At 39.1% G+C, this 288,358-nt stretch overlaps 1 protein-coding gene and 2 long non-coding RNA genes across 5 annotated transcripts; 1 reads left to right on the top strand and 2 right to left on the bottom strand.

Annotated features, from left to right (window-relative positions):
- Positions 1–51,823: 51,823 nt before the first annotated feature.
- Positions 51,824–219,978, bottom strand: LOC121317164. Of its 2 annotated transcripts, XR_005950485.1 has the most exons (5): positions 219,805–219,978; positions 218,758–218,854; positions 193,020–193,106; positions 172,506–172,640; positions 51,824–52,196 (listed from the first exon to the last, which is right to left on the bottom strand). It is a non-coding gene; the product is annotated as an uncharacterized LOC121317164 (long non-coding RNA). The 2 variants fall into 2 exon arrangements; XR_005950486.1 differs by lacking the exon at positions 172,506–172,640.
- LOC121317165 lies at positions 183,698–193,026 on the top strand. The gene is made up of 3 exons (XR_005950487.1): positions 183,698–183,807; positions 189,240–189,787; positions 190,115–193,026. It is a non-coding gene; the product is annotated as an uncharacterized LOC121317165 (long non-coding RNA).
- A 17,211-nt stretch (positions 219,979–237,189) lies between the features above and the next one.
- taf5l (TAF5-like RNA polymerase II, p300/CBP-associated factor (PCAF)-associated factor) lies at positions 237,190–243,188 on the bottom strand. 2 transcript variants are annotated; one of them, XM_041252812.1, is made up of 5 exons: positions 243,067–243,188; positions 241,753–241,894; positions 241,314–241,418; positions 240,233–240,975; positions 237,190–238,237 (listed from the first exon to the last, which is right to left on the bottom strand). In XM_041252812.1, exons 2-5 carry the CDS (start codon positions 241,889–241,891, stop codon positions 237,437–237,439), a joined length of 1,788 nt encoding a protein of 595 aa, XP_041108746.1. In that variant the 5' UTR covers positions 241,892–241,894; positions 243,067–243,188; the 3' UTR covers positions 237,190–237,436. The 2 variants fall into 2 exon arrangements, with proteins under 2 accessions (XP_041108746.1, XP_041108747.1); XM_041252813.1 differs by lacking the exon at positions 243,067–243,188 and having other exon boundaries at positions 241,314–241,368; positions 241,753–241,834.
- Positions 243,189–288,358: the final 45,170 nt, after the last annotated feature.

Here is a 288,358-nt window from a genome sequence, read left to right as displayed (position 1 = left end):
GAAAATGCACAATACTATTTACGATCTACCGTGTATATAGATTTTTTTTTTTTTTTTTTTTTTTTTTATTTTTTGTACAGTGCTGAGTGCTTGAATTTCAAGCATAGAGCTCCTCGGGAGATCTTGCCGTGACTTACAACCTGAGCCTCTGTGGAAGTCATTTTGACTGGAACTCTGTTTGGTGAGTACTCAATAATTTTAGTTTTAAACTTGCGAGTTACATATTGTAGTTAAAATGTTGCAAACTCATGCATAACCGGCATGCGTCAGTCAGTCGCCCAGTCTCCACACCCAACATCCCACACCCCACACGTTTCCATTTCAAGCACTGTATATAATTCGATTTATTGAAAGCAGGTTAGAATTTTGACAATTCATGCAATGCAATCGAGACATATGATATTGTAGAAGACTGATGTCAGATAGTACCATACAGGAATACCCCATAAATAAATAAACGTGTGCACCGTAAATGTGTAGTTTTGACAGATAAATATAATTGCAACAAGCTTCCAAATTAGAATCCTGATTTGTTTTTCTTGACTACTCATTGTTTAGATCTTGAAAATATAGCTTTAATTACTGTGTTAAAATACTACTTATAATTACGATATAGCAAAACCCCGTGCATTTAAAACATTGTCCAGCACCAAAACTCCTTGTGCAAGTTTACAAAGTTAGGTTTAACCCCCTGACAGGTTTTTATACATAAGCAATACCCATCCCAGACCTGCTTCATTGGTTATTACTGCTATTACAATTTATAAATTATACAGCAATTTTAGATTATAGAGAAATGTACGAAAAAGTAATTTGAAAGTCATCATTCTTTTACTAAAACATTAGCTGCAGTCATATTTAAGAACATGCATCAGTTTCCTAGTTTAGTTATAATGAATGCAATTCCATAATAATAACATCTGACAAATAAATAAATAAAGAAATTAATAACCATATGCAATTATTTACAGCATATTTTTTTATTGATAAATTTAAAAAGCAGCAAATATCATCTATGGTGTTGATTTTATAATCTAGATTATTTGCCTTTTCTTTGAGGTCTGTAGTCTGTGGTAGTTGAGGCAAAGGACAGAAAGCCCATTGAGCATTAGAATTCGAAATCCTTGCCATAAGAGCCTGGATACTACAGTGAGGAATGTTACATTCAGAAACCACCTGCAGAGCTTCATCTTTCACTGACTTATAAAGGTCCTGCCACTGAAAAAAATTAAAAACATCATTTAGGCCCTTTTTATTAAACATTCACTGAAATACAACATATTGTCCAACACACTATTGCTTGGAATTTAGCCCTCAGTGAGTTGTCATAGTTAATTTTTCATCAAACTCAAAATCCTTTGTCCTTCAGATGATATTTTAAACCAAGGTCCTGTATACTACTTAGAATACTACAGTATACTACAGGGGTGTTAACCTAAAGTCCTGTGTCATATACATTCCAATACAAGTCAATTAAATTGCGGCCTGACTAATTATTGTACCTCTCTAACATTGCTTTAATTATCAGTGGATCTAGCCTGCTTAAATATCTTCTAATAATAATCTTGTTTAATGACACAAATGAACCTGTACTGTAGATAAGGAGTTCAAAACTCCACAAGACTAATGCAGATTTAATAATAAAGCACAATTTTAGACATATCATAGGAAACGTTAGGTTACCTATCGTAACCCTGGTTCCCTGAAAGAGAAGACGACCACCATTACTTATGGGATATATCTGCCTATTGGGTAGGTATTACTGAGCTCTTTATATCAGAGCTGCCAATAAGCTGCTTCCTCGGATGACACACTCAGTCACACCCATTGAGGAATTAAAGCCGTCATACTGAGGAAGTCATTTATCTTTCTGAATCGAACCCGTGAGGGCAACTGATGCGACCTCGTGGTTGCTGACCGTCTTCCCTTTCAAGGAACCAGGGCTACAATAAGTAACCTAATGTTCCCTTTCAATTTGAAAACGACCACCAATTTATGGGAAAGTATACCAGAGCAGTCGCGAGGGAGAAGGAACAGAAGCATATGAGGGATGCATCAGAACCACATAACCCAAGGGTTAACAGTGTGAGCTTACAATCTCAAGAACCCTCGTGCCTAATGAAGGCAGGGAAGGTTCTACCACATTAAGGCGGTAGAACTTGGAGAAAGTATGTGGCGTAGCCCATATAGCTGCATTACAGATATCAGACAGTGAGGCCTCTCTGAAGAGGGCCCAATATGTAACTAATCCTCTAGTAGAATGTGAGGCTAAACTCCCAGGCAGGAGCAGGCTAGCACCATCATACACAGTCCACATAATCCAATGCAACAGCCACTGCTTTGAGAGGGGCTGTCCTAGGGTCTGTATCCCATAACAGACAAACAGCTGGTCAGAATGATGCAGAACTCCTGTCTTATCCATGCAGCATCTCAATGCCGCACTGGGCAGAAGAAATACAATCGCTTATCCTCCTCTGAAGAAAACAGGGGTGGATGGAAGGACTCTAGTTCCACAGACTGATTAATGTGGAAGACTGTGATCACCTTGGGGAGGGAGGCAGGGTTGGTACACAGTGACACCCTGCTGCCATCGTCTCAAATACACATGCAGGAGCTGTGCACCGGCATCACCTGCAGCTCACTGACCTGCTTAGCGGAGGTGATAGCCAAGAGGAAATCTGTCTTCATAAATAGGTACTACAACTCTGGAGTGTATGGGCTCAAACGGGGCCTTCGTGAGAGCCTCCAGTACAACATGAAGGCTTCATTCGGGGAGAACAGTCCTCCTGGGAGGACGTAATTGCCGCATACCTTTAAGAAATCAGGTAGCCAAAAAATGCACACTGGGAGATATCGAATCTACAGGGGCATGGCATACAGAAATAGCCACTAAATACACCTTCAAAGTGGAAGGTGACCTACCAGTATGAAACAGTTCTTGTAGAAACTATAAGATAACTGGCATTGTTGCCCAATTCGCCACTACAGGAATGTGTGTTGCCAGTAGGGACAGCAAGTTTCTTTGAGGCCATGTCAAAATCCTGAAGGCAATGCGATGTGACTCTGGGGACCATAGTCCACCCTGGTGGTTGACATATGCCACTACTGTTGTGTAGTCCATCCAGATCAACACATGTGCACACCGCAGCACCGGGAGGAAGTGGTGGAGAGCAAGGGAGACCGCTTGCAACTCCAGCATGTTTATATACAAGGACACCAAGCAGTCCGACCAGGATCCACTGACTTCTCTGCCTTCCCACACCACCCCCCAACTCAAGTTGGAGATGTCTGTCATCACCACTTGGCAGTTTAGCACCACTCCTATCCACACACCATCGCACAGGTGGGAGGTCATCCTCTACCAGTGTAGGGCTTCCAAGCATGTATGAGACATCGTCAGCCAATGGTGTCTGACGCGTTTGGGATGTTGGTGAATTGCATTGAGCCACGCTTGTAGCGAGTGTATGAGGAGAAGACCTAGCTGAATGGCTGATGGCTGCGGCCATCAAACCCAACAGTTTCTGGACACAATATCAGAGTGATCTGCGATCCCTTTCAGCACAAATGTAGGGGAAATGCAGTCGACTCAGGATGCTCTTTTTACAGACAACGCTCAGTTTAACACAGAGGTCTTACCGTACCGTCTTGAGAAGCAAAATGTGAAATGGCTTCCTCAGTATGACGGTTTTAATCCCTCGGAGGGCGAGACCGAGTGCATCATCCCAGGAAGGAGCCTATCAACAGCTCTGATATAAAGAGCTCAGTAATACCTACCCAATAGGCAGGCATCCCTTAAGTATTATTTGTGGTCATCTTCAAATTGAAAGAGAACTAAATGCAGCAACTAGATTAAGCTGTTCTTAAAAAAAAAAAAAAAAAACCTTTTAAATGCTCAAAGAGCCAGCTGTCTTATTATTTATTACAGTACATCAAAAAAAATATATATCCTGTGCTTGCTTGTGGTGCTGTGACTAAATATCTTGAGTCCATGAATAAATAATCGTCTGATTCTGACACTCTTTTGCCTATTTTTTATGCAGCTTTTATGAGGGAACCGTGTAAAATGGACTGTGAAACGGACAGTGTTAGTGGGGAAGGGGATGGGAATTTGCCGTGTACAATGTGTATTTCTTGTGTTCTTTGCAGGTGAGTGTGTGTATTCCACTGGTTTTGGACGGTTTGTATCTCTCTCTCTCTCTCTCTCTCTCTCTCTCTCTCTCTCTCTCTCTCTCTCTCTCTCTCTCTCTCTCTCTCTCTCTCTCTCTCTCTCTTCCTTGGCTTGCCTGCGGGCTGCGCGTGTTTGTGTGTCAGAGAGACTGTGTCATGTACAGAGAGACACTGGGTGCCTGCACAGCCAATGAGTGACAAATTGTGATTGTGCCAATGGAGGAAGAGTGGGCAGAGTTTGTAAAAGAGCGTGAGTTGGCATTTGTTTCTCTGTTGAGTGTAAGGAGTTTGAAAGAGCAAATCCGCGTTCCTGTTTTTCTGCCACTTCTTCCCCGCTGGAGCCCACCGCTACAATATATAATAAGAATAAGAAATTTACTCAGCAGTAATACACTTGTGCTGCAAATTTGTAGCTTGTAAAGACAAAATATGGGAACTATTTTGTATTGGCCAGCAGAAGGATACATTGCATAAAAGTTTAAAGCACAATAACTCAATCCATAGTGTGTGATAAGACATATCTTGGTTTCAAGCCTCACAATGCACCCAGACATGTGTAAGGCAAGCCTACATCTCCCTGCACACTCTGTCATGGGTTATTGCTTATTTAACTAAGTGTGACTTACTTTATATTTATTAATACAGTAGTCTCCAGCTAAACCCCTCAGGAAACAAAGAATGTGTTCTTATAGCCGAATTGTTCTCTAAGACAGAGTTAGTACATGCATCAACATATGAAATGAACTGAATAAGTAAAAGCAAAACAATACGCAACTGTATCTTGACAAAATATAATAATAAAGTAACAGACAAACTAACATTAATAAAATTAAAGCAAAACAACACAGTCAAAAAGGTTAAATTGCTATGTACTATGAAATTAGCTGGCGAATGTGTTTCGGTCTATCACAACCAAAATAAAGGCAAAATAATGGCCATTACACCAAGTTACTCGGCTATCGGTAGTGATGAGGTGCACTCGTGGAAATCAGAATACAAAACAATTCAATGACATGACGACGGTTCTGGAAAGATTTCATAAACCAATCAGTGATCCTCAAGACACTATCAGGATGTAAATGAATCACTATCAGTACCAAGAAGATGTTCTTTTAAGCAAAGTTCCTATTCCTTTGGCGGCAGCATTTACAATGGGAAAAATCTATTTCACCACAAGTGTGTTCCCTTAGGCAAAGGGTTCTCTTAGGAGGTGTTCCTATATGCGGAGACTACTGTACTAATTAACACTATTTTTAATTGAAAAATCATTGCTGCAAAACTGGACAAATTCTTTATTGAAAATGCATGTTTCTCTTTGCAGATTTTAGGAAATTGCAGTGCAGATTTCCTTGGGGATTAATTTACTAAATAGATTGACAGATAGGTACAGTAGTAGAATAGGTTGCAAGTGAGTTGATTCAACAATATATATTTTTTTATTATTGAAAACCAAAACTTATTATTCACATGTTTTTGATAATTCCCATTATAGGGTACAACTAGCTGTCCCTGTATTCTTTGGCTACAGCAATGCAGTATATTCGCAATTGACCATTGAGATGTCAGGAACCAACAAAGCACCAAAAGCTTAATAATATGCAAACTCAAGCTATGTAGCAGAATTGTGTATGTGTGTGTGTGTGTGTGTGTGTGTGTGTGTGTGTGTGTTGTGTGTGTATATATATATATATATATATATATATATATATATATATATATATATATATATATATATATATATATATATATATATATATAAGCACACACACACACATACAGTGGCTCTCAAAAGTATTCACCCCCCCCTTGGACTTTTCCACATTTTATTGTTCTAAATTAATTACAAATATACAACAGAAAATAATTGATTGCATAAGTATTCACCCCCTTTGCTATGACACACCTAAATAAGCTCTGGTTCAACCAGTTGTCTTTAGAAGTCACATAATTAGTTGAATGGAGTCCACCTGTGTGCAGTTAAGGTGTTTCACATGATTTCAGGTTAAATATACCTGTCTCTTGGAGGTGCCGCATTTGGTTAGTACATTTCCTAACAAAAACTACATCATGAAGACGAAAGAACATTCAAGGCAAATCCGGAATAAGGTTCTTCAAAAGCACCAATCAGGGGTAGGATATAGAACATTTCCAAGGCATTGAATATCCCCCAGAGCTCAATAAAGTCCATTATTAAGAAATGGGGAGAATATGGCACAATTGTGAATCAGTCTAGAACAGGTCATCCTCAAAAACTGAGTATCCGGTCGAGAAGGGCACTAGTCAGGAAGGCCACCAAGAGGCCTGTGGCAACTCTAAAGGAGTTACAGTCTTCCACTGCTGAGCTGGGAGACACTGTGCATATGGCAACAATAACCCGGGTGCTTCACAAAACTAGCCTTTATGGGAGAGTGGCAAAAAGAAAGCCATTGTTGAAAAAAACTCACATCAAATCTCAGCTAGAGTTTGCCAGAAGGCATGTGGGAGACCAAGTGGAAGAAGATTCTATGGTCTGATAAGACCAAACAGAGCTTTTTGGCCTTAACGCGAAACGCTATGTTTGGCGCAAGCCTAACACTGCACATCATCCAGAGAACACCATCCCTAACGTGAAGCATGATGGTGGCAGCATCATGCTATGGGGATGCTTCTTTGCATCAGGGTCTGGAAAGCTCCTGAAGATAGAGGGCAAAATGGATGCAGCAAAGTAGATGGAAATCCTGGAGGAAAACCTGCTGAAGTCTGCAAGAGACCTGGGCTTGGGAGAAGATTTATCTTCCAGCTGGACAATGACCCCAAACATACAGTCAAAGCCACACTGGAGTGGCTTATAAACAAAAAGGTCAATGTCTTGGAGTGGCCCAATCAAAGCCTGGATCTCAATCCAATTGAGAATATGTGGAAAGAGTTGAAAATTGCTGTTCACCACAGGTCCCCATCCAACTTGACGGAGCTTGAGCAATTTTGCAAAGAAGAGTGGGCAAAAATTGTAGTGTCCAGATGTGCAAAGCTGGTAGAGACTTATCCAAATAGACTCATGTCTGTAATTGCTGCCAAAGGTGCATCTACCAAATATTGACTCAAGGGGGTGAACACTTATGCACTAAATTATTTTCTGTTTTGTATTTGTAATTAATTTAGAACAATTTGTAGATTTTATTTTTCACTTTGACATTATGGACGTTTTTTCTGTTGATCAGTGGCAAAAACTCCTTATTAAATCAATTTTGATTCCATGTTTTAACACAATAAAATGTGGAAAAGTCCAAAGGGGGGGGGGGGGGGGGGGGGGATTACTTTTGAGAGTAAACACATACAGTTGTAGTCAAAAGTTTACATACCCCAATGGAAATTTATAATTTCTAGAAATTTCCCAAAAACAAATAATTATAGAAAAAAAATCTTTTTTTTTTTTTATTTTTGACCATTCTTCAACAAATTGTTCTAGTTCATTCAAATTCTGAGGATTTCTCTTGTGCACAGTCTTCTTCAACTCATACCAAAGATTGTCAATCTGATTTAGATCAGGACTTTTACTAGGCCATTGCAGAACCTTGATTTTATTCGTCTTTAACCATTCTTAAATAGATTTTGATGTTTGCTTTGGATCATTGTCATGTTAGAATGTCCAGTTTTCTGACATTTTCCTAGGAGTGGCTTTTTCCTTGGCCTACGTCCATTGAGACCTTCACCGTGCAATACTGGACCTGTGGTTGAAATGGAAACCCCTGTCATACTTGCAACCAATTCACTTTGAATATCTTTGGCAGTCAATCTCAGATTGTTATTAACCTTCCTCACAATCCTTCTGCTTGTTCTTGGTGAAAGAACCTTCTTTCTTCCACACTAAGGGAGCGTTGTGACAGTACCATGAGTTTTGTACTTCTTGATAATAGAAACAATAGTTGAAATTGGGATTCTCAATTGCTTGGAAATCATCTTGTATCCTTCTCCAGCTTTATGACTATACATCATTTTCTGTCTATAGTCTTCAGATGGCACTTTATTTTTTCCCACATTTACTTATTGGTAATGACAGTAATCATCTTATGCCTAACCTTTTTATACTCTCTAAGAATGTTCACCTACAATCCAGCATTTTCTAGACTTTTCTAGAATTAGGTGCTGCATTATCATATTGAAATTTCTAGCACCTTGTAGACAATACCATCATGGCATCAAAAGGTATGAATACTTTTGAATGAGCATTTTTTGAGTTTTGCAAAAAAAATGCTGAAATAAATAATTGTAGACATTTCTTGTAACTTTGTTTCCTCATCCACAAAAGCAAAACTTTTGCTTCAAAAGATTTTTCGTAAAATTCTGTTTTCGAGAAATTCCTAGAAATTATAAATTTACATTGGGGTATGTAAACTTTTGACTACAACTATATATATATATATATATATAGACTATATAGGTATATATATATATATAAATATATACTAATAATATATATATGTATTAACATATCATTGATCTTTTGTACACATTAGGCTATTGTTGATGTTTATCATATCAGACTGTGATCAGCATCATTTCAGATTAAGCTTGCAGTAATTTTCAAAGCATATTTTACTATTTGCCATCTTTGTTTACTGCTTGATATGATTTTATCATTTATTAAGCCTCATAATTGTATGCCTAAACTTACAGTAACAATTAGTCACTTGTATTCCAGTTAATTGGTTTTTAGCATAAATCTGACCCTTCATATAACCTTGTGATGTAGTGGCGGGCGGTCAAGGCAGGTCAATGGCAGGAACACCAAACCCAGACTCAGACTTGGCGTACTTCACAAATAAATCAAAACACAGGAAGAAATAAAAGGTTTGAACCTGATTGTGCAGAGACATCTGGTTTACCAGGAGGAGAGGAGCAGAAGATCAGGCGAATGACTGTGCCTGGTGGCCCAGCGACCAGAGGTCCAGACACAAAGGTTGGGTGTCTGGGAGCCCAGATTGAAGGATCCAATTCACAGGCGCTGGACTGTTGCACGGCAGTGGTGATCGGAACTGGAACTGGAGACAGCCTCAGCTCCTTCCTTTCTGATTCTGGTAACAGCAGCGGCTCCTCACCCTTTGACTCTGGAGATGACAGTGACAACACTGGTTCCCCTGCTTCTGTTTCTGGCCCTGGAAGTAGTTCAGGGCGCTGGGATAGCCAGACCTCCAAAGTTGCTATCAGACTACAAGGGGGTTGCTGACTAATCTTGGCTTGCTTCGGGAGGGGCAGGCTACACAATTCCAGCAGCATCCCCACACGGGAAACCCCCAGTGGCATCAGTCACTCTAAATTTATTTTGTTTTAGTTCCAAGCTGGGTCAGTAAGGGGTGCTATCTTACCATTACCACCATATGTAGTGTAGTAGCGGGCAGTCAAGGCTGGTCAATGACATGAATAGCAAACCCAGACTCAGAAACTGCAGTTTAAGGGCCTTGGCACACTTTTATTCACAAATAAATCAAAACACAGGTACAAATAAACAGTTTGAACAAAACTCTCCTCACAAATACTTCAAAATACAATACACCCAAGCTACAGCTATTACGTTTTTTCTTCCACTTACTTTTCTCTGTTCAGGCTTAGCAAACCGGCTTTACTGAACTATCCACCATGTGCTGCCCCATAAACAAACATTTCAAAATTATCATAGCCGAAATATTTGTATAGCAAAAAAGAAAAATCCTCCAATTAATGTCAGATCAATATACATAAGCCCTTACCTGCATTTCTTATGGTGCCTCAGTCTAAAGACTCCATCCCTTTCTTTTTTGCTTGAGGAATTGAATAGAAATAATAAGAATACAGCTGCATCCTGACACTACTGCAGTCGCTAATTAGATGAAAAGTTCAAAAATAGCTCTGCATGAAACAAATGTCATTATTATGGACTTTATGTAGGATGAATGCATTTAAGGTAATTGCTTCTTAATTATTTATTACTAGGAATAAACCATTTAACATAATAATAATTATAATAATAATTTCCCTAGCTTATGAAACAATTGTTTAACAGGCAATAGAAGAATCTTCCCCTTTGAATTTCAAAGTGGGGTCAAAGTATTGCAATTGCCAAACCTTATGTATAAACATACAGAAACAAACCAAAGAGAGTTACATGCACTGTTAGGTGATTTAGTCATAACATAACGCAAAGAGTCATATTGTAATTATCTAAGCAGTGGATATATTATGGTCAGTCACTATTCAGATCAGTTACATACAGCTGATCACTTTTTACTGTCCTTGGGGACCCATAACAGACCAGGTTTTTGTTTCAACGAGAAATTAAATGTGGACTGCTTTCCAATTCACTCTCATTTCATCCAATGAAAACAGTACAGATGGCCTCAATGGAATAACTGTTATTGCTATTGGAATAGACAACGCAAACTAGAAAAAAAAAACATTAGGAACAGGTTGAAACTAAAACCTGGACTGTGAGGTGTCCTTTATTTCAATCAGTTTGTACATGAATTAGAAAACAAACAGATTCCAGTGTCATTACTAAGAAATTAAGTTCCTGTAAAAAATGATCTTGTTGCAAAACAAGTAGACCTACTTATTTAGTGTGCTTGAATTAAGAAAATTGGCATAAGGTATCCAGCTTTGAGTAAACATTTAGTGGTGCTGCAAAGTCTGTCTGGACTTTCTGTACTACCAAAATTATAAATGAGAAATCTGAGAATTCCTATTCTGCACCAGTAGCTGGAAATTGGGATTCAGTGAATTGCCACAGAGTTTTCATACTCCAAACTTCTGACTGGTCTGCTGGCAAGTCTTGACTATGACTGCCACAAGCACTCATTTCTGCTGTTGGAGTTGAAGCTGCGAATCTGTGGCCATAAATGTATCCATAATTAAGGATCACATTCTTGCAATGCCCAGTAAGTGTTTAATACAGTGACACATTTGTCCTAGCTGCACAGAACAGAAATAAATATAACAGAGCTTTAAATAAAATAATAAGCAGTGCTCCCGGGCCGCCATGAAAAGCCTTGGGGACTGTCAGTTCCTGACCCCTATTCTAGAGGACTGGAGTTGAGAGGGATGTGCAATACTACTACTAATATTAATAATCATAATAATATATTATTGGGACACTGGGTTATATTAATTTGATCTAAACAGAATAACATCTAAATACTGCCATTGTATTTCACAGTGCATGTTGGTCTCGGTATTACTCTGTGTACAAATCTGTAAAACACCATGATTTAAGTGTTGATAGTATTTTGATTCACATTGTTTATATCATCTGAATAGACCTGTGTGAGTCAGGTAAGAGCCTCCATGGAAACATTAACACAGACAAGTAAATCCAGACAGGATCCAGGTACAAAGAATAATTTGTTATTAAATGTATTTATGTCTGCATTTGAAAGACCATACACTCCATAAGAGAGAACATAAAAAATATGCTTTTGTGTGTTAAGACATTTGTTTAAAAATTTTAAATTGATACACTGAACAGACTTATTACAATTTTAAGAGATAATCTACTTGTTAGGCAATACATATAGTAAATTAACTAGTAAGTGATTTACTCTGAATAGCATATATTAAAGACAAAGAAGCAAATTTCATAAATGACTGCATTCTATTCATGAATGAATAGTATCACCTATGTTAATTTCTTGTGTAGCCTAACATGCAATTCATAAAGGTCATAAACTTAGAACCAGACTCTTAAGAATACTGACTTTGTCCCTCTGATGTGTGAGTTAATTAGACATTACTCTACCAACCTGATGGACCCTGAGTTGCCTTCATTCTTCAAGGATTCAGATGGCCTAGAAGCATACTATCATAAATGGTGACTCAACACATCTCTTGTTTCTGGTTCCCACGAAGCCAGTAGTCACTTCTGTTACTAATATTGACATGTGTAATGAGAAATTTAAGACAACAATGGCAATGTGACTGTGATGGACTCGAGACATACTGAGAAAATTCACACACATATGCCTTTACTGCGGGTTTCTTTGTTTCTCTGATCCCAGAGGGACCAGGTATTTTGTTAAAGCTGACCTAGACACTCGGCCTTCTTTGTTTGTGCATTAAGACTTATGCCTCCTGGGACACTCTTACACTGATTGGGGTGAGACAGGGCACAAGTCAGCAACATTTAGAAGGGTAAATGTTCCTATGCATAGAGAGCATGACAACATTCAACACAAACCTTTTGAGATGAAAATGAATCACTGGAACAATGATGTCCTTTTTTTAAAACGACCACAAACAAGTCTACACTAATGTCTCAGATAAACCTATTAATTTATTTATTGTCCCAGGTGTATAAAAACATGGGTGTTAGCGAGTAATGAGCTATATATTTCAGAGGATACAGTACAATAAATAAAGTCACAATAAAGCTTGTGAGGCGCATAGAAGCAGGGGACTGCTCTTGTTCTGTAACACAGTATTCACTTGTCACAGATAATTATCATACCGTTGTGATAATGGCAGATAATGCCCAATCGTAATATTGTGTTAAATCTTACAATCCAACCCAAGGTGACAACAGAAAGTATGACAGTTAAATGAGGTGGATATATTTATGAGATTACTGGTGTTATTGCTTAATTTTTAACTTAATGGGTCATCATTCACAAAGCAAATGATGTAGTCCTGTGAATAGTGTAATACAAATTGTATACGTTTCCCCTGCAATTTAAACAATGGAGAAACTTAAGGTGAGCAATAGTACACTCATTTTAAGAACAATTTTACTTGTTATTCCCTTATGTGCTAAATTATATATCAGACAGAAATGACATAGTGCTGACCACAGTTGGGATTATGAAAAAGCAGACATTTCTTTACTTGAATAAATGGCTCAACAGTGAACGTCTATTGCCTTGCTTTCTTTGCACTCTGTGCCAGAATCTGACAGTTGCGCTTATCAGCCTGCTTCTGACACAGAGGTGTTAAGACAGTGTGTTCTTCTGCTCAACGTGCTTAAAAGTGTGGGTTATTAGTTAAGTATTTGTTTTGTAACACCCAACTGTGAACAACGGTGAAAATGGTGACTCCCATAAGCACATGGTTTTATTGACATGGGGTACAATAAACATTAAATGCACATTCAGTGAGAAAAGAAAGTCTGCAATTAAAGGCTGCTTGATCAATTACAAAGCTATTTGCTTCTGAATAACTGAATACCCTTTTGTTTGATTTTATACTGTAGTGTATTGAAAAAAAAAGTAAAAGATGGTTGCAAGTCAGCCATATTTCACTTGTCCTTAAAGAGTGTGCGTGTGCCAGATATTCTAGTTTGCTACTTTCCCTTAGGGTGCTTTTGTATTCTTTAATACAATGTAAATAATCTTTATTGCGAAACAAGATTCACTACCTTTCAACTTACAACAACACTAAGTGAAACTTAATAAATCCAATGATGACTGAAGACATTGAAAAAGACATCTAGTTGAAATGTTTGTCATTGAATTTATCAAGATTTTTTGTAGTATTTCCAGCTTCATTGGCTACTAGAGTGTGTGTGGATTTAGAATGGAAACAGATGGTGGTTACACCTCACTTCACAGAGGTAGAGTAGCATAGGGGTATCCTGTAGGTACGTGCCAATTATTTTGACTGACAATTTCCCTTTTGAGTCAGAATACAATTCATAATTCAATGGATAAACTACCTTTAAATTATATGTTAATTTTGAATATTGTATACATATAACCAAACTGTAAACATAATAGTATAGTTTTAGGGTGGATGGTCATTTACATCCTACACCTCTTCAATAATTTGCATAAAATGGCAGTTAATTCAACCAACTTCACAAACCTATTTTATAAAGTGCAGAGATCTGTAACAGCATCCTTATAAAATGATCACATTCTGTGTTTTTGGGAATGTTAAAAACATGCTTAATTACTTACTTACTTTTACAAATGAGTCCATTCCAAATTGTATATTCAAATATAAACAGGTCTTGAATATTGCCAAGCATTCGAAATATGTGGAGCTAACATATTCTGGAAAGTTTATTATTGGTGACTTACCGTATCGTATACCTGAGATATAACGAATGCTAGGTGAATAAAATATGTTGAATTCCGTCATTTATTCATGTTGAGGTCTGATAAACCCCCACGCATGACTATAAATTGATGGACAGAAGAAAATGATTAACCTTTAATAAAGGAATACACCTGCATTTTCATGTATCTATTTCTGTGCATGTAGTTTCTTAATTGTAATAAAGATATAAGCTTTTATTTAAAATATTTCAATTTGATTTATATGTGCTTAAAAAAGAATTCTGGGGCAATGCATTAACTTTGATTAATGTAAGGTTACTCTTAAATGAATTAATGATCCAGTTCTGGTGTACATTTTTATGGGCTGACAGCAGAACATCACAAAACTGGGCTAAATAGTAACAGCAGAGCCGCCCAGAATTTGGGCTGGTATCTTATAACCAGAGTGGCCCAGAATTTGGGACATTATCTGAAAAGCAGATCTCTCTCTCTCTGATCACAATGATAAAAATGCCTCCAAGCTTTCCCACTCATGTTGCCATCATTTTCCTCTGACAGACAAAGACCAATCAAAACGCGAGACTCCATCCCAAAAACCGAGAATGTGTCATACCCCTGGTTTTCTGTTTGCAATAAATCATGGGGTAACATAATTTTGAAGATAAGTCAAGATACGTTTCCAGAAGTTCCAAAGGCTGCAGGAAAATCTCTTAGTAAAGTACTAACACCTTATACTTATATGGCATTACAGAGGAGGTAGGTTCAGGGAAAGAGACACCCCTCTAGTGTAAAGGAGGTAGTACATTTAAAGAGTAAAAGAGCGCCCTGCAGTGCCGCAGTGTTTACAAGAATGGGTTACTTCACCTTTGCTGTACCCCATGCAGATGACCAATATAGTTTTATTCACACCATGTAAACAATTTGTATACTATATTAGCAATTCTGTCTTTACAGCTTCACTGCAATGACATACAACTTATGTCTTCTAAGTGACCAGACTTTATGAAAACAGTCTACAATTGAGGCCAGTGAATGACAACTATAACTTTAACGATAAGTAGATTCCATTTAAATGTCAAAAGACCTAATAAACATGCAGATCGGTGTGCCTGTAGCTCACCTGTCTCCTGATCTGAGTGCTGGTTGCTGGTGTCAAGTAGTTATGTTTCAGGTACCAGGCTCTCTCCTGATACGCCAAATTGATTCCATGCAAAAGGCAAAACTAGAAACACAAAGACCAGATAAAGAAAAAAAAAATTATACAATAAGCAATACAATTGTTCTGTGGTTCAGAAGTGTTATATTTAAGTAGTTTCAAATGCCATCTCAACTGATTTAACTGATGCATTCAATCATACTGACTCTGTGGCTCCTGTTTTATGTTGTAGCGAGATCAGGAATCAAGGAGACACACACCAAGGCTTTCAGGTACAATGCAGTTTAATAGGCTGCTAATAGCAGTTAGCATCATCCACATACTCACTCATACACAAACAGACAACCCCAGATCACTACTTGGCTTCCGGGCTACTCGATGGAGACTGGGGGAGCTGAGGCCGTTTGGTGGTTTATTTAAACCACCACGGTAGTGTTGTACGTCCTCACAAGCACGTGTCTCCCTTGAACCTCCTGTAAAAAATTCTGCAAGGCTAGAAACACTGCTGCAGTGGTGATAACCTCCCTTCTGGTGACGCTGCCCAGCACTACGCCTAAGCGCTAGTGAGCAGGCTGTATCCACCAGGATAGCACCTGCAGACAGTGCCGAGACACTGTCAACAGGCAGCTGGTTCAATGCGGGCTGAAAAACCCTGCTGTTGAACCAGGCTTGGAGAGGGCGCATATGCAGAAGACCTAAAGGAAGGGTCTGGGAAGCTGCTGCCATCAAGCCCAGAAGCCTTATTGGCCTTATTGACTGCAACAGCTGTAGACTGCAAAAACTTTCTTCCAATTTAAGAGGATGTACCATGCAAATAGTCCGCTTTTGCAGCACAGCTGTCACCTCCTGAGACAACACCATTGTGTCTTGCAGGTTTGTGACTAGCATTGTAGTCACGTCCTGAAAGAAGCGTGTTGGAATTGCAGAGAATAGTCGGTCTGTACAGTATTGAGCACCCAGGTGTCTGAGGTGCATTGACAGCTGTACTCCAGGACTCCACTTACACTTGCAATCATAACTTGATTATATAGCTCAGTAGACACTCCCATAGACCCAAAAGGTAAATAGACAGGCCAGTGCTCTGCTAGCCGGGACAGCAGTGGATCAATATTGAATGGTAATTATTTCTACATCATACAACTTATTAAATATATTAATATTAAATAAATACATTTAAAAGAAACTCTTGCGGGTTAAGGTTCAGGTTGTTTCTTTCACATAATATACAAGCTTAATGATCTTCATAACGATCTCCATGTACCTCGCGAAGGCCTATACATTATGGGTCTTCATATGTCCTGGAGGTGCCCGAACTCCCTTCAAGCTCCACACCACAGAATGCCCTCTTCCTTCAACCGGCGTTGCTTGTCTTGTTTAAGGCTGTTTTTTGGGGGTTTCTTTTGGTTTGGTTTGTTTTTAAACCTGCAGTTCTGTTCTGAGTCTCCAGGGGCACTATCCCACCATATGTGAAAGGGTAGTGTCACTGGCAAGGCTCATTCTTGGCAGGTTAGAGACTCAGACACAAGAAGCTGCAGTTTAAAGGAGCTGTTGCACACTTTTATTTAACAGTAAACAAAGAAAGAGGCACAAGGGCCAAAAACAAAAGGTTAAAAAAAAACACTTGTCAGGCGTGGCAACCGCCTTCACTGACCAATATACAGTGTATTCATAATACTGCACAACACATCCGAACTCCCTCCACCAGACAAAGGATTTCTCCTCTCCTATGTTGCTAGAGCCTAATTAACTATCAATCATTCAATTAAGGCCCCAGCCACATTCTCACATGTATTCTGACAGGGAGGAATTTAACTCCCTCCCTGCCAACCCAATATCCCCCCCCCACACACATTACACCAGCAGGGCATCCACCCTGCCACAAGCACCAAGAGGGCAGAACAGCTGTCCATGAGCCACTTTGCCACAAGTGGGCTTCAAAGCTACTCTGCCCTGTATAACGTTAGGAGAGACTGGCTCATGCTGTTCGGTCTTGTGTGGAGAGGCTGGAGTTCCAAAAGCTTTCATTCTGTATAAAACATTTCCCTTGAATTTAAATGCAATGAAATGATTAAAGTGTCCTTACAGCAGATGCAAATATTTTCTTTAAAAAAAAAAAGAAAACAAAAACAGTGGTAGTGCTTTTGATAATCTGTGCTTTTCTTCAGCTATCTACATTTTCTTGTTGCTCTATATAGTATTCAATTTGTTACAGACTGTTCTAAACTGAGTTATCCCTCATAAAACTTTATCACAGTAATTTTGCAGATTTCCCATGGCTTTCACATGGTTACACTATGTATTTACCATATTTCTTTATTTGTTTTACCCCTACCTAAATGTGCTTTACAATGCTAACAACATATGTTTTCACTATGCTTTATTACACTTTACTATGATTTTATTATGGCAATATGTAAGCTCCTGTTCGTGTAACAGACTACAAGGAGAAGGGAGGGAAAGACGAGATCAAGGTAAAACCTTACCTTACCTCTATACATCCTTTAATAAGGTCATGACTCAAACCTACCCACTAAACATAGCTGTAATATATAATATGTGTTGGGTGAATTGGCATGGGGTTACTAAAACCTTGGCAACTAACAACTTAACTCAATTTCACTGTTTGGTAAATTAACAAATAGACTCAGTGGCGCTGGAATAATTTTCATAGTGGGGGTGCTGAAAGCCATTGAACAAATCTGTAACCTCTGTATATGATGGAAGCCGTGCATTCGGTTGCTATTGTGTAAAACATGTTAATAAAACGAAGCCAGAATCAACACCTGTTTATCTATTTAAGTAAAAAAAATCTTTAACCACAGTTTACAACAAGCTTACCATAAAATGTTTAGAGCAAACAAATTGAAAAGTAGCGCACACTGTCATGATCCACTTACATACAGTAAATGATTACTTGTAAAAACAGGTTCAACAGTTGTATTTTATTTACAGCAGTCAGAAGGTGTTTTTAGTATTGCTCAACAAAGCAGCATTTGTGATGAGCTCATTTTAGCAGGTGGTTCCACTGAGAATATACCAAAAAAAACTGATATTCTTTTTTTGGACATTTTCAGTAACTGTTCTACTCTATACAAGTTTCTAATGCGTCCCAACTAATAACTGACAATCGTGAGATTGCAACCGTGCGATTTATAAAATATCCCGCCCCTGTTGTGACAGTCACCACTGATTGGTCTAGTATCATTTGTTTTTAAAAGCATTGTAAAAGGGTGCAGTGCACTATACATACAGTGCATAATATTCACAAAACGAACAGGGTTTATCATTGAAACAGCAGGTGCACAGCACCCCTGTACTTCAAGCCACGGGGATCTGCCAAACTCCTAGCACCCCTAGTCCCACACACTTGAAGAGACTTTTATACTGATTGATATGTGCATAATATAAACTTCATATACTAAATGTAAACAGAGAGCTGGTAAAACTAAACAGAGCTGGTGTTGTGGTGCCTTTAAACACCTGTCCCCTTCTACGTTTAGGCTTAAAGTAGTTACTTGATGTAAATGTCACAGGCAGCCTCAGTATGATTGCTGTGGTAAAAAAAACAAAACAAGAACACTGACATTACATGTTCGAATGAGAGCCTTTCAATTACTGAAAGAAGAAAAAAATGTGTGACACCTTTGTTACTTCAGTTTAGCAGGGTTAAAAAATACTTTGCTTCTCCCCTTTACGTAAATGTTTCTTAAAGCAGTCAAAATCATCGAACTTGGCTTTATATATCTCATTACCTTTAAATTAGATATGCTGCTCTTCTTTGCAGTTTTTTTGTGGTCTTTTACTGAAAGGGAATCTAAGATCACATCCAAGTTATCTGTAAATAAGTGCTGTCTACATCACAAAAACTATTTGAAACTTAGCAGACAAATAACTAAGGGTGTTGAATGTAAGAGGGATAAACAAATCCTGAAAGGCTGCCTGGAATAACTTTTAAACTGACTCAGGATTATGTTTAAATTATGCAATGCTTAAGATTAAATGTATTTATCTAAATGCTAGAAGTCTCAAAAACAAAATATTAGAATTTGAAGCTACTGCACTAACAAGTAACTACGATGTGATAGGTGTTACAGAAACTTGATTATCCAACAGTGAATATAATATTAGTGGGAATACACTGTATAGGAAATACAGGCAGGACAGAAGAGGGGTAGTGCTATACATCAAGAGAGAGATAGAAATGTGCATTGCCAAGGGGGCTAAAATCAATTCCAAAATGTTTTTCCAATATTATAACAGCAAGAGAACATTCAAAGAGGAAGTAAAATGTCTAAGAGATACAAATGGGCAAATCATAGATGAAGAGCAAAAAGTAGTAAATATATTAAATGATTACTTTTCACAAAAGAGGATACAGACAACATGCCCCACATGTCAACCTGTTCCTATCCAGTTTTAAATAACTTTAGCAAAACAGAGGCAGATGTGTTAAAGGGACCAGGAGCTCTTCAAATAAACAAATCCCCTGGGCCGGATGAGAGCCTCCCAGTAGTACTCAAGGAAATGAAAGAAGTTATCTGCAAACCGCTAACCAAGATCATGCAACAATCTCTTGAGACAGGGTGTTGTACCGACAGAGTGGAAAATTGCAAACATAATACTAATCCACAAAAAGGGAGACAAAACCGAAACAGGTAACTACAGTCCAATAAGCCTGACTTCTATTATATGTAAACTTATGGCAACTATAACAAGATCCAAAATGAATAATTACCTATAAGGTAAGAGTATCCTGGGAGACAGTCAGCATGTTTTAGGAAAGGGAGATAGTGTTCAACTAACCTGCTTGCTTTTTTAAAACAGTGTATGTGTGACTGCAAATAAAACACGTAACTTACCTACCTGCTACTTTTGCTTCTGTTGGTATGAGTCAGACTTTTTTTTGCAAAAGCAATTAAGGGCTTCGAATTCAGAATTTATATTATTGCAGTGCACATTCTGGGTTTCGAACAACTGGATTCCATCAGAAAGCCCTCACCCTTTTCCACCCAATTGATCACAGATAGTTTAAACTCTAGAGTATGAGTTTATAGGCTCTCTTTTAATCATGTGCGTAATTTTAACACCTTAATAGGGTACTTATTCTTCTGTTTATTTTCATCCTGTCTTTGGCGTCAGTATAACAGACATTTATTTTTTCAGTATTAGCGAGAGACTATTGACATTTCGTTGCTCTTCCCACATGTAGCCTACGTTTCTGCTCATGTGCCAGTCAGCTGGTTGGTGTTAAACCATTGAAATATACTTAGGCTGGTAGAAGCATGTGGTATGCACAAGGCAATCCAGAGCAGTGAAAACAATATCAGTCCACCGGTAAAATAGTTTATTCAGCTCAGCCATCACTCAGGACGACAATTTTAAACCAGGTCACTGAAAAAGAGGATTCTTGCCTCTTGCAATATATTTAATTTGAACTACAAAATGTGTTCAGGTTTAATAAATAACTGAAAGACTGCAAAAACAAGGACATTTGTCAAGGTAGTGTTGCTCCATTTGTAATATAGTTTACCTCAGTGGTGATTTCTGACCATGTCTGTGTGTGGTTCTTTTGTATAGTTTGAAAAAGGAACTGAAACATCACCAGTATAATACCAGGTCCTTATTACAAAACATCTGTGTTTACATTAGCAGCTATAGTGTTTGCACAGTTTCATCTAATAGCTAATTGATACTTTGCTATACATTGATACATGGCTTTAGAATAAAGAGAACACCGTTGCCTCTTATTTATTTATTTTCCTTCCTCATTTTGAGCGCAATATAAGAGATGAGCCTTATAGCCAAATATTGATGATGGTGCTTTTGGCTGGACAAATAAAAAGTAAACACACCTGCCATGTGTAACACAAACTCTTGTGTGAATATCCTGCCATTGACTGCACTTATGCAAATAGAATTCCTGACATTAATTCTGTGATTGTTTTTTTTTTTTTTTTTTTTTTTTTTTTATGTTGAATATCCCAGTTTTAGTTATGCTGGACAAGACAGCCCATCTATAAGACTTTGATACATGGCTTACAGTGGATGCTTGGTTGGAAGGTGATTCCATATCTATCAAGCATAAAATATGTTTGTTATAGTTAGAGCTTCATATAAAAAGATAAAACTAAAATTAAATTGGTGTATAGCTAATAAACACCAGAAAAACACTGGAAATGGTTACTCAATTCACACTTCACCCCTTTCCCAGAAAAAAAAAAAAACTACTACAAAAAGCCAGACTACCTTTCCCTGTGCAGCTGGGCAACGTCTCTCCTTCCTGACTTGTATCTATTATTGATTCAGTCTGAATACTTTAACTCACCCCAGCTACTGAGTGGCAGCAAATTCCTACATTTATATTGGAGTCTCTGCTTGCAAGAGGTTACAATTAAGAATGGAGAATTGTTCGCAGAATTTAAAGCTATATTAGGTAGAGAGGGAGGATTTAAAAAAAAAAAAAGTTAATTGTGGCAAAAGGTAAACAAATGCCAACACACACAAAAACTGTAACCATAAAGATTTCGTTGAGGAAGACATCCGTAAAGGAAAGAAGGTAAAACTTAAGCGTGCAAGTACTGTCAAGGTACTATACATATTGTGACAGAAAAAATGGCCAAGCATTATGGAAAGTAACTGAGAACAATTTCATACAGTATATAAAAAGTGAAAGCCCCCTGCAGCAGGGGGAGATCTGTGCTGACTCTGCTGGCATGTTCACGGTGCTGCAGGAAGAGGGCGGCAGTCGTCCAACAACCGTCTGTGTGTCATGGCAGAGACACGGGGAGGTGGGAAAGTGGGTGTGTGGACTTTCCCCCTCTCTGAATGGCCGAGAGACGGGTCTTAGGGAAATTGTTAGCCCTATAAGTTAACGCTCTGTTGTTTCCTCAGGTCAGCCCTTTTAAACGCGGCGAGAGTGCAGAAGCGCTGGTCCAGGACCGAGAATCAGTCGGAGAGAACGAAACGAAGTGTTTCAGAGCGAGACATTGAGGGCGGGGAACCCTTGGGCAGACCTCGGAATATTGTAGCCAAGCAGGCTAGTTAGCCGGCAGCGTAGGTCGGTGATCCGGGTCGCACAGGCAGCAGCGACCGGGATATCGCTGCAAAGTGCAGCACCTTTTCTTTGTAGTTTTGTTACCGTTTTATTTTCCCTGTTTCTTTGTGCCTTTGATTTTTGCATTATTGTTTTGAAGCACCTGCGTGTGCGCCTGGACTCTTTAGCATTGCTTGGTATTCCCGTGGTTCTGTTTACCATAGTTGGTAAGCAGACCACGGACCCACAGCGCCCTCTGCGGGCTAAAGAAACCCAAACACCCCTGAAATAAAACTGGGCACCTGTGCAGTGTTGTCAAGTTCACCTGTCTGTCTCCTGAGTCAGTGAATTACCCACCACCCTTCCACACCCCCCAAAAAAACGATTTTGTGATATCTGAAAACAGCTAAAAATAAGCACCAGAAAATGAAATTAATACAATCCGAAAAACAGGAGCCCTAGTTATGGTAAAAGTCTCAATCTTGGCAGATCTTAAGATTTACTGGTAAATGTCCAAACTAAACACGATAATGCTTTACCAGTAAATCTCAAGAATAACCAAGTGGCTTTGGCTAGTGACCGAATGTCTCGCTTTCGCGCATTGTAAGGCTTCAGGAATCCTATGTAACTCCAAGTGTCAGAAGAGTCTACCAGGCTGCAATACATAAGTAAATATATCTATTCAGTGCCTGTATTTGTCACATTTTGTGTCAGAACCAAAGTGTGATCTTCTTTTGAAAAAACAAAGGTACTAAATGATTTAATTTGCATTTAACAGTTATTTTTCATCAAACTACTACATATTTTGAGTACAATATCCTTTAACAACATTGCAAATGGTTATACGCATATTTACCAGAATGTTAAATACCACACTATTGTTCGGTACCATGCTGAATTGTTTGACATTGAATTAGTGTTTTTTGTTAATGGAAAATGTGTAAGATATACCTGTATTTACAAATACGCTTTAGTAAATTATAAGATTAACTGGTAAATGTCTGAAATGTAATCTATTCAGGCCCGGAGTCTGTGCCAGCTATCCTACTCAAGCAGCCTTTAGGGCTAGAAACGTTTAGTTTTCACTAAACTAAACTAAACTAAAATGTATGCATGCCTCCAGTGGAACTTTTTACATCTCCCTTTTTTCTTTTCCTGCTTGTGTCCTGTTCCCTTAGTCCCACCTCTTCTCACTCCCTATTGGCTTCTGTACTCCCCAGTTCTTTGTGAAACTGAAAGCTATTGGATAATCTCGACATACCATTATACAAATGTGCCAATTAAATACTATATAATTGGCACATTTCTGTCATACTTTCCAACAATGACGACTTTTATTCAACAAGCATTTTGTCGAGCCTCATTATCATAACATTTATTATTATCATAATGCCTAAATGCCTATTATAATTATACAATTTTAAACCAGCAAAAATTAAACCTACTGGACATCTGGAACCTCCAAATAAAAAGAAACACAAATCTGTATGTCAAAAACGGACTGCAAAAAAAACTGCAATAAGTATACTGTCAAATTTTCTATATAAATTTTAAAAAATGCATTTTTGTAAAGTGTATGTTTTCTGTTAATTGTGAACAAAGAAAATGCACTAAAATTAGTTTGTTTTAATTAAAAATAATCTGTACTATTTTCAGACTGTACAGTAATGTGTAAAATGCAGCAGCATGATTTACTTTGTGTTACTGGTAGGCTAAAGTAAAAAGAAAGTGTGCTACAGATATTCACTTGATTTTGTTATAGGCCTACTGTACAGATTTATTACAATTTTCAGACAACTCGTGTATCAAGACATGTCCGGTTTAGCAATGAAAACCTTTTTTACAATATTTTTGATTTGGGAGATATGGTGGGGGTGGGGGCCAATGGAGGTCCATTGCTCAGGGTCCACAAAAACCTGGTACCGGCCTTTAATCTGTTTCTTCAGAATTTCAAACTTTTACCAATACGCTTTGGTAAATCATAAGAATAACTGGTAAATGTCCAAAAAGCTATTCACTGCTTCATAATTTCAGACATTTACCCTTAAAATTTTTACCATAACATATATACTGTATGTGTGAATACATAATTAAAATGATACGATTCAATAACACATGTTCTGACTAGAAGTCTTTCGCCACGTCTTCAATGTAATATGATTCCATGTTAAAGACTGCATACAGGGCCATACCAAGGGGGGTGCGAGCAGTGCGGCCGCACAGGGCACTGGCCTGAGGGGTGCGCCGTTTGGCGGACGAACAATAAGTACAAAAAATGTGTGCAATAACAATTCAAAACAAAAATAACATGACGAAAGAAATGAAAGCGCTTTAATATTCATCAGCCAATCGCCCCCACCCCTCAATCTAGCGCAAGGTGCCATCAAGGATCAGAACAGCTCTGTACCACAATACCAGTCCACTGCACTTTCATTCTCGTTATAAGGCCAAATACGGCTCTCAACTAAAGGGGGAGCACTGTAACCCAAAAGTTATGCATGACTTCAATATGTTGGTCCTAGTAGGTCAAAGGTCACCAACTAGCATACAGGGTTTATACCCAGAAAAGATGTGTGATAGGATAGACTGGACAAAATCTGCAACAAAGACAACATTTTAAAGTACATGCTACACAGTAGGATGACTGTAAATTAAATATGTTACATCTCTTCAGACCTACTCCAAATAAGAAATCCACTACATTATTCAAGCAATACATAGATAAATAAATACACAAAGCAGTACATGAGGTGACCCTTCAGAATATGTGTATATATATATATTAATACGGCAGGGAAGGGGTTAATAGTTTCCCTGGCAAAAACAGGTGCAGGGTTTAAATAGTCAGTAAGCCAGTATACTCGGGGCTGCTGAGTAGAAGGAGGCAGAAAGTGTGCTCTGCTTCCGAGCAGTCAAAGTGAAGTAAGTGCTGTGTTAAACCGGTGTGGTTTGTTTGGTGCTGTTTCATGTCAGGTAAATGGATTACCCGTCCTGCGTGTTAGTCAGGGACCTGTTAAGGTATAGTCAGAGCTCCAAAACAGAGTTAGGTTTTGTTTCGGTTTTGTTTGTTTATTTGTGTTTTGTGTTTATTAAAAAGTGTGCATAAGCACTGCAAAATACCATTTCCATGTCTGGGTCTACGTTTTTAAAGGAGCAACGAACCTTGAGAATTGCAGGATAATCTGCCCATTCCTAAGATATACCAATATCGGGAAGTCATCGGTTTCAACCTTTAATACAATCTTGACTCTTAACGTCCTAGTACATTAAGACAACTATATATATATATATATATATATATATATATATATATATATATATATATATAATTTAATGTTCAACACAAAGAAAAAGAGATGAAAGATCATGTTGATAATAAGAGGTACAAAATGTATTTTAAAGCCTTGGGTATAACTTTAAAGCCTTGGGGAAACCTCACTTCAATGAAGTAGCTTGTTTGCAACCAGACACTGCCTGTGGGCAAAAGCTATCTTGAAAGCAGTGTTACATGCAGATACGCCTAAACAGAACAAATTGAGATCTATTTTAAGTTGAATAAATTCCCAACCAGCATTCTACACCCACTTTCCTGTCATTCACACAAACAAGGTCCACAGACTACCGTTGCACTCAACAACCAGCAGCCCTCCTACTCACTAATGACACAGTTAATGATACACGGTGCAAAACCTCTGAGAAACTGAGAAACGGCCTTCAGGCCAATCAAGAAAACACATTGTTGTTTTGTACAACCCTGGTCTCCAAGCACAAACCACAAGAACAAAAATAATACATTTGAAACACACTTACAAAGCTATTTCTTATGTTTCTTTTTGGCTGAGTAGCCAAATTCTGTTATGCATACTTGTTGTTCTGTTCCTTTAAGCATATAATATATACATTTATCTTTACAATAATACACTGCACCACAGAACTAGTATTCTTCTCCAGATATAGATATACACATATCTTTCTGGCATTGTCAAGACATTCATAACTTCCTTAGTTAACACTTTATATTAAGGTGCTGCTTATTAATGTTTTAGAAATATAATATATGTTTAATAACTATGTTTTAGACTGTTAAGGATTATATATGGTTTATAGCCATTCAGTAGCCAAAGGTGGAATTATGTTTAAATATCCCAAAGGTTATTTAAAACTGTCCACTTTATAAAAATGTAATTCTGTTTATAGATATTATATGGTTAAACATCCCAAAGTAGAATATGTGGCTAAAAACTGCTCCCTTTATAAAACTGTAGAATCTACTATATAAAATATTGATAGTTTAGTCCCCTATGAAAAAATAAAACCACCTAAATGAGCAGCTGCTTTGTTTTACCTTCATCTACCACAGTACAAGGCTTCGAGAAGTTCATTTAATAAATCATAATGTTTCCTTTTCTTTTTAGTTTGTTAATGTGTTTTATGTCTCTTTTAATCCATATATGACATTATCTCCAGATCAGTCCTGATGGATGATAATAATAATAATAATAATAATAATAATAATAATAATAATAATAATAATAATAAATAATAATAATAATAATATACAGAATTTACATTAAATATGAGTCGCAGTTTAAAACAAACTCAGCCATACAGAGGTAATAGATAAAAAGTAAATGATTAGTCTCAAAAGTAAATGATCAATTTTTGGGTTACATGTTTCAAAAATATAATTTCTGGAAAAAAACAAACAAACAAAAAAAAAACTTAAATTAATAGTTGCCAATTACCGTTCACAGAATAATTTGCTGTCCAGTCAAGTTTCAAGTATGATGCTGCAACAGTAAAATAAAAAATGTGATTGATGTGATTACAACTTTTTAAGTCATGCCTTTTCATTCCAGCTTTTTAATGTTTCTTTGTAGTAACTCTCATCTTTTATTAGATATAGACACTATACTGTACACAAATAACATCATATTTTTTTTTTTTGTGATTTAGTCAAAGGCTATAAATACATATGGTTTTTTTAAATGCTGGATGTGTCTGCAGGGACAAAGAGACTACAGTATGAAGCAACTGGTTCTTGATACTTAAAATGACTGATGAGCTTACAAGACTTTTTTAACATTGTTAATTACGAGAGAAAACTTTATGAGCCCTGATCGCTACCTCTACAAAATACATACATATTCTAATTAATAGGAAAAAAAAATAGTGGTCAAGCATCAAATTATTATTGTCATGAATTGATATTAACAATTTCCATATTTGTATTATATTAAAAAATGCATTAATTAAACTAATTATGTCTTTCTCAGAACAAAAACAGCAGTAAAAATACAGATACATTTTATAGGTTTAATAGGCAAACAAACAAACAAACAAACAAAAAATGTAATAATACTTTAACCCTGTTTATTATACCCAATTTGAAATGGCCAATTTAAGTCACTTGACAGAGAAAACAACCCCACTTTTTTATTCATGTTGCTACAATTTTCTATTGCAATACACGGGGGCAAGTGTGCCCCGATTGTGTCTTGTGCAAATTAGCCACTTTTACATTTTATCTTTACAGGGCTAACCCTTTTTGTAGGTGTCGCTAGACCCTGTATGCTAACTTGACTGTTTTTGTACATGTGAAATGTCTTTGGACATTTATATATAAGATATTTTATGGATGAAAAAAACATTGAAAAATATGCCATTCATAGCATACCTGTCCCAGAAACTCTTACATTGAGAAACCCTACCTTGATGAAACTGCCAAATAGCAGTGTAAATCCCTGCTTGTATTATGTGGTCATTTATTTTACCTGTAGCCCACAGTACGCTAGGGACTAAACTGAAAACACAAATTCAATGGACTTGTAACTAACACTGCATTTGAATCCAGCGGTCTATGACTGAAAAGATTTTAGACTGATACAACCATCACCCCAACCATTTTATGTATTTAACTGTTACTGACAGCAAACCTATAGGCTAAATGGTCATAGAGTATGAGGTCATGGCAGGCTTTGTGTGAAATCACCACTTAACAAAATTGGAATTGACTGCTATGGCCATGGATTTTCAGCAAAAATGGTGTACCTGTGATGTAAAGTATAACATTTTATTTGCAAAGTGTCTAGCAAAAGATAATTAAGTAACAACTGGTGTAAATTAAAAGCAGGGGTGGAAAAAGTATTAGAATAGCAAATAAAGTAAAATAAACTCAATTGAAAATAGGGTTAATCAGCGGCTATAGCAATTACTCTATGGTTTTATTGACAAGTTGTAAAACAAATGGATGTAGACTGACATTCAATAACTTTATTTCAATGGATCACCAGCAACACATACACTGTTGTCTGACATCACTTTGAATAAACTTTATGAACACAACAGCACGATTAATGCATCATCTGCAGCTAAACAATGTGTTTGTTGATTGGTTATTTTAAAAATCTTAAAACGGTCTCTGGCTGGGCATCAACATACTATGTCATCATCAAAGCAAGCAGACACTGCGCATGCGGCTCTGCCTTACCCAATCAGAATCCTGGCCAGCGCAAGCATCACTGTGCTGAAAGAAAGAGTAATGAGATGCTTCTGGGTAATGTAATGGTGTAAATTTTTACATGTTGCATATTAAACCATTCTTTATTACATTATCTTAAATGATATTTGTCTTATTTACTGGTAGTGTTTTATTACATATAAGCACAAAACAGTTATTTTTCCATGTTTTTCCCATGGTTAAAATTATACTATGCATTTACCACAATCTACCCACCTGGGCTAACCAACACTATAGCATTTCACTATGCTTTATTATAATTTGCTATACTTTTACTATAAGCTTTTATAAGGGAACACCCCATAGATGTGTAAACAAAAGATATTGATTAAACAGGCAGCAACCAATATTATAAATAATGCAGTAAGTTTCTAATGGGACTTAACCCATTATGAATGGAGAGCTAACATAAAAGAGAGCATTATTTCTTAGAATGGAAACTTTATAAACCCCCAGCGCCACAATATTTAATATGGGAAGCCATTAGAGTATCATTAAAAGCAATTGAACAATCTCAATGGAAAGAATACATCAACACGTAACATAAAGTAAGTACTTTTTTATAGACTTAAATTATACAGATCTTTTTAATTATTCTATTGAGTGTATATGTGAAGGGGTCTGGTGGCAGATAAAGCAAACCAAAACAAAACAAATAAAAAACATACACTTGCACAAATGCACATAAACAAAACAGGTGCAAATAAAAGTCAATTAAAAGACTGGTGTACATTAAAATGTAACAGTACTGCTAATGTTAATGATCTTATATTGAAATATTGAAAGCAAAATCTTCTGAATTTTTTGTTTGTTTTTACTGCACATTTTAGATGTTTGTAATTAACTTTTAGGTGCAAATCGGTGGACGCTGTAGAGGGCGATCCCTCGCGGAGCTTCCCAGTTTTATAGCTGTATTCGGCTTCCCTAGCCTCCCTGGCAGCATTCAGCGGGGGCGGGATTAGCCACGCAAACTACTTCCAGGTGGGGGGGGGGGGGCAGTTCACTTGTCAATCTCTTTCTTTGATATTTATACACTCAGCACTGCTTCAACCCTCTGACAAATCTTGGCTTAATATTTAAAACCTTGCTCCTTTTTCTGTTGGTCATTTTACTGCACAGCGCTGCCAAGATATTATCAACTATTTTCCTACCTCTTCAGAGCAATGCATTCCCATCCTCTCAGGTTCTGCAGCGGCATCAGATCTATGCATTCTTCATCTCTGCCCAAAGACAGCCCCATCTCTGAAATCATCTAAAAAATGCCTTAACTTTCAAATACCAATTTCCACCGCATTCCGCAGCTCTCTGCTCTCTACAGCAGGCCACTGCACACTACTGACAGCATTCCATTGTTTAGTCCCTCAGGTTTCTACCCGTTCAGCAGCTCTCGCCTCTACTGTAAATAGCTCCTCATTACAGCAAATCTAGGCTGCCTCTTCAGATCTGCCCACTATTGCAGCATGTCAAAGTTACTTTAGTTTACTGTTTAAATCTACAACTGCCCTCTTCCAGAGCTTCCAGCTTTCCTTTAGCAATTTAGTCATATGTCCGTCATCGACTGGAGTTGTGAAACCCAAATCTCTGAATGTGAGTTCACCTTTTCCATTCCAAGAAGACATGATGGTAGCAAACCGCTGATCGATTCCGTATTCAATAACTCATAGGATGGTCGGCATTTAATCTCTCTGCCTTTGTTTCCAGAATCAGGCACAAAAAAACCGCTGAGCTTCGTCAACAGCCAATTTCATATATTAGTTCAGCTCCAGCTCCCACCTCATACATGGCCCCAGTGATTAAATCATCATACACCACCGGATGGTAAACATTTACAGCTTTCTGCACTCAAAAACCAACTACATCCCATTCCGATTTAATGAGCATCTGATTCTAGCCTCCATCGCCCATGCAAGGGATTCTCTTCTCTTAGCCCCCCTACTTTTAAAGCCTACATCTCCAGAATTCATTATTTCTACCGCCTCAACTCTGTTCCTTCCCCAACAGTTCTTTCCATCCCATTAGTTTGTGTGACACTCTTAGAGATCCTCAAGAGCTCCCCTGCTGTTCCTTCCTGGCTCCCTATATCGATAGATATCCTTCACTTTAATCTTTACCCTCAGAAAAGGCTGCTCCTGTCCATTCAATGAGCTGACCTTGGAAGTGTCTAACTGCTCTTTTGACACCTCCTTCAGTCCAAAGCTTCATCCCCCATTCCCTTCCATGCCTGAGGTTCGCCTGTTGATTCAAGGCATGGAGTAGAGCCTCTCTCCTTCCTCCATTTGAAGACAGCCCATTTCTTTGGACATTCTTCTCCTCATCTCCAGTCTTTGCCGTGGTTGCCTCACTCCTTTCGATGACATCATTATGGAAGCACTGTGCTTAGATGCTTTTTTCGGATTCCTTCGCTGCTCAGAGTTCTCTGTGCCAACATTCGCAAGTTTCCCAGCCTTAGGATTGTGGTGCTCTGACCTCACCCAAATTCCTGAGGGACATTACTTTCTCTTTATCAGATCTTCCAAAACAGACCAGCTTCGTAAGGTCAGTGCGTTCAATTCTCAAAAATTGACTCTTCTCTCTGTACTAGTTCTGCACTAATCAAATATCTCGCCTCCAGGATTTCTTGTCTTCCTACCTTTTATTGACTCCTCAAGAACAATCATTACGAGACATTGGTTTTTCTCTCACCTCAACTCCTTCCTGATTCAGACTGGGCTATTCTCATGTCTCTACTCCTCTCATTCTTTCCGGATCAGAACAGCCACATCTGCAGCACGAGCAGGTGTAAAAAAACATGGGGCACCGGTCCTCTTCAGCAGTCGAGTTATACATCAGATCCTCCTCTTCAGACATTGCAGCAGCTCAAAAGTCCTTTGTTAGTGTGCCCGAAGGGGGCGCCCTCTCCGCCAGGTCCACTAGAGATTTCCTCCCAATGGGGGGGGGGGTTCCTCTCCACAGCGTGGATGGCCTCCAATCCATAGCCCATCATACTAACCTCTCTGTGTATTTTCTTTTCTTTACAGCTTTCTCTTATCTATGAGTGCGACTGAGAGGTCTCTTCCCTATCTTCACTGTGCAGTGCTGCGGGGAGCCGGGGGTCCTTCTTTTGGGGGGAAAGTGAGTTTCACTCCTCAAACTGACTGGGTCGGCCTCCTACCCCAGGCCACAACTATCCTGTCGCAGCTCATGCGCTAGCCTCACCAAGAAACAACCTTGCTATCCCATCTCCCTAGGTTCTTTTCAGTTCCAAGCAACTTTCTGCCCCTTATGGCTGGCCGAGTCCCCACCTGACGAGCCGGGCCCCGCCAAGGGGTTCTCTATTTTCATCTCTCCAACACAGACCCGAGACACTTTATCCTAATTCTCCATGCCTCCCAGCTGTCCGCCACGCTGCCTGAGGATGCTGCACTGAGTAGTGACGGATCTATACCTTTGTCTTTTATGTCTCTCATCGAGAGTGTCTTCTATGTGTTTGTCTTCTCATTCTCCTTGTTTGACCAGCAGCTAAGAGACGACGCCTGGCTAACGACCTGGACTGAGAGCTTTGTCTTTATTTGTTCTGTCTCTCATTCTTAATAGCCGCTCATCGCTGCGTATGCGGCCCGACCTGGTGAGATGTGAGAGTTCAAAGCGTTTTACATCGTATGTTTTGTCCAGCTATTTTCTTCTCAAGCAGTCCAGCTTTATGTCTCTAATTCCTTGTTACACAAGCACCCCTGTTCCTCAAATCAAACCCCTTTTATACTACACTAATCAAGCCCTTGTAAGCTACCAGTGAATTGATTGTCCCACTATGGCCACAATAATAAATCGGATTGCAAGTGATTGCATTTTTTTTATTGTCTAACATACTGTAACAAAATGCTCAATCTAAGTATAGAGTTTCCCCTGTATTGGATTTTCTCTTAGCCTCCAGGGCCCTAACAACCATGGTCTCAATAGTGTGTCATCTCTTGAATTTTACCTGCATTTCAAAGTAAAACAAAACCCTGTGTTAAAAATTAAGTGGGTTATGACATCAGCCAAAACCTATTGATTGCGTTATTGACTTATAATGCATTCTAGGCAAGTCAATATTCTGAATCAGCAGGTTTTCATTTTAAGTATTTTGAATATGCTTGGTAGGCTACATCTTTGAGCATTAATAAACTTGCATTTTTTTTATACTCAAAGTGTTGCTGTACTATAATTTCTGCTGTCAGGGATCAGCCATTTATAAATTACCTCACTTAATGTTTACATTCAGAAGTAACTATAACTGGGGTGTATTAATTCATCATATTTTAATACAGCCATGTGACAGAGAGCGAATGAATCCTAGTCAACAATCTCCCTTCCGACCTGTTAAACGAGGCAGTCTTCCCAGCGACAACGAGTGGGAGAAGTACAGGCGTGGAAAAGTACAGAGCAGTTTAGAAGCAGTAAGGAGAAATTGCATCTTGAATTGCTTTAATCAGAAAACAGAGGACATTGGGGAAACACAGCAGCAGCTCAAAGTCAAACAGCCGCATGTGTTTTTCTGATAACAAACAAGCTGAAACTCAGAGCAGCTGATTCAAATTCAGCGCCGTTCTGAGACACGGGCGAGGAGAGGAGCCAACGGCACAGCAGAACAACGCAGTTAAACGAGGCAGTCTTCCCAGCGACAGCAAGTGGAAGCGACAACGAGTGGGAGAAGTACAGGCGTGGAAAAGTACAGAGCAATTTAGAAGCAGTTTGAAAGCAGGCTGACGGCTGCAAAAGAAACTAAACTTCAAAAAAAAAAAAACCCTCAACATGGTCTTCAGGCCAGTAATCTGTGACATGATGTGGGAAATCCGAGAAAACCCAGCGGAGCTAAACCAAGTGTGCGTAAAGTGCCGCGCGATCCAGGGTTTGCATAAACTAGTAAGTATGCTAGAAATGGAGCTGGAAGAAATGTGACAGCAACAGGAACTTGAGAAACTGGCACACCCACAATTCATGGAAGTCTGCATCACCCCTAACAGACTGAAAGCCACCAGGGAGATAGAAGGTCAGAACAGCTGGGTTCAGGTAGGCAGAAGCAGGGAAAAAAAGAAACTTTGTCAAACACAACCACCAGAAATCAAAACAACCAACAAATTTGAGTCACTTCAGAATTTTGATGAGCAGAACCAACAACAAGAGAATGAAAGGAACAACATCCAGGACCCCATTGACAGTGGTGACCAGACAGCAAAAAGAAGGGAGGTCATGATTGTTGGAGACTCCATAATGAGAAACACAGCAAGTTCAATTTGCAGTTTGGACCCCCTTACTACAACAGTGTGCTGCCTTCCGGGAGCCTCGGTCAAGCACATCACTGAGAACATGGACAGGCTCCTAGAATGAACAGGAGACGACCCGGTAGTAGTCGTCCACATCGGTACAAACAACATTGGAAGAGACAGACCAAAATCCCTGCAAAACAAATTCAGAGAGCTAGGAAGGAAATTAAAAGAGAAAACCAAAACTGTGGTATTTTCTGGTATACTACTGGCACCTTGCAAAGGACCATATGGACAGCTGGAAATAATTAATCAAAACGCATGGCTGAAGATGTGGTGCACACAGGAAGGCTTCACCTATCTTGATCATTGGACCACATTCTACAACGAGGACTATCTGTATAGACGGGACGGACTGCACTTAAATAACAAGGGAACCAGTCTACTTGGAGAAAAGATCCTCGAGCAGGTTCAGAAGCATTTAAACTAGAAAGGAAGGGGGGAGAAATCAACAAAAAAACAGAAGGGAGACCGCATCAAAACAAGAACAACAACTCAGGTAAGACAACCATTAAATGTATTTATCTAAATGCTAGAAGTATCAGAAACAAAATTCTAGAACTTGAAGCTACTGCACTAACAGGTAACTATGATGTGATAGGTGTTACAGAAACTTGGTTGTCTGAGAGTGATGGGGACGAATATAATATTTGTGGGTATACACTGTATAGGAAAGACAGGCAGGACAGAAGAGGAGGAGGGGTAGCGCTATACATAAGAAACAGTCTTGAAGCCCAGGTGTTAAACCTGGACAAAGAAAATAAAACCGAATCAATATGGGTCAGAATAACAGACAAAAATTCAAAAGGCATAATAATAGGAGCATGCTATAGACCTGCCAGATTCAGACGGTGAGCACAATAATCTGTTATACAATGACATTAGAAATGCGTGTAGCAAAGGAGAAGCCATACTAATGGGGGATTTCAACTTCCCCCAAATAAAATGGGAAAACCCAGTGGTTAGCATGAAGGATGAAATAGAAATGGTGGAAATGACAAATGACTGCTTCCTAACACAATTTGTCAAGGCACCGACTAGAGGGGAGGCATGCCTTGATTTAGTCTTTTCAAATAACGAAGATAGAATAACTAAAACAGAGGTCAGAGAACCACTGGCAAACTCAGACCACAACATGGTCTCATTTGAAGTGTTTTTTAAAACCCCAAAAGTAATGACTAAAGCTAAGGTTTACAATTTTAGAAAAGCAAACTATGAAGGTATGAAACAGAGACTAACAGAAGTAGATTGGAGTAAAATAGAGAAAACACCCACAGAAGAAGGATGGTTGTTCTTCAAAAATGTAGTACTAGAGGCGCAAAACAATTACATCCCTAAAGTAGACAAATCTAAATGTAAAACTAAATTGCCAAAATGGTTTAATAGATCAATTAAAAAAAATATTCAGCAAAAAAAGGCACTTTACAGAGCACTAAAAAAGGACCAAAAAGAAAGTACACAGAAAGAGTACACAGAACTGCAAACACAAGTCAAAAAGAAAGTTAGAAAGGCCAAGAGAGAAATAAAAATGAACATTGCTAAGGGAGCTAAAACCAATTCAAAAATGTTTTTCCAATATTACAACAGCAAGAAAACATTCAAAGAGGAGATTAAATGTTTAAGAGATACAAATGGCAAAATTGTAGATGAAGAAAAAAAAATAGCAAATATATTAAATGATTACTTTTCACAAGTTTTTACAAAGGATGATATGGACAACATGCCCCACACGTCAACCTGTTCCTATTGGGTTTTAAATAACTTTAGCATAACCAAGGCAGAAGTGTTAAAGGGACTAGGAGCTCTTAAAATAAAAAAATCCCCTGGGCCGAATGAGATCCTCCCAGTAGTACTCAAATAAATGAAAGAAGTTATTTACAAACCGCTAACCAAGATCATGCTCTTGACACAGGGGTGGTACCGACAGACTGGAAAATTGCAAACGTAATACCGATCCACAAAAAGGGAAACAAAACTTAACCAGGTAACTACAGACCAGTAAGCCTGACTTCTATTATATGCAAACTTATGGAAATTATAATAAGATCCAAAATGGAAAATTACCTATATGGTAACAGGGTCCTGGGAGACAGTCAGCATGGTTTTAGGAAAGGGAGATCGTGTCTAACTAACTTGCTTGATTTTTTTGAGGATGCAACATCGATAATGGATAATTGCAAAGCATATGACATGGTTTATTTAGATTTCCAGAAAGCTTTTGACAAAGTCCCGCACAAAAGATTAATTCTCAAACTGAACACAGCTGGGATTCAAGGAAACACATGTACATGGATTAGGGAGTGGTTAACATGTAAAAAACAGAAAGTACTTATTAGAGGAAAAACCTCAGAATGGAGTGTGGTAACCAGTGGTGTACGACAAGGATCAGTATTAGGTCCTCTGCTATTCCTAATCTACATTAATGATTTAGATTCTGGTATAGTAAGCAAACTTGTTAAATTTGCAGACGACACAAAAGTAGGAGGAGTGGCAAACACTGTTGCAGCAGCAAAGGTCATTCAAAATGATCTAGACAAGATTCAGAACTGGGCAGACACATGGCAAATGACATTTAATAGAGAAAAGTGTAAGGTACTGCACGCAGGAAATAAAAATGTACATTATAAATATCATATGAGAGATACTGAAATTGGAGAAGGAATCTATGAAAAATGAGTTTTTGTTGACTCAGAAATGTCTTCATCTAGACAATGTGGGGAAGCTATAAAAAAGGCTAACAAGATGCTCGGATACATTGTGAAAAGTGTTGAATTTAAATCAAGGGAAGTAATGTTAAAACTGTACAATGCACTAGTAAGACCTCATCTTGAATATTGTGTTCAGTTCTGGTCACCTTGCTATAAAAAAGATATTGCTGCTCTAGAAAGAGTGCAAAGAAGAGCAACCAGAAGTATTCCGGGCTTAAAAGACATGTCATATGCAGACAGGCTAAAAGAATTGAATCTGTTCAGTCTTGAACAAAGAAGACTACGTGACGACCAATTCAAGCATTCAAAATTCCAAAAGGTATTGACAGTGTCGACCCAAGGGACTTTTTCAGCCTGAAAAAAGAAACAAGGACCAGGGGTCACAAATGGAAATTAGACAAAGGGGCATTCAGAACAGAAAATAGGAGGCACTTTTTTACACAGAGAATTGTGAGGGTCTGGAATCAACTCCCCAGTAATGTTGTTGAAGCTGACACCCTGGGATCCTTCAAGAAGCTGCTTGATGAGATATTGGGATCAATAAGCTACGAACAACCAAACAAGCAAGATGGGCCGAATGGCCTCCTCTCGTTTGTAAACTTTCTTTTGTTCTTATGTTCTGTGAGGGCACAGTATAACAGGAACAGTGTGCCCAGATTGGATGGTTTGACAGCTCAATCCAGCATCAGTCGGAAATCGGCCATCAAAAAGGGGGTGGAGCCACAATACTAGAAGTCAGCGCTTTACTGCAGTAGGCGATGTGTCAGTCTTGGATTGGAGGAGACGTGATTGCACTCGCTACTGAAGGGGGCGTGACTGAAGGTATACCAGGGAATGTGGCTGAGCGATCTATTCCTTTGTTATGGTTGTGAAAGACCTGTAAAAGACGGTAAAACCCAAAAGTAACCATGAGTTTTTGTCGTGTTGTACCTGTCTTTCTATTAATTGTCACCCTTATCATTCATAGAAGACTAAATCTGGGAACTGTCACAATTCAACTAGCATCACCCTGGACTACACTGCTGTTTCACTGTTGCTGTATAATTCAACACAAGGAGCACTCACTGTTAGGAGTCATGACAGTGTCTGTGTACAGCGTGTGATATTATTTCAGGACTGAACCCTGTGGTTTTGACTGGCTTTAGACATCGCTGTGTATAGCCAGTCTTATTATTTAAAGCAACAAATAAAGCTTTGCTTTCACCATTGGAACTGTTGTTGGCCTGTTATTAAGCACTGCAGCCCCTCTACACCTGTGCGCTACAAACTACTTTGCCACACGCCACCAAAACTTTAAAATAATTGACGCAAATTCATATGAATTAAAATATAATTTCACTGTAGTAACAATATCTTTTTTTTTCTGTTTGTACAATGGCCAAATATTCCTAATCAGTTCCTCCACTGTAATTCATATTCATTTGCAGCCATTATTTCATAGTTTTACCATATACCAAAACTAAAATTTGTTAGCATGGAATGTTCAGTTTGGTAAAAATTTCTCAAAAACACTAGAGATCATGGACTTCAAGGCTTTTTAGTGCAAGATGCTTTGAGAATGGAAAGTTAGCTGTATTGATTACTAATGACACGGGCACACATTCCTAGGTTCCCTATAATAAGACCTGCAGAATGGCTGAGTTTACTGTTTAACAAAGCACTTACTGATTGTAGATCTGTGTGTAATGGAACTTAAATTTACTAACACCACACTTCTCAGTAAACAAAAGCAAAATGCCTTTTCATATTTACATATTGCTCTTCAATATGAACCCTCAATAACATGTCTTTATAGAAACTTTAATAGCACTAATGAGTTGTTACCAGATGCTCCCAATATCGATGATTTTTTTTGTTGTACTGTATAAAACTACGATGTGCAAATGGAAATACGTTTATGTAAATAGTACAGAACACATTTTTACCTTGATGTCTGTATAAGAAAATGTAGAAAACATCAACATCTGAGATTATACCTTTGTCATGTTTTTTCAGTTCTGCCTAATTTTATATGATCTTATGAATGAGACCGCTGGTTGCAAACCACTGTCTGATATCACACACATGATTGACTAAGGTTATGGTTCATTAACTTACAGCTGCAAAATAAATGCCACATGCCCACATAGTTTTAGTTTTAACTTTTAAAAAAAGAATGGTTCTTCTTTTTTTGGATCACATTTTGATCAAGTTTATCCCCATTTCGAACTTCTTCTAACTGCACCTGACCTACCAATCAGGTGAATGAAAGATCAATTGACAACCTCTCCTTTATAAATCTTTTCCTCAGTAAATCTGAATGGTATTTTTTGTATGCTTTTCCTGTGATTATACTCTGCATTTATCATTGTTTACCATGTTATAATATGTTTTACTATACCTCTCCTATCTTACCTGTGCTTAACCATGCTCACACTATGCTTCATTACACTTTGCTATGCTTTTACTAAGGTTCCCTATAGGCAAGTGTGACAGGATAGCCGGGAGGACAGAGACTCAGAGACAATAAAACTGTAGTGAAAGCGCTGCTGCGCTGTTTTAATCCACAAAAATGTCAAACAAAACACAAATCTCACACACAATACACTTACAAAATAACTGGCACAAGGGCCAAAACAAAAGTTTAAACAAAACTGTTCAGAGCCTTCACTGAATTTCATAACAAACAAACACAGAAACATCCCCCCCCCCCCAAGGGAGGGAATAGGAAATTAACCCCATCCCTGCCAACCACCACCAAATCACCACAGCACAATATTTACAGACAGGGCCCTGCCCTGCCACAGCAAGCTACTGTAAACTGGAGGCGAGGCCCACCTATCTCGTCTCCTACTGGCCTTGTCAACAGTGTGACCAGTGATGAGCTGAACTATCGCCAGCCAATATGCCTCCCTAATCCACAGGAGCACAAAGGCCAATGCAGATCTCCCTGTGGGTCCACAGCAAAGACAGACAGCTAGCCACTAACGACATGCATGACTCATTAACTTCATATGGTACTGCTTTTACAATGTGAGTCACTGGAGACTCTTTTAACAATGGTTAAACATTCTTTTTCAAAATAATATGTGATATGTTAGAATATAATTATGGATCAAAATACATGATCTATATTTTGTTCTACCTTGTACAATCTTACAATCTGAAACTGTTTAATAATATGCTATACAACTACAGTATAATATATGTATGTATACATACATGAACACATCAAATCCAACCATTATCTTATTTTTTAGTTTTGTTAGTTCTGCTTGATGATTCCCTGGTTATTAAAACGCAATGCAGGTAGCTCGTCATGATCTAAGGTATCGATTAGTTGACTTGGAAGCGTGCATAAAAAATATGTTTCTTAATTGGTCATTGTAACAGGGCGGGACCTGTGCTGGCTCTTTGATGCTTGCATGATCCTGCAGAAGGAGCTTGGGAGCCGTGAAGGGTTCGCCTGTCAATCATGGCAGTGACACAGGGAGGCTGGGTGACGGGCTCGCACTCTCTCTCTCTCTCTGAGTGGTTGGGAGGAGGACCTTGAGGGATGCTCAACCTATAAAAATTACGGTCTGCTATTCCTCAAGTCTGCCCATCAAGGAAGAATGAGAGCAAGTGCTCTGGTGGATAATTGCAGCAGAGACTATAATAAATCGCCAGCGTCTGGAGGGAGGAGAACAGACAGGCAACCCAGGCTGAGGAAGATAGCCTGGAATCAGGGAGGTCAAAACTATTAGTTACAGACCCAAGGGTGACGTGTGTAGTCAGGGTGGAAATCCTGGGCATCCCCATAGTGTTTAGTAGGGGAATAGCAAGCAGGGCTCAGGCTGAAGACCCGAGCCGTATGGGTAGCGACGGTGGGGGAACACTGCAATAGCAGCAACTTTAATTTGTAGTTTTGTAATTGTGTTTTATTTTCTCTTGTTGCTTTCACCTTTTGTTTGGATTATTATTTTGATGCACATGCGTGTGTGTGTGTGTGTGTGTGTGTATGTGTGTGTGTGCATTCTTCAGTGGCTCCCTGTTTACTATTGATGGTATTCGGGTGAGCCAGAATGGCAGAATTATTCAAGTACACCCCTGCGGAGTGTTCAAACCTTTAACTCTGTGTTGTGTCCAATTTCACCACCCTCCCATATATACAGTGCCTATAGAAAGTCTACACCCTCTTTCAAAATGATTACCTTTTGTTGCCTTATAGCCTGGAATTAAAATGCATTAAATTATGTTTGTTTTTTTCCATCTACACATCCTACCCCAGAACTTCCAAGTGAAAAAAATATTCTAGAAATTTGTATCAAATTAATTAAAAATAAAAACTGAAATAGCTTGGTTGAATAAGTGTCCACCCCCCTTGTAATAGCAATCCTAAATTAGCTCAGGTGTAACCAAATGCATTCAAAATTACGTAAGTGGCCTCCACCTTTGTTAAACTGTAGTGATTCATACGATTTCAAAATAAATTCACAAGTTCCCGTAGGTTCCCTCTGCTAGGTTGTGCATTTCAAAACAAAGACTCAACCAAGAGCACCAAGACCCTTTCAAAAGAACTCCGAGACAAAGTTGTTGAAAGGCACAGATCAGGGGATGGGTATAAAAAAAATCAAAGGCCTTGAATATCCCTTGGAGCACGGTCAAGACGATTATTAAGAAATGGATGGTGTATGGCACCACCAAGACCCTGCCAAGATCAGGCCGTCCCTCCAAACTAGATGACCGACCAAGAAGGAGACTGATCAGAGAGGCTACCAAGAGGCCGATGGCAAAGTGTACATGTGACAACAATATCCCAAGCACTCCCAAGAGAGACAGAGAGAGAGCGAGAGAGAGAGAGAGAGAGAGAGAGAGAGAGAGAGAGAGAGAGAGAGAGAGAGAGAGACAAACTGTCCAAAACCAGTGGAAAGAACACAAAGAACACAACAAATACACATTGTACATGATTATAAATGACAAATACATAACCGCATCTGTTTCACAGTCCATTTTACACAGTTCCCTCATAAGTTCTGCTTCTACAATTTAATAATTATCCTCTCAAATAGCTCTATTTCAGGTAAACTCAGCTGATTTTGAATGCTAAATGTGTGGAACTGTCTTTGATCTGTATTATAAAGCAACTTTTATAAAAAATACATTTCAGAGAGATAATACATTTAATTTTGAGGGTTGCTGCACAGGCCCCTTTTAACAGTGTGAAGTGATAAAAATGTGTCAGGTTTCAGATAAGATAAAAATAAAAGTAAACAGGGTACTATAATACTGCTCGGAGGGGGTCAATACCTGCACGCAAACATGTTTTTTCTCTGCATATCATTTGAGCCACTTGGAGTTAGTCATTTGAGATGACATATTCTTACATATTCTTTGAGTTCACAGTTTTAGAAGCATGGCTCAGAAATGTCTTTGGATCTTTACAGATCATTTTATATTGCATCTAGTTTTACTAATTTGATATTGTGTTACCAGCTACTACACATCACTATTCTTAGAATGGAAAAGTCTGTGGTGCAGCTGCCTCACAGATCTATACACAAATCATGGAACCGCGGTTTCACACTTACCTTCATCAGCAGGGCTTGGTTTTCTTGCACTTGACAAACCTCCACTGCCAGTTAAAACTGCTCAAGGGTGACTGCAAAAACCAAAGAAACCATAAACATGACATTCTTTAAAAGACTAAAATTACTTTTTCTGTTTAACAAGCAATATGTTATTCATGAAGTAGTTTAATGTTGTTTCATTAATTTTTGCTTTTCATTTAACTGCTCTTGTTGCTGGTGTCTTTAACAAGAATCAAGAAAACTTTTATGAAAACTACACTTTTAATAGTAGATAATAAGGAATTATTTCCAGGAATTGAATCCCTAAAAATAACTAATGTCTTGAAATATCTTAAAGCTCTGTAAATGTGTGTTTTTAATACTCTAGTTACAGTATAGTTTTAAATTCTAGCCATTTATTTAGTATCATATAATGAATATGAAGTGGTACAGTATACCATGAGAAGGGTCCATAAGCTTGTCTTTTATAGATGTTGCAATTGGAATAAAGTTCTAACAGAAAAAAGAAAAGTTTTTATTTTTGTCTGTTTATTTTTTCTTGTTTCGCTACCCAACTGCATTGTTTAAGAGGGCACTGTTTTTTTTTTTTTTTTTTTTTTAAGAAATGTGCTGTCTACTGTACTCCTGCAGCACTGAAAGAGGACAATTGTACAAATGATAAAAAAGAGATATTGTAATATATGAAAATGCATATATTATCATGCTTTCACATTAAGTATTCTAGTTTTGAGCCCACCAATGTGGTTCATTTAATTTTAGCACCAAAACAAAAGATCCAGGTGGTTTAAAACCTCTCAGCAATATCTTTGCATGTCTTGGTATCTCAGCTGCTTGTCCTTTTAAAAAAGCTGATATGTGTCTATGTGTGGGTGGCTCATGAAAGACTCAAAAGGTTATCTGCTTCTTATAAACATATTTGTGAGAGTAAAACAGTACTGTTTTCTTAACAGAACTAGAATAGTGAACATTCAATCATTAATTTTAGAAAAAATAAAATAAATATAAAAAATTAAAATTTTCTGACTTTGTATTTATTACTTAGCATTTCACTGGTCCTTATTTTATTTAAAGGTTATAATTTAGCTTTATTTTAGTGTAATAACACCATTTAGGAATTGAACAAAACAAATATCAAAAAAATTAAATAGCAAGCACAGGTTACTGAACTGGGGTGTCCACAACACTGATTAATTGTTATGCAAATGTCTGTTAGACAACTGTAATATAGTCTCATCTCTGTTGCAAGCCATTTTCAGTTACCATGGGCAATTCAACATTTTATAGAAGGGTGATTGTTGGCAAGATTGGGAAGAGCTTATTGTTCACAGTGCTTCACAATGAACAGTCTCAAAAGTGATCACTTTGAAGATAAGACTTTATTCAAGTTTTCCACATCAACTTCCCTGAAGGAATCAGAGGTGGTAAACATGTTCCCTCCAGAACAATTAAAACCTATAGTAGACTTGTCACATTGAGTTAGTGCTGGTTGCTGACAGTTTTATGGCATGTGTGTCTAATTCAGAGTGTACACTGCACATTCACGATGCATGTATGTATAGATCTCTGAATGCTGAAACTAAAAGTTCTCATCATGTATATAAACAAGTCTATTCATAAAAGGTAAAAGCCAGTAATAAAGTTCTCCATTTTATAATCCAAGCACAACAATCATCAGACCTTTCTAATCATCAAACTTCTATTAATACATGTTTGTTTTTTTCAGTGGCATTAGAAGGATAGTGCTAGTGTCTCGAGAACTAGTACATCCTAATTTAGCTATACAAAAGTAATCACTTTTTATTGTTTTCCGGGTTTACTATACCATATTTGTGGTTTACATGCTCTTGAGAAAGATTCCAGTCTGTGTATTAAGTAAGTGGGAAGTGAGAGGTTTTAACACCAATTACTTTATCCAAATCCAAATCCAGTGTGCCTCATTGACTAAACAGCAGTAACACGTTTTGTACACCTGGACCCAGATATTTGAAAGGTTTGCGCACCGCGCAGAGGGTTATGCTTGAAAGCGCAAAATGTCCCATATTCCAAACTTCTTTTTGCATGCCACAATCCGTTTTGCACGCCGCACAGATATAATGTATGCATAGGGCAATTTGGCCGGAATGGCCGACAATTTGCGTGATCCTGCCATGTTCGAAATTATGCACCATGCAGAAAACCAGTTTTGTGAGGCACAAAATAACGCTTTTAAAAAGCAAGCCTTAACTTAGCACACATCACTGCAGTACTCAATCACCCAATCACTGAAGTGACATGCAGGCATTTTCCGAGGTACTACAACACTCAGCGATCATACAAGGTACCGTCCACAGCATTACTAGTTTTAATAAATGTTTAAAAAATAAACAGGGAAGCTGCATCATGATCGTCCTTTCGGACCGAAAGAAAACTAATTACTTTCCCAAGCACGCTATTGGTCTTTTTGGATAAGTCTCTACTAGCTTTGCCAATAGGACTATGAAAATGTTGCCCATTATTCACAGGAAAATTGCTACAGTTCTGATACAGTTCTGATGCTTAACAGTTGTGATGGTGTTGACTGGGTGATGTGCAGTGTTGGGCTTTCGCCAGATATAACGCTTGGAATTTAGACCAAAAAGTTAAATTTTTGTTTTGTCTGACCACAAAACCTTTTTCCACATGTCTACAGTATCATCTACATGCTTTTTCGCAAACTCCATATGTGCTTTAAGATGAGGCTTTTTGAGTAATGGCTTCCTTCTTGCCACCCATCCATAGAGGCCAGCTTTGTGTAGGGACCGGTTTATTGTTGATGTGCGACTCCCATCTCAGACACAGAACTTTGCAGATCTCTCAAGGTCACTGGTGGCTTCAGAGTGATTATCCAAACCAGTTTCCTGCTTGCGCGGCTGCTTGTTTGGGAGGGCGACCTGATCTGGGTAGAGTCTGGTGGTATGATGCACCTTCCACTTCTTAATGATGGACTTCACTGTGCTGAGAGGAATAATGAGCGCCTTTTAATTTTTCTTGTACCCTTCTCCTGCTCTGTGCCTCTCTACCACTTTATCCCTGATTTGTTTCGAAAGCTTCTTGGTCTTCATGGTTGCTTTGTTGGATGTGAGTTGCAGCTTCAAAGTCTTTATATACCTGAGGGAAATGATCTACAAATTAAAACACTTTGAATACTCACAGGCTGAAACCATTTCACTAATGTTGTGACTTTTCAAATAAATCATTTGCACCTGAGCTGATTTAGGGCTGCAGTAGCAAAGGGGTTGAATATTTATGTAACTGAGATTAATCTGTTTTTCTCTGTAAATTACTTATATTCTATGTGCATTTTGTGTTTTTTACTTTATCAATGTGGAGTAGTTTGTCTAGATTCATGTAAAGTCTAATTTGAAAGAGTCGTGGAGTAAGTTCAGGGGTGCCAACAAAATATGAAAACTTTGCAGGGGGGTGAATACTTCTGCAAAACACCGTGTGTATACAGTGCCTATAGGAAGTATTCACCCCCCCACCCCCACCCCCGGACGTTTTCACAGTTTGTTGTGTTACAACCTGAAATCTTGATGCGTTTAAATGGGATTTTTTTCCCTTTGATTTACACAACCTACTCAACATTTTCAATGTGTGAAAAAATGGGGGGGGGGGGGGGGGGGGGGGGACGACACAAATCAATTAAAAATAACCTGAAAAGTCTTCATTAGTTAAGTATCCACCCCCTTTCCTAGGACACTCCTAAATAAGCTCAGGTGCAACCAATTGCCTTCAGAATTCACACAGTAAGTTAAATGGAGTCCATCTGTGTGCAATAAAAGTGGTTCACATGATTTCAGATTAAATACACCTGTCTCTGTAAGGTCCCACAGTTGGGTAGTGCATTCAAAGCAATGATACTACCATGAAGACCAACCTTTCAAAACAACTCTGGGATAAAGTTGTGGAAAGGCATAGATCAGGGGAGGGGTATAAAAAGATTACAAAGGCATTGAATATTCCTTGGAGCACAGTCAAGTCGATCATTAAGAAATGGAAGGTATACGGCACCACCCAGAATCTGCTTAGAGCAGGCTGTCCTCCCAAACTGAGAGGCTGGGTAAGAAGGGCATTGGTCAGAGAAGCCACCAAGAGGCCAATGAAAGACCTGCACCGTTCCATGGCTCAGATGGGAGAAACTGCCCATGTGTCAACAATAGCTGAGGTAGTCCACAATTCTGGCCTTTATGGAAGAGTGGCAAGAAGGAAGCCATTTCTGAAAAAAAGCCCCTGTAAAATCTTGGAATTTGGAAAAGGGCATGTGGGAGACTCTGAAAAGATGTGGAAAAAGATTCTGTGGTCCGATGAAACAAAAATTGAACTATTTGGCCTAAATGTAAAGCGTTATGTGAGGCGCAAACCCAACACAGCACAACACTCTAGTAATATTGCAAGATCCAGATGTGCAAACCTTACCCCAAACAGTGACTCAGTGGGGTGAATACTTATCTAACCAAGACATTTCAGTTTTTTTTTTTTTCCACAAACTGTTGTTTCACAATAAAAATTCTCTTGCCTCTTCAAAGTGTTAAGTAGGTTGTGTAAATCAAAGGGAAAAAAAGTCCCATTTAAATGCATTAAGATTTCAGGTTGAGTGACAGCTTGCAAATGTGTCACTAAGTTATAATTAACTTTGTGAATAGAGCTACCGCTGGTTCATTTTTGCACGCATGTGCCTTCCCTCTGCCATGCGGTAATTCTGGTCATTTACCACCGTTTAGTGAATGAGGCTCAATATTTGAGACAAAATTAGCTAAACTTGCTGAAGTTTCAGTTCAGATCCAGCAAGTTTTAATGGAAGAATGTTTGTAAACATCTCTACAAGAATATGAATGTACTGCATATACTGGTAGCATACGTGATAGTCAAAAAAAAAAAATATTGGATACATACAGTGCCTATAGAAAGTCTACACCCCCTTTCAAAATGTGTTGCCTTATAGCCTGGAAAATAAAATGCATTAAAATAGTTTTTTATTATTATTGAAAAAAGTGAAAAAAAAGTTAAAAAAGTGAAAAAAAATTTGTAGAAAATTAATTAAAAATACAAACTGAAATAGTTTGGTTGGATGAGTGTAGGGGATAGTAGGGGAATAGCAAGCAGGGCTCAGGCTGAAGACCCGAGCCGTATGGGTAGCGACGGTGGGGGAACACTGCAATAGCAGCAACTTTAATTTGTAGTTTTGTAATTGTGTTTTATTTTTTCTTGTTGCTTTCACCTTTTTGTTTGGATTATTATTTTGATGCACATGCGTGTGTGTGTGTGCATTCTTCACCCTCCCATATATACAGTGCCTATAGAAAGTCTACACCCTCTTTCAAAATGATCACCTTTTGTTGCCTTATAGCCTGGAATTAAAATGCATTAAATTATGTTTGTTTTTTTCCATCTACACATCCTACCCCAGAATTCCAAGTGAAAAAAATATTCTAGAAATTTGTATCAAATTAATTAAAAATAAAAACTGAAATAGCTTGGTTGAATAAGTGTCCACCCCCCTTTTAATAGCAATCCTAAATTAGCTCAGGTGTAATCAGTCACCTTCAAAATCACACACCAAGTTAAGTGGCCTCCACCTGTGTTAAATTGTAGTGATTTACATGATTTCAGGATAAATTCAGCAGTTCCTGTAGGTTCCCTCTGCTGGCTAGTGCATTTCAAAGCAAAGACTCAACCATGAGCACCAAGACACTTTCAAAAAAACTCTGGGAGAAAGTTGTTGAAAGACACAGATCAGGGGATGGGTATAAAAAAATATCAAAGGTCTTGAATATCCCTTGGAGCATGGTCAAGACGATTACTAAAAAGTGGAAGGTGTATGGCACCATGTGGCAAAGTGGCCCACCTTTGTGCTATTTATTTGTGTTTTATGTTGTATGTAGTGTGTTAATGTGGTGTACAGTCATTGGTTCATGGGATATAAATGGGTCTGTGTAACACAAGTGGGTTTAAAATGTATATTTGTATTTAGGCATGAGGATTGAACAACACTTCACGTGCAGGTAAAATGTAGTAATATGTGAGCACGGGGAATTGCACTTTATTAATTCATGTGCAGCATGTTTTCACTCACTCAGAGTTATGTGTTCAGGGCGAAGGTACGGGTGTGGAGAATGAGAATTAAAAATGGTAAATTAAATCAATTGCTATGTCGTGCTGGAGGACCAGCAAGGTACTTGTTTGGTTTAGTATTCGTCCCTGTGTGTCAGTGTGTTTCGTTTAGTGTTAGTATATTTTGTTTGTCTATTTATTTTGGCCACAAGTGCCGTGTCTTGTCAGAATAGAAGGGAAAATGAATGGAGCAAAGTACAGAGAAGTCCTTGAGGATAACCTGCTGCCCTCTGCAAGAAAGCTTAAACTGGGACAGAAGTTCGCCTTTCAGCATGACAACGACCCAAAGCACACAGCCAATGCTACATTGGAGTGGCTAAGGAACAAAAAGGTAAATGTGCTCGAGTGGCCCAGTCAGAGTCCTGACATAAATCCAATCGAAAATTTATGGCATGACTTGAAGATTGCTGTCCATCAACACTCCCCAAGGAACTTGACAGAGCTTGAACAATTTTGTAAAGATGAATGGTCAAATATTGCCAAATCTAGGTGTGCAAAGTTGGTATAGACCTAGCTGCCAAAGACGCTTTTTAACTCAGGGGGGTTGTGACTTATCCAGTTATGATCTTTCAGGTTTGTATTTTTAATATATCATTTTTTTCTCAATAAAAACTTTTTTCCCCTTAGAAGTGTGGAGTATGGTGTGTAGATAATTGGGAAAAAATCCTCATTTAAATGCATGAGACTCTGAGGCACTGACACCACAAAATGTGAAAAAAGTTCAAGGGGGTGTAGACTTTCTATAGGCACTGTATATTGTCTAAGCTATTTACTCCAAATGGTCAAAAGCACATTTTTTTCTGAATGGGAAAAATACCAGTTACCTCTAAATGTGAATTGGAAGCAATGCTGTGATGTCCATATGACACAGGTATAAATTTATTATTTGTAAGAATATAAAAGCAAACCACCGTCTTTGTGATTTACCATATGTGCTGACATGACTGGCACTTAAAACAGACATAAAACAACCTTTAACACTGTAATAGAGCCTAATACACTATTAATCAAGTAAAAGAACCAAAATAGGACTTTACAGTCTTGGAAGGCCTGCCTTGTGTCGTTAAATGACCAGAGCTGAAGACAAGGTCATTTAACATAACAAGGAGGGTTCTTTTGCGGTTAGAAATGGATACGCTAAAAACAGTATCATTTAAAGTTTTTCAGATTGTTTTTTTTTTTTTTTGTGATTTTATGCAGCACTAGTTTTTGTTACTAATGAATGCAAACATTGTCCTCATTATTCCATGAGTAGTGTGGTTTGCTGAGAATTCCACCATTGGTCTGTAGCCTTCACTATCCCAGCAGTGGACACTTCATGGGTATTTCCAATTGCCAAATAATAATAATAAAAAATCTTCAGTTCAGGTACCTCGTACAGAAAAGCAAACATGGCTTGTGAACTGTTTGTAATTAGGATTTGAATGCAGGTTTGTGTATTTGTTATGTTTCAGTATTTAAGTTACTGTCCTAAAAATGCATTCGTGAAATAAATAAAAAAGTCAATTAATTAAAAATATCTAGTACTAATGCTGGATGTGCTGTTTGTTCAGTAACATGCTCACAGTGTGCTCATGAAGTTTATTCAAAGCCTCCTTCCTGGCTTTGTTAGAGAGCACAGTGCCTGTGTTGTTACTGTGATTTGCTGAAATAAAGTTGCTGAAAGTAATCAGACTGCATCCAGTGGTTTGATTTCTTCAACTCGACATTTTAACCGTAGATAGCTTGCTATTGTGGTTACTGTATTGCCACTGACATCAAATACTAGTCTTGATTTATTATATCATTTTATTGTTTGCTATACTAAATTTAAATGGATAGATAGGACAGTGAGGAAGTCTACAACGAGACAACTTTCAGAGGGTGTGTACAAGAACAGAGTTTTTATTTCATCAAGCAGAAAAAAGGTAAAATACCCAAATGCTGTGTTTTACGTATTTTCGGGCGGAATGATTTAGATTAAAAGGTAACATTTAAGGTCCTTTATCAGAGATTAAAGTCCTTATACTGACCAATCATGATAAAGGAAATATCAGATCAATTTTCTAATTAATAATTAGTACACTCTACAATTAAAAGAGCAGGATTTAAGCTGCATCCACACTGGATGTGAATAATATAGAAAACTTAATGTCAAATGGGAGTATCCACACCAGAAAACTTTGCGTCGCTAAAATAGAATTTTCGTTGCGCGACTGGAATGAAACTGACCAATCAGAAGCAAGGTTAACACCCATGACACACATCAAACACACGCCTCAAAACACGTCACGCCTCAAAACAAGTTAATCATGGATGACAAAAAGTTAATTTATGGGGTGTAGCGGTATCCATTATTATATGATTGCAAATTGAACGACTACAAAGACATCCAGGAGAAAGACAATGCCTGGGTGGCTTGCAGGTGGTGCTTTTAGCAGCACCGAGACATTTTCTTTCCGATTAATATTTATTAATAAGCAAAAACAAACTGGAGCATACATGCAGTCTGCATATCCAGCATTTAAATGAAAAATGTGCACTTCTGCTGGCTTTTAAAAATGACACAAAAAAGATCCCGCATTCACACAACTTGAACATATAACCTAATTTTAAGCTTTTTTTTTTGTTTGTTTGTTTGGGTTTTTTTATGATAAATAACATTCTGCTCAAATCCGTGACAAGAAGGTCTTTACATACGCATAAAGAGAAGTTTTGTTGGAGATTCACCAAACAAACAAAAATATTATCGAGGTCCTATTATTCTATGCATTCTAAAACAAAGCCAGCAACATGTTTTTATGTGACACATCCCAACATTACAGAGGGAATACATAGTTTTGAAGATTATGAGCCATATTTATAAAGCATTTTCTGTCAAGTTCACCAGACTGTTTTAAAAGGAAAAACTAAATAAAAGTAAATAATAATACAAGGTAAGTGGTGACCTACGCGTAATTTTAATAATAATAACAATAATAATAATAATGAAGATGGTGATTATGTAGTGCGTAACAACAACAACATACTACTACTACTACTACTACTAATAATAATAATAATAATAAATAATAATAATAATAATAATAATAATAATAATAATAAATTCGTGAAATTTTATGGTTCAATTATTTGTTTTTCCTAGTTTCTCTCTTAAAGAGAGAATTTGTAAAGAAACACAACTGAGATTTTGCAGTCAAAGTTTAAAATGTATAACAATAAAATATTTATATAAAATATATAAAATATTTGCTGAAAATATCAGTCCAACTATACTATTATTGGATGTACCAGGCTTTAATTCAGACTACTACTACGACTGGTAGCGCAAAAAAAAAAAAAAAAAAAAAAAAAATTTTTTTTTTTTTTAAAAACTACTGCACAATTACTATTAGCAGTAAAACTGTTGGATATATAGGGATGTTCAATAACTTTGATTTATAGATTTTACAAGTCCAACCTTTATTTTACAACAGAGTTGCCGGAGGTCAGGCTGGTAATCTTTTATCAAAACAAAACCTGTTTTGTAATGGGACAGTCCATCTCTAGTATGTCCAATAGAAATGCATGAGAGGGGTGATGTATTTATTTCCAGTCTTTTGGATCATTTCCAAGTCGCGTCTGGTGTGGATTGACATCGGCGACTTTGCGTCGCTCTGTCCAGTGTGGAGAGTTCTAGAGGAAAAAAAAACATGATTTGGTATTTGATATCTCATTAACATTGTTTAGTCACTGACTTCAAATGTTGTGGCTCTTGGGACAAAAAGTGTAGTAGGCATGAGAGTTTGCAGATCTGTAGTGGAAAAAGCAGCAACATCTCTTACTACACCAGATTTTAACTCACATGAACATGAAATAACCTGGATTATGAAACGTCAGAAGACAAAGTGAATCAGCAACAATGGAACATGCAACAACAGAAAAAACAATTAGTCATAACACTGCAGTTCCTGTTTCACCACAACCTTCAAGTCATGAAGATGATGCATTGTAAATACAGTATATAACATGTATTATATGCTACTAAATAAATGCAATCTGTTTTAAACATCTGCAAAATTGTGAGAATCAAGTCCTGTTTTTATTTGCCTGATGTCTAGTAAATGAGCTGGTTCGTGTAATAACTGCTATTTGCTACTGAGTGTATTTGTTTGCTGCAGCTGGTTCAGAAATAAAACCTATATGCTTTTAAGTATGTGAGAATATAAATGTGGATCCAATGTAAGAGTTTGAAATTATTAATACAACTGCATTATTAAAAATGATTCAAAAGCACATGATTAGTTAAGAGTCTTACCACATCCTGTCAAAGACACATATAAAAACAAAAGAGACCAAATGCATACAGATAAGGTATAAGTAGGGCTTTGATTTTCGATTTTAAAAAAACGATAAAACACCCAATACAAAAAAAATGAAATGGGTGCATAGCCAATAAATGCAGGAAAAGGCTATTCAATTCACATTGACTTCACCACTTTAACATTAAAAAAAAAAAAAAAAAAAAAAAAAAACAATCCCAGTGCAGCTGGGCAGTGTCCCTCTTTCCTGACTTGTTTCTATCATTGATTCGATCTGAATACTTTAAACCCATCCCAGCTACTGAGTTGCAGCAAATTTAACACAATATTACAATTAGAAGGTTAGTTTGCAGGATTTAAAGCTATATTACAGTTAGATAGAATAAAACAAAATTGCAAATTGTGGCGAAATGTAAAAAGATGACGAGGCAAAAGACCCTAGAAGAATGTACCTGTGACCAGAAGGATTTAGTTGTGTCAGGCAGCAAAGGAAAGAAGGTACAGCTTAAGTTACTATACATATTGTGACAGAAAAAAACACCCAAGCATTTTGGAAAGTAACCAAAAAACAATCATTTCATACAGTATATAAAAAGTAAAAGCCCTGGGAAAAAAAAAAAAAAAAAGATTTACATAAAACTCAAAAATAGCTCAAAATAAGCACTGAAAAATGTAATTAATAAAAACAGAAAAACATAAGCCCTAGGTATAGGCAATGTCATACTTAACCTTTTTAGAGACAGATATAATTATAAAGGTCATGGGATACAAACAAACACCCTAACATTAATGTTAACTAAATTTGCACAGGTTGGCTAAAATATAGTAATACTGTACCTGCTCTGAAACCATCAATAAGGTGTTGTGCCTATGTGACAGACCTGAAAGGTTTAATGGTATAGTATACATGACTATTGCTCTGTTCTAAATCTTTAGAGAAATCGGAACAAATGAACATAAAAAAACAAGAGGCAGCAATTCAGCCCATCAGTGCTTGTCCAATTCTTGAATTCTTTAAAACCTTTTTTTTCACAAAAATCTGCAATGTATCTATTTTTTTCTCTTACCCATAGCATTCTAAGGTCATCAGTAATCTATTGTAAAGGGATAACATTTGCAATAATATTGAACATTTAAACAAAGTAGTTTTATTTCAGTATTATTAGCATTACAGAAATTGGGATTTTTAATGTGATTTCTAACATGATTTTCAGTTTTAACATCACCAAATTGAGAGGAATGGTAATTATTCATACAAGTTAGAAAAACTGAGTCTCTATGCAGCTCCAAGAGTTTTGCTGTTTTCACCATGTTGCAGCAGCAAAACTAAATCACTTAGAATTACCATCTGTACCAGTACCAAAAGTCTGAAACTCTCCTACATCAAATGTGAAAAAAAAAAAATGTAAATACCTCTTTTACACAGTGAGTTATAAGTCGTCAAACTAAGGTACAATTGTTATTCTCCTTCTTCCGTTTATTTCTTTAATAGTGTGTGCGACTTTTCAAACTGAAAAGTTAAATAACTGGACATCTACCAATCATGTGATTCCACATGTTGGTCAACGTCAAAATAAACCAGGGAACGCAAGCAGTTTGATATCCACACCATTTATATTACACATGTAATTATGTTTTAAAACAGCACATATCGCAGGAAAAAAAAAAAAATCATGATTTGAACTTGCAACATGACATCCTTGAAGGGCACATGGCGTTAGCCCGCTGCACCACTGTGCAGTTGTTGAAATGCATTAATGTTTTAAGCTTACATCAATGCCTGACCAGCTTTTGCTGAAAACGAAGGTTCTGCTCAATTCTAGAAATGCTCTATTTCCTTTTTGGTAGATACCATAGAATGGAATTGTACACAAGAGCTGCATGTAGCTTCCTTGTCTAAATCTTTGATCTCTGATAAATTGTAGTTCCTCGTTTAATTAAAAATAAATAAAGGAATAATTTTTTTGGTAGAAATAAATAATTTTAAGTAATAGAGGAATAAATATATTTATAAATATTTTTAAATAAATAAATGTATAAATTCATGTTTATATTATAAATGTATAAATTAATACACTAATAAATAACAAGCCAGAAAAATACGTCATAATTATTGATTTTGCTGATGCTTTTATCCAGAGCAATTGACATTTGCATATACAAAAAGTACATTTCATGTACATATAATAAAAAGGTTATACAACGAGACATTACTGCTTGTTCACTTATACCATATATGTAATAGTGTTGAAAGCACTGTGCTCTTGACTGGAAAATCGTGAGTTCAATCCCAGGTGGGGGACACACTGCTGCTTTATCTAGATTGATCCAGTAAATAAATAAAAATAAAAAGTTTTTGTAAGTTGGCCTGGATAAGGGTGTCTTGCAGTGTTTCTCACCAAATTGTCTGAAATTTGTCCTGAAGTATCTATCTTGCATGGTTTCAGTCATGACATTCTATGTGCTAGATGTAACTACTGCTCATCAAACCCACAGGCATTGCATGTTTACTCTCTACATGTACCTGCTGGTACAGACTCCATGTGTTTTATAAAAATGACAAATGGGCAATGATTTTTGGTAGGCAATGCCAAACTTCTGCAATCATGAAACGTGAACTTATTCAGCAGGAAGAATGATTGCAGTCCAAACCAGAAAGGACTGTTACAAGGCGACACAATGCCAAGTTGACTGCTGTGCAGAAGAGCAAAATTACCATGGCCAACAGGAATTACCAGTTAACTTCTATTATCATACACCAAGGACAGGGATAGCAGGGCTTCCCCCTCTTGCACTGGAGATAGTGGGGCTTCTCACTCTTTCACTGGAGATGGCAGTGATGGTTCCTCTCCCTCTGGCACTGGAGATAGCGGGGCTTCCCCCTCTTTCACTGGAGATGGCAGCAATGGTTCTCTCCCTCTGGTGCAGGAGACAGTAGCGGGGCCCCTCCCATATCCGAAGCCAGGTAGTTGAGCACCATGGCTGTGATGTCAAAGAGGGATGCTGGGTGTTGTTGCTGTTCCCAGGCCTCCCAGTGCTCCCTATCTCAGGCCCACAGGAGGTTGATCACAGCAGAGAGGGCCTCCTCGATATCCCTCTCAGGATCCGTCAGCCAGTCCCAAATCCCAGCAGAGGAGAGTGGACCAGTGCGCCTCGGTGGACACAGAGGCAGCTCCTGCTCCTCTCCCTCGGATGATGGTGGTGGAGGTGAAACCAGCAGGCATTCTCCCTTTGCTGATGGTGGTGGGAACAGCTCCCTCTTGGGCTTTGGATGCACAGGCTCCCCCCTTCTGGGCACTGGATGCACAGGCTCCTCCCACTCAGGCATAGAGCATTCAGGCTCCTCTGTCTCTGGCAATGGAGGGGGTTGGTTGGGTGCTATGTGCCCAACCTCGCCAACAGCAAAGCACCATTCCTCACCTTTCAGGCAGGTGAGGCAGACGTCCAGCGTGGTAGAGACAGCGCAGGACCTGTGACCGACCCTGCACTGCTGCTGATCTGCTGGCTGCTGCTGATGCTGTTGCTGCTGCTTCTTCCGGCCGCTTTTTCCCATTTCTTTATGATTTTTTTTTTTTCCTTTTTTTTTTCCAAAAGGAAACTAAACACAAAAAAACCTTTTTTTTTTTTTTTTTTTTTTGAAAAACACAAAAAAAAACACTGTCCTTCCCTGGTCTGACTTGTGGAGGCTGGGTTTATCCCTCTTCAGACACCATATGTGACCAGGATGACTGTAATGGTGACGTCAGACCCGGAAGAACACAGAAACCAAAACACGTAATGGCGGTGAACCTGAGACGCTACGGCGTCCAGCGTTTTATTAAATAATAAACAAACAAAAGATTTAAACAAAACACACAACACTGAAAATAAAGGGTACATTGGCCAAACAAACAGACGTAACGGACGTCGACGAACCCAATAAACAAGTACCGTGCTGGTTTTTAGCCAGCATGCAGTAGTAACTGCTATATTATTTTAAATGAACTCTCCCCTCTCTCACCCGTTCTCCACTTCCCGAACACACAACCCCGAGTGAGTGCTTTGTGCATCTATATATACAGTTGTGCTGGGATTCAATTACCAATTAATTATTCACTTGAATCCCAGCACGTGAACTAATCTGTGTACTCCCGTGCTCACATATCAATACCCACTTAAATATGCACGTGGCGTGAGTTGTGTCATCCTCGTGTCTAAATACAAAATTACACTTTATAACACTCATAATCCATATTTATGTCCTGTGCATTTTATACATAAACACCAACATTAACACACTACAGACAACATAAAACACTAATAAACACAAAGGGGCGGGACACTACGTAAATATCCATACCTACCAAAATAGACATTTTTGTTTTCACCAGTCATGGATGTACATTTGCAACTAAAAGAATACAATATTTACACTTTCAATATTGTCCAAAAGTCCCTTCTACCATTATTTTACTTTCAGATCTTCTCTCATTTCTGTTATATTACTCTACTTATTACTCTCGTCTTGTCTGTCTGTCTATTTACCATACACATTCTCGAATATCTTTCCCTCGCTTTATTCATTATTTGATGAAGTAAAAAAAGAAGTGATATCTATAACAAAAACATTGTCAATGTTATAAAACAAGTTAGAAAAATGCAACAGCCGTTTGAAGTGGTGATATCAAACACAGAAGCCCAAGTTAGGAGAAGCAACTGGGGCAACCTTGCCAAGCATCAAGCAAATAGGCACAATTGGAAAGGTGCTGGGGCCCATCATTCACACAATTGTTGCTTCTAACTTGGCTTCTTTTTTTTCATTGCTCCACTTTACAATGAAATGCTCTCTGTACAACTTCAAGGGGATTGTGACCATTCCCTTACCAGTTCAAAAGTCACATCTACAACAAAACACATTGACAATGCACAATAAAAAAAGGCTCACCTCAGCCCTGGATCTGCAAGGTCTGCCTCATCAACTGTCACTTCCAATACACTTACCCTGCATTCTCATTATTCCTTGCACTCGTTGCCATTATTGGTCTTGTTCATCATCTTCCTTGTTGGAAATATATTGCTTCATGCTCTTTCATGTATTCTTGTATGTATGGGCTAAATGTCTGTCTATGTGTGCCTTCATCTACCTGTGCTTTACCTGCATGTTGTCCGTGTGTCTTTCCAAAGTATACTTGTCTGCAATTGTGATAACGCCTCTTCCATTCCCTGTCTGTCTTTTTCTGTGTAGTAGTGCTTGTAAGGATAACCAAGAACACTTCAGTCTGTGTTGAGCACTTTCCTTGGCACACATGTGTCTCAGCATCTTTATTCTGGTTACAACCCAGCTGATAAGGGAATGAGAAATTCAATGTAAAGTGGTGCGATCAAAAAAATAAGTCATGTTAGAAGCAACAATTGTGTGAATGTTGGGCCCCAACACCTTTCCAGTTGTGCCTATTTGCTTGATGCTTGACAAGGTTGCCCCAATTGCTTCTCCTAACTTTTGTGTTTGATATCACCACTTTAAATGGCAGTTGCGTTTTCTAACTTTTTTTTGTTATAGATTAACATTGACAGCAAGTTAAAATGAACTCATAGATATGAGATCCATTTTATTATTTTCTAATTTCAGTTTTTACTGTTTTAAAAAATGTAATTAAGTTGATTTAATTGAACTTTGTACAGCGCAGGTGCTGTGAACAACACAAAAGTGTAAATCTAAATACAGGGTTTTTTTCCATTTGGTTTGAGTTAGTCTGCATTGGAGTAAGAGTCATTTTTATTGAATTGTATTAAAAATAGTATTATTAACTTTAAAAACGGGTTGTTTAAGTTGGAAAAAATAAAGTGTTTTTTTTTTTTTTTCCACTCCAACAAAACCAATTATTGTTTTTTTGTTTCTCTGTATTAGTCATCAGTGATTACGGTAAAAAAAAAAAAAAAAACCTTACACCAGGGAACTACCTGACTTACTTGCAACTTTAGATTTAGGTTTACATTTCTAAGCCTTTTAGCTGAGGATTTTTCAGTTGTAAATGTCCTTTTTGACATTCTAAAAGGCTGTTACTGTATTAGTGAGGTTACTTTGCTTTTACAGCAGGTGGTGCCTCTTCTTAAGTTACCATAGCAACAACCAGCAAGATTTTTTTAACAAGACTCCCTGCCCTATACTCTAGTGTGCATTACAATTAAAGTTCCACATTTTACCTTCAAATATGTAATCTCAAACGTAATGCGCTACTGCCACATGAAATGACCTGTTCTTATTAGCATTCAATTTTTAGTTATGGCTTCCCTTCAGAGTTTTTCAGTATAATCTAAGTGGCAAACAGAGTCTTAATCAGCCGATCAACTGCCTTATGTTGCACTTCACATCTGACCCCTTCACAAGACAAGCACCAAAATAAAACAATAGCAACATATACTATAGTGTGTTTCTACCACTGATGCGATGCAAAACGAAACAAAGCAATTTCAATCCTCACTCCTACATTAAAGGGCAACTGTATTAAAAATAACAAGGCTCTCTAAATGCTCTGTACACATAACAAATGTGTCTCGCGGCGCCAATGTTGTTAAAATGTCAAGCTTTTGGTCAGTATTTCAATTTTTTGTCAGGTTTCTGGGTATGCTGGAAATGCAGGCCACCTCCACCTTTCTCGCGCCGCTGTTACATCATTTACAGCCACTCACACCAGTGAACGCCAGTGAACTATATCGGAATGCAAATCTTTCAGGTGCAAAAATAACAAAAAGAAAAACAGTAACAAGAAGTATTTCTGTAGTACAATAAGCACGTGTCTCTCAGAAGCCAGAATTGCGGTTAATTTATGAATGTTGAATCTAGAGTTTAGATAAAAAAAAATCTTAAATCTTATTATTATATTATAATGCTATAACATATATATATATATATATATATATATATATATATATATATATACACACACACACACACACACACACACACACACACACACACACACACACACCTATAGAAAGTCTACACTCCCTTTCAAATATTTCACTTTTTGTTGCTATAGCTTAGAATTCAAATGCACATAAAGTTTTTTTTTTCATTTATCTATATACCCTACCCCTGAACTTACAAGTGATAAAAAATGTTCTAGAAATTTGTAGAAAATTAATTAAAAATAAAAACTGACATAGTCCACCCCCCTTGTAATAGCAATCCTAAATTAGCTCAGGTGTAACCAATCGCTTTCAAAATCACACACCAAGTTAAGTGGCCTGCACCTGTGTTAAACTGTAGTGATTCACATGATTTCAGGATAAATTCAGCAGTTCCAGTAGATTCCCTCTGCTGGGTAGTGCATTTCAAAGCAAAGGCTCAACCATGAGCTTTCAAAAGAACTCCAGGACAAAGTTGTTGAAAGGCACAGATCAGGGGGTGGGTATAAAAAATGGGTATAAAAAATATCAAAGGCCTTGAATATCCCTTGGAGCATGGTCAAGATGATTATTAAGAAGTGGAAGATTAGGCCTAGATCAGGCCGTCCCTCCAAACTGGATGACCAAGCAAAAAGGAAACTGATCACAGAGGCTACCAAGAGGCCAATGGCAACTTTGCAAGAGCTACAGGCTTTTATGGCCAAGACTGGTCAAAGTGTGCATGTGACAACAATATCCCAAGCACTCCACAAATATGGCCTGTATGGTAAAGTGGCAAGAAGGAAGCCATTACTCAAGAAAGCTCACCTTGAATACTGTTTGAAGTATGCAAAGGTGATTATGTAGCCATCTGGCAAAAAGTTTTGCGGTCTGATAAAACTAAAATTGAACTTTTTGGCCTACATGCAAAGTGTTGTGTTTGGCGCAAACCCAACACAGCGCATCACCCCAATAACACCATCCCTACTGTGAAGCATGGTGTTGGCAGCTTCATTTTATGGGGGTCTTTCTTATCGGCAGGGACTGGGGCACTTGTCAGGATAGAAGGGAAAATGGATGTAGCAAAGCACAGAGAAGTCCTTGAGGAAAACCTGCTGCCCTCTGCAAGAAAGCTGAAACTGGGACGGAAGTTCATCTTTCAGCATGACAATGATCCAAAGCACACAACCAAAGCTACACTGGAGTGGCTAAGGAACAAAAAGATAAATGTCCTTGAGTGGCAAGTCAGAGCCCCGCTCTAAATCCGAAAAGTTGCGGAATGACTTGAAGATTGCTGTCCATCAATGCTCCCCAAGGAACTTGACAGAGTTTGAACAGTTTTGTAAAGAAGAATGGTCAAACATTGCCAAATCTAGGTGTGCAAATTTGGTAGAGACCTATCCCAACAGACTCATAGCTGTAATTGCTGCCAAAGGTGCTTCCACCAAGTATTAACTTAGGGGATGGAGACTTATCCAATTATGATCTTTCAGCTTTGTATTTTTAATATTATATATATATATATATATATATATATATATATATATATATATATATATATATATATATATATATATTATATATATATATATATATATATAGATATAGACGTTTTTGTTTCCTTTACTGCACAGACTTACATCTCTCCTCTGACACACAACCCTGAGACAGCTGCAGGCTTTTATATTCTGGCTGAGGGGTTAACTAGCTATTAATTAATTACCTTATTACCCCTAGGCCACAGTCTGCATGAGATTAAATAAGGATGCGTGACTGTCAGCTAGTTAAATCAGTAATCAGTAGTAGATCAGTCACGCATCCTCACGAGGTACTTAAAAATAAAAACAATAACCTGGAAGACGGCGTCTTGGTCATCCAGCCAAACAATACATAATAATAATAAATAATAATAATAATAATAATAATAATAATAATAATAATAATAATATCAGATGGCTTTCGCCTTCGCGTTAACACAAATCAGAATACAAAACAATAATAAACAAAGAGGCGGGGCACTCCGCCACACAGTCGAATTACTTTATTTAATCATTAGACCAACTGCATCGTTTATATTTATTTTTTATTTATTTATTTTAGTGAAATGCTTAGGCAAATGTTGAAATACGAATCCGTTTACAAATAAACTAATATTAGATAACGGCCCCCGTATACTGAACTTTACTGTATTCTAAGTTTCGAAGCTAAACCGTGGCACGACGTCCACCCGTGAAGTGGTTACTCGCGCCTGCAATGCCGTTGACCGTTGTCCGGTATATATATATAATTATATATATATATATATATATATATATATATATATATATATATATATATATATATATGTGTATGTTTTATATATACACACACAAATATGTTTCAACTCCTCCTTCTGTTTGTTTAATTTTGTTTTTCCTTTGAAAAGTTGAGGAGGAAGTTGAGATGTCTGACAAAATTTATATTAGATGTTTTCTCACACTTTCCATGTAATTAGGGTAAACTTAATTTGCATCAGTTTGAGATAAGACTGAATATATTTTTCATTTTGGATTTTGGTGTCTGACCAAATTTATATCCATTATTTTCTTGCACTGTCCAGATTTGCAGTGAAAAAATGACTTTTTTGTCTTCAATTCACTGACACCATACCAACTCCTAAGCTGTTAAAATAACAAGAGTATATAATAACAATAATATTTTAATAAATAAATATCAGATGTCTTTATTGCAGATGATAACAACTCATTATTTTCTTTACATTGTCATCTCAAAACATCTTAAATGTACAAAAATACATAAAAAAAGATAAGCTATTAGTATTACCATTTAAACATGATAAACACACAATCAGAATGATTAAACAAACAATGAATAAGATTGATATTTTATTTTTGAATGCCGCCAACACAGCTTAATAAATTAGGCTTAATCTGTTATCTTGCTGTGCACACAGATGCAGTTTTGTACATAAAATAAAAAGGTGGTACAATCGCAAAATAGGGACAATCAAACAGTTTTACTGTTTTGGGACAAAAAATCAGTAATGTTTTTACTCAACCTACTTCCTCAGAATATGAAGTAAACTACCTTGTATAGCTCGTTTTGATTGCGAATCATCTCATGGTTGTTTTTCTGTTTGACATTTTTCCTTTTTAAAAACTATTAGAAGGAGCAGCGTATCAGTGTAACAAATAATAAAGTGGAATAGTTGTATGCCTTTGTCTTATGTAGGTATTCACTTCAATTCAGTTTATAAAAGCTCCCTTATTTTGAAAACTCAATGTTGACAGGAGGTATGCTGTATCCCCTTTCACCGTCAGTGTTGCTCGCCCCGTGAGGGTTACCATGGCGATCACCCACTCTGTCATCTTAAGTCAGTGAACGGGACCTGACTGACTGCGAGTTCTTTTGCTTGAACATCAACAACAGTTATTAACCATACAACCAAGAAGAAGCCGGGAGGTCGGAAAGGACTTAAAATACAAAGAAAATATTATGTAGCCTGGACAAAATGTCAACAACTGTTTTACCGCTACACAGTGCAAGGCCATACCGGCTTACTTTCACCTCTGATGATACGTATAGCACTCTGCAAATTGCGATATTTATGTATCATGATACATGTGATTGTCCGAATTGGCTAGTCGTATGATGCATAGTAAGATCAAATGGTAATTTAATGATGGATCATTTCGTTAAAAGAGAAAAAAATAAATGAGATAGTCAGAGTATGTATTTATACCAACTATCTTGTATCATAATATGAATGATACATACTTCTGTTACGATACCACATATCATGCAAAGATTGAATGACTTGAGCACTTATATTAAATTTGCCCCTTTAAGAACCCTGGATGCTTCAGACATCTTCTCCGCCCCAGGAAATATACCCGACTGTCACATTAGGGTCAGCACCATTTTCTCTTCAGGCCTATTGAGTTGGAGTGAACCCAGTGACCTTGAAGGGTAATGGTTACACTTCTATTTCAGGGAATCAGGGTTATGACGTTAACTTTCAAGTGCAAAATGTAACAATTACAGAATAGAATACAATATGCAAGCCGTCGCAAGTGAAGGACTTGCAGCACTGGCAGATGTGCTAAAAGGAAGATAAACTGCCTTTAGTATTCTGGCCGAAGACTGATTAAGGGTCCAAGGCATATGGTCAGCAGTGCAGTGAGAGAGGGTACTCATGCAGTGTATATGCTGCAAGGTTACACTGAATAACTTTAGCATTTAACACCAGTCCAATACATTGTGTCCTCAAAAATTGACTGCATCAACAGCCAGAAAACTTGTAAAGTTTCAGTGGCCCTCTTAATCATCGGTAGCTCTGCCAACAGAGAACAGTGAATTACTGGCACTGTGCTGTCCGAGTCTGCCTCCTCAGAGGTGCCAATGAACAGCACATTGTCGTGCTGCCAGCCTGTGCTTAATGCTCCCTGTTGCTCCAAGAGAACAGCGGGGGCAGGCAGAGCAGTGCGTTCACACATCAGCTCAACCAGTACAGTGCCCTGTTGGGAAACAGCTGCCCAGAGCTTATCCAGCTGGTCAGAGTCCACCGATCTATGGGATCAGTGACTTTTTCTCCTCCTCTTCTTAGAAGCAGGAGGAGGGGATGGAGAGGCAGATGATAATGATGTAGACCGTGACAGCGGCTTCCTATGTGGGCTTTTCACCCGTGCAACTTTCCTGCTATCCCTTGGCACAGAGCCATAAGGGGAGGATGCAGCCATCTCTTGGTAGGAAGCCCTGTCCAGGTGGTATAGACGTGGACAGAGCTCCACAGAGCTTGGAGACTCCCGTTTCTCCAGTGTACGCTTAGAGAAAGACGTACAGAATTCACACAAGCTCCGGTCCCAAACAGGAAGAGCATCTGCCGTGCTTATCCTCTACTGGGAGACTGGCATTGCAAATGTCACATGGGTGAAACCCTGGCATGATGCATGACTCAAGCAGCAAGCAGTGCACTCTGTGAGAACCGCTACCTCAATCTGCTCAAGCTACTGCATGTATCAGTACTTTGTAACAGGTGCAGTATACATTACTTGCAACAAAAAGCACTGTCTCAGAGAGCACAAGCAGCAATGCTGCTGTACAGTATGTTACAGGCAAAAGAACTACAAAGAAGAAAAAAACAGTATGAGTTGAGACTCAAACCAGGTCCACTGGTACTGGATCAGGGATGGTATCACTGTTTAAACTAAAGTCTTGACTTTGAACCGAGTCTGAACGGTGATGAATCGAGGTTGAACCGAGCAAAACCTTCATATCAGTGATATGAACTGAGATGAACCGAATGTTTTGGTACCCGCATGGTGCCTGAGCACTGGTATAGTGCTGTATGGTGCCGTTGGTACGGTACGGTTTGGTGCAGTACCCTCGGTACACTTGGTATGGTACCATTTATGTACCAGTGCAGTAACCTTGTTCGCTGTTGGTGCATGTACCAGGTTGGGAACCGGGTAGGTCTGTGGCCCACAGTTACCGCAAAAGCAATATATAGGGATGCCCACCAAAATAGCTGCAGGCAAACCAGCATAGCCCCAAAGACTGAGGGAAGCCTGCTGTCAGAGCCCTGACAGCCTTCACAATGGTACTGTAAGAAAACACCAAGGCGGTAACGAGACACTGCGAAGGACTGCAAGCAATCAGACCCGACACACAGCTAAGCCCAGCAACTGGGTAGTGTATCAGAATGGTAACCTCGTTCATTGTACAGTACTTGTACTGGCAAGAATGGAGTAGGTCTCAACCTACAATTACCACAGAAGCAAATTATAGGGATGCCCACCTATACTGCCTTTGGTCCAAGCAGTCCGAACATATGCAAGACTGAACAGCCTGTTGTTAGACCCCTAACAGCCTTCACAGTGATGCTGCAAGCAGTCACTAATGAGGCAACGATACACTGTGGGAGAGACTGCAGTCTAACCTGAAGTGCTGCTCAGTCAACGCAAGCCTGCAGAGCCCAGCAGCTGCGTTCGTATTTCAGTAAAAAATTGAAAAAACACACTATAGAAAAAAAACTCTCACACAAAACAGTAATACCATAGTAATACCACAATTACACTTTAAATGATAGAATTTTCATAACAAAAAACGAATATTAATTTTGAACTTCAAATTGAAACTTGCAGTCAGAGAGGGGTTGTTTGATCCCAGGGAAGGGGCAACGGGACCCATCGGCTTCACGCGGGGCACAAGGCTGCTACGGGACTACACAACAGGCTGAGTGCACAATACTTAAATAGCATTATTACTAAAAGCACATAAAAATTAATCACCTTAATTAGTGTAATTACACAAGCGAAAAGAAGCAGATGTCATATCACTATCTGTTCATAGTCTCTCTGTCAGGTTCAGATGAAATGATGACGAGATCTGTGTATGCAGTCCAGTTATGCCCACAGGCTCCGACGTGTAGCTTTGATCTTATTCAGGTTACAGGGTCTTAGGAGATAAATACTTATTAGGTAATGATTACATTTCATACTTGATAGGGAATTAAAAGGATCCTACTGACAGGTGTTTAGGTTTACCTGCTTGTGGAAGGGGTGTGGGTAATTCACTGACTAGGAGACAGACAGGTGTACTTGAAAACACCACACAGGTGCCCAGTTTTATTTGCAAACAGTTCTTGCTTTTTCCGGCAGAGGGCACTGTTGACCGTGGGCTGCCTATCAACAATGATAGACAGCACCACGGAAATACCACAGCTGGTACGTGAACAGCAAGTGCACTCGCAGGTGCTCAAAGAAATAATAATGAAAACAGAAGACGAAAAGAACAATGGAAAATAAAACAGTAATAAAACTACAAATAAAAGGTGCTGCACTCTGCAGCGTTATCCCGGTCGTCGCTACACGCACGACCCGGATCACCGTCCTACTCTGTAGGCTAACTAGCCTGTTCTGTCACAATACGCCGGGGTCTGCCCAAGGGTTCCCCGCTCTCTCTGTCTCGCTATGAAACTCTTTGTTTCGCCTGATTCCCGGTCCTGGATCAGAGCTTCCGCACTCTCGTTGCGTCTAAGTGGGTAGACCTGAGGAAACAACGGAGCGTTAATTTATAGGGCTAACAATCACCCAAGACGCGCCTCTCGGCCATTCAGAGAGGAGGAAAGTCCACACACCCACTTTCCCACCTCCCCGTGTCACTGCCATGACTCACAGGCGGTTGTTGGACGACTGCCGCCCTCTTCCTGCAGCCCGTGAACACGCCAGCAGAGTCAGCACAGATCTCTCCCTGTTACAGTGCTCTATATAATTATACTCTTGTCTTCCAACAAGGAATTATAAAGGTGCCACCATGAGTAATAGCTTTCAGGAAATGACTAAACTAAAACTGCAGTAGATTAAACTAGACAGTCTCTCGTCAAAATGCAAGGGGGCCTGTGACAGAGAGCGAATGAATCCAAATCAACAATCTCCCTCTCGACTTGTGAGATCATTGCACAACAAGAACCGCGTGCCTTCTACTGAATGGTTGGGCAGTTCATTTCGGGGGCAGTTGGAATCCAGCAATTCAGGAAGGGGGCGGTGTCACGGTACCAGGAGTTGTCGTCCTAGTATGGAAAGCAAAGTTTCAATCATGAATTGGTGGAGATGTGATTGAACTAGATATTGGAGGGGGTGGGGCTGAGGGTTCTTTAGGGGGACGTGACGCTGTAATCAGTTCCTTTGTTGTGGTTGATGTGTTGAAACAAACTGTTCAGAACGTGAGTGAAGTGTTGGTTTGTTTTCTAACCATGTGTGTTTGTCTTCTCCAGACTGTTAAACACGGATCTGGGAGCTGCAGCCTTACGCCATTGATAAACCCGGACTCCACTGCATCTGCACATATAGCAGCATCACTGTTTCCAGCACCGCACCTGCACTAAGAGCACACACTGTCCAGAGACGTGTCTGTTTGTGTTGTGTCTGCGTTTTGTTATTATTATTTCAGGACTGCAACCTCTAGTTTTGACGTTGGCAATACCCATTGTTGGGTAGAGCCAGCTTTATTATTTAAAACGGTCAAGGAGACTATTCTCAGGAAATTAAAGCACTTGAACCGTGAACTCTGTGTCTGTCATTGTCTGGCACACCTTTTCACTTATGCACTGCAATCCACACGTTCACAGGGCCTTACTGTAAAACACCACATATATATCCTTTTGGTAAGGCTGTCTCTACAAACTGTTTTCTTCATACGAAGTTCATCAATCAAATTCTAAAGTCTTTGGCTGTTGTTGACTGCCAATGTTTATCAAATAATATATAAAAAGAAAATTCCATAGCATTCTTTCACTGTGTTGATTGTCTTATAAAATGAATACCCGACAGGTTTCAAAGAAATTTTTTATACATCATTTACAATATTTACAGTTTCTAAAAATGAAATGGATGTTTGAAGATTATTCTGCCTTGATCTGATAGAGTTTAAATTTAATTCAAATTATAATCGTTAATTAGAAGAGTAACATATTTGGTAAAGTGGCAGCGGTCTAGGCCGGTCAGCTACGAGAACAGCAAACACTGAACTGCAGTTTTAAGCGTATTTGTGCACTTTATTTACAATAAAGCACAAATATAGGTCATTAGCCCTTTAAGAAAACAAAACAAAAAAAAAGCCTAGCTCCATGGAGGAGCAATAACTAAACTTTTTAGTAGTCTGACACAGACATGGACACAGACTCCACTCTGCGCAACAAACAAACAGTTATTTATGCTTATATAGCCTGTGGCCATGGTGAATTGACAATTAATAGATCAATCAACACCTGGCAACATACCACACTTTTCTAATTATGCATTTAAACAATTAAACTTACACACCTGCAGAGCCTCTGCTTTGCCACACGTTATTGTTAAAACATGTCAGCATCTAGAATAGTAACATTACACATTTGAAAATATAAGAAAGAAACTACCTTCATGTTGTAACACTGAAATCCAAACATTACAAAAAGGTAACTAGAAATGGAAGGTTTTGTGGACAAAAACAAAACATCTGTGGAGACAAAGTTAAGGTGACCAGATTTTTAAGTCCTTAAACTGGGACAGTATGAAAATATTGTGAATAATTTCCATCGTCCAAGCTACGGGGAAGACCTCAGGTTTTTATTTTCACTTTGGCAATGTTTGATATAATATCATATTGAAAGTGAATGCAGAGACTCATGGTGATATTCAGAGTGGAATCTTTTACCTTCAAAAACTTTTTTGTGAATAAATGATCTTATTGTATTTGTAATGTAATTTCTACACAACAGGTGTTACACAGTAACAATTCAATAATATAAAATTCTGAGATTTTCCCTTGTCTGCCAAAGAAACTGCATCTTCTCTCTTTTATTTCCACTTTCCATCTCGCTGTATCTCTAGCTCTATGCTGTCCTCCAGATTCCAATCTGCAAACCAGGCCCTTCCTGATTGAAAACATTACATATCTCCTTATTTCTATTTATTAAATGGTTACTTCATAGAATTATTTTTGGCCCCGCACTATGTCCATGCTTGAGTACCACATGTCCAGTATATTGAGAGGAGCTGGAGTAGCATCTGTCCTAGATGGCCCAGTAACCTCGTTCTCTCGGTCACACTGCGTTCTGACTCCTATTGACTGGAGTTTGTTACCATCCGAGCGTCTCCCACCAGACCCCAGCTTTGTCCTAGTGATGCTCCCTCTCATTTTGCAGTCCTTCTCTTTATTAGTTTTTCTAGGACAGAAAATGGGAGAAAACATTTCAGCTTGAAAAGGAAACATCACCAATTCATTCCTTTTTCTTTTTTTGCCACGTTTTCTATAATTTGGCCAGTCTCGACCCAAAATTATTGGGTGTGGTAGCCTTTCAGCCTATAAGAGCTGGTGCTGTAGAAAACACCAGTCCTGTCTGTTCAATGAGTGCAGTGTAGCGCTCCTCCCTCTTTCTCTCCTGTCTCCCATTTGCTTTCCAGCACCTCCAGCAGCTCTGCCAGTGCGTTGCGGTCCATAAGCCCGTGTTCTGACAAAGTGGTTGATTGTGTACAGGTGCAGGAGTGCAGTGCGCAATAAACAACGGTATTTTGTTGTATCCAGGTCTGGTGACCAAATAATAAGATCCCAGCAATGCACAACAATGTGTACTGAGCAGCGTAAATAATAGCGGGCTGCAGTCCCAAATAATAAACATAAATATCCCCCCCCCATAATAATACTAACCAGGTCACCCGTCCTGGGTGCATGTAGTAGTGCTCGTGGTGGGTGAAACAGTTTATTTAGTGACAATCATGCACTGCTGTTCCAGGTTAGTGCTGGCCCTTGGCGACAGCTCCGGAATCATGTTTAGGCGTCTAGTAATACACGACAAGACAATTACAGACAAACAAAGAAAACACGAACATCTCTTTATTATTTCTCATGTGGTCTCTCACATAGTCCTTACGGTTCAATAGTTTTTAAACCAAGCGAAGGAACAGATACATCACTTTGACCCCTATTTATACCGTCACTCATGACCCCTTGGTAAACGATTGCAGCTGACACATCATTTGTCCTCCAGGTCAATGAGTTAGTGTAGCAAAGCTCCTTCTCTTTTCTACATGACCAACTTCCTTTTAACTCTCGGAACGAAGTATCTGGTCAAGTAGTCAGAATATTATTGCCCTCACAAGGGAGGGAGATTTACCACCAAGAATCATTGTCTTTCTGTTACACTAGTTCATAAATTATTTTGTATTATTCACTAACATACGTTTCTCAGAGGGTACCTGTGGTGAACTGAAAGTGAATATAGACTTATTTCAATAGAAAATAATTTTCCAAATACTTTTGTAATCTTTTACAGCCCCTTTTATTGTTGTGATGGGCAATTTTAATGCACAAAGTATTCAAACTATGACAAGTTTCAGTGCACTGCATTGCAAAACATGGCACGATGATGTGACATGACAGCGTTGATTTAAGCAATTGTCACTTATAGCTGCATACGAAGCAAAGTTGTTTGTATGCAGATATACAAATATCATGGATGAAGAGAATAATTCCAACACAATACAAATGGTACCTGTATTGTTAGACTACAGTAATTTACCCCCTTCATGCAGTGAATGTAATGATTCAGACGAGGATAGCTGCCAGTTCATTTCAGCAACAGTCAGTGGATAAACCCACCCGCAATTCTCTGATTGGTTGCAAACATGAACATTGACTGTTTAGTAATCGTCCAGACAATGCTCTGTGGGAAAAAAATGAACGTCCCAAGAAAGGTTCTAGGGAAACACAGGGACACGTGTCCCATCCCATCCAAAAACGAGACGTTTGGTCACCTTAAACATAGTTTTCTCTAAGAGGAATGTCACATCAATTATATGGTTTGTAGACATGAATTAAAATGTACAGTGGAACTCCATTTATCCACACACATGGGGAGATATAGGTCAATGGATGTGTGAAATCTGTGGATAAATGAGGTGTCACTGTGTGTGACTAGAATGTATGAATAAAATACATAAACTAGTAATGTAAACCAAATCAGCGTTTACTGGAGATGTATGCAATACAATATATTACAAAGTCTAGAAAATGCTGGATTGTAGGTGAACTTTCTTAGATAGTTCCTCCAGGATTCAGCGATCACGAAAAAAATCACAGAATTTGCTCTCTCTCTCATAGAATTTTTGCAAAAAAAACTCAAACATTTGCTCTGTACTATCACTGTACATGTCACTATAGTAAGAAGTGTGGTGGGGTTTCAGTGCGAGCTTTAAATTAGCACAGAATATAATGGCAAAAGATAGAACACACACGCAAAATGCAAGTCCATTATTTCCAATAACTTGCCGTCATAGCTTTTGTTAAAACAGCAGAAGACTGTAACAACGACCACGGATAGACAAACAGTGGCAACTGAAGAATGAAATAAGGTAAGATTATTATTATTATTATTATTATTATTATTATTATTATTATTATTTATTATTATTATTATTATTTTACAAAAGGATTTCATAGTTCACAAGTTCAAAGTAAAACGTTGTTCTGTTTTTCTTATGTGAAAGGTCAGAGAAAATCAATGAGGACCTTGCTTGTACTCCCTGTGTTGCAGGTCCTGAAAGATGTCATTCTAATTATATATGGAAATACATACATTTTTTGTACCTGGTGTAGTAACATGAATGCTCAAATAGGAAGAGGGCGGCAAACTATATTACATATTATCCGATTACTTGGGATGACTTAACATTTTTGTGAAAATCCCCCTTTTTTTTTTAGATCGTTGCTTTCCTGTTTTTGTTTTGTGGTATGTGATGGTAGCACTTCACATTGTGGCCTTGAAAGAAAAACATGCTAGTTTTTCAGCCAATCACTTGTCACAGCTTCCAAACTATTTCTATTTGCTATCTTGATGTGGATATGTTTTAAAATTACAACATTTTGGTGAACACCACATGCTTCTAAAAATACCCTGTGTGATGAGTCAAAGGGGTTTCGGTCTGTGATTCAGCCTCCCGACAGTAGGTGGCATCAAACCAACTCGGGACTTCCCTTACCAAGATCTCGTGACCATGGCAAAAGTCATCTTTTGAGGGGCGGCACCTTGGTGAGGGGCGGAAGTACGAGTATGTAAATTCCAGCCACTGGAGTCAAGTGAAGGATAAGGACACGTGTCGGTTGGGGATTGGTGTTCCACTGACTACAGAGGCGGGACATTACATACTAAAGGGAACGTACTACTGTGTTCGGGGTTGGTCCGAAAGTAAAAGTAGGAGGAGTCACGGGTGAAGGGAGATACTGGTTTTGTGCAGCGGTTTTTTTTGAAATACTAACATTTCTTTTGTCTTTTTTTTGTTTATGTATGATCACCACGAAGACAAATTAAAGACGAGTCATCACGTTTGTTTTGGATTTCACCCCTGCACTCCTTCCCTCACACCATTTTGTTTTTCTTTTGTTATTTAATCCTTTTTGTTGTGTATAGAAAATAAAAATAAATTATTTTATTTCTGTACACATAAATTACTGTCTGGACATTCCATTTAATACACTCTCGCCTCACACCCTGTTACATTTGTACAAACATACTCCAAGCCTAGTACATATTTGTAAAACAGTGCACTTGTAAAATGTGCCAATGCTAATTTGAATCCCAGTGCACCATTACAATCTTATTCTGCTAGGCACATGTTATTATTAATAATGTGATTAAATATAGTTTATGTAAGAGTTTTTTTTTTTTTTTGTTTGTTTTTTTTAAAGTGAACTCTCTTTGCTTTGTTGTATGTGTTTTATTTTCGTCTTTGATTGTTCTTTTCTCGGTGCAGATTTTAGGAAATTTTATCACAGATTTCTGTGGGGACTACTTAGAGGGTATACAAGGGTTAGGCATAGGATGTTTGCTGTCATTACCAGTAAGTCAAAATAGGAAAAAGTAAACAGATATCTGAAGAATTTAGGCAGAACATTATTTATTGTCATACAGCTGGAGAAGGATACAAGAAGATTTCCAAGCATCTGAGTATCTTAATTTCAACTACTGTTTCTATTATCAAGAAGTACAAGATTCATGGTACTGTCACTGCACAGTTTCCTCGGTTTGGAAAAAAGAAGGTTCTTTCACCAAGAACAACTAGAAAAATTGTGAGAATGGTTAATAACAATCTCAGATTAACTGCCAAAGATATTGAAAAGTGGGACTGGGGTTTCCATTTCAACCATAGGTCGAGGATTGCATGGTGAAGGACTCAAGCCATGAAAAAAACATTCTTAGGAAAACTTCACAAGGACAATTGCTTAAAGTTTGCAAAAAAGTATTTCAATAATGGATATGACTTCTGGTCAAAGGTTTTGTGAAGTGATGAAACTAAAATCGAACTATTTGGTCAACTATTTACATCAAGCAGGAGGTGGTAATAGACTTCTATGTGTCTGTTTTTCCACTAATGGAACAGGAAATGTAGTTCCAATACATGGTAAAATGGATTCCATAGCATCCCAAAAGATATTGGCCAATCATCTGAAACCCTCTGCTACAGAACTTGGTTTAAAGCGCAACTGGTCGTTACAACAAAACAATGATGCAAAGCACACATCAAAATCTACTCCAGAATGGTTAAAGAAGAATAAAATCAAGGTTCTGGAATGGCCTAGTCAAAGTCCCGATCTAAATCTGATTGAGAATCTTTGGTATGAGTTGAAGAAGGCTGTGCACAAGAGAAATCCTTTGAATTTGAATGAACTGATACAATTTTGCAATCATGCCAAAAGCTTGTTGACAAATATCCTAACTGTTTAAAGTAAGTTATTATTGCAAATGATACCTTCACTAGCGATTAATTTCATTTTCCTTGTCAGGGTATGAAAACTTTTGAATAGCATTTTTGGAGTTTTGCAAAAAGCATTGCTAAAATAAATAATTGTAGACACCTATTTCTTGCAATTCCTAAACCACAAAAGCAAAACTTTTGCTACAAAAGATTTTTCCTGTAATTATTTAAGAAATTTCTCAAAATTATAAATTTCCACTGGGTTATGTAAACTTTTGAGTACAACTGTGTGTATATATGTATGTACAGTGCCTATAGAAAGTCTACACTCCCTTGAACTTTTTTTCACATTTTGTTGTATCAGTGCCTCAGAGTTTCATGCATTTAATGAAGATTTTTTTCCACTTATCTGCACACCATACTCCACACTGTTAAGGGGATAAAAGTTTTTATTGAAAAAAGACTATATATTAAAAATACAAAACTGAAGGATCATAATTGCATAAGTCTCCATCCCCCTGAGTTAATACTTGCTGGAAGCATCTTTGTCAGCTAGGTCTGCACCAACTTTGCACACCTAGATTTGGCAATATTTGACCATTATTCTTTACAAAACTGTTCAAGCTCTGTCAAGTTCCTTGGGGAGCGTTGATGGACAGCAAGTCATGCCACAAATTTTCGATTGGATTTAGGTCGGGGCTCTGACTGGGCCACTCAAGGACATTTACCTTTTTGTTCCTTAGCCACTCCAGTGTAGCTTTGGCTGTGTGTTTTGGGTCGTTGTCATGCTGAAAGGTGAACTTCCTTCCAATTAAGCTTTTTTGCAGAGGGCAGCAGGTTTTCCTCAAGGACTTCTCTGTACTTTGCTCCATTCATTTTCTCTTCTATCCTGACAAGTGCCCCAGTCCCTGACGATGAGAAACATCCCCATAACATGATGCTGCCACCACCATGCTTCACAGTAGGGATGGTGTTCTTTGGGTGATGTGCTGTGTTGGGTTTGCACCAAACACAACACTTTGCATTTAGGCCAAAAAGTTCCATTTTAGTTTCATCGGACCACAAAACTTTTTGCCACATAGCTACAGAATCTCCTGAGTGTTTTTTCGCATACTTCAAACGGGAATCAAGATGCGTTTTCTTGAGTAATGGCTTCCATCTTGCCACCACACCGTACAGGCCAAATTTGTGGAGTGCTTGGGATATTTTTGTCACATGCACACCAGTCTTGGCCATAAAAGCCTGTAGCTCTTGCAAAGTTGCCATTGACCTCTTGGTAGCCACTGTGATCAGTCTCCTTCTTGATCGGTCATCCAGCTTGGAGGGACAGCTTGATCTAGGCAGGGTCTTGGTGGCGCATTGGTGCTCATGGTTGAAATGCACTACTCAGCATAGGGAACCCTCAGGAACTGCTGAATTTATCCTGAAATCATGTGAATCACTACAATTTAAAACAGGTGGAGGACACCTAACTTGCTGTGTGATTTTGAAGCCGAATGGTTACACCTGAGCTACTTTAGGATTGCCATTACAAGGTGGGTGGTACTAAGTTATTTCAGTTTTTATTTTAAAATATTTTTAAAAATATTTTTTTTCACTTAGAAGTTGTGGGATAGGATGTATAGATAACTGAAAAAAAATATTTTAATTCCAGGCAATATAAAATGTTTTTTTGTTGTTGTTTTTTTTTTTTAATACAGCCTCTGCAATATCTAAGCTAATTTGATATTTAATTTATTATGATAGCATTCTTTGTCTGAATAATTCTAATACCTATCAGTTTAAATATGTTCAGGTGATCTGTTCTACTGTTTTCTGATTTGTTAAATAGTTATGGCAATGTTAACACTAGAACCGCTGAGATTTCGACCCCCATACGCCCGCCGCACCCTCAAAATGTGCGGCTCCATTTTAAAACGACTTTGATATGAAAATGAAAAACAAACAATCGGATACACAAACATGAAAAACTGTAATAAAATAAACTTTACGTAATAAATTTCTATGTAAACAGGTGTAGAAATCTGTATGCACATATAAAATTAGAAAACATAAATAACTAGTTATAAAAATAGCATAAAACAAAAATATAACAACTTCTGCAAGGTGAAAGCTCTTTGAGTGAAACAGAGATCAAAGGCTCTGCCATTGTAGTTGTGTGAGGGATCTGTTTACTCTGTTTACTCTCTTTAAAATATAATGCCTGGCAATGGAGCTAAATCTAGTTGATGCCCAGTAAATTGCATAGGTTTGAATATGAAAGGCTTGAACCAGCCTATGAAATGTAAAAAAGTTTTATCCCACCTCAAGCAGCTGGGAGTGGGGATTGTGTTCCTGCAGGAGACCCATTTATGAAACTCTGACCACTTCAGCATTCGCAGGGACTTGGTGGGGCAGGAGTTCCATTAAAATTTTCATGCCAAGGTCAGGGGTACTGCAATCTTGATCAACAAATCTATTCAACTATTGCAGACCCACACGGTTGTTACATTATTGTATACCTCATAACACCACACACCTAACTGGGATGATAATGACTTTTTAAAGAAGGTTATCTTTCTTTTGCCTGATATAAGTACAAATTTTATCCTTCTGGGGGGGAGGGGTGGGGGGGGGGTATTTTAACTGTGTCCTAAATCAAAATTTAGATCACTAATTTGAGTCTTCCATCTAAATCAGCATTATCTATTCGTACCGGTACAGTCTTAGATGCTTAGAAGGTTTCAGATGTATGCCGCTTTCTGTTTCCCACCTCAAGAGTATACTCTTTTTTTCCTCCCTGTACACCACACTTTATCTCTAATTGACCACTTTATTATAGATAACAAATTATGACCCCCTGTTTAGTCCTGTGCCTACCAGGGTATAGTGACCATGCCCTTCTGATTATGGAACTGATGTTCTCTGACAAAGCTCCATCTCAGTGTCCCTGGCGTTTCGACCCACTGTTACTATCACCAAAGGATTTTGTCAATTTTCTTTCCAACCATTAACACAACTAAAGGGAGTTCGTCTGCCACACTATGGGAAGTCCTAAAGGCATAACAATGTGACTAAATTATTTCCTACAGTGCTAAAATTAAAAAGCAGCATACAGACTGTATTCTGTAGGTTGAACAGCAATATGCTGTTTCCCCAACTCCTGATCCTTACAAAACAGAATTCAGCCTCCTCTCTACAAAGCAGGCAGAGCAGGTCCTGATTAAATCACGCTACAGTGTCTATGAACATGATGACAAAACCACTAAACATTTGGCCCATCAGCTCCATCAGTCCGCAGCTTCCCGTACTATTAGTGAAATTTATACTGCATCAGGCACACTTAATGTCAATCAACATGAGATCAACAATATGTTTAAAAATGTTACTTGTTTCTTTATATTTCTTATTCTCCCAAGGATGATACTCTAATTAATGTTGTTTTTGAAAATGTAATCATCCCCAATGTTGATCCACAGTCAAAGGCTAGCTTGGAAGAACCACTCACCCATGACAAAATTATTTCTGCAATTGGGGCAATGCAAAGTGGTAAATCAGTGGGCCTGGATGGGTTTCCCATAGAGTTCTATAAAAAAACAGTTTATGGGAACAGGATATTGGGTCTGACATCTCGGCCGGCATCTGGGAATCAATGTTGTCCAGAGTGCATTCTTCTCATTCTGTGCACGTCATGGGCTACTCCAATTTAAGGTTTTACACCTGTCTCTCTATTTCATATGTTTTGGTCCTGTCCAGAGCTGATGCCTTTCTGTTTTTCTATTTTTTATTTATTTATTCTCAAGTGTTAGACATACCTATTGAACCCTCATCAATTGTTGACCTCTTTGAGTTGTACCGAAAGGAACTGGTCTGTCTAGGATGCAGTCTGGCACACTGGCCTTTGCAGCTTTAATAGCTAGATGCCAAATGTTATACTGTTGGAAGCAAGCTGCCACTCCTCTGTATGTCCACTGGATTAGGTATCTCATGAAGATACTCCAGTTGGAGAAAATTAAAAATTCACAATCCGCAGAGCCAGTAACATATTTTACACTGCCTGTCAGCCTTTCCTATCCTGCTTGGAAGAGTTCAGACGTCCCTCTCTCCCCTGACCTCTCTGCTATATATATATAATATATATCTATATATATATATTATATATATTTTTCGTATTTTCCTTTGGTGAAAATCACAAAATTAAAATTAATATAGTGTTTAATTTTCCGTACTTGTGAAAACCTTAAAATTAATAAACAGAATTGTAAAAAAAATAATAAAATATCCTCTGCAGCTCACCAAAATACAATTACAGTGACCAACTGAAACTATCCCCTTATGAATTTAAAGGTCAGTGTGCGACAAAACGATACAAACCAGCCTCAGTGCAGACTTGCTGTCTGTGCAGGCATCACAGACATCTGAACAACAAGCAACAGCTTTCAGTACGCAGCAATAATATTTTAGCCCCACCACAAGACTTTCAACACCAGTGCCTTTTTACAAGGAGGAACAGACGTTACTATTAACTCTTTCCTGAAGTATAATGGCAACAGTTTACTGCTGGTTGCAGTAAGTTAGTTTCTATTGCTTTTTCCTACTTTGTAAATATTTCAAATTGTGCTGGGGCAAATTTTCAAATATTGCAAAAAACACTATCTGAAATGTATTTGATGGCAAAATACAGTATAATTTTAAATATTTTCGACAGTACAAGCACTTTTCATAAATGTGCTATAACAAATATAGTAAATTATACTCTGAAGATCTTATTCATCGCCACAAAGTAACAGGAAACCTCCAGAATATCAATGAGCCGTCTTCACCCACACGATGACAGGTAATTTCAGTCATCTTTAAACTACACTGTTTGGTTAGATTGGAAGTCTCATGTCTTACTGTGGGTTCAGAAATGAGGCAACACAGTTGTTGAAGCACACCCTGGAAATTAAACATGCTCTGCTTTGTCAGAAAAAGAATGGTCAGCAATAAATATATATTATATCACCCACAGCCATAAAATAGTCAATTGTACAATATGAAGAAATGCTAAAAGAAACTACATTCCTGTATAAATGTCTTCTACTTGAATTTTTTGTCAAAGTCTTAATGATTATCACATATTTTACTAGTTCATTTCAACCTAAAAAAGCTTAACCAAGAGAAGCCAAACTAATGTATTGTTCATTTAATACCAATTGTTGTACTTAAGCTAGCTGGTATTTTAATGTAGACTATTCAGAATTTGTAATGTATATAAATGAAACCACTGAGACGCTTCTAATTGTTTTTGATCCTACTTTCAAGCACAATCAAAATTGTTCATATCCACTTCTTGGTTCTCTTGAAGTGTTTCAGATTAAGCAGGGCATGTTTAAAAATAAACACAGGACTGATACAGCTTTAAGACTTTAAGTTATTTTGAAAGTGTGACATCACAACAAGTGCTCTGGTTTTCTGTTCCCTATCACATCACGAATGGTTGTTGCTGTATTACCTGTTTCACAACGTGAGCAATAATCCTTACACTATCAGTGCACTAGGGCAGTAATATTTTAAACAGTTGTAGCAATACCAGGGGACCTGTCACAATATCATTTCCAGAACCCCTCTACTTACTCTTTAATATCCTGTTATGTGTGATTTGAATAATGTTCTATTGCTGTTTCTGCATAGATCAATATACTGCAAAGCCATAAATATTTGCAAGCCTTTTATTATGTATTTTTCACGAATATGAAAAAAAAACACAAACATTTTTGGCACGAATATCAAATTCCACTAACAATATATACTTTGTATATTGCAACAGGTTGCCAATATTTCTGGGTCAGAATAGGGTTTATGGGAGTGATTAGCCAAATATTGTGGTCGTAAATATTTATGGCTTTACAGTATACCAGGCTTATGAACTAATGGCCCGTTTGCTTCTGAAAAAGCTGCAACTCAAATTCGGAAAATGGGAAATCAGTCAAATAGGAGAGAGAAATGAGTTGTGTGCACAGTGTTCATTTTTCAAACCAGCTCAAGTCATTCATTCATCATTTAGTGTTCTATTCCGTGGTTGAAAAACTGCATTAGTTAATAAGCCTAGCAGAAACAGCAATAGAGAACTGTACAACAACAAATGCATATACTGTATAGGATATTAAAAAGGTAATATATTTACTATTCTAAAAATATACGTTGCATAAAGCATACTATTAAAACCTCTTACAATCCCAGTCCATCAGAAACCTAATCTTCAAGACTTATCCTGATCTTGCACTGACATCTTAAATTCAAACTTTTGCAGTCAATATTATTAAGATAGTCAAAATATTAATTTACAGCCACAGACAATATGCTTCATTTGCTGCAATACTATTAGCTCTGACTGAAGGCAGCATTGCGGATTACCATGTGAAAAACTTAAGGTTGGACAAAAAAATGCCATCTGTATCAGACTTTAAAATCCCAATGTCTTGACTTGTAAACATTTATTTATTATTCAGTTGGTATTCTAACATATATAAAAGCAGTTATCTGCCTACTGTACGTGAAATAAAAAATATCAAACAAAGAAAAAATATATAGAAGTAACATAATATTCAAAACAATTAAAAGTATACTTCTTGCAGTTTCCAAACCTTGTGAAGAAGATCATTTAATAAGAGACTCCACTGGCTCTCTGGCCTGTCGTGTGTGCTTATGTGAATAGTAACCTCATTGTGAAAAAGGCAACATTAAAAATGGTCCAATTCTAAAAACATAAAAATTGGCCTTACTTCAGAGTTACTAAAGCTATTCTTGTTTGTTCATACTGCCCCAGGGTTGAGGGAATATTGTGTGTATAAAACTCAAAATGGCTTGATAAGACTAAAGTACTGTACTGTTGTTAATCTTTTTGTATGTGTCCGTGCGTCAGTGAGTTTGTGCCACTGTGGACGGTGGTCTTAAATAAATTGTATTTACATGGTGACTGGTCGAACTGCAATTAATTTTCTCCTTACCATTTTGCTTAACTAGATAAGGTTGCCATCTGGCTTGTGAGTCAGGGACTACACTGAAACAACATGTACTACTATTACTTGAAACCAAGCCACTGAACAGTTTATTTTCATACCCTGTACTTTGCCCATATGTCTTTTAAGGTATGGAGCAAAGGGGTGTAAAGGAGTAACTGCTGCTAACAAATTGTACATTGTGAAAAGACACTATGTAATTGTATTTTAGTCAGTATTGTACACCAACGTTGGATATTCAATAACTTTGATTCAAAGAGAACACCATTTCCTTCTTCATAAACACTGACAAAACCTGTAACAGATTTGAAACTTTTGGCTAACCATTGGGATTTTTGCTACGCAAGTGGAATTCTTCATTGACTGAGTTCAGACCTGAGTTGTTGCAACCAGACCTTTTCAACCTACTGTATTTCATCAATGGTAAACATACTTTTCATTCTGAAAAAAAAGTTGCCTATGTTTAGTTAAATGTATGTTTCTGTTTGAAATATTATTTAGAGATCTGTTTTGTGGAATATAATAATATAATTCACATTGTCTGTGGTTTGTTTTGTTTGAAAGTGATCACATTTGCAAGTATAAAATTCAAAGTGTTAATCATTAAAAATGCAGCCAGAATGCAGCCGTTATTGGTATAGGAAGTTTACAGTGGTTAATTAATATTGATCTATGGTAATGCATGCTTAAATAATAACTTGTGAGGATACTGGGCCATGTATAACGCTCTTGACATATAGAACGTATTTATGCACAACAACATTATAAAAAATGTGTATAAAGAAAACAACTGTGCTATGAACAAATGATACAAAAAGGTATAAGTTAAACAATGTGCAATACAGGCTGAAATACTCCTCTATTGTACCAGGCACTACTGCAGATCAACACAGATCAACCAACAAATGACTACACGTTAACAAAGTGACAAATTACATATTTTCAAAAAGTAATATGATTAGTGTGGTTTACATATGCCTTTTCATGCAAATGCAAACTCAAATTTAACTTTACTAAACTGTAGAAAAGGACGCATTGTACATTTACAGTCCTCATAACAGAAAATACAAAAACAAAACTTTGATCACTGTACTTAACATTTCCAATGCAAGTTGAGCCAGTGTTTGGAAAGCGTAAAAGCACACCTGCATTTGTATCCCGATTCTGACTTGCTTGCAGCACTTTACTTTCTTGATCCTATTTGGTTTTTTGTTTTTTTTTATGTTAATTCCTACTGTCCCACACATCACTATCCATTTTATAAATTGGTGCAAGACAAAGCACTTTGTGATTATTATTTCTAATATTTATCAACTGTGTAGTTATGGCGGACACTAACGTAAATTTTTGCCTTCAAATTCATGTGCACCAATTGACTTTCAACAATAAACAACAATCAATACTGGTTTAATAAAAAAAAAATGTTATTTAAATGAAAAGAAAACAAATATTATACTGTTTGGATCAAAAAAGTAGTCAGCTGTGCTCTTCATTCAATATACACATGCTCAATAATTCCCTTCTTCTAGGAACTGACACATTTAAGGCACTCAGGCGACTTAGTTCTAATAACTTTTTTTTCTGTCGGTCACCCTCCTGGATGGAGGAATGACATTCTGTGTGCCAGCTATTGCTAATGTCAAGCATCGCAGCACCTGGTCATGACTCCAGGTAAAGCGACCCTGGCTCAGAGCCAACTTACATCTTGTAATAATGTGCTTCAGGGTGTGAAGAACACAAAGGACATGCAGGGTTCTCTACTGCACATATTCAAGTTCTCATACCTAGACCTAACAAGGAAGCTGTTCCTCCTCTGTTCCACTGTCCACAGGTCTCACCAGCCAATCTTATGCTGTACTTTGTTGTTCGGCATTATCTTGAGCACTACATCACCTCTACATCTGCACACTGCAAACCACTTTGTCCCACCTCCCCACACTCTTTATAGGCTTTTCTGACACTGTTGGGATGATCTCACCACCATCAATTGGACACCTTATCCACTGCATTGCCTTTGATGATGGATTTGGCAGGCTTAAACTGCATATGTGCCCATCTGATATTATCTGCTAGTTTGCCAAGTAACCAATTGGTGCAGGCTACCATTGTAATCATAAATGGTCATGTCATCCATGCATGCTCTAAGTGGTGGCCAGAAGCCAGCCGCATTTCTCCCACTATCCTTGCTGAGGCCCGTAGCTGAACATTACAAGTTACAATAGTTGCAAATAAATGCCTGTAGATAGTAATGCTCATTTTGTATCAGTATTCTGTTGTTTCTGCACTAGACATTTAAACATTTGCTGAATTGCAAAATGTTTTTGAGAGATAATTGTAAGCATATTGCAGGTCATGTTGTAAAGTACAGTAATCAAAAGATTTCTCATAATGCCTTAGTTACATGTTTAAAACACTGTCGTAATAAAGTATTACTGGCTTCAAACTAAAGTACAACTTCACAGTTCAAAACCCCAATTCATTATTCTTCATTTTAATTATAATTATTCATTATAATGGCAGTTTTTAAAGCTTTTGTTTAAATGCAAAAGGTGTGGCAGAGCCACCAGAGTTTAAATCTTTTTTCATTGCCACTTTGCTCTAAGACACATATTGCAGTATAGATCTCCAAGCAAACCTTATTCATAGTATAGAAATACAGATCCCCAGATACTCACACTAACTTTTGCAAAAGAATGTCATAACTAAGTTTCCTGAACAAATGTATGTATGGGGTGTACATACGTATAGATATATATGCACCTCCAACTTGGGATAATAATAACCACTACAAAAAAAACATGGGTGAATTGCAATGTATCTGTGATGGAGGATACTGGTCATATAGGAAAGTAAGGGCTTTAGGGCCCTGGGGACCATGAATGCGGTAAGAGAAATTCTGGCTTCAGGTTGAGGGCAGGTAGAAAGTTTGGTTGAGCTAAATAGTTAAAAAGTTTCAGATTTAGTTGTTAGCTCTCCCAATCGTCTCTGCCTGCCCTCAACAAATAAGTGACTACCACAGAATACAAACAACTATTTTGTGCTGTTTTGGATCATGTTGTCAGAACAATGAGGTCAGTTATAAAGTTTAAATATGTGTTGGGGGTAAAAGGACAGCCTTCCCCCACAGTGAGTTTAGGGTGGAGTTAAGGAGAACTTACCTCCTTATATGTCCAGAGGGTCCTACTATTGTATTAAAAAAGTGCAGGAGGGGCAGCTACTCCAACACCTTTATACAGCAGGGGCAAGAGCCAGACAGAAGGTGCGACCACCACTAACCTCCTTAAGAAATTAGATGCCGGGGAAGATATGGACTCATTTCTCACATATATAGTATCTTTACTGACTGTAGAAGAACAAGCAGCCTATGAGGCTGTAAACCTAGATGGGAAAGCTACTTATGAACAAGTTACAGAGGCGATTCAAGAACGTCTTGGAGTTACTGAAGAGAGGGCTTGCCAACGATTTCGAGCCAGGAGGCTACAAGCAAAATAGACACCTGGATCAATGTTCTACCAAATTTGCGCTGGCGTTGGCTACAGCTGCCTGACCTTCAATGAGGCAGAGGAATTAGATATCACTTTCCATGTAGCCATTTTGGAACTGTGGAACAACGCAGAGAACCGGCTGGATGGGGTAGGTCAAATAATAAAGAGGAGCAGGGAGCTGAAAAACAGCAATGGGCTATGAAGGGACATTGAGGATTGCATGTGGTAATAAAATCCCAAGGTATAAAACACGGGCTCTGCCAATAAGGGCTGCAAAGGTACTTAGTTCACCTAAAAGCACTTGGTTACCAGTGCCAGGTCACAATGTACAATGTTATGTCATGACTGGGGGCAAAATATTGTCCAAAATCACCAAGAACGTAATTTGGTTACTGTGTTAACGAGTGTTGAATATTTGATCTCAGGGTTTTTAAACCACAAAGCAAGGCGTCCGCAACAAGATGGGTTGCATTGAGCAAATTGGACACATTGATGACTTGCATCCAGTTACTGTTGTTTACCTGTTGACAAAGTGTTTGTGGGAATCAATGATGAATGGAGATCGCTTTTCAGAGCAAGACAGGTTCGCATAGCGCAGTGAAGTCTTTTTATATTGTCTTACTATTCAATGACATCATCAGCCACATCAAAACCGAAAAATAATTTAGATAAAGCAGACTGGCATTTAGGAATACACTGTTAATATACAGGGTGGTTAGAAAGTAAGTTTACCACATGAGATATGGTGCATTGAAACTTACTTTGTAATTATCCTGTATACAACCCCTTTTCATTAAAATCTAATTTCCGACACAATAAATCAATCTAAAATTAAGTTATTGATGAGGCACAGCAAACCAACAGAGAAAATGAAGGAGTCTGTGTACTTTACCAGAGTTTTTACATTTGATGATGCAAAAAAAAAAAAAACAATGGAGAACACGATATCTGTGTCCCCATAGCTAGTTGCGGCCATTATTCTTGATGGAAAGAAAAAAGAAGAAACTTATCACTTATATTTGAGCATCAAAAGAAAAGTATCACTCATATTTGGATAGAATGCACTAGATGTGATCGAAAAATTACAAATTCAGTCTCAGAGCAGGTGCAGTGACTTTTTATTGTGCTGACCAAGAATTAACATTTTACTGTCTGAAGTTACGGGTGGATGGGGGATACTGTGGAAGTCACAGGCTAGTGGCGTGTGTGGCCACCGTTGGAAGCAATACAAGCGCTGCATGCTTTGCACCAGGTTTCGGATGTTGTCTTGTGGAATCCTGGCCCATTCCTCTTGTAGTGCCTGGATAAGCATCTGCCTAAGTTCATCACACAAATGTTCAATTGAACTCAGGTATGTGGAATAAGTCATCCATGGCATGATTCTCAAGTTTGCATTCTACAAGAAAGACATCGTGACTCGAGCAACATGTAGACATGCGTTGTCTTGCTGAAATGTTGTCACATTAGGATGGGCTTGCAAGAAGGGCACCAAGTGAGGCCTTAGGACTTGGTCAACATATCGCTGTGCAGTCATGTTGCCCAGACCATCACACTTGGACCTCCCCACCGATTGGTCTCTTGTACACAACAATTAGCATATTGTTCACCACATCTACACCATACTCGCTGACGTCCATCAGGGCAGTCTATGTAAAATATCGATTTGTCACTGAAAAGGACCTGGCTCCACTGAAAGCGACTCCTCCTAAGGTGCTGTTGGCACCACCTCATCCTCTTGTGACGGTGCACATTGCTGAGCACCGGACCCCTGTATGGTCGTCTGGCCTGTAGATGATGACTGTGTAACTGACTGCAGTATTTCAATGCTGTTCGACTAGCAGTGCGAAAATTATCACGAAGATATTGCATAATGATGTGTGGCCTGTCATTGACCGAGTGTGTCTGGTTATACCGTCTCACCAGGTTTGAATTTGCTGTCCATGAGCACCCAAGACGGCGAGCCATAGTATGCTGCCCTAGTCCAGCCTCCAACATGCCAATTGCACGACATGGCATATTGTTGTTTTTCTGTGATTTTCTTTACTAAGCTTACAATTCAACAGCTGAAATCACTCAGATCAATGTCCAATCAACTGTCTCACTAATAAGGTGAATAAGTGCATATGCTTCAGTCATAGTCACTCAAGCACGTCATGGTCAAGGATGAATGATCGAGTGGTTAAAAAACATTTTGTCAATGTCCATCATTTATATACCTTATTTCTTTCTGAAAATACATATGTTGTAATAGTGATATTTCTTTTGATGCTCAGTATATTATCCATTCAGAGGTAGAAAACACACAGTTAAACCTACTTCTATATAGTCTAGATTAGACCAAAACATTTATTTAAATTAAGTCTGTTGATAATTTGAAGTTGAAAAAGCCTTTTGACACCTTATGGTCTTTTTTCAAGTTGAAACCTGTTAAACCGGTTTAAGTGGAATGTTACCTATCTTACCTGTAAAACGACTACATTGTCTCCTTCAAATGTCACTGTGACAGGAAATGGCGTTGCGGTGACTCAGACCAGAAGGAAGCACAACAAAAACAAAGGTACGGTGCAGTGGCGCGTGCGCCGTTTTATTTAAAGCAAACAAAACATAAATAAAATCTGAACAAAAATAAACACTTGCTCACAGAGCAGAAATAAAACAATTAAACAAAAATAAATCTTTATAAAATTTACTTTCTCCTCTCTCACTCCTCGCTCGCTCTCGTTCCTCCTCTGAACACCCACCCCAAGTGCAGAGAGCTGCAGGTATTTATACAGGTGACCATCTCCCAATTAGCAACAAATTAGTCACTTAACTAATTCGGGAGAGGGCCACCTTCTGCACGAGTTTCATAATGTGGATGGGGCTTCCCATCCACGCTGCAAAACAATAACAAAACTAAAGTAAAGCTACACTGTCATACAAATTAATAAACAAACAAAACACACGATGGTTCGCCGTCAACTATAAATACAAATACAAAACAATAAACAAATACAAAATAATAACACAAGGGCAGAGGGGGAGACCTGGTTCTAAAAATAAACAAACAATATGATTAAACAGCAGGGCTTTCCTACTGCCCTGCTACAGTCACAAACACATCTGAGTCATACTTTAGGCCTGGGATGTGATTTTCCATCATAAAACCCTAGAAAACTAAAACAAACAGAAGAGTTAATGTCAACGAAATAGGAATATAAGATTAAAAACAAAAGCTTGTCTAATTGGAAATCAGGACCGTCCATTATATGTTTAGCTGCTTGCCAAAATCTTATAATGTCAAAAAAAATAATTGAAAGACACACACATAATGAACGGGAAAATTGTTAGACCTTATGCTAATCTGTTAAAATTGATGCAATTTAATAACTTTCCCAATATCCAGTTCTGAATCATATCAAGCATTGCTGCTGAAAAGTCTGGTGAAAAAAATGTCTTCAAATATTGATCAATTTTTAAATTTGACTACTATATAGATGCCAGAGTGTATAATATTTCTAGTCAGTCAAAGTGATTTTGCTAAGGAACAGGAAAAACTGTATGCCAGGCATTATTTATTTTTTATGTTCTAATATATATATATATATATATATATATATATATATATATATATATATATATATATATATATATATACACACACATACACACACACAGTACTGTGCAAAAGTTTTAGGCAGGTGTGAAAGAATGCTGTAAAGTAAGAATGCTTTCAAAAATAGACATGTTAATAGTTTATATTTATCAATTAACTAAATGCAAAGTGAGTGAACAGAAGAAAAATCTAAATCAAAGCCATATTTGGTGTGACCACCCTTTGCCTTCAAAACAGCATCAATTCTTCTAGGTACACTTGCACAAAGTCAGGGATTTTGTAGGCATATAGTCAGGTGTATGATTAAACAATTATACCAAACAGGTGCTAATGATCATCAATTCAATATGTAGGTTGAAACACAATCATTAACTGAAACAGAAACAGCTGTGTAGGAGGAATAAAACTGGGTGAGGAACAGCCAAACTCAGCTAACAAGGTGAGATAGCTGAAGATAGTTTACTGTCAATAGTCATACACCATGGCAAGACTGAGCACAGCAACAAGACACAAGGTAGTTATACTGCATCAGCAAGGTCTCTCCCAGGCAGAAATTTCAAGGCAGACAGGGGTTTCCAGATGTGCTGTCCAAGCTCTTTTGAAGAAGCACAAAGAAACGGGCAACGTTGAGGACCGTAGACGCAGTGGTCGGCCAAGGAAACTTACTGCAGCAGATGAAAGACACATCATGCTTACTTCCTTTCGCAATCTGAAGATGTCCAGCAATGCCATCACCTCAGAATTGGCAGAAAACAGTGGGACCCTGGTACACCCATCTAATGTCCGGAGAAGTCTGGTCAGAAGTGGCCTTCATGGAAGACTTGCAGTCAAAAAGCCATACCTCCGACATGGAAACAAGGCCAAGCGACTCAACTATGCACGAAAACACAGGAACTGGGGTGCAGAAAAATGGCAGCAGGTGCTCTGGACTGATGAGTCAAAATTTGAAATATTTGGCTGTAGCAGAAGGCAGTTTGTTCGCCAAAGGGCTGGAGAGCGGTACACGAATGAGTGTCTGCAGGCAACAGTGAAGCATGGTGGAGGTTCCTTGCAAGTTTGGGGCTGCATTTCTGCAAATGGAGTTGGGGATTTGGTCAGAATTAATGGTCTCCTCAATGCTGAGAAGTACAGGCAGATACTTATCCATCATGCAATACCATCAGGGAGGCATCTGATTGGCCCCAAATTTATTCTGCAGCATGACAACAACCCCAAACATACAGCAAAAGTCATTAAGAACTATCTTCAGTGTAAAGAAGAACAAGGAGTCCTGGAAGTGATGGTATGGCCCCCACAGAGCCCTGATCTCAACATCATCGAGTCTGTCTGGGATTACATGAAGAGAGAGAAGCAACTGAGGCTGCCTAAATCCACAGAAGAACTGTGGTTAGTTCTCCAAGATGTTTGGGCCAACCTACCTGCCGAGTTCCTTCAAAAACTGTGTGCAAGTGTACCTAAAAGAATTGATGCTGTTTTGAAGGCAAAGGGTGGTCACACCAAATATTGATTTGATGTAGATTTTTCTTCTGTTCACTCACTTTGCATTTTGTTAATTGATAAATATAAACTATTAACATGTCTATTTTTGAAAGCATTCTTACTTTACAGCATTTTTTCACACCTGCCTAAAACTTTTGCACAGTACTGTATATATATATATATATATATATATTATATATATATATAATATATATATATATATATATATATATATATACAGCTCTGGAAAAAATTAAGAGACCACTGCAATTTTTTCTTAAATCAGCATCTCTACATGTATGGCAGCCATTCCATTCCAGTGTCTGTTGAATTCCAACACAGGCACACCTCATTCTACTGAATGAGGTACTGATTAGGGGATCACCTGAACCAAATCTTATTTAACGAGGAAAAGTATAAAAAACACTCCTATGGTCATCACTATCCTCTTGCAATAGGACCAGCTGGATGGCAAAACAGTGCTAGTAGTACCTCAAAAGTAATTGGAATAAAAAAATAACTATTGACCATGCCCAAAGAGTTGAAAAGGAAAGTTTTGAGTGAGGAAAAGAAGGGTTCAATTCTGGATTTACTGGCAGAGAGATACAGTGAGCGTTGGGTTGCTTCCATCCTTAAAATTTCAAAGACGGCGGTTCATAAGAACAAGGTCAAGCAGCACACATTGGGGACAACAAAGCTACAGACCAGCAGAGGGCGAAAACGGCTCTCCACTGACCGGGATGACTGCCAACTCATTCAAATGTCAGTCAGCAACCGTAGGATGGCATCAAGTGACCTACAAAAAGGATAGCAAAAGGCAGCTGGGGTGAAGTGCACGGCGAGGATGGTTCGAAACAGGCTCCTAGGGGCAGGGCTGAAGTCGTGCAAAGCTAGAAAAAAGCCCTTCATCAATGAGAAGCAAAGAAGAGCCAGGCTGAGGTTTGCAAAAGACCATAAGGATTGGACCGTAGAGGACTGGAGTAAGGTCATCTTCTCTGATGAGTCCAATTTTCAGCTTTGCCCAACACCTTGTCGTCTAATGGTTAGACGGAGACCTGGAGAGGCCTACAAGCCACAGTGTCTCGCACCCACTGTGAAATGTGGTGGAGGATCGGTGATGAGCTGGGGGTGCTTCAGCAAGGCTGGAATCAGGAAGATTTGTCTTTGTGAAGGACGCATGAATCAAGCCAAGTACAAGGTTTTCCTGGAAGAAAACTTGTTTCCTTCTGCTCTGGTTGGTTTTTCCAGCAGGACAATGCTCCATGCCACACAGCCAGGTCAATCAAGGTGTGGATGGAGGACCATCAGATCAAGACCCTGTCATGGCCAGCCCAATCTCCAGACCTGAACCCCATTGAAAACCTCTGGAATGTGATCAAAAGGAAGATGGATGGTCACAAGCCATCAAACAAAGCTGAGCTGCTTGAATTTTTGCGCCAGGAGTGGCATAAAGTCACCCAACATCAATGTGAAAGACTGGTGGAGAGCATGCCAAGACGCATGAAAGCTGTGCTTGAAAATCAGGGTTATTCCACCAAATATTGATTTCTGAACTCTTCCTAAGTTAAAACATTAGTATTGTGTTGTTTAAAAATGAATATGAACTTATTTTCTTTGCATTATTCAAGGTCTGACAACACTGCATCTTTTTTGTTATTTTGACCAGTTGTCATTTTCTGCAAATAAATGCTCTAAATGACAATATTGTTATATGGAATTTGGAGAAATGTTGTCAGTAGTTTATAGAATAAAAAAACATATATATATATATATATATATTTAGATATATATATATATAATATATTATATATATATAGTGATAAAAATAGAGGTAGAGTAATCAATGGGAGATATGTCGGGCAGACATTTTTGTCCTGTTTGTTGGGGGGGGGGGGGTGTTAGGAGGAGAAGGTTGTTTGCTGTATTTGTGTGTGGAGACAAGGAGAGTTATTGTGCTGTGTAATCTTGATCACCTGTGTTGGACTTGGAACGTTTGGACTACCCTGCCGCCAGTAAGACCCTGTTGTTATATGAAAACCCGTATTGTGTACCGAACTATTTAAACTGAAGATCCCTCTACCTGGAAACAGGGAGAGAATAAAGAACCAGGCCTTGCCCTGTTTGAACTGAGACATCAGCGTGTGTTTCCATTATTCCCATACCAACTGGTATACAAGACTGCTGTTGCGAGTCCAGATAGACACCATGCAGATTAATGGTGGGTGTAGCCTTTATAAATGTTGATTCTCACAAAGTTTCAATGGAATTGCTAAGAATATGAAACAATGTACAGGTTCAAAATATTTCATGAAATCAACGGTTCTTCAGATTATACCCAAAACTTGAGGTTGTTCATGCATGGTTTGTGAAATATTTACACAATGACATTTTGCAACTGATGTACTTCATTAAAATTGTCTAGACACTTTTTCTCAACCATGCCTTACATATATTATACCTCAACAATTATTATAGTCTGAGCCATTTCTTGAAATTGGTCAAAAGATGTGTTGATTTGAAAATGACCTAGTCTAGATGGTCTAACAGTGTTAACTGCTACAGTAAATCTCAATGGCGTGAATACAAGATTGTAATTTAGATATATTCAGATTGATGAGAAAACAGCTACACATTCAGATGTAGACGTCTAAAAATGCTTCAAGTCAGCATAGAAGCTTGTTATGTAATATCATATCTGTTCTAATGGCCGATACTGGGGAGGAAGACAAGCATGCTTTTTAAACAGATAAGACAATGCCCTTTCTTTATGCCCTTCATTCACAATGACTTTGTGTGAGCATTATTGTGAGATGTTAAGAGGATACCTCAGACACAGTGCTGTTTTAAAACAAACATTTCTTTCTTTATTTGTTTATCGGAAAAATTTAAATATGCCTTGTTTTGAGTGATTTTTTTTTTTCTTTATTAAATAGTTGTACTAATTTAGGGGAAAGTGCTGGGAATAATCTTCAGTGCTTGACCAAATCCTGCTGCACACATTGTGCGAGTGGGAGCACAAACATTCTGCAGCTGTGCCCGGTGCTGAGATCAGTAGCCCGCAGCAATAATATAGGAGACCACTGGCAATTATTCCCTGTTATACTAATTTAATACATTTTGGGGTACAAACATAATTAGTATTGTTCTTGGTAGGTACCCATGATGGATGCTACTTAAGACTAGTGCAATGTGTTTCTATGCTTTTCAAAGCGCTTAGTTATTATTATTATTTTGCAGAGTCCCGAAAATCCTGTTTTTTTGTTTTTTTTTCAACTTCGTCAAAGCTTGCCAGGGCTATTTTCATGGCATGGCTTTTTAATGTGAGAAGTTGATCTGCCCACTCTTTTTAGAAGTATGTTTATCCACACACTTCCTATACCATGAGGAATGTGCTCGCTAAATCACATTTTCATAACAAGGCAATATTCATTTTGACAGTAGAGAATGTAAACCTAAATATAGTAATAAAGTAATTGATTGGTTTCTTATCTTGTTATAGACACTTAGGTGTTATACGTGGGCCAAAGTGTATTTTAAACCGAGAAAGTAAAATATTTTTATTACCTTGTGACACTGCATTAGATCTTGCAGTATATCACTTATTTTCGATAGGGTGGAAATTTTCCATTTATCAATAACAAAGTTTAATCATTCCCGCACATCTTTGAAGAAAGAGCTTTCTTTGTTTTTAAATGTACAGATAAGTATATATTTATGGTTGTAAAACTATTTATATATTAACAATCTGTATATATTTAGCATCATGCTCTATTTTTACCCTATAGACTGTTACAGCAATGTCTTGCTTTCAAGAAAATGTATATTGTTGATGCCCTTAAATCAACTTGCATTGATGTTCTACTGGTTAACAAAAAATGGCAAAAAAAAATTGCTACAAAAAAAGCTAATCAATAGGAAGAGGTGAAAAATTCCACTGGCTCAAAAAAAGGACTTTCTAAAACAAAAAGCTGTTCCAGGCACTTAGACACTCCTGCATGCAATTTCTCTAGACCTAATAACCTAGCCCATTGAAACTAAACACAATTACATTTCATCACATTGCCTTTTCTGGAAAAAAAAAAAAAATATTACCCCTGGTTCTGTACTGGTGTACATATCCCCTTAACAGAGTACTAACCTAGGTTTTAAAATCATTTCCAGACCTCTTATTAAAACTAACAATATTATTACTGGTTAACCTTGAGAAAACATTGATTTGCTTTCCTTTAAAGTAAAGCCAAATATTATCAGAACGTCAGTATCATAAACACCTCTACTACTAATTTAACAAATAATCTTTATCAAAAAACAAACATGTTTCATTTCAAGTATTCGTTCAAAGTACTGGCACCATGCTTTAATATTTTTGCTTCGTTTTGTTTTTATTACAGCTTTCAGACGTTTATGATAATTCCTAACCAGTATGTTACATCTTGTTGGTGACATCTGGGCCCATTCTGTCTTGCATATTTCCTTCATCTCAGACAGATTGGATACGCAATGCTTGGCTACAGCTTTTTTCAGATGTCCAAAGCATTTATTGGATTGAGATCTGGTGATTATGAAGGCCATTCCAGACCTTTGATCTTCATTTTCTTCAAGAATTCCAGTTGACTTAGCTGTATGCTTTGGGTCGTTGTCGTGTTGAAAGTAAACTGCCTGCCAAATCAGCCTACGAGCAGATAGTATCATTGTACCTTATAGAATGTTTTGATACATGGCTGAATTAATTCAATCTCCAATCACATGAATGTCTCCAATGCCTGAACTGCTAAAACATATCAAGATTGATCCACCTCCATGTTTATTAATAATAATAATAATAATAATAATAATAATAATAATAATAATAATAATAATAATAATAAACTTTATTTTGTATAGCACCCTTAAAAGCAGTAATCTCAGAGCTCTTCACAAAAAATGTACAGCAATAAATAAACAGATTATGCATAAAAAAGCACAAGGAAATAAAACAATCATAAAAATCATAAAAACGCCTTTCTAAAAAAGTCTTTAAATTAACTTTAAAAACACTCAAAGAAGTTGAGTCCCTAATCTCTAGTGGAATAGAGTTCAATAATTTGGGGGCATAGCAACATAGCCCATAGAGCACAGGCGAGCAGAGGGGGGCACACAGCAGTCTGAGATCAGCAGAGCAGAGGTTGCGAGTGGGAGCGTAAAAAGATAACAGATTTGACAGATAAGTCGGAGCTAGCCCATGAAGAGTCTTATATGTCAGCATTAAAATTTTAAAATCAATTCTAAACCTGACAGGCAGCCAGTGCTAGGCCTCCAAGACAGGAGTGATGTGATCTCTTGAGCGGGACCGAGACAAAATTCTGGCTGCAGAGTTTTGAACAAATTGAATTTTAGTGAGGATGCTATTAGGCACCCCAGTGAGCAGGGGGTTACAGTAATCGATCCTGGAGAAAACAAAAGCATGAACCAGTTTTTCAGCTTCAGGTAGAGAAAGCATGGGACGCAGTCTAGCAGTATTTCTAAGGTGAAAAAAGGAAACCTTGACACTATTCAGCACATGCAATTCAAAAGTTAACCCAGGATCGAAAATCATATCCAAATCTTTCATCTTAGATCTGAACTCAGGCATGGTTCCATCAACAGACAGATTTAAAGCATGGGTTTTATTAGCTGGCGGGGAGTACCTAACAGCATTACCTCAGTCTTGACATAATTAAGGTGTAAAAAATTTAGTGACATCCAATTTATTATATCAGAGATACAGGCAGTTAGGGCAGAGGCAGCAACATTGATATCAGATTTAGAATTAATATAGATTTGAGTATCGTCTGCATAAAAATTATGCCATGAGACCTTAAAATGTGGCTGAGGGGAAACATATAAATACTAAATAACAGGGAACAGAAATTACTGTAGATAAAATGTTTTCTTTATTGCTTTCCCTTTCTTCCCCAAACATACTGTGGTCCATTTTTGGGAAAAGTTCTTCAGATTCCCATTCATAATTCTAGGCAAATTGTAGACATTATATTTTATGAATTTTCTTTAAAAGTGGTTTGCAGCGAGGTCTACATACACAGTTCCCTTATAAATACCAAGTCCCGCCCCATTAACCCACTGCAGCCAATCGCTATTTGATATGACTGTTGTTGAAACCTTGGTCTTACTAGTATTAAACTCAGAACATCAGTGTATCTGACCTCCCCAAGACGACCGCCACAACCAGTCTCTATACCTATTGTTTGCACCATCTTGTTCAGGTCACATCTGTTGGTCAGCCGAGCACCTCCGTATGTTGGGAGGCCATCTTCCTTCACCCTGGACTGACCCTTCTGAGGCCCTCATGGGGATTTACCTTACGGAGCATGTTCTTATTAACCAGACGCAGCTTAACATCCAACTGTTGTGGTGAGGGCCTATGGTTCTCAGAAAGGGACCTCAGCCAAAGGCACTGGTAGGCTACCAGGATGTTATTATACGCTCTGGATGAATAGACACGCTTGAGGATCACCTCAGAGACCCGGCACTGCTTGATCGGGCAGGTAGCGTCCTTGGACAGCAGCGCTAAATTAGGTGCCTTGACCAAGGTGGCAATAGAAGCCTCCGCCGGCATAAACTGGGCCAGGCTCAGCTTCTCCACACCATCTACCCTATATATGATGTTCATCGACTAGGAAACAGCATATCATCAAAGATGGACTGCCTTGTTTCGCCTTCTGTAGGCCAGGGCACTTGCAAAATTGCTTTGATCTGTGACAGAAGCTCTGCCGACAGGGAGAGCTTAACTGCAGGAGAAGCACTGTCAGAATCCACATCCTCAAGCGCGAACACCACCTCTTGTTCTTCTTCCTGGGTGGAGAAGGAGAAGAGGAGGAAGACTGTGAGGAAAGCCTTCTGCCTTCTACTTTGTCGGGTGCTTCATCCGCTCTCCCTTGGCACAAAGCCCTGGAGTGAGGACGCAGCCACTGCCCTAACAGAGGGTGATGGGGAATAGCGCTGAGCAGGAGTAATGGACAGAGTGCTCTGTAGACGTGCGGGATAGCTTCTTCTCAAAGCATGAACTTGGAGAAAGGGGCATAAAGCTGTGAATAGCCAGTGTCTCCTAGGCATGCTCCAGCCCCAGGTAGGAAGAGCATCTGCCATTCTTGTTTTCAATAGGCAGACTGGCCTTGCATGTCTCACAGGGATAAAACCCAGTATACAGTATACAGTATACATTTGCCTCATTCTGCTTATAAATATCGACCGGTCGGGTGAAGACCCAGATGGGACCCGTTTGGTTGGTTCGGTACCGGTTCATGACTTTAGCACCGGGTTGGTACAGGTACGGTCCAGGACAGCACCAGGATGGTGCCGGGACCAGTGTAATAACCTCAGTACCGGGTCAGGAGCACACAAAAAGAAGTTCAAAAACAAAAATGATAACGCACTTTTAAAGTTAATTTAAATATGAAGGTCTGTTTTAAATGATAATTACAGGAAGCTGCTTTTAAAAGTTGTTTTTCTCCTGCATGGAAAAAAATTATATGTTTGGGATTATGGGACCGAAGGTAGAGTCATTTATAACCTGTCACAGAAACCCGAGATGGAATTGTTTTCCTGTAACTCACTGAAGAGGCCCATCTGTTATTTTTTATAATACATGGATACCCTTGTGATGCTAATATTAAAGAGGATGAGGCTCAGCAGTACAGTTGGGTTTTTTTTTCAGTGTTTTTCAGTGCTGTACAAAGGTTCTACGTCGTTATGCGTTTAGTTTCTCTGAGATCCGAATGTACCAGCTTTACATCTTTTTTTTTTTTTTTAATGTATTCTCATTTTATTGATCATTAATGAACATTTCTGTACTGTGGGTGTTGTCGAATGATTGAAAACAAGAGATCTGTGTTTGAATTGAAAGTGATGGTCTCGAGAAGTCGAATGAGTCAAAGTATACTTTCCTCTAGAGGAATTATCACTTGACGTCACTGCTGCGGTATTATCACTTTTTTTTTCGAATGGCTCAGGATGCAAATATAGCCGTCATCCGTGTGTGTGTGTGTGTGTGTGTGTGTGTGTGTGTGTGTATATATATATATATATATATACTGTATATATATATACAGTATATATATATAGTTTTTGCTACAGTTTGTATTTACTGTAAATAATGGCATAAATGACAAAAAATGTTTGCTGCCACTGCTAGAAACTAAACTAAACTGTAAAAGTTTCAATTCCAAGAAACCTGCATGTTCTACTACTGTTTTCTTACTAATCTCTGCATGTATATGCACATTATCAGTGCTCTGCGGTTCCCTGTGTGAAACATACAGGGGTGGAAAAAGCATTCAAACGTGTTACTTCAAAGTAAAGTCAAAGTATCCTTCTAGAAAACTACTTGAGTAAAAGTACAAAAGTATCATATCTTAAAAGTACTCAAGTATCAGAAGTAAAAAGTAGTCGCTTGTAAATTCCACCCATGGAAATCCACCTGAAAAAAAACACAACCCTGTCCTGCAGACCTCCAGGATGTATTCACTTCTGATATTATTGACCTTTTTGTGCTTGATGGAAGAAAATCTGTTCTCATTGTACACACACTATGAACGCAGTCAGTCAATGTCTACTTCCTAGATGTCCTTACTGTATCTATTTAAATTTAGAATAGCAAATAAAGTAAAATAAGCTCAATTGAAAATAGTGTTAATCAGCGGCTATAGCAACTACTCTATGGTTTTATTCACAAGTTGAAAAACAAATGGATGCAGACTGACATAAAATAACTTTATTTCAACAGCACTTTGAATAAACTTTATGAACACAACAGCACGATTACCAATAACACTTAAAAAAAAAAAAAGCACAACGTACTAATATTTAGCTGGCTGCTCAAACATGCAATCAAATCCTACTTAAAAAAAAACAAAACTATTCAATAGCAAACACTTCAGAAAACAGTATACGAACAGCTGCATGCAAGTAGATTATTATAATTAAATAACTTCATTAACACTAGAACCACCACAGTTACACTCATACCTAAAACCACCACCGACGGTCATTATGACAGTTACCCTTTAAACAACACAGTATTAAAATGAAAGATAAACTATCAGACACAACTCAAAAGTTTTATTCAAGCACGTCATATCAAACATCTGCACAGCCGAAACGCTGTACTTAAATGAACAATTAAACATTAAAAGGTTTATTTTCTAACTTACCACATACAAAGCACTACTTAAAAAAATGAAAAACTGTAATAAAATAAACATTTCAAAAGAAACTAGTGTGTAAACAGGTGTAAACTGGTATACGTATATACCAAAATGTAAAAACCAAATAGTTTTTTAAATTTAAAACTAAAGTAATATATGTCTTCTCTTGCCTGTCAGTAGGTGCAGCACTGAAACCAGGTTGAGCTGCAGCAGCCTGCTGCTTTGTAGTTTTCTGATACTTTCCCCAGTGCATTCCTTGTACAAAACAAAGGAGTTAATGGCTGCCAGGTCCAGCAGAGATAACAACAGACTCGTGTGTGTGTCTATATATATCTATATCTATATCTATATCTATCTATATATATATATATATATATATATATATATATATATATATATATATATATATATACACACACACACACACACACACACACACTGAACACTAAACGCAACATGTAAAGTGTTGGTCCCATGTTTCATGAGCTGAAATAAAAGATCCCAGAAATTTTCCATATGAACAAAAAGCTTATTTCTCAACAGTGATTTTGGATTCCCATAATATCTCCAATTCAAAGGGCAGCCTTAGCATCTTCTACAGCTTTCTTTGCTGTCCGTTTTCTTCCAGTTTTCAACACAGGTGCTGCCTCCCTTACGCATTTGTTGCGTGAATCTGCTAATATCCTTTCCAATCGGACTTTGGCGCACTTAAACTCCTCGGTTAGAACAGAGATTGGTAGCTCCAGTATTCCTTTACCATAAACTCCCACTCTGCTGAGGCAGCATGGAACTCCCAACCATTTCCTGATGTATGAACTGATTAAAGCTTCCAGCTTCTCAACTGTTGTCAAGGAAACCTTGTACGTCTCAAGTTTTGAGGGAGCGTGCAATTAGCATGCTGACTGCAGGAATGTCCACCAGAGCTGTTGCCAGAGAATTGAATGTTCATTTCTCTACCATATGCCGCCTCCAAAGTCGTTTTAGAGAATTTGGCAGTATGTCCAACCAGCCTCACAACCGCAGACCACGTGTAACCACGCCAGCCCAGGACCTCCACATCCGGCTTCTTCACCTGCGGAATCGTCCGAGACCAGCCAGTCAGACAGTTGATGAAACTGTGGGTTTGCACAACCGAAGAATTTCTGCACAAACTGTGAGAAACCGTCTCAGGGAAGCTCATCTGCGTGCATGTCGTCCTCACCAGGGTCTTAACCTGACTGCAGTTCGGCGCTGTAACCGACTTCAGTGGGCAAATGCTCACCTTCGATGGCCACTGGCACGCTGGAGAAGTGTGCTCTTCACGGATGAATCCCGGTTTCAACTGTACCGGGCAGATGGTAGACATCATGTATGGCGTCGTGTGGGCGAGCGGTTTGCTGATGTCAACGTTGTGAACAGAGTGCCTCATGGTGGCGGTGGGGTTATTGTATGGGCAGGCATAAGCTACGGACAACAAACACAATTGCATTTTATCGATGGCAATTTGAATGCACAGAGATACCGTGACGAGATCCTGAGGCCCATTGTAGTGCCATTCATCCGCCGCCATCACCTCATGTTTCAGCACGATAATGCACGGCTCCATGTCACAAGGATCTGTACACAATTCCTGGAAGTTGAAAATGTCCCAGTTCTTCCATGGCCTGCATACTCACCAGACATGTCACCCATTGAGCATATTCGGGATGATCTGCATCGATTTGTACCAAGAGCATGGCGCCAAGCAGGTGGAGTCTTTATACCAAAACAAAAGGATTCTACAAACATCGGTCAGTTTCGTCCCTTTTCCCTATTAAACATAGAAGGCAAGATTTTCTTCAGCATTATTGCTCAGAGATTGTCAACCTACCTATTAAGGAACTGCTTCATTGACACTTCAGTACAAAGCAGGCATTCCAGGTTTCCCAGGATGCTTAGAAAATATTAGCGTAATCTGGCAACAAATTCAATCAGCAAAAAAGGAGAGGAAAGAGCTCCATGTGACATTCCTGGGTTTGGCTAATGCATATGGTTCAGTGCCACATGAACTTCTTTGTGCAGCATTTGATTTTTTTAGCGTACCGATGACAAAAACAAATTTAGTGAAAGCCTACTTTGGAGATTTACAATTTAGTTTTTGAACTTCAGAATTCAGCACTACATGGCAATGCCTAGAAGTTGGAATAATGGCAGGATGTACCATTTCTCCACTGGCTCTTACCATGGCAGTGGAAGTAATTATAAGGGCATCAAAATGGGTAGTGGAAGGAGAGCGCTTGGCTTCTGGAATGCGACTACCACCAATTCGAGAATACATGGATGACATGACAACAATAAATACAACAGTAGACTGCAATAATCGGTTATTGGGCAAATTAACCAATAACATTGAATGGGCACAAATGCAATTCAAGCCCACTAAATCAAGGAGCATCTCTATAATTAAAGGTAAAGTAGTAGAAAAAAGGTTCTACATTAATGGTGAGGCAATACCAACAGTGTCCGAGAAGCCAGTGAAAAGTCTAGGGAGATGGTACGACGGAGATCTAAAGGACACAGTTCGTGTGGGAGAAGTTAGACAACAAGCAGTGGAAGGGTTGAAGAGCATAGACAGCAGCGCTTTACCAGGCAAACTGAAACTCTGGTGCTCTCAGTTTGGTCTACTGCCAAGACTGCTGTCACCACTGACTGTGTACAAGGTTTCCTTGACAACAGTTGCTAACCTGGACACTTTAATCAGTTCATATATCAGGAAATGGTTGTGAATTCCACGCTGCCTCAGCAGAGTGGGACTTTATGGTAAAGGAATACTGCAGCTACCAATGTCTGCTCTAACCGAGGTGTTTAAGTGCGCCAAAGTCCGACTGTTGAAATGACATTACTAGATTCACGTGACAAATGTGTAAGGGAGGCAGCACCTGTGTTGAAAACTGGAAGAAAATGGATGGCAAAGAAAGCTGTGGAAGATGCTAAGGCTGCCCTTCGAATCGGAGATATTATGGGGCAAGTTCAGCATGGAAAAGGAGGTTTTGGTCTCAGTTCAGCTCCTCCTACATGGCACAAGGCAACCCCAGCTCAACGGAGGAAGCTGGTAGTCAGTGAGGTGCAAAAGCAGGAGGAGAGGATCAGGTGTGTAAAGGCCATTTCTTTGGCCAAGCAGGGAGAATGGATGAGATGAGAGTGTGTGTGGAACAACGCAAGATCGGCTGGCAAGATCTACAGACAATGGAACAGAGCAGGATCAGTTTCCTCATCAGATCAGCATATGATGTTCTCCCATCACCACAGAACCTAAACCTCTGATCCCTCATGTCCTTTGTGTTCATCACCTGCAACATTAAGGCACATTTTGACAGGATGTAAGGTGGGTCTTAGCCAAGGATGGTTTACTTGGTGCCATGACCAGGTGCTGCAATGTCTGGCCTTAGCACTGGAAGACAAGTGTAACCTGACCAATAAGTTGCCACCAGTTCCATCAAAGCATTACACACAAAAGACAATATTCCTCCATCCAGGACAGCAACCACCAAGAAAAGTTGTTAAAATCAAGCCTCGCTCAGGACAACTGGAAGCTGCTAGAGACTGGAAGATCATATTAGTTTACTGCAAAGCTACATCTTAGTTGGTGCTTATCTTGGCGAGAGCCGAGTTCAAATCAGCATGAAGTTCAACATCTACTCTCATGTAATGGAAATCAAATAATAATAATTACAACAGCGTGTTCCAGTTCCCGTCAATATCCAGCAACTTCACATAGTCATTGAAGAGGAGTGGGACAACATTCCACAGTCCACAATCAACAGCCTGATCAACTCTATGCGAAGGAGATGTGTCGCGCTGCATGAGGCAAATGGTGGTCACACCAGATACTGACTGGTTTTCTGATACACGCCCCTACCTTTTTTAAGGTATCTGTGACCAACAGATGCATATCTGTATTCACAGTCATGTGAAATCCATAGATTAGGGCCTAATGAATTTATTTCAATTGACTGATTTCCTTATATGAACTGAAACTGAAAATCTTTGAAATTGTTGCATGTTGCGTTCATATTTTTGTTCAGTGTATAAGTAAACCAAAACTGCTGAAGACACTACTACAATAATGTTGCAAAAAGGTTTATCACAAAGGATGAGTAAAACCTCTGTGTTCTTACTGTGCTCTGAGACTGGTCTAACCACCATGTGAGAATATTGGGTAACCAGTCAATAAAATGGAAAGGAGTTATTCAAATATTCACTGTCAAAGCATTGTCTAGAAATGATCTGAACTTTACAGAGGAACCACAACTGCCAGTTAAGCAAGTCTAGCATTAGCATCGAAACCACAGGTTTACAAAAATGAGTGTACGGACTAGTCTGCTGAGATCCTTCTTGTTGTTAATATCAAGATTGCTGTTTTCTCATGGTTGGTGCATATCTGGGTATTTGGGGTTGAATTCAACCACATATGCAATTATAACTACAGTGGAGGAAATAAAAAGTCTTGATCAATACTGAAACAGTTTGAGCTAAAGACCTTCAAATCTATTATATAGATAATTATATCTATTGTCAAACCCCATCTGAAAAATTTAGTTAGACAGTCAGTCCACAAAATGGACACAGTTTTGGGCCTGTGGCTAAAGAACAGAGGTCTAACATATAAATTGTGTATATATAAAAATTAATTAGCAACAAAAAACACACACACAGACACACACGCATGCTCACACACACCATCACTACTTGATTTTTTGTTTTAAATTTTAATAATGTTCCTTTAAAAAAGTAGGTAGTAGTCACCAAATATTGTAGGTTTTTACAGTCTTCGAAGCACATGAAGACTTAGCACTTCAACCACATGGACAGACTGGAATTAAGCACTATCCCCACAGAAAAAACAACAACAATGTATTCAACTGGGATATGTTTCAGTCACTAGTAAGTAATCACAGATAAATGAGGTACCGATTTTAGCTTATCCCATGCTTTGCCTGCATGGTTTAAGCAGGTTTTTTTGCTGGGCCACTATCACAAAGATGGCTGTAGTGGGTCGCCAGACCCAGGAATAGAAACCAAAACATGCTTTTGCTGGCGGGTGCAAACTGAGCCGTGGCGCTCAGTTTATTTATTGAATAATAATGCAAACAAAAAGAGTTAAACAAAAACAGCACACCAAAATTGCGGCCAAAATAAAAAGGTAAACAAAACGGACAACACTAAACAAGACAGTGGGCAAACAGACAAACAAGTACTGTCCTGGTTTTTAGACAGCACGCTGTAGCAATTGCTTATATTTTTAAATCACTCTCCTCTCTCTCACCCGTTCTCCACTTCCCGAACACACGCCCGAGTAAAAACATGCTGCTTTTATGCAGCTGTACTGAGACTCAATTGCTAATCAATCATTTAATTGGATTCTCTGTACAACTGCCCGTGAATTTAAAAAAGTGCAATTCCCCGTGCTCACATATCATTTTACCTGCACGTGAAGTGCTGTGAAATCCTCGTGCCTAAATACAAATATACATATTAAACACTCATGCTCGTAACCCATATTTATATCTTGTGTATTTTATACATAAACACCAACATTAACACACTGCATACAACATAAAACACTTAATAAGCTTAAAGGGGCGGGACACTCCGCCACAGCCCCCCTTTGGAAATGTTTCAGGCTGTGACGATGTCCACATGAATTGAGTAACCATTTCCAGTGTTTGCATTTTTTGTATTGGGTGTTTTATCAGTTAAAATAAAAAATCAGAAGCTCTAATCTTAAGGTTATGTCAGCATTTTTTGTGATCACCCGACCCCCTTTTGGGTCGGGACCCCCAGTTTTAGAAACGCTGTTCTGGACCATGATTCCTCCTGCCACAATGCTGGAGATTGAAATATGATGTATTGTGGGAACAGGATCTTTGCTTTAGAGACCACAACACTGCATGATTTCTAAGAGAAATTCTAATGATGAAAAAATGTTTAGAGTCGGCAATATGCGTAAAAATATATTGCAGCGATGACAGGTATAAAGATTAAAACAATTTCACAACATGATACATGTCACAATATGCAAGTTGCAATATGATATGCATCAGAATACAGAACTTTTAACATCTCTGTTGACAGTGAGTTTTAGACCAGTAAATCAGAACTTCTGAAGCGGAAATCTGAAGCACTTTCATCGGACACTGTGGTTGGATTGGCACGCAAGGTCTGGTACGTTTGCTCTTCAGCTTAAAGTGTAAGTAACGGGATTCCAAAAAATATAGCGTTACACGTCCCCATCCTGACAACTTTTTACACTTATAACTTTAAAATCAGTTTCAAAGCTCTTTTCACAATGTCCGCTCTAGTGCACTGTAAGGATTACTGTCCACATTGTCTAACAGGTAACAAAGGAATAATGATGCACGATGTGGTACGGAACAGAAAAGCCAGAGCACTTTTTAAGTTTTTGTTTATTTTTTAATAGCTCTTCCTGCAGTGATTTACAGGACAGATCTCAAACCCCAGTGCACTAGGGCACTAGATGTAGTGCTTGATGTAATAATAACAATAATAATAATAACAACAAGGACACACACACTAAAAATGTCTGCTCCATCTCCTTCCTTAGTTTCATTTGAAACTCTGCCTAGACCATCCACAACAATCATGTGCTCTGCCCTTATTTTTAATAAGTGAAACTTGAAACAAATTCTTAAATAGAAATTAAAAGTTATATCCTTTGGGACTATACAGTGCCAAGAAAAAGTTTGTGAACACCAATGATAATTATGGAAATTCCATAGTTTACCATGATAGCCTTCTTGAATCAAAAGCAGTCTTGTCTTAAATATCCAATAGGGTTTATATTAACCAATTCCATGTCTTTTGAAACAAAACGATGTATGAATTAGACAAACAATGAGCAATTAAGATTCAGGATATGTGAAAAAGTGAGTGAACCCCTGGTTTTATCAGCTCAATTAAGGGGATAACTAGGTGTTTAAATAATTAGGTAGATATTCAGGGGTGAGTTTGGGAGGCCCCACGCTATATAAAGATCAGAAACTTTGTGAGTTTGGTCTTCACCATACAGGTGTGTGGAAACACGCCATGCCACGATCAAAAGAAATCTCTGAGGACCTCAGAAGTTATATATTTTTAAAGATTTGAGGCTCCACCAATCCACTGTCAGGCAGATGGAGAAAGTTCAAGATGACAGTCACTCTACCCAGGAGTGGTCGTTTTACCAAAATCTCTCCAAGAACAAACCGGAAAATCATCAAGGAAGTCACAAAGAACCACAGAGTAACATCCAAGGATCTGCAGGCCACTCTCACCTTGGCTAATGTGAGTGTTCATGACTCATAAATCTGAAAAAGACTGAACAAGAATGGTGTTCAAGGAAGGATAGCCAGGAGGAAACCACTGTGCTCTAAAAAGAACATTGCTGCCCAGTCTGAAGTTTGCCAAAGAACACATAGATGATCCACAAGACTTCTGGAACAATGTTCTCTGGACAGATGAGTCAAAGGTAGAACTTTTTGGCCTCAATGAGAAAAATGTTATGTTTTGCGAAACCAAACACTGCGTTCGAACAGAAGAACCTCATCCTAACCGTCAAGCATGGTGGTGGGAGTGTGATGGATTGGGGCTGCTTTGCTGCCTCAGGACCTGGACGGCTTGCCATTATTGACACAACCTTGAATTCTGTATTGTATCAGAAGATTTTACAGGAGAACGTCAGGTCATCCATCCATGAGCAATGATCCTAAACCTACAAGCAGATCTACAAAAGAATGGCTGCAGAAGAAGAAATTCACGTTTTAGAATGGCCTAGTCAAAGTCCGGAATTAAACCCCATCGAAATGTTGTGGCAGGACCTGGAGCAAGCTGTCCATGCAAGGAAGCCCTCAAATGTTACTGAATCGAAGCAGTTATGTGAGGAATGGGCCAACATTCCTCAAAATTGATTGTAGACTGACCAACATTTACAGGAAATGCTTAGCTGAAGTCAGTGCTGCTCAAGGGGGTGCCACCAGTTACTGAATCTGAAGGTTCACATACTTTTCACAAATGGATATTGAATGTTGAATCATTTGTGGAAAATAAATGTTGAAAAAGTATCATGTTTTTGTGTAATTTGTTTAATTGGGTTATCTTTATCTATTATTAGGACTTGGATTAGGCTCTAATAACATTTTAGGTTTGAAATATGTGAAATATGTGAAAATCTAAGGGGGTTCATAAACCTTTTCTCGGCACTATATAACAATGAGGATGTATACACAACAGTTTCTTGTTTTTTTATTAATTTCCAAAGCAGGATTTGACATTAACCATGGCCCAGCGGCCTGGAGCCGGTAAAGATTGCAGTTTGGCCTATAGTTGGGAAGCACCAAAGGCACCACAGGCCCGACTGGGCCGGCTACATTTCCTAACTATATAATATACTTAAGGTCTGAACAAAGGTCCTGTTTAAAGTCGATTTTACAACCAGCTCAAAAGCGGAATAAAACCCCACCAATACGCATGTAAATTGTATGTGTGGTTGCATTGGCAGGCTCAACAAACCCTGTGAAAGGGGCAGAATACTTCTGGAAGTACTGAGTGGTAAAAAACAGCAGGTTTTTTTTCTGTTTTTTTTTTTTTTTTTTTAATTACTAAGACGCTTTTCAGACTGACTTGCGACCGTTCTATTTCATTGAATAGGGAGACCTGCGCTGTGTTCTAATCCAAAACCTCGCCCCCTACGACCTGCTCCCTTCAAAGTGATCACTTCTGCAAGTGGTCACTTTGAAGGGAAGTAGGGCGTAGGGGGCGCAAAAGTGATTCAATGGGAACACACTTCAGCGTCATCACTCACAGCCACAGAATGACGTCATCTTTAGTCGGTGCTTGAATTGTGTAGCTTACAGTCTATCCGAAGTGCAATGCTGGAAACTCGGGAGGGGGTTGACAGATTTGTTTGTATGTGTAAGATATTCTACTCTCTTAAATATTGTTATGCTTAAAGTAGCTATTCATAATAAAGCAATAATAAAACATGTGTTTCTAGTGTTGTCATTATATGCGTGTGTGCCTTTTTTATTTTTATTTATGTTTGGGGATGGTAATTAGCTTGGTAGCAAGTTACATTTTGAGTGCCAAAACTCTGAGAGAATTAAAATGGAGACACTTGTTGTAGTCGCAACAGCCATCGCTAATTTTTATTAATTAATGACCAGCGGAGGATCGGGTCTGCAATCGTAGGCAAGCTTGGAAGTGTTCCTCTTCCCAGTGAACATGCTGTTTTTCTCACTTCGAACTCTAACAAAGAGTTACGTTTCCTCATCTGACCCTGTAATAATTAAGGTAAATGAGTTGAAAAAAAGCTGTTTCACTGGAATAAATAAGCTATCTAGCAGTACAAATAGCCAACTAGTTTGTTGCAGCTATCCCTCAGGTTCTCATCTGCACAGAATAACGTAGCTTGCTATTCATTTTTTTATTGACAATAGCGCAAAAAAGTTGTCTCGATCATTAATTTTATTCAATTCTCTATCGGGGACACGTAAAAGAATCACAAGTGTTACTTATCACAAGAAACATTATAATATTGTTATGTTATACGTTTGGATAGAAGCGTCAGCCAAATAAATTAATAATATATTAATAAGTATTAAAAATTGCTAATTACATTTGTACACAAACTCCATCTTGTCCATCTCTGGTTCCATTTTCGCGCCGTGTCTTTAAAACACAAAGCTTAATGGGATTGACATAACGCTTGTTGGGTTATGAAGAGAGAATCTCTTCCGCAGAAGTGTTCAGGGCAGTTTATGTTCACTACAAATGGGAACACCTCTTAAGATGGCTGCCATCCATCTCCGCCCTTCGAAGTGCACTTCGTAGGGTGCATTTTCGTGGATTGTAACACAGCCCTGGAATATACAGTTCAGCACACACGGGTCACTGTGTTTCTGTCTGGATTAAAACAGGTAATCAGTGATCATGTTTTTTGTATTTGTGACTTCAACACTGGGCAACTAATAATCATTTTTTAATTTAAGTATGATTTTCCTCCTCTCACTTTTGTTGTTATGGTATGGTCGGGAGTTCAATCAAATCAAATCCAATTTTATTTATAAAGCCTCTTTCGTGGCAAGTCATCCCAAGGCACTTTTAACAGAAAAAGGACATTCGGAAGTACACTTAGTACAATAAAAACAATATAAATAAAAACAGCAAGAGAAAACAACATTTTAAAATGAAAGCAAATAAAAACAATAGTTGAAGAACTCAAATGAAATAAAGGAAATATTATAAAGATATATAAGCCTTATTATAAAAGTATGTTGTAAATTAATTTTAAAAAATCGCCATGTAGGTGCGTCTCTCATTGTGCACGTTAGAGCATTCCAGAGTTCAGGTGCCCTATGTTGCTTTAAAATCCTTAGTACAGTTAGCAGCCCTGCATCGTGGGATTAGAGTGACAAGCCAGGGGCATACAGGACTAAAACTGTTTTTTTTGTTTGTTTTTTATCTTTTGAATCCAAAATCATTATCTCTGTTTTATCTGAATTTAACATAAGGAAAATATTAGACATCCATACCTTGATGTCAGCAACACAGCTTATCACATTTTTTATAGAAGAGACACAACCTGGTTTTAGAGACAGATATAGCTGGGTGTCATCAGCATAGCAGTCAAAGCTGACCCCATGACCACCGACAATGTCACCTAAGGGAGGCATATATAATTAAAATAAAATGGGTCCAAGAACAGTAAGGACATGTCGTCCCCAATTTGAACATATTCAGTTTCAGGGCACAAAACCGACTGGAATTTCTCACATATGTCATGGGCTGCTAAAAAAGAATTTAATTGGTTACCTACCACTTCCTCTAAGACTTTAGATAGAAAGGGGAGATTTTAAATAGCAAATCACTATGTCTTTAGTGATGAGTGGCCTGTTTAAGTTGTCAGTAGTATTGGAAATCTGATTTCTTATATTATTAGTTTTATTGTTGAAATCATCGCTGCTAGCTGAAGGAAGTGCAACAAGAGAACGTTGTTTTCTGTTGATTAGTTAGATTGGCTATTGTTTTGAAGAGATATCAGGGATGTTCTTTGTTTCTATTAGGTTTGAGTTATAAGCTGATCTTGCTGAAGTCAAGGCTGACTTGTATTTCAGAATACTATCTTTCCAAGCAAGAAGAAAGACTTGCAGTATGGTATCTTTCCATTTGCGTTCTAGTTTTCTGCATGTATGTTTAAGTGCTCGTGTAATTTCATTGAACCATGGAGAAAATCTTGTAACAGTAATTCTTTTGTTTTTAATAGGGGCAATAGTATCAAAAATAGTGCTCAAAGTGGTATTATAGTAATCCACTAGCACGTCCACTGATTCTGCTTGGATGTGCACTTGAGTAGGCAGTGCTTTTAGAAATAAATCAGTAATCTGTGAGTTATGAGGGTGAACTTTGACAAAGCGCACTTTTTTAATAGAGCTAGGTAGTGATAATTCAAAAAGGATGGCTGAGTGGTCAGGAGTGCAAGATCCGAAATTATTAGATTTTGAATATTTAAACATTTTCAAGGGAACCAGTCTACTTGGAGGAAAGATCCTTGAGCAGGTTCAGAAGCATTTAAACTAGAAAGGAAGGGGGGAGAAATTAACAAAAAAACAGAAGGGAGACCGCATCAAAACAAGAACAACAACTCAGGTAAGACAACCATTAAATGTATTTATCTAAATGCTAGAAGTATCAGAAACAAAATTCTAGAACTTGAAGCTACTGCACTAACAGGTAACTATGATGTGATAGGTGTTACAGAAACGTGGTTGTCTGAGAGCGATGGGGATGAATATAATATTTGTGGGTATACACTGTATAGGAAAGACAGGCAGGACAGAAGAGGAGGAGGGGTAGCTCTATACATAAGAAACAGTCTTGAAGCCCAGGTGTTAAACCTGGACAAAGAAAATAAAACCGAATCAATATGGGTCAGAATAACGGACAAAAATTCAAAGGGCATAATAATAGGAGCATGCTATAGACCGCCAGATTCAGATGGTAAGCAAAATAATCTGTTATACAATGACATTAGAAATGCATGTAGCAAAGGAGAAGCCATACTAATGGGGGATTTCAACTTCCCCCAAATAAAATGGGAAAACCCGGTGGGTAGCACGAAGGATGAAATAGAAATGGTGGAAATGACAAATGACTGCTTCCTAACACAATTTGTCAAGGCACTGACCAGAGGGGAGGCATGCCTTGATTTAGTCTTTTCAAATAATGAAGATAGAATAACTAAAACAGAGGTCAGAGAACCACTGGCAAACTCAGACCACAACATGGTCTCATTTGAAGTGTTTTTTAAAACCCCAAAAGTAATGACTAAAGCTAAGGTTTACAATTTTAGAAAAGCAAACTATGAAGGTATGAAACAGAGACTAACAGAAGTAGATTGGAGTAAAATAGAGAAAACACCCACAGAAGAAGGATGGTTGTTCTTCAAAAATGTAGTACTAGAGGTGCAAAACAATTACATCCCTAAAGTAGACAAATCTAAATGTAAAACTAAATTGCCAAAATGGTTTAATAGATCAATTAAAAAAAATATTCAGCGAAAAAAGGCACTTTACAGAGCATCAAAAAAGGACCAAAAAGAAAGTACGCAGAAAGAGTACACAGAACTGCAAACGCAAGTCAAAAAGGAAGTTAGAAAGGCCAAGAGAGAAATAGAAATGAACATTGCTAAGGGAGCTAAAACCAATTCCAAAATGTTTTTCCAATATTATAACAGCAAGCGAACATTCAAAGAGGAGATTAAATGTTTAAGAGATACAAATGGCAAAATCGTAGATGAAGAAAAAAAAATAGCAAATATATTAAATGATTACTTTTCACAAGTTTTTACAAAGGAAGATACTGACAACATGCCCCACATGTCATCCAGTTCCTATCCAGTTTTAAATAACTTTAGCATAACTGAGGCAGAAGTGTTAAAGGGACTAGGAGCTCTTAAAATAAACAAATCCCCTGGGCCGGATGAGATCCTCCCAGTAGTACTCAAAGAAATGAAAGAAGTTATTTACAAACCGCTAACCAAGATCATGCAGCAGTCTCTTGACACAGGGGTGGTACTGACAGACTGGAAAATTGCAAACGTAATACCGATCCACAAAAAGGGAAACAAAACTGAACCAGGTAACTACAGACCAGTAAGCCTGACTTCTATTATATGCAAACTTATGGAAACTATAATAAGATCCAAAATGGAAAATTACCTATATGGTAACAGGGTCCTGGGAGACAGTCAACATGGTTTTAGGAAAGGGAGATCGTGTCTAACTAACTTGCTTGATTTTTTTGAGGATGCAACATCGATAATGGATAATTGCAAAGCATATGACATGGTTTATTTAGATTTCCAGAAAGCTTTTGACAAAGTCCCACACAAAAGATTAATTCTCAAACTGAATGCAGTTGGGATTCAAGGAAACACATGTACATGGATTAGGGAGTGGTTAACATGTAGAAAACAGAAAGTACTGATTAGAGGAAAAACCTCAGAATGGAGTGTGGTAACCAGTGGAGTACCACAGGGATCAGTATTAGGTCCTCTGCTATTCCTAATCTACATTAATGATTTAGATTCTGGTATAGTAAACAAACTTGTTAAATTTGCAGACGACACAAAAGTAGGAGGAGTGGCAAACACTGTTGCAGCAGCAAAGGTCATTCAAAATGATCTAGACAAGATTCAGAACTGGGCAGACACATGGCAAATTACATTTAATAGAGAAAAGTGTAAGGTACTGCACGCAGGAAATAAAAATGTACATTATAAATATCATATGGGAGATACTGAAATTGGAGAAGGAATCTATGAAAAAGACCTAGGAGTTTTTGTTGACTCAGAAATGTCTTCATCTAGACAATGTGGGGAAGCTATAAAAAAGGCTAACAAGATGCTCGGATACATTGTGAAAAGTGTTGAATTTAAATCAAGGGAAGTAATGTTAAAACTGTACAATGCACTAGTAAGACCTCATCTTGAATATTGTGTGCAGTTCTGGTCACCTCGCTATAAAAAAGATATTGCTGCTCTAGAAAGAGTGCAAAGAAGAGCGATCAGAATTATTCCGGGCTTAAAGGCATGTCATATGCAGACAGGCTAAAAGAATTGAATCTGTTCAGTCTTGAACAAAGAAGACTACGCGGCGACCTAATTCAAGCATTCAAAATTCTAAAAGGTATTGACAGTGTCGACCCAAGGGACTTTTCCAGCCTGAAAAAAGAAACAAGAACCAGGGGTCACAAATCCAGATTAGACAAAGAGGCACTCAGAACAGAAAATAGGAGGCACTTTTTTACACAGAGAATTGTGAGGATCTGGAATCAACTCCCCAGTAATGTTGTTGAAGCTGACACCCTGGGGTCCTTCAAGAAGCTGCTTGATGAGATTTTGAGATCAATAAGCTACTAACAACCAAACAAGCAAGATGGGCCGAATGGCCTCCTCTCATTTGTAAACTTTCTTATGTTCTTATTAAATCTAAAGTATGACCATGAATATGGGTGGGACCAGTAACATGTTGGGAAAACCCAAATTAGTGACCTAAAAGTCTTAGCAAAGGGATCTAGATCCACATCAATATGTGTATTAAAATATACCCACTATTAAAATTCTATCATGCTTAACAGTCATTGTAGATAATAATTCAGCAAAAAGAGAACTTGGTCTGGGGGTAGGTAGATTACTATGATGTAGATAGATTGGGTTTTTTTTTTTTTTTTACAGAAGTAGTATGTAGTTTAAAAGATGTATAACCATCAGTATTCTCCAGGTAAAAACCGAGTTCCTCAACAAAAATGGTGGCAATGCCACTACCCCGGCCTTGGTTACGTGCCTTCTGGTAGAAGGAGAAACCAGATGGACAGGCCGCTATTAATGGGACAGTCTTGTCCTGTTTTAGCCATGTCTCAACCAGAGCCAGGATGTCTATTTCTAATTCCAGAATAAAATAATTAATTTGGAGAATTTTTACCCAGAGATCATGTACAGCATTTTCACTAACTGTCAATTAAATTTTTGTATTAAAAAGAAAATTAACACGATCCTTGGAAAGAAGCTGGAAATAGATAATGAGGAAGTGATACTACAGTGATAGGGCAACCAGTTTGTGGGGTTTGTTTGTATGCATGGCTGGGAATTCACAACAAAGTCTTCTGGAAACTTAGTAACTCAAAGGTGTTTATAACAGTTTTGTATATTTTCTGCTAGTCTGATAGGACGCACCAATCTCCTAGCCAGTTGTTTAATGAGAATAGTCTGCTAATAGTTTTGCAGCCTCTCCTAATACTGTAACAAGTAGTGGGCCAGAAATATAATATTCTTTCTTGTCTGTTGTTCTTCATGACAGAGAGTTTCAATGATACCGTTCATTTCCACAAACAAATCTATGTTGCTGTTGGTATTAAAAAGGTTAACTTCTCTGTGCTTTTAAATAATGAAACATGAAAAATAAAAGTGACCCTGTGTATGGTGACATGAGGAAATGCTGACACTGTTGGACATCCATGGACAAATGAGAGGCAAAGATGTTTACACAGCAGTGAAAGACTTTTTTTCACAAACACAAACTGCCACTTAAAAAAACTAATTTCTGTGACAACCGACGGTGCCCCAGCAATGGTTTGGAAATGAAAGGGTGTTGTAGCCGTGTTACGTGAAGACGTGCCAAATCTGTAGGCATTTCCTTATATTATTCACCAGACGGTACGCTGTACTTTAAAGCTGGAGGTGGGAAAATGGCTCATGTCATGAATAAGGTCATCAGTGCTGTCAATCGAATAAGGTCATCAGTGCAGTCAATCTGATCAGAGCACTATCTCTTTATTACTATGTCTTTATCTGAATAACTGAAAGATATTGATGCAACCTGGAACATACAGACATACATGGCTCAGTTGTGGCTGTGTACTGGCAACATTCCGCACATTATTACCAGAAGTAAAGATATCCCTTGAAAATATCGGTCGGGAAGGGGAGTGGCCCGGAATATACTCAGAGGACTGGGTGTGTAACCTTGCATTTCTGACGGACTTGTCAGGCCATTTGAATAAATTGAACATTCCAATTCAAGGAAAGGGAAAACTGCTAATGGATCTCACCACATATGTACAAAATTTCAAAATGAAATTAACGTCATACTGAGATCAACTTCAGGGGTGTGATTTCACACATTTTGAGAATTTGCAAGAAGCAATGTCAGCTTCTAAAGAGGAATGGGATACACATGAGTACACTGAATGTTTGAATGACCTGCTGACTCAATTTGAACATTGTTTTCAGGATTTTGAAAGGGTTAAAACTGCATCATCATTTTTAAAGATCCTCTCAAATTTCCCATTTCAAATGTTCCCAGTTTTTAATGCTAACAGAGGGGCACTGGAGAAAGAGCTTATTGAACTACAGACAAGTGACTTCAATGTCACTGACTTTCCAACTCTGAGAATGTGGCAGAATGTGTCTGGTGGAGAACTAGTTAGTTGCTGCAAAAGCAATGTCTGCATTTGGTTTAACCTACAGTGCCCTCCATAAGTATTGGGACAGTGAAGTCAAAATTGCTATTTTTGCTGTACACTCAAGCAATATGAAAATACGATTAAAATATGAATATGAGACAAAAGTACAGAATGTCACCTTTCATTTCTGGCTGTTTCAATACACATATGTTTTACCAACTAAGAATAACAGCACTTTCAGAGTTCCATCCCCCATTTTATGTGAGCATAAGTATTGGGACATTTGGCTCACAGGTGTTTCTAATTGATCAGGTGTTTCCTGTTGCATTGATTTTTCACACATAAAAGAGCTCTGAATGTGTAGTCTCAGTTCTATCCTTTGCTTTTGCCTTTGGAGTCTGCTTTTGGTGTCAGTATGCATAATCTAACATGAAGACTAAGGAGCTATCTATGAAAGAAAAGCAAGCGATTTGGATTCTAAAAGAAAAGAGGAACTCAATTAGAACCATTGCACAAAAGTTGGGCATAGCCAAATCAACAGTTTGGAATGTCCTGAAAAAGAAAGAAACCACTGGTCTCTTCAGCAATTGGCAACGACCTGGTCAGCCAAGGAAAACAACAGCAGTTGATGACAGAACAATGACCAGAGCTGTGAAAAAAAACCCTGAAACAAATGTCAGTGAAATCACCAACAACCTCCAGAATGCTGGGGTGAAAGTGTCCCAATCTACTGTTTGCAGAAGACTTCGGCAGCAGAATTACAAAGGCTACAAAGCAAGATGCAAACCTCTGATCAGCACCAAAAACATTAAGGCCAGATTAGAATTTGCTAAAAAGTACAGAGATGAGCCAGTACAGTTCTGGAACAGAGTTTTATGGACAGATGAGACGAAGATTAACCTTTATCAAAGTGATGGGAAGGCAAAAGTGTGGAGAACAAAACGGAACTGTAGATCCAAAGAATAGCACCTCATCTGTGAAGCATGGTGGAGGTAGTGTCATGGCATGGGCATGCATGGCTGCCTCTGGAACGAGCTCACTCATCTTTATTGATGATGTAACGAATGACAGCAGCTGCAGAATGACTTCGGAAGTATACAGCAGCATCTTGGCAACCAATGTACAAAGAAATGCTACCAGACTCATTGGGCGGCACTTCACAATGCAATAGGACAATGACCCAAAACACACTGCCAACACATTGGAAAGTTTTAGACTGGCCAAGTCAATCATTTCACTTTTTGAAGAGGAGACTGCAGTCTGAAACTCCCCAAAACAAGCAACAGCTGAAAATGGCTGCAGTAAAGGCTTGGCAAAGCATCTCAAAGGACGATACCAAGAGTTTGGTGAGGTCAGTGGGTCACAGACTCACTGCTGTTACTGCACGCAAGGGATTTGTGACTAAATACTAACTTATATTTGAATTAAAGTTGAATTGTCCCAATACTTATGCGCACATAAAATGGGGGGCTGGAACTCTAAAAGTGCTGTTATTCTTAGTTGGTAAAACATGTATGTATTGAAAACGCCAGAAATATTCTGTACTTTTTCTGTGACATTCTGTACTTTTGCCTCATAGTCATCTTTTAAAGGTGGGGGGATCTGTAAACACACTGACTTGCACCAGCTGCAGCCCCATGCCATGTTTCTGGGCAGCAAATGTGGACCTTTAAAATTAATGTTTGAGAAGCCCTGCTCTAAATATAGCTAGTACAGCAATTGCAAGCAAGACACGGTTACAGTACAGATTTCTTTCTTTCAGAGGTAGGTACTGAGGTCCTCATTTGGTGAAGTTTAACAATAACGCAATTTTGATTTTGTAAAGACATGAATACATTTTATACATTTCTTCCTACCAAAAATTACTTATTTGGAATGTTACTTGTGCGAGTTAGAAAAAAGAAACAAACAAAAAAAAAAAAAACACACTGCTCCCTATCATCAGATTTATATAGCGCCATTTTAAAATTCAAACACAGAATTAATTATCCCCCATATTGTTTATTAGTTTATTAAAATGATATGATATTACAATTAATACAGCACTTGCCAATTTCAAGCATGGCAGAGTGTAATTGATAGCAAAACATTTTCAACTCTGGCGATTGTGTTCCACAAAGGGAAAACCATCAGCCATGGTCACTGTGTTGCCTGGGTGTGAAAAGATGAACAGTGGTTTCAATGTAATGCACACAATGCTTCAGACTGCCTAAACACCTGCAGGATTTTTCTAGATAGAGTGGACAAAGCCATACAATATGAAGAATAACTGCCCTCAGCACTACTGTTCAAATGTGTTTCCACCTCTCCAGCCTTGGGCAGGGATTCACATTTTTCACATTCAATTTGGCTTCAATAAGTCTGTTTTTTAAAAAATACCTTACATATTTGGTGCATGTCTCTTTCTTCTGTGCTATTTAGTGTCTCAAGTGTCAGATGTGACAGATGTGATTATGTGGCAGATGTGATTGTTTGATTCTCCAGGTCTCTTCTGCAAAACAATGGAAATTCAATGGCAAAAACTTTGTTAGAGTAACGTTAAATTTTGCTGCAAAAGTCCAAAAGATTAGGACATTGCAAGTTAAGGTAGCCATGCAACCTTAACTCTGCACCCTTATGTGAATGTTTTCCATTACATTTGACTTCACATATGACATCATCAGTGACATCAACAATGACATCACTCAGCACATGATACATTCTCACCGAAGACTGGCCATACGGACATAACACTGGGAAATCATAGTCCTTGGGATTGGTAACATCAAAATGAGGACAACAAAACACAAATATAGTCTTGTTTAAAAAAAAACAGTTCGCACATCTCTAAGAAATGCCATTCACAATCTTTCCAGAACTGGTTGGTATCAGCAGTAAGATTGGTACCGACTTTGGAGAGGCTACACAAGCCACAACGCTTTGGGAAGGATTGTTATTATTTTTATTATTGTTTTTATTATACATTTATAACCTTATCTATAGTAATAGCTTGGTTGCGTGTTTGCTTATGATAAAATAAGTATCATTTGTACACATGAATTTTCAAATCCTGAATATAGTATTTTCATTTTCTGTTAAGCACACCGAAGGGTGCATGTTAAATTACTGAAGTAATGTGCAATAACATATATTGAAAGGCTGTGCTTAGCCACTGTAAACCACACAGCCCATCGTGGTTTACACTTTACAGAAGTACATATATATATAATGCCTATAGAAGGTCTACACTCCCTTGAGCTTTTTTTTCACATTTTGTTGTGTCAGTGCCTTAGAGTTTCATGCATTTAAATGAGGATTTTTTTTTTCCATTTATCTACACATCATACTCCACACTACAATGGGGAAAAAAGTTTTTATTGAGGAAAAAATTATTTATTAAAAATACAAAACTGAAAGAACAAAATTGGATAAGTCTCCACCCCCCTCAGTTAATATTTAGAGGGAGCACCTTTGGAAGCAATTACAGCTGTGATTCTGTTGGGGTAGGTCTCTACCAACTTTGCACACCTAGATTTGGCAATATTTGACCATTATTCTTTACAAAACTTTTGAATCTCTGTCAAGTTCCTGGGCGAGCTTTGATGGACAGCAATCTTCAAGTCGTGCCACAAATTTTCGATTGGATTTAGGTCGGGGCTCTGACTGGGCTACTCATGGACATTTACCTTTTTGTTCCTTAGCCACTCCAGTGTAGCTTGGGCTGTGTGCTTTGGGTCGTTGTCATGCTGAAAGGTGAACTTCCGTCCCAGTTTCAGCTTTCTTGCAGAGAGCAGCAGGTTTTCCTCAAGGACTTCTCTGTACTTTGCTCCATTCATTTTCCCTTCTATCCTGAGAAGTACCCCAGTCCCTGCAGATGAGAAACAGCCCCATAACATGATGCTGCCACCACCATCCTTCACAGTAGGGATGGTGTTCTTTGGGTGTTGCGCGTGTTGCGCCAAAAACGTAACACTTCATTTAGGCCAGAAAGTTCCATTTTAGTTTCATCAGACCACAAAACTTTTTGCCACATGGCTACATCTCCTGAGTGTTTTTTTGCATACTTCAAATGGGATTCAAGGTGGGCTTTCTTGAGCAATGCTTCCTTCTTCCCACCCTACCATACAAGCAAGATTTGTGGAGTGCTTGGGATATTGTTGTAACATGCACACTTTGACCAGTCTTGGCCATAAAAGCCTGTAGCTCTAGCAAAGTTGCCATTGACCTCTTGGTAGCCTCTGTGATCAGTCTCCTTCTTGCTCAGTCATCCAGTTTGGAGGGACGGCCTGATCTAGACAGGGTCTTGGTGGTGCCATACACCTTCCACTTCTTAATAATCGTCTTGACCGTGCTCCAAGGGATATTCAAGGCCTTTGATATTTTTTTATACCCGTCCCGATCTGTGTCTTTCAACAACTTTGTCCAGGGAGTTCTTTTGAAAGCGCCTTGGTGCTCATGGTTGAGTCTTTGCTTTGAAATGCACTATCCAGCAGAGGGAACCTATAGAAACTGCTGAATTTATCCTGAAATCATGTGACAAACCATAATTTAATACAGGTGGAGCCCACTTAACTTGGTGTGTGATTGTGGCGTTCTTACGCATTGTTCCCATACTGAAGCAGGCAGACAGACAGGTGAAAGTTGGAATGGAGGCACGGAGAAACAGAAGTGCAGTGAAACACGCCAGCACGGTGCTCAGTAGTTATTAACACACAAAACAAAAAAACAAACAATAACGTCATGTGATGCTACCAGCAATGGTAGCACACAGAGTACAGTACATGACTGTAAAAACACTAACAACAAACTAAAAGGTGCCGTGAAAACGGCAGGCCTTGCAGCAGCCCCGATCATAGTGATCGTTATGTTTTTATACTGACACTCCGCTGATACACGCCCACCTGCCTGCTGGAACAGCTGATTGCTTTCAGCTGCTGCTCCACGCAGACAGGTAAACGTCCCTGGCGGAGCTCCACAGCAGCTAAACAATTAATTAAATTAATCTATTACCCAAACACATACACTAAACAACATATTTTCCATTTGCAGGGCTTACACCCTACCACAGTGATTTTGAAGGCGACTGGTTACACTAAGCTAATTTAAAATTGCTATTACAATGGGGGTGGAAACTTATCTAACCAAGCTATTTCAGTTTTTATTTTTAATTACATTCTCTACAAATTTCTAGAATATTTTTTCACTTGAAAGTTGTGGGGTAGGATGTGTAGATAAATGAAAAAAAAAAAAAAAAAGATTTTAATACATTTTAATTCCAGGCTATAAGAAAACAAAAGGTGAAAAATTTGAAAGGTGATGTAGACTTTCTATAGGCACTGTAGTATACAGTATATATATATATATATATATATATATATATATATATATATATATATATATATATATATACACATACACATGTTTGACAGGTCACAAACTTAGTGAAATGGTTTAAGCTTGTGTGTACTCAAAGTGGTTTAACTTGTAGATAATTTCCCTCAGCTATATAAAGACTTTCAAGCTGCAACTCATACAGTGATCCAACAAAGCAACCATGAAGACCAAAGAGTTTTCATAACAAGTCAGGGATAAAGTGGTAAAGAGGCTGTGACAGGAAATGGCATTGCAGTGACCCAGACCAGAAGAAAGCACAACAAAAACAAAGGTACGGTGCAGTGGCGCGTGCGCCGTTTTATTTAAAGCAAACAAAAAATAAATAAAATATTTGAACAAAAATAAACTCTTGCTCACAGAGCAGAAAACAATTAAACAAAAATAAATTTCGAACACAAATGAATTAAGGTCCAGCTGGGCAGTAGCCTTCACGGATCCTTATATTCTTTTAAATTTACTTTCTCCTCTCTCACTCCTCGCTCACCCACCCACCCCGAGTGCAGAAAGCTGCAGGTATTTATACAGGTGACCATCTCCCAATTAGCAACAAATTAGTCGCTTAACTAATTCGGGAGATGGCCACCTTCTGCACGAGTTTCATAATGTGGATGGGGCTTCCCATCCACGCTGCAAAACAATAACAAAACTAAAGTACAGCTACGCTGTCATACAAATAAACAAACAAAACACAGCAGTTCACCGGCAGCTATAAAACAATAAACAAATACAAAATAACAACACAGGAGCGGAGGGGGAGACCCCGTTCTAAAAATAAACAGCAGGGCTTTCCTACCGCCCTGCTAGAGGCACAGAACAGGAGAAGGGTACAAGAAAATTTCAAAGGCGCTGATTATCCCTCGCAGCACAGTGAAGTCCATCATTAAGAAGTGGAAGATGCATCATACCACCCAGACACTACCCAGATCAGGTCACCCTCTCAAACTGAGCAGCCGGGCAAGCAGGAAACTGGTTTGGGATGTCACTCTGAAGCAAACAACGACCTTGAGAAATCTGCAATGTTCTGTGTCTGAGATGGGAGTCAGTGTTCTCACATCAACAATAAGGTGGTCCCAACACAAAGCTGGCATGTATGGACGAGCGTCCAAAATGAAGCCATTACACATAAAGCCTCATCTTAAATCACGTATGGTGTTTGCATAAAAGCATGTAGATGATACTGCAGACATGTGGAAAAAGGTTTTGTGGTCAGACAAGACAAAAAGAACGTTTTGGTCTAAATTCCAACCGTTACATCTAGCACAAGTCCAACACTGCACATCACCCAGTCAACACCATCCCAACTGTCAGGCACGGTGGTGGCAGCATCATGTTATGGGGATGCTTCTCTTCAGCAGGGACGGAAGCTTGTCAGGTTAGAGGGGAGAATGGATTGTGCAAAGTACAGGTGAATCCTTGTGGAAAATCTATTTGAGTCAGCCAAGACCCTCGAACTGGGGAGGAAATTCACATTTCAGCAGGACAATGACTCAAAGCACAAAGCCATAGCCACACTGGAGTGGTTGAACAAGAAGAGAATTAATGTTCTTGCGTAGCCCAGTCAAAGTCCTGACTTGAATCCAATCGAAAATTTATGGCGAGACTTGAAGATTGCAGTCCACCGACGATCCCCAACAAACTTATCAGAACTGGAGCTATTTTCCCACGAAGACTGGTAAAAATTTCACCATCCTACTGTGCAAAGCATTTTGTACTTTTTCTTTGCAAGTTTTGCTGACATTTAACCTCATCCTCATATAACAGTGTTCAGTTTAACCACTACAGCTTTGAATAAAACAAGTTTGTTTGAAAAACTGTGCATATATCAAATAAAACATTGTTTGGACTGTGAACTCACATGTTTGTCATTACTTGAGCACTGCATCACCTCTAAACCTGCACACTGCAAACCACTTTGCCACAGCATCATATACCACTCCTAGAACTACAGTTACATGTGAGTAACCCTCATTTCTAGGGACCTGGATAAGGCACACTATCCACACTTATGGCAGACTCCTGGCAGTTCTCTGGGAGGAAGGATAAAAGCATACACACCCTATTCAGGAAGAAGAAACTGCAGAACCAAGGCTTCAAGACAAACATCCCAGTGTAAGGTAGATATGGTAATGGGAGGTACAGGTTTGTGCTGACTTCCAGGTAGCAGCCCTGCAGACTTCTGGATAGGAATGTCCATGGAAGCAGCCACTGAGGAAACATTATTTCTGGTAGAATGAGCCTTAAGCCCTGTAAGGCTCCCTAGCAGCCAACCTATATGGTTATTTGAATGCTTTGAAATGCTAGAAAACAGTAAGTGCAGTGAGACATATCAACTACTTTCATACTTACATTCAGATCAAAAGTGCATGAAAATACAGTTCTACTTTTGTAAAGTTGATACGGTTGTGATATTGGCCTGCCCTTTTTAGCATGACATCCTGAAATTTACCTAGCACTCTGGAAAAGGTGGTTTGGGCAATCCCTCCAGACATTCCAACTGTGGTCTGAAAGGAGCCAGAGGCTAAGTAATGCAGAGAACACAGTACTTTCATATGTGCAGGGATAGTGGTCCCTAGCTTGCACGGGGGTCAAGCTCATTCCTCAAATGACCTGAGGAGTGAGACGATAACGTTTTAGCACCACGCCCTCTGGCATCCTAAACAAAGTGACCATGGGATTGAATATGTGGGGTCTTCTTCATCTTGCCCTTCCCCTCTGAATGTGTTCCTGTCTCTCCTCAACAAGAGCCAAGTGTTGCCGCATCAGGAGGTGTACCACAGCAGCCATCCTGAAGCCAATGACAGGTCTCTGCAGGTGTGTGCTTTTATACAGCTCATAGTTACTCGCTTCACAATGATTTGCACCTTGGAAGAATAGGTGTAAAGTTTTTGGAGGGTCAGCAATTGCATAAGTGCAAGGCAAAATCCTTACATCACATTATAATGTTTGCGCCCGCTTAGTATCCAGATCTCGCCCAATTCCATGCTGTTTTCTTCATTTGAATGCATTTCAATATAATCATAAAGGATTAACCCTTTTCAATACCAAGCATTTTTCAGTGGGATGGCTGTAGCTGACTCTCTTCCTATAAAAATTCACTAAAAATCAATTTTTACAGTAGCATCATGGAAATGGAATCCTTTTTACAAAGTACTTCAGAAACTGTACAAACTTTTTTTGTTAAACACTATTTCTTCTTTTTTTAAGTATTTTTAATTATGTTTTCTGCTAAGAGATATATGTATAAAAACGTGTTATGACTTGAGGGACCTTAAAATACCGTATTACTTCAATTTGCCGCCACAGCATTTATTTTAAATTGATCAAAATGACTGTGGCACTTCAAAGAGGGCGACCTTTATTAATAATACTATGATTTTCAAACGCTGCAATATTTTATTACATGATTTGTGACATTTTAGAAGTATCACGCTTGCTTATTTTCTGTAATACAGAATTGTATGTAGCAGCATGTGTGGCTAACCTACTTACAGTACATTTATCAGTGACAGTTACCGAGAGCCTATTGGGTGGGAGTTGGAAGGTCAGGGGAGTACTGTACCAGCAAACCAGGAATGTGTATTGGTTGGTAAGGGGCGGGACAATGCTGCTGTGGCAGTTAAGTTCAAGAGTGTGTTGTAGATCTTTTTTCTGCACCAAAAAAACTAAATCTTCTCATAGATAGTAAGCACATTGTTTTTATTTATATGGGACTGAGTACGGGAGATACAATTGAACTAAAAACAAAACAACAAAGCCACCTATAAGAACTTCAGAAGGACTGCTGTTCTGCACGTAGTTTAGCTTGGATTTTCTTTCAGAACTGTACTACCATAAAATAAAATGTGCTTACTATGTGTGTGTACATTAGTTTGTAATTTACCTGCTAGATTGACGCTCCTGCCTCTTCAGGAACATTACATGTACAGTGCCTATAGAAAGTCTGCACCCTCTTTCTAACTTTATACCTTTTGTTGCCTTATAGTCTGGAATTAAAATGCATTAAAATACTTCCAAGTGAAAAAAAAAATTCTAGAAATGTGTAGAAAATTAATTAAAAATAAAAACTGAAATAGCTTGGTTGGATAAGTGTCCACCCACCTTGTATCAGCAATCCTAAATTAGCTCAGGTGTAACCAATCACCTTCGAAATCACACACCAATTGGCCTCCACCTATGTTAAATTGTAGTCATTCACATGATTTCAGGATACATTCAGCAGTTCCTGTAGGTTCCCTCTGCTCTGTAAAGTGCCTTTTTCTCTTAATTTTTTTTTTTAAATTGATCTATAAAACAATTTTGGCCATTTTGTTTTAGATTTTGATTTGTCTACTTCTGGATGTTTTGTTTTGCGCCACTAGTACTACATTTTTGAAAAACAGTCATCCTTTCTCTGTTGATGTTTTCTCTATTTTACTCCAATCTAATTCTGTTAGTCTCTGTTTCATTCCTTCACAGTTTGCCTTTTTAAAATTGTAAACCTTAGCTTTAGTCATTATTTTTGGGGTTTTAAAAAGTACTTAAAATGAGACCATGTTGTGATCTGAGTTTGCCAATGGTTCCCTTAGTTATTCTGTCTTCATTATTTGAAAAGACTAAATCAAGGCATGTTCCCCACTAGTCGGTGCCTTGACAAATTGCGTTAGGAAGCAGTCATTTGTCATTTCTACCATTTCAATTTCATCTGTCGTACTCCCTACCGGGTTTTCCCATTTTATACAGGGTAAGTTGAAATCCCCCCATTAATATGGCTTCTCCTTTGCTGCACACATTTCTAATGTCCTTGTATAACAGATTATTTTGCTCTGCTTTTAATTTTTGTCCATTATTCTGACCCACATTGATTCGGCATTGTTTTTTTTTGTGTATACCCACTAAAATTACATTTGTCTCCATCACTCATGGATAGCCAAGTTTCTGTAACACCTATCACATCGTAGTTACTTGTTAGTGCAGTAGCTTCAAATTCTAACATTTTCTTTTTGAGACTTCTAGCATTTAGATAAAGTCATTTAATGGCTAGCTTACCTAAGTTGTTTCCCTTGTTTTGATGTAGTCTTCCTTCTGTTTTTTTTGTTGATTTTTCCCCCCTTCTTTTCTAATTTAAATACTTCTGAACCTCCTCGAGGATCCTTACTCCAAATAGATTGTTTCCCTTTTTATTCATCCCATCCATCCCACTAATATACACTGAACAAAAATATAAACGCAACATGCAAAGTTTCATGAGCTGAAAAAGATCCCAGAAATTTTCCATATGCAAAAAAAGCTTATTTCTCTCAAATTTTGTGCACAAATTTGTTTACATCCCTGTTAGTGAGCATTTCTCCTTTGCCAAGATAATCCATCCACCTGACAGGTGTGGCATATAAAGATGCTGATTAAACAGCATGATCATTACACAGGTGCACCTTGTGCTGGGGACAATAACAGGCCACTTTAAAATGTGCAATTTTGTCACACAACACAATGCCACAGATGTCTCAAGTTTTGAGGGAGCGTGCAATTGACATGCTGACTGCAGGAATGTCCACCAGAGCTGTTGCCAGAGAATTGAATGCTCATTTCTCTACCATAAGCTGCCTCCAACATCATTTTAGAGAATTTGGCAGTATGTCCAACCGGCCTCACAACTGCAGACCACATGTAACCACGCCAGCCCAGGACCTCCTTCATACGGCTTCTTCACCTGCGGGATCGTCTGAGACCAGCTACTCTGTCAGCAGATGAAACTGTGGGTTTGCACAACTGAAGAATTTCTGCACAAACTGTCAGAAACTGTCTAAGGGAAGCTCATCTGCGTGTTTGTCATCCTCACCAGGGTCTTGACCTAACTGCAGTTCAGCGTCGTAACCGTCTTCCGTGGGCAAATGCTCACCTTCAATGGCCACTGGCACGCTGGAGAAGTGTGCTCTTCTGGTTTCAACTGTACCAGGCAGATGGCAGACAGCGTGCATGGCGTTGTGTGGGCGAGCGTTTTGCTGATGTCAACATTGTGAACAGAGTGCCCCATGGTGGTGGTGGGGTTATGGTATGGGCAGGCATAAGCTACGGACAACAAACACAATTGCATTTTATCGATGGCAATTTGAATGCACAGAGATACCGTGACGAGATCCTGGGGCCCATTGTCGTGCCATTCACCTGCCACCATCACCTCATGTTTCAGCATGATAATGCACAACCCCATGTCACAAGGATCTGTGCACAATTCCTGGAAGCTGAAAATGTCCCAGTTCTTCCATGGCTTGCATACTCACCAGACATGTCACCCACTGAGCATGTTTGGGATGCTCTGGATCAACTTGTATGACAGTGTGTTCCAGTTCCCGCCAATATCCAGCAACTTTGCACAGCCATTGAAGAGGAGTGGGACAACATTCCACAGGCCACAATCAACAGCCTGATCAACTCTATGCAAAGGAGATGTGTCGTGCTGATGAGGCAAATGGTGGTGACACCAGATACTGACTGGTTTTCTGATCCATGCTCCTACCTTTTTTTTAAGGCATCTGTGACCAACAGATGCATATCTGTATTCCCACTCATGTGAAATCCATAGATTAGGGCCTAATACATTTATTTCAATTGACTGATTTCCTTATATGAACTCAGTAAAATCTTTGAAATTGTTGCATGGTCCATTTATATTTTTGTTCAGTGTAGATAGTCCTTATTGTAGAATGTGAACCAATGTTCAAGGAAGGTGAAGCTTTCCTATGTGCACCACGATTTCAGCCATGCATTTAGCTCATTCATGTCCATATGGTCCTTTGCAAGGTGCCGGCAGTATCCTAGAAAATAGCACAGTTTTGTTCTTGCCTTTTAATTTCCTTCCTAGATCTCTGACTTTGTTTTGCAAAAACTTTGGTCTCTCTTCCAATGTTGTTTGTACCAATGTGGACAACTACTACTGGGTTGTCTCCTGTTCGTTCTAGGAGCCTGTCCATGTTCTCAGTGATGTGCGTGACAGAGAAGGCAGCACACTGTTGTAGTAAGGGGGTCCAGACTGCGCAATAAAACTTGCTGTTTTTCTCAATATGGAGTTCCCAACAATCATGACCTCCCTTCTTTTTGTTGTCTGGCCAGCACCGTTAATAGGGTCCTGGATGTTGTTCCTTTTGTTTGTGGTAGTTGTGTTTGATTTGTGGTAGTTGTGTTTGACTAAGTTCCTTTTTTTCCTGTCTCTGCATACTTAAACCCAGCTGTTTTGACCATCTTCTATCTCCCTGTTGGCGGTCTGTCTGTTAGGGGTGTAAACGTCCAAGAATTGTGGGTGTGCCAGCTCCCCCAGCTCCTGCTGCTGTCTCATTACCTGCAACTCCATTTCTAGCATACTTACTTGTTCAAGCAAGTCCTGGATTTTTTTATATCTACCTTTTAAAGACATTATATTTGCACCATCAGTGAATTATCAAACCAAAGAAAAACATAACTAACAACAGATACGTGAATGGTCCCCTTCTTGTAATGAACACAGCGACCTTTAGCAGAAGTATTTCCGATATCAGCTGGTGTCTTTTTTTGTTGAAGACTATTTTTATTTTATTTTTTTTATTTTAGAATGACCAATTATTATGTTTATTTATTTGCCCCCAATTTAGAATGTTTTTTTCTCCTCATCGCAGCTTGTCCCCACACAGCACAGATGTTCTGAAGGCGTGTAAGCAAGCTCCTACCTAAAGCCAGAATCACATTTACGCAAGAGAAGAGGTGGACGGGCTACCGATCCCAGAGAGCAGGGATCAGCCCTGCTTTTAATCCACTGTGTGGATGTGCTCAGTGTCTGGCTAGTAGGGTTTTCTGTTGCACAGCAAGGAGAAGCAATCCCTATTGGTTTCCCATCCCCCACCCCGGGAGCGTCAGAGCCAATGTGCCCCATCGGAGTCCCTAGCAAAGTTCAGCCTCTGCACAGCCTGGACACGAACTGGCGCCGTCCAAGCTGTGTGACTCATCCTGCGCTCCCAGAGGCAGCGCTTTAACTGGATGAGACACCTGGGGAACCCAAAGACATTTTTAAGAAATTGTGCAGTGTGTTTAATTAATTACTGGTGTAGGGCCAGAAAGTGGTACATTGTCAGAATGTGGTATGTATACCAAAACATGACCTGTGTAAGGTCAGAATATGGTACGCTGTCAAAAAATGTTTCGTTTGTATTTCAAGTAAGTAATGCATGTACCAGTTTTTTTTTTTTTTTCATTTTTCAATCTGTGCATTGTTTTTTCTGTTCAGTATGGTAACAGGGGAGACCTGGACTGGCCGCATGACGTATGCATAATGCTGCAGGAAGAGAGCGACAACCCCTGGTATCCGCCTGTCAGTATTGGCAGTGACACAGAGAAATGGGAAACAGTGTGTGTGGGCTTTCCCTCTGAGTGGCGAGCCTTGGGGGGATTGCTGGGCCTATAAATGACCAAGTGCAGCTGGAGAAAACCACCACATAAAAAGAAAAAAAAGAAAGGAAAGATTATTTTTGTAGCAGGGAAGGTACTTGGGTAGACCCTGTTTATTTTATAGGCAGTGAGGAAATGCCTGAGTGTAGGGCGGAGCAATCAATGGTGGGGGTACACGCTGCAGAGTGCAGCACCTTTGTTTTGTAGTGTTATTGCTGTATTTTATTTTCCCTTTTTCTTTCACCTTTTGTCCTTTATGATTATTATTTCCAGAGCACCTGCGAGTGCACCTGCATTGGACTGTGGACCTGGATTGGTATAACTGTAGTCTTGTTTACCGTTGCCAGTACTCAAGCCACGGATAACCACGCCCTCGGCAGGCTAAAGTAAAAATCAATAGGAACGCAGTAAAACTGGGCACCTGGTGGTGTTTTCAATCACATCTTTCTGTCTCCCGTGTCAGTGAATACCCTCATCCCCCCACACGTAGCATTACCTGTTTGACAATGTGGCCAATAATCCTTACATTAATATTGCACTAGAGCGGATATTTAAAAAAAAGCTTTGACTTTAAAGTTATACATTTAAAAAGTTGTCAGGATGTAAACAATGAAAAGAAAAATTACAGGAACATTATTTAAAAACAGTTGTAGCAACACGTGGGGACATGCATTTCCATATTTTTTGGAACCCCACTACTTACAGTGCCGAGAAAAAGTTTGTGAACACCAATGATAATTATGGAAATTCCATAGTTTTACCATGATAGCCTTCTTGAATCAAAACCAGTCTTTTCTTAAAAATCCAATATGGTTTATATTAACCAATTCCATGTCTTTTGAAACAAATTGATGTATGAATTAGACAAACAATGAGTAATTAAGATTCATGGTATGTGAAAAAGTAAGTGAACCCCTGGTTTTATCAGCTCAATTAAGGGGATAATTAGAATCAGGTGTTTAAATAATTAGGTAGGTCTTCAGGGGTGAGTTTGGAAGGCCCCACTCCATATAAAGATCAGAAACTTCAAAATAAATCTCTGAGGACCTCAGAAAAACAGTTATTGATGCTCATCAGTCTAGAAAGGGTTACAAAACCATTTCTAAGGATTTGGGGCTCCACCAATCCACTGTCAGACAAATAGTCTACAAATGGAGAAAGTTCAAGACCACAGTCACTCTACCCAGGAGTGGTCGTCCTACCAAAATCTCTCCAAGAACAGAGTCCACAATATATAAACCTGCAGCCCTCTCAGTTCTGTGTGGGTGTTCAGAGGAGGAACAGGAGAGCGAGAGGAGAGAAACGAAACTAAACTAAACTATAGCCCGGCCTGACCTTAGTTTTGTTATTATTTTATGTTCAAGATTTTGTTTGATTTAATTATTTATTTTCATGCTCTGTGAGCAGGTGTTTTGTTTTTGTTTAAATATTTTATTTACTTTTGTTCTGACTAAACGGTGCGCTGCATCCATCTTTGCAACTGCAGTACTTGCCTGTCTGTTGTTCTTCTGGCATCTGACCTGACGCCACTGCTCAGCCATTACCTGTCACATGCACAAATGATCCACAAGACTTCTGGAAGAATGTTCTCTGGACAGACGAGTCAAAGGTAGAACTTTTTGGCCTCAATGAGAAACATAATGTTTCTCGAAAACCAAACACTACGTCCGAACAGAAGAACCTCATCCCTACCGTCAAACATGGTGGTGGGAGTGTGATGGTTTGGGGCTGCTTTGCTGCCTCAGGACCTGGACGGCTTGCCATCATTGACACAACCATGAATTCTGCATTGTATCAGAAGATTCTAGAGGAGAATGTCAGGCCATCCATCTGTGAGCTGAAGCTGAACCGAAAGTGGGTCATGCAGCAAGACAATGATCCTAAACATACAAGCAGATCTACAAAAGAATGGCTGCAGAAGAAGAAATTACACGTTTTAGAACGGCCTAGTCAAAGTCCGGACCTAAACCCCATAGAAATGTTGTGGCAGGACCTGAAGCGAGCTGTCCATGCAAGGAAGCCCTCAAATGTCACCGAGTTGGAAGTTCTGTAAGGAGGAATGGGCCAAAATTCCTCAAAACTCGGCACTGTACTCTTTAACTTTGCCTTACAACAGTATGCAGATTTAAGCTCATGGAATCTACATTATTTTCACATTTTTACATGTGATTGTGTTCCCTCATTTAAACAGATGGCTAGAATACATAACAATTGTATTTAATTATTTTTTAGTTATTTTGCAGCAGAAAGAGTAAAATAAATAACAATAAAAACTAGAACTGCCAGGCAGCTTTAAGGCTTCCACGCTCAGTACCAGTTGGAAATTGTGGCAAGCTGTAGCATTGCTGCACAAATGTCAGGAACAGATCAGTTTTACAGAGCAGTTTAAATTCAAAATACTGCACTAGTTCATTATCTCAAGATACTGTATCATTTTAAACACCAGAGCACCATGACCCTCTCTACACACTGTAAGGAGTTATAAGCTAGTTTTATATTTAACTTAAAGGAGAGGTCAAAGGTCACGATCAAGGTCATTTTTGAAGAGCATGTATGGGTTCCTAAATGTGTTGTATAGTAACCATAACCCTATGTGAACTGTAAGGAATTACATGCTAGTTTTACATTTTACTCTATAGGAACCCATATATGAATAGAGCATATATGGGTTCCTATATGTGTTCTACAGTAACCATTACCCTATCTGCACTTTGTAAGGAGTTATAAGATAGTTTTGCATTTGCTCTTAAAGAGAGGTCAAAGATCAGGGCAATTTTTGAACAGAGCATACATGGGTTCCTATGTGTTCCATAGTAACCATTAAACTATCTGCAGTCTGTAAGGAGTTATAAGCTAGTTTTACATTTGACAGAAGATTTTGAAAAGTTTTTAAAGAAATGCGTCAGGCAGCCACATTAGTTTATGCACAAACACAAGTGACTGAAAAAGTCAATTGTATTGACACAGAGATGATGCTTGTCAACTTTGGAGTTAATCAAATAAACCATTTTTCAACTGAAGCAGTTTTAAATTTAAGAAAAAAATGTAGGTTTGGTGGCCATCTTGTTTTACACAAGAACACCATTTTGCCATATTTGAATTCCACTGTCCCCAGGATGATGCCTACCAAGTTCAGAGTTAGTTAATTAAACGGTTTTCAAACAGAAGCAGTTTTATGCTTGGGGCGCGTTTCAGTGATTTATAGCAGCAACTTATGTGTCGCAAACTTGAGGCAGATTTGGTTGTTGATGACATATACCAAGTTTCAGATTAATCGCTTCACAGGTTCCCAAGAAGAAGATTTGAAAGATTTTGATGTTGATTGGTTACATAGTATTCAAGCAGGAGCAGTTTGAAGTCTTGGGAATAAAAAATAATAATACTAATAGAAACCTTTACAATAAAAATAGACTTCCCCAGCCACTCTGGCTTAGAAGCCTAATAAACATCTTTGTTGATACCATCCAAGACATGAAGGGATGATGGGTAGAACAGTCAACAAAAATGGCATGAAAAGCATTTATTAACTAGTTAACACAGGGTTGTAAGCGAGCAGCAAAAACAAATTAACAAAAATACTGCTCAGCGTTATCGTTGTGATCTTAGTATAGCCCCACACCTTTAAAGCCTATTGGACTTAAAATACACATCTCTTATGACAATAATTATATAAGTTATTTTAACACTTTTTAAAATCAGATCTCCAGCCATACAAGCAGGGCTCTAATTAAGGGCATTATGATTCAGAAGTGCTGTGATTGACTACTGCAGAACTCACTACGAGGAAGACAAATTCGCATTATTGGCAGTATGTATTTTTTATAGGGGACGGTATAAAATGCTTTACTGGACAGAATGACACATCTTGTGTCAATTGGAGCCCCCTAAGTTATATTTTTATACATCTATGGGAGCACCAGTTTGGCGTAGAAATATATTGTCAGATAAATAAAAGCCCTATAAAAGAAGGCTTCCGAATGATAGATAGGCCATCATTTAAATTAAAATTACAATTTTTATTCTGTATATTGACATCAATAAATGGGACATCCCTTTCTACAACAAGTCAAACCCTAGGCTAGCTTTTTCCACACCGAGAAAATGAGATACAATACACTGACGACACAATTGTTTGCACAATTTCTATGTATTTAAATCTACAATGTTTATCATAATATCTACATTAACTGCATAATTTTGCAGACAAAGCACAAAGATACTGTAATTACTCAGATGAAGAATGTCTTTTAAAAGCTAGTGAAATGACAATATGTAAATATGTAACTGTGACAGAAATACAAGGAATCTTGGTGGCAAATTTCCTTCCTGACCTGTCAGGGCACTAAGCAAAGACAGTGCTGGCCTGACAGTTCTTTCCCCAGGTCAGGAAGTCTGTCAGTTTGGAAGAAGACGAGACTCTGTTGCAAGAAGGGAAGGGGAAACAATGTAGCTGCCGCAGATTGTAAAGGCAGCTGCATTCCTTTACCAAGGGGTCATGAGTGACAGCATATAAGGGGGAAGGAGAATCGTAATCTGTTCCTTAGCATTGGTTTGTAGTGAGTAAGAGCCAGAAGGACAGTACACACTACATAAAACTGAAATTGTGAGTGCTGTGTTTTTGTTTGTTAGTAATTGTCTTGTACGTTACCCGTACAATAAAACATCTCTAAAAACTGGATTACAATTATCTGTCTGCTTCTTTCATGCACTGCTTCACACCTGCACCTGTAGACAATAAACCACTTTGCCACAATAACTTATTTAAAAAGTGTTTAATTCATAAAATCTGAAACACTAAACATGTGAAGAGTTTCGATGCAAAACGCGATATACGCCTGTCACAAAGACGGCCGGAGTGGGTGGCGTCAGACTAGAAGCAGGAAAATAAACAAAGACAGAGGTGGAGTTTGGTGGAACAGAACAGAAAATAAAAAGGTTGTACAAACAAACTCAGGACACGGCACATGTCGCCAAAACAAAAAGGCGAACAAAACGGACGAGACAGACAAACACGGTGAGCAGATACTTTACGTTGCTGTTATTATTATTATTATTATTATTATTATTATTATTATTATTATTACCTCCGTCTCCAATCCCGTTCTCCACTCGCCGAACACCCAACTGCGAGTATGTGAAACGTGCATCTACATATAATGTTGTGCTGGGATTCAATTACTAATTAATTATTCACTTGAATCCCAGCACGTGAATTAATAAAGTGCAATTCCCCGTGCTCACATATTATTACATTTTACTTGCACGTGAAGTGCTGTGCAATCCTCGTGCCTAAATATACATATACATTTTAAACACTAGTGTTACACAGACCCTTTTATATCCTGTGTACCAATGACTATACACCAACATTTAAACACACCACACACAACACATAGCAGATAATATACACAGGGGCGGGCACTTTGTCACAACGCCATTCGCACCAAAACTGAGCTAAAGCAGGATCATTCATCTCACACTGCCTACTTTCTGATGTTCAATGTCCTTTGTCCTCAAAACAAGATATACACCACGTTAAATACAACTCAAATGATCGTTTCTTGCCACGACGCGCTATACGCCAGGCTTCTAATTTAACAAATCTGATATATCCATATCAGATTTTGCAGTATAGCAGTCGTGAGACTCCATTATGGCAGCGCCCAGGAGGAGTGTATATTAGTGTATTTAAACTTGTAAATTGTGATTTTATGATTAAATGGTGAATAATTTTAAAAAATGCAGGGAAGTCAATTTTGTAACGGGGTGTAGCAATGGTGAATAAGCATTCACAAATAATGCTTAGAAAACGCTAAGTCACTCTATCGGAACTGAATCCTCCCTTCATCTCACCTGCAATGCCAACCTCAATAGTAAAATCTGGTGCTGTCAGTGTCAGTTTCTCAGCACACAGTACAGTAGTTGCTCAGTAACGAGGTACAAACAGGTTGATCTGTATGACCATTTACGAAGGTACTTTGTTAAAAACAAATGTAACTCTAACGTGATTTTGATTTAGCAAAATAAAATCTAAGCCTAGTATGTTTGACACCCCTGCTTTAGAATATTAACTATGTATTTTAAACTATGTCATTAAGCTTTAACTGCAACCTATTTAATAAACTGAAAGTTACAAAATAAAAAAGCCCTGCTAAAGCTCACAAGGAATTATATTAAATTTCCCACACAGAGGACAGGTTTACAAGATGTGTGCTATTGATTGTCCACACATAGTATTGTCATCCCGATCCATGGAGCCTGCTCTGCAGGGTGGCAATGCTGACAAGGAAGAGACTTGAGGCTACATCTCAATCAATTAATATTCCTCGAGTAAGAAGAACAAAAAGAAAAACATGGCATTGCACAACATGACTTTTATCATATATTAAAAGGAGAAAGGAAAGGGGCTTTCTTTTTACATCAGACAAGGAATACATTGTCAATGCCTGTCCCCTGGTGAGTGCTGCTGTGTCTATTGATTGCTCATATTCGGTCAGTGTAAACCACCTTCACCTTCACAATAAGCTACTGACCAAAAGATACGCCTGGACTGCTGGGGCTTTTGATATCACAGTGGTCAAGGGTAAGTCTCTGACATTGTTGTGCACATTAAATTATCGCTCACAATACATGTAGCGTGCACGGTGTGTTGTGTCCACTGGAAGCTCTTGCGACAACCACATGTGTATCCTAAACCAGAACCCTACATTCTGTGATCCCAATTTAGATACTAGTGTTCGTATATTCTTTATAAGACCATATTATTAAATCATCCACTTAGTTGACATTCATAAAATAAATATGTATATGGCAGGTGTAACCTACTTCTTTCCCTTTTAAAACCCATATGTCAGTATTTTATATCATGGCTGAAACAGACACAAATCAGTAGTTTCATAAGATAAGAGATGCAACATAAAATGCTAAAAACTTGGATTACAAAATAATCTACACCAGAAAAAAAATCACAGGCTGTCATAATATATACTAACATAGTAGGGTGTGAAGTGTGAAGCTCTGCTCCTAAATACAGTCAACCCCACTTAAATGTATTCAATTCACAAAGTGTTTTTGTTGGTGTTAGTATTACTATTTCTGACTCCCTATCAATGCTAATATCCCTATATTTCTGACTCCATATCAGTGCTGGTATCCTTCTTCAGTAAATTATATAACCCAAATGTGTGCATGAATTAGTGCTATTAACATGGTTTCGTAATAGTGCTTTGTGAATGTATTTGGGGCATTCCCATGTTAATGATATAATATGTGCAATTCGAGGTGTAAAACACTTTTTAGCACTTTATTAATTAAGTATTATTAAAACCAAGGGAAGTTAACTTTTAAAAAAAGGGCTAACCCCATTCTTATACATGGAAGTAGTGGGAAGATCTGTAATATTTCAGTTACATAGAAGGTGTCAAAGAGCAAGAATTCTGCGGGGGAAATCCTGTCTGCCATGTCAGACCTCAAATAAATGTAGAGAGTTTCCCTTTTGTTCAAAGATTTCACTCACACAGCAGACAATTCCAGCATACGAGGAGCTCAAACCCACACTGGAATCTACATCAGCCAATCACATGCAATATCAGCATGCGAGGACTTCAAACCCACATTGGAATCTATACCAGCCAATCACATGCAAAATCTGTTAAGGCTACGGTTTAATCAGCAACTTTAAGTAGTGGTTGCAGTGCTGTATTTTCTGTCATTTGAAAGCCTTTCTTTTAGCAGTGTGTGTTATTTCCTATTACAATTATTATAATAATTAAGAGTAAATACTACATTCCTATATAAGAATATCTTGCAGAAGGTATCAGGAATCTTGCAGAAGGTTTATAAGCCACACAAACTGACCTGACTTAAATGTTTGGTCCAGGTATCAGATTGGCCTGTCACATACATGAATTAGTCATTTAGCAAATGCTCAGTGGCTGAGCTGGGATTCCACCGGTAACCTCCTGGTAACGAGCCCTTTTCTTTAACCGCTGGACCACCAAGCCTCCTATAAATTATTCTGTTTATGTTGCAGTCAGAGATTAATTTGGTAATGTTTGAATCAGTTATCAATTTATGGATTTGTTGTTTAGTCTGTTAGGCTATACAATATGGCTACATTAAGATGCCCAATGTGTCATTTGTTACATTTTAAATTCATGTACTAGTGGGTAAGCCTATAACAAAAATAGTTTAAACTGTGTATAACAGGAAGGGCTGCATGTAGTTAGACTCATGACATGCAACATAGGGTTACACACATCACATTCCCATATTGCAAACACACACACACACAGAGTGTATAAATATGAATTTAGGTTGTACACAGAAAAATGAATAAAAGCAAAAGTGTGATTACATAGCCTATTTAAACAAATCTGTTCTTACTGTTTGACAGACAGCATTTATTTTCTGCAATATTGATTTCCAAACGATGCAGCTCCTTGATTGGCTAGGTTTTGTTCCTTGACTTCCAAATACCATTTTATAGTTAATAATCTCTTCAACAAAAAGCACATATGTTTTGGGAGCCATGAAGCCATTTACAAAAGGATGTTAAAAGCACCCAAGCAATTCCAATGATGTATAGTATACCTGCACTGTTCAAATTGTGTGAAACTAAAAGTCTCACAGATATAAGCAAATGATTCATACAAGGGGGATTGGCCATTCCCCACTAACATTTCCCTCTGTCCTCATTTTGACTGATTATTGGTGTTTACTAATATGCAATTAAAGATCATATGCTATGCTCACTAATATTTCATAATTCTGGTAGGGTCCCTGTCACAAAGACAGTTGTAGTGGGTGACGTCAGACCAGACTAGAACCAACAAATAAACAACGGAGGTGGAGTTTGGCGAAGCTGGGCGATTGCTTTCACTCAGCATTTAATAATGAACATACAGAAAATAAAAGGTTGCAAAGACAAACAAAAACACAGGACATGGCACTTTCACCAAAATAAAGAGACAAACAAAAGGGACTACACAGACAAACACGGTGAGCTGATATTTTAACTATTATTGTGATTATTCCCTCCGTCTCCAATCCCGTTCTCCACTCACCGAACACACAACCCCGAGTGAGTGAAAACATGCTGCTTTTATGCAGCTGTACCGAGACTCAATTGCTAATCAGTCATTCAATTAGAGTTACGATACAACTGCACGTGAATTAATAAAGTGCAATTCCCCATGCTCGCATATTATTACATTTTACTTGCATGTGAAGTGCTGTGCAATCCTTGTGCCTAAAAACAAATATACATTTTAAACAACTCGTGTTCCACTGACCCATTTATATCCCGTGTACCAATGACTATGCACCAACATTAACACAAAACATACAAACATATAACACTGAAATACACACAGGGGTGGGGCACATTGCCACAGTCCCAATACCAGTTTCACAATAGATTCCAAGTAAAAAATATTGTCTGGAAAAACTAAACAGATCACTTATACTGATACAAGAAAGAAAGCTATTTTACTAATTAGATGTAAGAAAATATTTCCTAAAGCCTTGATTAGGATAACTTTAAATCTAATTTAAAATGGTGGAAAAAGAATCCCTCAAACCCAAAGTTCTGGCTGTGCATTCTCATTCTCTGGTTAAAAACATCCTCTTACAAGGTTCTGGTGACAGCAATGTACAGAATCAAGTATAGATGTGGTTCACAGCAACCCTTTGTGTTAGATGCTTAGCTACACTCTATACCACAAACACCTGCAAGACAGACCACCACAGAATGTATCTTCTATCTGAATTAACAAGCTGAAACAGGTGGCAGAAAACCAAGGGAAGGCAAAACTGTAAGTATTAAGATTGAATATACTGTAATTCTCATAAAGCAAGGTTTTCTTTTTTATTTATGTATTTGAGTATACATATAACATACAAGCACAATTAAACAAGCCATACAATAGCACATTGGACATTATATTCTTTGTATGACTTTGTTAATAGCCAGCTACCCCTAAACAGCTTAACGAATGACAAGCCTATTAATGCAACTATAATGCAACAGGTCTGATGATTAGAATATGAATACCAAATATGTTGGGATCCCTGAATAGATATTGTTCACCAAGAACCAAACAGTGTAATTGTAATAAGAAGTGCAGTAACATTCAATGTAATATCTACATCCTGTCAATGCAGAGTGAATGGATAGGTGTTCATTTTACCCCAAAAATTGTTTGACAGTGATATCTGCTAATAGAAATCCGACATTCAATCCAAGAAACTGCCTAAAGTACCGCAGACTAAACTAACCTAGTTCACAGTACTGCAATGCTAGTCTACACTCTACAAAAGGAGGCGCAACCCCTGTGTTTCCATACACCACCCACTACAGGATGACTACCTAGATGACCAACCTCTTAGATTTTCCTCTGCCTTAGTGGTGAAACACATTTTACTGAATCACTTCAATTCTTTAATAATATGGTCACAGTATAATGCACTGCATTAGGCAGGAAGGACACTGAAGCAGTTTTCTTGGGAGCAATGGGGAACTCAGTTTGGTCACGTGACCACTAGGTTTGTGTATTATATGTAAGAAATTAATACATATATTTTGTACATTTTTATTTGCCATAAACATTACATTGAACATTCTCATTTATATTAAAATTTTTGAGATTAAAATGGTGTTTAGGAATTGAAAGCAGACTGATTTCCCACATTTGAGGGAGGATTCACTGAACAGCCAAACACTGCACTGGCACTTGACATCCAGGGAGGAGCTTCCGAGTGTTTTTTTCTTTTTTTTTTGTAGGAAATGATTCTACTCAGGTTTTGCGGTCTTCAAGAGCAGCTGACCAATAATTTCAGAGGCTGTTTTCATATCGATGGCAGGTAACCAGCATAATTCTTATATTGTATACCAGCATTATATGTAGACTAAACGACTTCCATGTCAGTTTGCGCAGTGCCGCAGTCCTTCCCGTCCGCGGCGAGCACAATAGAATTCTGCAGAACCAGACGGTTGTGTCTGAAGAGAGCAGGAGAGATTTTAATTTATTTTTAAATATGTTTATGAAATCGGAGGATAGTTGTGACATGTATCTGTTGTGTCTAATTTAAACATTGCATACTCAATAGTCAGTTTTATAAGGCAATACTTTATATTTAATAATATACAGTGGCGCTGCATATATATATATATATATATATATATATATATATATATATATATATATATATATATATATATATATATATACGGATATGAAATCTTTCTGATTTTCTGCATTTTTGCATATTTCTGACACTGAATGTTATCAGATCTTCAACCAAAATCTAATATTAGATAAAAGGGACCCTGAGTGAACAAATAACACAAAATATTGATACTTATTTAATTTATTTAGTAAAGAAAGTTATGCAAAACCCAATGCCCCAATGTGAAAAAGTAATCACCCCCTTAGACTCAATAACTGGATACGCCACCTTTAGCAGCAGTAACTGCAAACAAACTCTTCCTGTAGTTATTGATCAGTCTCTTACAGCGCCATGGAGGAATTCTGGCCCACTCCTTCATGAAGAACTGCTTCAACTCAGTGACATTTGTGGGTTTTTGAGCATAAACTGCTCGTTTCAGGTCCTGTCACAACATCTCTCTAATGATTGGGAGTTCCACACTGCCTCAGCAGAGTGGGACTTTATGGTAAAGGAATACTGCAGCTACCAATCTCTGCTCTAACTGAGGAGTTTAAGTGCGCCAAAGTCCGACTGGAAATGACATTAGTAGATTCACGCAACAAATGCGTAAGGGAGGCAGCACCTGTGTTGAAAACTGGAAGAAAATGGATGGCAAAGAAAAGTGTGGAAGATGCTAAGGCTGCCCTTCAAATGGGAGATATTATGGGTCAAGTTCAGCATGGAAAAGGAGGTTTTGGTCTCAGTTCAGCTCCTCCTACATGGCATAAGGCAACCCCAGCTCAATGGAGGAAGATGGTAGTCAATGAGGTGCAAAAGCAGGAGAAGATCAGGTGTGTAAAGGCCATTTCCCAGGCCAAACAGGGAGAATGGATGAGATGGGAGAGTGTGGAACAACGCAAGACCAGCTGGCAAGACCTATGGACAATGGAACAGAGCAGGATCAGTTTCCTCATCAGATCGGCATATGATGTTCTCCCATCACCACAGAACCTAAACCTCTGGGTGGGTGAGGATCCCTCATGTCCTTTGTGTTCATCACCTGCAACATTAAGGCACATTTTAACAGGATGTAAGGTGGGTCTTAGCCAAGGACGGTTTACTTGGCGCCATGACCAGGTGCTGTGATGTTTGGCCTTAGCATTGGAAGACAAGCGTAACCTGACCAATAAGTTGCCACCAGTTTCATAAAAGCATTACACACAAAAGACAATATTCCTCGGTCCAGGAGAGTAACCACCAAGAAACGGTGTTAAAACCAAGCCTCGCCCAGGACAACTGGAAGCTGCTAGAGACTGGAAGATGCTGGCAGATGTTGGTCAACGGTGTATTTTTCCACCTGAGATTGCCACCACTAACCTTCGACCAGACATTGTCTTGTGGTCTGGATCAGCACGCCTTGTTCATCTGGTAGAGTTAACAGTGCCATGGGAAGATGCTGTGAATGAGGCATATGAGAGGAAGCAACTTCGGTATGCTCAACTAGCTGCTGAAGCGGAAGAGCGAGGATGGAGAATCTGAGTTTACTCAGTGGAGGCGGGCTGTACAGGATTTGTGGCACACTCTACAACCCGGTTTCTCAGAGACGTCGGGTTCAGTGGCCAAGAGTTGCATCGCACAGTGAAGAACTTATCTGAAGCAGCAGAAAGGAGCAGCAACTGGCTGTGGTTGAGACAGAAAGATTCTGGATGGGGATCTGAAGCACAATAGAAAGAAAGCAACGCTGATGTATAGGTAAGTAAACTGGGCTGAGCTGAATGGGGGATGGAGGGGGGTGATGCTGGAACACCATAATCACTGTTGAGCTCTCTTGAGGTGTTGTGGGCTAGTCAACAAAACACAGAGGATGGAAGGTGTCCACTTGAAGATGAGATGTACCCTACTTAGCTCAATCCAGGCGGTTGTCATGCTGATGCGCTGAGGAGACCGCACTGGATTGATTCCCGGAGCCAGCATCGCAGCCGTTGTGTGTGCTGATGTGCTGGGGAGGCAAAATGAGCTGATCCCTGGAGCCAGCATTACACTTCAGTAATCAAGACCAGACAGAAAGATATCTACATCATCAAATGGAAAACAACGCAAATGGATGGAGATGCAGATGGATCACACTGGTTTACTGCAAAGCTACGTCTTAATTGGTGCTTATCTTGGTGAGAGCCAAGTTCAAATCAGCATGAAGTTCAACATCTACTCTCATGTAATGGAAATCATGGGGTTTAGATCTGGACTTTGACTAGGCCATTCCAAAACTTTAAATTTATTGTTCTTCAACCATTCTGATGTAGACCTGCTTGTTTGTTTTGGATCATTGTCTTGCTGCATGACCCAGCTGCGCTTCAGCATCAGCTCACGGATGGATGGCCTGACAATCTCCTGTAGAATTCTCCGATATAGAGCAGAATTCATGGTTCCGTCTATGATGGCAAGTCATCCAGGTCCTGATGCAGCAAAGCATCCCCAAACCATGACACTACCACCACCATGCTTGACCGTTGGTATGAGGTTCTTACAGTAGAATGCAGTGTTTGGTTTTTGCCAGATATAACAGGGCCAACATTGGCCAAAAAGTTCCACTTTTGACTCATCTGTCCATAGAACATTGTTCCAGAACTCTTGAAGATCATCCAGGTGCTTTTTGGCAAACTTGAGACGAGTATTCATGTTCTTCTTAGTGAGCAATGATTTCCACCTTGCTACTCTGCCATGAATCCCAATTTTGCAGGTCTTTCTGATGGTGGAGTCATGAACACTGACCTTAGCCAAGGTGAGAGAGGCCTGCAGATCCCTGGATGTTGTTCTAGGGTTCTTTGTGACTTCCTGAACAATTTTACTTCTTGCTCTTGGAGTGATTTTGGCAGGACGTCCACTACTGGGAACATTCATTGACCCAAACTTCCTCAATTTGGACAATATGGCTCTGACTGTGGTTTGGTGGAGCCACAGAGCCTTAGAAATGGCTTTATAACCCTTTCCAGACTAATAGGCAAAACTTTAATTTTCCGGAGGTCTTCAGGAATTTCCTTTAATCGTGGCATGATGTGCCTCTAGAACCTATGTGCTGACAACTTCACTCTGACGGTAAGGGCCAAAGCTAGTCAGATTTATATTGGGCAGGGCTGGCCCAAATCAGGCCTGATTGTTAACTAAAGTATTCAAACAGCTGACCCCAATTATCCCTTTAATTGGATTGAGTTAACTAGGGGGGCAATAACTTTTTCACACCTGAAGATTGCATGTTTGATTACCTTGTACACCAAACTCATGAAAGAAACACCAAACTTTGGTGTCATTTTTTCTCTCAGGCTCCCTCTATATACTACTACAACCCACAAAAAGATCTGACCAAATTCAATGTGAAAAATGTGCAAAAATGCAGAAATTCAGACAGGGGCAAATACTTTTTCACTCAGCATGTAATTTCACTCAAGGGTAGTGGTGAGATGTATCTGTTATGTCGAGTTTAAATATTGCATACTTGCTAGTCAGTTTTATAAGGCGCCATTTAGTTTAACAAGTAGATGCAGCTGCTGTATATACAGTATATTACATTCTGAGTGAGACTTGCGTGGTGATTTATCAGACGGCTTTTGAATAGTGTCACTGCTTGCCTCAGAGTTTTCTTTATTCTCTGACTAAATAAATACCATAGTATATTATGGTATAGCCAATTTTTCTGTAATTCTTAGTGACAGAGGTGAAAAAAAAAATGTTGAGTGATTTAAATACTGTTTCAGTTGTATGTTGACATTTTTACCTACAGAAACACTGTTTAGATAATTGTTACTATTAATTACTAGTTACTAGTAATATTCATAGATCAGGTAAGTAAGTTGGCCTATGATGTCATAGCCGTGCGATAAGGCAATTACCACACGGTCATGTGATCTTGTTAAGCCAATCACAGCACTTAATTTATCCAAGCCATTTTATAAAGTATTTTATTATATATTACTCAATACAACTTGTTCTGTCTGTCAATAAAATGTTAGGCTATGTCCTAACTTTGTGTTTATTAAACATTGCTAACAATAACAGAGCGAGAGATTGTCGATATTAAAAGAGAGAAACACTTATGTAGTTTACCAGGTAAAATACATTAATTGCGGCACTAGAGGTTTTGAATGTACATCTGTCACATTGTAATAAAGCACACTGCACCTTTAAACTGATTTGGCAAACAAAAGCAACAGATTATTTTTTATTCAGCCAATTAGAAATTCTTGCAAAAGAAAAAGCACACAGCCAGCCATAACCATCTGAAGGTTTTTCTTTATCTAGAGATAGAGGTTAGGTGACACTGAACCACTCACAGCTGCAGGCTATGGTCTCTTAGCTATTCTCTTAGTCTCATTTAAGAGGGCCAGAATGTACTGCCAAGAAAGGCAGTGGGGCTCACATGAATCTGTTCAAGTCTGATTACTATTAAACTGCACATTTTTTAACAATAAATGATACTTGATGATACTTTTTTTATTTTTATTTTTTATTTTTTAAAGTAACTAAATTGTTTAATTTAAACAATTGAGTAAAGTTTAAAAAAATCCCATTAAACACTGTTCCAACAAGATTCTCATTTTATACAACAATTCACATTCATATCCAGTCTTACTTTGTCCTAATCTTGCCTACAAAAAAAAAAGCAATCAGTTGCATACCTCAGTTACAACAAAAAAATGTGCGTAATGAATTAGCCACATGAGTAAAACTGACCACAAAACATTCATATTTTAGAAAACTGCTGTTTGTTACAGACAGCAAGATTCAGAAATATTACAGCAACAGCTTGATGTGTGATCAAAATGCTCAAGTTGTTAAAGTGACTGTAGCTTATACCATAATATATTCCATTATTTTTCCAAGCCAACTATATCCATTCACATAATAATGAAATGTGCTGTTTTTAAAGACATAAATGTTTTAGAAAACATGCATTTTCATTTCAAATCTTGATATCAGGTATTACACTGCTGTAGGTTAAATGAATCTATCTGCAGACCTTCATTTCAGATTTTCACTAAAGTATTTGACATGCTTTGCAGCCATTAGGAAGCTTAAGATGCAGATGAGCAAGTTTAACAGATGTCTTGGAAGGCAAGGCAAGCAGATTGAGAACTTTCTTTGACCTAGTGGTATCAGCATTCATATTTTAAAATGAAAATACAGTATTCCAAAAAATATGTATGCAATGCATCAAACAGAACTCATGGGTTAAAGCTTTGCAAAAATCAGGCCTTAGATTAGTAATGAACTGTTTTATAATTGTTTTAATATTAAACTGGCATTTTTACAAAATATATGCTTATGTTTTTTTTTTTTTTTTTTTTTCTAAATTGGATGTGAGAAATTACTATATTAGCAAAGTTTGTATTAAAGAACTGTGACAAATGTCCATTACACTACAGAGACAACACCAACCATAAACTGTAAAGTCAAAAAGATGCATTTCAGTTAATCATAAATAATCTAAATAAAGTTATTACAGTGAACACATGGTCAAATTCACTACCCTTCAGTGCTCTAATCATGCACCACCTTTATAAGGAATACAATATTTAATTAAAACTGCAAGGAGAAACATTGCCTTTTATGTCATTAAAAGCAAAATAAACAGCCTAACCATACATAAAACGATTTATTTTAAATACATAGCATATTTATTTCTAGTTTTATGACAAGTATTTTCTTTTCTTCTCATTTTGAAAAATTGAGTAACAGAAGCTTTGGTGTTTACCCCTATTAAATACAGGACAGTGGATGGATGACTATGACTCCTTCAGATAAGTTCAGGCCCCTGGTCCAGCATGCAGATTCATTGAGAATGCACAGATAATATATTATGGATTTTATTGACAGTGTGCTCTCCATGGAGTGCTCTGAACCATTTAGTTTTTGCTTCAATGTAACTTTTAATTTCTAGTCCCTTCTGAACAGTTTTTTCTTTATATTTAAATATCTGTCCTTGTTAGCACCCTGAGGGTGCTAAATAGATTTTTTTTTCCAGCTGTCAATTTGACAGCTGATGCAGTCTACTAAAACAGATATTTAAATAAGACTACATCAACTCATAGTATGAAACATGAAAATAAAAAATAATCATGCTGTGGTAAATGTGATTACCTAGGTAACAGGAAATAGAGAATTCCCATTAATTCAAAATATAATTAGTGTTTACATTACAATTAATATAAAATACCAAATACTATAAATTTCTTTTAATCAAAACAAATGTAATCAGCTTAATATCAGAAGTACTGCTTGAAAAGTAGCAGGGTACTAGTTAGATGTAGCCTGTGATATGAGGGGAGAAACAACCACCCACCAGGAAGTGTATCCTCTTTGCGTAGGCTGTGACACTCTACGGGGAGGTACATTCTGTCTGCAAAAGGGAGATTCTGGGGACACCATGCACCAACCACAAAGATAAAGCCCACACACAGCTGCATCATGGAAAATGAATGTGCACACATGAAACAAAATATATATATACACACAAAAAAAAAAAAAAAAAAACACCAGTTGTCAAAAATGTACTGTATCAAAAAACAATTTTTTACATAACATTTTTAAGAGATTTTTATTTTTTTATTTTTTTTTAAACCACTTTGGATTTCAATCATTTTCACATTACCCATGTGAATTTCTAAAGTCTTTAATTGACCTTAATTGAATGTAATTAGTAGAAGTTAATCATGTTGTAACATGCATATAAATAAAGCAATTTGAATGGTTTTATATGCTAATCTATAGCTACAAAACACCCAATAGTGCTGCTATTACTAAAAGAAAAATATTTAATGACAGATATTTCAACTATAAGCCATTTTAGCCTATATAGTCGAAACTTTGACATTGAATTTATTATGTTTTTAGTACAGTACCAGTCAAAAGTTTGAGTACACTTGCTGGAAAGTAGTTATTGACAATGTTTTACATCGTATACGTTTCTGTAAATACTTGTAACATGTGTTTTCATTTTCAATACACAAAACAAAACGTAAGGAGTATCAAAGTAATGTTCAAGAAAACTGAAAATTGTCTCTAAATCTTGGATTCCTCAAAATAGCCACCCTTTGCCTTAATAACAGCCTCACAAACACGAGTCATTCAGTTAACAAGTTTGAGCAGGAAATCACCCGACATTTCTTCCCAGCTCTTCTGAAGCGATTCCCAGAGATGTAGGGCACTTGTGGGTAGCTTTGCTTTGACTCTTCTGTCCAGTTCGTCCCATACAAGTTCTATGAGATTGAGGTTTGGAGACTGGGCAGGCCAGGTCTTTAGATTGAGTTGTCCTTCACTTTCCTCCTTTGCCAGATAGTTCTTGCACAGCTTTGAGGTGTATTTCGGGTCATTATCTTGCTGAAGAATGATGGACAGCCAACTAGCCGTAATCCTGATGGAATGGCATGCCTCTGAAGTATGCTATGATAGCCATGCTGGTTGAGCTTGCCATGGACTTGGTAAAGATCACCAACTCTGTCACCAGCAAGGCAACCCCTGACCATTACACTTCCTCCTCCATGCTTGACAGTGGGAACCACACATGCAGAATTCATACACTGACCCTCTCTGCGTTTTACAAATACTCGGCGATTGGACCCAGATATTTCAAATTTTAACTCATCGGTCCATAAGACCGACTTCCACTCCTCAAACGTCCAGTTTCTGTGTTTTTTGGCCCAGGCAGGTCTCTTCCTCTTATTCTGCACTCTTAACAATGGTTTCTTTGCAGCAATTCTTCCAGTTAGGCCAGCTTCACGCAATCTCCTCTGAACAGTTGATGTTGAAGCATCTGTACTTCTAGAAGCATTTAGCTGAGCTTGTATTTCAGGGGCAGTTAATCGCCGGTTTTGCAGACTTGTGAATCGAATGAACTTGTTCTATGATTCTGAAGTCACCCTTGGCCTGCCTGACCTTGTTTGGTCTTCATGAGTACCAGTTTCTTCAAATTGTTTGATGGTCTTGGCCACAGCAGTTACAGACACTTGCAAAGTTCTTGCGATTTGTCTTAAAGATTGACCTTTTTTCTTTGCTTAACTGAGTGTATTTTGCCATTTTCTGCTCCCTTACCATCAGGAATGACAAACTTGTGCCTATGCTACCTATATTTATAGTAATCATGGACCCTCATGTGTGAACAAAAACTTGGTGACAAAAGGTTAATTGCGTAACATGCTAGTTAACTCAGAGAACATCTAACAAAGACACTTTTATACTTAGGCCAGTGTTCTAACACTGTGTTATACACAATTCAGACTTTTAACCTACTTGGGCTTCAGACTGAAATCCCCTTGCTTTGGATGACCATTTCATTGAAATTGACAAGATTTACATTTTCATTTAAAAATTAAATTTTTGAATGCAATTCACTTATGATTATCAGCTTATATAAGTACACATATCATATAATGAAATATGTATAGACAAGTTTATACAGTTAAAAGCATACATAAAATCATGAAAAACCTGGTTTCAAGCAGGTGTACTCAAACTTTTATTGGTACTGTACCTTACTGTTTATTAGAAAAGGGATCAGAGATTTTCTTCAACCTGATTGGTCAATACGAGGGCCTTAATCTCTGGTGCTGGACCTTGAATATTATTTTTCAAACTATGTTTGATCTCTGTTCTAAATCAATCTGCCGGAAAATACGTAAATAAAGTATGTGTACTTTAAGAATTTTTTTTTCTGCTTGAAAAAATCTCTATTTTTGTACAAGCTCTTTGAAGGCTGCTGTCATTGAGACTGCTTCCTCGCTGTCCTAGACGTCTATGTGAACTTCTGTTTGAAGATGCTCCAACTTCACGGCTGTGAAAAACACGTCACGGACCGTAAAATCTGGTCTTTTGTGTACTTTTACCCTATAGTAAAATCCAATTCAGTTATATGTACTGTTACAGGTTCCTGATGTGATTGTTAGCTTGTTTCAATTTGAAAAAAAAAGCTCATCATGAACTGGACAGGATTTACTGATTGACATTTGACAACAAATAGAATTCGGAGCAAGCCACATTACTCATAGGATAATGAGGAAAATAAACATATTCATAGCAATAAAAACCAGTACTGCATAAAATCACAAAAAAAAAAAAAAAACCCAGAAAAACTTTTAAATGTATTTATTTTTAATGTATCCATTTTGTAATAGCAATAGAACCCACATAAGAAGGCTTTACCCTCTGGTAATGCCCTTCTCATTATGTTAAATGCCCTTGGGGTGGTAAAGCATCCTTCTTCAGGTTCTACTGCTTAAACATGTTAATGTTTTTTTTTAGCTGGACACTAGGGCACATTTTCAAAGTACTTTTATTTTTAAAGGAGAAAAAAACACCTTTGTAAACAAGAGGCATGTTCTTCACATGCCATTTTTGTTTTAGAAAAGTATTTCATTTAATCCAAAAATGTTCCAATGAGATTATTGTTTGCATTTTGTTAGCACTTTTGTAAAAACTATCAACTGCCAAAAATGATAAACCTCTTGGCTTGTCTTAGCCAGCCAGGTTCTGAGTGGGGTGGTCATTATTCCATGTTAGATTACCTCAAAAGTGTAGAACTTTGGAACTGTTCTTTTAAAGTTTAAAAACCATCCACTAAACTGCACTGCTAAATTAATAAAAACAGTGAACAAACATAATTGATTTCAACATACCAGGCAAACAACCTCTAATGAATAGTGGCTTGCTGAAATGATCAGAACCAGTTTGGTTATACAGCTAAATGAAACATGTAGTGATTACAACAAAATGCAAAGATAAAAAACAGAAGCAAAACTATCCTTTCAATAGTGAAAAAGTTAAGTAGACTAAAACATTCAGCAGCGTTCAACACACACATCAGTGGCAGGATGTTTTAAAAACCTTATAGCAGGTTATTATTATTATTATTATTATTATTATTATTATTATTATTATTATTATTATTGAGTCATTTAGCAGACGCTTCAATCCAAAATGCTTGACATAACTAGGGGGTGAACTATGCATCACAACTGCTGACGCACTCACTTACAATGGGACCACAGACAGCAGGCAGTGTCAATGAAGACAGCAGGCAGTGTCAATGAAGACAGCACGCGGTGTCAATGAAGACAGCAGGCAGTGTCAATGAAGACAGCAGGCAGTGTCAATGCAGACAGCTGACAGTATCAATACAGACAGTGCAGTGTCAATAAAGACAGCAGACAGTGTCAATGCAGACAGCACAGTGTCAATGAAGACAGCAGCATAAAAAATCAGTACAGAAAATCTCAGTTTTTCTGCATTATTCCCAAGCAAATGGATTCCTAGGATCCCTGGTAATTAAGCATATAAAACACAAAAAAGTTGCAATTGCAAATATTGTAGTTGCTATTTGTTACAATGGGGAATATCAGAGATGATTGTGATGTCACAACTTACGTTCCTGATTATGTGGGTTTTGGGCGGGTTTTCGGAAGAAGTGCGCAGGTTTTTGTAAAAATAGTTGGCAACCCTGCGTACCACACATTGTCTGTTTGAAACTGGCCCAGTGTGAATGCAGCCTTAGATTTTCAAAAAGCATTGAAAGATTACTCCTGCAGGGTTCGACATTAACCATGGACCCGGGCCGGTAGAGATCGTAGTGTGGCCGGTAGTTATGAAGCACCACAGGCCAGACATTTATATATATATATATATATATATATATATATATATATATATATATATATATATATATATATATATATATATATATAGTGCAATGTCTTCCGTGTCATGAATGCAGGAAAATGGGCCAGTGTGCCAAAAAGTTGAAAATTAATTTACAAACCACTTTTCAAAAACATAACTACAAATTAATCCTAACTTTCCCACCGCACGTCATATTTGATGTACAGTCAGACTCTGAAACTGCGTACTGAAGTGCTGTTTTGGTGGTACTCATTCCCGTGACATGACAAATCTTTTACAGAGCAGGTTTTCTATAACTAAGCAACCAATAAGCCAAAAGAAAAGCGCTGAAATCAATAAATCTTAAAGAAAGTAATGAAAAAAACAAAAAATGAAGACAAATATTTAAAGTGGAGGCTTGCCTTGTTTGGCATCAGTTTCCCAGACTTGCAGATAAAACAGCAGCTTTGTTTGTTGTGAATTCAACATTGTTTACATCACATCCAGTCTCACAGTAAGATGTCCCGATCGATACCCAGATATGTACTTTTTTTTTTTATTTGCCATAAACATTACATTGAACTTTGCCATTTATAGTAACATTTTTCAAGACGAAATGACATTTGTGAATTGAAAGTAGAGTGATTCCCCACTGTTGAAGGATGATGCAAGGAACAGCCAAACACTGCACTGCACTAGCACTCAATGGAGGGGCTTCCGAGTGTTTTTTGTTTTTTTTGTAAGAAATTATCATTTTGAGGCTTTGCGGTCTTCAAGAGAAGTTAACCAATAATTTCTGAGGATGCTTTCACACCGATGCCGGTAATAGATTGTAAACCAGCATTAGATGATATGTGGACTGATATGTGGACTAAACGACTTCTGTGTCAGTTTGCGCAGTGCCTTCCCGTTCGCGGCGAGCACAAGAGAATTCTATTCTAAACCCGACCTTGTTTAAAAGCGCAACGGTTTTGTCAGCAGAGAGCAGGAGAGATTTTAATTTTGTTTTAGATATGTTTCTGAAATCAGAGGGTAGCGGCGAGATGTATCTGTTGTGTCGAGTTTAAATATTGCATACTTGCTAGTCAGTTTTATAAGTCGCCATTTAGTTTAATAAGTAGATGGAGCTGCTGCATATAGAGTATATTACATTCTGAGTGAGAATTGCGAGGTGATTTCTCACATGGCTTTTGAATAGTGTCAATGCTTGCCTCAGAGTTTTCTTTGTTCTCTGACTAAATAAATGCCACAGTATATTTGCCAATTTTTCTGTAATTCTTAGTGACAGAGGTGAAAAAAAAAATTGTTGAGTGATTTAAATGCTGTTTCAGTTGTATGTTGTCTTTTTTACCTACAGAAACACCTCTTAGATAATTGTTACTATTAAGGCCTAGTAATATTCATAGATCAGGTAAGTAAGTTGATCTATGATGTCATAGCCGATCTTGTTCAGCCAATCACAGCACTTAATTTATCCAAGCCATTTTATAATTTATATTGAACTGCAGTCCAGAGTTAAAGAATAACTCCTTTCTACTCCAAGTATCTTGCCTTTTCTTATTAGTCACTGCATTGTTCTGCTTAATATTTAGAATATCTTTATAGTCATCATAAAGTTAAATTGGATTACTTCTTTTAGCACTTGCTATACACATTATTTTATTTCAGTTCACACATTCAAAGTTCGCCGGTGTCATGCTCCCAGAAGCTGTTTCACGACTGGCTAGCAATAGCTGCAGAAGCTGCTGTGTACAGTCATTACAAGCAGAACTCATGCAGGAATCTGTTAACATTAACTAAAAACAAGGCAATAAAATTGGCAACATGTTAAAACAGAATACAATTACTGTAGAATGTTGCTATTACAAGCATTGCATAATTAATTAGTGTTCTTACGGTTAATATGCAAATAACAACGGGTTATGCTGTTGTGACCATATGGAAACTGCTTGGTAGCGGGTTTGTTTGTGAAAAAATGAAAATTTCATTTTCTGACAAGCACACAAATGTGCATGTTTAATGGCTGAAGTACAAATATTGAAAGGCTTTGTTTACCTCTTTCTTTTGAGACGTGGGCTCTCTTTGGTTACCATACACAGTTAGAAACATACTGAAAATAAAAACCATCAGCAAAAATTATATAAATATATTTGACCAGATAAAACTGCATCCAGGCCAGTAAAAACACTAGCTCAGTGGCCCAAGGGGCCAGTAGTTAAAAATCTAAACGTAGAGCCCTGCACCTAAAAATTAAATCAGTAGGAACAAATGGTAAAATAGCAGCATGGTTTCATAACTGGTTACAAGACAGAAAGCAGAGTTTTAATTAGAGGCCAGGCATCAAACTGGAGTAACATAAGACGTGGGGTACTGCAGGGATCAGTATTGGGACCATTGTTATTCATAATCTACATAAATGACTTGGACCAAAACATAATCAGTAAACTATGTAAATTTCTATACAACACAAAACTGGGAGGGGTAGCCAACTTCCAATCAGCAACTGTAATAATGCACAGAGATTTAGACAAGATTCAACCTGGGGCGGACACATGGCAGATTAAATTTAATGTGAATAAATGTAAAGTCTTTTGAATGAATTATAACAAAATGGACAGTATATACTAAATACAACATTGAAACAAGTTAAATAATAAGTTAAACCAGAAGTCACATTTTATGTTATTTACCTAAACTAAGCACGGAGAGAAATGGCAAAGGAAGGGAGCCTTTGAGTTCCTTTCAAAGAGGACTTTTTATAAGCTAAATATTTTTGAACACATTTTGCTGGACAAAATAAAAACAATCTAGTGCTCCATATTGTGCTGCAGACTGTAACAGGACAGCGTTGTGGGCCCAAGTGTTATTGGCAGGGAAGGAGACTCAGAGGCAAAAAAACTGCAGTTTAAGCGCTGCTACAATTTTAATAAACAAACAAAAATACCAAATACAAAACAGAAAGGTACACGGCCAAAATAAAGGTTTAAACAAACAAAAAGTACTGTTCAGGCTGAGTAGTGCGAACACAGGCACACAAAACTCCTCTACCAAATGGAGCCCTGAGCTCTCCTTTTATGTGATGCAGGTTGCGCAGCACATTGCACTGAGTACGTGATTACGCTGAATTGCGTAAACCATGTTGAACTCTTGAAGAAGGAGGTGCGATTAATTTTGTTTAGAAATAAAAAAAAAAATTGACTCATATTTTAAATTATGTATTTATGTATTCAACATTTAATCCTAAAGTGATGTGATTTAATACTTTTTCTTTTCATTAAGAATCAAAAAAGTGTGACTATGTTCCTCTCAACTGCCTCTCGCCATTACATGACTGAAGGATTGTTTAGCCTATCTGTCTGTCGATAACCTCTATGGTACCTGTTTTTTGTGCATGACCACGTGATTGCTAAGAGGTCACTTTGCACATGACCACTGTGACTCTGCTTGGGGTAAGCAAAACATTACGTCAGATTAAGAAACATTGCATAGCCATGGGACTAGCATATTGTGAAATCAGGCATATTGTGAAATCAGTCATTTTGCAAAATGCCTAATAGTTTCACTCTGTCATTACATGAAATGCCTAAAGGTTTCATTGTATTTCATGAAATGACTGCCATGAAGGACATTCTGTTACACTAGTTAGGAGAATCTGTCATTTTTGCATTAGCATTGACTACATACATTTTTTATATGTCAACTTTTCAGATTGTTTACTGCATTTCTTGTAGTTTGTAAGAGATGATAATGAGAGATTATAATCAGGGTGCCCTTTACAAATTGGCAGATATGGGGTTAAATTCCCCTACCTGCCTGGGTTTATTGTGTTCAGGTGGCTGGGATTGATTACAGTAATTAACGATCAATCAGTACCCAGCCACCTGACATAAAAGGAGGCCTCAGCTTCCCATTAGAGAGAGGAGGGAGCTGAGGAAACAAGCTAGTGTTTGTGCTTGTTGTTTTTGGTTTTGTGTGATATTTTTTTTTTTTAAATACACATACAGTGAAAGCATTGCCCAGCCTGGAAACCTTTATTTTTGTAAGTCTTGTTTTGTGTCTTTCTATTTGTGTTTAAATCGCTTTGTTTTTGCTTGTGCCCTTTTATTTTGTGTTTATTTATAATTAAAGTATTATTTTTTTTGAACTGCAGTCTATCTCTGGGCCTCTATCCACTCGCCAGCCTGTCACACAGGGGTTCACATAACTTTTATCATTAGTTTCTCACATGTGTACCAGCAGAAATGGTTTGGTACTCACCAAAATTAGAGGTCATTATCCAAGTCGCTGTCTAGCTCTAACACCTCCTCTTCCGACAGTTCAAACAGTGAGATATCAAGGATCAGCGGTGCAAATTTGGAGCTAGATTCTAGTGTCACAGTACTTCATACAGCACAAGCAACATTCAATTCTGGTGCCAATAGACATGTTTAATTTATTATTACTATTATTATTATTGTCCCCAAGTGGCTCATCCAGTTAAAGCGCTGCCGCAGGGAGCGCAGGATGAGTCGCATAGCTTGGACGACACTGGCTCATATTGGGGCTGTGCAAAGAGGCCGAACTTTGCTGGGGACGCTGAAGGGGGAGTCACATTGGCTTTGACGCTCCCGGGGTGGGGACTGGAAACCGGCAAGGACTCCTCCTCTTCATCATACAACAGCAAACCCTACTGGCCAGACACCAAGCAGAGTGGGCAAAAAGCAGGGCTGATCCGGGATTGGTAGCCAGCCTACCTCTGCTCTGGATTGCTTGGCATAAAAGAAATTCTGGCTTTAGGCTTGTGAGATCGGAGGACGCGAGAAAGTTTCAGGAGGCTTATCCTTTCAACATTTTAAACAATTTTGGTAATTTGTGTTCTGCCTGCTCTCTGTTTGGTTTGATCCCAATGTTACTGTTTCATGGTGACGGCTAGAGGAAAAATTAGTATCTCCATATAGATTACAAGACTTGATCTACTCAAATATCTCACTTAGGCACTGTAAATTACATTTTGCCTCAATATTTGCAGTTAATATCAACTTGGTGTGTTGTGGAAAAGCATACAAACTATCAATTTAAATGGCACTCTCAATCCTATATTCTTTAACTTTGCGCTCCTATCAGGGGGTCAGCCCTTCTCTTTTCCACTTTGGAGGGCTGGGGGAGTACACACCCTTGCTGATATTTCTGATGCTGGCCATCTTCGCATGTTCCAGGATTTACAACAGTTATACAACATTTCTACCCTCGGTTGCGCTCAGCTATGCGTGCCTATGGAGTACCCTGGGGGACAACATTACCATTACACCCAATTCATAAAATGCTACTTACAGGAGGTAAAACAAAGGTTAGTTTCTTCATTATATACTTATTTCTAAAAAAAACACATATAGACCATTAACTATCAGTACTATTTACAACAATGAGTTAGCCCCATAGACATATAGAACTAGATCCGCCAACAGCCGACTTCTCAGTGCAGTCGAATGAGATTTCGGTCCGCCATCTTGATGCTTATAGGTCTGCCGCTGAGAGCGTTGTAACCAACGTAAACAGGCAGATACAGCGTTTTCAGGGTTTAATTTATTTAGCTTCAATAAAATTGTATTTTTAAACTTGGATATTAAACTATTCTCCAACTCTAACTATGTCTAATTAATTTATTTATTTAGTTGCAAAAGCAAAAATCAAGACATGCACATAGCCTACAAGACTAAGGGCCCGATATTTGATCTTCGCGCAATCACCTCGCTAAATTTGTACCTCGCAAAAAAATAGTACTTTGGCACAAAATGAGAGATATTCCAAAACAGCACAAAGCAGTTGCGAGGCATTGGAATGTAGCAGTTTTCTGAGCAATTCGCAAATCTGTTTGTGCCTCGCAAAACCATGTGCGCATTCACTACCAATATAGCAACTGCACACAACAGCCAAGCAAGAATGCAGAATGATGGACAGTCACCATTAGTAATGGCATTACCCCAACAAGCTGCTATCATTGCTGTTGCCACAGTATGAACCGATATGACAGCAGACGAGACCACACAATATATCGTGCACACATACATACGGACCATTCAAATACACAATTGGCTCAATAGCTAGGTGACGAGTTTTCAAAATAATGTACCGATAACGCCACTGTTTTATTGAATACGCACAGTATTGTATCACATGGAAATACTATATAGGTTTCTTTAAAGGCCAGCTGATCCGACACAGCTGTATGTTTTTTTAATTAAATTTTTTAAAAAGATTTTTTTTTCTGAATGATTTTTTTTTTTTTTTTATATAAGTCGTGCCATGACAAAGTCTATTGTGGTAGCACACTCTCTGATTTGTAAATGTAACGAGGTCATTCACCTGCAAAGTAAACATCAATCAAGCATTTATATATATATACACAATACACAGAAATGTGTTATGTTATTCATTCTACTCACCCATTTGAACATCATGATTAAGCCTAGTTTGTAAGGTTTTGGTGTGGCTGGAATGGATTTTTTTCATTATGGCATTTTTTGTTAAGAATCATAATTAATCCTAAATACGCTCCTAAAATGTTAATTGTAGCCTCCTATGATTTCTCAATAAATGAACAGTCTCTGTACAATTAGCAACACCAACATTCAGCAAACTGGACAGCTGCATAAAAATTGCCAGAAATGACAGTTAACAGAACTGTTTGTCCTGCCTCAGCTAACTTATGATTGGACTGCTGCAGAGAAAATACAGGTCTTTGATTGGTTGATCGTATCACTGGTCTGATTTTAGGAAAACGTTAACTGCAGCTGCCCACCCCTCACCTGTAATGCACAGCAACCTATGGAATAGCCAAATAAAGCAATGGGCCACAAGATGGGTGTACGATGTATTTATACAATTAATTTATAGATGTGTGGCAACACACAGCAAAAATAACAGGCAGGACCCCCTCCCCTCTTCATCCTTCTCTCAATATTCATTCCCATACTTACATATGGAAGAAGGTACTCTGGTCAGATGAGACTAAAATTGAGCTTTTTGGCCATCAAGGAAAACGCTATGTCTGGCGCAAACCCAACACCTCTCATCACCCTGAGAACACCATCCCCACAGTGAAGCATGGTGGTGGTAGCATCATTCTGTGGGGATGTTTCTCATCGGCAGGGACTGGGAAACTGGTCAGAATTGAAGGAATGATGGATGGCAATAAATACAGGGTAATTCTTGAGGGAAACCTGTTTCAGTCTTCCAGAGATTTGAGACTGGGACGGAGGTTTACCTTCCAGCAGGACATTGACCATAAGCATACTGCTAAAGCAACACTCGAGTGGTTTAAGGGGAAACATTTAAATGTCTTGGAATGGCCTAGTCAAAGCCCAGACCTCAATCCAATTGAGAATCTGTGGTATGACTTAAAGATTGCTGTACACCAGCGGAACCCATCCAACTTGAAGGAGCTGGAGCAGTTTTGCCTTGAAGAATGGGCAAAAATCCCAGTGGCTAGATGTGCCAAGCTTATAGATACATAACCCAAGAGACTTGCAGCTGTAATTGCTGCAAAAGGTGGCTCTACAAAGTATATACATTTCGGGGGGGGGGGGGGGGGGGGGGGGGGGGGGGGGGGGGTGAATACTTATGCACGCTCAAGTTTTCTGGTTTTTTGTCTTATTTCTTGTTTGTTTCACAATAAAAAATATTTTGCATCTTCAAAGTGGTAGGCATGTTGTGTAAATCAAAAGATACAAACCCCCAAAAAAATCAATTTTAATTCCAGGTTGTAAGGCAAAAAAATAGGAAAAATGCCAAGGGGGTCAATACTTTCGCAAGCCACTGTACGTTTTTGCCGCAAATTGACTATGGTGATGCAGTATATAGGTTTGCATCACCATCTTCTTTAGGTAAACTGGACTCGCTATATCATGCAGCATTGAGGTACAATGCAAATACAAGATTTAACACTCATCATTGTATATTATACGATTTGGTAGGCTGGACTTCTTTGGCTTTACGCAGGTTGAAGCACTGGTATATTCTGGTATATAAGGCTATTCAATGTAAATGATATGAATACTTATTTAAATGAATACCTTATAGCTTCCCTTAGTAACCATAGCCTCAGATCTCATTCTTTTTTGCATTTTAAAATCCCAAATCAGCATAATGAGGCTGGTAAATGATCTTTTGCTTATTATGCCCCATGGACCTGGAAGGAGTTCCAGTCCAAACTAAAGCTGCAGACCCAGATATCTTTATTGCAATTTAAGAGTAAACTGCATGATTTCGTGACTGAGAGTTGTAATTGTTTTAAATAGTTGACTAATTTTGTGTATTTTGATTATTGTTTTAAATGTGATTTGCCTGTGTCTTAATTGTATTTTATTGTGTATTGTTCTTGTTGTCCGATTGACTTGCTGCTACCTGCTTGGCTAGGTCTCACTCGTAAAAGAGGTTTTAATCTCAATGTGACTACAAGGATAATAAATAAATTATATATATATATATACAGTCAATTGCACCTACCACACACGGCATGTGCGTGACGTCATAAAAATCCTGCATTATCTCCTCCCTGTTTGCTCTGGTACTGGGGAATTTAATATGTTCCTCAGCATGTCGCAGCAACGCGGTTATGAACCGGTCGAGGTGGCGGGACACGACTGACTGGTTGATCCCCACTTATTCACCTGCTACCTTCTGGAAGGTCCCGGTAGCCAGGATACACATACAGACAGACACTAGCAATTGCTCAGATAAGGCATGACTGTGCAGGTTTGTTCTGGCCAGGTCATCATGCAGCATGTGGCATAGATGAGTCGAGACAATACCTGGACATGATTTGCTCATTGCTGAGCTCCTCATGTGTGTGCCAAGGCTGGTGCATCCTTTCAGCATATCTTCTCCTATGTCGGGGTTGCTGTTGCTGGCTGTGCCTGCATCATTCACATCCACACGTCGATGGACACGCTGCATGCTACCCACGTTTCCCATTGTTGCCTGTTTGTAGTCAATGCTGGAATGGTAGTGTGCGCAGAGTTAACGCAGTCCTTTTACAATCCTTATTCTGCGCGTCACAAACCTGGTTTTGTGCTTGGAGCATACCTTCGAATATACCAGGATCATGCATATTGTCGGCCACTCCCCCCATATTGCTCGATGCATACATTTTATTTCTGCACAGCGCAGAATGGATTGTGACGAGCAAAAGGACGTTTCGAATATGACAACTTGGCACAATTTCGGCATAACGGCCATTTGCGATGCGCATACCTCTTTGCGCGGTGCGCAGACCTTTCAAATATCGGGCACTAGCCCCCCTAGGTTATATGTAGCTAAGGTTGTTAACTTACTCTTCAATGTCTTTCTGTTTCTATCTATAGATAATATCCTTCAATGCTGTAATAAATCTCCTTTAGTTTATAAAAAAATAAATAAATTATTATCAATTGTTGCACATTTATAAATAGAAGAAACATAGAAATTAATGCTTACTGGAATAATGCATTTTTATACATTTATATGAAATGTATATAATTAAACCTGACATTTGAAGACAGGACAGGATTTTAAATGAAATAATCCTTATCAGTTTGTAAATGAAATCGTGGATATTTGAGAACGAGTGAAACTTTTATTAAGAGTGCTTTCCAGTATTCATTTACAGCCTGCAATGTTACAATACTACATAATAAATTACCGGTATATAATTACATTACAAAAATACATCATATATACAGTGCCTATAAAAAGTCTATACCCTCTTGAACTTTTTTCACATTTTGTTGTGTCAGTGCCTCAGAGTTTCATGCATTTAAATGAGGATTTTTTTTTTTCACTTATCTACACACCACACTCCACACTGTTAATGGGAAAAAAGTTTTTATTATGAAAAAAATTATATATTAAAAATACAAAACTGAAAGATCATAATTGGATAAGTCTTCACCCCCCTGAGTTAATACTTGGTGGAAGCACCTCTGGCAGCAATTACAGCTGTGAGTCTGTTGGGATAGGTCTCTACCAACTTTGCACACCTAGATTTGGCAATATTTGACCATTCTTCTTTACAAAACTGTTATAGCTCTATCAAGTTCCTTGGGGAGCGTTGACGGACAGCAATCTGCCACAAATTTTCGATTGGATTTAGGTCGGGGCTCTGACTGGGCCACTCAAGGACATTTACCTTTTTGTTCCTTAGCCACTCCAGTGTAGCTTGGGCTGTGTGCTCTGGGTCATTGTCATGCTGAAAGGTGAACTTCCATCCCATTTTCAGCTTTCTTGCAGAGGGCAGCAAGTTATCCTTAAGGATTTCTCTGTACTTTGCTCCATTCATTTTCCCTTCTCTCCTGACAAGTGCCCCAGTCCCTGCCGACGAGAAACATCCCCATAACATGATGCTGCCACCACCATGCTTCACAGTAGGGATGGTATTTTTTGGGTGATGTGCTGTGTTGGGTTTGCGCCAAACATAACGCTTTGCATTTAGGCCAAAGAGTTCCATTTTAGTTTCGTCAGAACACAAAACTTTTTGCCACATAGCTACAGAATCTCCCGAGTGTTTTTTTACATACTTCAAACGGGATTCAAGGTGGACTTTCTTGAGTAATGGCTTCCTTCTTGCCATCCTACCATACAGGCGAGGTTTGTGGCGTGCTTGGGATATTGTTGTCACATGGACACTTTGACCAGTCTTGGCCATAAAAGCCTGTAGCTCTTGCAAAGTTGCCACTGGCCTCTTGGTAGCCTCTCTGATCAGTCTTCTTGCTCGATCATCCAGTTTGGAGGGACGGTCTGATCTAGGCAGGGTCTTGGTGGTGCCATACACTTTCCACTTCTTAATAATCACCTTGATTGTGCTCCAAGGGATATTATACCCATCCCATGATCTGTGCCTTTCAAAAACTGTCCCGGAGTTCTTTTGAAAGCGCCTTGGTGCTCATGGTTGAGTCTTTGCTTTGAAATGCACTACCCAGCAGAGGGAACCTACAGGAACTGCTGAATGTGTCCTAAAATCATGTGAACTGCAAGCGGTGACCCTGAAACTGCAAGTGGTGCTTGTGAAGGCAGTGCTAAGCCAAGGCAATATGAAGCAGCAGGAGTCGACATATGAATATCGGCTCATAAGTAGGTTAGTTTAGGGGATAGTGATCCCACGTAATGTATAGCCTTGTTTATAGGGCTAGCATTTGCCCTGTATGGCACCTTTTATTTGTAGTCTTTGTACTGTGTTTTATTTTGCCTTTTGTACAGCTTGCTGTATGTGTCTTTTGTGCGTTACCATTGCTGGCAACGTCACATGACCCCGTTGTTTACTTTCTTTTTGTATGCTACTCCAACTCCCATGTCTCTATGTATTGCTTAAGCAGTGGTTACCAACACATGTGACACAAGCATCTTGTCACAGGGTCATTTTAAGGTTACCAGATTTCCTGAGTGATAAAATGATTTATAAACAAATAACAATAACAGCTCTGAAACAGTATTCAAAACATGCTGTTAATTGCAGCACAGTTATTATGGTAATTTATTATCTACTATTGTAACATTGTAATGTAGGCTATAAATGAATACTGGAAAGCATTCTTAATAAAAGTTTCACACGTTGTCAAACATCTGCAATTTCATTTAGAAACTGATACGGAGTAACAATGTTTATTTCATTTAAAATCCTGTCCTGTCTGAAAATGTCAATATTTAATATTCATGTTTAAAAAAACAATCTTATTGAAGCTAAATAAACTAAACCCCAAAAAACTGATGCGCGTATCTGCCTGTTTACATTGGTTACAATGCTCTCAGCAGCAGACCTATATGCATCCAAGATGGCGAACGGAAATCTCACTCCAAGTCAGCTGTTGACGGGTCTAGTTCTATATATGTCTGTGGTTAGCCCCCTTAGCTATGGAAATTAATTGGGATAACATTTGGCACTATGTAGGCCTAGCCTCCAAGAACCCTAACCATTAACAGATTCATTTTAATTTCCTTCATAGAACATATCTAACCCAGAGGTGCTTTCAAATGAAACTTGTTCCTAGTCCTGATTGCCGTTTGTGACAGGGGGAGTATAACATTGTTATATTGTACGTCCTAATAAAAATTATGTTGGCATTCAGTCCATGTTCATGTTACAAAACGACGATTCCTGTACATGTCTGTGCTGCTTTGTCATGTGATTATGTATTTATTAATTATTTGTACATTGTAATACTTACAGGGGCTACTTTCAGTGGGCTACCCTGTATAAGCAATGTTGTTGCAACGTGGACTGACTTCACTTTTTTTCAATTACCAAATTTATTATTGATATTGTTTACAATGTGGAACATATACCCGTTACTTAGTGAATGCTTTGTTTTATTGAGATATTTTCAAGTTATAAAACAACATTTAAAACCCATTTAAAGGATATATATATAGATAGATAGACAGATAGATAGATAGAATTAAATCTTACGTCAGTCCACTTATATTATTTACTGAGACAACGCTAACTCGTCAACCAATTTTAGTCCGGTGAAAATGTCTGTAGTTTAAGACATCAAAAAGAGCATATTAATCAAATCCATTTATACTCGGAGTATTTTCCCCGGTTGGTTTAATTAGGTCTTTATTCGGTTGACCAAAAATTCTACGTGACAAAAAAACCAATACAATAATATGAGAATTATTATCATCATTATTTAGTCATTATTTTGTTAAAATTTTAATACATACATGATTACGGACTAACTTCCTGACACTAATTTTGGTTCTATTTTTTTTGTTTAAAATTAGTACTCTAATTTAACACTAATACAAAATTAATAGGGTAATATATATATATATATATATATATATATATATATATATATATATATATATATATATATATATATGGTTTTGTTTTTACCGGCTCCTCACATGTTTGTGATGTTTTCGGTCATTCTGAGCGGTTTGGGTTCTGTGTCACCAATACTGAGTTATTAGTCATTTCTTGGTGAATTCTTTACTTGGCTTTAAACTTGAGTCATATCCTAGGTGTCCGTACAGCCTCCATTCAACTCATGCGTCAATGGCAGCTTTTGTTATATGTCTGTTTAGGTACTTTAACCGAGTTCAGTTGCTGCTCTTTAGATTTAGCTGCCTGCCATGGACCAGAGTAGCCAAAGTGTATTGATATTAGTAAACACCAGCGCCATCTTGAGCACTGCTGTGTATTACCTGCAAAAATAAAAGGTAACTTGATCCAAAATCACACACCATTTGATGATGCTCGCTCTTAAGAGGCAACCTAAGCTACATATATCTACTGCAGGCAACTAAAAAATAACTGAAGCTTTAAAATTATTTGAGGAATTGCAAAAAAAAACAATTGCAAACAACACACACACACACACACACACACAATTGTACAAATTGTGCCACACAGCAGGTACATTTTAAATTGTGGACTAATATTCACTTGGGTCCTCAAATGTTTAATCATTAATTATAAAACAAAGACTGAATGCTCAGGGTCCAAGGAAAAATATTTTAAAGACTGTAGATGAAGTCTGCCTTCTGGTGGAAAAAGTAGTAACTACACCTTCCTCATATTGAAATGACAAGGGTTTCCCCACCACTTGTACAGTACATGCTAAATTTAAATTTAAATGAATTAGTTTGTTGTAAGAAAACCCACACCAGTTCTGACCTAACACTTGACTCAAAACAAAAAGAATGATGAATATTACCCATGCAAACTACTCTAAAAGAGGAATAATTGTATTTTCCTTTATTGTTGTTTTAAAACTGCTAATCAATACTTTGCCTAGAGTACTTTAAATTACTGCATAATTTGTAGATATTATTGCAGTGAAAAACCTTACTTTTGACCCTCATTTTAATGTTGGTAATTGTTCTTCAAAATAAGCTTCATTCTCTTATTTTTGAAAATCGTATTAAGCTAAATTATCGTGCCCCATTGGCAGAACTTATATTAAGTTGAAAAATACTAGAGGGCATATATTCAAAGATCTTGTGGATTTTCTTATCTTTCTTGCTACTCTGCTTGCGTTGCGAATGATTTGCGTAAAATCGCAAGAGAGTGAAATCTAGAGTCGCGGAGACACTGCAATTATCACAGCGCTGTGGAAATTAATAAATTAACATGAATTAACAATAAATCAACCGCGACTCTCTCGAGGTATATAACTAGTGGTCTACTTAAATCGAGATAAATGTACGTATTTTTCACGGGCAGGTTGCGTAATAAAATTAGGATTTCGCGGACCTGTTTAAATATTAAATAAACCCAAGTATACAGTATTTCAGAACACTATAGAGCCTAAACATAGAGGTACTTGCTTCCTTACTAAAACACTGCTGTCATTTGTTAAAGGCAAGCATGGAGCATCCCCCAGCACTTCACTTGCCCATACACTGAGACTGCACGTTCTGCATCCACTGAATTGGTTGGAAGTGTAAGGCAAAACTTTGCCAAGTTATACAGATGTGGAAACCGATTAGAAACAGCCCCGACACTCGGTTACCAAAGCGCATCTGGCATACCTTAATAAAGGCAATGTATGCAGCACGTTCGTTCGTTCGTTGTCGTGTTATTTGTCCCATCCAATAATTTATTAGTACCGAGTCAAAACAAAGAAAACGTGGCTATTCGGGTCTAAAATTCCAACTGCGTGTCAGTAAGCTTGTTGAAGTTTGGTGGCTGTGCTAGATCGTTTTAGTACTGATTTATCTTGCAGACAGGAATACTTTTTGTCTGGGCTGAATTTCCAGTTTAGTTTCTGAAAGCTGTTTATTTTATGTTCTCTATTATTTATGTTCTGTTCAACAGCCTCTAGTGGCCTTTTGTTTAATGTGTGATTGTGAAGCTAAATACCGATCGATCGTATTTTCACCAAAGGCACATTAATATATGCAAAACAATTACCAACATCTGCATGTACAGTTTATTTGGGAAATGTCTTGAAACGACCATCAGTTGAAACATGTTTTGCTTTTTTACATTCAGTGCTGAAAATATATTTTAGCAACATAAATGAAAACAGTGCAGCACCATCTTTGTCCCACCGTGTCCCTCGTCGTGTCCCACTACTGCACAGAACAGGTCACTGAAAAACAGTACAGACGCACTGATAGGTTGATTAAAACTTCGTTCTCATTTTAATAGTAAAGAACCGCGTTGGAGATTTTTTTTGTAATTGTTATTTGTGGACGTTTTTTGTTTGTTTGTTTTTTGCATAAGTGCAATGCACACAGGGTCGCGAAGGAATAAAACGGAGCTATCAACAGAAGGCTGATACGTAGTTTGCGTCGCATGCGTTGTGCAGTAGTTCATTTAAACATGGTTTCTTTTTTTTCTCTCCCCGTACTTGTCCATTTGCCCCTGAAACAGTGGCGTAGCCACGGATGGGCGTGGGTGGGCACGGCCCACTCAGTTTGCATGCAGGCCCATCTAAATTTACGTCAATGTGAATGCCAAGTTTAAGTACATTTATATAAAATAAATAAATAATAAACGTCATTTGTGTGCCCCGCAGGCGGGTGTTTAAGTTTAGGTCAAATAGTTTTTTTTTTTTTAAATGCCCAGGCTTTAGAGAATCAAATCGATGTAGTAATTGTGATGCAATATTTGGGATGGATCTTCCTCACACACAACGAATCATGTGCAAGTCATGTTTGATTGGCAGCTTCGGAGGCAGTTGGCGTGGATTTGTTCAAAACAGTCGTTTTTGTTTGACTTTTTAAAGTTCATTCACTACGAATATATGTAAGTACATTTATTTTTGTCTACTTAAAACATTTTAAGTGGTTTACATGGGATATATAGTGGTTGAGAGAGTTCCCTATAGGCAGTTTTGCGTAAAAATATTTTGGGAACTGAAAAATGAGTGTGTTTGGAATGTGTACTGCAGGCGGGCATTGGCAAAAAAAAGTTGCTTTATGCTTCTTGCAATTTACCGTGAAAAAATAGACATTTTATTTTCCTTACAGTTTTTCACAATGTGAATTCATACTTTTATCAGCGCCGTGCATTTGGTTACTATGGCAACGCGGTCAAACAAACGACGACTTAATTGGTGTTTGAGAAATACTACTGTACAATGACCTAGCGAGTCAGTGATATGTATGAAGTTACAATTTATTAATAATTTGAAGGTATCTGTGGTTTTAAAAATTCATAATGATTTCCACGTAGTAAATAAAGCAATACAGAAACTTGTGTTTTGTCTAAGGTTTGCCGTTAACTTTTCTCTCGTGTATAAGATTTATGGAAATTGCTTCATTAGCGTGTCAACATAATTTTAAAAGTTTTACAAAACTTGAAAAATATTGCTAAATGTGTTACTCGAGGCTCTTTTAAAAAAAAATCTATTTTTGTCTGTTACGTACAAATTATTTGGCTTGACGAGGCATAGCCCCAGCACATCTTCAGCTATGACAGTTAAAAACGTCATTAAATGCTTTGCTCTCAAATGCGTTCTTCCAATTCTCAACACAGTTTTGTCCACTCTGCAAGTTCTTGTGTGCTCTAAACAGAGACAGCACTGCCAGGGACATTTAATTACTTTACCATTTATGCCATAAAGATGACACTGGCTGCGAAAGAAGGACTGCGTCTCTTGTCGTTTTTTATACACAAATGAAATAAGCTTACTTGATTTGAAAAACGTCTTGAACAATATAAGCAAATTCCAACACTACTCGGTTTGATTGAATGAGTAGTACACAACAAGCTTCATTATGAAAGCTGAAAATTAATGTCAATAAACACGTTTTTAATGAAAACAAATATCGTAGCCTACTTCACTAAACAGAGCTCTACGTTTAGATTTTTAACTACTGGCCCCTGGGGCCACTGAGCTAGTGTTTTTACTGGCCCGGATGCAATTTTATGTGGCCCAGTATATTTATATATTTTTTTTCATGATGGTTTTTATTTTCAATATGTTTCTAACTGTTCAGTAACCAAAGAGAGCCCACGTCTCAAAAGAAAGTGGCTAAACAAAGCCTTTCAATATATGTTACTTCAGCCATTCAACACGTATATAGCAAGTGCTATAAGTAATCCAAACTTAAGTAACAGTGAAATTAGAAAGGCAATTTATCGTTATGATGAATATAAAGACATACTAAATGTTAAGCACAACAACGCAGTGACTATAAGAAAAGGCAAGATACTTGGAGTTGAAAAAGAGTATTTTTATTTATTTTTTTAACACTGGACTGTAGTTCAATGTAAAACATCTACTGTTGACTTTCTGTGAATGGATGGAGTAACGGCAACATTTGCACTGACCATTAAAAGCACAACAAGGTAGCCTTGTTTAATTTTTTACAGGTTATTGAATAAACAAAGTAACTCGACTTAGATTCATCTGATGTCAGTACTTGATGGCTAGTTGTAATTAGTAATGTTAAAGTATTGTAATGTTGGAATGTATTTTCTATTTTGGCCAGGTTACAATATTTACACTAAGATTATTTTATAAATATTATTTGTTAGAATATTTAGGTTGCTATATGATAAGTGTTATTTTATTTTGAATACACTACAGCAAAAATTATTTGGTGGTTTGCGCAATGTTATGCTACTGTTGCTTTAATTGGAAGAGATATGCGCTGTGACGCTGCTGCTCATTGAGTTCTGTATTTTAATTCAGCAAACAAAGAGAAAAAAATTGTGCATAAAGAAATAGGGTATAGAGGGAAGAAATCTCAGCTTGGACATTGTTTGAACACGTTGTGAACCCGGCTAAACTTTACCAGCTTACACTGTTATGCTATCTGCTTGTGCACATGCATTTGCCTTTTACACCCTGTGTATCCAAATAGGAAAGTATTCGGAATTCCCACCCCTAATCCTAATTATAAACCCTGTTAAAACAATATTCATAATACAAAATAGCAATCCTATATAGAGAGTTGTCGCTAGTGTAGTCTCTTCCAAGTCGGCGCCAATCTTGCTGAGTGATACCAGCGAGTCCTGGAAAGATTCTGAATGGCATTTTTGACCTGAACGCATCGGATCCCAAATAAAAGTTTGACAATTCGATGGCGTATCTGGGTATCCATCAGGACATCTTACTGTGAGACTGGATATGATGTAAACGAAATATTGAATTCACAACAAATAAGATTGAGAAAACAGCGCCTACACGGTCTCGATTGACTCGGCACCGGTGTAAACATCTTCGGTGCCGCCTACAGCTCGGCCCCGACCATGACTACAATCAGCACTAACCTTGGATCAGGTTCACTCGGCACCAATAGCGCTTTTCTTCGGCACCTGGGAATAGCTTCGAGGCCGTCTACAGCTCGGCACCGACCGCGCTACACTTTGGCATCTGCATCGATCAACTCAGCTCAGCCCACTCTGCAACGACCGCGCGCATCTCGACATCGACCTCGGCTCTGACAGCGCACGCCTCAATGCCAATCTCGGCACAGACTGATTGTTTTAAAAAAAAAAACACATCTGCAGGCTGCTCATTGAGCACAGCAGTTTAAAAAAAGCAAAAAAAAACAACTGCAAACATGTCAGTGCAGTCGACTGGGTCTTCAAGTGGCTTCCACCAGTGTGACCGGTGCTCAGCTAAGCTGCCCAGGCAGGACGAACATTGATCCTGCGCCAGGTGCCTAGGGCCAGAACAAGTGGCCAAGGCACTGGCAGGTGAGCTGGACTGCTCTCCATGTCGGAAGTTCTTGAGGAGAACTAAGCGATGGAGAGCAGCCCTATCCCCAGCAGAGTCTCTCTCTCTCTCTCTCTCCTCCAACCAGGGGAGAATGAGATCAGTGGTCCAAGAGCCTCCGCAGAGGTCATCCAGCGGTCATCCCCTGCTACAGTGACACCTCTCAAGGGAGGCGAGATGGTTACCGCCGAGGCGATACCACTTGAGGGGATGCTCACCAGGGGACAGGCAGTCGCTGCGCAGGCACCGCTCCCCTTCCCCAAGGGACAGATGGTCACGGCTCAGATGCTGCTCCCCTTCTCCACGCAGGCGCAGACGCGCACTGTCACAGCCTCCTCAAAGGTGTCCAAGCTCGGCTGAGCAGCGCTTCATGGAGCTGGCAGAGATTGTAAGGGCTCAGCAGATCATGCTGGAGACCCTATTGAAATCTTAGGTGCAGGCTGCCCCCTACCACCGGGCAGCTCCAGCCCCCACAGTGTCATTCCCCATCCCCTCTGCCTAGACCCCCTAGCCCAGACAAGCTATCCTTGTCCGCATCCAGATCGGACGTTTCGGACCCAGCCGCTTCCATCGGGCAGGCCACGATGGGAGGCTTCATAACACCCTTGCCACACGTGTTGCAGAGGGAACAGTTCCGGGCCCTAATGCAGCTTGCAGCTGCAGCCACGGACGTTCCCTGGCCGACAGAACAAGAGGGAAAGGGGAACCGCTTCCACCAGCAGAAAGGGCACCCACAGCATGCCCTCCACCTATGCCAGGACTTCCTGGAACTGGTGCGCTCCTCCTGGAGCAACCCAGCGTCTGCACCCTCAGCCTCCAGAACAGCAGAGTCTCTGCTTCTTAATGCAGGGAGCCCAAGAAGTAGACCTAGGCATATTTCCCATTATCGGGGACACGGAACGGTTTTGGTGCAAGGTTCCACCTTCACCAAGGGGGATAAAGACCCAAGCCGTCCGTCCAAGCCTTGCAGAACAACAGATACGATGCTCAAAAAAGCTTATGCATCGGCAGCGCTGTTGGCCCGAGCAGCAAATGCCATGGCCATACTGGTGCTCTACCAGAATTAGTTGGCAGGGAGGCTGTGGTGAAGGCTACAGTGGCAGACACGGGGGAGCTCCAGGCAGTGGCTAAGGCGATGACCGACCTAATAGGGTGTCAACTCCCCAGTAATGTTGTTGAAGCTGACACCCTGGGATCCTTCAAGAAGCTGCTTGATGAGATTTTGGGATCAATAAGCTACTAACAACCAAACGAGCAAGATGGGCCGAATGGCCTCCTCTCATTTGTAAACTTTCTTATGTTCTTATGTTCTATTCAAACAAGGTTTGCCAAATGCAGTAGTAGAAACACTACAGTCTGCTAGGGCGCCGAGCACTAGAGCCCAGTACTCATACAAATGGAAAGTTTTCCAAGACTGGTGCCTTGCCGAAGGTCACGATCCGGTGACTTGTCCGACTGAGACGATATTAACCTTCTTACAACACCTGTTTGACACAGGAAAATCAGCGTCTACTTTGAAGGTATACCTGGCAGCAATATCAGTGTGCCATGACAAAACTGATTCGGTGTCCCCTGGGGCACATTTCCTGGCAGTGCAATTTCTTAAAGGGCCTCAGAGGCTTTGTCCTCCCATGAAAAGTATGGTTCCCAAGTGGGATCTAGAACTGGTACTGCGGGCCCTTATGGGTCCCCCATTTGAGCCCATGGCATCAGCAGAACTGCGCCTTGTTTCATTAAAAGTGGAATTTTTAATAGCCATTTCATCTGCCAGAGTAAGTGAGCTTCATGCGCTGTCCATCAATGACACATATATGGCTTTCACTGGAAATGACTCACGGGTAACATTAAGAACAAATCCATCCTTTTTGCCAAAGGTGGTATCCTCATTCCATATTAACCAATCAGTGGTTTTGGAAACTTTCAGACCTCCCCCGCACGAGTCAGAAGAGGACCGTAGACAACACACACTATGCCCAGTTCGGGCTCTGTGCTGTTATTTGGATAGAACGGCGTCCTGGAGACAGTCCAACCAGCTGTTTGTCTGCTATGGGTCCCGCTCTAGAGGTCAGGCCCTATCGAAGCAACGTCTAGCGCACTGGGTGACAGATGTGATACGCTTGGCGTATGAACAGACAGACTCCCTGTTACCGGGGGACATTACGGCCCATTCTACCAGGGGCCAGGTAATTTCGTGGGCTTTCCTTTATGGCGCCTCCTTAGATGAGTTATGCAATGCTGCTACATGGATAGATAGTCAGACATTTGTGCGTTTTTACCGCCTTGATGTGACAAACCGAACGAGACCCTCTCTGGACTGAGACTGAGGCATCATGTGGGCTCTGTTGCTATCGCCGTGGGGCTGTACTGTCGGTACTCTGGAGCCATGACAGCTTTGGTACAGCTTTCCCATTCGTTGTCATTCGAATTGAAAGGGAACGTTAGGTTATTACCATAATCCTGGTTCCCTGAAAGAGAATGACAGCCATTACCCTTCGAGGGCAGCTTTTGTACATTTGCTCAGAGATTGACGGTCAGAGAGGCTCTTCCCATTCGGTAATGGTTTTCATTCTCTTTCAGGGAACCAGGGTTATGGTAATAACATCATGATATTGCTAGATATTACTACAGCATGGACCAATGTTTGTGTAGGGTGCGTGTATCTTTTTAATTTTTTAATTTTTAATTTTTTTATCAATGTCGACCTTCTGGAGTCATCTGAATGCCTTTCCACTTTTTATTTCATTTTAAACCGGTTAAATGCCAAACCTTAACAACACGTAGAATAGTGGATACACACAGATGGATATACACAAAAGTGGACAAGCAAAACAGTCACATTTTGTCCAGCATTTGCCTTTTATTTATTTTTCTGCACACACTACTGCTTTACATATATGATGTAGAATACGTGATTATAAAACACTAGTATGTACAATATTCTTTCAAATAAACTTGTTATGATTTTAAATGTGCGCTTCTTAAGAATGGTATTGTTGTCATTGTTTGTGCCCTTTACAAATTTAGCACTGGTAATTAGTATTGTTTAAAAAAAACTACAACTCCCCTTGTGACACACACATAAGCCTTTTGAATATTTGGTCCTAGGTTTTTACTTTTTTTCCAAGGTGGTGAATTTTTGCAGTGCAATAACAACCACATCATCGATTAAAAAGATTAGTGTTTTAAACCATTACCTTCATGGCCACCATGGCCTGGACAGTCAAAGCCAATCTTGCAATCTTGAGTAAGGGTAGCTAACATAGTGCTGAATCGGACATCTTTGTTTTTGATGGGTGACTGAAACTCCATCAGGCGACACCAAGCCAAACCTGAAAAGGCAACCATAAACTGATGTATCTAGTACTAGGACAATGCCGACTTCTGTTACAAAATACCATGGGGATCAATTATCTTAACAAAGGTACATCTTAATAAATAAAAGGGGGTCAATCATAAAAAACAAAACAAAAAAAGTTTCCCACGTTCAAGTCGTAAAATATAGATTATTTAGAGTAATGTGATTCCAGCAAGGTTCCAGCTGTCTGTTCTTGTTACGTATTCGAAACCACTGCATTGCCTCACAGAATTTTAAAGTACCAGTAGCCATCTTGTTTACAGTTACATATGTACAGTAACTATAAAATCGAGTGACCAATTACCAGCAAAAAAATCCCAAAAGTAGTAAGTAGACATGCCGATTTGGATGAAGAACAATTAAATGAAATGGAAGATAGCAACATAAAAAAAAATAAATCAATAAATAAATACTTTTTTTTTTTAAATCGCTGTTTTTCAGGACTGGCTAAAATTAAAAAAAATTAAAAAATCAAAAAACAAAAAATTGTCTCAACTGTGGAAAATGCACATCTTAAGAAGATCTTTATTAAATACTAAGGGATTTCTAAGGAAATGTAAGAAATGCCCAAGGAGAAGAAATAACACTTTGGAATAAACCGCTATCTGAATGAACACAAAAAACTGGGGAATCTGTGAATGTACACACTTACCCCGAATTTGTCTTTTTAGCGGTTTGTAATCACTACAGAAAAACACAAAAAAACAGTTCTACACACTATCCACCCATCTCCGACACAGACCTTGAAAAGTTACTGAAATCTGAGGCGTCTTATTTTTTTTACTCCCGTTCTGCTGAAAACAAGTGTCTGCCTCCTGTTGGATCTTTTCAATTCAACACATCAAAAATAAATATTTACTTACTTTTGCATGTTTCAATTCAATCTATGTACTCAGCTAATGGTACTTTTACTGCCTTCAAAACAGCATCAATTCTTCTAGGTACACTTGCACAAAGTCAGGGATTTTGTAGGCATATAGTCAGGTGTATGATTAAACAATTATACCAAACAGGTGCTAATGATCATCAATTCAATATGTAGGTTGAAACACAATCATTAACTGAAACAGAAACAGCTGTGTAGGAGGAATAAAACTGGGTGAGGAACAGCCAAACTCAGCTAACAAGGTGAGGTTGCTGAAGACAGTTTACTGTCAAAAGTCATACACCATGGCAAGACTGAGCAATGCAACAAGAAACCATGTAGTTATACTGTATCAGCAAGGTCTCTCCCAGGCATAAATTTCAAGGCAGACAGGGGTTTCCAGATGTGCCGACCAAGCTCTTTTGAAGAAGCACAAAGAAACGGGCAACGTTGAGGACCGTAAACGCAGTGGTCGGCCAAGGAAACTTACTGCAGCAGATGAAAGACACATCATGCTTACTTCCCTTCGCAATCGGAAGATGTCTAGCAGTGCCATCAGCTCAGAATTGGCAGAAAACAGTGGGACCCTGGTACACCCATCTACTGTCCGGAGAAGTCTGGTCAGAAGTGGCCTTCATGGAAGACTTGCGGCCAAAAAGCCATACCTCCGACGTGAAAACAAGGCCAAGCGACTCAACTATGCACGAAAACACAGGAACTGGGGTGCAGAAAAATGGCAGCAGGTGCTCTGGACTGATGAGTCAAAATGTGAAATATTTGGCTATAGCAGAAGGCAGTTTGTTTGCCGAAGGGCTGGACAGCGGTACACGAATGAGGCAACAGTGAAGCATGGTGGAGGTTCCTTGCAAGTTTGGGGCTGCATTTCTGCAAATGGAGTTGGGGATTTGGTCAGAATTAATGGTCTCCTCAATGCAATACCATCAGGGAGGCATCTGATTGGCCCCAAATTTATTCTGCAGCATGACAACGACCCCAAACATACAGCAAAAGTCATTAAGAACTATCTTCAGCGTAAAGAAGAACAAGGAGTCCTGGAAGTGATGGTATGGCCCCCACAGAGCCCTGATCTCAACATCATCGAGTCTGTCTGGGATTACATGAAGAGAGAGAAGCAACTGAGGCTGCCTAAATCCACAGAAGAACTGTGGTAGTTCTCCAAGATGTTTGGGCCAACCTACCTGCCGAGTTCCTTCAAAAACTGTGTGCAAGTGTACCTAGAAGAATTGACGCTGTTTTGAAGGCAAAGGGTGGTCACACCAAATATTGATTTGATGTAGATTTCTTCTGTTCACTCACTTTGCATTTTGTTAATTGATAAATATAAACTATTAACATGTCTATTTTTAAAAGCATTCTTACTTTACAGCATTTTTCCACACCTGCCTAAAACTTTTGCGCAATACTGTGTGTGTGTGTGTGTGTGTGTGTGTGTATGTATATATATATATATATATATATATATATATATATATATATATATATATATATATATATATATATATATATATAATATATAAATGACTTCCACTGTTTGACCTGGATTATAAATGCAAAAAAGCCCTGCAAGGTGACCGCATATGTCGAATATACTGACTTCTCAGAGGCTGGAGGTATTCGACTTCGTCTCGTGCCTCACAATGCCCCGAGGCGTCCGTATATATTCGAAGTATATGGACACCGTGTCAGGCCTTATTGCATACACATATACGTATATGCACAGTAAATATGGACTGGAGAGGAGAGCTATAGTGGAAAGTTATTGACCAGAGGGAAGACTATTGTTAACGACAGGGTTATAATGCCCAAAGCCACAGAGTGGCAGTAACAATAGTCTTCCCGAGGGGCATTTAATTTTCCACTATGGCTGCAGTACATATATATGTGCATCAGTCAAGAAAATAAGTGAGGCAAGGTTGGATATTTTGTTTAAATATATGAGACGTTCCTTTGAAAAGGGGCGGGGCTGACAGTGGTGTGAACCAATCACATGACAGCAGAGACTATTGCCCACTGGTGTAAGGATGTCTGGGCAATAGTTCCATCTATTTTTGCTCTTATGATGACGTTTTAACCAATCACAGGCCAGAATGTGCAGGTAGTGGGCAACTTGTACAATGCATAATAATATCAAATGATCATTTAATGATGGACTGTTTTATCAGACAAAAAAATAAATATTATAAAACGCACTTATTCTTCAGAATTTTAAACAATTAAGAAAAATAAACACATTTAACACAATATGGGAGTATTTAATAAATAAGTATCTTTAATCATAAATTCAGATTTTTTTTCGTCACTGTTTTTTAACTTCTGATAATGTTTGTAATCATTCTGAGGGTTCTATTGCAGTAGCTAAAGTACTTCATTTTCTTTTTTTTTGATAACTCTGCATTTTGAGTCTTTGTTACAGTTCATGTGTAAAATCTATAGATTAGCCTGCTAATGTATAGATTTACCAGCTCACAGGTAAATGTACAAAATAACCACAAAGGTATTAGTTAATGCATAAAGCAGCTATTGTTTGAGGTGATGGGCATAATCAAGATTTATCAGACCATTTCAATGGTGTGTTTGGCCCCCCATGAGCCTAAATTACAGATTCTCAAGTGAAGCGAGCTGTGTAGCTGTGGTTAGGCTTTTTTTTTTTTTTGTTGTTAAATGCATTAAACTAAGGGTTTTTTTTTTTTGTTCGTTTTTTTTAAGCTACATCTATTAACTAACACCTCCTTGGTTATTTTATAAATTCACCTGAGAGTTGGAAAATGTGTAGATTTATCGTATTTCCTTGGTTATTTTATACTGTAACACGGCATGGAGGGGGTTAATATCCTCCCTGCCAAAAACATAATTGTTTAATTGTTTTATTAGTTAATTATGACCTGCACCTGGCTATTATTGTAAATTAGAGCCAGGTGCAGTATTTAAGAGAGCAGCCAGTCCCTTCAGGGCTGCTGCTGTGTGGAGGGCCCGGTTATGAAAAACGTTATGAAAAAGGTACTGTGTAACAACCTTTTTGTGTTCAACTTTAAAGTCAAAAAGGCTTTTACACAGTTGATACTCCAGTCCACGGATGCAACGCCGTTTTCCGTCCAGGTCATTGAGTTTGGGTACCGTAGCTCTGCCCTTTTTCTAGCCGTCCGACTGCCACCTACCCATGGGAATAGTGTTATGACTTTTAGTCCAGGGTACTCTGTTCCCTTTATCTAGCGCCCTCTCAGGTGTATTGCTGTATTTAGAATAGGGTGCTTCCCTTAGTGATGTTGCATTAGCTACATGTGGACCAAGGGTTATGTTATAGCCTTATGTTCGGTAATCTTCCAAAGGAAGAGGTAACGCTAATGTTCAGTCTTTACTGGTAATAGTTAGGTACTAGAGAATAATAATAACAATGAAAATAATAACGGAATAGTTTAACAATCGTGTTTGTAAACAAAGACGGTATTCATGCAGGTTAAACAAATACATACAAATGAGAAGAAACATGTGTAATTTAAATTATATTAATGTTTATTGTAAACGGAATGAATGCTAAATAGTTATATTTTTGTATAAAATGATTCCAGATGTATCCGGTTATTGAATAATTAATTATTATTTAATGCCGTGTCTTTCCTTAGGAGGGAGCAGTAGTATTAGGTGGTCAGGCTTGTCTTGTGAATGTCAGTCATTGTATGTACAACCTGTTAGTGATTTGCAATCTGAGTGAAGTATCCATTACGAAAATAAATATTTATGCCTGTCAACACTAGCAAGTTGCGGTTTCCTGCACTCTAAATACGTCCATGTTCTTGAAAGAATAATGTGATTGTGGGTGTGGGTAAGCTTGGACCGCCACCCCATTACACACCATAACTAAGTCAAAATAATCAATAATATATATGTTTTTTTTTTTTGGTTGGTTTTTTAATAAATACCATAAAATTGCTACTGGGCTACACTGAAAAAATATATTACTAAGAAACATCTGCTACAAATCAAATATTTCTGTATGTTCCATTAAAATAAATAAAAAAAAAAAAAATACAATTCGACACATTTTCACCTGCTTTTTCAGTGAACGCGCAAAGGTCCCTTAAACCACAAACGTGAACAGGGTTGCTGACCTAAATATGTGGCAGCTCTGAGCCAGCACACTAGTGTGAACGGGGTCTAACAATGATTACTAACATCATAAAAAGGTAAGAGGACAGTAAAAAAAAAAAATCTGTAATTTTGTAAGAAAAGGAACATCTTTAAAAGCAATTTCTGTACCAACTGTACAACAATTGATAAAAAAATAAAGTTGTGGTCATATTAATTTTGTATTTTTATCACATCTCTTTATTTCTATCAAGCTTTGCCACCTTATTCTGAAAACATAAATACAAACAATTATAAAAGAGAGACTAATATATTGTTGCTTATTTTGTAACAACAACATTTATTGTTTGGGCATGTGGTGTTATGTCCAAAATTTCTAGCTCTTGTTGTTATTTAAACAACTGGGCTACTTGTGGTGTAACCTTAGTTTTTCCATAAAGTTTGGTATAGTATAGTCATAGAGTCTAGAATATAGAGTCATAGAAGTTGCTCCCCCATTGTGCGTTACTACTGTGACAATTCTGTATAGACAGACAAGATCAATCTTTATGTAATTATTTTTGTGCACATTTTTTTTCCAAATCACAATACTGTATACCTTCTTTATGCATCATATCAATGGCTGTTACACCTGGGTACATGTTTCCTTCTTGACCTTGAATAGGAACAATAAAACAATGTGGCCCACAATAGTACTTCAAAATACGAATACAGATCAGACATACAGACAACACTTCAATCTTAAATATAACCAGCAGCATTCAGTCAATAGAACCTTGCAAATGTATGGGGGGAAGCCCAAACTGCTGCACTACATATGTCCTGGATCAGTGCACCTTGAAACAAAGCCAACGAAGTCGTCTGACCCCTGGTGGAATGGCCAGTGAGCTTTTCGGGCAGGGGCAGATTGGCCAGTTCATATGCAGTCTGTGTTGCGCCTGTTATCCATTTGGATAGATGCTTTTTCAGAGAAAGCCTGTTCCTGGTGCTCCATAACAGATATAAAATTGTTCTGATGGCCTCCAGCTTTTAGTTCTGTCCACATAATAAGCTAATGCCCGCACTGGGCAAACCGCATGCAGCTGGCGCTCTGTCAGATTGGAAAGGAGGAGGATGGAAAGCCTCCAATTTCACTGACTGGTTAATGTGGAAAGCTGAGATTGTTTTCGGCTGAAAAGCCGGGTTAGTACGAACTGTAACCTTCGTTCTGGCCTCTGGAAAATTAGACAGGCTTTTGATACAGAGAATGCCTGCATTTCACTCACCCGCTTACTGTAGGTGATTGCAAGCAAGAAATCTGTCTTGAGAGACAGGAATTTGAGCTCACCTGAATGCATGGGCTAAAATGGAGGTTTTGTTAGTGCATTAAGTACTACACTTAATCATCAACGAGGAACTAAGTCCTTCTCCAGTGGTCTAAGCTGCCCGGTGCCTTTCAAAAATCCCAGGGAGACTGAATACATTTTTACATGGCACGCCGAAATGACTGCCAAATAGACCTTTCCCCTCATCAAAAAAGTCCTGTAGAAATTGCAGTATAACTGCCGTAGGGCATGTCGTGGGTTCAAAACCATGAGCCAAACACTATGTCTGAAACAAGCTCCATTTGCAACGATACCGGGAACGAGTAGAGGCTGCCCAGCCGTCAGTCACCCCATTGGATAACCTCAGACGGCTCAAATGCAGTCGTTCAGGGGCCAGACCAGACGATGGGTTGGGGGTGCCACAAGGTACCCTGCACCCAATTGAGTAGCAGTGCAGACAGAAATGCACAGAGTAGACGTGCTGGCCACAGGTGTGCCAGAGCTTCTGTCCCTAGAGGGCCCCCTTCTCCTTTTATGGAGAACCTCAGGGGACAATGTGCCGACTCCTGAGAGGCAAAGAGTTCTACCTCTGCTCTCCCAAATCTCTCCCAAATGAAGTTTATGACCTCAGGATGGCATCTCATTCCACCCTGCTGGAGACACCTCAAGAGGAGGTCCGCAGCCCAATTGCTCACTCCCGGCAGGTGGACTGCTCAGCGTGAGAGAAGGTTTTCTTGTGCCCATAGCAGAAGCTTGTGGGCCACATGGTAGAGACTGGGCGTCTTCAGACCACTCTGGTGGTTGATGTAGGACACCGCTAACAGGCTGTCCGACCGGACGAGCACGTGTCTCCCCCTGAACCTGCTCCAAAAAATTCTGCAAGGACAGGTATACTACCTGCAGTTCTAGAATACTGATGTGGCGACCCTCCCACAGGGCTGCCACACACCCTGTACGCCTCGGCCATTTCACACTCCACCCCAACTAGCGTTGGATGCGTCTGTGGTTATAACCTCTCCTGGTGATGCTGCCCAGTGCTAAAACTAGGCGTAGATGGGCCGGCTGTCTCCACCAAGTGAGTGCCTGTAGACAGTGTCGGGACATTGAGATTGAGGATCGGTCTGAGGCTGCCATCCCGTTTTGGCACCAGAAAATACCTGGAGTAGAACCCCTGTTCCTGCTGGGGGAGGTTAGGTCTACTATGCAAATGGCCCGCTGCCTCCTGAGCCACTTGAGCAGCGGCTTATGGGTCCATGAAGATGTTATTATCACGCCCCAGAAAAGGAGGGGGGCCACGTTGGAACTGGAGAGAGTAACCAGTTTGCACAGTATTGAGCACCCAGGGGTCTGTGGTGCACTGTTCCCAGTAGTCCAAGTTGCTTCTGGAGAAGGAGCCCTGAGCTTCTGACAGCAGTATCCTAGGGCTGTTGCTTTGCCTAAGATGCAGGGCACTTGAAAGCACGCTTGTCTCCGCGGAACGTGGTTGCGGGCTGCCTCCTGTCTGTAACACCTGAAGTAGCACCCTGTTGTACCGGTTTCCTCTGAATCTGCAGGCTTACGTGGTGGAGGAGTGTCTCTTAGGGTGAAAGCGCACCAATTCCTTGGTGGACTCCCTTATGCTGTGAGATTGCTGTAGCATCTCGTTTACCACCAAGCCAAATGTGTGGTCTGGAGTGACCGGAGCATCCACCAGTGCCATCATGTCTGTCGAGCACGCAGAGCTGCCTGCGAGTGAGTCTACAGAATGGGAAACCATTGTGACTGTAGCTGGGTGAGCGCAAGTGAACTGTAGCATAAAATCTGGATGAACCGGAGGAGCAGTAGGAGTAATAGAGGGCTGCTCATCATAAATGGAGTGCCTCTCGTCTCTTGTTTCAGGCCAAGGCGGCGGAAGCTGAAATCGGAATGTCCAATTCAGCATCATCCGAAGGGAGACCCAAGTCTTGATCATCAGCCTCCTTGGAAGCGATAGACAATATATCACTCTCTAGCCCACTAGCCACTGGTGCAGGGGTAATGGGTTCTGGAGGATCTGGTATTACCGGTGGGACCGAGCACTCTTTCAGCAGCTGAATTAGAATCGCCTGCTGGCTTGACACAACCTCCTAGATTTTACTTGTCTGTCCGATCGTGAGTGATGGTTTTTCTTCCTTCTCCATTTTGGAGGAGGGGAAGGTGAAGGGGATTTGGAAGAGGAAGAAGAAGAGGAACTAGGTTTCTCGGCTCTACTCTTTCTATCGCTGCTCCTCCCCCACCCCTTGGCGCAGAGCCCCGGGAGGAGGGTCCAGCCTCACTCATTGGTGATGCTGAATGCCGGATAGGGTGGAAGAACGCTCCCTTAAGTGACGTGTTACCCGATTCTCCAGAGTACGCATGAAGGGAGCAAACAAATCACAAAAAGTGACATCACTCAAGGCCCTGTGCAAATGCTCGGGACCCAGACAAACTGTGCATTTAACATGTCCGTCACTTGCAGGCAGTTTAGCCTTGCAAGAGACACATGTATCGAACCCAAACATGGTAATAGTGCTGTGTTCACAACAGTGTACAGACCACACAGTGGAGTGTTGACACTTTGTGCTCGGAACCGACAGTGCGCTTGGTACCAACACCAGGTACCGACACAGAGCTTGGAACTGGCACTCTGTATGGAACCAGAGAATCTGACAGAGCGACCATGTCTATCCTGAACAGTAGAATGCTTGGGAGGATAGGGACATGACAGGACAGTGTTTGATGCTGAAAAGCGGGTACTGAGAATGGGGGGTATGTAGCGCTGACCTTCACGAAATGTATTAGAAGCAGCTCTCAGACACGTGAGTGGAATGGGCTGTGGAGGCGCTGAAGATTCGTTGAAAAGATCAGGGTTAGGATGAGACCAATCTGTAATGAGGTTGTCAGATGCAAGGACTGAAGCTGCTTTGGCAGAAAATGATTTATGATAACCATAAAACATTGTGCCACTGTATCTGACTGACAATTCCACAACATAAAACAAGTCTTGATTGAGCTCCTGGCAGCCATGAGGATAAGCAGAGCATAGAATGTCCCGATAAACTGCAAATGACAGCACAAATTCCCCTAGAGTGAGGCAGGTGAGGATCGCTGGACTTGAGGGTTACTGAGAGATCACCGCAATCAACAATACAATTATCTAAAAAGTCTGATGTTGCTATTATAATTGAAATTAAATTGCCATCTTTACCGTCGATAATCTGGTGTCTGATATGAGGAGATAGAGAATGGTGCAGTAGGGAATTGACTGCAGGGGAAACAGAAGCGATTGCTGAGGCAAGGTTGTACTCCGGAATGATGACAGTCGGAACAGGGGTGAGCAGAGCCGAGGCGGATGCTGAAGCTGCAGCAGGAGCTGAGATGGGAGCCATAATGGCAGCTGGAGATGATCTTGTGCCGGTTCGGTTTTCAAGGGCATCCAGACAGGTGTTGATGGACTCGATGGAGTCTGCAATGGGTTGTATGAGGGCTTTCATGTCACTGAAAATTGTATTATGAAGATTAAGAACGGGGTCAGCCTGAATTGAAACTGCAGGTGGCGATGAAGCAGTGTTTGGAGCGGGGGAGGGCCGTCTGCTTGCAGCAATGCTCAGTTGAGACACAGCAGGCAGGGTGGGAGGAAAGACTGCTTCAGCTGACTCGAATTGACAAAGAATATTAAAGAGAGCTGAGCGATCGCTTCCAGGCAGGATGATAATGCCTTTGTCAAAGAGGGATTAGAGCATCTTGGAAATTGTTTTTGTAAAACGGACGCGGCTGTGATTGAGTACGCAGATGTGGGTGCTTAGAGTGGCGTGGCTAGTGTTCTGTGGATAGAGGAGCTGAAGGGCTAGCCACTGGAGTTGCAGAAGGGCTTGCAGTTTGATCGAAATCAGGTTGCTGTCATAGTCATTTGATAGAGACAGTTCAGCCATAGCTGTACGTACACGTGCTTACGGTCAAAAACTGAAAATGAGAGAGAGAGGGTAAAATGGTGCTTTAAATAGGAACTGGATAGTGATTGACAGGGGTCAAAATGGTAGGTAGAGCCCTAGCTAACGTCCCGAGAACCACGCACCAGGGCTAACATAAAAAGTTACTGTATATGAATTTTTTCTTTGCTCAGCTTTAATATATAGGACAGAAAACAGCCCATCATAAATCCAGCCGACAAGGAGTTGCATCGGAACAAAAACAACCAATGGGAAATACTCCATGTGGACTCAGGTACTGCCCAAAATAACCAAACTATCCAATCACAGGGGTACAGAGAACATTACAAAAGTATAACAGCGACACTCAAGCAGTGCTTCCGACACGAAATCCAAGGTTCTGATACACAAACAAATCTATGAACTGTGACAAGCTGAAGATCCAGCCTGCGACCAGCAGGAACAGATACCGTTTTCGGACACTCTAATACGAGATAACTATTCTAGTGTTTGCCTTAGTGTGGGAGTCCACTACTTAAGTCGTCTAAAATCCTAAAAGTACTTGTAATCAAATCTCTAACTTATCCCCTATTGATCACTGGAGAAAGAGCTGGATGAACATTTGAAATCGACATAAATTGAAATATATTCAATTTATTGAGCTAGCAGTGCTGGAGTTTGCGGTGGAACATCCCAGACATAACCGGACAAAGAATGCACATATTGGTGGAGGAATTGCTGTTTCAGTGGATTACCTAAATAGTTAATGACTCTTAGTTCTTTGCAGAGGCATTTTTTGGTACCCTGAAGTGGAGACGAAATGCGAGGAAGGCAGACCCCGGAACCTGGACCTGTTCTTGCCAGCAGGAGAGCCTTCGAGCGCCTGTATTGTTGAAGACACGGATCAGCTGGTAGAGGCAGCGAACGTCCGTTAAGTAGTCAGTGAGTAGCGTTTTAATCTTCTTATGAACTCAAGAATAAGCAGACCTTAAAGTAAAATTAACTTTTTGTTTTAAGTGGAATGTAAAAAAAGTATTAAGTAAGTATTACAATTCATGCTTTGAGTTAATGAACACTGCAGTAACTTTGTATGTGTCTCATAAAAATTGATGTGGGTTTTACAAGGCAATTATCATTCTGCGTTTAAGGCTAGAGTAATATAAATAATAAGATAAATAAGGATAGATAATTCTCGATAGATTGCCTTTATCTCGCAAGAGTAAGAATTGCCTTCTGAACCAAAACTACATATATGAGACTGATTTAACGATGCTTTCATTATCAAATATTAACGAAAGTAAATATTTGTGTTACTAATGATACCCCTGTTAAGATTAACCTTCATCTTAAATAGCTGTCAGGAATGCAGTTGTAACTTTAAGGGAATCTCCCATAGATTGTGTTGGATCGCTGATCAACCAGCCGGAGTGAGGTGGGGGCCAGACCAACAACAATGTAAGCTTATGCTACTAGTGCTGCTAGGAAATGCAATAAAACTCTGAAAACATAACACAGTGATTATTGAGATGATCGCAATTGACATGCATCCAATTTCAATTGTGGAGGATACTTTATTCAACAACTTAATGTCTTTTGTTGAGCCAGATTACAGAATTCCGTGTTTTTTTTTTCTAGTTTGCACTGGGACCGAGACTCAAGATGTTTAAAAAGTTGGAAGATCGCTTGCATTTTATGTTTATTTTTTGCTCTTCTTTTTTTTCCTACTGCTGCCAGTCAGACGAGTATGAACTATTGCTATTAGGAAAGGACTTTTTATTTAATTTTTTTTAGACTGAATATTGACCCTGCAAAGGTTACGAGTCTTTCTTTGACTTAACGTGAAACTGTACTTTAAATAGTCAGTTTGGTGTGAACATAACTAGTTACTGTCTTTTATATACAGTAACCAGGATACTGTATTTTAGCACCATTTAAAGACTGCATAACACATCTGTAAATAAAGCAATTAATGCTCGCCCTTTAATTAAAATAGACCTTTATCGTATCCCTGATGCTACTATTTTTTTCATATTGCTTCACCGTTTTGTATTTATATATAGGGCTTATGATTTTGTGTTTTACCAGGACTTTTCTACTCTTCTATAATAATTCAACTGATACCTGTTAAGCCATTCGTTTATCTTAATCACAATTGAGAAACGTTTTAATAGTAACAGTGATTTAATTGAAATGACATTTTTTTTTCTGTTTTATGCTAGACACACTTTTACAATTGTTATGCGTAACTGTATATACATTGATACAGATGAGTTACTTCTGGTTTTAAATGAAAAAGACCTACAATTTAAAAGTCCATTAGTTGTCTCACAGGAAAAAAACACGTAAATTAAATAAATGTTAATATTAACGCATTTCTCAGTTGTGATTGAGAATCGGCTTAACACATATCAGTTGCATTTTTTAATTAGTAGAAAAGGCGGGGTAAAACACAGAAAATCAGGAGCCTTATTTATAGACATATATATGGTAATTTATAAAAAGCTATTTGTGAATAAATATCTGTATATATATTAAATATGTTTTTCGATAAACAATTTTTATCATATATATATATAGATATATATATATATTATATAGAATAATATATATATATATAATATTGTAAAAATATTATAAAATTTTATATAAATATTTTATAAATATTTTTTACCCACACATTAAACAGAATCTAGCACCCATAGTTCGTATCCGGCTTCAGTCAACATTCCCCTCACGTTACTTCAATGGCATCGTTCAGTTACAGCAAACATCCCAGTAAACATTGGATCCTGTTTAAAGACATATTTTAAGAACCACAGTAATACCTTTTACTGATACAATTTAATTTCATGCCCGGTGTCCTGACCTACAATCCTACCAGACCTTAAACAATTAAATGTATCCAGTAACAGCATAATTTTACTATTTCTAAGTAAAGTTGTTTCCTGTGTAGTATGAGGTGTTTGTTCAAGAACATAATGCTAACTTTTTAGGCACTGTCTACACAGTGGTGTGTTAGCATGCCAACATTAAAGCTACCATAGAAACTACTTTTACAGTGCTTACAGAACAGAGTATCACAAGGAATATCAATGTACTGTATATATTCAGGATTCCACAGATATGAGACAGATATAGTATATTGTCAAATCTGCACTCCCCTGGCAGTATGGCTCACAATGTGTTTCTATTTCTAGCAGGTAAGCCACTCTGGGAATGCTAGCTTTCTAACAAAGTGTGAATACTGCCTCTTCTTTTCGAATGAAGCATTGAATTTGGAATCATCACAATACATTGTGTTAAGAATATCCTTATACAGTTTAAATCACAAAACTGTTCTATAGCTACAATATAGTAGGGCTATGTCCGAAGTTTCCAAGGTTTGCGCGCTACCCATCGATTGTTTTAAACCTTCGAAGGTTCGTCAGAGGGGTTTCACGCACTGTATTGTTTTTTTTGTTTTGTTTTTTTTGTTTTTTTTTCTGTTAACATAAACTGTTTGACAATGTATGAATACTATAAATCACATTAAATGTCACTCAGATGGAAAATTCGATCTTTTGATTTGTATAATGCATATTATGTAAACAAAAGTTGTTGTTAAAATCTGCTACCAATCGTTACGTAGGAACTCTCCATGGCGCCGCTGCAGTGTGTGGAGCAGGGTATAAAGTATCCAAAGCAGTGGCTCGTACCTCAGGCTGTACTGCTTCAGTGAAATATGTACTGAATACCTAGTGTACAAGACACTGTAAGAGAAGTGCTATGGTAGAATATGTTTGAAACATAGAAAATATATGCTAACACTAATCATTTTAATTTCGAAAATTGACCACCGTCTGCCCGTCTCCGCTCCAGCTCGTGTTATCCAGAAGCTATAAAGAAATGTCTCGAAACCCCTCTGCTGTTTGGGATTTTTTTTGTTAAATACCCAGACGACCAAAAAAAAAAGTTGAATGCAAACTGTGCAAGGGAATCATATCATCGTGGAGGCATCTACAATCTCTGGGGTCACTTGACAAGCATAAGTTCATATTATTATTAGCATTATTGATATTTTTAGTAGTAATACAATGTGACTGAACTTGGAACAATAACTTAAATAAATCTTTGTCCGCTGCAGTTGGTGCTGGTACAATGCAAGATTACTGTGTATATCGCGTATACTGTGTATACGTGTAAATAAACGTGTATTTTTATTTTTATTTAAATACATGATTACTGTTCTATATAACACAATTTTAATCTACATGTGAATGTTTTATTCCAAAATCAAATATAAACAAGTAGTATGGTGACATCACCAATAAATTATGCAAATGAGTACCATCGAAGGTTCGAAACTTCCTTCGGTAATGTGTTACAAACCATCGAAGGTCTAAATGTTCCCTTCATTGCAGCCCTACAGTATAGACTTTGTAAAATCGTAAATCATAGGTACATACTGGCACAGACTCCTTCAGTGTTGGGGAGTAGCACATTACATTAATCCGTTACTCTAATCCAATTGCATTTTTCAGTAACCTGTAACTTTAATCGTTCCTATTTCAGACAGGTAAGAAATATGGTAATAGATTACGTTTTCAGGGCTTACATTTTCAAACTTTTTGTCTTAGGAGCCAATGACTCGTAGGCTAAAAAAAATGGTGGCCAAATCCAATCGTTGGGTGCCACTTTAGGAGCACCATATTCAACTGCTTAAAATACAACAACTTGCTCAGACACTGAAGTGATATTAAATACAGAAACTTAATGCCTGTACTTGCTTGTCTGTTGCCTCATTCTGCTCAATAGTTAATTTATGAAGCTGATGACTGAAGAGTTGAAACGATTTACGATAACTTGGTAATATCATATCGAACACAAGCCTCAATAATATCACATTGTGAAAAATATCACGGTTTATTGTGAAAGAACAATATTACATTAATTTCAGCATTTTTTTTGTAATAAAGAAATCATTAATAAGCCATTGTCATTAGATTTGTAAAATAAACACATAGGCCCTACATCATCAACATCCTGTTTAAGGAAATGTCACTGATTGGTTGCGTGGCGCCTCCCGCATCATGTAGTTCAAAGAAATGGCAGCGAGTGAAAGAGACAGTTCACGGCCTTCAGACTCTCTTCAACAATTTAATAGAAAATAAAACGCTACAAGTTCAGTATGGGAACACTTTGGTATTCTCGGAGAAGATGAATACAACCTGGTCTGCAAAATATGCTTTGCCAAAATTAAATGCAAACAAAATAATACAGCAAATATGTTTTCGCATTTGCGACTCCACCATCCAAAAGAACACGCAGATGTAGTTGTTGAAAAAGAACATGCAAAGGCTTTCATATGAGCAAGGTTGGATTAAAGCAGGCAACGTTTTCCGAGTTTGTTGAAAGTAAAAAGCAGTACGTAAATAACAGCTCAGAAGTGAAGACACTGGACAGAGCTGTGGAATACTTCTTAGCCAAATATATGATGCCTGTTTACACTGTTGATTGTAAAGGATTCCGACAGCTTGCAGAAAGTGAATCCGAAATACCGCTTGCCTACTAAAAGCATTTTTCTAACAGCGTGAAAAAAAAACGACTATGTTTTCTGAATTGAGAGAGGCCATGGAAGTTAAATTGTCGAGTTTAACCGGTTAAGGGCAGCTAGGGTTCATGAGTGCCACAACAGATTTGTGGACAAGCAGGTGTATGGATCCATATATGGGAATCACAGTCCACTACAGAGTGGTAAACAATCATGTGTCAATCACAACAGACAATGAGGCTAACATGAAACGAGCATTCACTAACCTCCAAGAAAGCGATGGTCAGTTTGCTGATTTGAAAAGGTTGAACTGCTTTGGCCACAACCTTGACTTAGCTATCAATAAAGGACTAAAGCTGGATAGTTTTTTTAATACTAGCTAAACTATTGTAATACTTGTCAAGGCAGATGCAATAAATGTAAATCCGTTATGGCTTTGAATTTCCTTGTTATTAATGATAGTTGAAGTCTTGTAATTAGAATCTACTTATAATGACATCAGAAAAAAAAAAAAAAAAATGTTAAATAAGCCAATATGGAGGATTGATTTATTTATTAAATGTAAAAACACAGTGCTATGGATGTATTTACACATTAGTTGTGCTTGCTTTAAATGTAAAATATGTCAGCTATGGATTATTATTATTATTATTATTATTATTATTATTATTATTATTATTATTATTATTATTATTATTAACTTGACACCTTTATCCATAAGACGATTATAACTTGATGCTTTCGTACTGTAAAAAAAAAGTATCAATTTACAATTTATCTATCCATAAATTATCTTACATTTCAGAGTGAAGTAATTTTTATAAAATATGTATTTATATTAAAGGATGTGTCTACACTATGGGGCTTCACGGTTGATCCAGCGTCTACTTGAGCAGCAACAAGCCATCTCATCTCTTTTTTCATCTGATCGCAAGTCTTGGCATCTGATGCCTTGTGACAGAGACATTACCCTGTTTGAGGACTTGACAGATGTAACCGTACCCTTGCTACAGTTCACTGATGCTGTCAGCGGAGAAAAATGTCACTGCTTTTGCTATTCGTCCAATTCTGACCCACTGACTGGATGATATTCTTACTGCCCAACCTACAGACAGAGCACTTGCAAGAGATCTGAAAGAGGTCATCAGAAATGACCTGCTGAAGCATTATGCAGATGAAGTTCTCAGTCATCTTCTTGATTCATGAACTGTTTTGGATCCAAGGTTCAAGACGCCGCATACTATGAACCACGTGACTGCTGTTGCTCACTTGGTCGAGAAATGCATAGAATTGCACAGTATAATCAGAAGAGGCAGCAAGGTTTCAGAGGAAGGAGGCTTAAATCCATCTAAAAAAGTAAAACCAAGTGGTCTGAATAATTTACTGCAACAGGTAATTGTGACTATTTGTTTTTTTCTGAATATTGATTAGTGTATTTGGTGTAATGAACAGGAATGATTTTTTATGAATACATATTATTTGATATTATTTATTTGGGATATTATTTATGAAAGGCACTATAGAAAATTAATATCATGTTGTATATATTTTGCTCCTATTAGATCATTAAGGGACCTAAGACTTTCTGTTGGTTTATATTTGACCAGCTGAGAAAAAAACTGCAGTAAAAAATAGTTTAGAAGGTAAAATACATTTTTGAATATCAAAATGTAGTAACCTCCTACTGATTTGTTACATAATTTTTAAACTTGTCTTTAGATTGTAAGGAGAAATTTACCTCAGCCTCACAATTGCCTGCAAGATGACAATGTGCCAGAGGCCGCCCATAAAGAAGTTACAGCCTGTGTAGGCATGCCAGTCGTTGACATGAAGACAGAACCATTAGACTGGTGGAAAGGAAACGCAGAATGTTTTCCACACTTGGCACACCTTGCCAAGAAATACCTCTGTATACAAGCGACAAGTGTGCCATCTGAGAGATTATTTAGTGGCAGTGGCCTGGTGGTCAGTATCTTCGGGGAATCGCATGGTGTTTTTGGCTATGAATTTACCTTAACGTATACAGAATTAAAGAAGTAGGCCTACTCTTTTTGTTAAAATGAGAAACATAAGAATGTATAAAACAGCATGATGTTCCATTTTTCAAATGTTATTTTCCTGAATTTCACTGTTCAGCATTAAGACATACTCAGAGTGAATCCTTACATTTGAATGAACTGTCATTAAGGTAGTTGTTGTTGTATTTGTTTATTTGGTTAATAGAAAGTTGTATGATCAATGGTTTATTTAATCCAGGTAGTTTTAATTTATGAATATTTCAGTGCTATTAGTTTTAGCATATAGTCTAACGCAGGTGTTATTAACCCTGGTCACAGAGGATCCCTGTTCTAGCTTTCATTCCAAATGAGCTCAGCTTTCAGTTACCAAATTGGCACTTTCATTTAAGTAATAGTGTGCTAAACCAAATAATTTAAACTATTTTCAGCTAAAAAAATAAAATAAAAAGTTCTAGGGAAACCAGAAGACAGGGATCCTCAGGGACGATGGTAGAAAATCCCTGGCCTAATTTTTTTTTTTTTTTTTTTTTTTTTTTTTTAAAGAAGTTGATCTTAATTCAGTAGAAGAATGTTTTAGCTGCCATACTCACTGATTTTATTGTGTGAGGGGAAAACAATCTACTAACTGTTTTAAGTTTGATAAAAAAATAAATAAAAAGACATGCATTAACTGCGGTTTCCCAATGAGCAAATACCACAATCACAATTATCGCAATATTCTGTCTTACAATAATCGTTTTAGAGATTTTCAACATTGTCCCAACCCTAGATGACTGCAATTAACTCAGCATGTTTACATTTTAGATATTTTGCAAGTGTTGTGTATGGAATTGGTGACCTTTAACTGTATACAATGTAATGTAGAAAATAACCGGCTGAATTTCGCATACTCGGCGTTAGTTAGTGGAACACACCAGCTCTTCTGTTTACATGTTACCATTTTTTTTTATTTTTTTTTTCAGTACAAACAAGTTTAAATTTGTTCATTTTGTTATGTACGACATTAAAATACACCACAGCAAGCACACTGTCCTATACTTGAGATATTTCCAAACCACTCTTTTCTGAATGCTAAGTTTAGTGAATGGCATTGTTTCTACTGCAGTCAAGTAAGCTGCAGTAAACTTATTTTTTATTTTTCCCTAAATGTTTATTTTTTTCCAGTAGTACACTTCCTAAATAGTCTTCTTTTCTGTGTTCTGTTTTCACCTTAATTCCTGACGGTAAACAATATAACCAAATCTACTACATCTGTGACAGATGCAGCTGCAAAAGATGCAACAAACAAAAAAATCTGTTTGTGTCAACTGTTCATTAAGCACATTTTTTACCAACAGTACTCACGTGCATTTGGTCATCACCACAACTGTTGCATAAAACGGCTGTTACCGTATTCTGCTGTTGTTAATACGTCCCCTCTGGACTTCCAGGCGTTTGTGTCACTTTAAAACTTGTGCTATTCAGGCTTTTTTTTTTTTTTTTTTTTTACAGACCAACGTCACAGTACATCCATAAATAATGACATATGCTTTTAAAGTGATAGGCAACCCCAAAAAAACAGTTGCCAAAACATTTGTTTAGCTGCTTTGTCAACCATTTAAGTGAAACAGAACAGTTTTAACTAATTACATTTTTTAAACATTCTGTGTAAGGAAAATGAGCAAGTAACTGACATTTCCTGCTACAGGTTTGTGACAGGGCACACATAGAGATATGTGTTTTGTGGCTGGCAGCCATTCTGGCTCAGGTGTGGAGCAACAACCTGAAGCCAAGACGGCCACTTCTCCACAACCACGCAGTTTAAATGTTCAATTGTTTTATTTAATTAATTTATGAGAAAAGTGTATAATGTGGCAAGGTGGGAATTTAACTATTGAAGTTAATTACCCCTGGCCACAACCTATAAAAAAGGAAACTGAGAAAAGTTTGTTGAGGAAGGAGATGGTTCAGTGAAGGTGCTTTGCCCAGCATGAACAGAAAGAGAGAGAGCGTTTTTTTTTGCAGTGTTTTATTTAACTGTTTATTTTGTTCCTGTGTTTTCTTTATTTTGTTGTTAATAAAAGAGAGCGAGAGTGCTACACTGCAGTTTGAGTCTGGGTGAACTATTTCAAGGGCGCAAGCCTTGATGTTCCCAAATACTACAAGCAAGGACAAACATAGCACATTATCAGAGATACACCAGATATATCAGATATATGCATTTAACAACGTATAATTCTTTACAGTGGTGTAACAACCTAAAATCTATTTTCTTTAATCCACATTTGGTTATACCAGTATCTGGAGGTATAGGATTGAACTGCAAGTTCGTCAGTTTGTGTAAAATCTGCTGTTGACTTCTTCAGACCTTAATCAGTCAATGCTGGACGTGTGTTTGGTCTCAAGACATAGGCACATTGCTCTAATTTATTTACAGATTAGCTGTTTCACTAAATGGAACCACAGCTTAAAAGAATTCAGACTGAGCCTCCGATGTGAGGTTGGTTAATGAAGTGAGATCATCAAATGACAATGACAGTGACATTGCTCAATAAATGCAATCTGAAGGGGCTAACATGCTCGTTGACAATGGCAATTAGGATTGAATTAATCATTTCAACACTTACCTTGGCTGGTAGATACCACTTTGCATTCTGCTCAGGGCTTACAAGATTTGTGACCAATCCTCCAAATAATCCGCACACGATTCCCATCTGCAGTTAAACAGTAATACGTTTAAATTAGAGACTGAAATGCTAAATTACAGCTGAAGTGATGATTGCTGACTGGAAGGGAAAGCATTGGAATGGATCTTGCAACAGACAAGAAGATACACAGCTGCATTCCTAAACCATCAACAAGTTGTTTAACTCTACTCAGCATGGAAGTAACAGAATTACAGTAAATAAATATCTGGCTGATTCCACAGACAGGATCTTGGAATACCTATTGATATCGATGGTAAAGTTGTCCAACAGTAGTGCTGCAGTATATTTTTCAGATATTTATTTATTTATCTATTTATTTATATGTGTTTGTGAATGTTGTGCTCATGAAGGTATGGGTGTTGGATAAACTAGGATTACATTGTGGTATTAACAGTTATTTCTTTATCCTACATTGTCATTATCAGTTCACCTCCTTGGAACCATTCTTTCTGTTGCATAAACAAGTTATTTGCTAAATGTATGCTGCTCCCAAGAAATGTACCGATAACACAATGTTCTAGTTCTACTTGTGACAAACACTCTTTGAACTTACAGAACATCTACAGCTGATTCCAATAACACTTGTTTTCACAACGTACTAATATATATTAACCCTTTCATACCCTTCACAGTACAAAAGACTCCCTTTATGCAGTCCAGTTGTGTATATAGTTACATACATTTTTTCCTAAAAGGAACAATGGCATAGGCTAAAATCAAGCCCAGTGACTGCATATAGCTCTGGGTCTCTCTTAAGCTGAGACTGACAATAATCGTGCCAAGCTGTGTGCTGGCTTTGTGATCAAGATCACCAACTCATTTCACTTGAGACCTCAGCTAGATTCAAAGCCAGGCCTTCAGAGGTGAAATGCATTAGACCTAGCTGCAGGATAATTAGCTTGGACTCGTCTCAGAGATAGTAGATTCCACATTTAACATGCATATACTATAAGTTAATACATCATGTGTATTAGGCTGTCTCTATAATAGATATAATCCTGTGCACTGTAGGTTCTGAAATTATTCCTGAAATGAAAAGACACAACATATAATAATGAACTAATTATTGAAAAATATTTGCTGGTTCTGTGAAAAGACCCTACACTGCATTTACTTGTAAACTGTCATTGATACCACCAGTGAACTTCTTCATGGACACTCCTCAGCTAGTAGAATGTACACCCCTTTATAAATGTTCACCTTTGTTGCCTTATAGCCTGGAATTAAAATGCATTCATTTTTAAAAAATTTATCTACGCATCCTACCCCACAACTTCCAAGTGAAAAATATTCTAGAAATTTGTAGAAAATTAATTAAAAATAAAAAACTGAAATAGCTTGGTTGGATAAGTGTCCACCCCCCCTTGTAATAGCAATCCTAAATTAGCTCAGTTTACAAGTAAATGTAACCAAATCACACACCAAGTTAAGTGGCTTCCACCTGTGTTAATTTGAAGTGATGCACATGATTTCAGGATAAATTCAGCAGTTCCTGTAGGTTTCCTCTGCTGGCTACTGCATTTCTAAGTAAAGACTCAACCATGAGCACCAAGGCGCTTTCAAAAGAACTCTGAGACAAAGTTGTTGAAAGTCACAGATCAGGGGATGAGTATAAAAAAAAATCAAAGGCCTTGAACATCCCTTGCAGCACAGCCGACACGATTATTAAGAAGTGGGAAGGTGTAGGGCACCACCAAGACCCTGCCTAGATCAGGCCGTCCTTCCAAACTGGATGACCAAGCAAGAAGGAGACTGATCAGAGAGGCTACCAAGAGGCCAATGGCAACTTTGCAAGAGCTACAGGCTTTTATGGCCAAGACTGGTCAAAGTGTGCATGTGACAACAATATCCCAAGCACTCTATCTGGAGCACTCACTCTGGCCTGTATGGTAGGGTGGCAAGAAGGGAGCCATTACTCAAGAAAGCCCACCTTGAATCCCGTTTGAAATATGCAAAAAAACACAGAGGAGATTCTGTAGCCATGTAGCAAAACCTCATGCCCTCTGCAAGAAAGCTGTAGCTGGGACAGAAGTTCACCTTTCAGCATGACAAGGACCCAAAGCACACAGCCAAAACTACACTGGAGTGGCTAAGGAACAAAAAGGTAAATGTTAAAAATCCTCATTTAAATGCATGAAACTGAGGCACTAACACAACAAAATGTGAAAAAAGTTCAAGGGGGTGTAGACTTTCGGCAGGCACTGCATTATGCTTTGTTGGATATGCAGCCATAAAAAAATAAATAAAAAGCATCATCTGAAGCTCAGTAACAAGTAATATCCCTTATGTAAAATGAGCAGGTATTCTACAACAAAAAGCCAAAAATGTGGATGTCCACGTTACAGCCTTACTAACTGCAAAAAAAAAACTGCAAAAGTTCCTCTTTTAAATACTGAGCTTGCTATTATGATTGACCTTGATTAAACTCTGACAACAGTATTGGCTGAGGACAGGGATCAAAAGATAGCAGGCTTGATTTACTTTGTAACCTTCGACAAATATCACACGGCTATAAAGTAGGTACAGTGTAAATATGACCCACTTAAAACAAGTATCTTAGTGTGAGTGGCAATGCCAAGACCATGCTCAGTACCACGCATAAGTCTGAGCCCACCAACCAAAAATGAATTTACAATAACAGCCTATATTGTACATAAATGCATTTCTGATTTTAAAACCCAGATACACTTAAGTTTTGCATTTCTATCAATCAAAACTATGGTGAGGTAATTTCATAGCATCAGGAGGAGCTGTGAAATGTAGTGACACACTGTCACAATACATCTAAAGATGCTAATGGGGAGACCTATATGTTGCACAATAAAAACAAATGATCATTAAACGAAGACCTTATTTGTTAAACGACAAAAACTAAATGAGTTAAGGAGAGTATTCATACCAACTACACTACCGGTCAAAAGTTTTAGAACACCTCAATTTTTCCAGTTTTTATTGAAATTTACGCAGTTTAATGTCTCAATGTACTCTGAAACTAAAGCATAGAAAAAATAAACAATTGGAGATAAAAAAGAAATCATGGAATCGTTTTGTTTAACAAAATTTAATCTAATTTTTTGACTCATCAAAGTAGCCACCTTTTGCAGATAATAACAGCCGAACACACTCGTGGCATTCTATCTACAATGGAAATCAAATATTGTTCAGAAAGTTCTTCACTTTTGCAGAAGTTCCCACAAATGTGTTGCACTTGTAAGTTGCTTTGCTTTCACCCTTCTGTCCAGTTCATCCCAAACCAGCTCAATGGGGTTTAAGTCTGGAGACTGTGCTGGCCATTCCATGATTTGAAGCGTAACGTCTTGTTCTTTTCTTCTAAGGTAGTTCTGACATAGCCTGTAGGTATGTTTTGGGTCATTATCTAGCTGTAGGATGAACCCCTGACCAACTAGACGTATTCCAGAGGGTATTGCATGGCGCTGCAAAATGCTGTGGTAGCAGTTTTGGTTCAGGGTGCCACTCACTCTGTGTAAGTCGCCGACTCTGGATCCAGCAAAAGAGCCCCAGACCATTACGCTTCCTCCTCCATGTTTGACAGTTGGTGTCACGCACCAAGGAACCATCCTTTCGCCTGCTTGACAGTGTACAAAAACCTTGCGTGATGAACCGAAGATTCCAAATTTTGATTAATCGGTCCATAAGACCTTCTTCCAGTCTTCAGTAGTCCACTGGCGGTGCTTCATAGCCCAGGCAAGCCTTTTTTTCTTATTTTGCCATCTTAGCAATGGCTTTCTTATTGCCACTCGATCTGTCAAACCCGCAGCTCGAAGTCTTCTCTTCACAGTTGAAACTGAGACTTGCTTACTTCGACCAGTGTTAAGCTGTTGTCCTGCGAGCCGCCTATCACGCAAGCTGTTGACTCTCAGAAACTTGTCTTCTGATTCTGTTGTGGCTTTGGATCTGCCAGACCTCTTCCTGTCAGAGTTTCCTCTAGTTTCCAAGTGCCCTTTGATGGTGTAGGAGACTGTACTCACTGACACCTTGGCTTTCTTTGCAATTTCTCTAAAGGAAAGACCTACACTTTTAAGGGTTATAATGGTCTGTCTGTCTTCCTTTGTTAATTGCCTTTTTCTCGTCATTATGATAGCAATATACTACTTCCTGCAGTACAATACTGTCCAAATAATGCTTAAGAGGGTGTAGTAACAGAGTCTGTTCCAACACTGCTTTTATACAGACAGAGGGTTTGTAAGTAATCAACAAAAGTTGGGACACCTGTAGGAATTGTTAGCATCAACTTTCAAGGCTTAATTTAATTCCATTGCTGCAGAACAGCTGTAAGTTGTTATCACACTACTTGTTCCCTGAAAAAGGCCTTTTTATATAACTCTGAAATGTACATTATTTTTCAGGTTTTGGTAACCTAAACTTTTTTTTAACCTCTGGCAGTTTACAGCTTACCTTTGTACCATTTCAGGTTATTCACTGGAATTGAACTGTTTAAATTTCAATAAAAACTGGAAAAATGGGGGTGTTCTAAAACTTTTGACCAGTAGTGTATATAAATCACCTATTCTTCATTCAAGAACCCTTTGGTCATCTACCATCAGCTATGTTGTGCCTTTGGTCTTGTTAAAAATGATACATACCTCTATTACAATATATCATGTAAAGAAAGTATCACAATTGATTGATAGTTGATTAATTGTTACACCCCTAGTTACCTAGTTAAAAACTAAAATGGAGTTAGGGTAATATTTTTATTGACAATAGCTCTTCCTGCTCACGTCCATTTATTTCAGGAGACACTTTGAAACGATCGGAATTCAAATTGTCCCCTAGTAACACAATCCTGGGTCCGTTTCATATAACCAATTTGAGCTGAATCGCTGTCGCAGGCATCTCGCAGATTAAAATGTGGGTTTGATGAAACTTTCGCAGGGCTGCAACGTTGCGGATTTTGACTGGCAGCCTAACCGCAACCGCAAGTTTCAATTTTCATTGCAAATCCTGTTTTGGGGCATAGCGTGCCGTTCATACAACTGGCTGGCGTCGATACGGCTGTATATGCATCCTCTTGATAAGAACTGATTGCCAAAAAGGGAGATAACTAATATTAGAATGGTAAAACTTTTTTTTTTTTTTTTTTTTTTTTTTTTTAAACAGAAACAAACCTAAATGGATTTTATTAAATTAATTTTTGACCTAACAAAGATATTTGAAACAAAAACTTGTTTTTTTGTTTTGTTTTGTTTTTTCAAACCATTAAAAAAAGCCTTTTAAATGTGTAAAGTTATCTCATTATTACCCCAGAAGTCCATCTTGGATTTCCTGTGCACTCTGAACTAATACTGAATTTCAATTAAAAAATATAAGAAATCCAAAAGATATATACTGTATATTATATTAAAATAACATCACAATTAAAAAACTTTTTTTTACATATACTGCATTTTGTAATCTGTGCAATTTATTAGTTCAAGAAATTTGCCAATTTGCTCAAGTACCAATTTTGTCCCCTGCTGTGAATGAGCACCAATACATGCACGAAAGGTTTTTATTCAGTTAATATTCAAGCCTTCTCAAAAGCAAAAATGTCTGTAGTTGCTGTCTTTCGATATCCTGGGAATACAAACGGCAGTTTAATTTGGGCAAATTGATACTGCTGATCGCTTTGCTAGTGGAGATATTGGTGATGAGATATTAGGAGACAGTGGGTATGATATTATTATTATTATTATTATTATTATTATTATTATTATTATGTGTTTATTTACATTGGGTTAAACATAGCAGGAAAAGCTTCGCTATCTGCTTTTTTTGTGCTTACTCTAATCCTCTCAATACCAGCAACAGCTACTTCACCAATTATACTTAGACAATCTTTTCGTCCACATTGAGGTATTTTTCATCTCCCTTCTTTTCCCTTCTTTTAATTTCGTTCTGCTCACTAAATCTATCCATTTCTTTCTACTGTTCTCTGCTACACCCGACAGTGTTTATTGCATCTGTGGTCATCTCCCACTTTTTTTTTTTTTCTGTGACTAAACTTCCTGACAACTTGCTAATAGAACGGATTTGTGTCAACCATTTCAAGAATTGTATCAATTTATATTCTTTTGAAAAATACCTGCCTGTATTTAATTACATAATCGATAACAGAGCTACTGATTTTTCTCAATGCAGATCGCAAAAGAGTGATTGCAAGCAACAGCACTTGCAATGTGTTTTACAAAATGCTCGCTGCGACCTCTGCGTCCTCGCAAGCACATCGCAATCGCATACTTTTATGAAACTGGCCCGCTTTCTAAAAGTCTTCTTTGGGTGCTCTGACGTTGCAACAGGGGTTAAACTGTTATGTTCTCCTAACGCTGCACTGTACTGTAGTACTCCATATAGTACAGACTTGTTTGTGAAGAACTGTTATTTCAGCTATTATTTTACTGTTTAATTCAGTCACTATTTTGGTAAATACAAAGGGGGAAAAAATGTAGGGATTACTAAATTGTCAACAGAAAACACTATAACTTAAAAAAAAAAAAAAAAAAAAAAAAATTGTGCACATGTACATCACTTGATTTACTCATTTTTAGTTTTGAATGTAAAATAAGAAAAAAATATATATAAATTGCTACATATATTTTGGATGTTTTTTTTAAATATTTCTTCACATTATCCGCCTATTCTCCCTTGGTATCCTGTCCCATTGCTCTGACCATGGTCAGCTTGGTTTCCTCATCAGCACTTTGTGGATTAAACCCTTGGTTCAAGCCGTGGTCGCTTACTGGGCAATTACTGGTCGGCTGTTGGGTACCTGTCGTTATCTGGTTCACAAAATACAGGGAGCAGGTAAGCTGTGGAGCATAGCCTATAGCGGTGCATTGCCTTGGCATTATTCTGTGCTAACTGACAACTGAGTGCATGCAGTTGATTCAGAATGGATTGAAAGATGTTCTGCATCATTTGCTGGTTGCTAGGTATCAAACTAACATTTTCAGTCTGTGTTGTTGTCTGAGCTGCAGCTGGCAAAAGTTGTCATCCCAGCTGGAGGCCACGCTCCTCCTTTGCTCCTGGAGGCCACGCCCCTTCTGAAGTCATGTCACTCAATTGAGGTCGATAGAAAACCGCCATGCCTCCATCACATGATCCGAGTTCTCTGAAATGTTGTTAAGACAAATACACAATCTCAATTTTCATGGCTTTGGTTAGAGTCACATCTACTGTGTTTGGTTCGTGGAGTCTCATCCTCAAATCTGCAATATTTGGGCTCCCGGGTGGCGGACCAGAATTATTCCGGGCTTAAAAGGCATGTCATATGCAGAAAGGCTAAAAGAATTGAATCTGTTCAGTCTTGAACAAAGAAGGCGACCTAATTCAAGCATTGAAAATTCTAAAAGGTATTGACAGTGTCGCCCAAGGGACTTTTTCAGCCTGAAAAAAGAAACAAGGACCAGGGGTCACAAATGGAGATTAGACAAAGGGGCATTCAGAACAGAAAATAGGAGGCACTTTTTTACACAGAGAATTGTGAGGGTCTGGAATCAACTCCCCAGTAATGTTGTTGAAGCTGACACCCTGGGATCCTTCAAGAAGCTGCTTGATGAGATTCTGGGATCAATAAGCTACTAACAACCAAACGAACAAGATGGGCCGAATGGACTCCTCTCATTTGTAAACTTTCTTATGTTCTTCTGTTCTTATCTGGTAAAGGCGCTCCACGAGGAGCACAGGATGCGCCCTATTGCCTGGAGGTCACCAATTCAGTTCAGGCTATTCAACAGGGTGTCCTCAGCTCACCGCACACCAGCGACCCATGTAGACTAGCCATGCTACAGTACTAATGAGCGTTCAGAGGAACACAGGTTTAGCTTCTGTGTAGCTTCTAATTGTTCTTATTCTTGCTGTGATTGGCTGTAAAGACAACAGCGCTAGCCTAAGAATGGATGTTTGTTGGTTTTTCTGGAGTAGTTTCCTAGTAAATGAAGACATGTATTCTGGGAGACGTTGGTTAGTGGAAGTTTTAGGGGATGCAGACAAGCTGTGCAGCAAAATTGCAATTTAAAATGTAGTGCGTATTTCGGATTTAATGGGTAAAAACGGCAGGTACACAGCTTATCTGGACTGCTGGTTTCAAGCAAATATAAACTAAAAGGGCTTCATTAATTTATATAATAAACATGCACATACAGTGCTAAAGAGTAAATACTATAACACTACAGTTACATCCCTGCTGTTTTTATACTTAACAGTTCCAAAACAGTTCCAATAACCTCTGGTGTGTTCCGGCAGGACTCGAGCACTGACTTTAAGGGAGTCAGTGTTTATGTACGCTCCCTTAAACTAAAAGTTACCATGGTAAATTTGCAGTGATTTTTGCATTTTTCCAGTAGTTATCCTGTATATTTACCATGTTTTTAACATGCTGTACCATACCTCATTGCTTCAATATGTAGCATTAAATTTGCAATGCATTTTTCTATAGTAAACATTTACAAGAGCTGTACTGTTACTGTGATTAGGGTTCAATAAATAATAATTCAGCAGGGGGGAGTAACACTGCAGATGTTTTTATTTCTTTTGCATGCATGTTTGTTTTAAATCCATGATAACAATAAGCCAATTTGATTGTCATGCAATATGTCTAATACATATATAAACACAAATAATTCATATGGTTTTAATACTGATGTATAGACTATATTAGAACTTTTTTTAAAAAATCCACTGAACTGTATTGAGAAGGGGGTCATACAAATTCTTCTTCAATTTTTATAAAATATAATTTTACATTAAATAAATCACACAATAAATGCATGATTAGTCACATATACAAAATAATGCATTTATTAATTTTATTTTAATATTTGTACCACAAAGAATAATAACATACAGTTCCTGGAATTTAGAAATGTAACTTTATCTTACCACCCTTTGTAAACAAGGTATTAAGGTAAAGTTAACCACTATTTCATAACATTTTTGTGATTTCACCCTTTGACCTTTTGATTGATTAATTCTGCAAGTGTTGTAACTGTAAGTGGCTGAGTGGCTTTGAAGGGAAGGGGAGTGCGGGGCAGATCTATTGTTGATTAAAGAATCTAGTTTGTGCTGCAAACCCATAGAAAACTGGATTCTTTAACAAAACCAGTGTTGGAAAACATGGATCGAGAATTGATTAGCAGTTTGCTACGCATGTGGACTGGCAGAGCTATACTGGTGTTTTTTTCTGAAAAGAGACTAATATTGCAGATAGCAGACTGTTTGGTTCAAATTGCATGTACTGCTAACAATTGATAGAGACATTGCGTCTACAAGTTTCTTGCCAAGCATTGACTGCAAGCTAAAAAAGATAACAATGCTGTGGACCAGAAGGGGCCAGGCTGTAAGACTTTGGAATGCAAAGCATAAAGGGGCTAAAAGGCTCCCAGGGACTGGCGTTGGACCCAGAGGTTCTCAGAGAGATCGAAAGAGATAATGCCACTGGGATCAAAGGGGCAGATCTCTGCATTTTCTTGAATCTACTTACTCACCATCATTTTTTTGTAAGTTACTTCACACAGCGAGTCACAACAATTCAACAGAAAAGCGAATAGCATTTTTTTCCGCAACAACCATTTCAACAATTAGCTATTTAGAACAGTATTATGCATTTCAAACGTAACACTTAGAAAATGGCTTGCGATTTAAATTTCATATTGTTTGCTAAAAGTAGGGCTACGATTTTCTAAGTGATTCACACATTAATTCTTACTAAAATAAAACATAGGTCACTTTTCCTTTGTAAAATGGTATAAAAAATCAAATTTAAAAACAACAAACTTTCATAATGAAAAATACAAAGGGAAATTTGGCCAAAAATATTCAGGGTATTTTATTTTTTTTACTAAACTTGTCACACACCACTGACTAATACATAGATTAGATTAGAGGATTAGATACAGCCTTAGTGATACAACAGCACAAACAAGCGATGTCAGTGAAGGGAAAGTTAAAGATAGATTTTCAGGTAAACTGGTTGAAGATTTACACACGGCTGGAGTTTGATAATCATAGTAGTCAAATGAGTTGCTCGAACTGCAGTGTCTGCATTACTGTAGTTTGCTAACTGCTGTCACAAAACCTGTACAAACAACACGACTTTGAAAAACAAAACTCAAACTAAATACAGTATAATTGTAAATCTCGAAAAACTGCTCACTTCTAAATCTTTTGTAGTCATCTTTGTATTACTTTAGTATAAATACATGTTAATTTGGATTCATATGTTGTTTTTTTCTGACTTTATGTGAACGAAAAGACACACATTTTCCCATTGGAAATAGTGATATTTTGAAATATCACTGCCCTGGTCACAAAAGCAAAGTTTGTGGGGAATAATAGCCATTTTCTATACTTTTGAGGCATAAGCAATTAGGAAATAACACTTACTACCCAGGAACAAAAATTGTGTTACATAGTGTTATTATTATTATTATTACTATTATTATTATTATTAGGGACAAATTGTTGTGCACTCATTGCTTAACTGAACATAAACTAAATGTTAAAACAGTTTGCTGCCGCTTTAAACAGTTCTTCTTTTTTTTAAAAAACGTTTTTGAGTTCGAATGGTGCTCACAGGCAGAAAAAAACACACAGTGACACTGCCAGTGAACACATGCGATTCAAAATTCCTTGAAGCGCGGTCATAATGCACTCAGTCTAACAGTGTCCCTCCCTCTGTTTGTCCATTAAACAAAGGTACAGTACGTCTTTCTCGTAGCACAGTGCTGGGAGGTGTACAGTAAAAAGAATCGCAACAATAATACATTATGGTAGAGTCACTTCCTCGCAGGACGAGATTAGACAGAGAACAGGCCAGCTGACACGGAGCAAGTTTGTGAATGGGTTGTAGATCACATGTGCTGGTGCTGATGGACACCGACGGCAATGACGGGCGGGCTTACAGGCAGCTTTTGCCGTAATTTTTTTTTTTTTTTGACAGGCATTGGGGCAGTTGGCGCCGTTGTCATTGGTTATTTCGCACCCTGATCTCACATATCACACAGAGCTCTTTTTAAACAACTTCTGGTGAGGCGGTAAATAAAAGTGCAAGGTATTTTTGTCATTTCTAGTGAACACAAACATTAGATTTTTGCATCCGAATACATGTAAAAAAAAAATCTTTGTTTGAATATTTGGATATTTGTCCCAAGACGGGTGGCCAACCGACATCTCCCGAGCCGCATGCAGCTCTTTTGTGGTCAAAATGCAGCTCTTCAAACTTCCCATATATTTCATTACACAATGAATAAGTTATTTATTTATTCTTTTTATATATGTGTATTATTTTTACAATAAGTCTCAGAGTTTTTTTTTTTTTTCATCACAAGCTGATCCATTTCTGACCTTAGCCACTCAGTAGCATGGCAGCAACACTTTTTTTTACATAGCAACTAACTAGCAAATCATATCCACCCATGCTTTACTGTGCATTCAGGACTCAAGTTACAGAAGCTTGGAAACTGTTAACTTTATTTTGAACAGGACCGGCTTCTGTTTTGTTCATAATGGCAGAAGATGAATATCAAACCTTACCGGAGTGGAAGAGTAATGTTTTTGTTGAACGCAATGGAAAACTCCTGTGCCTTATTTGCCAGTGCCCGGTTGCATAAAACTTCTTATTATTAAGTATTTCACTTAAGTGTGACACTTAGCTAATGGAAAAACTTAAGGGTGTTGCACAAAACATCTTAACCGCTCTCCTTAGCTAAGGGAAAACACTGAAGTATGCATGGACTATTTAAGATTTCAACCAATAGGCAAGTAGTTTACTGTACTCTGTAAATCCTGTCTCCATGGCAACATTTGGGCAGTTAAGGAAAACTACAGTATGGCTGATAAAAAATAAAAAAAGAAACTCCAACTGGACAGAGGAGGAAAGCATAATACTTATGGAGGAATATAATAAAATAAAGCAAATAATAACAGGCAAATTATGTTCGAATTTGACAACTGCCATGAAGCAGAAGAAATGGCTGAAATAACTGAATGTGTGAATGCAAGAAATTTAATGGTAAATCGCAGCATTCACGAGATAAAAATAAATAGATATCTATTCTGATTTCAGAATAGCATCACAAAAAACAGGTAAATCTACAAAAAACGTACACTATACATATGTGTTTAAACAATTTGTACGGCTGTGTTCGCAGCAAAAGTGAGAGCAGTATCTTGTATTTAACAGAATACGATTATCTCACTTAAGATGTTATGCGACCGGCCAAATGTGTTTTTTTTTGTTTTGTTTTTTTTTTTTTTTGGGGGGGGGGGGGGGGGGGGGGGGGGGGGGGGGGGGTTTGTTTTGTTTTTAAGTATTCATTATTATAGTAATAAAAAGCCACCAGCTGCGAAAAAACGAAGTGCTACCGCTGTATTTGAAGAACAGGGGGCAATGCGTGATTTCTTCTTGTTTGGGTTTGTTAATCTGCTTCAAGCATTATACAGACATTTAAAAGTCAGTATTTCGGTCAAATTAATAGTTTGTTATTAATTCAGGGTTCGACATTAACCATGGCCCGGGGCCGGTAGAGAGCGCAGTTTGGCTAGTAGTTATGAAGCACCACAGGCCCGACTGGGCCGGTTACATTTAACTAGTATAATATATATATATACAGTGCATATGGCTTCCATTTTATGAATCCAGGAAAACGGGCCAGTGTGTCAAAAAGCTGAAAATTAATTTACAAACATTTTTTAAAATCATAGAAACTAAAATCTAAAAAATCATACGTACTAATCCTAACTTTCTCGCCGCGCGTCATATTTGTTGTGCAGTCAGAATCTGAGACTGCGTACCGAAGTGCTGTGTCTGTACTCGCTCCCGCGGCATATATTTTACAAATCGGGTTTGCTACAACTAAGTAACCAATACGCCAAAGGAAAGAACTGAAATCATAAAGAATGTAATTATGAAAAAAAATGAAGACGAACATTTAGAGTGGGGGCTTCATTATGACAGAGAAAAAAAAGTAACGTTTTGCCTTGTTTGGCGTCAGTTTCCCAGACTTGCAGATAAAACAGCAGCTTTATTTGTTGTGAATTCAACATTTTGTTTACATCATATCCAGTTTCACAGTAAGATGTCCCGATGGATACCCAGATATGCGATCGAAGTGTCTAACTTTTATTTGGGATCCGATGCGTTCAGGTCAAAAATGCCATTCAGAATCTTTCCAGGACTCTTTGGTATCGCTCAGCAAGATTGCCGCTGACTTGGGAGATGCTACACAAGCGCCAATGCTCTATATATGATTGCTATTATTTTGTATTATGAATATTGTTTTAACAGTGTTTATAATTAAGATAAGGGGTGGGAACTTCGAATAGTTTCCTATTTGAATACACAAGGTGCAACCTTATTGTTTATAAAATGGGTATTTTAAATACTCTATCCTGATTGGTCAAAACATGGGGGTGTTGATATTACAACATATCACCGTGGGTTTGCACTTTTTTCAAAATAGGGCAAATCACTGGCAGATATCCATACACTAGAATTTAAAAACAAAAATGGCAAACATATTGGATTTATCGCAATAAACATGACCGACGAGATTTATGTAACTGTTTAACTTTTGGGAAACCGAAGTGTACATGAGATATTAAATTAATCTGAACTGGACACCAATGATTAAAGTAGTGAAAAAAAAAAGCAAAAGTATTCAAATAAATTAAAAACTCGCCATTCTGATCGCTCTGTTCCTTCTGCTACGGCATTTCCCTATCACATTTTTAAAATAAATAGTTTAAAAAATATCTCTTAAACTTTCAGCTTTTCACAAAATATTTTGGTCCCTCTTAAAAGAGACTTTGGGGTTAAAAGATGTTTTGTTGCGGTTGCTCCCGCTGTCCGTTCTTCAATCTGCCTGCCTGCTGCCACTGGACCCACCCCCTGCGCAGCTGTGTGATCTGATGCTGTACATTTATAAATTCATCTCGACAGTTCCTGCCATACCTTTTAAATGTGTCCAGGTATGATGGAATAATTTTTTTAAATAATTTTTTAATTAACGCATTTTTGGTTTTATTTTTTTATGTTTTAAGGGACTATTTTTTCTAAGTTCAGGGAGAGGTGTAAGGATATTTAATAAAAATTACATTTTTATGTTAATTAAAACATTTTTTTACCTTTTTTTTTTTTTCTATTTGTAATGTTGGTTGATGCATTTTATAAGTGCAATAAGGCACTTCAGGGTGTGGGATATAGTCTAATATCCACATGCCCCGGGCGGTTAAAGCCACTCGGCTTCGCCTCGTGACTTATAACACACCCGGGGCGTGTGGATATTAGAGTATATCCCACACCCTGTCGTGCCTTATTGCTTACCCGAAGTCTTGTCCCTTGCACTACCAAGAGTAAAAGGCAAATGCGTGTGCACAAGCAGACAGCATAACAGTGTAAGCTGGTAAAGTTTAGCCGGGTTCACAAAGTGTTCAAACAATGTCCGAGATGAGATTTCTTCCCTCTATACCCTATTTCCTTAGGCACACGTTTTTTCTGTTATTTGCTGAATTAAAATACAGAACTCAATGAGCAGCAGCAACGTCACAACGCGTATCTCTTCCAATTAAAGCAACAGTAGCACAATATTGCGCAAACCACCAAATAATTTTTGCTGTAGTGCATTCAGAATCAAATAACACCTATCATATAGCAACCTAATATTCTACATCTGTTTAATTCTAACAAATAATATTTATAAAATAATCTTAGTGTAAATATTGTAACCTGTCCAAAATAGAAAGAACATTCCGACATTACAGTAGTTTAACATTACTAATTACAACTAGCCATCAAGTACTGACATCAGATGAATCTAAGTCAAGTTACTTTGTTTATTCAATAACCTGTACATAATTCAAGGACACCTGGTTGTACTTTTAATGGTCAGTGCAAATGTTGTCGTTACTCCATCCATTCACAGAAAGTCAACAGTAGAAGTTTTACATTGAACAGCAGTCCAGAGTTAAAAAAATCAATAAAAACTCTTTTCCAACTCCAAGTATCTTGCCTTGTCTTATAGTTACTGCATTGTTGTACTGTAAGTACAGTATGTCTTTATATTCATCATATGTTAAATTACCTTTCTAATTTCAATGTTACCCAAGTTTGGATTACTTCTTATAGCACTTGCTATATACGTGTTGAATGGCTGAAGTAACGTATATTGAAAGGCTTTGTTTAGCCACTTTCTTTTGAGACGTGGGCTCTCTTTGGTTACTGAACAGTTAGAAACATATTGAAAATAAAAACCATCATGAAAAAATATATAAATATATTGGGCCAGATAAAATTGTACCTGGGCCAGTAAAAACACTAGCTCAGTGGCCCAAGGGGCCAGTAGTTAAAAATCTAAACGTACAGCCCTGTAATTGTTCCTCATCCATTATATCCAAAGGATTTTCTCTCTGCAAATCCTTCTGCTAAGTGTGGCTCTGTCCTCTTCAATTTCCAAAAATGCTGCCATAGTGTTTTCGATTTAAGGGGCCTCAACAGGACATTTAAGTATTTTCACTTGGTTATCCCCTAAAGTAATTTTGTGCAATGGTTAACTAACTTAAGGGAAATACTTGGAATTCCAATATTTCTTAAGTATAACATTTGGGAAAACTAAGGGGGGAATTTCAATTAAGGTGTTAAGCAACCGGGCACTTGCCTTTATGTCACAGTTCAAACCTTCAAATCTACAGCATTACTTCACTACAAACCATGCCCACACTGACAAAGAATTTCCAAAAGATTCTTAACTTCTGGCTTTAAAAGTTAACGCTAGAAGCGCCACGATAGTCATGCCTTACATGTGCTAATTTCCATTTAAATATGGTGTTTCAAATGTTAGATATTCTGTTCATGAATACATCTTTTGAGTTTTATCTGAAAGTCTGTATTTCGTTTTCATATTGGAGCTGATTAAAATGTACCTGTCAAAATGACTGCTGTCTGTAAAATGCAAAAGGATAAACAGACGCAAATGTTTACCAATTTTGCCAAACAATCTTAGACCGCAACTCTAGCCGACTCCTAACAAGTGGCCTGGAACATTGCCTATGCAAAAAAAAAACCTACTCTGAAGGCGAGTTTGTGAAAACTTGCCTTAGGGATGTTATTGCTATCTTATGTTCAAACAACAATTAACTGCAAAAGCAAATTTCAGACCTGCAGCTCTCACATCACATGGTAGACTGTATCCATTTACAACAATGTGTATAGTAAAGAATGCCAAAAGTCACACTGAGGAATGTGGTATAAGAAAATAAATGATAGTTAGCTATTCACCCAAATAAACAAAACTATGCTTTTATATATAGTGAAAATGTATTCGTTTGGATATCAATATTACGTATGTACAGAAAAAAATAAAGGTCAGCTTTTTATAGTGTGTGGGTGATAGTAACTGCAGTAAAAAATTAGTGAAATGGTAAATTAAGCACTTTTTAAAGTTTGTGGCTCTTTGTCGCTATATATTTTATTTTGTTGGCTCTTGGTCTGTGAAAGGTTAGCCCCCCCTGTCCCAAGACTACCTCACAAATCACAGACTTGACATAATTTGTTTTACCGTGCACCGCATTCAGGTCTACATACAGCTCCTTGCCTTCCCAAAAACAGCTACTGTCTTTGAAACCTGTCCTTTTATAACTGCATGGCTTGTTAAATTACAAACAGGTGTATTAGTTTAACTGATTGCCAGTCAATCAGCATTCTGGGATAGCTATGGCATTCTGGGAGATGTAGTTTTTCATTCCTCGTTTAAACAGCAAAAAATACTTTTTTTTCAGGAACAAAAGCAATTTTGTCATCACTTTGTAAACCTCCATCAATTACAGTCATTAGATTTAAACACAGCTTTTGCATTTCTTCCTGGCTTTAACCACTGTTCAAACAAGCTTACAGCCCACTTACGGACTGCTCGAAAATTGATCGCTTACAATGATATTTAGGTCTGCATCTGTTTTATGTTTGGCAAAATGATTGTGGCAGGATGTCGAGAGGATAGAGGCCCAGAGACAGTCTGTAGTTCAAAAAAATTACTATTTTATTATAAATAAACACAAAAATGAAAGGACACAAGGGCCAAAATAAAGGGATTTAAACACAAATAAAGCAAGACAAAAAGCAAAAATAACAATTTCCAGGCTGGGCAATGCCTTCACTGGATTCAAACTTTCAAACATACAAACAAAACACCAACCTGCTTCCTCAGCTCCCTCTCCCCAAATGAGAAGCAGAGGCCTCCTTTTATGTCAGGTGGCTGGGCACTGATTGATCGTTAATTAAACTAATCACCTAATCAACCCCAGCCACCTGAACACAATGAACCCAGGGAGGTAGGGGAATTTAACCCCATCCCTGCCAATTTCTGAAGGGCAGAGCTGTGCTCTGCCACAATGATCAATAACATTCCTCTCTGTTCCCACTTCACATTCCTTTGTTTTTTGCATTTTAATTTTTCTAATGCCACTTTCATGCTCTACATCAAAAACATAGTCAATAGACACTTATCTGTGTGAGACTTCGAACTCAAACTACGAGGAACTCATGACTACATTGCCGCAGTGTGAGAAACAAACTGTTTGAACTAAGCGTAACAAAAGAACAAAAACCGAATCCAATTACCAAATTAACAATCAATCAATCAATTGAATCTCATCATGGAACAAGTATTAATTAGAAAGAAATGTTTTAAGTGGCATAAACAACTCAGTGTTGAATTGGTAAGAACAGAATCCACAGTTTCTCATGACTAACGGCACTTGAAACAGTGAACACTTATCGTTGTTAATCGATAACAGATAACAAAAAATACAGTCCAAGTCTATTATAGTGCCTATAGTAAGTATTCATCCCCCTTGGACATTTTCAGTTTGTTGTGTTACAACCTGAAATCTTGATGCATTTAAATTAGTTGTTTTTTTTTCCTTTGATTTACACAACACAACTCAACACTTTGAAGAGGCAAGAGAATTTTTATTGTGAAACAACAGTTAAAAATAAAAAAAAAACTGAAATGTCTTGGTTAGATAAGTATTCACCCTCGAGTCAATACTTGGTAGAACCACCTTTGGCAGCAATTACAGCCTATTGGCTTTTGGGGTAAGTCTCTACCAGGTTTGCACATCTGGATCGTGCAATATTCGCCCATTCTTCACAGCAAAACTGTTCAAGGTCTGTCAAGTTGGATGGGGATCATTGGTGGACAGCAATCTTCAAGTCTTGCCACAGATTCTCAATCGGATTCAAGTCCAGGATTTGTCTGGGCCACTCTAGGACATTCTTGTTTTTAAGCCACTCCAGTGTCTCTTTGGCTGTGTGCTTTGGGTCATTGTCCTGCTGAAAGGTGAATCTCTGTCCCGTCTTCAGTCTTTTGCAGACTGAAGCAGGTTTTCCTCAAGGATTTGCCTGTATTTAATTCCATCCATTTTGCCCTCTACCCTGACAAGCTTCCCAGTCCCTGCTGATGAAAAGCATCCCCGTAGCATGATGCTGCCACCATTATGCTTCAGAGTAGGGATGGCGTTACCTGGGTGATGTGCTGTGTTGGGTTTGTGCCAGACATAGCGCTTTGCATTTAGGCCAAATAGTTCAATTTTTGTTTCATCGGACCACAGAATCTTTTGCCACATCTTTTCAGAGTCTCCCACATGCCTTTATGCAAATTCCAAGCGGGATCTTACATGGGCTTTTTTCAGAAATGGCTTCCTTCTTACCAGTCTTCCATACAGGCCAGATTTGTGGAGTACCTCAGCTATTGTTGACACATGGACAGTATCTTCCATCTTAGCCATGGAATGCTGTAGGTTGTCTCTAGCCACAGTTGTCTCTAGCCTCTTGGTGGCATCTCTGTCCAAGGCCCTTCTTAACCAGCAGCTCAGTTTGGGAGGACGGCCTGTTCTAAACAGATTCTGAGAGGTGCTGTATAACTTCCACTTCTTAATGATCGACTTGACTGTGCTCCAATCGATATTCAATGCCTTTGAAATCTTTTTATACCCCTCCCCTGATCTGTGCCTTTACCCCGGAATTGTTTTGAAAGCTCCTTGGTCTTCATGATAGTATATTTGCTTTGAATGCAATACCCAAATGTGGGACCTTACAGAGACTGGTATATTTAATCTGAAATCATGTGAACCACTTTTGTTGCACACAGATGGGCTCCATTTAACTTATGTGAATTCTGAAGGCAATTGGTTGCACCTGAGCTTATTTAGGAGTGTCATAGCAAAGGGGGTGAATACTTATATAATGAAGACTTTTCAGGTTTTTATTTTTAATCGCCTGCTGGAGAGGAACACTCCTGTAGTTTCAAGGGGTCATCACCAGTAAGAGTGGCTGACTGTGGTAACATCTCTGAAACAGTACTGTCTTCATTTCGCTGTGCTGCCATGAACTAGTTTCTTTTACTTGTTTTGAGTTTTTGTCGACCAAAATAAAAGTGCACGCTGTTCTCTAAAACATGTCACATTACATTTATTTGTCCACTCATGAATACACAACCCCGAGTGTGTGAAAACATGCTGCTTTTATGTACCGAGGCTCAATTGCTAATCAATCATTCAACTGGAGTCTCGGTACAACTGCATGTGAATTAATTAAGTGCAATTCCCCGTGATCACACCTGGCCTCAACAGCCACCTGCCCCCTTAAAATCTCAAAAGTCTTGCTCAAAGTCCGGGGCCAAGGGGTTCATGGGCGGCAATGTTGCCAGTAGCCAGGCATGCTGACAGCGGGGCGAGTCTCTCCTCCCGCTGTACCACTGGCAGTGGAAATGCTGCCAACGGTGAGGCTGTCAGCAGACTTGCAATTCAGCCGGGGCAATTCCAGCAGCGGAAAAGCTGCTGGGGTTGGTGATCTCCATAACTCCAATCCCCCCCCTCTCTTCGTAGTCGGCAACTCCCTCTTGTGGGGGTCCTGCTACAGTACTTCCTGCAGCGAAATTGCTGCTGGGGTTGGTGGTCCCCGGACCTCCATCCTCCTCTTCACAACCAGCAGATCCCTAGCTGACAGCGGAAAGGCTGTCAGCTTACATCAGAAGCCAGCACATCCCCAGAGCTAGCCGCGACCCCTGGCGAAGCAGTTCCGGCGACCCCGGACGACGTACAGCAGCAGGCAACCCCGGACGATGCGGAGCAGCAGGCAACCCCGGGCGGTGCGGAGCAGCAGGCAACCCCGGGCGGTGCGAAGCAGCAGGCAACCCCGGGCGGTGCGGAGCAGCAGGCAACCCCGGGCGGCGGACCAGGCAACTGGGAGGTGCGGAGTGCAGGCAACCCCGGGCGGTGCGAAGCAGATATAGGCGGAGCAGCAGGCAACCCCGGGCGGTGCGGAGCAGCAGGCAACCCCGGGCGGTGCGGAGCAGCAGGCAACCCCGGGCGGTGCGGAGCAGCAGGCAACCCCGGGCGGTGCGGAGCAGCAGGCAACCCCGGGCGGTGCAACCCCAGACAGCGAGCGCAGCAGCAACCCCGGGCGGTGCGGAGCAGCAGGCAACCCCCGGGCGGTGCGGAGCAGCAGGCAACCCTGGGTGGTGCGGAGGCTTCCAGCAGGAACCCCGGCAGCCGGTGCGGAGCATGCCTGCATTCCCCTCACAATTCTCTGTGTAAAAAAGTGTCTCCTATTTTCTGTTCGAATGTGCATTTGTGACCCCTGGTCCTTGTTTCTTTTTTCAGGCTGAAAAAGTCCCTTGGGTCGACACTGTCAATACCTTTTAGAATTTTGAATGCTTGAATTAGGTCGCACGTAGTCTTCTTTGTTCAAGACTGAACAGGGCTTTTAGCCTGGTGCATATGCAGGCATTTTAAGCCCGGATAATTCTGAAGGCATCCTCTTTCGCGGTTTCTATGCAGCAATATCTTTTTTATAGCGAGGTGACCAGAACTGCACACAATATTCAAGATGAGGATGATGTGCGGGGAGTCAGGACAAGCTGGGGTGCGGGTTTTGGCCCTCTTCCCGGCCACTGCAGACGGGCGGTTCTTCCTTTTTTATAGCCTCCCCAGCCTATGCAATGGGCATTTCAGCAAAACGTCCTGGTCCTTCCTCTAGTGGTAGAGGGGAAAGCTGCAGGCGGTCTCCGTCTTGTAGTGGAGGTGGGAGCAGCAAGCAGTACTCCCACGTTGGTTTATGTCTCCAAGAATGTTTCAACGATTGGTCCTTCGGCGGGACCAGCAGGTATTCCCCCAGTTCTCTGCTGTCTGGAGGTGGGTGATACTCTGCTACTGTAACAGTTTGCCACCTCTGCAGTGAAGTCAGCTCTTTTGTATTAATAAAAAGCGTGCACTGTGTAACTATGCCTCTGAAAAAAAATATTTTATGTTGCAATAAAGCAAATATTCTATTTATTATATAGATTTACCTTCCATGTGGTTGACAGATAGGTACATTGGTAGGTTTGGTTGATGTGGACTAAGATGGCGATGAGAAAACCAACAAAGTACAAGAAGCTTGATATATGTGACCTTGAGCTGTACAGCAAAATAGCGTATTCTTTAGGCATGCAATTTAAATATCATACGTAATTCATATTTTTCAATGCGCATAACACCCAGTACACAGCTTATCTGGAATGCTCTTCATTACAATTGTATAATCTGTTCTTATATGCCAGTGAAAAGTTTGACATTCAGACAGATGTACTGAAGCTTCCTAGGAACCATCCCAGAACAGTCAGTAAAAGATCTATGTACAGGAGGCTGTGTGGTCCAGTGGTTAAAGAAATGGGCTTATAAGCAGGAGGGCACCGGTTCAAATCCCAGCTCAGCCACTGACTCACTGTGTGACCCTGAGCAAGTCAGTTAACATCCTTGTGCTCTGTCTTTTGGGCTCTCTTGGCCTTTCTAACTTCCTTTTTGCGTTTGCAGTTCCATGTACTCTTTCTGCGTACTTTCTTTTTGGTCCTTTTTTAAGTGACTCTGCAGCTGATACGTAGTTCATACACCCTAGTCTCGTCTCTTGTAAAACACTTTTTGATGGTGGTCCACTATGAAAAGCGCTACATAAAAATAAAAATATATTATTATTATTACTACAACTACTTCACATTTACTGCAGTGTTCATATCAGCCGTGCTTATCACTTCTACCATTGCTAGGCTTTTACAAATTAAGTCATTTTTATTTTCTACCTGCAATAAGATAAAATAGATGCAATAGATTAAACTTATGCACAAATCAAAAGGTCAAAAGAAACCTGAGGAAACTAATGAAAATACAAAGAAAGGTTGTCTGTGAAGCCCAACTGGACTGTGTCAAATGCAAAAAGCAAAACAAAAGGTGAATTAAGTCCACAGCGCAAAGGAATTCTCAATAAAAGCAATAGTCTTTATTTAAACATATTAAAAACCACAACGATAGCTTACATGTTTCAACCCGTAGGTCTTCCTCAAAGCACAATAGATTCTGAACAAGGAAGGAGCCACCTCCCTCCAAATAGCATGAATAATAATCATAATATATTTCAGGTGGTCATTCATTCACACGTTAAAAATCAGCACTAACATTTGTGGGGGAAAGCAAACAACAAATTCCTTTGCGCTGTGGATGTAATTGAAACGGGAATTGCTGTCTTCACTTCTCCTTCTCACTGGAATTTCTCACTGGAGGAGACTTCTAATATATATATATATATATATATATATATATATATATATATATATATATATATATATATATATATATAGTGATGAATTCTGCAATTCAAGGTTCGTTGCCCCTTTACTTCAGGACCCAGGATGCATAAATTGATTTTTTTAGCGCTTACTCGCACTTTTAATAAACACAAACAGAAACAAACAAAATGAACACCTAGCTCTTTCTTGAGCACTAACTACTACATACAGGAACCTAACTAACACAGGACAGCTAAGCTGTTTACCTGCAACACACTCTGACAAAACAGAACACACAAAAAAGGCTTTTTCACACTACCTTTTTGTTTCGGTTGGAATCACCATCAACCAGGCTCCTCACACACCAGTAGCCCTGAACAGACTGGCTGCTTTCTTTAAATACCCTGCACCTGGCTCTAATTTACAACAGCAGCCAGGTGCAGGGGATAATTAACAATTAAACAATTTCCAATCAACAGAACTATCTTTAAACAAAACATACGTTTCCACCTGTTTTAGATAGGGAGGAATCTGTCCCTCTCCGGAAATACATATGTATTACCAACTGTCTTGAGTGAATTTTGTTTTACAAAAAGTTACATAAAATCTGTCCCTATTTTGGACAGGAGAGGAACCTGAAGTCTCCCTGGCTATATCACTATATATATACTATATATCTAATATATATATATATAATATATAATATATATATATATATATTATATATATATATATATACTCTGTATATTCACCCTGTAAAAGTTTTTCAGTACTCAACAATAATATATATCAACCCAAATATAAGGCAGGTGTGCCTAGCAGGCAGTCTGTTCCAGTTAATTGTGTCTTGCACTCTAGCATTGTTCCACATGAACATCCAGTCAGTGGTGTTGAAACTCTAAAAGTTATTACTCATTTCCACTACCTGGCGCTACAGGCTTCAGCTGCCCACGGCTAGACGCAGAATTCAAGAACATTTCAGTGCTTTTTTCCAAACCTGGCCAACCTCAGAAATTCTTTCCACGCATCAAATGTCACTGTGGAATTGTATTGTTTTTTGTTTTAAACAAATCGGCAATAACAAATACATTTAACAATAGGCTTGTTACAAATAAAAATAAATCTGGTTAAGAAGGGGAGCAGAAACAAAAACAGCCATGCTTTAGTCTTGTGTGCTGAAGCAGGGAGAACATTCTTCAATTTAAGTTTGTTTTCGGTGAATACAATGTCATGTGTGGGCTTTACTGATACGAAAGAAAATCACAATGGTAGCGGTTTCCCTGTTGGTTTTAATTCTACACACCTCCTCTCTGCATGATTCCTTTGTAGCCAGTTTGGCAACATCACGTAGGGGATACAAAACGTGACCAGCTAGCCACTCTCCGCCGCTTGGGCAAGCAGTGGAAACACCTTGCTTTGTTGCCGTGGACAGCTGTAAGGCAGTGGAAACGGGGCATAATTGTACAAGATCCTGACTATGTCCCACAATGGGAGCAGAGATAGCATACTTTATTGACCGTTCTATAAAAGTCTTCACTGTATGTATTCTTATTTTGTAACACCCATGCTCAGGCAGTTTAATTCTGTTCCTCATGCCTGCTTGCTTAATAAGTGCCCTTGAGAGTGGTTTATATTGTGGTATTGTATTATACATATAGTTCTTTTTTAATCACATGTCTTTAATATTACAAGCAGGTAAGTATATATATATATATATATATATATATATATATATATATATATTTTTTTTTTTTTTTTTTTTTTTTTTTTCATTTAATGGATTTTAAAAACCTTGGTTACCACTCCTTTAAAAAAAAAATCCTGTCAGTTAAAAAGCACGTCAATGTGGACTAAAATATTTGGGTTATCAGATTTGGGTTATAAAGATAATTAATTGAAGCCAATACAAGTATAATTTCACTGCACATGAGCACAAATACAAGGTCAACATTGTAAGAACTAATTTACAGTATTGATTGTGGGACGCTGCAGCTTCAAATAACTTGCAGGGTTTGTGACTAGGTCTTATTGTAACAGGAAGAAAAGCTAGATGTGTTTGGCCTAAGCTGTCACTGGTGAGGGCAGGTATCAATAGACACTTTAGCTCAGTGTGTGATATTTTGAAATCTAAATAACAAAAGCCTATTTAGGTATAACAGGCTTGTGCTATTTTTAATTGGAAGATGTTTATATCATTTTTCTGCCAGGTACATATTTTACTAATGCTTTTTCTAGATCTAAAGTGTTACAGAACACCCTCCAAAGTTTATAATAAAAGCATTATGTTAACTTTGCTATGCCCCGTGTTGTATGTATCACAGGGACATTTTTATATTCTATCAGCTGAGCAACAGATTTCTCAGGCGCATTCCACAGGAAAAAGAAAATGTCTTCCAAGGATCGCAGTGTATCCTGCAACAATGCTGGTTTTCTGTACCCACTATATGCCACTTATTACACTCGGAGGACCAGCAGTGTTGCAGAAGGAGGATGAACTGGATACACTGTCATGTTTGGAAGAAAAAACTTTCTCCTGGAGAATGTTCTAGAGTAAAAGTTGAAAAAAAAAAATCTAGTTTACTTACCGGGAATATGTTGAAAGAAAAATTGCTGCGATATGGACAATACGGATCCAGCAGAGGTAATGTATTACTTGTTAACACTGAAGGTGTTCTATAAAACATGACAGAATTGCCAGGTGGTCAAGGTGGGTCAGAAATTGCTGCTTCAGTAGGCAGTAGTTGGCCTTGGTCTAGTGGCTATTAAAAGGTAGCAGCACAATTGTTGAGGCTCTAGGTTTTGAAGGAACACAAATGCAACGAAAGGTATAAGCTGGGTTACGTAACAGGCTACACTATTTTAATTGGAAAAATCTCAGAATTCCAGTGATATGTAAAACAACCAATACTAGTGTTTAACATTTAAAAATGGGTTTATGCTATTGTATTTAAATAACATCATGGTGTGGCGTTATTAGCAAGGGTGTTTGAAATAAAGAAGAAGCTTTTTAATATTTCACACAGTTGGTAAAACATGGTGTCATGAATGGTCAAACACTGTTGTACCTGGTCTTGGAGATGTGGTTGGGTTTGTGGTAACTTCAGTAGAAAATGAACTCTCTCTACAGTAAGGTCTCTCATATCGTCCAAAGTAAGATCATACCTGCGACATGGTAGGAATAACCATGTGTGAAAAGAAATTCATATTAGAAGATAATGAGGAAGAAGAAGGAAAGCTAAGTGTTAAAAGCTTCTAGGGTAGAAATGCAATGCAAAACTCCATATAAATACTTAGTACTCTATTTACACATAAACAATCTAGTAATTAAAAATATTTGCAGTCCCAGATTAATAGAGTACATAGGATACTAGTATATTTTGGTTTGTTTCTCCACAGCACCCACTGTACATACCTAGTCCTAGCCTTGATAGCAATTTTACTCTAAACCCCTTCTGAAAACCATCTTTTTCACATTGATACATCCTACTGTGCAATTTTAATCCTGGATTAATAACACCACTGTGTGTCGACTACTACAGTCTAGTTAAGAATTGGGCTCATAACTGGCATGAATATTTAAAATATGAAAACTTGAACGTTTTATACTGTTAATGTACTGCAGATCTATTGAAAATGTAAATATAGTGGCATTAATCTTGTTGCAAATTTTAAACCCGGCTCCTAAATACTTAATCATAATTCGTTAAAGCAAATGTATTAACTTTAATACTATATGATAATTTAATTTTATGAAATTCGGCATGCAGGCCTATTACCATATTTCTACTGTACCTACAAATAATTGGAAAAAAAAATACAATCTTGCTAAGCGATGCACTACTTACCTAAGTAAAAGTTTACGAAACAAGCATTTATTATTTGAAGCGTGAGATTAAGCAAAAAACTACCTGCCGCCGGTGAATTACTTTTAATCACAGGTGAATTTAAACAACGCAACTTTAAAAACAGATTATATCAGTGTAACAACCATGCAACGCAATATATATAATGTCACATACATTCACAAATTGTCGATCAGCACCGTTAAATAAACAAACTATATCGTTTTCCTATTATGCAATAATAATAATAATAATAATATTCCCACTTACTCCCTTGAAAAAGCTCATATTGAGTAATCTGTTTTCGAAGGTTTTTTTACAGCTCCAAGAATCTTCTACAGGGTATCTGGAAAGTGACCTGACATTTGGACCCGATTTTACCGCCATACTATTACTTGTTTTGCACGTTTCAAGAGTCTAACAAACGAGCACACAGGGGTATAGAAGAACATAAACAGCAGGATTTCCGCGTCCCGGTGATGTCACTTAAACGCAGCAAATTCGAGGAAGAGTTGATCATGTCAATGTGTGTAATAACACACACACACACGAAACGCTACAAAAAGTTGTTATTATGGCAATCGGGTATAATTATGTCATTTTTAAAAAGTAAAATATGGAATTTAGAAATGTGTTTATTTTCACTGTACAGTCGGATGCAAAATTGTGTTGCATTTGGCTGTTGTTTTCACTCATAAATAACGTCTGCCACAATTAACTTTAACTGGATTTTGTGCAGTTACCAAATGGGCATAATAAACGCCTAGAAAAAAAAAGAAAAAACATACAGTACCACACTGATACTATAATGGATTAGCAGCGAGTGAAGGTTGTGATACAATTTTAGAGGTACAGCTGCATTGCCATATAAAGATAATTAGGACAGGGTCAACAGATAACGCTGGTGTATGACATGTTTTAAAAGGTCTAATCCCCTGGCAATGATAAGGGCTGGAAATGTATCCCTTTCTGAGGACACACAGGGACAGGCACACGTAAGCAGTGGCAGCATGGGTCCCGCGGTAACCCCATGCAAAGCTTGATTCCGGGGCCGATGTTCCGTATTCTTGCCAGTAATATATATTGTTTGCTTGTTAAATCTGTATTTAGGAAAGCCATATTGAGCTGCACTCAGCTCGTTTGCAAATAAGGTCTAGTCAACACACTGTTTACATAAAATACAACAATAGTAATAAACAAATGAATAAATGAATGAATGAATAAATAAAGATAACACACACAACATACATTCAAATTACAAATTAAAATTACAGGCAGAGGTCTTTGATCTAATTTCTATAGGTAAGTTATTCCAATCAGCAACAGCAGCAAATGAAATTGATTTTCTTCCAGCAGCACTTTTAACAGTCAGTACCCTGAAATATTTTGTGCGGCTGGAATTACGTAGGCTGTATTCAGACAGTATACTATTCACGTAGTATATTATGCGCCCCTTTAAAAAGAATCTGTTTCCAGTGAAAGTTATTTCTATTGGCAGTTGATAACAGATTTAGCTTAAGATATAATGTACAGTTATGTTCTAGCGGAGTACACTGAAGTACAAATCTACATATCCTGTCGTACATTGTATCGATCTTCTTAAGTGCTTCCTGACAAGCATTCATATAGATCACATCGTTGTAGTCTAGGATAGTGAACACAATTTGTTGGGCTAGTTTAAGTATCGCTTCAAAATTTAAACTGTATCGTTGACCATGCAATACTCCAAGCATCCTTCCAGTTCTACTATATATATATATATATCTGTGATGTGTTTTTCAGATCTAAGCAATGTGTCTATATAAACACCTAGATATTTAAGTGTCAACTCTCTCCAAAGGTGCAGTATTACTGTTCACAATTGTACAATTGGGTCTAGTATTATTAATCATATGCTCTGAGCCAAATAACATGATATTTGTCTTTTAATCGTTTAATATCAGACCGTTTTTATCAAACCATTTTTGTAGTTCTAAAAAATCGCTCTGTAGTATTTTAGTTAAGTCCTGGATGTTATCAGAACTATAATAAACCACAGTATCATCTGTATACATATGCACTGAACGTCTCAAGCAAACGTTAGGTATTTCGTTAATAAAAATTGAGAATAAAAGTGGTCCAAGAATGACCCTTGCGGAAAACCTAGGGATATAGGCTGAAAATCAGATTTAATTTTCAAAGACAACCGCTTGAGAACGTTTTGATAAGTAAGACTTAAACCACGATAATGTAGTACTGGTAACTCCAAGACTACTTAATTTGTTTAGAAGTATTGTATGAGTATCTAAATCGAAAGCTTTGGAAAAATCAATACAAATGGCACCAGTTAGTTTCTTTTCCCCTATAGCGTGGTATATATCATTTGTTAATTTCAATAATGCAGTTGTAGTCGAGTGGGCTTTTTTAAAACCAGATTGATAATCTGTGAGTAAATTGTTTGTTATTAGATAAGTGGGCAATTGGTTTTGCACAATTGTTTCTATGATCTCTGATGAAGCCGATAAGACAGATATTGGCCTATAGTTGCCTGGGACAGTTACATCCCCACTTTTAAAAATAGGAGATACTATAGCTTGTTTTAACTCATAGGACATCTCACCAGTTATTAACGACATGTTAAACCCAACCAACATAGTTGTGAAGAGCAACAAGTGAGCGAAGCTGGCCCGCAGACTGCAACGAGCAGCATGGCAGCCGAAGGGCAACCAATTTGGCCAGTATTATAATATACTAGCTGATACAGAATCACGACACTAATATTTGCCGTGCATTTGCATAGGTTTTGTTTTTGTTTGTTTTCAGCTCCTCCTTGCTTGCACTGCTAAGAAGATGGGGGAGTAAACTATCTCTACAAGGGAGGACAGCACAGGAGAGGAGCATTGTGCTGCAACTCAACGCTGGGCTAAAAGCCTCAAAATTAAGTATTAGTGGCCTGCTGGAAAGGCACTAAGAGAGTCTTTGGCCAAATAGAGGTACAACGTGTAAATAACATCTACACCGGTATTATACCATGCTGGGTCTACCTGCAGTAAGCGCTGTTTGTGCATCCCATTCCTTTGCAGAGGGGTGCCGCCGTGAGGAGGAGGGGCCATTGTAGACTAGAGGAGACACAACCCTGTCAGCCACGTTAGGCTGTGAAGAGGAAAGAAAAGGCAGATTTGTGCGGGACTGTAGCGTGGCAGGGAGAGTGGAGTCTGGAGCCAAGAATAATTAGAAGTGGCCACATATCAACTGAGAAATAATATTGCATACTGTTAGGTTTGGGGAAGGGGGGGTGGGGGGGGGTACTCTGGAGTGAACTATTAGGAAACTGTATTGGGGGCCTTTTTGCAAAGGGTCTGGTTGGGGTTCGTGCTGTTTGATATTGCTATTTATCGCAGCCTATTTATTCTATCATGTATGTATTTCTGTAACCAGAACACACATATTTTTAGCTGTTTTAAAAGTGAATTGACACAGTATTTATTGCACAGTGTGAAAGGGGTATTGATTAGGGTTTTAGATATTTAGTTGCACCGAACCAGTGTCGAACCAGTTGGGGGTAGGGGGCGCTGTTGTACAGCCTGGGGATCAGAGGATTGTTTATGGGTGTTCTTGTTGGTTTGTGTGAAATAAAGCCTTGCAAAATTGACTTGTGCACTGGCATACTGATTTTTCTACCAATCGAGCCACATTGGGATTCATGAACCAGTTATCAGCTAAGTAAGTGTACGCAGGGGACACTGTGCAAATTGAGCAGAAGAACCTGTTACATAAATGTATTTTTTTTATTGTTATTAATTTCGTATTTAGGCAAGAAAAGCTTCTCTCCCCTGACGCTACTGTGACAGGCACAGTCAACAGACGCAAGTCAATAATATTGAGATTAAGATACTATGGAAGACCTGCGGGTCAAAAACATGTTATGCGTTCAAATATTTAGTACAAGTATTTATTTGGTCCAATCAGAATGCATAAAAAACTACATGTTCTAAATAAATGTAAATTAACTATGCATTTTCTACACAGGGGCTGGTCATTTTACAGCAGGACCTAGGGTGCGTTTCGACCGCAATAGAGCGACCTCTAACCAAGAACCGTGAACCTGACCACAACACAAGAACAAACCTGGTCATTAAAAATGGCGGCGGTTGAAAATGTAGTTACAGCAGGTATGAGTATTATTGATGAACCAACAGGTAGGTTATGTATATAAAACCGCCTATGTCACAGATATGTCTGTCAGTAGTTCAATACCACTAAATCATGCAAAATGTCTCTAGGCAAATGTGTTAGACTGCATTGTTATAAATACGGACTACAGGTAGTTTGTTCAAGGTGCTTTAATTATATTTCACACTAGTAATGTGAAAACATTTTTTTTTTAAAATTTGTGATCAACATCTTTGAGCAATCAATCAATGGTTTTGAGCCTAATGTGTGTGTGTGTTTGTGTATATATATATATCCACATACACACACACTATATTAAATCAGCCCTATTGTTATACATGACTATATAATCCACACAAACCATCCTTCATTAAAATATTAAACACATTTACACAATTGTCTCCAATCAACCGTTTGTGACTCTATGAAATGTAACTATTATAGTGTTACAGTGGCTTGCGAAAGTATTGACCCCCCTTGGCATTTTTCCTATTTTGTTGCCTTAAAATGGATTTTTATTTGGATTTCATGTAATGGACATACACAAAATAGTCCAAATTGGTGAAGTGAAATAAAAAAAATAACTTGTTATTTAGAAAAAATTCTAAAAAATAAATAACGGAAAAGTGGTCCGTGCATATGTATTCACCCCCTTTGCTATTAAGCCTCTAAATAAGATCTGGTGCAACCAATTACCTTCAGAGGTCACATAATTAGTTAAATAAAGTCCACCTGTGTTCAATCTAAGTGTCACATGATCTCAGTATATATACACCTGTTCTGAAAGGCCCCAGAGTCTGCAACACCACTAAGCAAGGGGCACCACCAAGGAAGCGGCACCATGAAGACCAAAGAGCTCTCCAAACAGGTCAGGGACAAAGTTGTGCAGAAGTACAGATCTGGGTTGGGTTATAAAAAAATATCCGAAACTTTGAACATCCCACGGAGCACCATTAAAGCCATTATTAAAAAATGGAAAGAATATGGCACCACAACAAACCTGGCAAGAGAGGGCCGCCCACCAAAACTCACGAACTAGGCAAGGAGGGCATTAATCAGAGAGGCAACAAAGAGACCAAAGGTAACCCTGAAGGAGCTGCAAAGCTCCACAGCGGAGATTGGAGTATCTGTCCATAGGACCACTTTAAGCCGTACACTCCACAGAGTTGGGCTTTATGGAAGAGTGGCCAGAAAAAAGCCATTGCTTAAAGAAAAAAATAAGCAAACACGTTTGGTGTTCGCCAAAAGGCATGTGGGAGACTCCCCAAACATATGGAAGAAGGTACTCTGGTCAGATGAGACTAAAATTGAGCTTTTTGGCCATTAAGGAAAACGCTGGTCTGGTGCAAACCCAACAACTCTCATCACCCCGAGAACACTGGCAGGGACTGGGAAACTGGTCAGAATTGAAGGAATGATGGATGGCGCTAAATACAGAGAAATTCTTGTGGGAAACCTATTTCAGTCTTCCAGAGATTTGAGACTGGGACGGAGGTTCACCTTCCAGCAGGACAATGACCCTAAGCATACTGCTAAAGCAACACTCGAGTGGTTTAAGGGGAAACATTTAAATGTCTTGGAATGGCCTAGTCAAAGCCCAGACCTCAATCCAATTGAGAATCTGTGGTATGACTTACAGATTGCTGTACACCAGCGGAACCCATCCAACTTGAAGGAGCGGGAACAGTTTTGCCTTGAAGAATGGACAAAAATCCCAGTGGCTAGATGTGCCAAGCTTATAGATACATACCCCAAGAGACTTGCAGCTGTAATTGCTGCAAAAGGTGGCTCTACAAAGTATTGACTTTGGGGGGGGGGGGGGGTGAATACTTATGCACACTCAAGTTTTCTGTTTTTTTTGTCTTATTTCTTGTTTGTTTAACAATAAAATTATTTTGCATCTTCAAAGTGGTAGGCATGTTGTGTAAATCAAATGATACAAACCCCCAAAAAATCAATTTTAATTCCAGGTTGTAAGGCAACAAAATAGGAAAAATGCCAAGGGGGGTCAATACTTTCGCAAGCCACTGTATATGTGCAGTAAACTGCAAGTGAAATGTGCTTTTGTTTTTATGGTATATCAAACAATTTTTCACTTGAACTTAAACCCACCTTTAATACAATGTTCCTGCACTTCGGGGTGTACAAGCATGGTAAATGTTTGTTGTCCATTTTTTTCAAAACAGGTTGCAGAAACAAGTTGTAAAACTTGCATCGCCATCTTGACAGGAAACCTCTATCCCACAATCCATATATTTATTTTACAGCGCCTTTCACACAGTGTCCCAAAGCGCTTTACAATACACTTAAATCAACAAGAATACAGTAAAATTAAACACAAAGTGCAGAAAAAAATTATAAGATGATGAGAGGAGTAAAATAACAGTTACTAGGAACAACTCAATAATTAAAAGCAACAAAAACAGTGAAAAGAAAAACATACAATAAAATTAATAAAAAGAGGAGTAAAATGACAATATTAATAGATTGATATCTACAATCAGGATTCAAAAGCAAATCGAAAAAATGTTTTACCTAAAATATTAAGTGAGTCGAGCTTCCCTGATGTCAGATCTATTCCACAATCTTGGTGCATTATAGCTAAAAGCTCTGTAACCCTTTCTATTTGTCTTAGTCTTTGGAATAGCTAGAAAGCCAGAATCAGCTGACCCAACTGACGGATAGGTGCATATGACGTTGTTCCACGTGGTTACAACCATGAACCGTACCACAAACCCGGTCCAGTGACCTGATCATGGAAACACACAACCTGACGACCGGGTCATAGCGTGAAAACGCCCCCGTAGTAGGGGCTGGTCATTTTACAGTCATGCAGCGTAATTACAAGAGTACCCAATCACCTTTGGGATACATTTTTTTTTTCAATCTCAGACATGAAATACACTTAAAAAAATCATGAATAAGAAAAATTGCTAATTATGGCGGCGAGAGATTTTCTTCTATGAAAAATCTTCTTCTTCTATAGATTTGCTGAGTGCTGTCGACTTCTTGAGGCAGACAAAGTTGACCGTGACAAGATTGAGTTTGTATTAACAATGTACACAATCATGTCTTTATTTTGTAATTACATTTCTTTGTTTTACAATAAAATATTTGTTACCATGGCTAATATTAGATTCAATGTCAGATCTTTCAACACTTGTTTAAAATTACATATTAATTACAGTGGGGTTACCACTGAACTAAAGCGATTTCTAATGCTCTGAAACTGCTGGTTGATGCTCATTTCGGAGGTTCTGGGTCTATCCATCTTTCACTACACTTTACCCAATGCCAAGCCCATATACCACCAAGAATTGGGCAGAATGGCAGATGTAAGGCGACTTTTAATTGGTTAATTTATTGCATGTACTATTTTCTTTAAATTAATTAATTTTATTTAGTTTTCAGTGATCTAAGTGGCCAAATTAGTATGTGTAATAATTCGAATTACAACACGTACTACAGTTAAATTAAAATGTGTAATACATAATGCGTTTTTGGCCCGGATGGCCTTCCATAGATGGTCTTCCATACATATACTGACATGAACTTGGACAAGGCTTTAAACCACAAGACATTTTTCTGTTTATAGCTTGTGGCGTACAGATAAAAAGAACGGTAAAATGGCTAATAAGTAATTCTCATACCTGTCAACAGTGAATTTTCAAAATAAGGGAGCGTTTGTAAATTGAAATCGTAGTGGCCTGAATTGAAGTGAATACCTACATAAGACAAAGGCATGCAACTATTCCACTTTATTACTTGGTAAAACCACATACCTGGGTGATACCCGGGTTGAGTGAGACAAAATGCATGATGCCGTTCGTAAGCCGACAAAATAACAGTCAGCCACGCCTGCATGAAGGTTTAATTTCCGCAAGAAACAATTCAGTTTAGCCATATTTTTCTTGCTTGAGACACACCATGTGCCAGATTGCAGCAGGGCTGAAGAAGCATTTGCTCTAATCAACATTTTGGTCTGCTGTTTAGTGAATGAGATCTTGCTGCAGTCATCTGGCTCCTTATTTTTACTCAGCGTTACAATATATTGTTGTCCAATACGCTTGACATTTGTATAAATTTATTTATTTATTTATTTATTTTTACCCAGAAGTGAAGCCATCGTTGATGGTCAAGTATGTGAGCTTGCCTTGTGCACTGAATGCATGCCTGCCATAGGGTTATCCTGGGTCCTAAACCCTACTAAGTGTCCTGGGAGTTGTCCGGAAGAAGTGTCCAAAATACACAAGAGTCCTGGCAAATAAGGGAGAGTTGACAGGTCTGCATTAATTTCCTGCAGACTTGAGGTGCATATATGTTTTTTAATAGTAACTGAGCCACGACAACTGGGGGCCCCTTGCTGCCTGGGGCCCTAGCAATTGCATGGGCTGGGTGTGCCTAAAACTGCTACTGCATGTATGTATGTGACTCTTAAGAGTTTTGCTTATCTAGGTTACTGCTGAATTGGTTTATTCCATTAAATTCCTTCATTTTCCCTTTCCAGTCCGATATCGGACCCTGTCTGACATCATCAAAAAGACGTAAAGCACAGGTCTCTAGTCGTTTTTTCTCTGGAAAAAGCAGAGAAAACCTTTCAATGGCCGAATGAGACCGATGGCAGTCAAATGAAACCAAAAAAAAAGGTTGTATCTCATAGCCCCATCCGCTACAGAGATAACACGGACATAACAAAGGAGGTAGCTGCTTCTGCATCCAGCACTCAAAGAATATCACAGACATTTGCAGAGCTTTTTGAGATGTTATAATAATAAAATAATGACTTGGATCGCATTATTGAGGAGTTAGGTGATAAAGCGAGTGATCAGGAGAGGATTTATCAGTATGCACATCTATAAAGAGGGATGTGAAAAATACAGCAAACAAGGGGTGGGGCTTTCTCACTTGGGGTTGGTGTGTTCAGAGACAGAATGAGAGTCGGGAGGTGAAGTAAAAACAATTACAATTGCTATTTGTGCTGGATTTATACCAGAGCAATACTTATGTGTTCCATGTCTGATTGTCTGTCTGGTTTAGCCATAGTGCAGATTTATTTGTTCAAGTGTTTTGTTTTGTGTTTAAATCTTTTATTTATAATAAATTGGCACAGCAGCACTTCACTCACTATATTGTGTCCTGTCTACTTCCTGGATGGACCATACTATCACCATACAAATCTATCTGTAACAGCACATATGCAGTTCAAGCCCGCCAAGTCGAGGAACATCTCCATCATCATAGGCAAAGTAGTGGATAAGGTGTTGATGGCGAGGCCATTACAACAGTGTCAGAAAAGTCTGTAAAGAGTCTTGGGAGGTGGTAGGGTGGGGAGTTAAAGACACAGAGGTGAGACGGTAGGCAGTGAAAGAGATGACCTGACCCACTGGTGAGATGGCCGCTCAGAGTTATCACTCTCCTCCCCGCCTCGCCCTTTTAATTTTTTTTCTGCAACTAAACTTATGGTATTAATCACCTTTTTAATTACCGACTGCCTTGGGATACATTCTGGGATGTCATATTCCCAGAAAAAGAGGTCTGCCACAAAGCCTTTGTCACCTCGCAAGGAAAAGTTAGACTCCAGATTATACGCAGTGAAGGAGGAATTTGTCGGTTTGATGCAAACTGAACTTTCCACTATTAAAAAGGGTGTTGGGGAATCAATTCTGAGCTGTCCTATGTTCGAATAACTGCGAGTGACAATGCAAAGGCAATTTCCACGTGTGCCTCTAGAGTTGACTGCTGTGAGAACAACAGCTCAGCAACAGGATTGAGCTTGTCAGAACAATTTGCGTATTGTGAACTTGGAGGGAGCTGAAGGGGACAATGCCATCGATTTCCTGACCAAAATTTTGCTCTGATTCCCATCTCTCGCAGGTAGAAATATCAAAGTCATAAGAACACATCGCATCTCCTCAGGTAGACCAACGTCAAGCGACAAACTTTGTATACTGATCTTCAACCTACTGCACTACACGGACAGACAGGTCCTTCTTCAGGCTTCAAGAAAAGACCCACCTCGCCTGCAGATAAAACTGTTTCTCTGTTTCTACCCCGATTACAGTGCTCTTACCGCTCAATGTCGGCATACCTTCTCCCAGCCCCTCTCCTTCGCTCACTCCCAGAGTATTCAAGCCTTCCTCTTGTACCCAGCAGTCTGCAAAATTATGCACGGATCCCAGACCAACTTGTACCATTCTTCGGCTGATGTACTGAACTTTCCTGATTCACTGGGCACTCCCGATTAATCACTGCCCCAGGGTCCATCTAACCAGGAAGGGGAAAGGCATCTCGGTAAAATGATCACTGTTTTATTTTATTGCTGTATGAAGGTCTGTTTTCAAGCATCGCATTCATTTCTGATTGCTGTGATTAACATTGTGATGCTTTCCTGGATTTGTGTACTGTGTTCCAGGTGCCCTGTTTGCTTACCTTAAGTCATTGTATTTATTTTCAACTCCCATGACTAATATTACAATGTTATCTTGGAACGGGTGAGGGTTGAATACTCCAATCAAGAGAATTTCCTGTTTAGATTTTTGTGTAGAAAATATAGACGTCACATTTATACAAGAAGCACATCTTAGAAAGCATGATATACCCAGATTTGCTAATAAGCACGACTATGTTGCTGCGACGGCTTTTATTGATCCCAAGACTAAAGAATCTTTAATTGTATTACTGTGCAATCTGCAAGTCACTATTTTGGAATCACATGGAACTATAGATGGTAGGGTGTCTTATCTGAAAAGAAATATTTCAGGTAAAAAAATCGCAACAAATTTTGACCAAAATACTGCTAGATATGTCTAACTTTAGCATAGTTATTGGTGCCGACATGCATGCCATTCTGAACTCTGCTATTGACCGGTCGAATCAGCAGGAAGTAGGATCACAGTCTAGGGCTTTGGCTACTTTGCGGCATTTCATTTATGATGTTGGTCTGGTTGACCTCTATCGTGTCTTTAATCCAAGTGCCAAAAAATGTCCTTTTTTTCGGCCAGACATAAATCTTATTCTAGGATTGATTATATTTTCATTTAAAAAACCCTTTTCTCTGAGGTACATCCAACCTACAGCACTACTGATCATTCTTGCATAATTAGTAAAAACATACTGGCCAATACCCCAACTCGAGTCACACGGTGGCGCTTCAATGCTACATTATTATAAAATGAGTCATTTTGTTCCTCATTTCAATCTAAATTAGATGAATTTATTGGTTTTAACCATGACTGAATGATCCTCTTATCATACGGGATGCAATCAAGGGATTCATTAAACTCACTCCCACTTTATTTGCCTCTAATTTTACTCAGCCTTGATTTATTCAGATTACAGAACTCAAGACCAAATTAGCATTGTTGAGCATAGTCAACAAAATTGTTTTTTGGAGACCACTGCACGGGAACTTGACATTGCTAGGACTGAACTTTATATATTGCTTAGACAGCGAACAGAATTTATTATCCAGAGTCAGACAGAATTATTATTTCAATGGTTCTGAACCTAGCCATCTCCTGGCTTTTTGCAGTAGCGAACGTTTTGCAGGTGTATTATCTATTAAATCTACGCAGGGTGAATTACTGTCTGACCCCTTACAAATTCATTCTGAATTTCGCCTGGCATCCGTTAATGTTCGTCACTTCCTTCTTCTCATTCATGCAGCTGTGGATATTGACACCCCATGTGCGGTCCTTTCGCTAGATGCTGAGAAAGCTTTCTATCGTTTGGAATGGGGATACCTCTGGTCGGTTTTAGATTATATGGTTTTATAAGTTTTATATGCCAACCCCACTGCGATGGTGCTTACAAGTAGTAAGTGCTCTTCACAGTTTACTATCTCCAGGGGTACTTGCCAGGGCTGTCCTCTCTCTTCGCTTCTGTTTGCCCTATCACTCGAGCAGCTTGCTCAGGCTGTCTGCCAGACCACGTCCTCCACTACTGTAATACTCAACATCATATCTCGCTGTATGCTGATGATATATTATTTGTTGATGATGTTACTCAATCGCTTCCACATTTATTATCTATTTTTCATGATTTCAGTTTGTTGTCAGGCTATAAAATGAGTTGGTCTTAATCTACATTAATGCCCTTAAATAATGAAATGAGGGGTTTTGTCTTAACTTTGGATATACTGGTGATTAAACATTTTAAATAACTGGATAATGAAATGTACCCTTCCTGCATTCTATCACATCAAATAACTTTAATAAAATCTTCAAACGGATAGACGCAGCTTCCTAATTCGTTGCAAGCCTGTATATCCATTATAAAAAGGAATGTGCTTCCACGCATTAACAGGAGGATTATCTTTTCAAATATTGCTTTTGGTATTTTGTGCTGCACCCAATTACAACTTGGACCCCGTCGCACATGTTTTGTGGGGATCAGTAGAGGAAAATTTAAGGTTTCCACATAGACTCCAAGACCTGGTCTATTCTGGTGTATCTCTTAAATATTGTAAACTATGTTTTGATCCTATAATTTCTCACCTCATTACAATTTGGCACACAGCTGAAAAACATACTAAATTGCTCAAATGGCAACTCAATATTCTATTTTTCATAATTATGAGCCGTTATCAGATAGTCATCCCTTTTCTTTCCCACAGTGGAGAGACAAAGGTATTTGTGTTCTTGCACTCTATATATATATATATATATATATATATATTTTTTTTTTTTAAATAATTGCCTTTGCATGTTCCAAGACTTAAAATTGCAGTATAATTGGCCAGGTACCTTTTTTTCTTTTCCATACATTTCATGCGAAATTGGATATGAGGGGTAAATCAAAGGGTTTGGTTTCTACACTATTTTTTTTCTAAAGGCTTCGTAGAAACCTTTGGTGATCCGTTTTATCTGGAATAGAGACCTATCTCCCATTGATAATGACATATCCTGGACTATTGTTTGGGATAATTTAAAATGTGCTTCTTTGTTAAAATGAGTTTCTGAGTTCTTTCTTGGGGTGGGTGGGGGAGTGGTTAATATAAATATGGCATATGAAAATAATAATTGTTTTATGTATGTTTTATCCCTAATAGACGTTTGATCACAAAAAAAGGAAATGGCTCGGAATTCCATAATGCCTTAGCAGCGTAGCAGTCTTTGGTAAAGGGAAACTGCAGCTGTCAGTCTCAGCACTAATACAGGAATTCAGGTGTGCCAAGGTTCAGCTGGAAATGACACAGATAGAGTCGCTTGACAAGTGTGGGAGGGAGATAGCACCCTGTCCCAAAGACGGCTGCAATGGGTGACGTCAGACCAGAAACAGAAAATAAACGACAGAGTGGTGGAGTTTGGTGGAGAAGAGCGAATGATCAAGGATCCTTGGGCGAAGCGAGGCAGGGAGTCAGGACAAGCTGGGGTGTGGGCATTGGCTCTTTTCTCGGCCACTGCGGCCGGGCGGTTCTTCCCCGTGCTTCCCTCAGCAGCCTATATAAGGGCTGCTGAGGACCGCCAGCATCTAGTCCTAGTCTTTCTCGTGCAGGGAGAGGCAGCTCCTGCTCCTCTCCCCCTGATGGTGATGGAGGCAAAGGCAGCTCCAGCTCCTCTCCTCGTGATGGTGGGTGAAGTGATACCTGCAGGCATTCATCCTCTGCTGGTGGGGGAAGTGATACCAGCAGGCATTCATCCTCTGCTGGTGGGGGAAGTGATACCAGCAGGCATTCATCCTCTGCTGGTGGAAAGGGACCCAGCAGGCATTCACCCTCTGCTGGTGGGGGAAGCGATACCGGCAGGCATTCATCCTCTGCTGGTGGAAAGGGCTCCTGCTGCTCTGCTCCTGGCGGTGGAGGAGGTAGAGGCGTGTAGTCTCCTGGCGACGGAGGTGGGAGCGGCGTGTAGTCTACCCTTATTACAGGGGACGGGTATAGCTCTCCCTCACTTGCAGGGGACTGGTGCGGCTCTCCCTCACTTGCAGGGGAAGGTGATGGAGGCAGAGGAAGCACCTGCTCCTCTCCTCCAGGTGGTGACGGTAGGTGAAGTGATCCCCGCAGGCACTCACCCTCTGCTGGTGGAGATGGGAAAAGCTCCCTCTCAGGCTTTGGATCCCTACGGTCCCCCCATCTGGGTGCTGGACTCTCGCGGTCCCATCACCTGGGGGCTGGAGACGCTGCTACCTGGGCTGCTGTTCTGTTTATAGCTGCCTCCAGGTAGCAGAGAACCAACTCCACACCTTCCTCCAGGGAGTTTGGGGTGTGTTCCCTCTCATACGCTTCCCATCGCTCCCTGTCCATCAGCCACAGGACCCGGATGGCTATGGGCATGGACTGGGCCTCCAGTCCCTCAGCCTGACGGCGTCTTTTGACTTTTTTATTTTTTTTATTTTTGGTCGGTTTTTTTTAAACAAGAAATTGCGGTTCCTGCTCTGGTCTGCATCGAGGAGGTGCTGGTAATCCCACGATGACACCATGTGTCACAAAGACGGCTGCAGTGGGTGACGTCAGACCAGAAACAGGAAATAAACGACAGAGAGAGGTGGAGTTTGGTGGAGCTGAGCAAATGGTTTCGCTCAGCATCTAATAAATGAACAGACAACCAGAAAATAAAAGGTTGTAACAAAACACAGGACAGGGCACATTCGCCAAAACAAGACACACAAACAAAACGGACTAACACTACATAAAACATGGTGAGCAGATATTTAAACTTATTATTTTATTATTTATTACCTCTGTCTCCAATCCCGTTCTCCACTCACTGAACACCCAACCCAGAGTGGGTAAAAACATGCAGCTTTATGCAGCTGTACCGTGACTCGATTGCTAATCACTCATTCAATTGGGAGTCGTGGTACAACTGCACGTGAATTAATAAAGTGCAATTCCCCGTGCTCACATATTAAGTTTTACTTGCACGTGAAGTGCTGTGCAATCCTCGTGCCTAAATACAAAGCTACATTTTAAACACTCGTGTTACACAGACCCGTTTATATCCTGTGTGCCAATGACTATACAACAACATTAACAACACCCCCCCCCCCCTTGTGCAAAGCACACATGGCCTCAATGGTGAAAGGAAGTTGGTAGTTAATGAAATGAGTGTTATGGCGGTGTACCAGGCAAACTGGGAGACTGTGAAAGAGCGCAAGATTAGCTGGCAAGACCTGGCAATGGAAGAGAGGTGGATCAGCTTCTAAGGTCCACATATGATGTTCCATCACTGCAGAACCTGAACGTATGAGTAGGAGAGAACCCTGCATGTTAGCATTGGCAACCCTGAATCGGATACAAGGTGGCTGAGCCAAGGTTGCTTCTCTTGGCCTCATGACCAGGTGCTTCAATGTTTGGCATTAGCACTAGAAGAACGGTGTAATAAGATCAACAGCTCACCGCCAATAATAGCAATAGCTGACAGACAGAGAACAACATTCCTTCATCCAGGAGAGTTACCAACAGGAAAGGTTATTAGATTTGCCTGGAACAATTAGCAGCTGCTAGAGATTAGAGAATGTAGGCAGATGTTGGCCAGCACCTTGATTTCCCACCACTACAATTAGCCTTTGACCTGACATTGAAAAGCAGGAGGCATTACTGAGTGACATACCTGGATATGTATCCCAATTCTGACTCACTTCACAAATCTGAAGTAGCATCTGTGATTTAAAGTAGAGATCACTATGTGTGTGCATGCTAATCTGGTCTGTTTACTTCTTGCTGTCTAAACATTTTAATAGGAAGGTCAAGAGCAGCTCTGTTGATGCTCCTATTTTATAATAAATTTCAAATATCAAACCACTTTTTTGCCATTTTAGAAATTCTTGCACAAATTCTAGCAAAGTGGTAAATAGATTCAAGGCAAAACATGCAGTGATACGCATTTCTATCAAGTATGTAATTTTGGGCAAACAAGACATATCAAGAAATGTTCATTTGAATATTCATCCCAGCATTATAGAATTGTCAGATTATTTAGTAATGCAGTTAAAATTTAGCATATATTCATTAAATTAAATTATCACAAGTGGACACAATTTAACAAGGTATTTACTTAATATTGAATAGAATTCAATATGTGAAATTATCAATCCAAATGTATTTTGACAGATCTGCCAGAATTTGTAGTGCCAACCAGCCACTCAAAAAATAAAAAAATAAATAAAAGGATTGGTTTGGTCCATTTGAGCTGGAATGACCATGATGTATATCTGCCTGCAACACAATCATAAAGGAAATTATATTAATGAAAAAAAAAAAAAAAAAACACAACAACAACATAGTATTTTTAAAAACACGAGACATTTTAATAGAAATTTCAATACAAAAGCCAAATGCAAAGAACTGGAATATGCTGTAAGTCACTTTGGAAAATAGTATTAACTTTAACAGTTCCAAAATAAAAATGTTTTATAGACTGCAGCAGATACGCACCACACAAGCTTGTAAACTAGGTAACAAATGTAGTCATACAAAATATCCTATTCATTTTTCGAATAGACTACGTTAGCCTTTTCAATCCCTTAGTGCATTACAATTGAACAGTTTGTGCTACTGAGGAACAGAAGAGCAAAAAGCATCAGTTAACATTGACCCTTCAGTAGAGAATCATCCCTATGAGAAACAGCATTTTGATAGAAATCAATACATGGGCCGTACGAGAGAGGCGCTTATACTTATTTTTTCTCAATTAGTTACAATCTAATAATTCCACAAGGCACAGTCTTTAAAGTATTTGAGCCTGGCAAATAGCACAAGTTCCTCTGATAGCAACAGTCTTCTTGTACCTATTCTTTACAAACAAGTATTTCCTAAATCTTGCAACAGTCAGTAATCTGGGACAGTCAGAATGTTGTACAATTGAAACATTTAACTTTAGATGGGTACATTTATAGAAGGTCACTGGCATTACTAGGATGTTGGTTTGCTTGTCACAAACAAAGCAAAGATGACACACAGACTTTCAAGTTTACTGTCCCCATCAAACAGAAAAAGTTGCCCATCCAATTGTAACGGAACTGCTTATATACATCACATAGCACAATTTCTTGAGTACAACAGAACCCAGTTCACAGCGAACTACGGCAATAGTTCTGGCCTTCGATTGGTCAGGCTAAGGATGGCTATTAAAAGTATCTTCAGAACTACTTTGGCATACTTTTATACATTGGCAGACACTTTTTTTTGGGGGGGGGGGGGCATCTTGTTGAATATTCACTTTGAGACTTGACTGATTTTTGAAGGGTAAATCTGGGTAACCCAAATGACACTCAGTATTTTATTTAAACATTATTGGCTGAATTCACAGCCCCAGATTACCACCAGTCTTGGACTACATAAAAACACCAGCTGTTTGTGTTTTGCAAGCAATAGATTTTTGCCTGCAATTCAGAGACATTTGATTTAAGTTCAGACGTGGAGCCATATCCCATATTTTTTATATATATATATATATATATATATATATATATATATATATATATATATATATATATATATATATATATATATATATATATATATATATATATATATATATCTTTGAAACCATTTATCCAATTTTTACATTTTATATGTATACCTTGTTGCCTTTACTAAACACAGTATTGCATGACCTACGTGAAAACATGAAAAAAAGTTTAACTATTTCAACTTATTAAATTGATTATGGTTCTGCCAAGGCTCCATGAAATATGCTCTATTTGCTGTTTTCTAACTTCCATCTACTAGGTTTGGCAAACATCCTACAACCACAAGATCAATTACCTGTCCTAGACCACTTAGACATCACTATCTCTCTACCATAGACTAATGTTCTTGGTTTTCCTGTGTAGTTCCAGTCATTAGAAGCAAGTTGCAGGCCATAAACTGCACGCTCAATACATTACTAACCTGTCTTGTATAAACGCCAACTAGCTCACTGGAGGAGCCATCAACAGGTGCATTGCAGTACGTGTTTCGGATATCCCATACCCTGACAGAATTGTCCATGGAGGCAGAGGCAATCAAGCTACTGTCGGGACTGAAGGAGAGGCTTGTGATGTTGTCGGTATGCCCCCTCAAGTCTTTAAATAACGCACCTGATGCCAAGTCCCAGAGTTTTAGCCTCTGGTCTTCCCCTGCTGATGCCAGGTACTTCCCATTGGGTGAAAAGGCCAGTGATAAAACAGGGCCACGGTGGCCAGTGAACAGTCTTACGGAATTCCCTTGCTGTGTACTCCACAGCCGAACAGTTTTGTCAGTGGATCCTGTGGCGATATAATTTGAGTTGGGATGGAACTTGACACAGTCTACGTCTGCCAAGTGACCCGCATACAGCCTCAATGGGTATGTCCGACTAAACGTCCAAAGCCTGGCAGTCCTGTCATGTGACCCACTTGCAAAATAAAGGCTGCACGGACTAACATCAATGTCCCACACTGGGTATGCATGTCCCTGGTACAAAGCAGTGTTAGTAAAACTGCCGAGATTCCAGTATCTGATTGTTGTGTCCTCAGAACAGGAGATGAGCCCTGAGCTGTCCGTAAGGAATGTAGTACTGTACACCGGCCCACAGTGTCCTCTTAGGGTTTTCATTTCAGTACCAGCACTGTCTTCATCATCATCAGTCTATAGTAAGAAAAATGAAAAAAAAATAAAAAAAACTTTGTACCAGTGTTATATTAACATGGGATAGGGGGAGAAAATGTTGAAATCCATTATGCAAACTTCTCACTTTTTTCAGCAAATCTCACAACTTTACGCAATTTGTTTTCAACCTTATCTCAAACCCCTGGCTCATTACAGGTCCTCTATTTAGGGGTTAGGTCTGCTACCCTTCGAGACTGTGGCATGGTTTACATGCAGTTTAGAAACTTCAAATTCTCTCTCCATTGTTGTAAGAATGTGACTATATTAAATATATTAAATATTAAAGTGCCCTGCCAAAACATGGTATGGCTTAACATTTATTAGTATGTACTCTAGCAGCCTCACCCCAGCTTTTATGTTCACGTGACTTCAGCAGTGAAGATCCCATCTGTGACATAACCTTTCACAGCTTTCTACTATAACTAAAGGCCGTACCGTTTCAGAAATAGTCTTTGTGACTCAAACACTGAAAGATGTACATTTGGCTTTACTGGGCTTACCATGAATGGTTTTATCCACGGTTTTACCGTTCTGCAAGACTCTATTGAGAAAGATGTTCATTTGGTTAGGATGCACAATTACAATGTTCCGTTCTTTACTATGATTTAATTTAATATTTTTTGACACCCCAGATTAAATTATTTTATGTGACCATTGTTGATTTCAGGAAATCCCACTGGTCGACCTATTAAATTTTTTATTTGGTTTTTCTTGATAATTTATCATTCAATTAAATAGTAGTCCAAAGTCAGTTTTCAGTCACGGAGAAAATATCCTCGCACTGTTATAGTTAAGTGTGACCACTTGGCAGTATAAAGAACTGTTTTACCTCATATCTATGTCACTGGGGACAGTATAGCCATGTGACGAAATTAAAAAAAATTAAATTTTTTTAAAATACTTTCTTTCTCTACCGTACGTTTTTTTAGAAAAATCTTGGTGACGTAAGGCTATATTAAAATCTGAGAATAACATTTATTAGTATGTACTCTAGCAGCCTTGCTACACCTTTTCAATCACTGTGTAGAAAAGGTTTGTCAAGCCCACCTGAAGTGAACCAAAGAGATGAATGGTGGGTTATATTGTTTCACAGATAATTTAATGATGGAGGGCAACAAAGCGAAATTTGACCTGTGTACCAACATAATTAAAATCTACACAGTGTGGCCTTAATGGATTTTTTTGTATCAAGGACTTACCCTGAGTTCGTCATAAGTGTCACATTGTTTCTAAACTGAGGCAAGAATCAAGTACTCAGGGAATACAACAAATCTCATTTTAAAGGATACCATCATACTGATGGTACATTAGTTTAGGATCATCTTAGCCAATGTAGGTATGACAACATACATTACTCGCCATGTATAACCTACACTAGAAACTGAAACATTCAATTGTTCAAAAATACCTTAAGCATCTATGAACACTAAAAACCATCACCAGTCCCTACAGTACTGTGGAAAACTAAACTAATTTATACAGACTTTTGAGCCAGTACTTATATTACTGAAACAGCTACGGTATTCCTCAAATTATACTGGCATGTTAAACAAGAGATCATGCAAGAGCCTGAGGGTAGAATTCACCTATAGTATTTGGTTTAAAAATGAATTTCCATTTAGAGAACTAATTTATTTTCTAAACCTGTCAGATTCCACATTTTTTGAAAAACTGTTAAAAAAAAAAAAAAAAAAACATTAACTGTTCCAAAAAATTTGTTACCAAAAACTGTGCAATTGTATATGCTTTTTTTTATTTATTATTTCCAGTATTTGTAATTGTTTTAAATAATTATTTTTAAATTAAATTATCAGAACAAAAAGCAAAGAATGAAGTGAACCTTATTTTACCATAACCTACTCTATTCAAGACACTTGTACTATCAAAAGAGGCAATAACTGTATGAATTACTGAATTGTCATATGTATCTTATTGTGAAGACACTGCCGATGCACAGCCCTACCCTTCTAATACCTCATCATCAAGGACGTCGCACGCCAAATTGATTCTTGAGACGTCCACCTGGTGGGGCTCTGCCTTGAGCTTCTGGGCCCGCAGGCTCCACAGCTTGATGCAGGAGTTGTCGAAGCCGGCAGCCAATAGCTTGCTGTTGGCGGAGATCTCAGCTGAATTGAGCAGTTGGTCTGTGTTTTGAAATGCGTAGAAGCAGACAGTGGTGAGCGTAGGTGGCCCATCCTTCACACGTTTGATACACTCTTGCAACGAGTTGCGGGCAGCTTCGTTCTGCAGAATGCTAGCAGGCACATCCCCAGGCTCCATGTTATTGCTGGCATCCCTTCGTGAAAACCCCCCCATGCCGCTGGGGCCACTACCATACAATTGATAGACAGTCCGCTGGGCGGAAGTAACCTCCACTTGAATGTGGGAAGCCAGCACCCTACAGAGAGCGGTGTTGTTGTCACTCTGGAGGTAGCGGAGGAGGTAGTTGTAGGCCTCATCAGTGAGGTGGACAACATACTTATTATCAAGGAAGGCTCTAAGTTTTGGATTAGATGAGATATCCTGGACTGTCAGGGCAGTTCGTAACTGTTCTATAATGTCCTTCTGGTCGGTGTCCTGCAGGAACATGCTATGGAAGCGGCTATAAAAGCTGTCCACTGAGCTTTTCAAGCCACAGTGTACCATGTCAAGGTGGAGGTAGACAAATAGGGGGTACAGCACCGAGGTCACTTCCCGGCTCCACTGCACATCTGTATCTGCAATTTAATAAACACATCTTTTCATTATTTTATAAAAGATTCAAAATGTAGTTGTATTAATTAGTTGTATTCATTGAAAACCAATAATCATTGGAAGCAATTTAAACTACATATTTATTTCAGAACTTCAGGAATGATCAAAAAAGAAAAAAGTCTGAGACTGAGGTACATAACAAACATCCACTTTTCAGATTTTGCAAATAAAAGTACTTTAGATTTGAAACTGTTTGAAAAATGTCAAACACATCCATTGTCCCTCGACATCATAATAAATTACTTAACATAGTCCCCAAGCTATTGTTTGATACAAGACACACATATTTTGCTTTACTCACCAGTCAGAAAAGTTCGCAATTGTCCAAACTGTATTTCATACTGCTGTGAGTCTGCCTGACAAGGGGCAGCAGACACAAAATTGGTACAACCTGACTCTGTTTGAACTGCAAGCAAAATGAATCAATTGAGTCGGATCATAAGCCATGCTTGGTCACAAACAGGACAGCAATCTTAAGAAAACAGTGCAGTATATTGTATAGCTGATAAACAATATACACAGCTTTGCATTCCAATACAATACATTTTAAACTAGTTAAGGTAACACTGTATTGTGTATAGTGTAGTTACAAGTAGAAAACACCAACAGCGCCCCTACAGTAAACTGGATCAGAAAGAAAAACATGCACAATCTGATCTCAAAAGGGAAAAAAAAAGTAAACTATTGAAACGAGAACCTCTGCAATAAATGTCAGTGCAGCATTAGTTTCTGAGTCTTACCTGTGAGGTTTGTTGCCATCTCCTCTGCAGTCTGAGACAATTTCGGCCCCTTCGGGGGACCGTCCGATTCTACATACTGTCGACGCTTGAGGTACTGAGCAACCGTGTACTGGAACTGCTCTGTACGTACTCGCTTCATGACCTGCAATCAATTAAAAAAAAAAAATAGTAATCATTATACTGTAGAGTGCAGAGCAGTCTGAAGATATTTCTCTTTTTAGCAGTTTTAAAAACAGTAAAGACAGCACCAACCCAAAACAATGGCCACTTTTACTATTGTTAATGAGAGCAAAAGTTAATATTTGATAGGTATGCGTCTACTCTGTGAAAAAATTGACAATAATGCTGTAGTGTGTCTTTATTTTGGCCTTCCGTTTTAGCTTTATACAGTTTATATTATAAAGCTTGATTCCTTCCTGAACATGTGAAGGGTATTTGCCATATATTAATGGGTACCTAGGGGTCAGGTGGATAAAGTATGCAAAAGTACATGTGCTACAGCTAATCTCTTAAACACCATATAGAAACACTGAATTACTCAAAGTAGTATCTACAAATTACCAAACATCAGGCAGATGTTTGCAGAAGGATTTTTCCTAACAGACCGAAAGGGTACATGTTTTCCAAATTTTAACTATATATATATCTATATATATATATATATAAAATTAAAGGAATTTAATACAAACCAAAGGCGTGAGAGTAGGCTAACACAACACACTTTCAAGATTTTTATGGCTACTAGTAGGATGTTTTTAAGCAGTTGGACCTTGACATGTGCATGGATTTTAACTGTTGCAGAAAGCAGATGATAAACGTTTATGAAGAAATTTGAAACCACCCAACCAAACCATATAAAGCAGACAAATTAATCTGGATTTGTGTTTCACGTTGCAGCACCACTGAACCACTTTGCTCTACAAGTGTCATACTTTTCAATATTACAATACACATAAATCATTCCACAACTAATTATATACTTTTGATAAAGCAATTTAATTAATAATCATGATTGACTGTAATCATCTGTCACCTGTCTCTACCATACTGTACTGCAAACAACATAAGTAAAATAAATACGTGGAATGTTAGAAAATTAAATTATATGAGGTTCGCGTTTTTCAGAAATAGTCACATATAATAAACAACAGAAGAGAATAAACTGCAAAGTACGGTAGTCTTTGGGTGTCCGCCTAACGCTTTACTTGTCGTTAGGCCCAAAACAAAATTCCCGCTAGCTCAAGTATCTCTGCATGCCACTGTTGTCATTACTCACAAACGGATCTATATATTTGCAATAATTGTCTCACTTACTGCATGTCGTACTGTCAGCTCCCAGTATCACAGGGTATTCAAAGTATCGTTAATTCCTAAAGAAAATGTTGAAATCCGCTTTTCCGGTCTCGCTCTCCAGCTCCTACACTCCTCCATTCTGGAAGCTCTGCGCCGCGATTAGCCAATCAGAGCCTCTTATCCACTAGTTCTGTCTGAGGGGAAAGGTTGCCGTTCCTGACAAGCAACAGATCTGCGTAAACCAGACGTGTAAGCGAGGCGGTTACTCGTCGCAGTAGTGAAGACCAGAGAAAATATGGTTTACTGAGAGTTTAGTTTTGATTTAGTCGTTATTTTGGTTATGTTTCTCATTTTCTTTTCTTAATTAGATATGGTTTACGCGGTTCTTTAGATGTGTCGAGTCTGTAAGCATTTAGTTGCGGAATATCCAACATGTAGGATCCATAATGCACTGCATTACTAAACTAAACAGTATGCTTATAATCAAAATAAAATAAAAAAAAAAAAAACACTTTTCATTGTGCCTTTTTAGCTGGGTATATAGTGCAGTAGTATAAGTATATAATTGTTCTAGTGGCGTTTTTTATTTATTTATTTTTTAATAAAGTGTTGAGAGTTACACATGTTGAGATGATGGCTTTATTGTAATGTGCGTTTACAATACTCAATAGTTCGTTAATTTACGTGGTTTCCAGTTTTCGAAGAGGTGCAGTGTATCCCTGTAAGTGTTAGGTTAACATTTGTAAACATAAATAATGTTATGGTTACTTGTGTCTGACAGTCATAGCAACTGAAGTGTTGGTACTTCTTTTGAACTGTACATAGCATTACACTTTTATCACAAACTAGATCAAATATTATTTGTTAGCTGAAACAACTATTCATTGTTTTATATGTATTGTTCATCTGATTTTGGGAAGTGCTACATCCAGCCATGTCAGTGTTTGCCAGGTTTGCCCTCCAGGACTCTTAAGGCTCAGTGATATTTATATTAATTTTCATACATAATATTTAAAATGTATTTAAAGAACTCGGTGTAACCATTTGTAGTGATAATAATAAATCCAGTGTAATGCACAATTTTAAACCTCTGCAATTAGCCTAGTTTTTGCATCTTTAATAATTTTTGTAATATTATCAGTATTGCATTTCTAGAATCAGTTCACCACAGCTCTTCCACAATCTACAATGTCAATAATGATGCAGCAAGTTATATCCCTATTCTTGTATAATATTGCAGTTTGTGTCTTGTGAATAACTTGTTGAAAGATTAAACAAAACAAAAAAAATTCTAGAATGTTCCACGTAGAAAACATATTCTTCTAGATCAGTGGTTCCCAGCCTGTGGTCCATGAGTAAATTTCAGATGGTCTGCAAACAACTCCCAAAATTCGGTCAAGCAGTTTTTGTAGAAACCCATTTCTACACAATCACGTGTTGTACTACTACAATATGTATTACCAGTCAACACAACAAACAGATTTAACCACACTATATATAAGATGTGTATGTAGTCTGCATTTTTCCCCTTTATCTGTTTTCTTTTATTATGGGTGTGCTTATAAATTAAACTCCCTTTGATGAAAAACAAAGCATCACCTTCAAAGCTGCCATTAACCAAAACAGCTTTCTCAAGTTATGACACAGGCCCGGTTTTTGGGATGGAACCCCATAACAGTCTCACGTTTTTATTGGATCTTATCTGTTACAGGAATATGATCTCAACACAAGTGGAAAAGCTTGGAGGCATTGTGATCGGAGCGGGAGAGAGAGAGATCTGCTTTCCAGAACCTTTCAATTAAAATCTAATGTGGTGTTTTGCTGTGCTAATATAACAATCTATTAGTGACAATTACTTTTTTTATAAATTGTTATGTTATTAACGAATGTAAGAATTGGCTTTCTGTGATGTACTTTTTTCTTTCAAACAGCATATATCTGTTTGCATGATTTCTTTTAATTGCAAGTATATATCTTGCCCACTATTACAGTTCTGTTACAGGAGTCATATAATGTAATCACAGTTTTACATATAGACTGCTCTTTCTCAGGGTTCTGGGCCGCTTTGCTTTTATAATGTCCTAAATTCTGGACCGTTCTGGTTTTCAAATAACATCCCAAATTCTGGGCTGATTTGGTGTTTAGGTAACGTCCTAAATTCTGGGCCGCTTTGCTTTTCCAAATTCAGCCCAGTTTTTTAATTATTCTGCTCAGCTGACAGCCGAGTTTCTAAGTCATTTATGTTCAGTTTATCATTAAAAAGTCCTTGAGAACTGGATTGTGAATTCATTTAAGAGTAACCCTTAGTACATGAATCAAAGTTAATGAATGTTTTTACTCACCCCAGAAAACATTATTTTTTTTATGAAGAAAGAGAAATAAAATGTAAATGTTAAAAAAGGTCTTTCTTTTATTACAATGAAGAAACTACATTGCACTGAAATAGATACATGCAAATTAATTAAAGCAGTCATTTTCCTTTATTAAAGGCTAATATTAAAACACATTTTTGAGAAGGAACATGGTATTCCAAAAAAAGGACATCTCATTTTCTTATGTAGCAATTTTGGGTTCTTTTTGGGACAGAAATGAAACTGCTAACGTGAATAAATGAAGGCTCAAGCCGTTTATTTTTACAATAATTCAATAATCTCAAAATAAAATGAAAATTACTCGAAAATGAAAATAAATGATTGTAGTAGTTTTTCTTTTACTCTACGCTCTCACACTCTTGTCTTCCCCAATCCTCCTGGTCTTCACCCTGCACCGCCTTATATGCCCTTGCTTCCCCCACCCCCATCTTGCGCACCAAACCTGCACCCCAATTCCTCTCCACACATCCACATACAACACGTAACCCCTGCAAGCACACACCACCATGCAAATCCTGCATGCACACACCCACCATGCAACCCCTGCACGCACACACCCACCATGCAACCCCTGCACACACACACCACTCTACATTGTCCTGATTCTTTCCCCTCCCCCCCATGACTATACCACAATATAGTCATGCCTAGAGGTTTATTAGACCTCAAAATGAAAAGAATGGCGGAGTTCAGTATATTTTATTCACCTATCACACACAAAAACAAAAATACAATAAAGGCCTATATCAGCTCTTTCACTTATGGGTTTTAAGAGATCAGTGCCCTTCAACAAGGGAGATTTTGTCTAACTAACCTTGACTTTTTTGAGGATGCAATGGCGACAGTGGATAACTGGAAAGCATATGACATGGTTTATTTAGATTTCCAGTAAGCTTTTGACAAAGTCCTACATAAAAGATTAATTCTCAAACTGAATGCAGTAGGGATTCAACGAAATGCTTGCACATAGATTAGGGAGTAGTTAACGTAGAAAAAGAAACTACTACTTAGAGGAGAAACCTCAAAATGGAGCGAGGTAAAGAGTGGAGCACCACGGGGATCAGTATTAGATTTTCTGCAATTCATAACACTGTGTAACAATTTTTTTTTTTTGTTCCTGGGTAGTAAGTGTTACTTCCTAATTGCTTATGCCTCAAAAGTATAGAAAATGGCTATTATTCCCCACAAACTTTGCTTTTGTGACCAGGACAGTGATATTTCAAAATATCACTATTTCCAATGGGAAAACAGGCAAATGTGTGTCTTTTCGTTCACATAAAGTCAGAAAAAAACAACATATGAATCCAAATTAACATGTATTTATACTAAAGTAATACAAAAATGACTACAAAAGATGTAAAGTGAGTAGTTTTTTGAGATTTACGATTATACTGTATTTACTCCTGACCTCTCCCCTCTTTTTCATAGCCGGCAGCTCCCTCTGGTGGGGCTCCGGCCACACTGACCCCTGCAGCCAAGCAGAGCTGACTGCAACCCCAGGCGAAGCACTTCCAGCGACCCCAGGTGATGCTGAGCAGCTGGCAACCCCGGGCGATGTGGAGCAGCTGGCAACCACAGGCAAAGCAAAGCGGCTGGCAACCCCAGGTGAAGCAATTCCAGCGACCCCAGACGATGCTTCGTGGCTGGCAACCCCAGGCGATGCGGAGCACCAGGCAACCCCAGGTGATGCGGAGCGGCAGGCAACCCCAGGCGATGCGGAGCAGCTGGCAACCCCAGGCGATGCGGAGCGGCAGGCAACCCCAGGCGATGCCAGACAGGCATCCTTGGGCGAAGCGAGGCAGGCATCCTTGGGCGAAGTGACGCAGGCATCCTTGGACGAAGCGAGGCAGGGAGTCAGGACAAGCTGGGGTGCGGGTGTTGGCCCTCTTCTCGGCCACTTCGTCTGGGCGGTTCCCGTGCTTCCCTTAGCAGCCTATGCAAGGGCTGCTGAGGACAGCCAGCATCTATTCCTGATCCTTCTGGTGCAGGAAGAAGCAGCTCCAGCTCCTCTCTTCGTGATGGTGGGGGAAGTGATATCAGCAGGCATTCATCCTCTGCTGGTGGGGGAAGTGATACCAGCAGGCATTCATCCTCTGCTGGTGGGGGAAATGATATCAGCAGGCATTCACCCTCTGCTGGTGGACGGGGACCCAGCAGGTATTCACCCTCTGCTGGTGGACAAGGACCCAGCAGACATTCACCCTCTGCTGGTGGAGGTACCAGAGGCAGAGACAGCTCCTGCTGCTCTGCTCCTGGCGGTGGAGGTGGTGGAGGCGTGTAGTTTCCTCGCGACGGAGGTGGAAGCGGGGTGTAGTCTACCCTTGTTACAGGGGACTGGTGCGGCTCTCTCTCACTTGCAGGGGACTGGTGCGGCTCTCCCTCACTTGCAGTGGACTGGTGCAGGACTCCCTCCTGCTCTGGAGACAGCAGTGGGACCTCTCCCTCTGGCGCTGGAGATGGCAGCAATGGCTCCTCTCCCTCTGGCTCTGGTGGCGAAACCAGCAGGCATTCTTCCTCTGCTTGTGGAGATGGGAACTGCAAGTCTCCCTTCAGCCCAAATGAGGATGCAGGTAGGCGTGGCTCCCACTGCTGGGGCAGTCCCATATCGGCAGCCAAGTAGTTAATCACCACGGCTGCCGGGTTCACGAAGGGCACTGGGTAGAAATGTTGTTCCCGGCGTTCCCAACGTTCCCCATCCTTTTTTTTTCAAAAAAACTGCGGTCCCTCCTCTGGTCTGCATCTAGGAGGCTCTGGTAGTCCCGGTTCTGACACCATGTGTCACAAAGATGGCCGGAGTGGGGGACGTCAGACCAGAAACAGGAACCAGGAAATAAAAAGACAAAGAGAAGTGGAGTTTGGTGGAGCTGAGTGAATGGTTTCGCTCAGCATTTGATGAGTGAACAGAACAGTAAACAAAAAGGTTGTAACAAAAACAGCACACAGCACGTGAGGCCAAAATAAACAGACAAACAAAACGGACTAACACTTAAACAAACAGTGGACTAACAGATAAACAAGGTGAGTGAAAACAACGGTTATATATATTACTTTGTTTCATTTTCTCGTTCTTAATTCTCTCCTCACCACACCCGTTCTCCACTCACCGAACACACAACCATGAGTGGGTGAAAACATGTTGCATTCATGCAGCTGTACCGAGACTCGATTGCTAATCAATCATTCAATTGGAGTCGCAGTACAACTGCACGTGAATTAATAAAGTGCAATTCCCCGTGCTCACATATTATTACGTTTTACTTGCACGCGAAGTGCTGTGCAATCCTCGTGCCTAAATAAATATACATTTTAAACACTCATGTTACACAGACCCGTTTATATCCTGTGTACCAATGACTACACACCAACATTAACACACAACATATAGCACAAAATACACACAGGGTCAGGCACTTTGCCACACTGTTGTTTGTCTTTTAGACTATCAGTAACACGATCTGGAGCTGGAGTACAAGCAAGCATTAACCAGGTGTGGCAAAGTGCCCGCCCCTGTGTGTATTTTGTGTTGTATGTTGTGTGTTAATGTTGGTGTATAGTCATTGGTAGGGGGTCACTGTACGACGTAGTCGAGTTTTGTTTTGCTATTGTTTTGTTTTTATTTTAGACATGTTCTGGCAGAGGCTTGCCTCTGCCAGGAGTAATTTACTAAACTCATGCAGATTGCGGCCAACAGGTAATAGAATAATTACTAGCTAGTTAAACCCCTCGGCCACGGTATATAAACCTGCAGCTCTCCATGTTCCGGGTGGGTGTGTACGGAGGAGAGTGTGGGAGAGAGATAAAACTAAAATACAGATTCGAGGAACAGTGACAGCAACTGTCCAGTCTGACCTAGGATCCTATTATGATTTGTGTTTGTGACTTTTGTTGTTGTGTAAACCTTTTGTTTTTGCTCTGTGAGCAGTGTTTTGTTTAAATATTTAATTTCTTTTTTGTGTTTGAATAAACAGTGCACCATGCGCCTTTTGAACTGCAGTACCTGTGTGTGTTTTGCTCCCTGCATCAGGCCTGACCCAGGAGCAGAACAGCAGGAGCGCCTCTGTCTCCACCACTGCAAGAGGGAGAGAAGCAGGACCTACCTCTTCCTTCATCACTGGAGGGACCAAGACAGGATGCTGGCAGTCCTCAGCAGCACCTGCATCAGTTGCTGAGAGAAGCACGGGCGAAAACCGCCACGCCGCAGCAGCTGTGAAGAGGGCTAACTCCAGCACCACCGCTAGTCCTGCCTTACCTCCCGCCATCGCCTTCTGAGGGTTCCGAAGGTCTGCTGCCGCCGTCGCCCAAGGATGCCTGCCTTGCACTGCCCCAGGATGCCACGTCTGGATCGCCTGGGGTTGCCTGCTGCTCCGCATTGCCCGGGGTTGCCTTTGTCTCCTTTACTTCTCCTAGGGTTGCTAGCATATCACCCAATACATTTGCCTGGGGTTGCTGAAGGTCCCGCTTCGTCTGGGGACCAGCTTCCCCCGCAGCATTGTCGCTGCCAGGAAGAGTGACTGGGGTCCCAGAAGAGGGAGCTGCCGGCCACAAAGAAGGGAGAAAGGTGAGGAGACAAACTCTACCATAGGGGACCGAGAGAGGGTGGATGGCTTTTAAAGGAGGGGGGAGGTGGCCGTAGGGCCATGTGTGCTTTACACAAGGTGCAGGATATGTGACAGGATGAGGAGCCCTGTACATTTGTTTGTTTATTTTCAGAACAGGGTCTTCTCCTTCGCCCCTGTGTCTCCTGTGTTTTATTTTGTATATTTTTGGATTATAAATATGACGGCGTAGCTGTGTTTTGTTTTGTTATGGTTTTGTTTTTATTTTAGATGTAGAGGTAGCTCGTCCTCTGCCAAGAGTAATTTAATAAACCCGTGCAGATTGTGGCCAAGGGGTAATAATTACTAGCTAGTTAATCCCCTCGGCCACGGTATATAAACCTGCAGCTCTCCATGTTCCGGGTGGGTGTGTACGGAGGAGAGTATGGGAGAGCGAGAGGAGAGAGATGAAACTAAAATACAGATTCTAGAACAGTGACAGCAACTGCCCAGCCTGACCTAGGATCCTATTATAATTTTGTATTTGTGACTTGCATTGTCGTGTAAACCTTTTATTTTTGCTCTGTGAGCAGTGTTTTGTTTAAATATTTTATTTATTTTTTGTATTTGAATAAACGGTGCACCACGCGCCTTTTGAACTGTAGAACCTATGTGTGTTTTGCTTCGTGCATCTGGTCTGACATCACCACACTGTCCATCCTGTCACACTATGCATTAGTGGACACAGGGTGTGGTCAGACCTTAATTACAGCATCTCTTTTAGGCAGTGTGTTGTGGCAGCCACAAGGTCAGGTCAGATCTCCTTTATCCATGGAGACACGGCAACAATCTCACAGTCAAAGTATACTTATCGATTGGACCTATTAAACATCACCTGGTAGTTGGGGTGGCGGAAAGGCTACCACATCCAGAAATTCTGGGTCAAGACTGGGCAAGCGCGGACATAGTGTGGGGCCAAAATAACGACCCCTCACTAGTGCACACTAGGGGACAGGTTCAGTATTGAAGGTAAGGATGTTGAAGGGACTGGGTGCTAGTATTTCCACATTTCATTATCAAAGGGCAATTACTGTATAGGGTAAACCTAGCCACGGGCACAGGACAGCCTGTAACACAATTATTGGTTCCCCTGTCTTGTCGGACCAAGGTCATGAGGCTGGAGCACGATAATCCTTTTGTGAGGCACCTTGCAGCTGACAAAACAAGGGAGCAGATATTGGCTCGATTCTATTGAGTAGGTCTTCAAACTGATGTGTGAAGGGACCACAATGAGCATTACACTAACAGGAAAACAACATTTTTCATAGCTCAAGATCAGAATCTCAGAATGATAACTTGAATTTAACAAAATTGTTAAATACCAGAATGCCATATTACAAAAAATATATTCTGTATGCTTTACTAAAATAACAGTGGAGGATGAGCCCTCATTGTATATGAGTCTTTTTCATTGTATATGAGTCTTTTTCATTGTATATGAGTCTTTTTCTTTTGTGAGCCTCAGAATATCATTCCATCTTCTCTTTATCTCCTCCACTGTTCTTTTAATAATGCCTACACTTAAGAAGTAAAGGCTCTCGTTAGAACCTTGCTTTGCCACTGTGGGGAGACCTTTTTAGGTATTTCTAAGAACCTTTTTTTACATGGATTCTATATTTTCTATTTGCAGACTTTCTGTTTTGTCATGTAAGCTATGAAACATGTATTAAAAATTGGAGTTTGCAAAACAATACGGTACCGGTATTATAAATCATAATTTACAAACTGACTTGACTTTGCTTTGGCTTTGCAAAATGTTATTAAATGTTTCTTTGTCCTTGAAAACGATGTCTCCTTGCTGTAGACAAGCCTCCCACATCGCCTTGCCTTTTATATAACCTACTGTCTGACTGCGGCAAATTAATAGCTGCTTTTCAGAGTCCTTAAAATAATCACACAAATACAAGGCCCACAATTACCGGCAGCTTTAATAAATTAGATGGAATATTTAATAGACATCATTTGCAAAATCCCCTTCCAATTTTAGTTGTTTCGTTCAGAAACACCCCAGAAATACTGCGGCAGGCTGGCGAGTGGATAGAGGCCCAGAGACAGTCTGAAGTTCAAAAAAATAACTATTTTATTATAAATAACACAAAATAAAAGTGCACAAGGGCAAAATAAAGGGATTTAAACACAAAAAGAAAGACAAAAAGCAAAATGTCAAAATAAAAGGTTTCCAGGCTGGGCAATACCTTCACTGGATGTAGAATTCACAAATCACAAAAACCCACAAACACCAACCTGCTTCCTCAGCTCCCTTCTCCCAGATGAGAAGCAGAGGCCTCCTTTTATGTCAGGTGGCTGGGCGCTGATTGATCGTTAATTAAGTTAATCATTTAATCAACTAATCAACCCCAACCACCTGAACATAATAAACCCAGGCAGGTAGGGGAAATTAACCCCATCCTTGCCAATTTAAAAAGGGCAGAGCTTTGCTCTGCCACACACCTCCCCCATGTACAACGTACATCGGCCGCAATCGGCCAACTCCCCCCTTCCCCCCCACTCTCCCCCCAAGAGTCCAATTATGTCCCTTGGGTGGGCCCCGGATCTCCAAGGTAGTACGGCAATGGAGGCCCGGCTCCCTCTGGTGGCGGAGGCGGCGACGGCGGCCCAGCTCCTTCTGGTGGCGGAGGCGGCCTGGTTTCCTCTAGTGGCGGAGGCGGCGACGGCAGCGGACCCTCGGCAACCCTAGAAAACAAAAAGGAGACGCCAGCAGTCCCAAGCAATGCGGAGCAGTAGGCAACCCCAGGCGATGCGGAGCAGCAGGCAACCCCAAGCGATGCGAAGCAGCAGGCAACCCCAGGTGATCCAAATGAGTCATCCCTGAGCAGAGTGGGCGTGGCATCCCTGGGCGGTGCAAGGCAGGCATCCTTGGGCGGTGCAAGGCAGGCATCCTTGGGCCATAGCTCCTCCCTCTCTGGCTCTGGGAGCGGCGGCTCCTCCCTCTCTGGCTCTGGGAGCGGCGGCTCACCCCTCTCTGGCTCTCGGGAAGGCGGCTCACCCCTCTCTGGCTCTTGGGAAGGTGGCTCACCCCTCTCTATTGGAGTGACCGGGGAATCTCCCATGTATACCGCCAGGTAATTAACCACCATGAGGGCAACCTCTGGGAAGGATGTCGGGTGGTGTTGTTCCTCCCACTGTTCCCATCTGTCCCCATCTCAACGCCACAGCGTGTTGATAACTATGGGGAGATCGTGGACGAGGTCTGCCTCAGGGTGCATCAACCAGTCCCAGATCTCCTGGGATGGTGGTGAAGGTGGTGGTGCTGGAGGTAGAGGGATGGCCCCTGATGCCCGGGGTGAACACTGCACCTCTTCCTGGGCCTGGTTGTAGGGGCATCCTGCCCAGTTGTGGCCGTCCTCCTCACACCGGCCACACCAGTTTGCCGGTCGCACATCTGGGCAGGACTGCCAACGATGGTCCTCCTTCCCGCACCAGGAACACCAGGGGAAGAGGCTGGCCGGGTCCTCCAGCAGTGGCTGCAGCAGCTTACATTTCTTCAGCTGCTGCTTGTCCTGCCTTTGCCGCTGTCTGCTCTTCTTTCCTATGTTTTTAAAAAAAAATTATCCCAAAAATTCAAAAAATAAAATAAAATACTGCTCTGAGCCTCTAGGTGGCGCTATCCCACTGCTAACACCAAATGTGGCAGGCTGGCGAGTGGATAGAGGCCCAGAGACAGTCTGAAGTTCAAAAAAATAACTATTTTATTATAAATAACACAAAATAAAAGTGCACAAGGGCAAAATAAAGGGATTTAAACACAAAAAGAAAGGCAAAAAGCAAAATGTACAAAATAAAGGTTTCCAGGCTGGGCAATGCCTTCACTGGATGTAGAATGCACAAATCACAAAAACCCACAAACACCAACCTACTTCCTCAGCTCCCTCCTCCCAAATGAGAAGCAGAGGCCTCCTTCTATGTCAGGTGGCTGGGTGCTGATTGATCGTTAATTAAGTTAATCATTTAATCAACTAATCTACCCCAGCCACCTGAACATAATAAACCCAGGCAGGTAGAGGAAATTAACCCCATCCCTGCCAATTTAAAAAGGGCAGAGCTTTGCTCTGCCACAAATACATATGCATATACAGAATTACATATGCATCAAGGGCTAAAGTGCACAAAGACACTGCCCTTGCAAATCATGTATTATTTGCTATTCAAATGATACTATAGTAATGTATTTGTATAAGAAAACAGTGTTTTAAAAAAACCAATCACTTAAAATACACTGACAATATTAAGATAAACAACACCAAACTACAGACAGGCGATGAGGTCCCGAGATGTTGTGGTCCTTCAAGACATGAGAAAGTCATTAAGCAGGGTCATTTCATTAACATAGCAAGTTAAGCATCAACAAGCAGCATTCATCACCCATGATCCCGAGAAAAAGAAACAAAAAAAAAACCAACAAATGTAACAATTACTATTAGTATTATTATTTATTTATTTATTTTTGTTATATGTATATGAATGCAAACTAGATTTTCTTTAGCTTTGGAAACATCTGCTCTATATAAAAACATAGATTACACACATAACACACTGATATGCATAGTTAGTAATACCCCAGCCTCCATCCGGAGGACTGGCACCTGAGTTATTGAACCTGGCTGCTGGTTATACGAACCAGCTTATCTACCCAAGGGCTTACCTAAGATATGAGGTGTCAGATTATTCAACCTCATTGGTCCCATGATCCTCACTGTTGGTATCTAGAATGTCTAGGGTGGGCAGGGACCTGACTTGAACTGGTTCGCTGTTTTGATAACTCATCGCATTTTGGCCATTACTTGCCTCCTTTTTCAACATCTTGATACGCATTACCAAGACCTAGGTTATTACACCCGTCACTCAGGAGCAACATCAAAGTTACCAGGTCTTCCACTCCCCAGCTGTGAGACAGCCCATTTTGTCTCATCTTAGTTTCCAGGAGATGATTTCTAGTCCTGTCTGATCTAGGGCAAAATCTATACTTTTAGTGCCCTCCGTTTTTATTCTGCTGCTGAGGGTATCATCCAGTTTAAATTGGTAGCCTCTGAAAGCATCTACAATTTCAATCTCAGGATCTAGGTGATATAGTGCTAAATTATCAAGGTGCAAAATGGCCCCTTCAGGGACTTGTATAAGAACGGTCTCATTGCACAGTTGCACTTTAGTGGCTGTATCGTGTCGGTCATATGTTATGATGATCTCTGATTGAGGCGTGTTGATCATCTATTTATGTCCTACTCTTTCCACTTTCGTTTCACTAACCTCTCCCCTATCAGTCATGGTAGCATTACATTTTTCAGTCATGGCCAACTTTCTCACCCCACACAAGCGCTGAGTGGTATCCCTGAGGAAGGGCTTACTTGGGCACAGCCAGTGAACTTCCTTAGTAGAGACACACACTGCCAAATTTGGAACCAGATATAAATTTGAATTACCATCCTGGTAGGCAATGACTGGTGGGGTGGTTAGTTTCACGTACGTGTCTCCTTTCCAGGAACCTACATTCAATACAGACTTGACGGGAGATTCAACAGAAAACCTCTTTTACCTCTGGGTTCATGTGTATAGGAATGGCACTTCCAAGGCTGTACGCTAGATACACCTGCAGTGGCTGTATTGTTTCTGAAGTAGCTTTCTTTAACACCTCTTCCACCAACTGAAAGGGGACGAGATATGTGGGTATTTGTCCCTGAGCCAGGCTTCCTACCATGGCACTAATCTTTCTAAGTAAATCCTGCTTTAGCATTCTAATTGTACATATGCATAATCCCATTCAATTACATCAGCAATTCTGCCTATGGTATGAAGGGTGCGGTTTAACATGGTGGAGTGGAGGTTGACAGTGAATACCGTTCCTTGTAGGGTTACACCCAGGTTTATCACTGATTTCAAGTAATTGAGCATGCCGGATTGTATCCTGAGCCTACATTCTGCCATGAGATGAGACGCCATGCTCTATTTGAACATGTTTCCGGTACAGATCCCCGGGGTCCAGTCTCACGTACCCCCTTTGCATGTACGTTCTACAATTTGTTATCAACAGTCCTGGGACATCTTGGAGAACGACACCCATAGCGGGACCAGGTTTTACAATTTCAGGCTGTATCAAGCCAATCAAGCAGACCATAATTGTTAACCAGGCTGTTTCTACAGGCATCATTCTGTAACACAGAGGAAATACGTTTTAGCGCTATACCCACTTGTATGAGACTATTATCCAGGATAACAGCTAATTTACTACATAGGCCCTACACGACCATGATTACATATTATCTACCTATATACAGAGTGCCATGAAAAAGAATTTGCCCCCTGTCTGAGTTTCTGCATTTTTGTACATTTTTCACATTTAATTTGGTCAGATCTTTTTGTGGGTTGTAGCAGTATATAGAGGGAGTCTGAGAGGAAAAAATTACATCAGTTTGGTGATTCTTTCATTTGTTTGGTGTTCAAGGTAATCAAACATGTAATCTTCAGGTGTGAAAAAGTTATTGCCCCCCTAGTTAACTCTACACAATTAAAGGGATAGTTAGGGTCAGCTGTTTGAATACTTTGGTTAACAATCAGGCCTGATTTAGATCAGCACTGCCCAATATAAATCTGACTAACTTTGGCCCTTACCATCAGAGTGAAGTTGTCAGCACACAGGTTCTAGAGGCACATCACGCCACGATCAAAAGAAATTCCTGAAGACCTCCAGAAAAAAAAGGTTTTGGTGCCTATCAGTCTGGAAAGGGTTACAAAGCCATTTCTAAGGCTTTGGGGCTCCACCAAACCACAGTCAGAGCCATATTGTCCAAATGGAGAAAGTTTGGGACAGTAGCAAATCTTCCCAGGAGAGGCTGTCCTGCCAAAATCTCTCCAAGAGAAAGGTGTAAAATCATCCAGGAAGTTACAAAGAACCCTAGAACAACATCCATTGATCTGCAGGCCTCTCTCACCTCGGCTAAGGTCAGTGTTCATGACTCCACCATCAGAAAGGGCAAAAATGGGATTCATGGCAGAGTAGCAAGGCGGAATCCACTGCTCACTAAGAAGAACATGAATGCTCGTCTCAAGTTTGCCAAAAAGCACCTGGATGATCCTCAAGAGTTCTGGAACAATGTTCTATGGACAGATGAGTCAAAAGTGGAACTTTTGGCCAATATGTGCCTGTTATGTCTGTCGAAAACCAAACACTGCATTCTACAGTAAGAACCTCATACCCACGGTCAAACATGGTGGTGGTAGTGTCATGATTTGGGAATGCTTTGCTGCATCTGGACCTGGATAACTTTCCATCATTGAAGGAACCATGAATTCTTTTCTGTATCAGAGAATTCTACAGGAGAATATCAGGCCATCTGCCCGTGAGCTGAAGCTGCAGCACAGCTGGATCATACAGTACAGCAAGACGATCCGAAACAAACAAGCAAGTCTACATCAGAATGGTTGAAGAAATTTAAAGTTTTGGAATGGCCTAGTGAAAGTCCAGACCTAAACCCCACTGATATGTTGTGGCAGGACCTGAAACAAGCAGTTTATGCTCAAAAACCCACAAATGTCATTAAGTTGAAGCAGTTCTGCATGAACGAGTGGGCCAAAATTCCTCCACGGTGCTGTGAGAGACTGATCAATAACTACAGGAAGCGTTTGGTTGCAGTTATTATTGCTAAAGGTGGCGTAACCAGTTATTGAGTCTAAGGGGGCGATTACTTTTTCACATGGGGGCATTGGGTGTTGCATACCTTTCTTTAATAAATAAATGAAATAATTATCAAAATTTTGTGTTATTTGTTCACTTAGATTTTGGTTGAAGATCTGATAACATTCAGTTTCAGAAATATGCAAAAATGCAGAAAATCAGACAAGGGCAAATACTTTTTCACAGCACTATATACAGTGCCTTGCAAAAGTATTCAGACCCCTGACCAATTCTCTCATATTACCGAATTACAAACGGTACATTGAAATTTCGTTCTGTTTGATATTTTATTTTTAAACACTGAAACTCAGAATCAATTATTGCAAGGTGACATTGGTTTTATGTTGGGAAATATTTTTAAGAAAAATAAAAAACTGAAATATCTTGCTTGCATAAGTATTCAACCCCTGTGCTGTGGAAGCTCCCAGTTTACACCGATGAAAGAAATTGCCCTAACGAGGACACAATTACCTTACCATTGGCCTTACCACTGTATTTACAGTATAATTGTAAATCTCGAAAAACTACTCACTTCTAAATCTTTTGTAGTCATCTTTGTTTTACTTTAGTATAAATGCATGTTAATTTGGATTCATATGTTGTTTTTTTCTGACTTTATGTGAACGAAAAGACACACATTTGCCCATTTTCCCATTGGAAATAGTGATATTTTGAAATATCACTGTCCTGGTCACAAAGGCAAAGTTTGTGGGGAATAATAGCCATTTTCTATACTTTTGAGGCATAAGCAATTAGGAAATAACACTTACTACCCAGGAACAAATGTTTTATTTTTTTTTGTTACACAGTGTAATCTGTGGCACACTTTGAAAATTCCGGTTCACAAGCGTCGTCCAACCAACCTGAACAACCTGGAACAAATCTGCCAAGAAGAATGAGCCAAAATCACTCCGACACTGTGTGCAAAGCTGGTACATACTTACCCCAAAAGACTTAAAGCTGTTATTGCAGCGAAAGGTGGCTCTACCAAATATTAATGTGTGGGGGTTGAATACTTATTCAAGCAAGATATTTCAGTTTTTTATTTTTCTTAAAAATATTTCCCAACATAAAACCGTTAATGTCACTTTACAATAATTGATTTTGTGTTTTAAGAGTTTTAAAATAAAATATCGAACAGAACGAAATTTCAATGTACCATTTGTAATTCAGTAATATGAGAGAATCAGTCAGGGGTCTGAATACTTTTGCAAGGCACTGTATATATATATATATATATATATATATATATATATATATATATATATATATATATACACACACACACACACACACACACACACACACACACACACACACACACACACACACAGTATATGAAATCAGCCCCATTATTATACATGACTATATAACTACACACACATACTAGCATGCCACTGACTACCATACACACAACAGGAATAGGGAGACATCACTCACTTCAGCTACTGTGGAGGGGCGGCACAGCCTGATCTGATTGAAGTGCACCCATTTATACACTGGAGTCTGACTTTCTTTCTGTATCCTTATCCTGTAGGCTACTGGGGATGCTTTGCCAATTATTTCATAGGGACCTGACCACTTTGGGAGGAATTTCTTGGCCACACCCATAAAATTAAAATAGTAAAACTAGTAAAATTAAAATAGATTACTTTGTCTCCCACCTGGCATACCTTGCTAGTGTTTTTTTGTCATAATATGCCTTCCTGCCCTCTGCATTTCTTTCCAGGTTTGCCTGAGCCAAGGCAAAGGTTTCCTGAAGATGCACTCTCAGCTCGGACACATATTGATGCGCTGACACAGCGCCTACCACACTTATGTCTTCATCCCTATACAGGTGATGCAGAGGGAGAGTCACTTCTCACCCCGTCATCATCTCAAAGGGTGTTATCCTGGTTGAACTATGGGGGGTGGGCCAAATTGCCATCAGTACCAAGGGCAACGTAATTTCCCAGTCACAACCATTAACTGACACGTACTTCCTCAACATGCCTATTATGGTCTTATTCACTCTATCCACCTGTCCTGAGGATTGTGGGTGGTAAGCGATGTGCAACTTGGACCTGACTTCTAGCATATCCCACAGTTCTGCCATTACTGTTGCGGTGAAATGTGTTCCCCTATCTGAATCCACTTCCATGGTGAGCCCCCATCTACTGAGCACATAATTCATTAGTAGAACAGCTGTGGTCTCAGCGGTATCGTTTGGAGCAGGGAGACACTCAACCTACTTTGTGAACACACAGGTGACTGTAAGGAGATATTTATTTCCCTGAGAGGACCTTACCACTGGGCCAACCCAGTCCATTTGGACATGGGGCCAGGGGAATGTTCTCTGCAGAGGTGCCCTATGTAACGGGCAGGATGGCTGGAATTCACAAAAGATCAGACAACCATTCACATATTCAGTGACGTTTGGTCCCATATGCGGCCAGTATGCTACTTGCCAGAGTGTGGCATAAGTAGCCCTACTTCCCCTATGGCCCCCACAAGGCTCAACATGAGCATGTTGCATCAGACCCCGATGACAGGTGGGGACCACCCATTTAGGGGTGTCACCTGCACTTGACACGTAAACCAGCAGCCCTTTCTCTAACTTCAGTCTTTCCCTCACCGTATTAAGGGATCTCAAGTCAGGGGTTTCCTCCAGAGCTTGGTTTGAGAGGGGGTATTCCTGTGGATTGGAGATATGCTGATACGTACTCCTTATTACTGGGTCCTGTTTCTTCATTGCCACCAGGTCAGTGTCAAAAGGCTGCCTAGACTTGCTACCCGATTTCCGGATTCAACAGCCTGACACGCCTCCAAACCTTTCCTCCATGTTATTGCGCTAACCTCAGCCAACATCTTAGTCAGGAGCCATTCCTCCAGGAATTTCCAGGGCTCCTCCGAGGGCCCAGGATTTAGCCAACCTATCCGCCTCATCATTCCCTGTTTTATCAGGGCCTTGTACTCATGAATGTCCCTTCACTTTCCTCCAATACACTGTCATGCCAAAATCTGTCGCAAGTTTGTCGCTCGCTAAGAACAGCTCCTGGTGTTTAACCTCTTTTCCCTGAGCATTTTGTATCTCTTTCATTCTCCAGTACAAAGCTATGCTTAGCATAGTTAGAGTCACTACAAATGACAAAATCTCTTATACCATAAGCTACAGCCTGTTGGAGGGTGATTAGCACAGTGGCTACCTCTGCGTACTGGCCAGTTTTGGGGCCCAGTTGGTATTGTGTGGGCCCACATGGTTCGTTATTTTCCCAGACTAGTCCCACTCCCGCCTGCATTTGCTGCTCATGGTGGAAGGAGCAACCATCAATGTATGCTCTTGGTAACCTCTGACCAACATTTTCGTCATAGTAATGATGATTTCTTGGCGGGGAAGCCGCTGTCAAGATGCCGGGGAGCTCTTGAAGGTGATCGTATTTCCTGCAGTCTTGACACTGGACTAACCCCTGCCCCAGATACATTTTGGCGTATCGCACCTTTATTTCGTAACCCTGCAAAGCCATCATCCAGGAAACAATCCGACTGTTGGTTACTCTGCCTTCCCTGAGCTTCTGAATGTTAAGAAACAAGACAGGCTGGTGGCATGTCTCTGTGATGACCTTCTGTCCCCCTATGTATCTACGGAAATGCTCCACTGACCAGACGGTGACTAGCAGCGCTTTCTCACAGTCCGTGAACTTTTGTTCCACGCTGCTGAGAACCTTGCTTGCATAAGCTACTCTCAGTCCTTGTTTGAGTAAGCGAGACAAGGTGCTGTGCTAAGCCTGTGCTTCAACTCCAGCACTGTCCGTTCCTGCTCTGGTCCCCACACGAAAGGATGGTCCTTTTTTAATAATTCACACAGGGGCTTAGCTATTTCCACGTAGTCTTCAATGAATTGTTGAGAGTAATTACACCCCCCCAGAAAACTATGCATCTCTGAGATGCTAGTAGGTAACTTGATCATCTGGATTGCCTGAATTCTACTCGACTGTGGCTGTATGCCCTCGGCTCCCACCAGCTCCCACGATTATTTAGCGCCAGCTTGAGAAAGCTGAGTGAGTACATGCCTAATCTCTATCACATGGTCTGTTTCTAAAGTGTCAACCTTAGTCAGCTGTTGCTGCATCTGCTCTTCGAACCCTGGATAGGGTTGGGAAGGAAACAGGTTATCACCTGTGGCATGCGTACAAGGTTCTGGAGCCACCTTGGTGACCACATGCACGACCATCTCATTCTTATTGCTTAAGTCCACCCTAAACACTTCACTGTTGTGGAAAGCTTCAGATGGGGTGACAGCTGTCATTCCACTGGGGCCTCCTGTTCATTACCCCCTTGCTCCACCAACGACCTGGGTAGTTGGCCAACTACCAGAACATTCAATTTGAAATCGTGAAAAGCACCATCTATTAAGAATCCCATGTCTGTGTGTATTCTGCACCAGTAAATAAGCAGACCTTTGGTTTAACTCGAGTCTGGGGGTACCACACACCATCAGGTTCAGTTCATTGAACCATCGAGACGGATGGAAGAAAGCCTAACTTGTTTGTATTCTTTGTCCTTTTACAATGTTGAGTCGAATGGGGGCCCCTGCTGTTAGTGCAGGCACTAACAACTCAAATTCATTAATTACCTGGCAAACTTGAAGAACGGTTTGTCCAGACCACATGGTCTGAATCTAACTCCAGTACATCAGCTCCTGTCGTTGCTTGGGCCCACAACAGGTTATTGACCCTGTCCAACTGAACTCCTAGTCTCACCAACAAGTCAGCGCCTATACAAATGGAGTGTGTCAATCGGGGTGCCACATGTATGTGGTAGACGGTCAGTCTCTTTTCTATTAGGAGAGACACAGCACAGATCCCCATGCTCTTCACTGGCAGCTGGGGAAGGGGAGCTACCTGCAGCTTCTGTGCCATGGTTACCATTGTCACCAGGGAATCACACTGAACCAACTGCTCATACAGATCTACACTAATCATTGATTTCTCTGACTCAGTAGTCAGAGCTACATCCTTAAAATATATTCCCTCGACCTGTATACCCCCAACCACTATAGGGCGGTATGCCTGATCATTAATTCATTCATGCACACAAAAATGCCTTTCTATGACTAAGAAGATGTATAGGAGGCCAGTCTTCACCTGGTATGTGTACAGGGTAAGTGTGGAAGTTTGTCTGTTCCAACTCCTGCCCAGGGCCACCCTCCTGTCTCTGTGGTGCAGGTGTGGTAGCAGCGTGGATGGGGTCTGCTGTTGTTACTACATTGCACCCCTGTTCCCTATTGCTGCCTGGTTCAACAAGTTTAGGAAACTGGATCTGAGTCCACAATTGCTTCCGCTTGCAATCCATAGGTGGCTCTAACCCATCCAGTAAATCATGACCAATGAGTAAACTTTCAGTTTCAAACTTGGAAATATACACGGGATGCACTACTTTCATTGTCCCAAACGTGAACTCCAGCCATGCTATGAGAGTGATCTGTGCCTGATCCTGTGTATAACTGGTGATATTAAAACTACACGTTTCCACCCTGAGCTGCCTGTCAGCCTGTTTCATCATTTGTTTAAGTCTATCAAACGTGGTGAAAGACATCAAACAAATCTCTGATCCAGTATCTAACAATGCCTCACATTCCAGCTCTCTCTCCACTGTCAACACCATGTAAATGCGTTTTGCTTTTCCCTTCTGAATAAGCTGTGCTATGAGCTGTACCCCCCTCCCCTCGTGGCCAACACAGGGTATCGGCTTTGAAAGGAGATCCCTTGAGTATGAGGAGGGCGGTGTCTCCCTATCGGGTTTTCCCCACCCAATCAAACAGACCAAAGGGGCAGGAGGGGGAGTGTTTTGGCTTAGTCACGGTTTAGGGGGCATGACGCAGTTTTCTAGAATCTTACCCTTTTTAGTTACATTCTCAGCTTCAGAGGGAGAGGGTAGCCTGCCAGCAAGCTTCGCTATTTCAGCCTCATACTCAGATCTTTTAAGTGGTGAGTCAGAGTGGCATTCCCGCTTATCCCAGTTATTTGTCTTGTCCCAATTATTTTGTTGATACTCATTTTTGTACCTATCTCCTTTCTTTGGATACCTAAAACTTCCATCCCGCCCTGTGTATTTAGCCGAGGGCTCTGGGTTTGATGATCTGGGGGAGTCTTTGACTACAGGGATTTAGGTCCCTTCCAGACTCAGCTGGGAGTCGGCTTGCACAGCCAGTACATGGGGCTCTCATTCCTTTCGGTCAGAGGTCCCAGCGTATTTGCTTTCCCAAGCTCGCTGCACCATCATCCTTATATTAGACATACGCATGGTGTTTATATCTACAAGCAATATTACCATTTCTCTGACTTATTTTGCCATCTTAGCAATGGCTTTCTTACTGCCACTCGACCTGTCAAACCTGCAGCTCGAAGTCTTCTCCTCACAGTTGAAACTGAGACTTGCTTACTTCAACCACTGTTAAGCTGTGCTTGAAGCTATTGTCCTGTGAGCCACCTATCACGCAAGCTGTTTGACAGAAACTTGTCTTCTGAATCTGTTGTGGCTTTGGGTCTGCCAGACCTCTTCCTGTTAGAGTTTCCTCCAGTTTCCAAGTGCCTTTTGATGGTGTAAGAAACTGTATTCACTGACACCTTGGCTTTCTTTGCAATTTCCTTTGTTAATTATCTTTTTCTCGCCATTATGGTAGCAATATACTACTTCCTGCAGTACAATACTGTCCAAATAATGCTTAAGAGGGTGTAGTAACAGAGTTTGTTCCAACACTGCTTTTATACAGACAGAGGATTTGTAAGTAATCAACAAAAGTTGGGACACCTATAGGAATTGTTAGCATCAACTTTCAAGGCTTAATTTACTTCCATTGCTGCAGAACAGCTGTAAGTTGTTATCACACTACTTGTTCCCTGAAAAAGGCCTTTTTGTATAACTCTGAAATGTACATTATTTTTCAGTTTTTGGTAACCTAAACTTTTTTTTTAACCTCTGGCAGTTTACAGCTTACCTTTGTACCATTTTAGGTTATTCACTGGACTTGAACTGCTTAAATTTCAATACAAACTGGAAAAATGGGAGTGTTCTAAAACTTTTGACGGAGAGTTTTTCATTGGTTGTTCTCATACCAACGTTATTCTGCCCCCTGTCGGCTGGATTTATGACTGTGGCAATTTGGCCGGTGATTGTGAACAGGTGTAGAGGTGATGCATTGCAAAAGAAATCATAAGCAATTGTAATCCGGTAGGAAACAGGGGTTTTAATTATAATCTGGGTCTGGTGACCAACAAAAGAAAAACGCTCCGGCAATACACAACAATGTGTAATGCATGGAGCCAAACAAATGGGTTTACAGTCCCAAACAATAAACGTTATCCGCCCCACAATACTAAAACATGGTCACCAGTCAGGGGTGCGTGTAGTAGTGCTTGTGATGGGTGATAACAGGTTATTTGGTAACAGTTGGTGGAGTGCAGTTCCGGCTTGTGCTGGTCCAAAAGCGACAGCTCCAGAACGTGTTTAGCCATCTAGTGATACAATAAACAAGACAATTACTAACACTCAAAACAAACAAACACTCCCGAATATTCCTCGGCAGTTTCTACTGCAGCTCTCAGTCCTTCCAGGTTTACGTATACAACCCAAGCGAAGGAAAAGATTAGCGTTTCTCTGGCCACTTTTATGCTACCCCTCATAATCCCTTGGTAAACAATTCCAGCTGCGTCTATAGCTTGCAGTTGCTACCTCGTTTACCTTCCGGTACGTTCCTGCAACAGAGTCTCGCTTCCATCCAGGCTGACCGACTTCCTGACCTCGGAAACGAACTGTCAGGCCAGCCTGTCCAGATACTTTTTCATTCGCTATTTAGCACCCTCACAGGTCGAGAGGGAGATTTATAACCAGAACTCATTGTATTTCTGTCACAATGACATAGACTGGTTCTTGTCTTAAGTCTGAATTGTTTGGCTTGTGGCGCCAAATGAGTCATTCAGCGATCATGACGATAAGCCATGTGTCCAGTATTTAGTTTACGACTATTTTTAAAAGCATTCTTTGTCAGTGGAGGAGTTCATCCATATCATGTGAGAAGCGTCCAAAAAAAAAAAAAAAAAGTAAAAGCTTTTTTTTTTTTAAATTAATACGTGACAAGGTTCTGTAGATGGTGCTGGTTGATTCTATGGTAGTATTAAAGTAAGTTGATTCTATGGTAGTATTAAAGTAGGTTGATTCTATGGTAGTATAACCCAATCCCCCACCCAAAATTGTTCCAGTTCATTCAAATTCTGAGGACTTCTCTTGTGCACAGCCTTCAACTCATACCAGAGATGCTCAATCGGATTTAGATCAGGACTTTGACTAGGCCAATCCAGAACATTTATTTTATTCTTCTTTAACCATTCTGAAGTAGATTTTGACATCCAATTGTGCTTTAAACCAAGTTTTGTAGCAAAGGGTTTCAGATGATTAGTCAATATCTTTTGGTATGCTATGGAATCCATTTTACCATGTATTGGAACAAAATTTCCTGTGCCATTAGAGGAAAAACAGCCCCATAGAAGGATATTACCACCTCCATGTTGACAGTAGGTATGGTGTTCATTTCTTTGTATGCTTCACCAGACTTTCTCCAAGCATAACGACTATCAGCGTGGCCAAATTAATTGATATTTGTTACATTGCTTCACAAAACCTTTGACCACAACTCATCCATCATTCAAATGCCATTTTGCAAACTTTAAGCGATTGTCCTTGTTATGTTTTCCTAAGAGTGGCCCTTTCCTTGGTCTTCGACCATTGAGACCTTCACCAGGCAATACTCGACCTATGCTTGAAATGGAAACCCCAGTCCCACTTACAACCAATTCACTTTGAATATCTTTGGCAGTCAATCAGGGATTGTTGTTAACCTTTCTCACAATTCTTCTACTTGTTCTTGGTGAAAGAACCTTCTTTCATAGAGACATGTCCAGCACCTTGTAGATAATGCTATCATAGCATAAAAGGACATGAATACTTTTGAATTAGTATTTTTGGAGTTTTGCTAAAATATTGCTGAAATAATTGTAGACATCTATTTCTTGTAACTTTTTTTCCTCAGCCACAGACACAAAACTTTTGCTATAAAAGATTTTTCCTAATATACTTTATTTTTGAGAATTTTCTAGAAATCATAAGTATCCATTGGGGTATGTAAACTTTCGACTACAACTGTATATGTGTGTGTGTGTGTGTGTGTGTGTGTGTGTATATATATATATATATAGGCACTGTATATATATATATATATATATATATATATATATATATATATATATATATATATATATATATATATATATATAAAGTCTACATCCCCTTTCAAAATTTTCACCTTGTGTTGCCTTATAGCCTGGAATTAAAATAGTTTTTTTCTCATTTATCTACACCTCTTACCCCACAACTTCCAAGTGAAAAAATATTCTAGAAATTTGTAGAAAATTAATTACAAATAAAAACTGAAAAAGCTTGGTTGGATGAGTTTCCACCTCCCTTGTACTAGCAATCCTAAATTAGCTCAGGTGTAACCAATCAAGTGGCCTCCACCTGTGTTAAATTGTAGTGACTCACATGATTTCAGGATACATTCAGCAGTTCCTGTAGGTTTCCTCTGCTGGGTAGTGCATTTCAAAGTAAAGACTCAACTCAAAAAAACATGATTTAATATTTTTTGGATGCTTCTCACTCCCCAATCCCCCCCCCCCCCTTTCAGAACCACTGGGTAGATGTGATGTGACCACCACAACACCCCACACCAGCTGCCCATGCACAGTTCACCCAATTGCCGTGATCACAAGTTCTTGAAGACCCTGATGACCTCAAATCATAGCCTCCCCAAACCCAAACCAAGCAGCATCAACAGTCAAAGCTGCCACAACAGCAGAAAAAATGAGTTACAGCGGCGTGTATCACTCGTATTGGTAATCACCAGGTTTGACCCGCAAACAAAAGTCCATATTTTTACACACACCAATACCAAACACAAAACACAACACAGTGAAGTGATATTACGTGCTAGTAGTGCAATTTACAGTTCTCCGTGAAATGCTGCGGTGAAAGTGATGTCCAGGTTGATGCTGGCTTGCGCTACAGCTCTGTAGTCTACAGAGACAAACAACAGTCACAGCTGACACTAACAAACACTCACGGTTTTCAGTATTTACACGGTATTCCTACAAGGTCAAATGGCCAACCATTTACAAAGAAACAGATTACTTTGCTACGCCCCTATTTTATACCCTCCCTCATTACCCCTTGGTTAATGAGTGGATGCCACGCCGTTTCCCGTCCAGATCATTGAGTTCGGGTACAGTAGCGCCGTCCCTTTTCTAGCTGGCCGACTTCCACCTACCCATGGAAATAAAGTGTCATGCCTTTTAGTCCATTGTACTCTGTTCCCTTTACCTAGTGCCCTCACAGGCCGGTCGGGAGGTCTAACACCAAGCGTCATTTGATCTCTGTCACAGGCTGATATTGGGCTTACTGTAAGTAAAAAATTATTTTTTTTTTAAATGCTACAGTAAAATTACATTATACTTTGATATATGAGAGAGTGGCACGTGTACAACACAGTTCCGTCTTCATTTAAATGTGCATCAGTTACACCATTGCTAAAAGCCTACCTTAGACCCAGAGATATTATTTAATTATAGGCCTATATCTAATCTGCCGTTTTTGGCAAAAATTCTGGAACGTACAGTAGCCAACCAATTATCAAATCACCTATTGCAACATAATCTGTATGACCCCCTTCAATCTGGATTTAGATCACTGCACGGTACAGAAACAGCTCTTGTAAAGGTGGTAAAAGATCTGTTTATTGCTGCAGATTCTGGAGCCTTATCTAGCTTGGTACTCCTGGACCTTAGTGCCGCATTTGACACAGTCAACCATGATATTCTTATTAGGCGCCTCGAGACCTCTGTTGGTATCTCTGGTAATGCACTGTGCTGTCTTAAGTCTTATCTGTCAGACAGGAAGCAATCTGTCTCGTTGGGGGCATGCTCACCCTTTTGCAGTCCAGTTTCCACAGGTGTCCCACAGGGCTCTATTCTAAGGCCTCTTATTTAATATCTATATGCTGCCACTTGGCCAGATAATCCAGCGTCATGGAGTTAGTTTTCATTCTTATGCAGATGACACTCAGATTATCTTCAAACTAAACCTAATACCTCAATAGCCTTTTCTATACTTTCACACTGTTTGATGGAAATCAAATTATGGATGTGTGACGGAAAGATGAGTTCTGGTGATGAATCTTCCTCCCAACCTGTGAGGGCGCTAAAGAACGAGAGGAGAAGTATCTGGAAGGGCTGGCCTGACAGTTCGTTTCCGGGTCAGGGAAGTGGGTCAGCCTGGAAAGAAGCACGACTCTGTTGTAAGACCGTATTGATTTGAAAGGTAAACGAGAGGCAGCTGCAAGTAATAAGGCAGCTGCAACCGTTTACCTAGATATCATGTGGGATTACATATAGAGGCCAGGGTAACGCTGATCTTTTCCTTCGTTTGGGTAACGTGAGGAGAGAAGGACTGAGAGAGGAGCTCTTAGAGTGTATTACATGTTGTGTGTTGTCTTTGTTTGTTTATAATTGTCTGTCTTTTTCGCACCACTAGACAGTTAACGCACACCTCCGGAGCTGTCGCCACGTAAAGCACTATCCGGAGCACCACTGCACAGAGCACCTGCACATTTGAATATCACCCAGGACTGGTGACCGTGCCTTTGTTTGTGTGTGAGACTGTACTGTGTTCTCCATCACCGCGCTTTACACATTGTTGTTTACGGCCGGGGATTTATTATTTGACGGTCGCCAGACCTGGAAACAGCACAAATAAACACTTGTTCACTGAATCACTGTTGTCTGTTCATCACTCCTGCATCACATCACCGCTACACCTGTTCCCCTTACCAACCACTTTGCCACAGGATGCAAGAAAAATTTCTGCAGTTAAATTGCAATAAGACAGAGGTTATGCTGCTGGGTTCTTTGTGTCAGTTGAGTAATGAGGGGAACTTCAGCTTGGCTATTGAGGAGTTTGAATAAGAGCGAGTTCCGAAATGAGAAATCTCGATGTTATTTTTGATCCTCGCCTAACTTTCGAAGCTCATGCTCGAAATGTTACAAAGGTGTCTTTTTTCCATCTGAGTAACAGAGGCAGGCAATGGCATTGCGGTGACGTCAGACCAGAAGAAGGACGAAGAACAACAAAGGTAGCTGCAGTTTACAGGCGAAGCGAGCGCCATTTATTAAATAACAAAACTAAATAAAATATTTAAACAAAAATAAACACGAACACAAATAATAACAGTTAAAGTCCGGCTGGGCAGTAGCCTTCACAGATCCATTAAGTTTTAGTTTTTAGTTAGTTTAACACAGTACAGGGGCAGAGGGGGAAACCCCGTTTTAAAAATAAACAACTAAATATACAGGGCTGCTCGCCCTGTTACAGTAACATAGCCCGCTTAAGACCTATTCTCGCTCTATCTGATGCAGAGACTGGTGCATGCCATCGTCTCCTCCCGACCCGACTATTGTAATGCATTGTTTGCTGGAGCCTCTAAACGTGTTATTAATAGGCTACAATATGTTCAGAACTCGGCTGCTCGAGCCCTAACAAAGTCTAAATATTTTGAACATATTACACCTGTACTGGCAACTCTGCATTTACTTCCTGTTACGTTCAGGATTGAGTTTAAATTACTACTGTTAACATATAAGGCCTTGAATGGTTTGGCTCCTAGCTATATCTCTGATTTGTTAACTGTATATTCTCCTGTGCGAAACCTGAGATCTGCAGATGCTGGGCACTTAACAGTGCCAAAATCTAGACTTCGGTCTATGGGAAATAGGGCCCTCAGTTGCTATGCTTTGCTCTGGAATGCTCTCCCACAGAAAATAAAAGATTCAAATACTGTTGATATTTTTAAAAAGAAACTAAAAGCACATTTTTTTTGGCATGTGAGTCTGTGTAGGGCTGGCTGTTTATGTGTTGCACAGTACTGGTGCTGTGTGTCCTCTGTTCTGGGCTAAACTTGTTGTGTGTCCTTGTTTTAATGTGTAACCTGCTTTGAGTCTATTTTTAATATCACTGTGTATTGTTTTAAACTGTAAAGCCCTCTGAGATGTGCTGTATGAATTGCGCTATAAAAAATAAAATTATTATTATTATTATTATATTATCTGCAGTGAAATTTGTGAGGTCCAATGGAAGGTTATATATACAGATAGAAAGATATACACACACATTGCTGGAAATTCCAGCATTGATCAGCTAGGGTTGTGTTTTGGAACAACTTAGCTGATTTACTGCTGGTTTGACCATCTATTGCTGGTCTGACTATCTCTTACCAGTCTGACCATCTTGTCCCATCTCTTGCTGGTATGACCATCTTGTCCCATCACTTGCTTATCTGATCACCATACCATATCTAATTTGAATCAATCTTTGCTCAGCTAATCCTAGGATCGAAATAGTTATTTATTTTAGATATTTTTACTTTTACCTTTCTGACAGAATCAGTTTAATGTTTTTATTTTTTATTTTTTTATTTTTTTAAAACCAGTGTGATTTAAACAGCTATTTCCTACCAGGTATACCCAATCATATCCAGTTATTTACACACACACACACACACACACACACACACACACACACACACACACATATATATATATATATATATATATATATATATATATACTATATATATAGATACCACTTGGACTGTTTTGTTGATTTGTTGCTTGCTTCTCTTCAGTCAAGAGCACTGACTGCAAACCTTAGCTAGTATTTACTGAAATATTACACCTGGGCAAAGATATCTTCACCTTTCCTTTAAGACACATTCTAAATTTTTGTATTACTGATAGCGTAAAAGAACAGATACAGCCCATAAGTTGTGCTTTTAAATGATTAATTATATGGACAAACCACTAGGACAGACTGAAGACATAACTGCAAAAAATGTAGTACTCTAAGATAAAATGTAGCAGACTTGGGACAAAAATAGTTATATTTGATATTTTATTTGAAAATATCATATAGTTTAAACATTTAAATATATTGCATATGTTCAAGGCAATCATTTGATAATATTTAAATATCTTTATGTGGAAAGAACTATTTTAAATACAGTATTTAAGTTTAGGTACATGTTAATGTATTATTATTATTTACTTCTAAGTTGGCTTCTGTTTGAAAAACAAATCCAAGTTAAAAACAAGTGCCTAACCATATAAAGTAGATATATTAATAACAGAAGCCATACAATTGTGGCAACCTTGGCCCCCACCACATTTACAATTGTGCCTATTTGCTTGATGCTGGTCAAGAGTACTCCAATTGTTTTTTGATTTACCAGACACTATATAAGTGAAAGAGATACCAACCCAAGCATATATCACTTTATTGTTTGGGTTCGTTCTATCTATATTATATATATGTTTATTATATATATATATATATATATATATATATATATATATATATATATAGATTCTTTTAACATTTATACAATAGCACTATATTAACAGTCACTTATTCTATTGCTCAGCCTTTTTACATTTTTTGTTGATATGCATGATTTTTTCTGTTATGTATCTGCCTATTTTTGAAAATCTTGATTTTATTTCATCTTCCTTCGCTTTTTTTCTGCTTAGCCAGTCTTTGTAGCAGTCTGTTAAAGGAAAATAACATAAATTTAAAACAACAAAATATCTTAATTCTAATGTTGTAGCTTTTTTTCCATTTCTCTTTTTGTGGGCTCAGTGAATACATAGTATTACAATAAGACAAAAACAAATCAGGGAAGGATATGATACTATGTGTACTTTATGCATTTACCTTTCATTGCTCTGTACTTAATAGGAATAAGGGGCTCTCTTGGAGCAGTCTTTGTTGCAGGGCAACCTTTGCCTTCTAGACTTCTATTCTTTAGAGTAGCAGACCCCCATATTGAAACTGCTAACTCCTTCACAAATAGTCTTTTTGATTAGAACAAAGGTCTTTCCATTGTTCAGAATTGATCCAAGCATTGCCTCCAATTCTCCAGAGGAAGTTAAGGAAACCGTTGAGAGAGTGTCTATGAGAAGCGAGTTGCTGTGGTGTAGGAGAAATGCGAGGATCTGGAACGTTACGGAAGAAGGTGGGATCTGAGGCTTTCCTTTTTTCCAGAAAAGGAAAATGAAGATGTAAGGACGGAGGTGATTCTTTAATTGGGAACATTTTACCTGATGAGAAAAGCAAACTGGGATTTGTTGTGGACTCTGTTCATAGTGCAGGAACCTAACAGGATAGCAGGATCAACTAACGATCATTTGGGTGCGGTTTTACAATGTTTAGTAAGGAATTTGTGAAAGGAGGGGGGAAGGGTAGAATGTTTCAGTACACCATTAGGTTGGGTCAGATGTCCAGGGGCAGTGGGGGGATGGTAGAAGAAGGGCAATGCCTGCATGCTTGCTAGATCATAAATTCCAGGCTGAAGTGAACATAACAACCGCGACGGAGGGGGCAATCATGCCCCACAGCTATCCTCTATTGGTTGAGTATATGAGTTTAGGAGGTAGGGATGGATGAATTGTCTGCTGCATGCCAAATCCTGATAGGAGCAGGGGATTTTATATAGAAACTATATAACCCATGTATGTACTACCCCGGCAGAATACACTGGTTACTGTTATTCTCCGGAGCGCTCTGTATTATGATGACCACTGCAATAAACCTTTGCTGCAACAATCGGTGGCGATTGATTGTCTCTGACATCTCTGCACTTTATTTTGCGACCCTACAAATTGGCGCAGTCAGCAGGATTCCAGGATGTTCGTTGCGCTTCTGTTGGTGTGCGGACTCGTGATTAGTTGCCTGTCTTTCCTCCGCTTCGTCTGGGGACGCTGAGGGTCCCGCTTCGTCTGGGGTCTCCTAGGGTCCCGCTTCACCTGGGGTTGCCAGCCGCTCAACGTTGCCTGGGGTTGCCAGCCGCTCAGCATCGCCGGGGGCTGCCTGTTGCTCCGCATTGCAGCAGGAAGTACTGTGGCTGGAGCCCCACCAAGGGGAGCTGCCGGCCATGAAGAAGGGGGAGGAAGTCTGGAGACCACCAACCCCAGCAGCATTTTCACTACCAGAGATTGTGGGGGAGGTCAGGAGACCTGCTCCCACTGCAGCAGTTTCGCTGCCGGAGAAGGGGGGGGAGGTCAGGAGACCAGTGCACAAGGGGGGTGGGGGTATGTAACAGGGTGAGCAGCCCTGCACAGTGTTTATTGTAGAACGGGGTCTTCCCCTCGGCCCCTGTGTTATTTTGTATTTGTTTATTATTTTGTATGACGGCGCAGCCGTGCATTTTTGTGTTATTGTTTTAAAAATGTATTTGTTTATAAATGATGGCGAACCGCCATGTGTTTTGTTTTGCAGTGTGATGGGAAGCCCCATCCACCTTATTAAAACCCGTGCAGAAGGTGGCCATCTCCCGCATTAAGTGATTAATTTATTGCTAATAGGGAGATGGTCACCTGTATAAATACCTGCAGCTCTCTCCATGTTAGAAAGAGGGTGTTCAGAAGTGAAGAACGGGAGAGCGAGAGGCGAGAGAGAGATTTAAAAAAAAGAAAATAAGGATCAGTGAAGGCAGTTGCTCAGCCTGACCTTAGCATTTATTTTGTGTTCACGATTTATTCTGTTTAATTGTTTTATTTGTGCTCTGTGAGCAAGTGTTTATTTTTGTTCAAATATTTTATTTATTTTTTTGTTAATTAATAAAACGGCGCATGCGCCACTGCACCGTACCTCTGTTCTGGTTGTGCTTTCTTCTGATGTGGGTCACCGCAACGCCGTCTCTGTGACAGCGAGATACATCGGGGTGGTGTTAGTGTCATAGGACAGTAGTTAAAATGACAAGCTCAATGCTCAGCCAGGAGTGTGAGAGTACTTGACTGAAAAATGGGCAGACAGCAGGAAGAAAGCACTAAAAAACGACGTTGGCTGAGAGTAAGCATGCAGAACCCGATCTTGATGTAAAATCAAGGGGAGAAGAAAAGGACGAAATAGATTGGGGTTATTTAGAGTGGAAAGCCAGAGAATGGCAGGTAGAATAATATTTGGTTTCTAAAATCCAGAATTAAATCAACAGTTTTATTTTCAAGAGTTCTGCATATTGATGATTGTTTAATTTGTATTGAACTAAACAGGGAGATAGCATTTTCTTGAATGGAGAACACTTGGTTTAATGAAGCACCAAAGTTACTAGTATTAACTGGTTTTATTTGCACATATACGAGATGTTTTGTTTATGTTGGTCACAATTGATTTTTTACAGAGCTTCTAACAGGGGAGGTGATGATAACTAGATTAATGTGGCAACTGAGACATTAATAAATCATGTTGTGGAAGGGGTGTGGGTAATTCACTGACCAGGAGACAGACAGGTGTAATTGAAAACACCCAGTTTTATTTCAGGGGCGCGTTGGGTTTCTTTAGCCCGCAGAGGGCGCTGTTGGTCCGTGGTCTGCTTACCAACTATGGTAAACAGAACCACGGGAATACCAAGCAAGGGTAAACAGTTCAGGCGCACTCGCAGGTGCTTCAAAACAATACTACAAAAATCGAAGGCACAAAGAAACAGGAAAAATAAAACAGTAACAAAACTACAAAGAAAAGGTGCTGCACTCTGCAGCAATATCCCGGTCGCCGCTGCCCGTGCGACCCAGATCACCGTCCTACTCTGCCGGCTACCTAGCCTGCTCGGCTATCCTTATTCAGGGATCTGCCAAAGGGTTCCCCTCCCTCACTGTCTCGCTCTGAACTTCCGCTCCGTTCCGTTCCGTTCGGTCATGGACCAGGGTTTCCGCCCACTCAACGCGTTTAAAAGGGCAGATCTGAGGAAACAACAGAGTGTTAATTTATAGGGCTAACAATCTCCCCAGACGCGCCTCTCAGCCATTCAGAGAGGGGGAAAGTCCACACACCCACTTTCCCACCTCCCCGTGTCACTGCCATGACTCACAGGCGGGTATTGGACGACTGCCGCTCTCTTCCTGCAGCCCGTGAACACGCCAGCAGAGTCAGCACAGATCTCTCTGTTACACATGTATAACGCAATGATAGTATAAGTCAGGGACTAAACCTGAAACAAAATAAGGGATCTAGACGAGAACATTAAAAATATTTTCGTGATAAATACTTGTGTGTTGTAACGGACAGTTGTATTGTGTTTATGTTGTATTGTGTTTGTGACTGGCCATGCTAGCAAGCTGTATGGTTGTGAAGATTATACCATACACGTAAGACTATAGTCTTATAGACTATATTTTAACTAGCAACAGTTGAGCATAATGTGGAGTTTCTGAACTGGGTCTTACATATGTATCTAATATATGTTTGTCTGTTGGCTATTACATGTTGACCTATTTGTGAGTTAGGACAACCTGTTAATAGGAAAAACCTGTTACACAAACCGTCACGAAGTGGGGCTGTGGCAGGCTGACGGGTGGAAAGAGGCCCAGAGACAGACGGCAGTTCAAAAAAATAACTATTTTATTATAAATAAACACAAAAATGAAAGGGCACAAGGGCCAAAACAAAGCAATTTAAACACAAAGAAAGACAAAAAGCAAAACTTACAAAAATAACAATTTCCAGGCTGGGCAATGCCTTCACTGGATTCAAACTTTCCAAACAACCAAAAAAAAAACCAACCTGCTTCCTCAGCTCCCTTTCTCCAAATGAGAAGCAGAGGCCTCCTTTTATATCAGGTGGCTGGGCGCTGATTGATCGTTAATCAACCTAATCAACTAATCAACCCCAGCCACCTGAACATAATAAACCCAGGCAGGTAGGGGAAGTTAACCCCATCCCTGCCAATTTAAAGGGCAGAGCTTTGCTCTGCCACAGGGGCGGATGAGGGTATTAGCATAAAACCCTAGTTAAAGTCCATGAGCACACCAACAATGTGTAAATTTAAGGTGCAAAGGAAAACAAACCATTAATAAAATCCACCAAGTAGAGAAACTTGTCATATTGGAAAATTATATTGGTAAGAAGTCAGTTTAGAATGATAATTTTATTAATAAATTGCTTGGGTTAGATTGGTTTTGTTTAAGCAAAAGATAAAGAAACATTTTAGAAAAGGCAGGTGTTTAACACTATGTGACCTTTACATAAGTATGAGTGGGAACACGTAAACTGTGTTCACAAAATAGCTGAGTGCAGCTCAGACTGTGAAAAGGGACAGAATCTGTCACAGTTTGAGAACGAAAAGCTTTAGTTCAGGAGTTGATATAAGTGAGTGGATTAAAATAAAATATGGATTGCAACGGCGATGCAATAGGACTGGAAGCTAGAAGTTTAGCTCAAAGCAGCAGTGTAAGATAAGATTCTGGTTGTGTTGCCACAGAGCAGGTAGGTGCAGAAAAGGTGCCTGGGCAGTTGTCCAGCAGCAGAGAAGTGTTAATAGTTGATGTTGAAGGCACAGCTCACAGCTGCAAAATCACACCAAGTTTTAGAATGAATAAGATTTTAAGCAATGCTTTAATTGTGGCCATATTGATACTTAAAGATGATTTGTTGGAAAGTGGCAGTGGCTACAGGAAAGTCTAAAACAGCAGAAGAACCACAAGGAGATTACAGTGAATACGTAAGAATGTTGCGAAGGCTGCAGGCTCAGATAGGGGAGTGACGTGCGGTGGTCTCGTCGGAGCAAAGGGGGGAGGTAATGATGATGGGGATGAAAGACGCGGAGGTAACAGGCCACCCATGTAAAATGTTAGTTGATACTGGGGCTGGAATCTGCCAATCCCGGTAACAAAGGAGTTTGTAGTAATCGAAGGAGTCAATGGAGGTACGCAAATAGCATTTAGAACTAAACCTGTGGAATTTGTAATTGGCTCACAATCCGCGTTAGTCGAAATGTATCATGCTAAAACGCATGAGCAAAACATTTTAGAGTTAGATGTAATGTATGTCTCATCTTTCCCTCTCACACTCTAGGACTTGACTGAGCAGTACCCGGAAGTGTGTGCTCTGCACAGCAATGGTGCGGTAAGGCAGTGGGTGTGCTTATCACAATTAAGGAGACGCCCATCCTCCACAACAGCAGTACCCTGTCAAGCCTTAAGCAGTGACAGCTGTAAAGGGCGTTATTACTGATTTACTAATGCAAGGGATTGTAGTCGAGTGTAACTCCCCCACAAACAGCCCAATTTGGTCAGTCCCTAAGGGAGAGGGCAAGTGGAGGCTTACAATCGACTACCAATGCTCGAACCAAGCCCTGCCCAAGATGAATAGAGATGGTAGCTAACCCCCACATTATATTGACTGAAGTACCAGCTGAGGCCAGCTGGTTCTAAGTCCTTGATATAAGTAATGGACTCTGGAGCCTATCTTTAAGGCCTGCAGATCAATGGAAGTTTGCTTTCATGGTGCAAGGGGTCCAATACACCTGGACCCGCATGCCACGGGGGTATTATTGTAGTACCCCAGTAGTGTTCTACCAATGTCTTGGCAAGGCTCTGAGACCCTTGAAAGACAAACCGCATGGCACTATTTTGCAATATGTGGATGACTTGTTGCTGTATAGTACCTCTCTTACAGAAGCGAAGGAACTACTGAGGGCTACCTTGCTGCTCCTAAAAGTCCAAGGGTTCAAGGTCAACCCAAAGAAGGCTCAGCTCCTACAACAAGAGGTAACGTACCTGGGACATATTCTCAGCTATAACAGCAAGACTATGAGCCCAGATAGGAAATTAGCCCTCACCTTAATACCCAAACCCCACACTGTCACTGAGCTAAGACAGTTTCTGGGAACAACTAATTATGTTAGAGAGTACATAGAAAACTATGCTACTGCAGCAGGCCTTATGTACTCATTACTAAAAGACACACCCGAGAAATATGGAGTTATTGAATGGACTAAGGAAGCAGAGCAGGGGTTCAACGACCTGAAACCAAAGATCAGTGAGGCCCCTGCACTAGGCACACCCAGTCCAGCTAGGGATTTTCATCTCCAAATCACAGTGAAAACACACTATACACTGTGTATGTATCCAAAAACAAAACAAAGGGCAATGGGTACACAAAACCCAGACAGCTCTACCAAAAACGATTGACACACGAGCTCCCCCACAAAAGATGGCGTGTCTAACCGCAGAAGCGGATGTCCTCCAAGCGGTCAAATTGACCCCTGCGGTGTACTTGCCCACTAGGGCTTTGCCGATGGCAGCTGGCCTTGATTTATACAGTGCGTATGACCACCTGGTGCCTCCAGGAAGTCAAAGCCTCGTTTTGACAGAGATACAATAAAAGTACCACGTGAGTGCTATGCCAGGTTTACCCCTCGTTCCGGCTTAGCAGTTAAGCATGGCATATGCATAGGGGCTGGCGTAGTGGATGCCAACTATACCGGAAATGTAGGTATCCTGGTCCAAAATACTGGGGCCGAGTCCTTTGAAATAAGAGCCGGCGATTGGGTAGCTCAGCTTGTATGTGAACGCATTTGCTACCCACAGGTCAAGGAGGTCTCAGGCCTCCCCTCAATGGACAGAGGAACGAGAGGATATGGATGCTCTAGAACGAAGGTATTACCATGAAATGTTTTGTGTCGAATATATAACCATAAAATGTTTTGTCTTGACTCATTAGATCAATCCCCGGGGACAATGCATGCAACCAGGAGGAAAAACAGGTTGTGCCTCCATACCTAGGGGCAGAACTACCTTATCCCCTTGACCAAGACTGTAATGACGTCTTTACACCCCGCAATGACACCTCTCCCTTAACTCCTACCCTACTAACATGGCCATATACATCATGAGATATCGGAAGCCTCAATGCCAGGGAGGAGGAGGCAACCGTTCCGAGTATGGAATCATACACAGCCTACCCCATGTGTGGTCCCCTACAGACCCCTATGGGATATGGCAATTAGGTTTATACAATGTGTATGAATCCTCTTACGAAACTTGCCTAGACCAAATTGCCAAAATTCACACATGGTGTAACATAAGAAGCGCTACAATTACAGGAAACCAAACATGGCATCAGTGGATCCATCAGATCCCCCTTTGCACCCCTGTCCCCAGACCTTCACCCCCTCACCACATGGGCTCATAGAGGTGGGGGAACCATTAGGGATCATTGAGGAGGTGGTCTGGCACCGAGTCACAGTGGATTGTGATTACTCATTAGAATTGTTACAGACCCATTGTTCTGATTTCTTATCTCTGACTAAGATATTCACAGACCAAATGAAAGATGCACTCACCCGATACGTAAAACAGAGTACTTATCAGTCCACTGATATCCCTAAACGGCGCAAGCGAGAAATTTTATCTGGAGCAGCAGGTTGGTTTGGGGCAGCTCAGTCTAGCATGAATAATGTGAATGATGGGACAAACTGGTATAATGCTCAAAGCTCTATCAATACAGCTACAGGGGTACATTATAATGCTGTTGCTATTAAATTAGTGGTGAAATCTTTTAAGGACTTAATTATGGCTGTAATGACAGATGTAAATATTACACAATATAAAGAGAGATGTTATAGAATGGGGACCCTCATGGTGGCACACATTAATCGTGATATAATGGATTTATTAAGTAACAGGCTCTCTATCTCACACAGATTATCTTTAAGAACTAAAAGAGAAGGCCTCGGAATTGAATGGGCGGCTGACATATGGGACACTGTACTCACCCGCCCAAACCGAGACTCCAGACAGATATTCAATGTTATTTATCAAAATATGATGCCTTCGGGGACGCCGATACAATGCCAGGCGTTGCATCGGGTGCAAACGTTGGGGATGCCAGAGGGAAACCATGTCTATACCCTTAATAATATAGGATGAGTAGCTAATTGTAGTATGTTTAATATTGAATGTTGTATTCAAGTCAAAGAATTGTTGTATGTACTTGTAATGCTCGCATGAACGCAACTAACCTATCATTGAGGGCGGTAGTACGCCCATTACGGGGGTTTGAGCAGATTGTGCAGCTAAACCAAACCCATTGGTGTGTGACATCCAATCAGCATCACCTATCAATGAGTACCCTGCTCTGTGCTACTATTATTAGTTATTGCTCATATGTAAATTATACTGTGACTTTAGGCAGCCATGTTATAGCTTACTACCTCAGCTGATTAAGTATCAGGACCAGTAAGCTAGTGCATTTTTGCACACAATAGACCATAAACCCTTATATCAAACAATTAAGAAAATAACCGAGGCTCTAACTGAAATTCAACATGAAGCAGTGTTAGCTGAGGTACATGCTAATATGGCTACTGATTTGGCTAAAATAAGTCTGTCCCGGACATCTGATAAAGATTGGGAGTTTAGTAAATGTGGACCTGACTGGTTTGGGTGGTGGAACATCTCGGGTAGGATTGCATCCTTGGGCTCATTTGTGTGCCTGATTATTGTACTCATCCTATTCTGGAGAATGCGGAGGAACATGCGCACCATACGACGAGAGCGCAGACATCTGCAACATCAACCCCTGAGACCTGAACCCATCTACCAAAATGCTTTGAGCATTTAAGACATTAGGTTCCTGACAAGTGCTAGTAACCTCTGGCAGGGACCCGAATATCAGATTCTATGGTCTATCTGACCTATGGTCATGACCATAAGGGGGGACTGAAGGAACCGAACAGGATAGCAGGATCAACCAACGATCATTTGGGTGCGGTTTTACAATGTTTAGTAAGGAATTTGTGAAAGGAGGGGGGAAGGGTAGAATGTTTCAGTACACCATTAGGTTGGGTCAGATGTCCAGGGGCAGTGGGGGGGGATGGTAGTAGAAGGGCAATGCCTGCATGCTTGCTAGATCGTAAATTCCAGGCTGAAGTAAACATAACAACCGCAACGGAGGGGGCAATCATGCCTCACATCTATCCTCTATAGGTTGAGTATATGAGTTTAGGGGGTAGGGATGGATGAATTGTCTGCTGCGTGCAAAATCCTGATAGGAGCAGGGGATTTTATGTAGAAACTATATAACCCATGTATGTGCTTTACCCTGTCAGAATACACTGGTTACTGATAAAGTGACCGTTATTCTCCGGAGCGCTCTGTATTTTGATGACCACTGCAACAAACCTTTGATGCAACAATCGGTGGTGATTGATTGACTCTGTACATCTCTGCACTTTATTTTGCGACCCTACAAATAGGCTAGGTAATCTTCAGGATAACCGAGGCCCTCACCAAATCATTATCCAATTGACAATGCAAATATACCTTGATAAACTATGGAAGCAGGCTCGCACATCGTCGATAGTCAAAGAGCTCGGAATACGGTTTTCGGAGGATTTGACAAAAGCGGTGAAGGAAGCAAGAGCAAAATGATGGCCTTTGGTAGAAAAGGCATGTCGCACAGGGAAAAGGGCTAATATCAGAGGTACTGATGCTTATATTGATGGGAACAGTAGCTGACTGCCCTCTTAATTTTTGCGTTTCTTGGATATACACACCAAATTACCATTTATTGTTATGGACTTTAAATTCAGGTTAATATGTAGAGCCTATGTGAGTTAATGCCCTCTCTATAGTACTGTTTATTTACCTGTACTTGATTGTTTACTCTTATAAGATCATTAGTGTTGTTGATGTTTACCATTGAAGATTTTTCTTGTTTTACTTTAAATGCAAGGGGCTTGAGAAATACTACTAAAAGGAAAGCAATTGTGCTTTTTTGTAAATTGTTGAATCCTAGTATTTTTTTTTTACAAGAGACACATTTGTGTGAAGCTGATTTCACGTTTTGGAAACTGCAATGGGGGGGGGGAGGGGTGAAGTTATTCTTGCGCACGAATCTTATTATTCTGCTGGAGTGGCAATATTGTTTCAGAATTTTAAAGGCTCAGTTATTTATTCATTAATGGATGATTGTGGTCATTGGCTTACAGTTATTATAAAACTTCATAATAATATAATCATTTTGACAAATATATATGGCTATAATAATAGTAGGCTTAATGTAGCTATGTTTGAAGTACACAATTTCCCAATGCTGTAATTATTATTGAGGGAGATTTGAATGAACCTTCTGATGAATGGTTGGATCATTTTCTCTTCACAGAAACCTAACTCTAAGGTAGTTGTTGTGTTCAGATCTTAATGTCTAAATCTCTCATGATCTGAAATTTAAATCTAGATTAGATTACTAGTTGCTTTCCAATCATTTACAAAGTGATAACGTTAAAATAGAATTGACAGCTTATCCTTTAACTGATCATCAATGAGTTCTTATAGTTCTCTCACAATATCCATTATTTTGTAAGATGTAAAAGTTATTGGAAACTTAACTGTAAATTACTGACTATCGAGAGATTCCCGATATTGGTAAAAAATACAAGACATACTAATTGATGGCTCAGATGATAATATTTTCTCTGACTGGGAATGGTTTAACTTTAAAGTTACAAATGTAGCAATTGAACTTGGTACAGATATTCAAACTTGCAAATTCAGGAGATATCCTCTAAATTAGTGTCATTACTAGCAAGGAGGAGTTTATCAGATATGGAAAAATATATGATTGTGGAATTGCAATCTAAAATAGATCAATATTATGTGGAATTAACTAAAGGAGCTTTTTTCAGATCCAGGGCCAGATGGATTGAGAAAGGGGAAAAAAATTCTAAATATTTTTTTTTAATCTGGAAAAAAGAAATTATACAAAAACAGCATAACAAAATTAAATGTTAATGGGAAAATATCTGATGAGACGGCTGAGATCTCTGAATAGGTCACCGAGTTTGATAGGAACTTACATACTTAAGTTATGAGTGGAAGCTATAGATTTGTTTTTTAATTCATTAGAAAATCCTCCTTCCTGTGTGAAAGAGTTAAATAGAGAATTTTGTGACAAAGATTTTGAGCTGCAATAAATCTTTGCAGCAATTAAGAAACTGAAGTCTGGCAAATCACCTGGTCCTGATGGTCTACCGTTGAATTGAAACTATTTAATTTAATTTCTATCAAGAATTATTTACCTTCAGCTATGACTCAAGGTCTTATTTCTCTTTTACCTAAAAATGATAAAGATATTTTACTATTGGATAACTGGCGCCCAATTACTCTCTTGAACTGTAACTACAAAATTGCTGTGTCAGTTTTAGCTAGGAGACTAAAGACCACATTGCCATATCTGGTAGATGAAGCCCAATCTGGTTTTATTTCCGGTAGACGCATTAGTAATAATATTTGTTTAGTCCTGGACATGTTGAACAATAATTACCTAATTTCTTCAGCTGCTTATATCTTATGTTTTGATTTTTATAAAGCATTTGATTTGGTGGAACATCATTTTTTATTTAAAACTTTACAATATTTCCAGTATGGTAACACATTTATTGACTATCAAGATTCTTACAGAAATAATAATAGCTCAATTGGCCTGTCTAAATGTACCACACCAAGATTTAGTATTGAAAGAGGTATTCGGCAGGGATGCCCTTTATCCCCCTTTCTTTTTGTGTTGGCTGCAGAGTTTCTTGCCATTCTCATTGGCCAAAGTCGATCCTTTAAAGGGATTGAGATTGGAGATTGGGAGTTTATTATTACTCAACTAGCTAATGACACCACACTTTTTTTAAAAGATAAGGAACAGGTATCAAAGGATTTGAATAAATAAACGTTCTGTGATGCATCTGGTCTCCGGTTAAAGTTTTATAAATGTGAACTTATCTCTAAGATAAGTTCTGTATGTATGACTGAAATGTTTGGGAGTATATTTATGTAAAGACATAAATCATAGAATCGAAAAAAAAATTTTGAGCCTAGATTGAAGAAGATGTCTCATCTCTTCAATGTATGGCTCCAGAGACATCTTAATATACAAGGCAGGATTCTCCTTTCTAAAGCTGAAGGGATATCTAGATTAGTTTACCCGGCCTTAGCCATTTCTACTCCCTCTGTATGGATAGAAAAGATAAATGTGTGGAAGAACAAAACTCACAAACTTAAAAAAAAAACATTTTGTTTAATAGCTACTATAATGGAATTTTAAATGCCATCAATTTCACAAATCTATTTAATGTTTTTCATGTGAAATGGATTACAAAATGTTCTCATCTGAGAACTCTATGTGGTTTCACATTTCTAAAATAATTTTTAGTAAAAATGGAGACCCTAAAATGGGATTTTGATAATAGGAAATTACCTGGCAAGCTCTCTGAGTTCTATGTAGAGGTGTTGAAAGCTGCAAAACCTGCCTTTTGTCATAATTTCTCCCCTCACAGAATACCTATTTGGAACAATAGATGTATTCTCTATAAAAGGATAAAATATTTATCCAGTTAAGTATTATCTAAATAAGATTTATCCTGATTTGGACACGAAGTGCATGTTTTGTAGCTCTCTCCCCGAAACTATTTCACATTTAATTTTTAACTGTGAAGCCTCTATCTCATTTTGGAAAAGAATTACACACTGGCTTTTTGATTTAAAATTTTTTTTTTATTTTTTTATTTTTTTTTTTTTTAGTTTAGTTTTTTTAGTTTATTTTGTTATATTATTAGGGAACTATTTTATACATAAATGTAAGTGGTCCAATTCGAAGCCTAATTTCCCTCATTTCCTTAATGAACGTAAAATGTATCGTAACTCTTTAAAAGCATGTCAAAATCATAGGGCCAGCAGAATTTTGGATTGTGTTACCTAAGTAAAATGCCTTGCCTTCCTCTTTTTTTTTGTTAAATATATGCAGCCCCCTGTTTTTTTTTTTGTTTGTTTTTTAGTAATGCAATTTACCTCATTGTGTATAGTTACATTGGGTAACTGATTGTTATATTGTATCAAGATGTAAACTTTATAAAGGAAAAAATGGTACACGTGCTGAATCTGAGCGCATTGGCGCTCAATGTTTTATTGAATTAAATAATCAAAACAAACAGTTAAACAAAAACACAAAAAAGGCACGTTGGCCAAACAAAACAGGCACTAGCTAATATGCTTTCTTGTAACGAGTACCTTTTCTGCTAGTCAGTAGCATTCATTCATTTTTTCCTCTCTCTGCTCTCCCCCGTACAGCCGATCTGCAGCTCTTTTATATTCTGGCCGAGGGATTAACTAACTAGTTATTATCTTATTACCCCTCGGCCAGAGTCTGCATAGGTTTAATAATGACATGTGACTGTCAGCTAATTAAATACTCAGTATCCGATAGTGACTCATCTTCACGAGGTTCTAAAAACCCACAAAACAATAACACATAATAGCGGCTTTTGTCTGCACTGCAACAATAATAATACAATAAATAGTAATGGCACACATACAATATATATATAGGGGGCAGGCACTTTGCCACAGGCATCCATCCAGAAACATCAGCCAGACCATCCCGCTACCATAAACAGGTAAGCAGCACATTCTGAGGAAGGTGCTTCCAAGCAATTAAAAATCATTTAAGTTGGAAAAAAGTTGTGTGTTATAATTTTGTTTGATGCAAAAGTATTGAACGGTGTTAAGTAAGAAAGAAAGGAAAAAAGATTTGTAAATATTCAACATTGTATATATTTTTTTGTGTGCTCCTAAATTTATCAGTGCATGCCTTTTTTAACTTAGGTGCACATGTGCCTAAAAAAAGTTAGCATAGAGCCCTGCTTTCAAGACTCGGATGAAAAATGCTGGTAAGTTTCTGTTTTCTATATACCTATGGTTAATATGAAATGCTTTGATTGTGCGTTAGTTACATTTTTGTTGTGGTTGTTTGGTTTCATTATTGCTATCTTATGTATTGACACTATTATATTAAATGCCGCTAATAATTCTTAGTCATAGCTTACTGGTGGATCGCGGAGTCTGTTGAGATCCACCACATTGGATTGCAGTGTTTGGTGTACTCGCCACCACTAGTATATGCTGTATATATACACATGGTCATGTAACCAATCAGAGGTTGTTATTTTTCCAAGCCATGTTGTAAATCTAGAAATTTCTCAAACAAATTATAGGAAAAATCTTTTGTAGCAAAAGTTACAAGAAACAGAGATCACAATTATTTATTTCAGCAATTGTTTTTGCAAAACCCCAAAAATGCTAATTCAAAAGTATTCATACCCTGACAAGGAAAATGCAGTTAATATCTAATGGTGAAGTACAGTGAATAGTGAACAGTAGTGAAGTGCTGTACATAAACTTGTGGTTCTCTTTTACTCCTTTCTGGTCCTTTCGTAAAACCATAACAAAGGAACAGATCGCTTCGTCATCATTCCCTGATAAACATCCAAAGCGTCAATGTGTAGGAAAATCAAAATTTGGTGTGATAAGGGTAGAGGCTTGGCAGAGTCATTGCTTAATGGTATCGAACACCCCCTGACATTCTACTGTCCATATAATTAAATTTGGTGCTCTCTTTATAGTGAGGGTTTAGAGGGTTGACCACTGTGGCATATTTGGGAATAAAGCGTTGGTAATAACCGGCCAACCCCATGAGAGACCTCACCTGGGACTTGGTTTTCAGGATTGCTGCGTCCATCAAAGCTTTGACTTTGGTGGCTATGGGTTTCACCTGCCCACGTCCTACAATAAATCCCAAATATTGCATTTATAGATTAGCAAATGCACATGTTCTGCTACCCTTAGAGATTGAAGGACGGCTGCAATCCTAGCCAAATGCTCTCGCCAGGTGGAGCTGTAAATAACCACGTCGTGAATATACGGTGCTGCATACTTACGATGTGGGTGTAAGACCTGGTCAATTAGTCTCTGAAAGGCAGCGGGCGCACCAAGTAGCCCAAACGGCATGGTTTTAAAGTGAAACAGCCCTTCTGGTGTTGAAAATGTGGTTTTCTCTCTAGAACTGCAGGTTAAGGGAATCTACCAGTATCCCTTTGTCAGGTCCAGAGTGGAGATAAACCTCGCTTTTCCCAGTCTATCTAGAAGATTGTCGACCCGAGGCATAGGGTACGTATCGAACTTAGCAATAGCGTTTACCTTCCTGAAATCTACACAGAAGCGGTTGGTGCCGTCTTTCTTGGACACTATCACAATAGGACTGCACCACTCGCTCCTGGAAGGTTCAATCACCCCAAGCTCGAGCATGTCCCACACCTCTTTGTGAATGCCACTTCGACGACTTTCTAGGATCTGGTATGGTCTCTCTCGAACAGTGACACCTGGTGGAGAGAATGTCCTATTCAAACAAATTAGTTATGCCGGGCAAGTCAGAAAAAAACAATGATGGACTCTTCAATAAGCTTACGCAGCTCCTGTTGCTGATCTGGAACCAACTGATCCCCCATCAAAAGGATTTTTGTGCTAGGAGTCTTTCAACAGGGGACTAAATCATCCTCTATATTGCCTGGGGCTATAAACAAGACTTCTTTTGCCTGTCATGGCTTTAATAAATTTATATGATCAATTTTACGTTCATTACGACGACTGGGCTGTCTAATTTCATAATTCACCTTTCCTATAGCCCAAATCATTTCATATGGCTCCTGCCAAGGCACCCAATTTCGATTCTGATGAGGGAGGTAGCAGCATTACCTTGTCTCCTGGTCGAAAGTTTACTTGCTGTAAAGTGTTGGACAAGAAGTTAGTTCAATGATCAGTCAAGATCTTCTTGGGGATCCCTACTCTAGCCATAATCTGTACTAACTCAGTGGTTATTGCAGTGGCACTAGTGGGTCTCAGTGGAACTGCCTCTGGGTATTAAGT

Source organism: Polyodon spathula, chromosome 6, assembly GCF_017654505.1.
Source record: "Polyodon spathula isolate WHYD16114869_AA chromosome 6, ASM1765450v1, whole genome shotgun sequence".
Lineage (NCBI taxonomy): Eukaryota > Metazoa > Chordata > Actinopteri > Acipenseriformes > Polyodontidae > Polyodon > Polyodon spathula.
Note: the sequence above shows the minus strand (reverse complement) of the source record. Positions and strands in the feature narration are given on the sequence as shown.

What these genes read in the sequence shown, in the direction of transcription:
- taf5l (XM_041252812.1), bottom strand. Translation starts at nt 241,891, where the DNA reads ATGAAGCGAGTACGTACAGAGCAGTTCCAGTACACGGTTGCTCAGTAC. An exon ending in GATGGCAACAAACCTCACAG is followed by an intron (nt 241,419 to 241,752) that starts GTAAGACTCAGA and finishes TTTTGCTTGCAG; the next exon opens with TTCAAACAGAGTCAGGTTGT. An exon ending in GCGACGTCCTTGATGATGAG is followed by an intron (nt 238,238 to 240,232) that starts GTATTAGAAGGG and finishes TTCTTACTATAG; the next exon opens with ACTGATGATGATGAAGACAG.